We start from the raw sequence: 228,914 nt of genomic DNA, 5'->3' as shown, positions 1-228,914 counted from the left end.
TATACTTTTAAAGGTGCAGGTGAATCTAAACACTAAACATTTACACACATGGCCCAGACAAGAAGTCTTTGAGTTCATTATTCTCTCTTGAATTATGTGAAGAAATGCCTAAAATTCTCTGCCTTGTGTTTGCTCCATTTTAAGTTGATGACAATTTATTTTTTCCTTCCTATTTCTACTTAGCTATTTCAAAGTAAATCCAGAAGCATGTACACTGAAAAATAATAATATAAAGAAAGAGAGAGAGAGAGAGAGAGAGAGAGAGAGAGAGAGAGAGAGAGAGAGAGAGAAAGGAAAGACAGGAGAAAAGTTTAAAAAGAGAGAAAAGCCCACAGACATTTAAGAATCTGTGATTCCCTTTCTTAACAGTGAATTTGAACTTCTGTCACTTGGTTTAGTATTTTAGGAAATGAAAATATTTTCGACCATGTGGACATTGAGGACAATGAGATCATGTTCATTACCACAGAACTGAATTTTTCATAAATATTCCTTATGCATGGACTAATAAGTATTCTTTAACTTTTCAACATTTTAAGAATTATTGCCAGTTTGGCTTTCGTACAAATAATGGAATACAAATAATGTCCAGAGACTCAGGACAAGCCAATATAAAACAGATATTTTCTGTTTAATCCTGTAATGTCTTATTTATACAAGGAAGATTTAATTTTCAAATATTTAAACTCGCTTCTGGCTTTTGTTATGTTCTGTGTTCAACCCTTTTGTTATACATTTTGAAATGTTCTGGGAGGATGCCATTACAATATTAACTTGTCTACCTATTAATTTATTTGCACATGGATTCAAACACATCTTTTAAAAATGTAGGCATTGTCTAGTTTTAGGTTAATGCAATCCTGCTCTGTACTTGGATATTATTCCTTCTCAGTGTTCAAAAACTTTCAGTTCTCCCTAAGATTTAGGTTTCTACAATTTAAAAAATGGTAGTTATGTCTCAAATCATATAAGGTAGTCCAAATTGCAAATCTTACAGACCCATACAAGTTTGAGAAGCTCTTTGAAAGTAGAGTGGAAATGATTTCAATTCTGAGAAGCGATTTGTTTTCATTCATTCTTGCATAGTTATACTGATTATGGTAGCTATAACTATAATATCAGTGTCACTAGGGTATCTGTTAATGTAAATTGATAAACTAATTTGTGAAACAAAATCACCCTAAAGATCTTAGTTGTTGGACTAGAGTATTTTAGAAGACTTAGAGTAATATGTAGTCTCTTGATTTTCCATGGGCCTAAGTCACTTTCCAAGGGAAGCACAGCAGGCATAATGGAAGCTTGGTGCAGGTAGTTTCACATAGCGGACATTTTTCTAGCTGCTCCCTTGTGATCTTTGGAACACTAAAAGCTACCTCATTGCACAGAACAGCATCTCCCAACATGGATTTCTTAATGTATTAGGGTTAGACGAGGCTGGGAGGAAGGCAAGCTCTCTGATATAATAAATCTGGAAAACATTCATATTGAAACAAAAGTAAATAGGTTTCAGGATTTCTCAGAACCTAGAATATGAAGCTAATGTACAATTTGAAACTCCCAGAGGAGAATATATTATATAGACTATCTTTAAATTTTCTTCAATGAAACGTGTCTGAGAGATTACATGTTGAATCTTTCCCCTCTTATTCACTGCCAATCTGCTCAAGCCAAATTTCTTCATGAAACCATTTCCAGGTCCCTCAATTAGACTTCATCACTACCCCATTACTACACTGTAGGGTTTTCAGACTCTTTATTTCTATTTTATAACCTCTCCGTTTGTTGGGTGGCACCTGGAGAAAATGGGCCATTCACTATTCACCTGTTTTGTACAACTCCTTTGCCTAGAGCTTGTAGGAACTCAATAAATGTTTATGAAAGTCTGATCCCATCTATCTTGAATGTGTGTTATTTATTTCAAGGATTCTACTGGGAAGTAAATGCTTCTTTACCCATTTGAGAATGAGTGGATTAGACTTTTATATTTAAATTCATCTTTAGGCTTAATTTAACACTGTTTTTGATAGCAGGGAGAGTAAATCACCATAATCCAAACATACACCTAAAAGAATCTCAAACTAAATAAGATTCATGCAAGGTCATTTTTTATTAAGCTTTATATGCAGATTACACCTATGTATTTTATTTGACAAGCTGACATAACATTCTAGAAAACACAAAAAAGGACTTCATACCTACCAGGAACAGAGCAACTTACTCTGCAGTTAGCATGTATATTAAGTACTTCAGGGAGTCATTAGGGGAAAGAGGCTACACGACTACTGCTTGTCTTCTGTAAAATGATTATTCTGGACCAGTAGCTACAAAGAAAACTACATGACTACCACAGAGTCAGAGATCTTACATCCAAGTCCATCCTTTTTATTTAGGATAGGACTTGGGAGTCACATAACAAAAATCAAGTTATTCCTTCAGAATAAGCTACATGTCAAGCTTTCTATGTGCAGTATTAATACTAAGGTGATTAGCTTATGTTTAAAAAAAATCAAAAAAAGAGCATTTTTCTATTTAGACCCCACATAGTAGTGATTATAGGAGATGCTTAGTCGTTGAAAAGTGTTCTGTCCATTCTGGTGTATCTTTACGAATTCTTCTGAGAGATCTTCATGGTGACTGTCTTGACTTCTGTGTATTCATGGAGACCGTATTCTCCCCTAGAGAGAGGGGGGGAAAAATATTTGTAAATGCCATTGAGCATAGCAGCATAAATGTACGATAGTCACTGATGTGGTACAAGTCACTCTTGCTTATCTCATAAGGAAATGTGGAAACTATTTCTGTGCAGAGAACATTTCATGTAATAGCTAGTTTGCAAAAATTCCCTTGTAGAGAAAATTTCTTAAAAATGACTTCCATTTTTGAAAACATAAAAAATGACACAAAATGTCTTTCATTCTAAACAATTAGGCACTTTCAGTTGATATGCATAGAAATTATCCACTTTTGACATTTTTTCTTTTACTTAACTATTAAAGCTTTAACTGCTCAAAAGATAATTCAATACTATAAGACTTTTCTCATTTCTAGTTTGGTTTCAAATAAATTATATATATATATATATATCATATATATATATATATGAAAGGAGAAATAGCCATAGTCACTCCAGTGTACCCAGTAAAGCTATGTATTTACTAGGTGCAGTTGGCACAGCAGTAGTGAGGGGTAGAAAATGCTTCTATTTCCATCTGCATTCTAAGGTTCTGATCTTAGGCAGATGTAGTTTCAAAAATATCTTTTGATTCATGGCAAAACAAAAACCTGATCTTCATTGTTGGAATTTTCTTTCCTTTTTGATTTTTTGTATGTTTTCTTTTTAAGGAGGAAAGCTGTTAGAGATTGGCCTACATTCAGGCCTTTGAGCTTTTTGCAGATGTTGATTTTCCTCTTGGTACAACCTCCTCTGTCCTCCCCACATGCTATGTTGCTCCTAAGTCCATTCCAAATGACCAGCAATGAATACTAGTTGATCTATTTGTACCCTGTTTTTTTGTTATCAGTTCTCTATCTCCCACCAGTTTAGGAAACTATGATTTACCCTTTTTTGAATAGAACTAGAAGGATTGGCTCAGTTATTCTCTGTATGGCTTTGATGAGATTAAATTGCATATATATTAAACTATTCTTAAAGCCATTACACCTATGCACATGTAGCTTACAGAGGAATAAGATCTTGATCCTTTCCTAAGCCTCCCTCTTGTGATCTAGACAGGTATGCAGAAGACATCTTTTGCTCTTGAAAACCTAATCCCCTTATACTGATTATTTTCTTGGGCAATTAAGCTTTTAAAAATACCTTCTAAAAGCTTCAATGAGCATGTTCTTCAAAGTAATTAAAGGGTTTAGACTCAGCTGTCTGAAACCCATTAAAAGATAGTATTTTAATAAGCATTTTATCTCACAGAGGTAGATAAATTAACCCATGATTTTCACCAATAGACCTTTCACTGTATTTTGGGTTATAAGGGAAGTTGGAACTCTCAGGAATAATGAGTGTGATTATTTTCAAACTCTGTTAGAAACAGGTCAGTTTTCTTAGGAATACATATATTATATCTATGATGGAACATAAAAACATTTGCTTACATTTCTCTTTATCTTAAGTGTATAAGCTGCCAGTTCTATGCTTTGAAAATCTTCAATATACAAACCACCAAGTCCTTATTCAAATGCTATTTTCAATTCAATAGGTGTGAGTTAGGTCTGAGACCCCATTTCTAATAACTTCCACATTGACGCTCATGCATTTCATCCATGGTCCATACCTTAGGGAAAACGGTTCTACTAATAAGATATGTCCATTTTTTCTTTTATGCCCAGAAATGAGCTTTACACTAATTAAGCAGGCCAGAGGAAATGTGTGCTGAACTGAATTGGCAAATATAACCAAGAAAAAAAAAATGTTCATTTGAGTTCTTGCTATAAGTCCATTAATACCATTTCCTCTCTCCCCTTTTTTGAAAGGAACAGGAAAAAAAGAAATACCTTTGTGATTTACTAAGAGCCAATTAAATTTGAAATGTCCTAGTAACCTAGTCTCAAGTGGTCTATGCTAACCTATGTGAAAATGAGTGTGATTTCACAAAGAGGGATTTCTGCCATTAACCTATTCCAGTGCCAACACTGGAGCAGAGATTTAAAAACCAAGGGCACTGTGTTACTATCTAACACATTGGGGTGTACATATCACTATTTTGGGCTCTTTGAGGACTTTGTTCCTGACTGATTGATTTTGCCTTTCTACTTTGGAGGAAAAACTATAATTTAACCCTTTAGAGTCATTTGAGGCTTTAGATTCACTGATTCTTTTGAAACATCTTGTTGTGAATGACTTGTTTATTAAGTTTACCAAGTTTTTTTAGATAGACTTTAACTGTAGCATTCTCAGATGGATTTTTGAAGTGAAAAAAATAATAGCATAACTTTCTTCTTTGTATTTTAAAGAAGGAAATTATCTAGACCCACATTATAGACTTTAAGGAAATTATGGGTGATTTTTTTATTCTTATTTTCAGTCCTTCTATTTAATTTCCTTATGCTTTAGCTTTAAAGTTTGACCAAACTGTATTCAACAAAGTTGACATGTTTTGTCTACTTTAGTTACTTCATTCCTTTTGATTGTTTTGTCAACATTCCCAGGGTAATGTGTTAGATCGCTGGGCCAGCAGTGAACTGTCCTTCAGAGTAATCTAACTTTGTAATAATAGCTTTGTATACAAAGTAGTTAGTTCTGCCAAGAAATTCTCTAATAGTGGACATTATAAGGAGAGGAAACCAGGGAAGAAAAAACAAAACAAAACATATTTATGGCTTTTTATTACTCCACTAATAAGATCCAGCTGATTTCCTCAGATTCAGGACTCCTTAATCTAGATCAAATTTATCTTTGTAATAATCTTCCTCACCCCCATAAATCCATACCAACCACCCACGCTCACTAGCCCCTCAGCATCCCCAATGCCCATTCCGTTCAGGAATATGCTTTTCTCTACTTAACTGATGTCCTACACAAGCTTCATGCCCTAGATGAAGTCCTGTCTTTACTGTGAGGTCCTTTACTCTATCAATATCATTAAATTTTTGGCCACTAAATTCTCACTGGGGTTATAACCACAGAATCTTAAGCATGGGAAGGATCTCAAAGATGTACTTCCTTCTCCCACTCCTATTTTTATCCACAATCCCTCACTTTTTTTAACAGATGAAAATAGTGAAAATTAGAAATATAGTATTAAATATTAAACTCTCTTGGTATTCAGATTTTCTTTCCCTTGATACCCTTTCCTCTGGACTTTCAACTACTTTCCTGACTTCCTGAGGCATGAACTCCCACTTTATTAATAGTCTAGAATTACTGTTCAAACTGTGTGTAGGTATTTTGCACTGTTTTTTACATCTTCTTTCTGCCACTGCAGTTATTTGAAGAATGGAACATAGTGTTATGTCTCTGGGACTCATAGAACCTTATAAATAACAGCAAGTACATAATGAATGCGTATTAAGAAAGTGCATCCATCATTTTAACTTTTCTCCATTCTCTACCTCTCCAACGATGTTTGCTTCAATGCAATTTTGCTGATCAATTAAGATAAATAACAAAGTTGATGTCTATTTAATGCACTCATGACCTTTAGATATTAGATTCATTTTACCTGATATTAACAAAATGAGAAGCTTTTTCTATGTTTGATTCCATATAGTTTGTATGTGATGTATGTCTTTTTTCTTTTCTTTTTTATTGATTTTATTTTTTTAAATACACGACAGCAATGGAATGCATTACAATTCTTATTACACATGTAGAGCACAATTTTCGTATCTCTGTATATAAAGTATGTTTACACCAATTTATGCCTTTATATGTATGTTTTTCCTGAATGGATTTTTATTTATTAGTAAATGTAAACAATTTTAGGAAATAAAATGGTTTAAACCACTAAATTAACCAAATATAGTGTAACTATTTTCTACATATACATATATATCTGCATATTTTAAAAGTCTATATATCTTGGTTTCCAAAGCAATGGAGGGCTCATAAACGCATTTATGTATAAAAATTCTCAGTCTAGTCACAACTATAAAGCATGTTTTCAATAGTCAAATTTCCCTCTGGGTTTATATTTTAGTACCCAAAATAACTCATTCAGTTAATTTAAAAATTTAGAGTCTGCATCAATAATATTTCAACAAATGAGAATCTTTCATTTCAACACTAAATTTTTTGGGGGATAACTGACCTAATTTATTTATCTAAGAGGTATTTTTAAATAACTACAGTTTTCTTCTATTTATATGCTTCCTAAAATCACCAATTTAGATTTCCTATCTTCTTTTTGAGAATGTTTCCCAAATGGATTACATTCAGACATACATCTAGCCATTCTACAAGTAGGCAACAATGCAATCACTGGTGTAAAGTGCTTAATATGGTCTCTTATGAATATTAGGGGTTTAATAAATTATATTTCCCTTCTGCTGTTGCCTTTATAAACTCATGAAGTACATTCAACATTTAAAAAGCTATTTGGTGGTATGGATCTCAAAGAGAGATTAGCGGCAGGTTTTATTTAAGGTGGTGAACATGAATTAGTTCCCTGGAGTGATAACCATCTAGATCAATATTTATCTCAATAGAAACTTATTCTTACAGTTCTCGTCCATTTCCAGACATCTTGAATCCCCCAAAGGGGCACTGAGCAGATACCACACTGTAGCAATTTACCCTGAAGGAAAAAAAAAAGTACATTATAGATAATGCTTAACCTATGAAATAACTCCTAAGCTGGGAATTTAGGAAATTAAAAGAACTGCATTTATTTTAATTTAATACACTCATTGAGTTTTTTTAAAAAACAACAGTATAAATTAGAATCCAGAAAGTATATGGATATATACACTACTCAGAAACAAATAGAAAGGTGCAACTATGTATATATGAATAGTCATTTGGGTAGTATATCATGTCCCTAAGAAGTGGTAGTTTGAAGTATAAAATAGAATGGCCAATATGCTCTAGAAGGAAAGGATACAGCTTACTAGAGGCTGAGATTTGTTATATGCATGTTCTTTACTGCTTATACTCAATGAGCTTTGTGATTTTTTTTGAGTTTTATGTACTCTTCAGACTAGAATCAACGTTCTTTCGTGATTGCAATGTGTATCACAATACTTCATTTTTTCATCATTTGGTTCAATAAATTACTTAAACAAAGGCCTTGTTAGGAAGTGGATTTAATTATAGATTTGTTTATCAGATTTCACAAAGTGTTTAAAGATGCTTATATGAAGCAACATAATTACTAAAAAAAAGTGAGTAGAATTAAAGAAAAAATTACAATAGAAGATGGAGTGGGTTGGGGACAATTAGAATGCAATTTTGTAGGCTATGAACAATGCTTAGCTTTGAATTTCCTAGAAGCTAAAGTTAACAGCAAAATCTAATTACTTATATGATTCTCATTACACAAAAATAAAAAAATTAAAGAATACAATTTTTCAAATTAGTTTTTATATTTTCCCTTACTTTCATGTTATTATAAAAGGTAGTCAAAAAGATGAGAAGACCTCCAAATAAATATATTGTACTTAGAAAAGTTTGATTATTACTTTGATTTTGAAATAATATTCAGGTGTTTTCTTAGTTAAAAACTTGATATCCCCATTCCTAGAGTTCTAAATTCTCATTGTGCCACAGAGATATTCTGTTTCCCTTATCAGGATAGTTTCTTAAATAAGTTTACAGTTTTAAAAAGAATCTTGTTTTTGCTTAGTTTAATTGTCATTTAAATTGGAAAATCAAATCCTTACTTTGAAATTAAGTATAAAATCCCAGCAACTCTGGATTCAACGATTGTCTGAGAAACACCAAGCAGCTATTAGGTCTGAGACAATGCCAGAACATTATTATGCTCTGGGATATAAAGCAATAATAATAAGATCTACTCTGTTTTAATATGTATGGAAATTCCTAATGGGATTCCCAAGCTATTCAGTGGAATGATATGATAACAAGTTTCTCCATCATATATTCAAGTAACATTCTGTTAATTCAAAATTTAAAAATTCTCAAACTTATCTCTGTTAAAATGTGCAGAAAAAAATTTTCTCTTTTGATTCTACACTGAAAATGAAAGTATTTAATATGCATTAATAGAAAACTGAGGGATATTTACTTAGAGAAAACTATGATTTGAAATGCCTCCCTATTCATGTGTCTTCTTACTTATAAAGTAGAGATGATACTATTTAATTAGGTCATTTCTAGGCCTATGTAAGATGATGCATAGACTGTGTTTGTAAGAATATTTAGTATACAGTAAGTTTTTAGGAAACGGAAATAATGTACATATATACAATAGTAATACTGACATTTATTAGCCCTTTTATCATAGAAATATTTTATGTTTATCACTAGCCATTCAGATTGACAAGGTGCTTGATCTATCTCTTTTCAGAGTTTCTGAAAGAAAACCACCCATTATAAAAACAAAATAAAACAAACAAATTAAAAAAAAAAACAGGCTTTTGAGCTGTGATTCTTAGTGCTAGTTGAACATTAGCATTATATGGGAGTTTTAAAAAACGACTTTTCTAGCAGACAACACAATTTGAAATGAAATGTTCAAGTTAACCTGTTGAAGTGGCTAATATTGGAAAGGCATATATAACTTCAGTCTGACTTACCACACGGTCCCTGCCTGTAGAGCGGAGGAGACAGTTATGGCTTTATTAAGATCTTTGGTAAAGATTCCTGCTGATAAGCCATAGAGAGTATTGTTTGCTCTCTTGATCACATCATCTAAAGATTTAAACTTCATGATTTGTTGCACAGGTCCAAATATCTATAACACAAGAAATTAATAAAATAAATAAAGATAATATATTAAAACTAAAAAAATTAAAAAGATATTGCAGATTTCTCCCTCTACAGATTATCCTAAATTGGATAAGATTTTGTTTCTCATCTCAGACCTACATTTTGGTACCAGGAATTGAAAACCATGGGCACTTAACCACTGGCCAACATCCCCAGCCAGCCCTTTTTTGTATTTTATTTAGAGACAAGTTCTCACTGAGTTGCTGGGGGTGACTTTGAACTCATCATACTCCTGCCTCAGCCTCCCAAGCAGCTGGGATAACAGATGTGAGCCATTGCACCCTGCTTTTAGACCTACATGTAAGAATCAAAATTGAGATCTGTAGAAGTGAAAGGTAAAAAAAGTGATGACCATTTTTAATTCTCTTTGGAACACCATAGGCACACATAAATAAAGCAGTGTTAATTTTCTAGATGTTGAAGTTAAGCTCCCAATTACTTAAAGTTATGCATCAAAACATTAATTTCAGATTTCTTTGAATATATTTTAAATTCTTTCCCTAGCTTTCTTCATCTTCTGAATTACTGCATATAACAGCCCAAGAAAGCAATGCTTGCTCTATTGGATAAATACATAGGTAATGTTTCATAATAATATTAATGTTTTATATATTAGTGTGTCAGTGACTAAAATATCGTTTATTCTGTATTTGGATCTTTTTAAAATTAGTCAAGATAGGTAAAACAACAAGGGATTTTATTCATTTTCTTTTCTTATGTTGCTTAAATATGCCAAACAGAATTCATTATTGCAAGTCTGAAGTACCCTATACTAACAAAGTATGAGTTCACTGGCAATTGATAAAATCACAGGACAGGAAACAACAATCACAATTTTGCTTATTCAAGTCTAGACCTCTCTTGCTAGACTGTTATTAGCACAGGCCATGCTCAATTCATTCTGGCTCTCAGCTCTAGGGAGGAGAAAATAGCTGGATTTTCTCTGAAAAATTAAGCTTACAATAAAAGAGAGGCTCCTCTGAGTATTATAACATTTTTCTGGGAAATGTGAACGAAGGTGGGCAAAAATCAGAAATGTCAAATGATTTTCTGGTATCCACCATTGATTTAAGTAGTATAAGGGGTATGGACTACCATTCAGTAGAGGCTGAGGGCAAAGCCTAAGGTTGTGAATTGAATCATGATGTTGTAATCTAGGAACTAGATAGATGTAGAACAGCTACTATAATAAACACACTCATATTTTACAAAATTTGAATTGAATATAGTACGTAGTTTCAGGTTTCCACTTTGAAGGAGCCAAATAACTATTCTATCACATACATTATAGAAACACAACAAATACCTCATTGAAGATATTTCCACAGTCCTTTCTATTTGGTATTAATTGACATAAACAAGAACAATTCTTGTAGTGAGATAAAAACTTATTAATAAATGCAATAATTACAATTCAGTTGAGGAATGAAGTGATATAGAGAAACTAAGTAGGTTTGATTATCTATGTTTGCTTTTATTTTCGTTTTTCTTATTTATTTCCTCTGTTTGCAAATGTGATTTTGTCCATTTCTCCTTGACTTAATAAAATTTGGGATGGAGGGGCAATTTAAAGAGAATAACCTTCTCAGATTATCCATCACATCATGGACATAAAGTACAAACTGACAGGATGAAAGGGTTATAATTGAGGACCTTTGAGTTGTCAGTGTCTTCTTATTGTAGGGTATTACATGACACTTTTGTCATCCAAAGTCAGTTCATCTTCTCTGAATTTAATAGAGACCCTCATTGTCTACGAGGTAGGTTATTTACCTTCCTAAATAAAAATTAGTACTTCTTAGTAATACATTGCCTTCTTAGATTACATTTTTCTTAATTTTGTACTCACCAAATATTTTAACTATAATATGTAACATATTATGCCATATAATTTTACCTATTATTATATATTAAATATATAATAAGCATATATTATGTGTAAATATAAGTATTTACTCCCTATATCTCCTCAGTCTTCATGTACTCTTTTTTGGGGGGTGAGGGTGCTGCTGAGGATTGAATTCAGGGCCTCATACGTGCTAGGCAAGTGCTTTACCACTGAACCATATCCCCAGCCCCTTTCATGTATTCTTGGCCCCAGATTTTTCAGGCGTTATGATTCTTAATTTTGTGTTGTATGGTTAAATATTTAACGAGTGTATTATATTATACCCAATTAGTATATTTGTATGTATATGTATATACACACACAAAATTGGGAAATCTGACCACTAATAAACACAGGGCCAAGAGCACACAGAGGAGGGGGAGGAACGTGGAGATGAATGTAGAAAAAGACCATAGGGCAAATATGGCATCACTAGGTAGGGCTGAAGCACTTTTTGTTTCATGATAGAAACACTGAAGATCTGCTCTCAGCAATTTTCATGTATACAATATGTTGTTATTGATGGGAGTCAACACATTGTCCAATGGTTCTGTTGATATTATTCCTTCTGTATGACTGAGATTGTGTGTCCTTTGACCAGCATTTCCCCAATCCTCTTCTCCACTTCGTGTCCCCAAAGTCTCTGGTAACCACCATTTGACTCCTTGCTTCTGAGTTGGACTTTTTAAAATTCTACATAGAATTGGGATCTTTCAGGATTTGTCTTTCTGTGCCTGGCATATTTGACTCAACAGAATGTTCTCAAGTTTATTCACACTATCATGCAAAACCTGTGACTGGAAGCACCTAATGATTGTTACGATCCTGGTCTGTTTGGCTGCAAGTTCTTCACAGGCTCAGTGGACTCCTTACTGTTTTTATTCTTGATCACAAGTAACTTCAACCTTTATCAACAGCAGAAACAAATAGTAACATTTACTGAGAAAGATGTTCAAAGAGCTGGGAAATTTAAAGGCACAGATAGTAGACACCTGCAGACAAAGCGAGGCAATAAAGGGAACAGAACAGAGTGAAACCATTTACCTCCTCTTTGGCGATGCGCATCTCATCTGTAACATTAGAGAAAACTGTGGGCTGGACAAAGTAGCCTTTATTCCCCCAGGGGCCTCCTCCACATTCCAGTTTGGCTCCTTCTTTCTTCCCACTCTCAATGAGGTCAAGTATTTTATCATACTGTTCCTTGTCAATCTATTTGTAAAATATCACATGAAAAGAAAAAAAAATCAGCAACTTATATAAGTTATGGGCCTGTGGATGAGGGCTTCAGTGAGCTAGTCTATTTCTATTAAATCTGATATTGAATTTTGAAAGCTGTCATAGGTTTAGATTCATTCTCTGGGCACATTTACTTCTCATGAAATTTTAGGAAGGAAACCTTGAAGATACCTATGTTTAGAATCTACAGTTGTGTAAAGAAGAAAAAAAAGAAAGTGTATTGGCACAGCAAATACAACTGACCCTTTCACACAACTGTCATTCTTAAAGAAAAGTTTGTTAATGATCTAACACATTTACCTGGAAATTGTAGTCCTAACTGAAATAAAAGGAGTGAAACAAGAAAAAGAAAGCTGTGATTCTGGCTTAATTAGGGCATTTGGGAAGCAGATGCCTTTGAACTTTGAGAAGACTCCTATATTTCTGTGGGGACTTCCCCATCCTGGACCATCCCCTCTGGCCTAGTCCATGACCTTGGATATCACACTCAAACCATAGGTTGGGCATCCTCCCCAGGTCAGTGGGTTTGATTTCAGTTTCTGGCCAGTCCCAATTTTCATCTTTATATTTTATTAAATGAGCCACATCTAAATATATGAAAAGTGTTACAGAAGTGAAATTTTTTGAATAAGATATTTATAGGGGAAAAGGAGTTAGAAGTTCTGGTTATGAACACCATGTCATTGTGGATTAAAGGAAAACCAGGAGATCCAGGAGCTAAGCAGGGGGGTCGAGGGCTCTTGTTAGTTTAACTTACTTGTCCCTTCTCTCTACTTAAAAAGTGTTATTCTTTATCTTCTTTGACTCTGCAAATATTTCCCACCACCCAAGACCAAGAAAAAGCTTCCAAGAAGTCATTTCTAACTGTATGGGATTCAGCACTCCTATCTAAGTAGATTAAATGCTATCTTCAATCAGAAACTAGTTTTACAAAATTTGGCTCAATATTCGGTGCAGTGTTCCTGCAGGCTCTCCACTGAACAGTATTCAATCATGTATCCCACAAAGAAAATCTCTTCATTCTCATCAGATCAAAGAAATTGTAGAGTTGGTCTAGAAGAGATATTTATGTTACTGTGTACTAGTTAATACAACTAAATTAAGGGGAGTGTTAGATATTTTTTCTAGTTAAGATATTCTAGTGTCTCAGTAAAGACTCAGTAAAGACTCAAGGATCTACGTGCCTCCATGCAAAGCTCCTCTGGCCTATTTCAATTTATTAATTGGACTATGACCTCAAAATCATAATTTTCAGTTTTTATTCACAGTATGCTTCCCAAGTCATAATGTTTCCCACTCTGGTCACTCTGTGACCAGAGTGGTTCCCAGGTGACTGTCTAATACATGCATATGCACTGCAGAAAGATATTGAAAGGATTTATTTGTTGGGAAACATGTGATCTCTGACTTCTAAAAAATACAGGACTGTATATTGCAGTGCCTTGCCATTGCAATGTGTTTCTAGAGCCAGCAGCTCTGGCATCACTTGGAAGCAACCTGCACTTCCCAAGCCCCTCTCTAGATCTACTGAATCCTTGGGTGATTCAGAGGCACAAGAAAGATTGAGAAACACCATGCCAGAGCCTGGGACTTGTGATAGAAAATTTCAGCTATACTTTGAAACACATCCAGTTTGGTCTAGCTAATTTTGATTCACCATAAATACAAACCTTCTTCAGAAGGTTTTGGATTCATCAATCATGAACTTGGCTTTCTTTGTGAATCTTAGGCACTGTTCAGTAATGCTTGCATGTAAAGGAATTCTTTGCTATGAAATGAGTCATTGGCCCTGGGTTAGTCTATAGCATTATTGTGATGGTCTTAAAGTATATATTTTAGTGACTTTGAAAGTTCAAACTCTTTGATTCTTTAGGCTTGGTAGGTTGAAGAAGAAGAAGGTAAATTGAAAAAAGACACATTCCTCAAAGTATTTGGAAACTAGACCAACAAGATCAATGAAAGTAGATGTCTAAAAAATTGATTTTTACAATTATTGCCAGGTATAAATACAGGCATGTGATTTTCATTTACTTAACAGCTATCTTAGAACACATAGTGAACCAAGCACTCAGATGGAGACATTCTATAGATTATCTCATTTCACTGCAAAATGATCCTTCAAGATTAATTTACTAACCCCATCTTAAAAACGAGGAAATAGAGTCTAAGGGAGGTTAGATGTAAAATTCAGTGTATCATTTAAAGCCCTATGTCTCCATACCATGATAAGATGCTACTCTGCTGTTTTTAATACATTTTATATGGATAGCATCATTTTTTTCCAAATGAAAACACTTATTTCCAAGTTTTCAAGGAAATATACATTTTGTTCTATGAACCAAATAGGAAAACCACTTTTATAAAGAAACAATATACACACGCGAACACACATACATAAAACAAATATAAATAATATATACTATGTTGTAATTGCTTCAACATTCAGATACTTTAAGTTCTTAATCTTCAAAATAAGAAAGGAACCAAACTTCTTTTAGAAACTATTTTCCCTAAATAAATGCTTTTGTTGCTTATATTCTCTATAACAATTTTATTGAGGCATTTAATGAAGAAGATTATATAACTACATTTTTAAAGCCTCAGTTCATTCAAGCACCTGGGATGAGGATCTAGGATAAAGCTTAATGAACACATGGCTTTTTTCTGTATACTCTTTCTTATAATAACAGATAACAAATTTTTAGAGTAGAGAATCCCTGAGGACTTTTCAGTGTTTTGTTTCTCAAAGTTCCAACATACCTACTTATCCTACTTACTTAGCACAACCTGTGATAAAAATCTATTTATTTATAGAGATTAAAGTCATATTAATCAGTTAGATTATCATATTACTTCCTCTAGGATCCTATGAACAAGAATTTTTCAAACCCTGTTTTAACTTCTTCCTCTTAGAAATAATGAGATATTTTAGCTCAGTGTTTTAGACTATTGTTGAATTAAACAGATTTTCCTCCCTAGTTGTATTACCCAACCAATATTCTATATTAAATATCTTAGATAGTCCACTCATCTCTCTTTTTTCTGTGTCTCCTTCTCTAATTGGAAAAGTGCTTTATGTTTATAAAGATAGGCAGACATAAATAATCACAAAGGAAAATTAAGAACCCTATTCCTTTTTGAAATAGAAGACTAATTTAGATTAGAATTGATCATATTTCTTGGAATATTTGATATGGATATTTGAGAAGTTACCAAATATGATAAAAATTGTCAACTCTATGATAAAACTGTCAACTCCTTCTATGTAGTCATTAAACTCAAAGACAAATGCAAACTACAATGAGATTAAGATAAAAACAAATTACTACTTTATTTGCCAGTTATTTTAAGGCTTTTAGATTTCAGTATTTGGCATTGCTGAAGTCCTAGGATTTTCCTACCTAAATACTTGGAATGAAAATCTAAGACAGTCTTCTAAATTACCCAGTTTATAAACTCCACAAGGTCAGGGAGCATGCTGTTCTTGTTCCTCCTGGCATTGCCAGATGACAAACTCAGGGTTTTACTGATAGCAGTGTTCACTAAATTTTGGTTAATTGAATTTATATTTGGCTTAGTGAGCAAGTCAAGAATAGAATTTGGTTTCAGATCTACAGGATGAAACAGCATATAATGCTTAGTGTGGGCAATAAGGCCTGCAAGCTTAAGGTCTAGTCTCTAGAGCATAATCTCTTAGCACTGGCCCTGTGGACATTTTGGGCTAGCTGATTTCTGTTGTGGGACTGTCTTGCACATCAAAAGGTGTTTAGCAGCCTGCCTTGTCTGTACTCATTCGATGCAAGTAGAACTACATCCTTCCATCAAGTTGTGACAATTTACAATGTCACCATACATGGGCAACTATCCCCTGGGGGAGGGAAGCAAAGTTCCCCCTAGTTGAGAATGATTCCTCTACACCAGGTCCCCAAGGGATGGGGAAAAAAAACCAAAACTGAAGGTCCAGGAGTCTGAATAACAAACTATGACAAAGAACTGTGCAAGGAAGAGGGAAAGGTGACCTCTAATGAAAGACAGAAGCACTCTTATTGATAATGATTAGGAGTAAATGAAAAACACTGGGAGCCTGGGGGATTGTTTGGGCTTTAACAACTGAGTTGAAAAATTTGTTAGAAACCAGCAGTCTAGGACCTTTGAGGATGTGTGAACAATCTTTAGAGAACGCACATCAGGTCAGAGTAACTGAGGACTTTGCAGAGGATTTAGGGGTGTGCTAGATGTCTGAATCTGTGGAATGGCAGCTGTGATGAAGGATTGTGTTTGAGAGAGAAAAATGTATATGAACTTCCAAATGGACAAAGGACTGTAAAAGGAATCAAAAGATGTGCAGGTTGAGGAAAGCAAGAAATTGATAGTGTTTGTTAATTTTCCTTTCATCTTTAGTTCCCAGGATGCCTCCTAAAGTGTTTTCAGGTATGAAAAATCAGCAACACAAAGAATAATTTCTGAACCTTTGAGAATTAGATTTTTTTGAAACCACAGGACTGGTACAGTCTTATTACCTAAGATGATGCACAAATGAGAAGTAATTATTCAAAATTGGGTCAAGAAGGACACTTTATTCTTGTCCCTTAAAATTCTATTCTTTATATTTTATGCTCACCTGAGGGCCTTGATTTACTCCTGGGGTCAGAGGATTTCCAAGTACATATTTCTTAGCCCGCTCAACACTTCTTTTAACAAACTCATCATAAATTGATTCTTCCACAAAAAGCCGGGATGCAGCTACACAGCACTGGCCCTGATGGTAGAATAAGCCTTGATGTGCAAATTCAACAGCACTGGCCACTGCAAAGAGAGCATTCACGTTAAAGAAGAAATATTTTCTAAAGATTACATATATTTATGCAGATTTTTCTGTTTATGTACATTTATGTATCTCAGTGTGGTGATACAGAAAAAATTATAAGTTGTATGGTCAGGCATGGGTTCAAGATATTTCACCTCTTAAAAGCTAGGTGAAAATTAATTTTTGTGATTCTTTATTTACTATGAAAACAATAGAAAAAATTAGTAGCACCAAAAAAAAAATGATTGTTATTAAGACAACTTTCATATGGACATTACCAAGAGTGTGAATTTGATTGCAAGGTCAAATATCATTATACTGAGATAATTGTGAAGTTTTTTTAGGAATCAGGTTTTAACTAAATAACAAAGAAAATATGAAATGCCAATTACCTTAAATAACTTCAAAACAATCTTATACACTGTGATTAGTAGAACGAATAATTTTTTCTGCAAAAACAACTATAACTATAACCAAAGCAACCAAAAAACAGTAACAAAACCCACTAATATTTATAATTATTCACCTCATGGTATTATTTCTAAGAAAGACATTTTCAAAATCTGTCTAAAATATATCATTCATATATGTCTGAAAATATATATTTTGTTTAGATGGTAGAATATGCTTAGGTTCCTTCATTTGTAGATCCTAAATCACAAGAATAAATTCTTCTTTTCATTTTATTTTTCTAAAGGCCAAAGATTCAATTCAACATTAAAGCAATTAGGTATGAATTTGTGAGCTAATCATACCTGCTTAAGTTGTAGTGAAAATAGCTTGCAGTCTTGGCAAATTAGTAATCATGTCATGGTTGTAGAATGTTTAATAAGGCAGTGTGTTCTAAAAAACTTTGATTAAGATCACAAGAGTAACAAAGGCCAATTCCATGAACCATTAGTTTTTACAGCCTCATAACAATAATGCAACTGTTTAAGAAAGAGTTGAAGGAATGTTTGACCATCTCTTTCTGCTAATTACCACCTATTTAGAAAGTAATTTTGGGGATTCTATATGGTAATGTAATCAGAATGAACCTAGAATATTATATAGAGGGGTCATATAATAATTGTAGACTTGATACACATATAAAACTATCCTTGATAATCTGGAAAAAAAGAGAGAGCTATTTAAATTGGTTTAATTTTCTTCTTGCCATCTCATTTCATGATTATATGACCCAGAGTGAAGGGAGATGGTGAACTGTAATTGCTGTCTCCCCAGCTTCTCTTAAGTCCAAATAGCTGAGGAATTTCATTTTGCCGAAAACAGTAATTAAAGATACGGAATTATTAAAAAGAATACATCATGGCCTCTAAATGAAAAACATTTATGTTATCTAGGGTTCAGCTGAGGAACTAGCAATTTATTTCAGACCAGGAAGAAACTGTGTCTTTGTTTAACTTATCTATGTGTTCTAACTTCAGGACAATTTACAAGATTTTCAAGAGTAATTCTGGACTCTCATTAATTCCTTACACTTTGAAGCAAACCCAACTGTGAGATTCAAGTACACTGTACGGTGTTATCAGACACCAGAAAGGAGGAGAGTGAAGAGTGAACAATGAGCCTCCTACTCACAGTCGGCGTCGGCAAACACAATGCAAGGGCTCTTTCCCCCCAGCTCCAGGGTGACCCTCTTCAGATTGCTTTTCCCTGCAGCTTCTTTGATCATCTTGCCAACCTGAAATGGAGTGTTGCAAAGAGGAGGCTTAGTTTGCTCTCACAAAGATGGGAATATGTAATATTTAAAATTTGTATGATGTTTGAGCGATTGTTAAGTTTCATTAGGAAGAAACATCAAGTGGCATTTTTCAAGATTTGGCACCTTCAGATATAAAAGGCTTTCCCATCCAAACATACAGACATGAGATAAATCAGAAAAATGTTCATGGGTGAGAGAGCAAATATACAGAACATGAAGGCTGGATCTTGATGTGCATGACTAGTTAGTAGGTTATTTTTCCTCTATATCAGAGCATGTATTGATCACACATATCATGATCCAACTTAGCTAATGGACCTTTTATCCATCTACTGACAGTCACAGGAATCTGCAGACAAACTGTCATACTCTCTGTATTTTTTATCAAAAACTTCATGTTTACAAGGAGGCTGGCACAATAAATAAGTCCATGGATAAGAATCACCACAAACTTTTAATCTGTCTTTTCTCTCAATCAAGAATAATCTTTAATTCAGAAAGTGTAATGTTCATTGGCTCGAGACAATATGTTTTCCCTGTAAGAACTATAAATATCACTTTAATCTGGATAATTATATATACATTTTTGTACCTCTAAGGATATACCAAAATAATAAAACTAATTAAAATATGTGAATAACTAATAAAACTTTTATTTGTCACAAAATAAATTTAATAATAGTAGATTTTGTAATAAATATTTTTTATCATAAATTTAACTAATCATACAATACTGTCTCAGGGGCTATATTTCTCATAATAGGAGGTAATGAACACACTAAAAACAGTTTCTTCTACCTTCTGAATTTGTAATCGGTATTTCATTTCATCCAAACTGTATCTACTTATGTTGTATAAATACATTTGAAGGCCAGAATAAGGAACAAATCATTAAAAAATACTTTTTGTTTTAAGGAAGTGTCAGCTTAAAATAGTTACAATAAAACATGATTCCAATAGGTAGAGAGAGATGCCAGTCTCTTCACTGCAGGCCTGGGTAAATGGTATTACCTCTGTGGATCCTGTGAAGGCCACTTTGTCAATATCCATGTGAGAAGAGATGGCTGCCCCTGCTGTAGGCCCATAGCCAGGGACAATATTCACTACTCCAGGAGGAAACCCTGCCTGAAAGGCAAAAAGCAAAACAGTTAAAACACAACTCAGAATTTAATTCAAAAGAGAGGTGAGTACGGGATTGAGGCTGCTTCATTATGGTAATGTTCATCTTATGATTGCTCTCCCAAGAAAAATTCACCTAAGTGCCTTCATTCTTTATTCCTTATTATTATTATTATTTCATTTCTTAGCCCACATGAAAATAATCAGATGGGCTGCATTATCGAAAAATTCCTGGGATGAGCCCAGAGTTTATGGATCACTGCTCTCATGATGGCTCTCTCAAATTTCATAATAATAACTCAAAAAAGTAGTGTATAGAAGAGTGTTTGGTGAATTACTTACCAGGAAGGAAAGCAACATATTTTATAAACTCCATCAGTAAAAATAAGAAGCTAAAGAGATCTCATATTTCTAGTTTGTAGCTGTTGATTGCTCAGGGCATACCATCTGAGTTGCAAATCCCCACTGACATGATTTAGTAATATATTAAGAAAGCTAATCAGATCGCTTAGAATGGAACTTTACAGACCCATATCAATCCCAGCTGAAGAATTCAAGGAAGAAGAAGCAATGTGACCACTGAGTTGGGCACATTAAAATTTCATGTTATTTGTATCAAATTGCCTCATTTTAACATCTCTTTTGCTTATTATAAATTTTAAATAAAAAATATTTTAAAGATATTAATTTGGATTTTCTGAAATTTAAGTTTCTGGTAACTAACAGTTGTATAAGTTTGGGTAAGATAGGAAGGTCAAAGTGCAATGACTTGTTCTCAAGAAAAAAATATATTCATGCAATTCACATAGTTGATGAAAATAAGTTTGGTGTGTGCTTTGCCATTTCTGAAGAAGAAAGAAAATGTATAGGAAACTATAAAAGAAAAGTGAATATAAACATGGACATGTGTTTGAAAATAATGTGGCCCAATAACATAAACAATCATATTGGCACAGTGGCCTGCAACCACCATATAGATGAAAACTAAAAACTTGTTTAAGTTTAAATAAATTTGCAAGACTCATCAGGACATCAGTAGAAGTTGCAAACTAGTTTAATATTTCAACATGTGAAAGAATGCTCTATTAATTGTAACATGTATTTATGTCCGTTGATTTGGACAAAAGAAAGAAAAAAATCTGGTCATAAGATGACTGACTCCAAGACCTTGAGTCTGGCTTTCTGTCCGTGTTTGGGTTGACTCCAGGAATCTCAGCCAGCAGTCCTGCTAGATGTGCCCCAACCACTGACGAGAACCATTTGTAAGTCAGGCAGCTTATAGTAGCACCAAATGGGACCTTCTTGTTATAAATTAGGATGGCTGAATTCTTGTGCATGTTTTGATTTAGGAAACTTACCTCTTTTATCAAAGATGCCACATGAAGAGCAGTAAGGGGAGTTTGTTCTGCTGGTTTGACAATCACCGTGTTTCCACAGCTAAGGGCAGGCCCTATCTTCCAAATGAGCATGACCAATGGGAAATTCCACTAGAAAGCAATATTTAACAATAGAGTCTTTGTATTGCTCAAAGGCACATTTGCTAGTGTAACTTCTACATGATAAACTCCCATTCCCCACAGATGTTAACTAATAACTGTAGTAGTCTTATGTAATCATAGTGGATTCTATTGATATGAACAGCAACTAGTAAATAATAAAAAGCTCTAAATAAACCAGATAGGAGAAGGGACCAGGAGAGAGCCCCAAAATTTAATTGGGTGCTGTTATTTCAAATAGCAGGAACAAAGAAAAAAAAACCTCATCACATGGTTTTGCATATAATTAAGCATATTGTGAGTTACTTTTGCTCAAAAAGTATGGTTATTCTCCTCTTTCCATAGGTCATTTGTTATATTCACTGAAAATTATTTGGTAGCATTTATTTCCAAGAGAAATAATTCTCTCTCTCTCTCTCTCTCTCTCTCTCTCTCTCTCTCTCTCTCTCTCTGTGTGTGTGTGTGTGTGTGTATGTGTGTGTGTGTGTGCATGTGCACCCAATTGTGTATTGCCAGGGATCTAACCCAGGGCCTGCTCTACCACTGAACTATACCCTCAGCCCAGAACAAATAATCTTTTTAAAAATGAAGATGTGTAAGGTCCAGAGGACAAATGACTGTGTTTAGATCACAGTAAAATCAGTGACCAGCCATGTGAACTCAGACAAGTTACTTGTTTTCTGTTTATGATAGCATCATTTGCAAAATTGTCCTTAGGATTAATCAAGAAAGTAGGCCAAATCCTTAAACACATTAGTTACTATTAGTATTTAGAATTATGAGTTTTTTACAGATTTTATTGGAATTTTGAACTAATGAGAAATTTCATTAAAAATGTTGATATGATTATACTTCAACCTCAATGGGGCAAAAGATTAGTAATTGACACTTCCTCAACTAAGAACTTCAGGACAATTTGCCATCTTTTCATTCGGCCTTTTCAAGTATATCAGCCCTGTTTAGAGAGTCTCCTATTCATTGGGCTTAAAAGGAAATACTCAGGATTAAATTTAAAAATTGCTATTTTCTTTCAGAGGAATTTGGAGCATCAGATTCTTTTAGCTAAGGATACCATATATTTCCTACAGTGCTCCAAACATCTCTGATATCATTTCTTTCATTTTAATTGAAAAGCATATTTCACCATTTGAGCTCTCTTTGCTACTTTTGTCCATGATTAGGAGTCTAAACAGGAGACCTAGAGTGTTGGAGTGTAGATGGTCACACTACATTGCTCTGAAGTGGTGTCTCACAGCAGACACACCCACAGGGAGTACTTTGTCATTCACTTGTAAATCACCGCCATTGGGAAGAAAGTGTAATATAGCTTTCTGAAAACAACCCATAGAGGAACAGGCTTTATTTATTAATGTGGTAAAAATACTAAAACACCCTCAGGAGACATGCCAGGATATGGATAGGCTTCTGAATTACCCAGTTCATATTTTGTCACAGAAAAGGCCTGGCTCAACAAGTCCTATTTGAAATTTACATCACATCTAACACACAAGCATCCAATTATGTTGGAGAAAGTTTCATCACTACACTGAACAGAGTTAGAGCCCCTTCCCCACCCCCCAACCTTCATTGGAAATCCTATACGGAAACAACTTACAGGAATGATTTGGCCACATACACCAATAGGTTCATGTCTTGTATAAGTGAAAAAGTCTCCATCTGAAAAACAAAGCACACACCCAATCCTAAGAAGACAAATGTGTTCACCATTCATAGAGTAGTAGTTTGAAGGTAGTGTGAGAGAAAGAAGTAAACAGTAGCATAGAAATAGTAATTCATGCCTGTAATCCTAGCTACTTAGGAGGCTGAGGCAGGGGGATTATAAATTTGAGACCAGATGGGGCAACTTAATGAGACCCTTTCTCTAGATTCAAGCCCCAGCACTAGAAAAACAACAACAACAAAGCCTTTTATCCAACAATTTACTAAATAAAAAAATCAAGTCTTTGGAATGATACAAACCATACAATTAAGTTAGTTCAAAGCAAAGACGCAAAATTGGAAAAGATCCGAATCATAATTAATTCTTTATCTCATCATCTAAGAAGGCTGTTTTCTATATTATTTTCATTCTCCAATTTTTATAGAAGAAATGAAAGGAGGTCAGATCATCTTTAGCTAAAAGAAAAACTGTGCTCAAATGTGTTTTTAGCAGCTTAAAATTCGACCTGTAATATAATCTGTTTTTAAAAGGTGATGTGATTTTAAAAAATAGTAAAATTAAAAAATATATCTCCCTGTTAGTAATAAGCCTTTCTACTGACTCATTCTAACATGTTGTTTTGCCTACCAAACACAAAAGTAAATTCTCTTAATCCATGAAGAAAATGCCCATAGTAAAAGACATTTCTTTTCCACATATATTTGACTAATTCACATGCCTCAGAGTTTGACATGGTCACCCTGTGAGTTTCATGGTTCTCTGGGTTCTGTGCTGGTCTGGTTCCTGCAGGAGCCTCCTGAATATTAAGAAGAACTCTCCTTAAGATGTACATGCACTTTAAGTGGCTTTTCCATTTTTCCTGAGGATGAAGTATAATAGTTTTCAGACCTAGCCCATTTCTTGTTAGTACTTTGGTCTCATTCTCCTGTTTTAACTTCCTGGTTGTCACTTCTAACCTACTGGATGCTCCAATTAGATTGAAAATGCACATCAGGGCCAATTCTGGAGGCATTCTGAATTTCTAATGTCAATGTTTGTATAAGTTAAATTTCTATCTTTAATGTTTTTCAAAATCATGCTTTTTTCCAATAAAATTTTTTTTTCATATTTCTATTCTGCTATGTGTATACCCCACTAAAATAATATATACATACACATAAATGTGTAATACACAAATTCTTAACTCAGGCTATAAACATAGTCTCATCTTAATTTGAAGGTATTTGAAACAAATCAATAAATTAGTTTGTTTAATTAACCTGGTCTAACTGTACTGAGTTTGAACAGGCACAGATAACCGTCCTTAATTCATACATGCAAAGAGACTTAAATAATTACATTACAGAAAGGGTATAAAGGTTACTATGGGAATGAAACCCAAATAAATCATTTGAGGTCAGCTTTGAAAAGTTTGGGCCCTTAAAGGCAGATATGTCTCAAATCAGTAATTGGGGCCATAAGAATATTCTTACTTAATATTTTCTAAAATATCCACAGTGTTATCTTCTGTGTGATTGTGCTGAAGCAACTTTAAAAGTGGTTTGTTGAATCTTCACAGAATTTCTAAGTTCAGAATTGTGTTGGCTCAAAGTCAAGGGGAAAATAATTTTGCCTTATTTGGTTGACATCTTTAAAAGTGAGAGTTTGAAATTACTCAGCTCTATAGTAATCACTTCCTGCCTATGCCCACCCCTGGTGGTCTCCCAAGTTACTTACCAATCGGTATGGTACGGCCCTGGACCTTGTCAGCCCAGCCTGCACAGTAGCGTAATGTTTTTATGCAGCCTCCTAGATCCATCAGATACGCATTAGAAAACAGTTTTCCAGCATTCATTGACTCCATTGTCTGAAAAACAAATCAGTCTCCAAATATAAAATTCCACAAAACTTTTTAATTAATAATAAATGACCAATATTTTGAATAGTCATGTGTTAGAGAATTTTGGAAATAGAAGATATTTTAACTCAACTACTCTTACCTTCTATTTTTAAATACAGACTTAAAAAAGTTAAAATAATCTGTTTACGTTCATATGGAAAGATCTGTGTAGAATGAATAGTGAGATTCTGGTTGTTAAATCCTAGCGCTCTTTCATATTCTGGGTGTCTTCCAGCTAACCAAGATTTCAAGAGTTGATCACAATTTGATATGTACCCAGCTGTTAAAATGGTACAATATTTCATTTATGATCCAACTATAGTGACAATTTAGTGTTAGGAATATAATAACCAACAACCATTAAAAAGCCAGAGTTTTATAGAGAGTTTAATAACCAATAACCATTTTAATTTTTGTGTTCCACCTGGATATAACTGATTTATTCACATAAACTTAACATCTGGATCTTTCATTCATGAATTTTCTTCAGCAGAATTTTCTATTACAAAACTCCTAGTTTAGGTACTCTCACCATAACTATCATTTGAATGGTCTAGCAACATACCTATTATACATACCTAGCAACAAACCTATTGTGACTTGTCTCTTCCTTCACTATTAGGCAGAACTTTCAAGTGCTCTTTGGGTTCTAGTGTTCTGCTGGGATGGTTCTCTGACAGGAATGTACAGATGCCTAACTTCTAAAGCTGTTCTGCCTCTGTACTGTTCTGTCCTACCATCCCAAATTTAAGCAAATACAACTTTTTCACATCTGTTCTTTTTCCCCCATCAGCTCTCATGGTGATAGAGATAGTCAGCACTCTCAACCCAAAAAGCACACAGATGAGAAGAGCCAAGTTTTAGCAAATGCTGCTTTCTTTCTTTTATAGGACAAGTGGTTAATACAGTTTTATTTCATATGGCTTCTGGTTCTATACTTTCGCATGTTTTGAATTATAAGGACCATAACAAATTGTCCTTTGATTAACTCTAATTGACATTGATTATTTTTAAATAAAATGTAGGGCTCTTTGTTATTATCACTTTAAGACTCAAAAGGTAATAAAATTGATTCTAAAACCTCATCTGGGTATGAGTTTATATGAAATTGTCTTTACTATAATTATTTTATATGAAATTGTCTTTACCTGGCCAAGAAGACAAAAAAATGCCCTCCCCTACATATTATGTGCTGACTCATCTACAAGCTAAAATTTAAGAAAACAAATCTGGCACACACACACAAAAACGCAACTTTTAAGAACATATTAAAAATAGATTTTCTTTATTCTTTGCCTATTTCATCTGTGAAAAATCACATTATTTAATTCTGCAACACATCATTTAATTATGAGCATGTTAACAGACACATTTCAGGAAGGTAAAATGTGGCTGTGTAGTAAATATTTTGGTGGGCTAGACTAACAGGAAATAAGCTTTTTTTTTTTTTTCAGGGAAATAATTTGAGCACTTTCAACAAAGTCAGTGAGATTTTCCACTGTAAGAGTTCAGTGGTCAACCAAGTTTAAGAATCCAAGTGTATCATTCCAGGAGATTCTTACTGCATGTGATTTTGTTAGGGGAGCTGAGAAGGTCTGGAGTAAAGGAAAGAAATTTGTTTAATTTGGTTTAACTCAGTGGTTGCCAAAGTTTAGACTGTAGAATCTGTTCTGGGAGCACATGTCATCATCTGGAACTGGCATTCAGATTACTACTTGAGATAATCTCAAATCCTACCCCAGATCTGGAGATGAGGTCTTTTCATTTTAATTTTAGATTTCATATAGTGCTCACTAGATCCAAATTAGCTTGCCAATTCATACAGTGAATGCTTTTTAGAGCTCTCACTGGGCATCTGGTTTGGTTAATACTCACGGCCAGCAGCAGACGATCTCTTTCAATTAAGTCGGCCAACTTGTATAGTAGGCGTCCCCTCTCTGAAGCATCCATAGTGCGCCATGGAGAGCCAATCTGAAAAGCCTGTCTTGCAGCCTTCACAGCTTTGTCAACGTCTGCCTGTTAGTCACAGAGAATTCAGTGCAGTAGACTCAACACATTGGACAAGCAAACCTAATGGCAATAACCCTATAAAATAGACTGTAGCTCCTTATGAACAGATGCCATGTCTCCATTGGACCAATGTCTAGCACATTCTATGCACTCAACGACAAGGTGATGTAATGACACCTGCAGGATAATCTTGGGAATGATAAATTTCGTATACCCCGCACATGTTCGATTTCTTGGAATACAAATGTTATAATATTCTAATAGTTGCCCTCATTTGAGTATTGCCCATATTTCAAGTAATGTTCCAGTAACTATATTCATATTAACTCATATTATTCTCAATAATCTTATAAGACAAAAATGTTTCCCTTTTTACAGATGAAGAAACTGAAGCATATCAAAAGAAAAGAGATCCAGTCTTTGCCCTCTTGCTCTTTCCAGGCGGTATCAGCGCAGGTGGCCCTTGTTGGCCAGGAGCTGCTGGAAAAGTTGGAGGCCATGGGTGGAGCAGGTCTATGGGACCAGGAGTCTTGGCTGTACACCTGGTACAATGAGAAGGTGTAGGAGATGGCATGGAGGGATCTAGGAGTAATGAAGTCCAAAGAGAAACATGCTTTAAAAAAATATCAGCTTTGGGCCTGGGGTTGTGGCTCAGTGGCAGAGCATTTGCTTAGCATGCATGAGGCACTGGGTTTGATCCTCAGTACCACATTAAAAAATGAATAAACAAAATAAAGGTACTGTGCCCATCTACAACTAAAAGAGAAATTCTTTAAAAAAAAATATCAGTGTGCCAGGCACAAAGTGGCACATGCCTGTAATCTCAGCTTCTTAGGAGGCTGAGGCAGGAGGATTGTAAGTTCACAGGTGGCCTCAGCAATTTAGTGAAGCCCTAAGCAACTTAGGGAGACCTTGTTTCAAAATAAAAAAAAAATAAGAAGGGCTGGGATATGGGTTCAATTTCCAGTTTTTTTTTTTTTAATCCTCAGAATAAAAAATTCTCAGTATTAAAAAGAAGGAGGAGAGCAGCCTCTGCACAGAATGAAGCAGAATCCTGCCATTTGGGAGGAGGAAGTCCAGATGCCTGGAGGAAATGTCAGGCAGGGGCAAGTTAGGGGGCTTGTCCTTAATTTTTGATGGGCTATTCCTAATAGGCATACTGATCACAATGAAGTAGGAAATAGGGTAGAAAGTTTTGTGGGGCAGATGAGGGAAATCAAGTGGAAGACTAGGAAGCAGCAGATGAGATGTTATATGAGCTTCCAAACCCCTGAACCTGACAACCATTATGACTTTTGCCTCATACCTCGAATCCCAAGGTTTTACAGGATGGCCACTGTACTGCAGTCTTGTATCTTTGTGATTTACCTTTTCTGTGTAACTTTTGGTATTTCCTCTTTCCAGTTTCTGACTGAATATTGTTTTGTCTGTCTAAAAGTTTCTGTCGGCAGGACAATTTTACCAGTTTTAGAAAAAAAAAACATTCCTTTTACAATATGAAGTTAATCCGCAGTTTTAAAAGCAAAGGAGAGAGAGACAGAGAGACAGAGAAAGAGACTAGCCCAAGGTCAATAACTCGAAGTGAAGTTGAAGTGGCTGAACTAAGTTTTAAAGAGAGCCTATCTGACTATAAGACCCTTTATGACACATTTTAATTCTTCAACTACAAAAGTTCCTGTCATCAGGCACTGAATAGGAACTTTCCTTTGCTAATGAAGAGTAGACATTATAAATGTGTGCTCATTTCTTTTGTGCAAAAGGGAAAAGACATAGAAGTAGTGAAACTGTTCTACAGAAGGGTCCGTCTACCTGTGATAAGCCCAGTTGGGTACAAAGAGATCCTCTAGGTAAAAGTAGTTTCTTTTTATTAATAACACACTGCTTGAAACTACATTGATTCAAGCAAAAGTTGAATAATAGATGACGTTCACACTCAGTGAGCAGGTCTGGCTTTTTATCTTCGTACATACTCTTTCTTCTTGTGTTTTTCTCTGCCACATATACTCTAGTTTCCTAACCCACCTCAGTTACAAATTTGGCCTACACACCCCTGTTCAGACCTTTTCTCATTTCCTACAGAATGTATCTATCACAAATATCACCACTTCTTTTACTACTTCATGTCAGTGTTGATCCTGTCCTGTCAGTTGCAAACACCTTAAAAGCACAGTCATGCCAACAGTTTTTTGCATGTAGGACTGACCACTGCGGGGAACTTCATAAATGATAATGACATCATAAGGCCAGTAGATTACAACATTTTGCAGAAGACATAATTCCCTTCGAGAATTAGAGCAAGAGGAAAGAAGCTACCCTTTTTTTTTTTTTTGTCATTGTTGCTCACAATCTGAATTGATATCGCCTCCTCCTTGGTGAGGCATGGATCTCATATTAATATTCCCCTCCTCAGATTATATTCAAGAAGCCCCAATCTTACAATTCTGCAAATTAAAATGCAAATAAATAAACTATTTTCACAGCACCAGATGCTCCCAGATTTATCATAGAGTTACATCCTAATGAACCTGCAGTAAGTTGAAAGTATTATGAATTGAAAATGCATTTAATGCACCTGACATATGACACATCATAGCTTAGGCTTAATGTGCTCAGAACACTTAATGCCTGTCTTATACTAAAGTGTTGATTATTTCTCATTTTATTTTTTGATTACAGTACACTGTTGCAACATGCAGTACAGTATTGGTTATTTACCCTCTTGTTGTGAGGCTGCGTGACAGCATTGCCCAGCATTGCATAGAGAATATTATACTGGATATTGCTAGCCTGGGGAAAGATCAAAACTGACAATTCATAGTACAATTTCTACAGAATGTGTATTGCTTTTGCATCTTTGTAAAGTTGAAAAATGATGTCAAAACATTGTAAATCAGGTAACATCTGTATTCATCACCAAATTAAGATGAACTGAGGCAACAGCAGTTTCTTAGAAGTATAATCTGTCCTGATTAGTAATAATATTTACTGACTACAAGCAAAGACTCTTTAATTATAATACATCACACACTGGTGTATCTCACTGTCAAACTTCTAGGAGAATAATGAGTACATATAATAAAACATATGCAATTGTTGCCTGCTTGTCTAAGAAATATATATATATATATATATATATATCGCATATTTTGGGGCATTCAGTTAATCATATCAATTGCTTATTTTGTTTCATGCCATAAATTCTGAAATTTTAAAAAAGTAAATACAGAGAGCACTGTTTGGGGTTTTTAAAAAAAAGCAAACCACAAGAATCTGAGATTGCTGGCATGATCTGTAGATCCCAAGACTTATAAAACATACACAGCCCTGTGTTTAAACATCTGTGTGACACAGCTTTCACTTGGATGTTTCTGCTCACTGTTCTGCCATTGGCCTTAGCCAAATATGGGCTATCATAGGCAGCCTGGCCTCCCAAGGGATGTGGAGACACTGGCTTCAAGACAAGTAGTTCTGCCATACAGAACCCATCCCTGGAGAATGCTGCTAAAAATAAACATGCTCTGTGGTTATGTCTTTTGCATCATGTCTGTCTCTCTCTTGTTCACATCTTATATTTAATCTTTCAGGAGTAAAAATAGAGTAATGGCAGTTTATTATTTTTGAAGAAAATAACCCAGATTTTAATTATGATTCCTCTCAAGCTGTGTAAGTTTTGAGGTGTCCAATGGTCCATCCATCCATCTAAAGACTTCCCACACACTCCACTCTGTAGCATTTCTATCATCAGTCTGATAATGACAGAATGGTAAAATAAAAAATATTTTAAAATATTCAATCAAATGAGAGGGACACAAGACCAAACAATTTATCCTACCATATTATAAACCATGAAAAGCACAGTAATCCCTCGGTATCCAAGAGAAATTAGTCCCAGGATACCCCTATAGATTACTAAAGACCACAATGCTGGGAGTTTTATACAAAGTGAAATGGTATTTGCATATAATGTATGCACATTCTCCCATCTACTTTAAATTACCTTGGATGACTTATAATGCCTGTGACAATGTACATGCTGTTTAAATAGCTGTTACACTGCATTGCCTAGGAAATGATGACAAGAGCAAGAAGCTGCTATGCATTCAACATAGACACAACCATGTTAGGCCGGACTTCCTCACAGCATAACCATGGTGGGATGAATCCACACATGTGGAATTTGTGCACTTGGAATTTGTGCACTGATGTTATATAAGGGTGTGCCTTATATAATTTACTTATATTTACAATTACATAATACTCATATTTCAATTGATCTATTATGTAAATGAAATATTGTGTCACAATTTCTTTGAGGTTCAGTTTTCTCATCTTTAAAGTCAAGGTAAGTTATTTCATAGGGTTGTGTTAAAGATCAAATAAGCTAACCCCTGATACACAGCTTCCATGTGACAGGCATTCAATGTTCACTAGATGGAAGCAATTTCTTACTATAGTCCTAGAAGTCAAAGCAGCATGAAAATGACTCTCAGCAATTTCAGTTTGTTTTAATAAATAGTTCCTTTCAGTTTTTACTTCTCTTTACCATTGTGGGTACTTATCATTTCATTGTCAACAGCTCCCCAAGTTCGTTGTCTTCCCTCCCCAGCTGTCTTGCCTATGACTACCAGAATAATCTTTCCTCATAGAGCTTTATCTTATCACTTTCCTTTTCAATGTTTGCAACGGCTACCCTTTTATCTGCAATCCCAAGGCCAAACTCCTTTGGTTGGTTTTCAAAGTCCAAACTTCTGGGGCCCTACCTCACCTGCTCAAAATTGTTGTTCATACTTTTTTTTTTATCTATCTGACTCTGCTCTTTCTCATCTTTGCTCTCATAATTTACTTTGTCAAGAATGTTCTACTAGCACATCTCTTTACTTTCAAAATCCTATACATTTTTCAGGACCCAGCTTAAATATCCCAACCTACTTCAGTCATTGGCAGTTTAATCTGGCTGAATGATAGCTACTCATTAAGAGCTCACCATGCTGTGGGTGCTAAGATAAGTACTTTGTAGGCCCCCAAGTTCCAGTGTAATCAGTATCACAGGCTTTGCCTTACAGGTGAGTAGACTTTGTGGACTGAAATCTAGCAGATAGTAGAACCAAAGTTGGATCCTATATCTGGCCTCCAAATCTAGAGTTCTGCCTGTCTATCTTAATAATGTCTCCTTAATAATGAGTATTTACAGTTATCTGTATTAGAGACATATTACTTCTTATTATTCTGGTTCTGTAATATGCATTTAATAAATATTTAATAATTTGTTTAACTACCTTATCATATTACACTGATGTTATATAAGGGTGTGCCTTATATAATTTACTTATATTTACAATTACATAATACTCATATTTCAATTGATCTATTATATAACAAATGCTTGAAATTATTCAAAACTGTTAGGAAGAAAGTAATTTTTCAAAAATATTTCAAGGCCAGATTTTTTAAAAAAATTTTAATTCCAGAACTTGTATTTCCAGAAATATAATTTTTTAATTAACCAGAAAACAATTTGGTGCATTTACTGAAATTCATAACCATCAATAGCACTGTTGCTTATGGCACTGACATATTCCCCAGGCTGAGTACAGAAAGACAATTTGAATGATGGAGAGATATTAAATGCCTCTTCAGCCTATTTAAGGAAGAGTTAAACTTTTCAGTCACTCCCAGATGGTACATTTCCATGTTAAATTCATTCAGAGATGGAGAAAATAGTTATCAGACCAGTTTTCCTTTTACACCTGCCACAAGCACTTACTTTAATGGACTTTTACTTTTATCCCCAGCAATTATTTGTTAGGTCATGCTTTAATATTAAAAGCAGATTTGAGGATTAGTCCGAACAGCCTCAAAGAGCCACTGAAGTGAAAAGAAAACAGTTCCCACCCACATGAGTGCTTTGCTTTGTAGCCTCCATTTGTTCTTGGCCCTCCTTCTTTCTTTAGGATACTATTGAAAGGCTGGATACTGCTAACTGTTGGCTTCATTCTACTCATAAATTAAATCCCTAAAGCCTTTTGGCTAATTATCTAAAGAGTCAATTCCAGAATATTAGGTTTACTGTGACCATGTAGTTGACTAGATTTGGACCTTTAAATACACAATGTTTACTATGCATATGCTTGCTGGCAAAATTGTTTGAACAATAATAACTCTTTTAGAAAGAAAAGTTTTTGAAAAATTCCCAAAAGAACACTCCTCTAGAAATGTTGAATGTTAAGCAAATAGTAGCTTATCATAAACAGTTTGTATCACCAACAGTTTAGCTGGGGTGATCAAATGTCCAGCCAATCAGCTTAGCTTTTGGACTTGAAGCTTTGCTGAATGTATAAAGTGTTTTGGGCCTATTCTGTGGGCAGGAGTAATGGTCAGTAAGCACAGAGCGGATCAGTGGCAAACATTTCTACAACTTCTGGTGTCACCATCAGCTTTCCTTTACAACATTTTAAGAAGAAGATAAATCCACAAAGAGTGCCAAGAAAAATCCTCGGACTGCCTGACAAGGTTTCATGTAGATTCTAGGCATAGAGATTTGTTTTCCTGGTGAAACTAATCTCAGTGGCAAAGGAAGATGTTCTGCTAGTAATCCAATGGCAAAGCTAAATGTTCAAGGCTCCAGGGCTAAAACATCAAGTATATTGTTTTCTTTGGTTAATTGCAAACTACAAACAGATCCTCAATCTTCCACTTGAGTGGCATTTATGCCTATGTAAAGAAGGAGGAGACAACTGTCAGGGGCTCAGGCTGTGCACACCTAGGCCTTTATTGCTTTATTTTACTTCCTCAGGCTTGTTAGAGTCACTCAAGCAACTAGAGGAACATTTGAAATAATGTGTGCATCTATAAAAGTCTCTGATAAAAGATATTTGTTTCTTTTTTTAACATGAAGAATACCACAGGCTTCTGGGCATCCTACAGCACTTTGCCAGGGTTGGTCAGTGTTTCTCTGTCCAACCTTAGAGATGTAGAGTGACTGTCATAATAGAGTTTCTAATAATCAACTTTTTTACCTATAAAAATCCATGCCCCCGTCATATCTATACCCAGGTGACTTTCAACAAAGGCATCAAGCACACATTGAAGAAGAGAGGTTTAATAAATGGAGCTGGGAAAACTGGATATCCACATGCAGAAGAATAAAACTGGACTTCTATCTCTCGATACATACAAAATAAACTCAAAATGGATCAAATACTGAAATTAAAGGCCCGAAACTGTTAGAAATCAGAAAAAACACATAGGGAAACCCCTTACAACATTAGTCTAGGCAATGCTTTTTTGGATAGGACCCCAAAAACACAAGCACCAAATGCAAAAATTGACAGAGGGTTTATATCAAACTAAAAATTTTCTGCCCAGAAAGTGAACAAACTACAAATGGGAGGGAAAGAATTGTAAGCTATTCATGTGACAGGAATTAATATCTAGAATATATAATGAATTGAAACGATACCCAAAATAAAAACCACCACAAATAATCTGATTTAAAATTGGCAAACGATCTGGACATTTCTCCAAAGAAACTGTTTGACATCACTACTGATCAGAGAAATGCAAATCAAAACTACATTTGATTGGTACCATCGTCCCCTAATCAGAACAGTTATTAATAAAACAAACAAATAAAAAATAGATGCTAGAGAGGATGTGGAGGAAAATGAACCCTCATACTCTTTTGGTTGGAATATAAATTAGGACAATCATCATGGAGAACAGAATGAAGTTTCCTCAGAATAAACTGAAAGTTGAACCGTCATTATGACCCAGATACCTCATTTCTGAGAATATATATATAAAGAAAATGAAACTAGTTTATCAAAGAGGTACCTGCACTCTCATGTTTAGTGCAGAACTATTTACATTAGACAAGATATGGATTCTACATGTCAGCAGATAAATGGATAAAGAAAATGTGGTTTATATGCACAATATAAAATGATTCAGCCATGTGAAGAACAAAATCCTGTCATGTGTGACTAAATGGATGGATCCAGAGGACATTACGTTAAGTAAATAAGCCAGGCACAGAAAGACAAATGCTGCATGAGTTTACTCATAGATGGAAACAAACAAACAAACAAACAAAAAGTTGATGACAAAGAAAAGAGCATGATAGAGATTACTAGAGACTAAGAAAAGGAGGTAGAAAAAGTAGCAGAAGGAGGTTGGATAATGGGTTCAAAATATAGTTAGGAGCTGGCGCGGTGGCACACATCTGTAATCCCAGCAGCTGGGAAGACTGAGGCCGGAGGATCAAGAGTTCAAAGCCAGCCTTAGAAACCGTGAGGTGCTAAGCAGCTCAGTGAGACCCTGACTCTAAATAAAATAGGGATGTGACTCAGTGGTTGAGTGTTCTGGAGTTAAATCCCTGGCATCCTCCATCTTCCCCACCCTCCAATATATATATTTAGCAAATTTTAGTGCTTTGCACCACAACAGGGTAACAACAGTTTATAACAATATAATATATTTTATGAGTAACTAGAAGAGAGAAGTTCATAGGTTCTAAAGATAAACAGTGTTGAATATATGAGATTGTAGAAAGGATAATTACACTGATTTGATCATTACACATTGTGTATACATATTGAGTTATTACGTTACCCCATAAATATGTGCAAATATCATGGGTCAATTAAACAAATTTATGTCCCCAATTAAATACCAATCTTGAGAAAGTTATCATTTAGGGTTTAATACTTTAATTCAGTGGTTCTCAAAATGTATTCCCCTACTTCCTTCCCAAAGAACAATATCAGCAATACCTGAGGATTTGTTAGAAATGCAAATTTGTGAGAAATGCAAATTATCAAGCTCTACTCTAGTATTATGGAAACAAATTCTAGGGAAAAGTGTGGATCTGTGTCTTAAGACTTCTTCCAGGAAGTTCTGATATATATACCAAATTTTCAGCATTACTGCCTTGGCAGTGATCATTAGCACTAGCAGAACTTCATGGAAGAGAACGTTTCTGCATTCACCTGTTCAATTGCATTAAAGTATTGCCAGAAACCGAGACGCAGTGTTGATCTCCACAAGAGTACATTGTCTCAGACTAAGTAATCCATACCTATATAACACCAGGGTTACCAGCAAATACAATGCTTTATGATGACACAGAAGAGAGAAATTCTACCTGGGAAGGTTCAAGACGGCTTGAAAGAAATAAAAAAAAAAAAACACTGTAATGACGGAGGTTTTATGTGCCTGGAACTTTTGAAAATCTTTGTATGTATCATTTATCCCTCCATGTATTTACTATTTATTTATTTTAAACAAAAGGACCAGGAGCTCAAAAAGGGTAAGTACAAACATGGAACCTCTGTACTGTTATTATAGATGGTGATTTGAACTATTCTTGAGGCCTGAGCTCTGGACATCCACATAAGCTGTGATCAGCAAACAGTGTTTGGGGAGTGACATTGGGCATGGTGAAGTTGGAACTTGTAGCTCAAAGTGGTGGCCTGGGACAGAAGCCATAGAAAAGTGTTGAGTAATACTATAAAGGACCTTTGTGTGTGTGGATACCTCCCTTAAGGCAACAAGAAGCCAAGTAAAGAATTTATGCATGGTTGACTCATTAGGATGTAAAGAAAGTGAAATCTGAAAGCAAGAGACACATGTTCATTCTATTCTGTTTCTACTACTTAAATTGTTGACTCCTTTGCCAAAGCACCCTGGTTCCTGCTCTTTGGTCTCACTTTGATCTGAGAGTATTTCAGTCTGAATCCAAAGTCTCTTGAAAAATCCAAACAGGCCCTCAGCTTTCTCGCTATGTTGGAATAGGCCAGTGTGACTCAGTCAGTACTTTGAGATTTGTGATCTCATGGATTGAGGCTAAGGGAATGAAAAGTGGAAACTGGACAGGAACATGTGATTGTTACAGTGAACGCTATGATCTAATCTTTATAATAATTTCAAGGTAAAGCAGTAACCATGCTACTCACAGGTTCTGGGGGCAGGACAGCACCAGAAAGCTGGTTTCACTGCTTGTTAGCAGTATCACCTGGAGTAAATCACTCACCCCTTCTATTCTGCCATTTAGCATCATTTGGAAAACAAACTAAAAGTGCACGTTCTTCATAAAGCTGCTCTAATTAACTTAAAACAGTATTTAGAATTTAAAAAATTGTCACTCAACAAGTTTGATTTTTTTTTTGTTTTTGTTATTAAAATAAAACAGTTACTCAATTTGAGTCATTTAAAAATTCAATTTAAAATGTTTTTATTAATATCAATTAGATGATTCTTGATGAAATAACTTGGAAATATATTAACCTTTGTTTTAGTTTCATCTAGCAACTTAATGATTTTATATGATTAAGGATTTCTCTCTTTATTAGACCTATGACCAATCCTTCCTTATTCAGTCTGAAGTGTATAATAAAGCTAGACATTATTCCAGTTAAAAATAATCAAGGAAAAGTAATATGCAAAAAATCATTATAACACCTGGAGCATAGGCTCATTATCATTACAGGACCATCAAGTACTCTTCATGAACCAAGGGCAACCTGGAAAATTTCCCAAACTGCCCTAGGAGTCACATTTTGATGACATATTTTAAGCTTGCAGTGGGGTTCAGAGCTCAGAATGGTGAGAAACAAAGAAACATCTCTGCATAAAATGGAACTAGTGTTTTGAAACTCACCTTATCTCCTTCTTCTATCTCACAGATTTTCTCCTCAGTCGCAGGATTTAAGACAGGAAATTTCTTGCCACTCACTGAATCATGCCATTCATTGTTTATGAAGATCTGCAAGGATTCAGAGAAAGTAGATTAATTTTTTTTAAATATGCAACAAATTTGGAGTATTTTTATATAAATTAAGTGGAAGCATGACATGATACCTAAATTTTGTTTATTCTTGTTTCCCTTGAAACATTTTTGGTTGTTTCTGATGTTTTATATATAAACACACATACATACACACAACTATATGTACACAATAAAATACAGCAATATTTTTAAGTTTCATAAAGGTATGTAATCTTTTCAATGCCAGAAAATATAGATTGAAGAAAACAATTTAGAAAATGATGCTTTTTACCTGAAATTGCTGTGAATTTGAGACAAGAGCAGAAGTTTTGGTGGGCTTAATCTTTGTCAGTCATTGTTCCTGTTTTTCACTTCAGATTCTGAACATGCTCATTTGGGGTTACTGGTGATTTGATATCAAAAATGAAAATTTTGTGATGCTTCTTTTTACTGTTGTAAAGCTAGTTTTGGGTTGGGGTTTAAAAAAGAAGTTTGCTTAGGAAAACTTGGCTAGTGGTGTGTTTTCCGGTGACTTTTTAAAGGCATAGGAATTTTGTTCTTTTAGAAAGAGTATCTTATAATTTATTTGTCATCAGCTGAGATCAGGTGCTAGATTTTTAATGATATATATGAGAAAGAGACATGCATCTAAAGAAACAGTGGTCCGGAAAATTTGGAATTTTATTCTACATGCACTATAAGGGAACAGAAATATTAAAGTACCAGAAAGCATAGAGTATAAAAATTCTTGAGTTTGAACTTTTGCAGCCTTGAATTTGTACTTTCTTTAAAAACAGCTTTAATATTCATTTACTTTTACTGAAAAAAAATTTGATAATGCCAAATTAAGGAATGACCCCTTTGTGACAACTAAAGTGAAGCTCTATTTCTGACATATGCTAGAGAAATCTTTTATCATTAGTTTGTTTCTCATTTATTCTCCTTTTTTTCCTTATTACTGAAATATGAGAACAATCATAATAAATATTGGATGTCACATATTACAACTTTTTGTGAAGCCATGACAACATGAGCTAGTTTATTTAATTTTGATTCATAGAAAGTTGATGCATATAGCCTTATAAGAGAGATGTCTTATGCACTGGTTTGTAACATACATCTTAATTGAGACATTTCTCCTTACCTGATAGCTACAAAAGAAAAGTATATAGTTCAATCCAGAATGTATTAAAAAACCACTACCCAAGGTTTAAATCAGTTGCTATGCTAAATGCAAATCACTTAGCTATTAAACATTTCCCAACAATGGCTGTCAAGATTGTACATTCTGCACATGAGAACACTATGCTATTTGCTGTCAAAAGGGGGAAGGACAAGCCTCCTTGTTTGCCTGTCTGCACCAATACAATCGTACATAGAACAAAACAGCATTATCCTATATACTGAAGAGTTCAAAAGAATTTCAGTGATAGCTAAAATCAAAAGGAAAAAAGATGCCAGCATGAATAAATAAAGGACCATGGGGCTCAAAGTAGCTCAAATGCAGAGACTAGATGTGGAAAGATAGATATATGAAGAGGATCAAGTACCAAGAAAATCCTTGCTACTCTGGTAGGGTAATCAAATACAGAGGGAGACCATAAAATTCATCAAACTATACCCAAAGAAGAAAAAAAAATAGCAGCTTAGTTCAATTCAGTGAAAAATAAATTCAGATTAAAGTGCTGAGTTGCCCAACGTCTCTTAAAAGTGACTCAGCACATTAGCTACCAGGAACACACTTTACAGAAACCCATAATTACTCTTAGTATTTTCTTTTATGCATCACAGGCCTTTACTGTTTAGTATTTTTCTTCCCAAAGGAAGGCGGGGAAACACTTTAATCAGCCTCTCTTCGCTCATGCTCTCTTTCTCTCTCTCACATACACACTCTCACACACATACATGTAACACACACATACACACACATAACCCTCTTCATTTAATGATACATATAATCCCTAGTCACTTCTTCACATCTCTTTGTTCCTTCTTACTATTCAACTCTCTCCCTGTCCGCCCTGGCCCCCATCTCTGCCTAATTAAAATTCAGTTTTAATCTTCCTTAACCAACCAAATTCTCCTCAGAATACTTTAGTGGCTTCCCTTGTCAAGCTTCTTAGAATGGAAGCAGTTTGTGATCTGGCCCTCGGGTGCTTTTCCAGCCTCTGCCCCTCAGGCACCCATGTCTGGGCCTCACTCTTCTGCCTCCAATACCATGACCGTCTTTGCATTCCACCTCTATTTATGCTGCTTCTCAGATTGCAGTTTCACTATTTTCTTCTTGTACTTGAAACTCTAGCTAAAGGCATCATCTCCTCGTGAAGATTTCACTAGTTGCTCCAATTGGATTTAATCTTTCTTCAAAATAGCATGCAAGTATTCTATAAAATTAGTTATCAGGTTCTGCTTTGTGTTACAGTTAGATGTTCACATATCAGCCCATGAAATTTCAAACAAATCATAGTACCTGCCCTAGATTTTTAAATCAGCCTTTCAAAACTATCATCAGATTCACTCACACTTGATAATTCTGTCTCCCTCTGCCCTAAAGATTGAGTTACCTCCTCAGACTTTATATCTTTAAACTGAGAGAATGTAAGTGTCATTTCGAAGAGATACACTCAGAATTCTATCCTTCTATGGTCTAATTTCACTAAAAAAAAAAAAAAAAAAATCAAATGAAACAACATACAGATGTCATTCTGTTAGGCTTCTGGTGAGATTTTCCAGTTCCCATCTGGGTCCTCTTACCCTTAAGTCTGTGATAACTTGTAGTTTCAAGTTTTCAATAATACACCTTCAATACAATATATTTTTCTCCTTGTGGGTTTTTTTTTTTTTGGTAAAAGAATCATTACAATATGTATAGACCATCTTGCTTTATTATTAGAGTTGTGCGTCTAAACTGTATATAACCCCCCACTTACACCCCACCCAGATAAAAGTCAGTGAATGATTTATAAATGAACATTAACATTACATAATAATGAAACTTCATCTGGCAGCCTTTAGGAACTGAAGAGATCAGTTCTCGATAATTTCAAGTTACCAGCTATTGCTCTGCATCATTCAATTTTAGCAGAGAACATCATGTGAACTTGTGCTTACATTTACAGAATCTGAGATGGTCACTTTTTTCAGAGACATTTTTGTCAAATAATGAGCAAATACTGGAGACATCACCTAGGAAGTACTGTGTGAAAATGCAGATGAGTTGGCCATGGGCCTTCTGTATTCTCTAAGAGGAGATTGCTGGTTAGATTAACTACTAAGGTCACCACGTGAGGACTAAAGATATAGAATCAAATGGCCAAAGCAGTAATTCACAGAAGAGAAGGTTGTGGGCTGGAAGAACGTGTTGAAGGAAGGGGAAGGGATTGGTGGAAAGGTGAAAATGAGCAAAGGGATGAGCAAATCTTGGCATGGCTGCAACACAGTGAAGAGATCAATCCCAAACTGAGAGTGTCAGTGCAAAGAAAGCCATAAGTAAGATCTGACAACGATAACCAGTTCATTTGTGGTGGATCTCGATCCCCAGGATGAAAAGATTGAACTCCCTTCTGCATCAAATAGATATTTTAGAATATTGATTTTATAAAATTTTAGAAATATTGATTTTTTTTTAAAGCATCCCAATTGAACTTGGAGTAACCAGAGTCCAGGTGATTGACCCAGAGATTGTGCCAAGAATGATGTTATAAAGTATTAGAGTAGGTAGTAGTATCTACTGCAATAGGTCATCTAAAGTCTAAAAGTTAAAAATTGTGTATCTTCTTCTACACACAGACCTTTCAGCATTAAGACAAAGTTCAGTGTAGGTTATACTATCATCAAGAGCCCCGAGGGGCAGGTGTTGCCCCATGCTCTTCTCCTTAGCTATGAAGAACTTACTGTAGGAACTACCTTAATTATCTTTTTACTATTTTAATTTAATTAGCTTTACATTTGGCATTTGCCTGCTAGTTAACTGTGTGACCCAATAGAGCTCAATGATCACCCTTCCTGCAGTTACATTAAATGGTCATATGGATGTTTGGCCAATGAATGTTTATTATAATAGTTGAGAAACTTTATTTTAGTCCAGTTGCAATGATCTGTCATTGGAGACAACCTCATTTTCCATGTGTTATTGGCCGTAAGCAATTTTAGGGAAAAAGGTATGTTGTTATAAAAGTAAAATATTCTTGTGTACTATTTAAGCATCATATTCACTATATTCTATTTATGAATTTTGGACTCAGGATACTTTTGAATATCCATGTACAGTAGACATCAACCTAAAGTTCACAGTATCGGTTGGAAATTATAGATGTTTATGCATACTCATGGAAACCAAGTGCTTTTATATGAGGAAATAATCAGTAAGTATGTTGAGGCAACTTAAAAATTGATTTCTACTCTACATTTTAGATATGTCAAATTTAAATAGATATATATCATATTATCTTTGATAAATAAGTAGCTGTTTCCTGAATGCAGTTTAGTGTCTAAGTCATAATTTGGGGATGATGTTGCCTTTCTAGAGGACAAGTTACTATTATCATTTTTATTGTTATTATTATTAATGTACTTGGTATAAAACTACAATTTTAAATAAATAAGTGATTTCCACAAAATATTTTTGAGTTAGATCCAATTGAATTTTAATGGGCAAAATAAAGACCCACTAGCCTTATCGGCCCATACAAGATTTTGGAGCCTGTTAGTTTAAGTGGAGAAGCCTTGACTCCTTCCAACATGGCCCCTAAATCACATTACCTTTGCAGGACAGTAACTGGGCCACCAACATTAGGGTCTTTTAAGGAAAGCCAAGACTTTCTTGGTGGCCTATCATATTTTTAATGCACAAAGGATTTCTTTTAAGATAGCCCAAGGGAATGGTAAGAGTTTCTTTTTATGTCACCTGCGTGAGTTTGCAACCCTGAAAGCCTGATGTGAGCTGCAAAGGTATAAAGGTTCTCCTGCCTTAGGAACCTAACAAAGTACCAAACCCCACTGAGAATAAGGTATGAAAGATAGGGATGATGAACAACAAGACAGAGATAAAAAAGTAAGTTGGGGAGGGGGCGGGGTGTGAAACATTTAAAAGAATCAAAGCAAGATCTCTGGCAACTCCTTTCAACCCTGAGGCAGCAAAGCAAAATGTTGAAACTCAAAGTTGAAAAATATAAAAGGAAATTAAGGAGGAAATAACAGATGGGAAGAAAATATTTAGCGGCAGTCAAAGGTATAAAAACAAAATGAGAAAATGAACAAAACTGAAATAGGAGAAATAAAAGTTTTCTTCTGTTTTTATTTTATATTATAGCCTGACTTCTGTAATCTGAATACATACATTTTTTTTCTGATTGTTTAAAAAAGCCATTCAGTATTTTCAATTTTGTCAGGGGAAAAAGAAAAGATACTGCAGCATTCAGTTTGAGCCATACTGTCAGTCTGCCCTAAAAATAATAAAAGTACTTACCGGCAAGTTCTGTGTATCATATATATCCTGTAGAAGCACTAGAAAGTTCTGTGCATACTTCATATTTAACAGTTTCAACACTCAATAATACCAGTGCTTGTACAGAACCCTCGCACTTCTAAATAAAATACCAAATACAGAGCACAATTCAGTTGTTTCTTATTTGTATTCTTTGACTTCTAAAAAAGTCGGGGAGATCAGTGGAAAGAGCCTGATAATGACTTAGGACAGAGGAAGTCTCAGTCAAAGCAAAGTTTTGAGAGCGGTGGTATCTGAGCAAATTTTCAGGGAGCAAATTCCTTTAACAATTGCAACATTATAATAAAACAGGTAGAGATATTGAGATACCAGAAAACCAAATATCAGCAATACTTTACATCCCTTCCAAGCCAGGCTGCTAAGTTTGTGGGAACTTTTGATATACATCCATGCACACACAGACACTCAAAACATAATAGCCATGAAATCCAGATTTGTGCAAATACAGTAGTACCCATTGTCTGTAGGGAAATGGGTACTACTATATTTGCACAAACCTGGCAAGATCTTCTGTGAATATTTGAAGTCACTGGTAGTATCAAATTCTATATATGCCATATTTATTCCTATACACACATATCTATGATAAAGTTCAGTTTATAAATTAAGCCAAGTAAGAGATTAAGAACAATAAAATGGAATAATTATAACAATATACAGCAATAGTTTTGTGAATATGGTATCTTACTCTGAAAATACCTTTTTTTTTTTCTTCCATAACAGGGATTGAACCTAGGGGCATTTAACCACTCAGCCACATCTTTGGCCCTTTTTTAATATTTTATTTAGAGATAGGGACTTGCTAAGTGCTTAGGGCCCCACTAAATTGCTGATGTTGGCTTCGAACTCGCCATCCTCTTACCTCAGCCTCCTCAGCCACTGGGATTATAGGTGTGTGCCACCATGCCTAGCTGAAAATATGTTATTATACATTTCACTTATTTACTGAAAGTGAACACTTTATGACTTTTCTTTTGAATATACAAATTGCTAGCATCACTATATATGCACTTTGGGACCATTGTTAAGTGAAAATAGGGTTACCTGAGCAGAAGCATTATGAGATGACATAGTGGATTTCATAATTTAGAAGGCTCCTAAGGAACTAACGAGGGGGTAGTGTACACAGTGTGGATATCCAGGACAAATGAATAATTCACTTCCCAGGTGGGACACAGTAGGATGTTTCAAGATTTTTTTTTTTACTTTGAAGAGTATACAATTGAAAATTTATGAATTGTATATTTTTGGTATTTCCTATTTAATATTTTCTGACCAAGGTTGACCACAGGTAATCAAAACTACACAAAGTAAAAAGAGGGACCACTATGTTTTCTTTCCTGATTTGCTACATTTTAGTTAGATATTTAATTATGAAACAATCATTGCTCAAGTTCTATTGAACATGGTTGTATGTTGCCTCTTATATCTCGTCAACCTGTACCATATCCCCTGACCACAATTATGATAGTGATGGTCATGAAAACCCAAATCCCCTCCTCCACCATCTGACACCAGATCAGTGCTGTGTAGCAAACACACCTCCATGCTATCTGTCTGCATTCACATGAGGGGTTGTTCCTTCTGATGTTGTTGTTTTTGTTTTGACCTGTATTACAGATGACCTGTGACATTTCATTTCTGAGGTACTATCTCAACATTAGCTTGCTCTTCAAATGAATTAGTTCTCATAACATTTCTGAGTGTTCTCACCCAACTCTCTTATTCTAGCTGGTACGTAGTGAAAAATTCCGTAGGTGAAATCCATCTTTAAAAAGTTATGTGATTTATGATGCTTCCTAATTTTCTTTAGACAGGCTGATTACTCTAATATTCAGGGGGTGATTATTTAAAACAGTATGGGAGAATAAATATTATGTCAACATAAAAGGAGTCATGAACACTGCATTCTGAAATGGGGATAATGCCCTGTCTTCGGATATGTGCTATTTACTTTAGGATTTCTATTGATTAGGTTTTCTTGAATGAGATTGGAGTACTACTGTATTTACTGGTTAATTAATATGTGGAAAAGCATCAAATCTGAATTGACAGGACTCAGAATGCAGTACCTTCTTATATTTGCACCTTAGGATCTAGGTGACCTTGAGCAAATCTGTCATGCCATATGAGCTGTAAAATGGAACCCTGATAACATCTTTGCTAACTCCTTCCATGGGTTAATACTGAGCCTAAATTAAGATAAATAGATGGAATCAGTTTTGAATAGGGACAGTAATGTAATTATAAATTTCACCAACATTGGGGACTGAGCAATTAAGACTTTTAGGAATCCTCTTGGGAAGGAGAGGTCAAGAAAAGATCAAATGGTAAATATTGGCACTTTTCACAAACCACTTAGTTCTCACAGCCACTTTCCAAGGGACCCATTTTTATTCCCAGTTCACAGACTGGGAAACTGAAGCTCAAGGAGATTAGAAGTTTGGCCAAGGTCACATTATTTACTAAGTATGAAAGCTCGAAATTGAAGCCAGGCTGACCTTGTTAAACCAGTACACCTTACAACTATTTGGCTATTCATTCAACTACTTCCAAGCCTTAAGCAAACAAAATATTGCTTCAGTAAGAAGCATATGTATGTATATGTATGTATATGTATGTATTATATATATATAATCTCAAATCAGCCAGGAGTGTTAGAAATACACACCTGTATTTCCAGAGCTTTCTAGTTCATATCCAGTAATTTAGCAAGGTCCTAAGCAACTTAGTGAAACTTTAAGCAACTTAGTGAGGTCCTGTCTCAAAATCAATAATAAAAAGGACTGGGGAAGGAAAAAAAAAGAAAGAAAGAAAATGCCGGGCACAGTGGAGCATGCCTGTAATTCCAGCAACTTGGGAGATTGAGGCAGGAAGTTCACGAGTTCAAACCCAGCCTTAGCAACTTAGAGAGGCCCTATGCAACTCTGCAAGACCATCTCTAATAAGAATAGATTTTTAAAGAAAGGGCTGAGGATGTGGCTCAGTGGTCAAGCTCCCCTGCATTCAATCCCTGATATCAAAAAATAAAAAAAGTTTCTCAAGTGAAAGTAGTGCTACTACTGCACAATCAGCATTGTGTTGAACATAAGCCTAGTCTAGTCCTATTTTAAGTGCCCCTTAGAGGTTTCTCTACAGAAACACCATCAGTCAATCTGAACCCAGTCTACATCTCAGTCTAATCTCACACCTTCTTTTCCTTACTTTATTCCAGCCCTATTAGACCTCAGACAGTTCTTTCAACATAAAAAGGTTTTGTCTGTAGTGTCTTTGCACTGCTATGGCTGCTAAATCTTGGTTCTTTCCCACTCTTCAAGGCCACCCGAATCTCTGCATCCCTCAGAATTACCTCAAATGTCCCTTCCTTAAATAGATTCTTCCAAACAACCTCCTGAAAAGTAAGCTCTTGCTCCTCATCCCCTCTCAGCTTCCAGCATTCTTCCTTTTAGGACTTATCATAATTTGTGATGAAAATATTTAATTTGCATGTTTTCTGCTCCATACATGCTCTAGGAATATAATCTCCATGAGACAAGAATCATACTAGCCTTTTTATATTATGAGACCCAACACAGAGCAATCTCACAATAACCTTATTCAATGAAGGAAATGGAAAAAATGGGAAAACGGATAGAAAAAAAGGAAAGATCAGGGAAGGGTGGGTATTTAGACGTATCTGTGACCTGAATTTGTCTGTTGTGAACATTTAATAAAGAGATAGTGTGGGGAAAAACATAATCACTTCTAGTTGTGCCTGCACACAGTCTTCACAGATTAGTGACTCTCTCCAATCAAAAATATTTTTAATACAGAAAGTTTAAACCAACCAGAGATCTAGAAAAATAATTGCCTTCTCTAACCAAAATGTAATCCATAGGTGCTGAAGAAATGGAGTTCACACAGAGATCATGCTCCTGTGTCAAAGTCCTCTGCCTCACAGCCTCTCTCAACCCAACCCCCACCTTTTCATTCAAAGCAGAAAATATCTTTCCTTTTAATTGTCCCTATAGTTCTCTTAATTTTTTAATTTGGTGGCAAATGTCCTCTTGCTGGCCTGGGAACAGCTGAGCAGCAGCTGGAGAGTCTCAATGTCATGTATCCTCCAGTAATCAGGAATGGGCAATGGAAGGTCAGAATAAAAATGGACAAAACATTGCAATTCCACCTCCCCAAATAGTGGTGTTGGCCTCAGACAAGTCACTAGTAAGGCCTCAGTCTGCCAGTCTTCTCAGCTTTGTCACTCACCAGCTGTATAGCTTTAGGAAAGTTACTTAGCCGCTCTGTTCTTTAGTTCCCTCAGGTTTAGAAGGGACATAGTAGCCTCTTCATAGGGTTGTTAGTGATGGAGCCAATGAAATTATTGCGTAGAACTAAAACAGTCAGTGGCAGAGTAAACCCAAGGTATTTTTGCCATGATTTTTTCTGTGTGCATGTATGTGTATAAAATGTCATGAACTAATGAAAGAAAATTTCACACATGAACAAACTATTGTTCAATGAGCTCAATTTAATAATCAAGTTAAACATATTGGAGTTTGAATCCTATCTGAGAAAGCTTGTCTTCTTGAATTTCCCATTTGTCTTTTTTTTTTTTTTAAGTTAAAAACAGTATTGTGAAAGGAGAATGGAAAACCGAGTTACCAAATCCCGAAAGAGAAAAGTCTTGATCCCTGAAATCCAGGATAAGCTTAGGAACTTCGCTCCATTGCAATCTTTGTCAGGTGGGACATGACTGTGCAAGACAAAGTGACAGGAAAACGAGGGAAGAAAATGAGCCCAGAAGAGCACCTGTGGGAAGCCATCCAGGAAAGGTCAGGTGAGAGAGAAATCTCTGGAAAAACTGGGAGGAATTCGGAAAAATAAATGTAACTAGGACACTTAGTCTTAAACACTTCCCATGTGCCAGGGAATTCATTTGATACTGTCACCCACCAGTAGGAAAGAGGTACCTGGATAATCCCCATTTTATTTGTAAGGAAATGAGGCTGAGAGAGGTATGTTGTTTGCCCAATGATCATATAACTTTCAAAGAAGCTCTTTATGTAAAGCCTCCATTCAAGGGATGGGTTGGCAGACGCAGGATTCACTTACAATTGGAAGAGGGAATAATAAGGGCAGGGATGAGATCCAAGTTCATGTGGATTTATGATGTTATTGAGGTTTTTAAATTTCCAAAAGCTCTTGAATCATCTTTGAAAATATTTCTTCAACTCTAATCTCTGTTCCATCTACCCCAACAAAGAAATAATCTGACTGTACTAAAAAATAAGTCACTAAAAGATATGCATCAATGGGTTCTTTTGTTTGGATGAAAAGCAGCCTTAAGCTTAAGCATATGTAGCTCTTCTACTGAAGCTATACATGTACAGGTACAGAGATCTATAAGCATATGGATATATAAATTTTGTTGTTGTTGTTATTCATCCCTTCTGGTCCCTTCTCTCTCCTTTGCCCCAATAACCTATATACTTCTAGCAATAATAAAGAAAGACATTAAAATTGTAGAAAAAAATAATACAGACATTTAGGGGCTGTTTGGAGAAGCTCATTCCACAGACACCTTATAAAACCCTTGCTTTCTTGGTTTGTAACGGAGAAAATTATTCCCTAACCATCATTCACCCAACTCCTCTTGCAAGTGCAAATCCAATACAATTCTTCAGTGGGACACAGTAAAAAGAAAACGCAAAAGCATTTGAAAAAGCTCACCCATTTAGATTTAATTACATACATAACTGGTGTCCTTCCAAGTGTGAAAACGTTGTAACCCATAAGTCAAATAATAAAATGCCCTCTGAGCAGACTAGATTCATATAGAAGATGCATGAGAAATTCAGATTCACCGAATTGCTTCATATATTTGCACCCAGAGTAGCACTAAACATGGAGCAAATGCCTGTTCTTTGAATCTTGTCTTCTTTTTTGAACACATAGGTCAGTCATTTTCCCTCGAAGGGTGTTCTTGGGCAATGACTTTGAAGGGAAGAGATTTAAATCTTAAAAATATCTTTCTGTGTTTAAAGGATCACTAGTTCTGTGCTTGTGTATTAGATTTTTAAGGAATAACTTATTTGTCTAGTACTGTTACTTACATGCCTAATTGATAACTGCAAAATGAAGCTTAATTCAGTAGAAAGCTTATTTCATGTTAAAGCTAAATACACACAGGAAGATTTGCAAAGTCAAATTCAATAAAGGGTGAGGGAGCATCCACACTACTAACATATCTTCTGGGGTTTACTTTCATAGAAAAATATATCTTTCTAACAATTGCAGTGATATAATCTAATCTGCCGATAATTTTGATCTTCACAGCATGTATTTTTAAAAGCACCTAGTTTGAATTGAAATGTCTGTGAATGACAAACGTGGAAGAAGAAAGTCAAGAGTCTTGTGATCTTCTGGACCTACCTTGGCCAAAGGTAAATTGTCAGAGATTATGGACTCACCAAATTTTTCGTGTTCCCATTTGCAATAAAATTAAATGGAAAAGTATGTTCCCTCTAATAAACCCTTGTGAAATAATGCTTTCATGTACTTCATAGCTGCAAGTCAACCCTGTTAAAGGCACAGTCTCATTTCTGCTGACATTTTCCTAAGGAAAAGAGCCAATCATCTGAGCAGCTTCCTCATTTGCTGTGCTTATGAAAATGAAAATGCAACAGACCTCAGGACAGCAAAACCATCCACAGTCACGAGTAAAGAGTCAATATGTAATAGTGGGGCTCCATCAAGTTTAAGGCTTTTGGTTTTTTGCTGGTTAATTCACAAAGCAAAATGACTATCCTCTGAGTTGCAATAGTTCATTTCATACCTGACTTTCTGCATCAGACCAGAAAGCTAACTGTAAGTGATTTTGGTTAGACTGCTTTGTTTGTTTGTTTCTTTGTTTGGAGGCCTAGGATCTGACAGGGAAGCTGGCTTGTAACCGTGAAATAGGCAAAGTTCAGAGTTACTCTCAGAACAACTTCAGCAGGATCCATTTCCTAGTTCTCTGTGGCTGTGGATTTTGAAGTCTGGGTCTGGCTCCTGCTCTTGTTTCTCTAAATATTTATCAGTTAACAATGACACATCTGCTCCAATAACAACAAACTTGGTTGGAGAAATAAATAAGCATGCTTTCTTTCCCCAAATATGCAAAATAATACAATTCCATTTGAAGGTTTTTGAAACAGCTTTCAGCCAAGTATCAGAATTAAGTTCTCTGATTTAACACTCATTTTATTAAACATATAGAAAAGTTATATTATTAAAGCATTCTGTGTTTCTCCTTTAAAAATATATTTTCCACTTGTTTGACTCCTTCTAGTAAATTCATTTAGTGAATATTTGCCTTCTTTATTACACATGCCAGCTGTTCTAAAGTTAATAGAACTGCTTACTAAAGTCCACTGAATTATGGTGCAAGAACCTTTCATACAACAGAGAATTCCTTTCACTTGGAAAGATTTTAAGAAATGAAATTTTGGAAAGTTGTCCGATCTGATTTAGAATCCACCATTTGATCAGGGCACTAAACCCAGACCTGCATTTGGCAAGCCTTTTATTCTTGTATTTGCAAAAGGCTCTTGAACATAAGTTTACTTAAATTGACCTTTTATGCTTTAAATACATGTACTTTTTACAGACCCGAGGCAAAGCAGCACATACAAGTCGTACTAACCTTAGTATATTGAATCTTCAAATTGGTGAGTGGGACAGGTAACTCTGGCACTGCTGAGGACAACATTTCTGGTTCGGCTCCTGGAACACAGGTGACAGGCTCAGCAATTTGGTTCTGATAGAGCACTTGGCTTTATTTGTTCCTTTTTATCTGCACGGGGCTAAGGTTTATTTGCATATTGGGATACGATTGGATGAACAGACTGGGAGCAAAAAAGAAAGGACACTACTTATTTGTAACACCTAGGGCAGGAAGCCTTCGACTTTAGACTTAAATCCTTAAGAAACCAGCAGTCCAGCACCAAAGTTGCATCTGGAGACAGTGCACTATTTGCAGATGAATTAATTTACAAAGCCGAAACCTGTGATAAGGGTTTGCGGAGCAGCTGCTCTGGCCACTAAAGCCAGTTATTATTTTTTTTGGCTTTTGGTGCTTTTTATGCTACTATGTAACTTTCCGTTCTCTGACAGACTGGGAATCGGAGAATTTGAGAATTCTCAAATTGAAAAAATGTCTCTAAAAGGGCACTTGTTCTCAGGAGAAGCTGGGAAAAAGAGGACCCTAGCCAGGTACCTTCAGGACAAGGCTGTCAGCACCCCATCTCCCAGAAATCAGGGTGCTGTTGGGGAAAGAAAACCCTCTGTCTAGACCCTACCCTAACCTGACTTTTAAAAGAAAAATCAATCAGATATATTTTCAGTGCCTCATAGGAGGGTAAGTAGATCTCAGAATTTCTGTGATTTCAGAAAAGTCAGCAGGACCTTTAGGGAATTCAGAGGACACTGTCATACACAATCACCACAATTAGCAATATAGCGGTACCATCTGTAAAACTTCATGTAAAACTCAAGTGACCTAACTGAGTTGACAATTCAGGTCTGTAGTCCCAGCCACTCAGGAGGCTGAGTCAGAAGGACCACAAGTCCAAGGGCAGCTTGAACAACTTACAAAGACCTGCCTCAACATTTTTTAAAAAATGAGGATGAGAGGTGGTGCTGTGGATGTAGCTTAGTGGTACAGCACCCCTCATTCAATCCCCAGTACCACAAAAATAAATGAATGAATAAATAAATAAATAATGAAACTAAGGTAACCTCTGGTTTTAGGTGTTTATATCAACCAATCATTGCTACATGCAATTGATAAAGAAAGAATTTCAACAGTACTCCCAAATAGTTTAAGTTCTTAGTGTTTCAAGCTGGGAACTTTCAAAAAGTACAATTTTTAACTGCAGGACTCCCATTTTAAGTACAATGCTTTATTGTACTGAAGCTTCAGAAAAAAAGTTAAAATAAGAACAAGATAAAATTCTTTGGATGCTCTGATTATTAAGAATTTATAATAACCATTTCTTTCTAGTGAAATTGTCTACTCGCCTGAATATGAGATTTAGATAAGGAAATTAAGTTATTAAATAGTTTTTCCAAACCTGGAGCCTTAGTTTCTCTCCATCCTCATTTGGTATCCTCACTTTACAGACAGAGGGAGGATAATTACCTTGATTATGGTCACAGATATAATAAGTACAGGACAAAATTTCGTTTCAAGCCAGTGTGACTCCAAAACTAGAGCTCTTATTTCTACCGTATTTCACCGAATAATCGTCACCACCATATTAACCTATGTTCACGAGTATTCCAGGCATCAGAATCTTGTACAAAAGACAGTTTAGTAATAAATAGTTTTTTAAAGTAACACCAGCATAAGTTTTTAAAAAGCTTCACACAATGGTCATCATCTACTTTTTTGGCAAAGAAATTTTTAAAAATTAGCATAAAGTGTGAAAATCTTGCAGTGAAATATGGTATCTCTTCTCCCTCCCCTCTTCTCTGTAAGAGGGCTCCCAGAGAGGTTCCAGAATGAGCTGGTTTGGTTCTCCAGGTGAATGTCACCCTCTTAGACACCTAGTCTTTATTCATCTAAGGCAAACTTATGTAAAGAAGTATTTTCAGCTCTTTGGGCCATTTTCTATTGTAACTTACTTGGCTCAAAAGACACTATAGATAATAGGTCATAAGTGTAGGTGTTTTTAATAAATTTTATTTGTAAAAACAAGAGATGGAACAATTTGGGAAATTAGCAGGTCCCTAGATTCTAAGGCAATACCATTCTGAAGTCATTGTCTACCTTGCCCATCTTGCTTAAAGACCACATAGAAATTTCTGTGTTCTTTTCAACTTTTCTCTCAATTCTCCTCCCACCTGTTTTTTTTTAAGTTGAATTGTTTTGTCTTTCATAAATGTGTTTTGAATTAAATGCACAATTACACAACAGCTGTTACATAATATGCAGAGTGGTACTCCGCCAAGCCCAAACAGCTGTGTTTTGCCACTTTCTTCTGCTCCCAGTTCACAGTTGTTTGTGGATTCAAACACTGGTTTATTTGATGTCCAGGCAGTGAAAGCACAGAGCTTCATGACACACTTGGCGTGTCATCTCATTCTTTGGATGAGCACATCCTTGATTGTACTTGGTTGGGTAGTTACATAAGAAAGGTCTAAGTCAGAAGTTACTGAAGGGAGGTAGAAGCCCTAGCTTTGGAGACAGGTTACTATACCTGCCGACTTAATTTCAACACATATTTACTAAGCATCATTTATTCATCAGACATTCTTCAACTTTAAACTCACTTGAAGAGCAGATCTTTCCCGCACACAAACTACAATGTCTGAGATCTGTATTTCTGTCTTATGGAGTACCAGAGCTTATTTTGTAGAAGAGTATATTCCTGGGAATGTTTATATGGGTGAAAGATTTTTTCTTCTCTTTCCTTTCCTTATAGAGGGAAAAATGGCTTTGGTGAGAACAAAGTGGCCACAGAGGCACATTTTAAGGCTGGACCCAGGGCTTTGTATTTTATTGTGTGCTAGGTAGAGAGGGGTTGGTACTTCAACTTGGCATTCTCGACAAAGAATATTAATCTTTTCTTTCATAGGGACAAGCTAATTCTTTCTTTCTCTCCCTCTCTCTCTCTCTCTCTCTCTCTCTCTCTCTCTCTCTCTCACACACACACACACACACACACACACACACACACACACACACACAGATAAATAAGTAATATAGGGTAATAGTTCATTCATTTTTTTGCATGTGACTTTTTCCAACTCTTTGTGAATGCTGTTATTATACCAAAAACAAAAACAAAAAAGACCATGACTTCCCAATGAAACCACTGAAACCACTCTCTCATTTACAGGAAGCCTCCTTTCAGACCTCAGACACTGACAAGATGGAAGGATTCTAATCTCCTACCCACTTGAGTAACCAAAATTTTTGAAAATGCAAATATGTTGAGAAACCTTAAGTGGATGGTAAAACAAAAATACCTTCTGCAATGGACTGCATGTTTGCATTTCCTCAAGATGCATAGGCTGAAATCTACATTGACGGTATTAGGAAGTGGGGCCTTTGGGATGTAATTAAGTCATGAGGTAAAGCCCTCATGAATGGAATTAGCAACCTTTTAGAAGAGGCCCTAGAAAAGTCTCCTGCCAATTTTTGCCATGTGAAGACACAAGAAATGCAACCCAAAGGAGGCCCTCACAGAACCTGACCCTGCTGGTGCTCTGATGTTGGGCTTCTAGCCCCCAGAACTGTGAGAAATAAATTTCTGCTGTTTCTAAGCCATCTAGTCTCTGGATATTTTTGTTATAGCAGCCTGAAAGGACTAAGACAGCTTCTTTGCATTTTTGAATTTCAAAATCCTAGACTGAAGCTGACTTTCTCTTGCTCAGCCATGTGCCCCATTCCTGGGCTCCTTACCTTAAGCATGGGTGGATGGGTCAGCCTTTGGTTAATTTGACAATAGATCTATCCCTATATTATTTGATGACTATAATTTTATCAAATATCACATTGTTCTTAGTCCTATTTAGGTTTTAATACTGACACTTGGGTTTTAATATTTTTGAAAAAATAGACCTTGTTTGTGGTGAGAAAATCTGCTTGACTGGCAAGTTGGTGTTAAAAAAAAGGAATTTGAGTAAGTGAACAGATGGGTTGGTGGGCTCCTGTTCATCTTCCCTTCTTCTCTACTTAGCAAAATTTTCTCACCTCTGATTTCTTCTGCTCCTCAGATATCCTATCATTGTTTTTCTCTTCATCCCATGTTACTGAGGGTAGATGCCTTTTACCTTATATAATCAGGACACTCACAGATTAGTAAAGTCTCTAAAAGAAACAGCAGATTAAATCTTCCATACAAGGATTGTTTCAGTTTAAGTAGGTTTTGCTAAACCTTATAAACCAAGGCTATCTCTTGAAACAGGGTGTGCTCAGAATTTGAGATAATCTTGCATAAATAGCAATTAGTGTTTTTTTCTACAGTTTTCTCTTTGTTTCCTTAAAGCAGAAGGAGAGATTAAAGACACTAAAAACATGAATGTGGCGATTTGAATGTAGACTATTTTAAGATGTTAGTAATTTTTTCATTTTTTTACAGTTGTCTTGTGCACAGATTATGCAACATATTTATCAATTTGACCATTGAATGTTTGCATTCAGTGGTTTTCATAAAAAGCTCCCCTTTACCCCAATAAATCAATAAATAACACTAATTTAATTATGTAATTCAAATAGTAGTTCAAATGAATAGCCAGCTTCTAGAGCAAAGAGATTTAACTATTGTTCCCTACAGGGAGCATTCACAGATATGAGTGGCAATTATAATGATTTTTGCTTTTTATTTATTTTTTGTTTATTTAAAATTTGCTTCTTGAATCAAATAGGCTGTCTATAGAAAATTGCAAGATCATTAAGTGCAAAACTCAATAGTTATATATATGTATATTAAAAACACTTTAATATATTAACATATATTTTAGTGTGTGTACGTGTATGTGTGTATAGACTCACACACATTAACACACTAGGCAAGTGTTGTACCACTGATCTATATCTCCATCCTTGTATTATTTTGTTAATTACAAACAGTTTACAAACTCATATGTTGTGTATATGGATGCCAAGAGATTGTGTTTCTCACTTTGTATCTGACCAAAGTCTGCAACTTGACTTTGACCCCAATCTTATCCTTTGGAAAGCTAAATGTATTACTGAATGAGGCCATTTTGCCTACCACACAGTATGCCAATCACTGATACAGAAAAGTTTTGCAAGAGAAAAAAGTTTATTTGCAGGGCAGCCAGGTGTGGAGGGGTAGACCCAAGCCTCAAATTCATCTCACCAAGAACAGAATTTGGGGCTATTTATGGAAAAAAAGGGGCAGGTGATTTAAGGTATGGGTATAGGTAATGGAAGATGAAGTAATCAGTACATGTGTAACCAAACTTTGAGTTTTTATAAGATGCATGTTGAGGAAGTGGCATCATTAGCATCATCTGGAATGGAGTTTTTCTCTTCCTGACTTCAAAAGGTCATCTGTCACACACTTGTACAGGTCCAAGAAAGTCAGTGGTTTCAACAAAAGTTGCTTTCAAGTCCCTCAAAAGAAATTTAGGCAACTCTTATATCATGACTTACATACCAGAGATGTCATCTATAGCAAAGCTAGCAGTGTGACCTCCAAAATTATTATTATTTTTTTAAAGAGAGAGTGAGAGAGGGAGGGAGGGAGAGAGAGAGAGAGAGAATTTTTTTAATATTTATTTTTTAGTTCTTGATGGACACAACACTTTTGTTTGTATGTGGTGCTGAGGATCGAACCCAGGCCGCACGCATGCCAGGCAAATGTGCTACCGCTTGAGCCACATCCCCATCCCCTCCAAAATTATTGATTTTTAAAGTCAGCTAAAATCAGGGGACTACAAGCAAGTGCAGTTGGATAAGAAATGGTGTAATTACCCTGATTAAGTTTTATAGAACTGTTCAATGCTGAATAAAGGCCCCAAAGACATCTCTGGAAAATAAATTTTATATGAAAAAGGAAAGTGTGCAGATGTGATTTAAGTAAAAATCTTGATATGATTTTCATGGACATTCAAGGTGGCTGTGTATGCAATTATATGTGTTTTAATAACAGGGAGGCAAAGGGCATTTGTCTACAGAAACAGAAGGCAATATGAGCAACAAGATGCTATGTGGCTGTCTTTGAGGCTGGCGGAGGGGCTAGGAACCAAGGAATGCAAAGAATCACACTTTATAAACTGGAAAAGACAAGAAAATGGATTCTCCCCTACATATAGCCTCTGGAGGTAGCAGGTCTTTCCCTCCTCTGATATCAGCCAATGAAGCTAATTTCCATCTCTGGTCTCCAAAATTATAAGAGAATATTGCTTGTTTAAACTTCCACATTTATAGCAATTGTTATAGCAACCGTGGAAAACTAAAATGCTATTCAATGAAAATTTAAGTTCAGAGATGCCAAATGAACATTCTGTCATTGACCATGTTCCTATTATTCTACATAGTCAGGCTCATTGTTAACATCTAAATATTATGTTCAAATAAAGGTAAATTTCCTATCTGTACGTTGGATTGCAGAACTCCTCAGGTACTTTACATCTTGAAAATCTTTCAGTTTCAGTAGCAGTGTAAATGAATATTTATTTTATATGTATTTGTTGCAAAAATAAAATACAATAATGATATTTGTGGAATATCATTATTCAATTATTAAACAATTTGGACAGTCTCAAAATTTTGTCTTCCATTCGCTTGCTTGATTTTTTTCACACATTTTAAAGTTTTGCTTGCATACCTGTATCTATGATCAAGGTATACAATTCTTTCCCAGGCTTGTTGGGTCCCTAAACTAAATATTATACCTCCTCAGATAGCTGGGTTTGCAAACTTGAGAGTGCATATTTGTTTTGTTGAAGTATTAGAAGCATTTATAAAACCTGAATAGTGGTTTTTGCCTGTTTGTCCATTTGAATCATCTAGGGAATTAAAAAATAAAACAAAACAGATTCTGATTTAGTAAGGCGCGGTGTGAGGCAGGTGTGGGCATGCATCTAAACCTTCTCAAGAAATCCCAGTATGTAGTCAGCTGTTGCAAACACTAAAGTGGGGTTGAGTTCCATTTCCTGGTGGTGCAACCAACTGAGGTTCTCAACGTTGGAGCAACATCCACCTCACCTGGAAACCTTTTAGAAATGCAGTCTCAGGCTCCATTCAGACCTATTGAATCAGAAACTCCAGGGTGACATCCAGCCACCTGCAAGCCCTCTGGGTGATTCATGTGATATTTGTCTGTTACAAATTTTTGCTCCACCTTGATTGACAAACCCAAATTTCTCATAATGGTGTCCTTATTTTATTCAGTGAATTTCTATTTTATGTCACCACTCTTTTAGAAATGTCTTTGCCTATTTTTTACTCTTTGTTTCCTACCCTTCCTTCTGGGTTTAATTTCTTTTATTTGAAAATCTGTTAGAAGTTTACATTCTGATTATATTTGTCAGGACCCCTTTATTTTGTTAGATTTTCAGAGAACTTTTGGCTTTGTTGGTCCTCTCTACTGTGATTTGTTCATTTCTTTCTTTTCTTTAATGTCTGTTTTAATTTTCTTTATTCCATTTTATATATGTATATATATTAGTTGTAGATGCACACAATATCTTTATTTCTATTTATTTATTTTTATGTGGTGCTGAGGATCAAAACCAGGGCCTCACACTTGCAAGGCAAGCGCTTTACCACTGAGCTACAACCCCAACCCCTTTATTCTACTTTTTTAGCTTAGTTTGCTTTTCCTTCTCCAACTTTTATAGCCTTAGATATATAGGTTTTCAGCCTTCCATCATTTCGTTTGACACTCTGGGCATGTCTTTAGCAGCACCTATAAATTGGGATATAATATATGAATTTTCATTCAATTCAAAATGCTTTCTAAATTTGATTGATATTTCTTCCTTGATTAATTAGTTATTTGGGTGTGCATTTCTGAATTTCTCTATTGGTTAGCAATTTAAGAAAAATATATGTAGCTTATAGCAGTATTCCTGTTTTGTATATATTTTGTATGAACATGACATATATAATTTGTTTCTTCTTTTTCCCAATAATTTTTTTACTTTTATATTTAGTCTAAGTGATATAGTTGATTTTTGTCTTGTCCTTTTTCAGCTTTATTGAGGAATAATTGACAAACAAAATTGCATATATTTTGATATACATATGCCTTGTGAAATTACTACAATTTAAGTAATTAACATATCCACCATCTCACATTGTTAGGCTTTTTAATTCCTTGTTCTTTTAGCTTAAGAATTATATGTTGTCCTTACTGTATTTCAGTGAATTAGTTTAGAACTTACATGCATCTTTTCACTTATCAAAATCTAAATATAACACTTTTACTCTTTTCCTCAGCTAATCTATTAAAATTTTCCTTAGCACACATTAAAATTCATTTAAATCCTTTCCAATGTATGTCTCATTGTTGATGGTTATTTACTTAAATGTTTGAGCTTATATTGATATTACTGGGTATTGTGTTTTCCATTTCAGCTCCATTTCACTTGTCTTTTGTGTTGATAATATTTAAAAATCAACTTTCTTAGCAAATTTTAAGTATAGATGCAATATTATTAACTGCAGTCACCATGCTGTACATTAGCTTTCCAGAACTTATTCATGCTGCCTAAGTGAATCTCCATACTCTCTACTCAAATATCACCACTTCTCCAAATACCCAGCCTCTAGCAACCAACATTCTCTCCCTGATTTAGGAGTTGAATGTGTTTTTAGATTCCACATAAGAATGAGATCATATGCTATTTGTCCTTCTTTGTCTGGCTATTGAACTTTGCCTAATGTCTTTCAGATTCATCAGTGTAGTCACAGATGACAGGATTACCTTCTCCTAAAAGACTGATTAATATTCCAAGGTATATCTACCCCATTTCCATATCTTGGTTATTATGAATAGTCTGCAGTGGATGTGGGAGTGCAGGTGTCTCCCTCTGCATATGCATGCTCCAAGGTAGAACTGCTGTACAGGTGGACATCTTTGTCTTATTTCTGATCATAGGATAAAGGCTTCAACCTTTCACTATTTTGTAACATTGGTCATAGATTTTTTTCTTGGATCCCATTTAACAGGTAAAGCCTTTGAAATCCAGAGATAGATAATGAAGTTTACCAAATGATTCTGCTTTGAGTATTGAGGTAATCCTACAGAGAATTATATTAATTGATTTTCAAAAGTTAAGACAACTTTCCATTTTTGGAATAAATTACACTTAGTCATAAAGTTGTATCCTTTTTAGAGACTTTGAATTTGATTGTTTGTTAATAATTTTTGCATCTTGTTTAAGAAGGATAATAGTCTGTAGTTTCTTTTCCTGTGATATCTTTGTCCAAATTTTTAAAAAATAAGAATAATTCTGGATTCACATAATGATTTTGAAGTATCCTTCTTTTCAGGATTCTGGAGGAATTTGTTTAGAATTGGTTCTTACAGTCTTGATAGAGTTTGTATCTGAAATGTCTTTTAAAGGCTTAGCCCCTGGTTTGGCAAATTGGGAGGTGGTAGAAACTTTGAGAAGTAAAACCTAGTGGAAAGTTCTAGGTCCTTGGGGGACATGCCCTTAAAGAGGATGGAGGGACTTTGTCCTCTTTCTCTTTCTGTCTCTCTTTCACCTCCCGCCACCATTAAGTGAGCAGCATCCTCTTATCATGACTTCCACCATGATGTACTGTACCACCACAGCAATGGACCCACCTGTCCACGAACATGAAAGTTATAAAACTGTGAGCTCCAGTTTTTCAATTTATTTTTCTATTATAACTGAAGACTAAACAGGCTGGAAGGCAAATCTAGTCTTCTTTATTTCATCTTGGCTGGAAGCAGAAATCTGTTTTTTACTTTGATTTAAATGTTTCTTTCTAATCACTTATCCATACACATTACCTAAAAATTCAAGCATATTTAAACAGATATTTCAAGCACAAGACATTATAATGATTGTGCTTTGTACATCATTCAATAATATTTCTTTAGATATATTGGCCTCTTTTTCCTTTGTATTGTTTGTTTTTCATTCTTGCATCTCCAAATTGATACTCAGAATAATTCTACCTATACTTGAGAATACCCTATAGTGATTTATTTCTTTATTTATTTTAGTGAAAATTTGTTGGTGATAAATTATGTCAGATGTTTTGGTCTAAAGATGTATTTATTTTGCCTTCACTCTTAATTCTTCATTAAGAATTTTTAATTAATATAATACACTATGACATGCTATTAAGATAGTAATTCCTGGAATGAGGACTTGCAGATTGACAGTTATTTTAGCACTTTGATGGCTCCATCTCAGTGCCATCTCCCTTAATTGGCTTCTGTTGTGCCATCAATTGTCAATCTAATGGTTGTTCCTTTCCCTGATACTTTGCTTCCTTGTTGCTCTTGCTAAGTGTTTTCTCTCTTTGTCTTTTTTTTTTAAATTCAGCTTTACTGAGTTGTCTTTATTGTTAGAATTTTTTTAAAATTTATTTATCCTGCTTCAAGTTCACAGAACTTTTTAAACCTAAGCCATTATGTCTTTCAAGTTCTGGTAATGGCAGAACAAATAATCTGGACTGAAGCCTCCACTGGAGGATAACTGGAAGGCTCCCAGACAGAACTTCCTACTGGGAATCCAGTTTTGTCTTATTAGATTATTTTATTAACTCATTCAGTGATTCAACTGAATGAGTTAATAAAATAATTAATAAAATTAATAAAATTCTCTAATTTTTTATCTTTATCTCTCTGTGCTTCCTTATGGAATTTTTCTTCTACCTCAGCCAATTTATCAATTTTCCCTTCAATTGTGTCCACTTCCTATCCAGTGAAATCTTCACACAGACCATTTTAGTTCAAGAAGCATCTTCTTGTTATTCATTTTTGGTCCCACTGTCTCTCCTCTTTCACTTTTGTCAAACACTCACCCTTTAAAGTTTGTCGGATAATTTGAACCATTTCTCTTTATATTGTTTGTGGTTTCTTCAGGATTCTGTTCATGTTTTCTTTTCCTCTGGCTTTGCTAGATATCATGTGTTAGGGACTTAATATAAACAGATACCTACAAAAAAATGTGATCATCTTCCAAAGAGTATGTGCATTTGCTGCTGCAAAGCTCCTACCATCTTCAGCTCTTCCAAAACAATCATCCCAGGATCTTGGGATTAAAGCAAGAGGCTCTCCTCAGGACTACCCTGCACTTCTCTGCAAGATCTGGGGCAAGTACAGCATGGTTGTTAATACTGCAACTTGGCATCTAAGATGCTCATTATGCCTTCCACAATCCTAAAATGCCCATGGTAAAGGCAGACCATAAACTGGGATCTCTTTTCAGGGCTCCTACTTGCTTCATAGAACTTCACTATCTTGTTAACAAGTTTTATGTTTTTAAGAGGTTTGTCTATATAAATAGTTGTGCCCGGTTATTCCAGTTATCTTTCAGTGGAGGCTGCAGTCCAGATTATTTGTTCTGTCATTACCAGAACTTGAGACACTCTCCTTTTTTGTTCTGAAATTATCTCGATTAAAAATTTAGGTAAAATGATGATTCTATGCTATCATTTTTTTCCCCTCAGTCATTTATAAATATTCTCTGCTCTGCCTTTTTCATGGTATTCTAATTTTTACTATGTATGTCTACATGTTTTATTTTTATTCATTTTGGGAATAACTGTGATATTTAGATCTGGGTTTCATGATCTTCATTGTTTTTTCAGAATTCTTAGCTCTTATTTACGTTAGACTTATATTGGGCCTTGTCACTTGAGCCTCTGTGTTCTTGAATCTATTTCAAAATTCCCATATCTTCATCTCCCTTTGCTGCATCACAAATAAGTTTCTTAAATCTATACTCTTGTTTACTTATATTTGATTCAGTCATTTTTAATTCACTGCTTAGATCATCCATTGTAATTTTAATTTCAATGACTTTCCTACAGCTTATTTGATCTTTCAAAGCAAATTATCATGTACTATTTGTCTTTGTCTTGTGTTTATTTAAATAAAACAAATAGTCTCAAATCACTGCATAACTAAGGGATTCAAGAAAATTATTAGTTATATTATATCTTTGCACATAATGAGTAAAGAAGAAAGTCTAAAGCTCTCCTCTGGACTAACTAATGAAATCTCAAATTAACTTATCAGTTTGAATAACATTACTTGGCAAAACACATAAAATTTCATTTGGAGGATGATACATTTTACAAAACACAGCAACCAGCTCCAAAGTCAGAAAGTCTTAAAAGGCTCATTTGTTTAAATAACACGTCCAAGAATGTGTTGGGGAATAGAACAGGATTACAGACTTTATACAAATCTCCATATGGGAGAGGGAATCATATTGAGATTGTTGTAAATGTTCTCAATTTACCACTTTATCATCACTAAATTTAAGATGTGTAAGTATATCTGTTACTCAGTTACTTTGGAGGAAGAAGGAAATTTTATTCTTGTCTTTCTGCTGTCCCTTTCATCAGTATTTGGGGGGATGGCAGTTGTGTAAGGGCTGGACCACTAACAATGAGTGTGAGCCTGTGTTTATGAAATCTCAAGGAAGGAAGAATTTTCTTCCACCCACAAACCGAGGCTAAGGAGCTATGACTACATTCCATCTCCATCCGGTCATTCACAAAACTTATTTTCCTACTGCATTCCTTTTTGAGTGCAAGTCCTTAAAAGATATGGCATCTCAGTTCCTACGTCTCTTCACTCAACCCAGACACTCTTCTGAGCTGCCTCTTCAACCCTCTGTTTCTTAAGAATGAAAATTCTCAAGGGCAGGACCAATTTGTTTATCTCCCCATTTTCAGTTTCTTCTTTGTTCTTTTGACTTCTGGAATATTTCCTTTCTTAGTGGGCCAAGTATGCATTTGATAGCTACTTATGATATTTTTACCTTGCATTTTCAGTTGTATGTCAGAAGGAGAATTCTCATGGTATCTCCCTGCTATACCGAGCAAAATGGAACTTATTTTATCGATCAGAAAAGAAAGAGTACATTCATTTTTAAGAAAAACTCCATTAGTTCACAAAACTGCTAGTTTTATGGTTTCATGTTCATTTTTGATTTGTGCATATTTTTGTAAATTTTTTCTTATGAGTAGCAATCAGCATCTGAAGATGTTTTTACATATGGATTTTTTCACAGTTATTACTTACATGCATAGATGTATATGTATTAAAACATCCTTCCTGATTTGGGTCTGTTCCCTTTAGCTCTTTCTTTTTATAGACACCCTTGGTCGATTTAATGTTGAAAGTTACAAAAACATTTCAGCTTTGTTATTGCTCCAATATGCAGGGGTTTTTGTTTGTTTGTTTGTTTGTTTTGCAAGGGAGAGCCTGGGGATACGGGGCATTGAACTCAGGGGCACTCGACCACTGAGCCACATCTCTAGCCCTTTTTTGTAATTCACTAGGGACAGGGTCCCACTGAGTTGCTTAGCACCATGCTAAATTGCCGAGGTTGGTTTTGAACTTGCAATCTTCCTTCCTCCACCTCCCAAACCACTGGGATTACAGGTGTGCCCCACTGCACCTGGCTCCAATATTCAGTTTTATACTTGCATTTAGATAGAGTTCCAGTTTGAGCCTAAATTCAAGCTGAAATCCACTAGTATTCAGACATTTTTGGACTTGCTTGGAGATAGTTATACATTGCCTATCAAAAGTGCATTTTTAAGCAAAGCATGAAGATCCTCTATGAAATAACACCTTCTAAGCAAAGAGAGCAGCAGTCAGGTAAATGGTGATACCATGGTTGTCAGGGATGAGAGCTGAATCTAATCACAACTGGCCAATTGCTATTGAGATTGGCTTCTGATCCTCCAATGCCCCCTCCCAATCATGATCTCTGATTATAATGTAGGGATCGAGCAAGCAGAAATTCATTAATGAAAAACTTCTCAATTAATGAAAAGTCACCTTTTTACCTACACAGAGAAATTTGAAGAATACTTGATTTATCCCTGTTCCCCATATTCTAGAAATACATAGGAGAAGAGATAGACACAGTCTCCCCACAGCGGCTTAGGGATATTAATGGACTCATAAAATACATTCTCACTGGCTCTCTGAAGATGCCTATAGATCACTCATGGCAGCTCAGATGTAGGGACACAGCAATGCCCAGGAGATCAGATAACCAGGGACATAAGATAGCAGCCAGGCAGCAGAGGGATGCTGGCAGCTTAATGACCACCAAGAGAGAGCATGCCTTTATCTGCAGTGACCATTTTATTAAGTTCTAAATGGCATTGGGGAGGTGCTGCCTGATGATTTTATAGACAGCAACAGCCTTGATAGGAACTCTCACTAAAAGGAACGGAGGGAGAAAAAAGAAGCAGACGAGACACACCATGAATTGGTAGTTGCCAGGGACTGGGGAGGAAGGAATGCAAAAGGACCATTTTATGAGTAAAGAGTTTTATTTTGAAGTGATGGAAATGATCTGGAGCTCGATAAATGTGCTAAATGTCACTGAACTATTCACTTTAAAATAGCTGATTTTGTAATTTTAATCACAATTTTATAATTTTATGCCATGCAAACTTCACCTATGCGAATACATTCTTTTAAAAATGTAATGGGTTAGCAGAGAGCAGCTCATTTGTGACCATGTGTGACAACCCAAGCCTACCCCTAATAATGACAATTTTTTGGTGGGGGTGCAGACCTTGCAACACCACAGATATTAAAGTCTGAGAAACATAGTTCTTATTATTTCAAACTGACCCAGGAATGGATACCCTGGGGAAGTATGAATTTCACAAAATTTACAATATTTTGCTCCTGTGTCTTATTGTTTCAGTTGCAATTCTTAGATGTTGTGACAACATAAATAATGATTAGCATGTTTGGATGGCGCTTCAGAAATATTCTAAAAGGGCATCATTGCTGTGTTTTTTTTTTTTAATGGTTGTTTGCAATCATTTTAGGAAGGGCAAAAGATGATTTCCCTACCATTGTCCCTCCTTCAAAGACTAAAACAAAACTAGGCATTAATCCAGAATCATTAGTAAGCAGTCCTGATTGGTTTTGGAAAGCACAACATCCTGGGAGTCAGGAACACAATTTCTCTCTGAAGTCAGACTACTATGGCATTAGAGCATGAAACTGCAATTTAGCATGTAGAGTTTAAAACATTTCAAAAACAAATGGTGTGTGAATGAAGGAAATAGTTTCTTTCAGGAGATGGTATCATGGTTTATCCTGGACCCACATTTCAAAGGCTCTCTTTAAACCATTTGGAGATGCTTCTATTAGGATGTCACTTTCTTAGTGAAAAAAGCAATGGCACATTTCTTGCCCTTATATTCCCTGTAATGAAGACCAGCTTCTTTTGCAAACACATGGATCATAAACTCTGTAAACACACGGAATCTTCCAAACCGTCTCTTCCAAACTGCTTCTCTCAGAAAATGGACTTCAACAGTTTAAAGTCCTGGAAGCACTCTGGATAATCCACATAACATTAACTAGTTGATTTTCCATGATATATTTTTTCAAATATGAAATTACTTCAGCAATTCAATCCCTCCAGATAGCAAAATTCTAAGAAGCACTAAGCTAATGCCAAATATACTTTTTAATCATTATTTTAAGAAGCACTATGCACATAGATTCCACTCTGCCCCATATAATTGTGAATTATTCATTTCTCCATTTGACTGGAGTACACAGCTTCAAGAAATTGAAATCAACATTATGTATCTATTTTTATAGTTTCTACTAATATTTGAATCAGTCCCCAAACTAACTCTAATAGAAGTGGGTGTTTTTGTTTGTTTGTTGTTAATGTTTGTCCCTACCTGGGGTGTCATCGATGATGTGCAGGGAAAACTTATTTTACCCCAGTAAGCATATAGGAAGATACTCTTGGTGTTTTCCCTATAAAGGCAAAATTCATAAAATTGGGGAAATAAACTCATTGTTTCTAAATACAAAACCATGGTGGAAAAAACCTTGAAGGATCAGGTTTTTGTATAGACCACATAGTATCTGTTCAATGATGAGCTAATAGTTTATTACTTCCAGGTCTTCTGAACCATTGTTCAACCTGAGTTGGCACAGATAGAATGCACACTTTATAGTAAGAATCAGGGTCTCCAACTAGCATACCCAGCTCAAAGAATTTTAAAAAGTCATTAATTAGCATTATCATCATTTTCTGTTCCTAGAATTGTGAATAACCTGTCTAACAAGGGGCTTTATGATTCTTTTTGGCTAACATACAAAGTTCCATCCCACAAAACTGTTTACTTATAATGACCATGTCACCTTGCTAATATTCTCAATTTGTGGCAATAACACATTGATAATGTACTTTTTTCCATGTTAGATGGAGATTAATCTGTCATTCAGCCAAATTTGTTCTCATATTCTGAATAACTAAATATATAGAAGTTTCAGTGACTGGAAAAATATTACATTTCCTCCTTTCATCCTCTAGTCAAAAGTCTGCACATCTTCATAAGTCTGTTTAAAAGTAGAAAGCCCTGAAAAATTTTTATGGACTTGTCTTCTAAGCACATCTTTAAAATGTTACTTTATCATCTCCATATTTGGAATCGTATTCTTTACATCTCTGGTTAGGGTGGATTGGCTGGCATTGTTCCCCTTGGTAGAAAACTATTATTCCATGTGAGGTATGGACTGCTACTTTTCCACCAAAATCTATTACTGCCATCTTCCATAGCAACAATGTCGCAGATGGTCTATGACTGCTCTGTGTCCACTCCCAGAAATTTACTCTTTCTCTTGGGGGTTCCAATCTACATCCTACCAGCACCTCTTCCACAATCTCTTTCCTTTCTCTACAAGTGGGAAGCTACATGAGGCCAGAAGTCAGCTCTGACTATACAAATAGAGTTGATACCTAGGGAATGGAAGGACAGTGATGTGGAAGAAATCTGCCAAGGTGACCTCAAAGAGTAAAGCTCCCCTGCTAATGGGAGTGGAACTGATTTTTATCATCAGGACACTGGATTCCTGGGCAATATTTATAGAAGCTTAGTCTTACCCCGACAAATACATCTGGTCTGTTTATAGGTACCTTGATGTAGATATTGTCATAACTACAGGAATCATAAAAGGTAATAGAAGGGTTTAGCTCAGTGGCAGAGTGCTTGCCTAGAGCACAAGAACCTGAGTTCAGTCCTTCGACTGTGGGGTCCGGGTGGGGGAGTAATAGAATAACCAGAGAACCTAATAGCAAAACTCAACCTCTCAACATCCTCTTAAATCTTTTAAATTCGATTAATGATACCTATGTCCACATGTTGTAGGATTTTGTCAATTCATAGGGAATATTTGACTTTCTACTCCAGTTTGTCCACTATGCTTATTAGATATCAAAAAGTCAAGATTTAGTTGCATCTTAGTAGATAATGGAAGAAAATGACTAACTATTCTTCAAAGGAATTGCATCAATTTGCACTTCATAAGCAGTGACTGAGATTTCCATTATTTCAAAATCACACTGAGACTTGTTATTGCACACTTTTGAATTTCTACCAGTTTAATGGTATGAAATAGGATCAATGCACTGCCCAGCTTCAGGGGATGCTCTTTTTATTATATGCATATGAAGGGTGCCTCCTAGAGTTGATCAGTATACAGCCCATGGAGCTGCATATGGCAACCTTGCTATGAAACATATCTTAGTGTGACTTTAATTTAAAATGGCTTGGTTTTTTGTGATAAAATTTTTATCACTTCTTTGATGGTTATTTATATTTCTTCATATGTAAAGTATATATTTGTGTCTTTTGCTAACTTTTCAATTGCTTGTATAGCTTGTATATAATACTTTGTCAGATTTATCTGTCACAAATAACTCTTCCCCATTTATGACTTGAACTTTATGCTTCTTAGGGTGTCTTAATGAACAGAAGTTCTTTATTTTTATAAGATCAATTATATCATTTTTCTTTTGTGATAAATGCTTTTATTGTATTTTCAAGGAGTTATTCCTTGTCCTGAAGTCAGAAAAACTTAATGCTAGGTAATTTTTTTTAAATGGACAATTTTATTTTTCACATTTAGCTTTGTTTTTATTTTCTAGAATTGAGCTTGTCTTTCCGTCACCCAAACACTATGCATGAATAGTGTTCTTTTTAAATTCTCATTCATAAACTGTTCAATACATGCATTACTTTGTTTTCTTATTTGATTCAACTTAGTCTTTGTTGAAATGTATACAGTTAGACTTCATAATATGAAGACTTTTTTGTATATTTCTTATTTATTTAAAAAGTTACCATAACTACTTTCCATATTTCCACATGGTTTTAGTTGCATATTTATGTACATTTTTGCAGTGTTTTGTTTGCCTGTTGCCATTGAGCTGAACTTTCCTTAATGTATTTGATATTCCATGGAATGCTTATAGTGAACATTTTATGCGCATAACTTTTTCTTTTGCTAAATAATATCCTTAAGATATTATTTGGTTCAGGGTAAGGCTATTCCGTGTTTTTAAGTACCATAAAGTAAATATCATAATTCCAAAATGATAATCTCCCTCTAACCTCTCATTTGCCTGCTCCAAGTTATCAGCCATCAAATGATACTTCAGCTTAGTTTTAGTTTAAATGCGTCTGATTGCCTGTGAGAGAGGCCACATAACCTTGAGCCATACATCGTGCACGTGTCTTCACGTGCGGGCCTCATGCTCACTCCCTTCATGCCGATTTGTCAGTGTTCACACGTAGATTGAACCAGCTGAAGGAGCTATTCAGAGCTTGCAGACTTAAACTAGTAGTTTGAATTTTTCCCAGGACTACCATCTATCTTGAGCCTGCCTAGCCTTTCCCCCACCCCCTATTCCATCCTAAGAGACAAATCAACCTGGTTGATCCCCAGCATCTGAATAGGGGCATTGAAGTCCCTCTTTAGCTGCTTGCTGGCACAGACGCACCACCACCTCCCTGAAACCCCTGTCACCTGTTCCTCCAGGGCTGGGGTTGATCTACTGCCCTGCCTGGAGTTACCTGCAAGGATGGGCTTCAAAGATGAGGATGGGAGGCAGGGAAGCAGAGCACACACACTCACCCTCACACCATCACCAAGCTCAGCAGGCCCTTCACCTCTGATCTGCCCAGCCACTCCATGCAGGAGCCAGAGTACTCTGTAGGCTGTTTATACAGAGCTTGGAAACAACTCAGGGGGTCTAGAAGGAGATGCAGACAGGACTGGTCTCTGCTTCTTCACCTTGGTTTCTTAATAGGGTGCAGCAGACTCTGTAGGTTGGCTTGGACTGAACTCCATGGAGAACTGCCCTATGTCCCCAAGTACCTCTTTCCCTTGTCTAGATGTTCAGGTGAAGAGCGCTTTATAGAGAGCAGTCATGACCTTCTCCCTCCCTTTCTCCCGTCACACCTCTAAGACGTCCCTGGGTCTGGCTCATTGAGGTGTGTTCTTTTTTCTTTAATACCCTCATCTAGAACCTGTAATTCCTCTGGGTTCAGCTCTCTGCTTCCACTCTTATCTGACTTTTATTCTCTATGTCAATGAGAACATTTTCAACTACAGAGAAGAAACTCAGCTCAAACTATTTTAGCAAAACAAAATAAAACAAAATGCATTCAAACAAATAGAACAAGAAGAGAGTAAGCCTCAGACACAGCTGAATCCAGGAATTCAAATTATGCCATCAGGATTCTATTTCTTCTTCCTCATCTCAGCACGGGCCTAGAAATCTTGCTTATAATCCTAATCATGCTGTTTTATAATTGTGATTATGTGTCTCTTTCCTAACCTAGACTTTGAGCAGCTTGAGAACGGGAATAATTTCCTAGTCCTCTCGTTCTCTCCCCTACACCTTACATTGCTCCTAGCTAATGCCTGAACACAATTAAAACAAAATAAGATTCCAGATTCTTATATTAAATGGTTATTAAAATTATGATGTTTCCAACCAAATGACTCTAGTTTCTCAAAAATAACTTATGCTAAAGGGAATTCTTCTAACAGTGTGGCTCAACAGGGTGGCAGAAACATGTTGGCACAGTCATTTATTTGCAAAGCTGAAGACCTTCTGTGGTTTGGAAGCATTTTCAAATAGTGGAACGAAACATTATATAACAATCCAAGAGATTAGAGACCTGAATAATGCAGTATATTACAAGTATTTCCTTCTGGGACTTGGCCCCATTGGCTCCTATCCAGGACTCTGTATTTCCACTTACTTATATGTGAACAGTTGCTTTAAGACTCACACATTTTAAGATAAACTAGGCTATTATATGTTCTTGAAATAATATGTTTGAAATCATGTTCTAATCTCTTTAGTGATGTTCCCCTCTCATGCATATCTACAAAATGGCTATTAGTGAACAGAAGACAAGTATTTTCACGGCACTTGAACTATGACTATCAGACAAATTCAGAAACATTTTACTTTGATTTTTTTTCCTCAGGACAAGGTGCTCCCTCGAGGGCTTGCCAAGGTGGCAATTGCCTTCACAAGACCAGCACTCAGGAGTCACACAATGCTGGGTGGCATTGTGCACACACAAGGGAAGGCAGTCACATGTCACTGCATTTCCTGGGTTTTGACAAGTCAAGCAGGAATGAAAGATTTGATGCAAACAGCAACACCTATTGCCAAAATGCTCTTGTCGATACCACCACAGCAACCACAGACAAACAAGGCTTCAGGTATGTACACAAGGTATACGCCCTGTTACAAAAGCTGGTACATAAGGGCCCTTTGAGTTACAAAGAGCACAAGGTTAGGAGAATGTCATGGGAAATGATAAAACTGCCGATTATACTTTTATGGGTTATATAATCGCAGGTGTGGAGATTCATTTATGTTCTTTATCCGCATCAAATAATGCTGACTCACTATGCAAGAAAATAAAGGTCGAACCATAATTGTGGGTTAAATCCAGAGAAAAGTACATTACCTCAGACTAAAAATATGATCTGTCGGTAGATATGGTGTGGAATCACATGCCCACTTGTGGCTTTTATGGAACATGTTGAATTAGCTATCAGCACGGTGACATCATTCAGAGCTCCTCAAGACCCTCCTAGTGGTGCTATCTACCAGAAATGTCATAGCTCAGATCCATTCTCCACTGTCAGAGAAGTGGCTCTGTTTTCCTAGGTGTATGTGTTCTGAACCAGTGGCTTTATCCTTGTAAGGCTTTATCCTAGAAGAGATGACAACTGGGAAGTGCATTGGGATCATCTGGTTTTAAATGTTTCATTTTACAAGTTAAAGCAAGAGCAACAAAATATTCATTAGTATTACAAACCACCTATAAAAAATACCAAATACCAATTATCTGGGGCAAGTAGAAACCTATTAATGGCTTCCTATTGAAACCAGTCTGCCTGCAGTGATAAAAGTACCAGGATTATTGGATAATTTTCCTAAATGCCTGGTTTCTTACTTAGTGACTTAAATTCTCTATACTGGTTTTATAATTTTCAGAAACTTGGGACAAATGATTAGCAATTGGGTGGTGGTGGTGGTTGCAGTTATCAGCCTACAGGTTTCCAAATAGACACCATATTTTAGTGCCCTACCTTTCAAGGGTCCACTTTGAACTACAGATTACTGGTTTCTTTTTCTTTCTTTCTTTCTTTTTTTTTAATCTTCACTTTACTAGAAAGATATTTTTGCTCATTTTCCTCTGCTTCATATCCTGACTTAATCTGGAAGAAGATTCTGATCTACATTTTTGGCTCTTTAATGACTAGATTTCTTGATATAGTCTCAAGTATTAGTTCTTTGATCTTCTACCGAAACCTGCTACTCACAGAGGGAGTTATTGTGTATGCTGGGGTTTGGGAGAAAGTGTGCTTTGAATAACCCTACTCCTGTTCTATGCTACTGCTCAGATCTTTATCTTATGTCCCTTAGTATTTAGTGTTTCAGCTGTTGCCAGGATGTTTATGAATAATGGAGTCTCTTTCATTCATCTTTGGCTTCTTCATGAGAACTGATTCTCTTAATAGTTAGCCCAACATGTTTTGAAAAGGCATATAAAATATTATAATACAGAATTAAGAGAATGCCCACTCTTTAAAACAAAATCCAGAACTTGAAAAGGTTTATTACTGGAAGCATTTTCCACAGAGAAGTCCAGTTTGAAACAAGTAACTGATTTTTTTCTTTCATTTCCCCTCGTGCTGCTGGTAGTGAGAGGGTTCATTTTTCTTTTTCTTTTTTTTTTCTTTTTCCTAATCTTAGAAGTCCCTTTCAGTACAAATAAACCAGGCTAGGCTTTCAGAGAATTTTACATAAGAAGAGAAAAAGTGAAATACAGAAAACACATGATGTGTTTTGGGGTAAAATAGGATCTATTTTCTTTCAGGGAAAAATGTGTGAATCTCCTTCAGGGAGACACTCACCATGGTCTTGAACATAGGAATGACTTCATGCAACTTGAACGAATGAATAAGCCAGTGACTATAATTCTAGAACCATGTGGATTACAAAACCCTCATGGCTGGTACATGAGTAGTAATCTCTATTTTGATATTTCGAAGCCCCAGCCCCCCAAATAAGACTAATCCTCTTGCTCTACTTCCTTGTTTCCCAGGTCACATCTCTGACAAGGTGGAGATCACAGCATCTTCAAGCTCTCATTATCCAGGTGCCTTCTGAACATGATAAGCAGAGGCTGGACACCACTGCTACCCAGTGAGGCACCAGGTTCCTGAACAGGTGGGCGACACCTCAAGCGGACCCGTCTCCTCCAAGCCACGTTCCTTGGGGCAGGCAGAATGATCTTAAAAATCTCAAAAGGATCACTTCATTTCTTTGCTTTAAGCTTTCGGCCACTTTCAGTTATCTGTAGGGAAAACTCCCAAATCCTTAAAAAGACATATTTTTAAAAATATTTGTAAAAATAGTTTAATATGACTTAAAACTGTATTTTTTTTCAATTGAAAAATCCAAATACAGTGTACAACCAAAAAGTAATGATATCAATTTAGATCAACATTTTAAAATATAGAAGGTAGCAGAAAAAAATAAGTGTGGATTGCATGTCATAAGGGTAGGTATTATTTCATAAAATTTTCTTCAATTATATTTTATGGTAACATGATACATGACATTACACATATACACTGGGTTAAATATGACATGATAAATATATCATTTCAACAAGTATTTGATATAAATAACATAAGGTAAATAATTCAATAAGTAATGCTGTAAATAGCAAAAACAGAAAGTTTTTGCCCTACTAATGAAAGTAATTATCCTTGCGAAATAACTGGAGGATAGAAATCCTAGATTTCTGAAAGAGAAACAGTATGACCCATTCAAAGAAACAACTTCTCAGGAGGAATGCCAGGTTCTGTTGCAGCAGGGAGCTCTGCCCAGGAATTTTTTTAAAACCAGCTGTCACTGCCATGATTGGATGATGACCCACTGGGTCCACCAGTCTTACACAGAGAGCACTCAATGAGGAGAATCCTTTCCAGTGCTGTGATTCCTTAGTAATAGTCTCAGATTCAGAATCACAATACCTTTTCAATTTTTTATCCCTACCCACTTCAGGGTGATGTTATGGAATCTCGATGCTCTTCTAGGATGTTACAAGATCTACATTTTGCTCTATAATTTAGAAAACTGTGAAACAAACTATATTACCTATGCTATTGTGAACCAACTCAGCCTATCCTAAAACAACAACAACAACAACAACAAAACAATATGTGAGAAGGAACAAAAAGAGTCATCCCTAATTTCAATATCTTCCATGGATAAGAAAATGGCAATAATGGCTTAATAGAAAACTTTGGTTACTATGTCTTAGAAAGACCAACTAATTAAACAATAATTATATCAAGATAGTCAATGATTACATTATGAATTATCCTCAAACCTTTTCCAAAGAAATCTCTTAGAGCTTATGCAGCTACTAAGGAAAAGAAATCAATATATGAAATTCACATGCATTTGAGAAATTTTACCTAAATATTGGCAGTGGAAATCAAAGAAGGAATGATAAACTAAGATATTCTCCATAGAGGACAGTGACTCCAATAGTTGATCAAAATGTAAATTAATGCTCAGTTAATTGAATTTTATTTTTTGTAACTATTGCAAATGATTGCTTTATTGATTACTTTTTCAGCAAGTCTGTTATTTGTGTATAAAAATTATACTTACTTTCACATGCTAATTTTTTATTCTGTAACCTTACTAAATTTGTTTTTCAATTGTAATTTTTTTTTTTGCTTTGGTAAACTCTAGGTTTTTCTGTATATAAAAACATTTCATCTTCAAATAGGAATAATTTCCCATTTGGATACCCTTCATTTTTTTCTCTTGTCTTATTACTTCGGCCAAGATTTCCATTACTGTATGGAAGAACAGTGGATATCCTTTTTTTTAATTCCTGCCTTAGAGGAAAACACTTCAGCTTTTCACCATTCAGTATGACATTGGCTATGGTTTGCCATACATAGGCTTTATTTTGTTAAAGTAAATTTTTTTCTAGTTTATTGAGGGATTTTTTTTCATAAATGGATGTTGAATTTTGTAGATTAAATTTCTGGATCTGTTGAGATAATCATATAATTTTTGTTTCTTATTCTGTTGATGTGGTATATTATGTTTATTGATTTACATATGTTGAAACATTATTGCAAGTGGTTCTTTTCATAATCTACTCATGCTTCCAATTTGGAAAATCCTAATATAAAATGAAGATGCTAGGTCAAGTGGATATAATACTGATTCTAGTCAAGGGTCAGGCTTCCAGGTCCATCCTCCAAAAGTTAACCATGCATGGCTAAGGGAAGGATTGGATTCTTAGGACCTCTGTGTTCCTAATCATGCAACAAGGCTTTAAGTTCAATGGGCTTGCTTTTCAAGCCTTTTAATGTAGAGAATGTATTTGAGAATGCACTTTGCATTCTCAAACTGATTATTAGGTATTTATTTGCAATAGAATATAATCATTTGACTCAAATTATATGCCTAGAAAGGGCAAATTAAACATTAACATGGTTTTTCTCATCTTAAAAACATGAATTATTTTGCATTCAAATGTTTAAAGAATGGCTAACTAAAATTTTCTCTATTAAAATAAAATATGAATAGATGAACTGATTCCTATCCCTGCACCTGTTTGCAAATAAAATTGTTAATCATCTGCTTGCCTTGTTGAAAGCAGTTGGGGTTAAGAAGCTTTCAGTTTTTCCTGTAGCAATCTTTGTTTCAGAATCAAGTTTCACACAGCCTCTCGATTTTTACCTGTTGGGAATGTAGGCAGTGAATATATTGATGAATGTTTTGGCAATCAGGTACCACATCAATGACACTGCATTTTGAGAGAGGCGGGGAGGAGAACTGATTACATAAATGTCGTAACAGGTGATAACAAGGACTAATTGCTTTGTGGTGAAAACCTTTCTCCTATATAATATTGAGAAAGGCCATGTCCAAAGTGCTTTGCCTTTATATAATGACTGGGGTTAAGTAAGTTTGATGCTAAAGTCCAGGGATAAGGTAAAAGTCATTCTTTAAAGGAATCCCTTCCCACTCCATTTGAATGCTTCATAATAGGATATTAGTGATGTGACCAAGTTTCCAAAGGAAAGCTTTTTAGCTTTAAAAGAATTCTAAAGAGATATTTAAAAATTTGTTAGAAGGAGTGTATTGTTTTCCTACACTCACACTAGACAATATAGTGCAAGAGGAAATTTTTTAAATAATACTTTACCAGTTATTTATTGAGTATCTACAATATTTCATGCACTCTGCTTTAGAATTATTTATGAGGAATGAAAATGCTGTAATAGATGACTAAATATCCTGCCAGTTTTGATCCTTTCAATCTTCTCTCCAAAAATTCAGATAATTCTTCTGACACAACAGTGAGTTATAGTAACCTCACTGCAAATGCTAAAGATTGTTAGCATTGTTAGGATTATTGTTCTCTGGATGCAAAAATCCAAGCTCTTTAGCATGCTGTATCAAAGCTGTTTTGTGTTCTAGGCCTTCTCTATCTCCCAGCCTCACCTCTCTACTTTGCCCATAGATGCTGAGCTTTACCATGTTACTTTGGTTTCCTGAACAGAATGCCCTGGTCTGGGTTATGTGAATTTGAATGTGCTGTTTGCTCCATCTGTAGAGATCTTTCTTTATTTTCTTCCTTTTTTCTCTTTGTTTATTTATTTTACCAATTTTTTAAATTTGTTGTGTGTTACTTTCTTCACTTGATTAATTACTACTCCAGCTCTCAACCTTAATGTGACTTTATTCTAGGGAACCTCCCTGAAACAGTTTAAATCTGGGGTCAGCATGCTTCCTTCAAGCTCTTTCAACATCTAATACATCTGATGACTTCTGGCCATGAAACTCACCATATTATGGTGTCTGTGAATCTGTCAAATCCACTTAGCATTACAGAACTGTGTCTTGCTAGCATTATATCTCTAGAAGCTGAGAGTAGGTGTGTTAAACAAATTGCTAAATACATGAATAGCATGTATCATGGTCTTAGGGGGTGACACAAGAAATCTTTGTGTACTAGGTTCCTAAGTGTTATATTAAAATTTGTTATGAAGGCAAAAGAACCTTCATAACAAATTTTAATGTAACTCTTAGGAACCTAGTATAGTGTTAAATGGTTAATCACCATAATTTAGAAGCCTAAAGAGTATTCCAAAAGAGTTCTGAGCAGCAAAATATGGAATGATTTAGAAACACTCTGGCAATAGCATTGGCAGTGTGAAGAGATTGTTTAATATATTGTGTAGAGTAAATCCTTGTGAGGAGCTGAACTATAAAAAGTAACTGTGCTTCCATTTTTAGGCACCACCCTTTAGTCCAGCATGGTGCCAGGTACATGCTGTCTCTTGCTTTGCAGACTAGGATAGAGTTACACTCTCTGCCTTGCATTTCATTCCCTTGACTACTTACATAATCCCTCTGGCTATGCCTATCAATTTTCAGACCAAAAGGAATCCCATCATGAGTGCACTAAGTCATATACTTGGCTGCATCACACAAATGTGTTTTACCTGGATTATGTCTGACAGTGCCAGCCCCCAAGTGATGGTAATTTCATTGTACTTGACACAAAATCTCCCTAGAGACAAGGGGGATGGGATGCCTAATAGATAGGGAAATAAAGCCTGTTAAGCATAATCACTCATGACAACTTGTCTTCTTTCAACAACTTGTGACTTTAAAAGTGCATTCTCATAAAGGGTATTTAGAATTTATCTATTGCAATGAAATGGTGTCAGCGCCAACCCCCTTTGAACACTTTGTATTTTTTCCAAACTATCACACTGTGATCATTTGTGAAATACTTCCAGAGGAAAGATGGTTCAATTTTTTTTAAATAAATATTTTAAGCAAGAGACAGGCCACCATGATAACTTGAAAAAATGTGTCAAATTAAAATACACAGAAATTATAAAAAGGCAATTGAGAAAGAAATTATTCATGAGTAGAGGGACAGAGAGTAAATCTTGGCTGCAAACAATAAAGCAATCATAATGGTGCCTACAGCTCACTCTTGGGTGCACAAATTTATGAGCTAATAGAGAACGGAGTACTAATGCATTAGATTGGCAGACAGTGCCAAGAGAACTGAAGTACCATTTCACAGTGTTCTTTAGATGCATATTTTGATAACTAAGATGAAGAAAAGTGAGGTTCAGTGCATCAAAGTTATCCTTCCAGAGAATTTTATTTCTCAAACAAAAACACTGAAGCTACTCAAAAAGATTTTACTGGACACTTTTAGATATTCAGATGTGCTCATTTGTAGAAGCTGGCTCCCAGAAGTGGAGACTTTTGAGTATAATCAGAGGCCTTGTCTCCAAGGTGATCTTCAAAGTCAAGAAACATTTAACAAAAATTATTCATCATTTATTATGATCTCATTTTTTGCATTGTTACAATCTGAACATCCATGTTGTTATTGATTTATCCAAGTTAAGTAAAGTCCTAGGGAAATTCTGTTTAAAGTATTACCCAAACAAACCTTAAGTAGTACAGATACAAGAGGAGGCTGATGTTTATCCAGAGTCACAGGCAATTGGATCTGAGCTGAGAACTGGCACGTGCATTCTAGGCTGGTTCTACTTCTTACTCTGTACCTTGGGGATCATTCTGCACTGCCTTCCACTACACAATGATTCTATCAAACTCAATCATGTGCTATACTTTTTAAAATACAAATTTCTGCTTTTTACTCTAGGGATTCTCATTTGGTAGATTAAAGTAGAGCCCAGAATTTTGATTTTCTAAAAAGTTGAGTAACTGCTCATGCTTCTGTTATGGGACATACTTTGAGAAATGGAGCAATATATGCATCTCCCAATCTGCTCCTTTTTACTGAAGAGGGAAGCAGAGGGTCCATAATGGATCTGAGCACAGCATAAGGTGTTATGGTCTTGGACTACTCTGTAAGAGTAATGCACTTTTACAGGAATCTAATCAGGCAAGGAGGGAGGAAGGCGTACCCATTTGGACCCAGCTCACAACATTCTTAGTTTGTGTCAAGCACAAAGGAGGTGGGAAATGAATTGCTACCTAGACAAAAAAGCCCAGAGTAGTCTAGGGAAGAGTGAAGAATATGGAAGAAAATTCAACACATTCTTTAGTTCTCCATCTCTATTCTTGCAGTTCAAAATACAAAAAGATACATACATGTAAAGAAGCAAAGCTGACTTACATTTGTGCTACCTATCGGAACATGAAGGGCGTTCCTCACATACGAAGTGACAATTCTCATCAGCTTTATGTTCAGAGAATAACAAGTTTGGATATTTTTTTTTAATAAAGAGGACAAGGAATTATTGTGCTTTAAAAAGAATATGTTTGAATTTAAGCATGTATTTATGTGTTGTGAACCATATAAATAAGTATTCACATATGTGTGGCTAAATATGGCATTATGCTTTTATGAAAAACATATTTTCCAGTAGGTATATTAAAATATGAAAAAGATTTAGTTAGCTCATAAACTTGTAAGGAGTATCAAGAGGAAACTCCCTTTTTACATTCTGTATAGCAAATCCCACGATAACTGTTGCCATTAAGTAAAAATATGTGAAACAGTGTTTTTTTCTATGCCTTAACTGATGTATTACTGATTACGAACGGGATTATACACAATAAAATACCAGTATAAAAACTGTCGGGTGTATTTTAACAGACTTCCTGCGATGGGATTTGTCTTGTAGAAGCTATTTTTTCTTAAAGCAATGAGGCTACATGCTTTTCTTATTTGCACATCATTCTCTGCATAGAACAATCCTTTGTCACTGAAATTCACTGCCTCATCATGGAGTCACCAGACAGTTCAGAATATTTATAGTGCCATGAATTACATTTCTGATGTAGATATTACAATGACTCTCTATTCAGAGGACATCATAAATAACAACATAACAAGGCATCTGCTTTTTCTGAAGGAAATTGCAGGAGCACTCTGTGTAATCTTAAATGGAAGGGAGAATAATTTGTGAACCTAGAACTGGCTTATGCCATTTACTCCTGAAGTTTTTTAAGTTCACCCCAAGTCCAGACACAAAATTATCTGTAAGGCAGAACAGATTGTGCAAACTGAAGCAATTTTAATTTTAATTATCAGTTGGTTCCCAGTCCTTTAGATACTTTCTCACTGACTGGTTTCGGGAAGGAAAATTCACATAAAACAGACAACGAAGGTTTGTATTCTGACTTTTTTTCAAAACATATTTTTAAAATCATATGATTTTTAAGGAAAATAATTTTATATGATTTTTGTTGCAAAGATTGTCTTTTTTCATTTCATTAAAGTGCCAAATACAGGAAGTCGCTTGAAGACATTTTTAGAGGAAAATACGGTAGGCAATTTCAATGAATAAAATCATGAATAATGAAAATATTTAATTTCTGAAATACTTACTAGGTGATTGATTTAACATATATATTTACATGTGGAATTAGTGGAGACTTTAAGTCAATTAAACCAAAGCACATTACATCAAGAGTCTGAATGCTATTTATCCTTTTACTTGGAGAAGGGAAGGTTATATTCAGTTTTGTGTGTTTCCTAATGGTGACAAGGTAGTATAAAATAATATAATAGAACAAATCTGCAAGCTTTTTTCCCATTAAAATGATAAAACTTTCTCTAAAGGGTGGACATTCTCCAGAACATATAGGAGAGATATAAAACTAGAGAAAATAGTGCAATATAACTTGCACTAAACATTGATTTTTTTAATGGTTGCTATAACTCTGCAAATTTTCTATTGTTCCGGAGACTAGGAAAATGAATGGTAGAGAGTGAATATTGAGAATTGTGTTCATAGTTTCATTTTCCAAGTTGTGACTTTAAAAACATCTGTATATACACACACATACATATAAAACACCCAATTTGTCTTCTCCAAATCCTTTCTCTACACCAAAAAGCTACTCTTATGAACAAAGAAATTAATTGAATTTTCTCTTTCTTTCCTTGAAAGTAAAAACACAATAAAATTCAATCAAATTAAAAGGGGCATAAGAGATGTTTTAAATGTGGCAACATTTGAGTTATTTGTATTCTAAAGAGAAAATTATGAATGCAAGTATTATAGATATCAGAGTCATTTTATGACAAAAAAATGACAGAGTAGGTTTATAAGCTAATACCAGAAACTGATATGAACCAAGGTAGACATCCATTACTCTGCATAATCTATAAAACCTAGACATTTTATCAAGATATTACTTTTTATGTTTGATGACTAACTTACTTCTTTATCAGAATATAGTATTTTAAATGTTTGTTACATTTTGAGATCCAATGCCTTTTAAAAATACAAAAGCATATCCTATTATTAACAAATACATATTTTAAACAATTATGATGGTTACTTAATTTTATCATGCTGTTCAGCACAATAGCCTAAGGTCACCTGTGGCGACTAAGTGTGTAAGAAAGGGCGACTGTAGAACCTATCTTTAATTTTACTTTTAAAAATGTTAAATATGCTCGCTACAATTTTCTCAACAAGAAATTTGATGAATCTCAATACAGATGAAATATTTATGGTAAAAATTTAGCCTTTAGATTGAGATTTGTTTTAAGTATAAGATATGCATTGGCTTTTGAAGATTTAGTTACTAAAAACTGGAAAAAGAAAAGGAGAATGCTCATATTACTTTTTTATATTATTGATATATTGGGTTAATATTTTACAATATGTGGTGTTAAATAAAATGTGACTGAAAATTTCAAATTCACTTTTTTAATTTTTAAATGACTAATAGAACACATAAAATTATATAAATTACACCATAGTTTAATTAAAAATCCTGAATTATTACTTCATTGTAAAAAGGTTTTATTAGTCTTCCAACTTTCATATACACTTTTAAGTAATACTAGGAGATAAGTAAAGCAGGTATTGTTTTTATTTTACAGTCAAGAAAGTTGGAGTGAATTTCCCCTTTTGATTCATATAGAATGCATTTGCTCTTGCAAACAAAATTAAAACTCATAACTTGTTATTCAGTTCCGTAGACATAAGCATTGCACCAGAAATAAATATAATAGGCTAAAGACAGACCCAACCATATAACTCATTGCATTTTAATTTTCAATAAAATATATTTATCATATTTTATTATTTAATTTATGTTTTAAAAGAGCCACAAAATACCTGGATATATAGTATCCCCCAAAATATAACATATTTATTTAAATTATTCTATATAACATATAAGTGAACCTATGAAAAAAGTTCTACCTTGAAAATTTTCCAGAAAATATCATCCATTTTTGAGAAGCAATTTTGCACTACAGTCAATTAAAACCTATTTTTGATTAATGATATGCAATGCTTTCATGCTATCTTTTACTTAAAGATAAGGAAAAACAACTTAGCTAGTGCTTTTATGAATCTAGTGGGCTCTGAGGAGAATATCTTTCAGATAAGTCCTTAATATCCCTTTTGGAAGAGTATTAGTAGTTTCTTATTCAATGTAGATTTCTTAAGTAGCTGACATTTATTTTGTTTCCTACCACCTGATCTTGGTACCTTAAAATCTGTTTTTCATTTGTTTTACATTTATTCATGTTCTAATGGCTCTCAGTGATTTTCAATTAGAATTTTCTTAAGGCGTGAGTTTCGAGATCTTTCTTCCTACACAATGAATATTGTTGGTACCTATGTATTGGAGAGAAAATAAAAAACCTATTTGCTAAACATTAATGACTCATTCATATTTATTATCTACTTAATAGACACTAATTTTAATCATTAAATTGGCAGTTCACTTAAATACAGTAAGTGGCAAATATATTTAATTATATTGCATATCATGTTTCTTTTGAAATTTTTATGAATTTCATTGAAATTCAGGGCAGGCTTAAACCACATCGATTTTTAAGAATGCAGTGTCTTATCTTTACAACAAAAGTCTTTGCAAATCTCTCATCAAAAGCAAAGCTTCCTTTGGGGCATCAAACCATACCCCACTGCCAGACTGTCAACGTTTGGGATGTAATGGAGCCACAAAGCTTTTATATTTATTTCATTCTCACATTTATCAAATCATTGTGGTTGTCCGAAGAGATTATTCAGGCACATACTTCATTCACATAGATTTGATGGGAGATTTTAATAAAACATGACAAAAAAGGAATTCAGTTTAAGAATAAAAACATGAGCTCACCCACAACTATCACCCACACGACTCATTTTGTAAATCATGTAATGGACTTTGTCATTTTGACACATAGAACATTTCTTTTCTTCCATCACCTTAGGATTAATCAGATTGTATGGTGGATATAAGGGAAAAAGGGATGGAGTTTGGAACTCCCAATGGCTCTCTTTACTATTTGTATCAGTGGAACATTTTGAAGTCAGGTAGATGTTAACCTAATAAGGGAAGCCCCACTGGCTTTCTGTCTCCTCCAGACAATAAAATGGCATAATTGTGTCTGTGCCTCTTTCTCCAATTGTTCTTCTATAACACAGTCTGAGAAGTAACATAGATTCTAATTAACTCAAATTAGACTAATGAGAGAGATGGTAAGTACTACAACATGAAGATTAAGAAAGTAATCCCAATTTTAAGCCTCAAAGATGTTGAGGACAAAGGAAATAAATGTTAAAGGGAAAGATTGGGCCACTGCTTCATGGATGTTGAAAGTAGCAATCGCCAATCAATGGCTCCAGCCCATTTGAATGAGCATTCCTGATTTTCTACAAGGAAAAAATTCAGCACCTGAAATAACCCAAGCTTCACAATGGCATTAAACCCTTTATTGCATTAGATTCTGCATTTATTATTAGCTGGGAGATGGGATGGGTGATGGTATTAGGAATAGGAAGATTATTTATTTAAAACCTGTGCTTGATAATCTTCTGTTACAATACAGAAAACTTGGAAAGATATTACATTATTAAGCATTAATAAACATTATTAAAGATATCAAGTAAAAGATGTCTTGTTAGAACTTTTTTTCTAATTTTATTGTTTGAACAAACCATCTTTTGATAAAAAAGTACATTAATTAAATTCCTTATTAAAATGTTCACACTTTCCATTTTCTCATAATTTAGTACACATTGAAAGTTGTTACAATAGCCCTCAGCTTTTATACTGCAGCTTCTAATGTTCACAAACTTCTTGACTCTTCAATTATTTACTATGAAATTAAACTTGTGGTAGAGAGAAAATTTTTAATGCTGCCAAATTCTCTTACCATTTAAAATCTATGTTATATGATAAATTTAGTTGTAAATATGTTTGTATTTGCAATCCATTTGGTGGGTAAAGCATTTAAGGTAGCAAATAAAATAAAAATTCATTATAATAAAAATAGAGCAATTTGACTAAAATTCAAAAATTGAAACATAAAGGATGAAAACTAAAATGAAAGCTGTTTGTATCAGCCCAGAGGGCATAAATTTGAACATTAAACAATTCTGGGTTTTAAAAAAGACAGAGTGAAAAGGGAGATAATAATGCCAGCTGCATGATCCTTGTTATTAAAAAAGATGAAATCCCATTAGCTCCTCACTGGAAGCAATGCTTTCAAGAAATAGATTCTTTGAAGTTTTTGGAATAAGAACTTGTGTTATGGTACACCAAGTAATAATCTCCCCAACATACACAGTTTATAGTAGATGCTTGGCACATTTCACAAGGGAAACATGAATTGCTTTTCCAAATAATGCTAAAAAGAGAAATGAATGGTGAAATGGCTTAAGGCAATTCATCCAATCACAATTATTAGGCTCTTTGAGTTGATTTCTATCTCAACCCTTCCCTACTTCTCTCCCCACCACTTAGAGGTAACCATGTGCTCCAAGTTCCTCCTTCCACACACCATGAGGGACATTATGGGAAAGTAAGTTTCAGATGCAATCTAGCACAGATTTCTCACCAAGGGTACACAACACTTAGATTCCCATTCTTTAAATTAGGTGAAGTCCCAGCTCTCCATCCATCAGACACTGACCAGTACCATGCATAAAAACTGCTCTGGGGCCTGTGTGACAATAGTTTTGAGGGAGAATCAGCTAGTCTTTAGTTATAATTAGGCAAGTTCTCTATTATATATACCCTGGGCCATGGGCAAGAAAGAGAGTCCTAGAGCCAGGGCTCAGTTTTGAAGGATGGTAAGCATGGGTTCATCATGTTCTCATATCACCTTTACAATGGGAAAAATGTATTTCAAATGTCTTTTTCTTCTACTGCAGATGGGAAGTGGTGTTAGAAGCCATTGGGATTTATGGGCCTGCCTGATGGCACATGCCTGTAATCCCATCTACTCTGGAGGCTAAGGCAGTAGGATCACCAAATTCAAGACCCTGTCTAAAAATAAAAAAAATTAAAAGGGATTTAGGGACTGGGCTCAGCATGAAGCCACACTCGGTTCAGTTCCTTGTACCCCAAACAGAAAACCTCATAGTTATTTAGTCATTACACTAAGAATTACAACTTTTGAGTTATAGAACACTGATTAATGTTTTTCAAATGGTTCAACTACCCTTGGGTAGTGGATTCTTCATTAGCATATTTCAAAAAATAAACTCACTCCAGCGTGTAAAGCACAGGTATTTCATCCACTCACACATTATTTTGTCTATCCTAAAGTATTTAAAATAAATTACAGACAGCATAACAGGAGTTGCTATAATCTGGCCTCCTGGAGATTCGAGGTTTTCCTGAGATGTCTGTATGAACTCTTTCCCTCAAATATCTGCTCATAAAAATATTGTTTATTAATACATGCAAGATACTTAATTTGTTGTAAATTTAAACATTACCTTTTTATGTGTAGGATTTTATGATTTTAATTATTTCTGGAATGTCATTTAACTTATCCACGGAAACACTGTTAACTGAAATACCATGACTATTTATATATAATAGAAGCCAAGTGCCTACCCTGCTCAAGTGGAGCATCCGGAGCTGCACAGCAAGTACCGGTGGAGATGTCATTCTCAGTCTTGTGGTTTTCCATTGAGTAATTTTTCTAAGTGATTTTTTTTTGGTAAAGGTCTTCCTGTTGTTTTTCTAGGAAAATTTACAGGAGAAATGTGTTTATGTTCTTTTACTTGTTTCACTTCCTCTCATTATTCAATAAAAGGATTTAATACATTCTCTTTGGCTGGATAAGAGCAAATTTCTACATTCTCTAATGACCCCCCGCACACACACACACCCAAAAAAGTACAGAATTTTACTGTAATTGGGTACTATTTTTTGTTTAGAAAAGTTTAAGTAGTGGCCTGTGCTTCACAGACATTATTCAAGAGTCACTGCATAATACGCCCATTTTCAAATAGAAATGGAAAATCTCATCCATTTACTTTGTACTAGGGACTTAGAAAATTGGTGTACTTCAGGCAAAATTCTTAGAATTTTTTGTTTGTTTGTTTTCTGATAGGTTGAAGCTATCTAAATGTATCATTTGATTCTTCTGTACTCTCAATGCCTTCTTCAAATGACATTCGTTCCTCCTGAGGAAATGATTTCACTTTGTGGAAATAGCACTAATCAGGAATTAGATAGGCCAAGTACCTTGTCCCATCTCTGCCAGCTATTTGATAATTGACTCCCTATGTCCTATAACTGCATTAAACCTGGATTGAAACATCTGAAAAGAGGCAATGATATGAATAAGAATGTCATTGGGTTTATAGAAGTAGTAAATAGGTGCAGAATGTCAGGGTCTTTTGTGTCCTCTTTTCCTGGCAATGTCTTGCTTCTCAAGGTCTCAGCTCAGGCTCTGCCTCCTCTGAGCAGCCTTCACTTGTGCCCTCTTACACTGTCAAATTGGATTACTATGCTGTTCTCTGCTTATCTGTCATCGCACTTACTATGTGTACAATTTGCCCAATTCTCTGCTTCTCTGATAAGAACATAATTCAATATGTTGTTCCTTAGTTCCACTCCAAAATCAGGGCTAAGTGGAAAAAGTTCTTGGCATAGTTTCAATCTGGAATGTCACCCGCAAGCTCATGTGTTGCAAGCATGGTCCTCAGTCCCCAGTGAGGTTCCAAAATGGGGCTTTTGAGCAATGATTAGTCATTGCCTAAATGATTAATCCATTGATACCTGAATGGACTATTGGCAGGTGGAACCTAGTCAGTAGAAGTCTGTCACTGGAGAAATGTCCTGGAAGGATTTATCTTCTCTCTGGCCCCTTTCTCTTTCCTTGTGCATACTGGTTGCCATGAGCAGAGCAGCTTTCCTCTGTCATGCTCTTTGCCATGATGTGCTACCTCACCTCAGGCCCACGGAAATGGAACCAGCTAACAAGGGACTGAGTCCTCTGAACCCATGAGCCAAAAACCAATCTTTTCATTGAGCTGTTTTGGTTGGAAATTTTGGTCACAGTGACAAGAAGCTAATAATTCTCCAAAAAAGTTTATTAAATGAATGAGTGGATAATAATTGAATAGAATGCAGTGAATGGAAGAACTATTTACCCTTCCATCTTTGAGAGATGTTGTGAAGTCCAAAGCTGGTAGGTAATGCATGATAAAGTTGAATTAAACCTTTCAAACGGAAGTGCCATGGGCAAGTCCCCTCGACTTTTGCATAGCTTTAGTATATTATGGAGGATTTGAATCAAACTAAAACTTTAAAAATTTGTCATGAATTCAAGCCCAACCATATGCAGTTTGTAAATACTGACCTTGTGCAGACTAAGTGTAAAAACCCCGGAGTCAAGTCACCTATCCTAGCATTCACTCTCCGTGGCATGGCTCTCACTGAGATTAATAAGAACTGTGGATATCGCAGACTGCCAAAACATAAGGAGATATGACAGGAAACCAAACGGGAAACTGCCGGCTGCCTTGGGCTCACTGAGATTTGAGTCTAACAAGGCAGACTTGTCGCTGGACTCTTTGGAGGTGAAATGAAGCGATGGGCTAATGCTGGGCACAGGAGGCGCCAGGTCCTGACAGGCCAAGGTGTGACCTGCGGAATCCTAACCATCCCAGACATCTTTCCAGGAGCAAGGGAGCTGGGCCATGGCCAAGGGCAGGCAAGGTTGTGAGGGTGGGGGGAGGAGGTGTATGCAGAGCCCTCAGAGAGTAGGAAAAGAAAGGGCAAGTGAGATTACTGGTCATCTGGTGTCTTAGATCACAGGCAAAGCAAACGCCAAGCACAACAGCAAACACAACCTTTGAGCACTGTGTCTCCAAAGAGTGTTTACCAAGTGCCGTCGGCCTTGATCTCCCAGACTCGGTTAAATATGCATTTGTTAATGTTGTGCTTCTCACTTTCTCTTCTTCCCATTTTTTTGGTTATTGTTGTTATTTCTACTTTTTTTAAAAAAAATTCTTTTAATTCCTCACTTGCTTTGACAGTATAACTCTGAGCAAAGTGAGAAATAAAAGGAGTGGGGACAGAGGAGAAAATTCCACAGAGCATTTTCAAAAGAGGCTTTCCAGTACAAAAATGTAGGCATTTATAGTTACACTATTAAATGTAGTATATTATTATGTATAATATGGTAAATATGATGTATAGCTCATTCTTTAACTATATTATTAAATATGATACACACATATAATTATGCATATTATTCTCCATTTAAAAATACCAATATTTAGACATGAAGCGATAATTTGTGTGATATATGCCATTTTTATAAGCTACCTTTTAAAAATGAAACATGGTATCAGCAAAAACATTTAAATTCATATTATTTGGTGACTAAGACATACTAGCATTTCAAAAACATTTAAATACATTATTTTATTTGATTACATTAAGGGGAACTGAAAAAATGGGAAGGTGAAAACGAGGTGAATGGTTTTATGTGCCGTTCTTGTGGCCATTCCTTCATACTTTATCCCAATTCTTCATTTATGTGACCTTTGCTCCAATTGAAATAGGGACTGTCATTTGTTCCTTCTGGAAATTTTAGGACCTAACAGATGTTTGGACATAATAGCTTCTGCATTTAAAATGTGTAATGAATTTTGGAAATGGATAAAATTAAGACCTCATACATATCATGCTGTTAGAACTACATGGTTTTAGAACAGTAGTAATATTATTTTACCATACAACATGTCTCATTTTTACACCCTGAAACTAGTCATAAAGGCATAAAAATATGTAAAAAGCAAGGTTTTTAAAAAAATAAATGAACTTTTTAGAGCAGTTTTATATTGGTGGCAAAATTGAATTAAAAAAATATGGAGACTTCCCATGTGCTCTCTTCCTCTCCACAATCAGGACTCTCCAACTGTCAACATCTTGTAATGCATTTGTTACAATCGATGCACCTACATCAACACACATTAGCATCCATGGCCCAAAGTTTTATATTAGAGTTTACTCTTGGTGTTGGACACTACATGGATTTAGATGAATGTATAATGACATGTATTCATCTTTGAAGTATCACACAGAACATTTTCACTGTCTTAAAAATTCTCTGAGTAGCCAGGTGTGGTGGTACATACCTATAATCCCAGCAACTCGGGAGGCTGGGGCAAGAGGATCATAAATTTGAGGCCAGCTTCAGAAACTTAGTGAGTCTCTAAGTAACTTAAGGAGATCCTGTTTCAAAACAAAAAAATTAAAAAAGGGTTGGGGATGTAGTTCAGTGGTAAACACCCCTGGGATCAACACACACACACACACACACACACACACACACACACACACACACACATAATTTTTTTCTTTGTGTTTTGACTATTCTTCTTTCTACCCCCAATCCCCTGGAAACCTCTAAACCTTTTACTGTCTCCAAAATTTTGCCTTTTCCAAAAATCAGATATTTGTAGTGATACAATATGTAACTTTTCCAGATTAGCTTCTTTCAGTGAGTAGTATGCATTTAATTTTTTTCATGTCTTTTTATGATTGATAGTATATCTTTTTTATTACTAAATAATATTTCATTGTTTGGATGCACAAAATTTATTTTTTTAACCTACTGAGGGATATTTTGATGGCTTGCAAGTGTGTCAGTTATTAATAGACTCTCTGAATACACTCATATAGAGGCTTTTTTGTGAAGAAGTTTTCAATTCATTTGAATAAATATCAAAGAATGTGGTTGCTGGATCATTTGGTAAGAATGTATTTAGTTTTGAAAGAAAATGCCATGATATCTTCCAAAGTGTCTCTACCATTTTCTGTTTCCACAAGCAAAGGATGAGAGCCTCTGCTGTTCTATATCCTTGTCAGTCTTTGGTGCTGTCAGTGTTTTTGAGTTATGTGCATTATAACAGATGTGTAGTGTTATTTCATTGTTGTTATAGTTTGTAATTCCCTAATGACATAAAATGTTGAAAAGATTTTCTTAGACTTAATGCCCTTAATGCCATCTGTATATTTTCTCTGGTGAAGTGTCTGTACAGTTTTTGGTCCATTTTTTTTGTTTGTTTGTTTTGGACCAGGGATTGAACCAAGGATGCTTAACCACTGAGCCACATCTGCAGTTCCTTTTATATTTTAGTTTGCAGTAAAATCTTGCTAAGTTGCCCAGCCTGTTCTTGAACTTGAAATTCTCCTGCCTCAGTGTCCTGAGTCACTGAAATTACAGACATAGGCCAATGCACCCAGCCTTTTGTCCATTTCTTTGGTGATTTGTTGGTTGTCTTATTGTTGAGTTATAAGTAAGTGTTCCTTGTATATTTTAGACAATAATCCTATGTTCTAGTTGTACATTTCACAGATATTTCACCCAGTCTGTGTCTGGCCTTCTCATGCTCATGGTATCAATTTCACAGAGTAGAAGGCTTTAATTTTAATAAAATCTAGATTGCCAATAATTTATTTTACAGGCTATGCTTTTGACACTGTGTATAAAAAGCCACTGCCATACCCAAGGTCATCTAAGTTTTCATCTATGTTATCTTTTAGGAGCCTTATAGCTTTGCAATTTTACATTTAGTTTTATGATTCGTTTTGAGCTGAAATGGCTATATATAATTGTGTGTGTTCAGCTTTCCTTGTACCATTTATTTAAAAGACTATATTTACTTCATAATATTGTACCTTTTCTTTTGCCAAAGATTATTGACTTCTTAAATGTCAGTCTATTACTTGGCTTGTTATTCTGTTCCATTTACATGCTTTTTAATTTTTTCTAATACCAGCTTGTCTTGATTATTGAGCTTTGTAGTAAGTCTTAGTTGGATAGTGTTAGTCCTCCATTTTGTGTCTGTCCTTCAATATGGAGTTAGCTATTCTGGATCATTTCCCTCCTCATATAAACTTTAGAATGAGTTTCTCAATGCCTATGATATAACTTGTTGGTATTTTGTTTGCATTTAATCTATAAATCAATTTGATTAGAATTCTTATCTTGACAATATTTCCTATCAATGATTTTCTAATCTTTCTCCTTTTGTTTAGGTCTTTGATATCATTCAAAGAGTTTTGCAGTTTTTACTCATAAAGATTTGTGCATATTTTTCTAGATTTATACATAAGCATTTTACTTTTTCAGGGGGTGATAATTTAAATATTAGTAAGTTTTATTCTCAAGTTGTATTTGTGTATAGTTGATGAATAAGAAGGCAATTGACTATCATTGTCTTTTAGTTCTAGGAGTGTTTTGTTTATTTATTTGTTTGTTTTGTTTCTTTGGTTGATTGTTAGAATCTCTTTGGTTTTAGTTTAAGGTAATGCTGAATTCATAGAATGAGTTAGAAAGTATTTCTTCTGCTTCTATCTTCTAGAAAAGATGTAGAAAATTGGCATAATTTCTTCCTCAAATATTTGATAGAGATCCCCAAAAAGCTCATCTGGATCTCATGCTTTCTGTTTTGGAAGGTTTTTAATTATTGATTCAATTTCTTTTATAGGTGTATATCTATTCATATTTTTTCTCATGTGAACCTTGGTAGATTGTGTTTTTTTTAAGAAGTAAGCCTATTTCATCTAGTTTAAGTTTGTTCATAATACTCTCTTATTTTCCTTTTAATGCCCATTGGATCTATAGTGATGTCCCATCTTTTACTTTTCTTTCACTTTTTTTTTTTTTTTTGGTACTGAGGATTGAATCCAGGGATGCTCAACCACTGAGCAATATCCCCAGACCTTTTTAAATTTTATTTAGAGACAGGGTCTCATTGAATTGCCTAGTGCCTCCCTAAGTTGCTGAGCCTGGCTTTGAACTCAACATCCTCCTCTTCTTCCACTTTTCTTGTTAATAATTTGTGACTTTGCTTTTTTTATTTAGTCTGGCTAAAATCCTACAAGATTTATTTATCTTTTCCAAGAGCTAGTTTTTGGTTTTGTTGATTTTCTCTTCTGATTTTCAATTTGATTCATATTATTTATTTTATTGTACTTACTTTGGACTTAAACTACTTTTTCTTTAGATTTTGTTGGTTTTCTCTATGATTTTTAATCTGATCCTTATTTTTTTCTTTTATTGTACTTACTTTAGATATAATTGGCTCTTCTTTTTGTAGTTTTCTAAGGTGGAAGCTTACATTATTGGTTTTAGGTCTTTTTTAATATATTAATTTATTATTGTAAATCTTCCACTGAGCACCACATTCAATGCATCCCACAAATTCTAAATAATTGCATTTTAACTTTCATTCATTTAGTTCCAGATACTTAATATTATTTTGAGATGGCTGCTTGGATCCTTGGGTTCTTTAACAATGTATTATTTAATCTCTTAAGTATTTAATAATTTTTTTGCAATTTTTCTATTTTTGATTTCAAATTTAAGAACATTATGGTACGAGTTTATATATTATATGATTTCTATTCTTTCAAATTAATTCAGGTGTGTTTTTTGGCATAGAATTTACTCTATCTTGATGAATAATAGTTTCCATGTCAGCTTGAGAAGAATGCACAATTTGCCACTGCGAGATGAAGTAGTTTCAAGATGTCAATTATGCTCAGTTTATTAGTAGTGTTGTTCAGTTTCATTACACCCATACCGAATCTCTGACTGCTGAATCTGTCCATTTCTGAGATGGAGAGACATTTCAGGCTCCAATTATGTAAGCAGATCCATCTATTTCTCACTGAAATTCTGTCAGATTTTGCTTCATAGGTTCTGATGTTCTATTTTTGGGTACATACATATTAACATTTGTTATAAGTTCTTGTAGTACTGAACTCCTCTTTTTTTATTATATAGTGTCTCTATTTATCTCTGATAAATTTCCTTGCTCTGATGTCTGATCTGCCTGCAATTAATATTGTCACAATTTTTATTAATGTTAATATATCTTTATCATGTATTATTTACCTTAATCTATTATTTACTTTTAATCTACATGTATTTCTAAATTTAAATTGGGTTTTCTATAAATTATTTGGTTTTTATTGTATTCAAAATTGTGTCACTATCACAACTACCTAGGATTGTTAGATGATTTTCATCTCTCCCAAAAGAAACCCCACATGCATTAACACTCTTCATTCCTTTCCCTCAAGACCCTAGAGAACACATATCTATTTTCTGTCTGTATAGATTGGCCTATGCTGGACATTTCATATAAATAGAACCATATACATGTTACTGTTTATTTCTGACTTCTTTCATAGAGTATTTCAAGATTCATTCTTTATGAAGTGTGTGTATACATATATGTGTGTGTGTGTATATATATGTATATACATATATATACACATATAACATATAATATGACTATACACACACACTTCTTTTGTTGATAAATAGTATTTCATTATGTGGATATATCACTTTTGTTTATTTATACTTCAGATGATGGCCTTTTGAATCAATATTATGTGATCAGTACTCAAATCCAGGTTTTTTCTCTTTGCATTCTATTGTAAACACGAGTAAGTTACAAGGAAAAAAAACCCTTTAATTCAGTTTTCTCAGACCTAGTACACTGGAATACCTATATTATATATTACATATGCAAATTTTATATAAATTACATTGAATATTACATATCTAATATACTGGATAATGTATATACACTATAGATTTGACAGGGCTGTTATAAATATTAAGTAAAACAATGTGTGTAAAATTCAGTGATGGCCTGTGTGGTAAGTATTCATATCAGTTAAATCCAGGCAGGAAATCATGGACCCCACTAATTATTATTACAGAGAGGATTTAGTATGGGTGATGACTAAGGAAGTAAAAGAATGAACATTAAGGGAACAGAAATCAACTACAGGAAACAGCTTTGCCCCACAGGAAGCAGCTATGCCCACAGGGCTACGAGAAAATAGCAAGGTGTTGGTGTGGATCATCAAAGCCAGAAGCTGGGAGAGGGACTACAGAGGTGCGCTCCAGACTGATGAAGGGCAATTCTGCTTGTCTTTGAAGGGATTGTTTCTTCTGCTTCCAGGCTGAAGGGTATTGCTAAGGAAATGCTAAGGAAGAGTAAGTATCATATATTGCTGAAATTAAAAAGCAATTAATTTCCGTGTGTTAGTCTTGCATCTTGAAACCTTGATATAATTGCTTTTTAGTTCCAGGAGGTTTGTAAATTTTTGTAATATTTTGTCTGGTTTTAGTATTGGAGTAATCCAGACCTCCGAATGAGTTAGCAAAATATTTTCTCTGTTCTATCTTCTGATGTCCATTCTCCCTCTAGTGCCTCCTTCTGATAGAATCTAGAAAGACACATCTGGCAAAGAGGAAATGTAGGCTTCATTCTCAGTGAGAACAGAACAAGGAATTTAGAGTTGAAAAAAAGTAATTTACCAAACTGGTATAGTTCACCCTTTTACTATTCTGCATATATATATACATGCCTTCACATATTTTCTGAACTTCCGTTAAAGCAAAAGCTATGATTTTGCATAGAGAGGTGTCACAGCTATTCTTTGTTCTCCCTTCTCTCTGGATAGGCGGCACAAAGGTGAAGGTTGTATCTGTCTCAAGAGTCATGGTTTACATTTATGGATGATGTTGATGACTTTTCAATTTTTTCCCAGTCTCACCTGGAGATTTGTAATATGAAGTATAAAAAAGAGCAAACCAATAAAGCCTTACATAACATAATAAGAGGAAAAAGATAAAAATAATTAGCTAATAAGCTCATGCATATTAATAAAAATAAAGTCATGTATTTTTGGTAGCTATGGGAAATTGCTTCCAGGGCCCCCTGCAGATACGAAAGTTCATGATTGTTAAAGTCCCTTACATAAAGTGGCAAAATATTTGCATACAACCCATAAAAATCTTTTTGTGTGGTTTAAATCCTCTATAGATTATTTGTAATACCTAATAAAATTTAAATGTCATACAAACAAACATTATACTCTATTGTTTAAGGAATAGCGACAAAAATGTTTATGCATGTTCAGTGTAGATGCAAATGTTTCTGAATATTGATGATCTGCAGCTGTTTGAATCTGCTGATATGGAATCTTCAGAGAGGGTCAACTCAACTGTATAAATGCATGTATCAAGCAATGAATAAAGCATGCATAGATACTACCATCCTCATTTCTGAAACTAATCTTAAGGTCATGGTTACCATTTGTAATCTTCATCTTTTTGTACCCATTCCACATTCCATTTGTCCTTAGCAGAATATGTTTCTTTACTGGGGCCTATCTAAATCTTTGTGTCTGAAGATATACATCTCTAGGAAACTACATGTGTAGTTGCTGTAGTGTTCTATTAACTTTTGTTATTGAACAGAAAGTATAAATATGTGCTCAGGGAATTCAGTCACTGTTTAGAAGCTACTCAAATAATCTTTGAAAGTCAACATTGATTGCCCCAGAACATACAAACCTTCTCTGAGTATGGGTTAGTATCATGAAGAATGCAAAGTGGCCAGGTGATAGTTTTAACGTCAATTTGAATTGAACTTTTGTTTCCTATGGATGCGTTCTTTAGAATCTAACTATCTCTAAGCTCAAGGTTTTCTTCTCGGTCATAAGGAATTCCCTTGAATTCAGTGAGAGACCATGAAGCAGGAGGAGATGTCAAAGAAGAACACTGAGGACTAATAAATAATGTTGAGCATCTTATGCATCTCTTGAAAGCATATTTACTTGGTGATTAATTTCTTGCCCCAATTTAGGGCTTTGTTGTCCATACAATACCTGATTCAGGAACAGAAGTTCAGATTTCAAGGTCGTTATGAAGACCCCTTCAAGGGCATTCTATCTCCATAGGATCAAAAGCACTCTAGAACTTTTTCTTAAAAACAAGCAAACAATACCCCAAAACACTGCCATCAAAAATAACAGAAGAAAAAGAAGAAGGGGAAGAAGAGGTGAAGGCTGAGAAAGAAGAAATGTTGAAAAGAACATAGATCTGTTCCTAAACCCTATGAGTGTACACTGTGATCCTCTTTCCAGGACTTGCCAGAGACTCCATGTGGTCATCTGGTCATCTGTTTACCACAGACACTTAGGATCGTTCTTAGTCTCCACTCAAATTTAACAATTTTAGAGATGACTCAGTAAATGGAAATGGAAGCCAGGAGTCAGATCCATGGAAAAAAAAAAAGAGCCATTGCCTACTTTCTGCTAGCACTACCAAGGACTGTGGCCAGGCTTTCTCTGGGAGAACTGAAGGAAGCGGGTGATGGAACGGAATGCTGTTGTGGGGTGATGGGCCACTGCTGGGATGAAACCCACAAAATCAAGAAGTAAATAGGAAGTCTCCCCCAGCCTCCCTCCAGCACTCCTACTGGTAGAATCTAACAGGAAACAAGCTAGAAAGGAGAGTTTGTTTGCAGAATGGTGAGCTCAGCCTTAAAAAAGTGAAGATCAGAAGGATGAGACTGAAGATAACACACTGAAGCCTAATAACTCACACAGGATGAAACAGGATAACCCACTTACTCTACGGCCCAACATTTATAAAAGAATTTTGAACTGGCTTATTTTCATACCACAAAAAAAATGCATAGATAATTGAGGAAATGTTAGAAAAAAAATAATCCACAACCATGAGGTTAATGTCCACATAGGATTACAACCCATAGAAATACTAACGTTATTAATTATTCCTTAATTTTGGAAATTTTTAAATGTTTTAAGTAACTTGCATTAATAAATGATACTGTGATAAATGTCTTATTGGAAATTCTTTATGAACACTTGTTGACATGATCAATTTTGGGGAAATATCTTATGACATTTTTCTTGAATCTTCCAGATATTTACTATCTGCGTCCTTTAAAAGGGAGTATTTGCCACATAAAAAAAGCAAGTTCTTGAATAGTTGTTTAGATGCAAATAAATTCTCTCTCTTTCTCCTTCTCTGCCTGCCCCCACCCCACTCTCATTGTGTTATGGTGTTAAGATGAGGACATTACTTGTATTCCTGTATATTCCTTCCTGGAGCAGAAATTATGACTAAAAATGTAGATGGGAAGAGATTTTTTTGAGTGTGGGTAGTGCTGAGAACAGCTGGGATGGAGACTGAAGGAAATGGCAAAGACATTTAACATAGATATAAATGGAATTGCTTAGCACAAAATCTTAGAGTTTCTTGTGTTAGGGGAATAAATTTAAATTGAATATATTTTTTCCTTACAGATAAAAAATGTTAAATCTTGAAACCATCTGGGTTCTTTCTGAAAGTTTGAAATTTGAATTTAGGTAAGTCAAAATGAAAAAGTCTAGGATGCTCTTGTGTTGCCAAGCAACATTGCTAATCTGAGATCCCATAATCCAATGCCACGAAAAATTTTTGTCCACAATAAATGTGCCCCCAAAGCAAGTGAGTCAGCATCAGCTATTTAAAGAGTTTGTAGGGAACTCATAAAAGTCTCCAGTGAAGGTGAAGTTATCATCAGGCTATTTTGACTATTTTTTGCAATGCAAACTCTTATACCTTCACTCACTGATACCCAAATCACATAGTCAAGGAGATAAAATGTATCCTGCTCCATCCTGTGAAAGTATTAAAAATAAAAGGAGAGCAGCACCTCAATTTGCAAACTAGGGGTCCATACCTTCATGAACAGGACAGAAGCCCATGATTAGAGTCTATGAAATGGAAAGTCGATGTCTCATCTGGATTACCTTATCAGACTGAAGAACAAGAACAGGATGAGAAAGCATGCCCATGCTCTTATTCCTGGAAATGTTCCATTTAAATTCTTTTTTTTTTTTTTTTTTGCTCTTGGTCCCAAAGAACTGGTTTGAAATGGAATTTATTGAAGATTTATTGAAGAACTTTCTACTCTCTATTTAATGAGTCTGCTCTAAATGAAATTTCTGAGAATTATAAGAAAATGATTCAAAATAGTAACTGGACTTCTTCTCCAACTATGAAGATATATGTTTCTTTAAAAACCAAAAATCTTTGACTTGATTTTCTATAGGGTTAAGAAGAAGGATTGATGGTGACAAATGACACAGCAGAAATTTCTCTTCTCAGATAAAGCACCTGGCAAGATTGAGAAGTTTAACATGGATAATGATATTTATATCTACACTTTTACTACCTTCCTGAGCTATTCTTAAATGAAGATATCAGAATCTGTCAATAATTGGCCTGACAGTTGTGATAAGATTTAAACCAAGTAGGGAAGGTCTGTTAAGTACTATAATTAAATTAAGCATGAAAAATATTTTTGGATTTTAGAGTTTAAGAAGGTAGGATCCTCTAATTTTTATTGTTCTTATTTTTTGAGAAAATCTACAGTTGCCTTCTGTGTTTGTATGTTATTTGGGTTACTTATTAAAATATGGATGTGTACATTGCTTACTTATGTTAGGGCAATTTTGTTAACCTACTGTTAGTTGTTATTGTTATAGCAAATTATAGAAACAGTATAAAATTCTAGTGATTCTTTAGTGGGACATTGAAGCATAAGTGGTATAATATTTGAATCACATAGAAACATTTTAGTAGAGATATTATGGATTTACTGTTTACATTATTAAAAAGCTAAACCTTATTTAGTGCTAAATGGATTACTAAACTTGGAAATATAAGGGCTATGGCTTCTAGGTTATTTAGAAGACATGTTTACTATTTAAAGTTTGTAATCCTTTCAAATAATTATTCCCTCTGTTTTTGTAGAAGAATTTTGTTTCACTTTGTAATGATCAGAAATATCAAATGAGTCTAGAAAATTTGAAAACATCAGAAATATTTATGAAAAATAAAAGTTCTTTATGGCAAAAATGTAAATGGATATTTTCCTTCTGGTTTTTAACTCTATCATTATAAAATATCCTTCTTTTACTCTAGTAACAATTTTTTATATTCCTTATATTTAGACTCTATAATTATATATTCTTATGAAATATATATAAAGTGCTATATGTAAAATAATACCTCTAAAATACATATTATTATATATTAATAAAGTCCTGTATATAGTCAATACTACATGTTATTTTTGAATAAGAAACTAACCTATTTATTTAATTTAAAGGAAATAGATTCATTTTCCTTCAATACTTCCTAATAGACATGCTTGTGATGACTAATATTTTTTCTCATTCTAAATGGGTTCATCTAAAAAATGGACCTAAAGATAACTCTTCGTGATGAACTTTGTTCAAAAGCAGTTTTTAATTATAGTTATTAATATTTTTATTAAAATAATATTTTTGTTTGCTAACATAGTCAATAATATGGGCTCAATTCCAAACTTTGTCTTGATGAAATTTATACTTAATCGCCTCTTATTTTATTTTATTTTGGGATGTGTAATTAATAATCTGGTAGAAGTTTAAGAATGTATAGTGGTTTATAAAATTATATATTTGAAGAAAAGTCATAATCTTTTAAAATGCAACAGTCACTCTTGGTTTGGAAAGTTTGTTTTGGCAACTATGCTTTAAAAATACTAAACCTACTAAATTCTTGACTACTTCAAGTAGCATCCAATATACACTGCATCAGAGGGAGAATAATTGAAAAACAATATTGAATAAGTGCAAAATATTGCTGTGATTCTCAAAAATTGCTTAAAATTTAACCTCAGTTAATTGATTGATGTTATCTAAGGGGAAATTGCAGTCTTTCTGAATTGCATGTTTTCCCAAATGTACTTCCTAATTACTAATACTAGACTTTATTCTTATTTGACTTATCTAGGTGTATAAATCTAGGACTTGAATAGATAAGTAAATAGAGAAATGATGCCTAGAATCATGTTAACCTATAATGAAATGTGCATGCCATTAGAGTCTTTATCAATCACAAAATCAGTCACAGGCACACATGATGGATAAAAGCATTGATCTTGGACCCGACTGACTGGGTACAGATTCTGCCTTTGCCAGTTACAAGGTTTTTGATCTTAGAAAAGTTGCTAAACCTCTTTATGCTTTAATTTCTCATGTATGAAATGAACATGATAAGAATATCTACTGCTGTAGGAATTAAATGAGTTAATATATTTAAAACACAAAAAGCAGTGTCCAGCACATAGCAATGCTATGCTAATATAAACTATTCTTATTGCTATTAACTTAGAACCTTTCTGTGCACTTTGAGAACTTTAAAAGTGCCTTAAAATTCATTTTAAAAGCTCAAAATATAATGAGGGAAATTAATAATTACATTTAAGACACAATAGTTAGAAATATAAAGTATTAAATTAACATCAATCTTCTTTATGATGACATTTTTGTACATATTTCCTGTTTTCAATATGGTTATAACCATCAAAGCTTCTAGCTTAATATTAACAAATATTCATTAATTCTGTGACTTTGGGAACATTAACTAAATGATCATTTGACTCAGTTTTCTCATCTGTAAAAGGTGGGATTTGTAATGGTACCTGTTACAGCATTTGTGTGAATGTTAGCATTAGGACTAAATGTTCTAATAAGTGTGTAGACCTCAAAACAGAGCCTGGTGACAGTAATGCTCCCTGACATTAGCCATCATCATCATTATCATCCTCATCATCATCACCATATCACTGTCTATATTTCACATTTCATATAAGTTACAGTCATCACAGTTTCCATACAGTAGTACAAAAGATTTACTGAATGCCTAAAATGAGTGAGATATTACAGAAAGAATATGTTATAATAAAAAAGCAGCTTCAAATAACATTCATAATATTTATTAAGTACCTTGTATTACCAATGAATATAATCACAGACCCTAATTATACCTGGAGAAAGAGAGAGAGAGCATACATTAAAAAGTCATATATACAAAGCTGAGTGTGTGTGGAGAGAGAGAGAGAGAGAGAGAGAGAGAGAGAGAGAGAGAGAGAGAGAACATGAGGGAGAAAAGAGAGATCCTTTCATAAAGGAACATATGTCCAGTGGGAAAAATTTAATCAATTATTAAACTAATAACCAAGATGATAATTTCTGATACTGATATTGAAAAACTTGAAAGGAATATAATAAATAACTTAGATCATGGCACAGAAGTATACAGATAGGTCACACAAATTCTTTCTGAGAAGGTGATGTTTGAAATGAGACCTACAGATTAGAAGAAAATATAAGTCATCCAAAATATCAGAACTACCAAAACTGAGCAAAATAAATATATCATATAGGCATATAGTCAATATAATATAAAATGGTAGAACTCAGACAAGGTGTATCAATCAAAGCAATATATAAATGGATATTCTAACCTACTGATGACAAGTATTTAGATTGATTCACAAAACAAAGACTCAACTCCTTATTGCATATATAAAATACATCTTTTAAAAAAATGATTCAAGCCAGGCACGGTGGTACACACCTGTAATCCCAGTGACGCTGGAGACTGAGGGAGGAGGATCACAAGTTCAAAGCCAGTCTCAGTAACTTAATAAGGCTCTGAGCAACTTATCCATACCCTGTCTCTAAAAATTACAAAGGGCTGGGGATATGGCTCAGGGTTTAAATGACTCCAGTTCAATTTCTAGTGCAGCCTCCTCATCCCCCCCCAAAAAAAGAAAATGATTCAAGAAATTTTAAATGAAAGATTAGATAATATCTTTATAGGAAATTGTAGCAAAAGTCACATTTTTAATAACATGTAAGGTATAATTTGACCTGACAAGCATTAAGAAGATTAAGAAGGGAACAGTATAAACCTAAAGGCCAAAATTAATGATGGACAAAGAGTAGATATCAAAATAGTAATGAATACAAGCGTACATGAAAGCATTCACCCAAGTGGTCTTCTATTAGGTCACATAAAGCACCTCCTTATATTCTAAAAAATAACATGAGGCAAACAATATTTAATTCAATTAATTAAAAAGCACCAACATCTTTTCAATTGGAAATAAGAAAATTTGTTAGATAATTATTGAGTTAAAGGGGAAATATGAACAAAACTACAGACTGCAAAGGAAAATAAGAATTAAGACATTGTATATATCAAAATGTATGAAATGCAGTTAATCAAATACTTACAGGAAAATTTCACTAACCCTGAGGAAATGATAATACCAACTGTATTTAAATAGTTTTAGAGCATAGAAAAAAAATTAAAGTTCTAAGATTGTTTTATAAAACAAGAATAACAAGTTTAAACTTAATGAATAAAAAGAAATGAACACTATAGAATAATATCATGAATACTGATGTAAAAATCTTAAATAAATTATTAGCAAATAGAATCCTACAGTACATATTTAAAAGTAAAAGTAATGTATCACAATCAGATGAGGTTTTTTTTTTCCCCTTGGGATTCAAGCATGCTTCAATTTTAAGTTAAATATTAATAAATCTAAGGGGAATGACTCATATAATAATTTCTATAGGCATTTGACACAATTAAACATCCATGCCTGACTAAATAGAGAGGCTTTCAGCTATATACATATGTGTGTATATGTGTGTTATACATCATAACAAAAGTCAACATAACATTGTCTATATTATTTTATAGCACTCAAATGATTAACCTAAAATCCATCAAATGTAGCTATAGCTTCCTGTTTGTAAGTTGTTCTGGGCTGAATTGAGCCCCTTCAAAATGTATAGGCTAAGGTCTTACTTCCAAGTGTGATTGTATCCAGAGACACAGCCTTTGAGAAGATACTGAGGTAAAATGAGATCTTATGGGCAGATCCCTAATTCCAACAGGAAGGCTATCCTTAGAAGAAGAGGAAGAGACACCAGGAGAGAATAGGTCCCAAGAGAAGAACACAGAAGGACATAGTAAGAAAGTCTTCTTACTATGAGGAGAGAGACCTAACCAAAAATTAATCCTGCCGACACCTTGATCCTGGATTTCCACTCTTCCAAACTGTTTAAGTCATTTGATCGGAGATACCCTGTTATGGTAGTTATAGTAGAGTAATATGTACCCACACAAATATAAGGACAAGAGTAACAAGTTTCCAGGAGTGGTGATGTACCCCTGTAATCCCAGCAGCTCAGGAGGCTGGGGTAGGAGGAACAGGAGTTCAATGCAAGCCTCAGCAATTTAGCAAGGTCTCCAGCAACTTAAAGAGAGCCTATCTCAAAATAAAAGAAAGGGATAAGGATATGGCTCAGTAGTTAACACCCCTAGGTTCAATCTCTTGTATCAAAAAAAAGACTAACAAATTAAATAGAATCACAAGAACCTAATAGACAAATCCAGAATATAGATATTTTACAGGAAGAGCCTCTAATTTCCTTTATCAGGCAATTGCAATAATAATAATACAGACAAAAAACAATATGTAGCTCTCATTGTGGCCTTAATTAGGATCCTGGTTTAGGCAAGAGTGGTAGGGGTTATTCTGGAGACAACTGAGGAAGTTTACCTATGAAATAAATATTAGCTAATATTAAGGATATTTTATTGATTTTGTTAGGATGGAAAAGTTTGTGCAGGAAAGTTTTATCTAAGGTGAATACCGTGGTACTTGCATTTGGAATTCCATGTCATCTAATTTACTTTAAATATCTACATGCATAGAAATCAGGAAAGAATAAAAAGATTCCAGAACTTCTAAAGGGTCTTGAACTATTTGAGAGTATACTTGTATTAGGAGAAAATGTTCACGAAATGGGGCCAGTTGTTTCCCTCCCACTATAGCTCTCTCTCCTTCAAGCGTGGCCCCTTCTGAGCTGGTGCCATGAAAGAAAAGGTCAGAAGACTTTATCAATCTACAATCAGCAGTGAGTTTTGAATTTTGTAACTGAAAAGGGAAATTATGTACTATCTAACTTCAGACTCCAGGAATGTCAAAAGAATCCCTTCACCCAAGTTGCTGTGAGATTAACCAACAGGAATCCTCAAGCTCTCTCTTCCCCCATATTCCCCCTTCCCCTGTCACACCCCAAATGAGTTTCTGTACCCAACAAGAAAGAATAACCTTTAAAAACACTGATCCTCTTACACAGGATAGCTATCCACTTCAGAGAAAAATACAAAAATAAAAAACCAAACTATCAGAGGAACATAGAAAATGGAGAAAACAAGGCAGTTTTGGAGGAAAGTTAAATCACGGATGCAATCAACCTGGGTGAGTTTCTCATGTACTGTATGCAGCAATGGGTACACAGGCTAGCTAAAACTAGGCATTCCAGTTTCCTTCCTAGAGCAGGGAGGAGGAGATCAAGTGTCCCGGGTTGCTAGAGAATAAAAAGAGAATGTTAGAAAAACAGCTAGAGAGGGTGAGTTCCAAATTCTGCATGTGAACTCTGCCCAACTCTCCCACTGATCCCTGAATTTGGAACATAGGTGGCAGGCCTAGGGGAGGCTGAGGTGATGTCCACGATGCTGCCCAACACAGTCAAGATAGAGCTTTTAATGGGCATTTCATCAAGTTTATTTTCTGATAAAACAAACAGCAGTGTTCTTAAGAGGAACAGAACAGGAAAGACTTGATCGAGAGGAGAGAAGGAGAGGATCAGAGAGGACAGGAGAAGACAGTAGAGGGGGAGAGGGTTAGAAGGCAAAACAATACAATTTACATTGGAAATGCTGTATTTTTCTTTTAAAGTATTGAATTCAGGTGTCCATTTCGCAGATCTTTTGTATATTTTCAAAGGTGAAATTCAATGTTAGGATATTGGGTTAATTTACACTTCACTATCCAAAATGTTTTGTAAGAGACATTTAATGTTTAAGAGATTCTTGTCATCCTTTATTTAACACGTTTAGTTGATGCTATTTCTTTGAGCATAGAAAACTGAGTTTTGCCAAGCAAAACCAAAACTAAAACATTGACTTCATTCAAGTGTCTATAAAGTTGCAAAACTGTTTTTGTTTCTAGAATTATTCTTCTTTAACGGAAATCTGCCTTTATGACCAAGTGGTTGTGACATCCTTTTAAGTGTAGTAAAATCTCAGCTAGCAAAGAAATTCTCCATAATGAACACTGCAAAAGCTTCTATCTGTAGAAGATTACCTAGAAAATATTCTCTAGCTTTTAAATGCTAATTTCAATTTCAAGTCAGGTATTTTGTTAATCAATCGACTTGAAAGATTTGAGAACAAATTTTATCTTTATTCTAATAAATGTGATTTTTTTTTGCTTTCTTTTTTTCTTTTGGAAATTTTTATATCATTGAAGAAACTAGTGTTATTGAGCAGAATGACTTAATGACATTTGCATTAATTTGCGGTAGACAGAACTAGGACTCCTGCTGTCTAGCCATGAACATTTCTCTTTAGTATGCTGCTTTCTATAATGATTTGCATTGCACTAATTTAAAGTTGTCTTTCTTTCCTAACCTCAGATTATATTCTGATATCTGGAATAAAATAAAATGAACATAATAAGCTAAAACATTTATAATATCTCTTGCCTGATATAAAATGCTAAATGGGAATGTCTAAAATCTGACACTGGAGGCAGTGAGATAGGTCCCTTTGGGGCAAGTTCTGGCCACTTAAAAAGAAACCCAAAATGACAGTCACGTTTGTTAGCTTTTCTAAAACATGCACAGTCACTCCAAGCCCCAATGTTTATTCATCCATTTCACAAACATTTGTGATCTACAAAGGTTGAGATGCGGCCTTAGAGTCTAAGTTAATAAGTGTTAATGTTTCCTGTCTCCAGTCCAGCTGAATTTGAAGCCCAGAGAGCAGTAGGCCAGAGGAGAGGGAGAACAACCAATATTACTGGACAATGTGTTTTCTCCTACCAGTGTTCCAAAAATGAATACATTCTGCTTATTTGCTTCACTTTCATTTAGTTTAAATTGTTAAAAACTTTTGCCTTGATTTGTGTCTCTCCCTTTATCTTCACTCTGTCCAGTCTCACTCCCTTGAAAGTTTCTAAAAACTCTGATACATATGATTGGGCTCAAAAATGCCAATATGATTTTTATATAGGAATTCTTTTCTGTTTCATTATGATGTATCTTAAACACCCAACTGCCAATGAATTTTGTAATTTACCCTTTAGATTTTTCTATCTCAAAAGCCTCAATATGATCTCATATATAGCTTTCCTATGTCAGAACTTGTTTGTGTATTTGTTTTTTAACATGCTAGATTTGGGGGACACATAGGGATTATGTCCAAACAAACTTTTTTTTTTTTTTTTTTTTTTGCTAACATCTGCCCTTCAGAGATTTAGAGAGGGGGAAAATGGGGATCACCTATCTAAGAGGAGTTGTCTCTTCTCCACTCCTGGAAGGGTTTGGCAATTAAGTCTAATGACAGAGGTGGGCAAGCAGATGTATTCAAACAACCTACAAGTTCTCAAGGAAGCTGAATCATTTTAAATTTAATTTTAAAATTTACAAATAATTGTATGTATTTATGGGGTATCATGTGATGTTTTGAGATACACACACACATACACACACATTGTGAAATGATTGTATCTCAATAAACAACATATCCATCATCTCATGCCTTTTTACTTTTTTTTGTGTGTGTGCAGAGAACATTAAAATCTATTACCCAGTAACCTAGAAGTATATAGTGCTTTTTATTTACTGTGTTCAATTTGCTGTGCAATGGATCTTCAAAACTTATTTCTCCCATCCAGTTGGAACTTTGTATCCTTTGGCTGACTTCTCCCCATGCCCTCTTGCTAGCTTTTGGCAACTAGTATTCTACTCTCTACTTTTAGAGACATTTTTAGTTTCCACTTACTATTGAAATCATGCAGCATTTGTTTTCCTGTACCTGGCTTGTTTCATTTAGCCTAACATCATCCAGTTCATTCAGTTGTCACTAATGACAGAACTTCATCTTTTTTAAGGCTGAATATTATTCCATTGTGGCTACGTACAATGTTTTTTAAATTCATCTGTGGGTGGACACTTAGGTGTTCCATATTTTGAATATTATGAAAATTGCTCTAATGAACATAACAGTACAGATATATCTTTAATAAGACTGATATCAATATTTACAATATATACCCACCCCAAGGTGGTGTCATTGGATCATATGATAATTCTAATTTTAGTTTCTTGAGGAAGCTCTATGCTTTTTTGCATATGGATATACAAGTTTACATTCTAACATGAAATTTTTATGGAATTTTACTTGCTCTTCAATTTTCCCCTTCCTTTCTTGGGTAATAAGCCATTTATTCATTTATTCATTTGGAATGCTGAATATTATTTTGACATTATCTTGAAATTATCTTGACATTATTTTATTTTTCTATTTCAAAATAAAATTTATTATACGTATTAAAGGTTTTATTAACATGATGCTATGGGATATGTATAGATAGTAAAATACTTAGTGAAGCAAATTAACATGTGTCATCTCACTTTTTTTTTTTACAAGTGCAACTAAAATCCTTATTTAACAAAAATCCCCAATCCAATACAGCTTTATTATGGTAGTATTTTTAGAATCCAAATAAGTTACCCAATTAAGCCAAAAATAGATAACGAATTATGGAGATTTGAATTCAAGTTTTGGATAAGCTTCATGTTAGACACTAATTCCTTTTTTAAGCAGTGTATTACAATTATACAAAATAGTGGGATTCCTTATGATATATTTGTACATGCGCATAGTATAATTCTAACTCTTTGAGGAAAGAAGAATTAGACAACCTATATTAAGTTCTAAAGAAAAATATTCAAAGTTCATATGATCAATAGGCAAAAATTCTTGGACTATTTAAAGAAGTTCTAGGTATTTTCTAGCAAAAAAACATGGAAAAAGCCAGAGAATTATTAGATACCCAGAGGCTCTGGAGGATCTTGAGTTCAAAGCCAGCGTAAGCAAAAGCATGGCACTAAGCAAGTCAGTGAGACCCTGTCTTGAAATAAAATACAAAATAGGGCTGGGGATGTGGCTCAGTGGTTGAATGCCCCTGAGTTCAATCCCTGGTACCCAAAATAAATAAATAAAATAAGAATTTTAACTGCAGTATAAATTAATCTAATTAGTGAGTGTACATTGGACAAAAATATAGCTTGGAAAGGGATATTATAAAATACATATTTATTTAGGTTATAGAGGCTCAACATAAACAAATTTACTAGATTTTAGATTTGGAGAAATGTGAAATTTTTCTTCCTGAACTGAGTAAAAGTCAAAGCCTGTCCCTGCATCAATGGTAAGTGTGTACACCTTGTTACTCCAAAACACGAATCAGAACAAATGCATGAAGGGGTCTGGAAGATGATGGGCACAAACTGGTAATATCATCAAGTTAAGATTAATTCTAATCTTCCAAAAGGACCTTGTATAACTCTGATTATGAACATTTGTGTTGCTCCAAAATGCATATGTGAGAACCCACCCCTTAAGGTGATAGTTTTAAGAGATGAGGCCTTAGGGAGGCTATTAGTGTCCTTATAAGAGGGCATGAGGGAGCTGATTTGCTCCTTCCATTGTGAGGAAGAAAAATTCGTCTCTTACCATGTGAGGATGCAGCAAGAAGGACAAAGAAGCCCCCACCAAACATTAAATCTGACAGTACCTTGATCTTAGACTTCCCAGGCCCCAGAATTGTGAGAAATACATTTCTGTTGTTTCTCAATCACTAAGTCTAAGCTATTTTGTTGTAGCAGCAAACACAGACCTAAGACAACTTCAAAGAGAAAAAAATATACTGGGCTTTCCAAGCATTCGATATTATGAAGTTCTTTGGTGGTTCTGTTTTATTAAACATAATACACATAGGAAGCACAGCGATATAGATGAGAGGGGGCCTGTGAGCTCCAATTAACAAGGCAGGGAAGAAATGATGCTATGTTATTTCAAGGTAGGACATCATAACTTTCTCCCAGTTCTCTCCAGATGTGTGCCTCAATCAGGTGTGAACAAGCCCAGGTCAAAGGAAGAATGTTCCATTTGAGATCCCCAGCTTAGGTCTTGGCTCACGGCCAACATCAACTCCTGACATGTGGGTGAACAAGACTTTCAGTGATTCCAAACCCCAGCCTTCAAGTGTTCCTGCTGCCATTACAGACCCTATGGAAGGGAGATGGGCCATCCCCATTGTACCCTGACCTACTTTATGAAAAACAAAAACCAAGTCAGATACAAAATTATCGTTGTTATTTTAAGCCACTGAATTTTGAAGTTGTTTGCTATGAAAATTGTAAACCAGACCTAGGATGGGGTTCACCTAGTTGGTGATCTGGAGCAAGACATTTTCCTGGGTATAACTGGAAGAGAAGAAAAATTTCAGCAGACTGATGAGTAAATGAGAGTTAGACAGGAGAGGCAGTAAGTTTATGTAACTCTTTCAATAAATTTGTTTGTTGAAGAGATAAGATATTTATCTATCTCATTTCCTGAATAGAGAATAATTAGTAAGGAATGTAAATCTTGAGAGACCTTTTTTTCCAATAGAAGGATATTGATTATGTTAGAATAAAAGGTGATAGAGAGGTGGAAATATTGAAGGTGAGTTTGTGTAAGTCAGAGAGAGAAAGAGAGAGAACTGAGTAAGAAGGAGGGCCCTGAGAAGGGGGAGAAGTGGGGAGTTCATTGCCGACAAGAAAGACTAACCACAGATAAAGGGAACTCCTCAACAGACAGACCAAATGTTTCCAATCACAGATCTGCTAGTTAGTCAATGAGTTGAGTATTCATCCCCAATGGTTCTGTTTTCTCTGTGCAATTCAAAGCAGGCAAATTTGCTGCTAACAAAAATAAAGTTACAGAATACCATAAAAGTGGAAAATATCTGTGGGGGTGGGAAAAGGGGCTTGTTAGGTACAGATCAAAAAATTAAAGGCAGTAATGAAGGTTAGCAAGCCTCTATATTTTAGTTAATTTTATTTCTGAGTGCTTTCCCCTTAGGATCCAGTTCACCAGTGTCCTCTCTTCTAGGTAAACGCGCATATACTAATATTTACATACCTGTGCCTTATTTTATTTAATTAAGCTAATAATATTGTGCTATCATAAAAACTCATAAATGTGTGGTCCTTGAAATTCAAGGTTGCTTCAAATACAACACCATTGCCCCAGTCAGTAAACTGTATGTCTAATCAGTCGCTTAGTGATTAATTTTTGCTCAGCCTTGAACTGATGATGTCTTTGCACAGCTTCAGATCAGATCAAAATCTTCTGGAAATGTGTACTAAACAGGGTTCTGGAAACCTCCATCACTTGCATTTCACTGGTCCCAGAGAAATTTGTGTGAATCAGGGTACTCTCTGGTCCTGTTTGCCAATGCAAGATTATGAAACTCCTGTTATCACTGTGCCATCTGATGTTAACAGGAAACCTCAAACTGTGCAGAGGAGATAGAGCTATCTTTATCACAGTTCCCAGGCTGCAACTGATGCATGGCTTCTTCTTATAAATCTGTTTACATGTCACACCAAGCAGCAATGGCTGCAGGCAATGAATAATTCTGCTAGATTAACTCTTTTCCAAAATCTAGTTGTTTTCTTAGTTGTTAATGTGTGGACAATCTTGGGAAAATTATTTCAAAGACTATGTATTTGGGAGAAATTTTTGAGGGCTTTCAAAATCTTGTCTGTGATTATTATAGTGAACATGGACAATGAATGCCGTATATTTTTCAGTAAGTAAGGACTTTTATTTATCTAACTCCATAACTTAATATGACTTTGCAACTATGAACAAATTAAAAATTATAAACAAAAGTGTTCTTTCATGAAATTCTATTACATGCTGGCCAAAAATCTGCTTGCCCAGAAACAGACTGCCAGATACAGAATTAGGCAACAGAGAGCCTTCATGTGGACACCCTTTATATGGCCCCCACCCTTTGCTGGAAGGGCTCATTGTGAGGAGGAGGAAATCTGCTTCTGAAATCTAGGAGCTTCCTGGCACTACTACAGGGCTTCTCTACTGCTGGAAGCTGGCATGCCAGTGTCAGCTAGGCCATTGAATTCCCCTATTGAACATATTTGCAGAGATTGGTAAAATCAGGCAAGGCCACCATGTGACTTTGATGGAGCTAAGCAAAAAACAACCACATTCTGTAGTAATGTCTTAACATTTAAAAAAAAATCAAAACCATCATCCAAATCACAAAAAAAAGACCAAATAATAAGAGGAATCACTACCTTTCACTAATTACAACTTTTACTCTGCTCCATTCTTTTTTACTGCCTAGATCATAATGATTATGTTTCCCAATCATAGAATTATCCTTACTTCCTGGTAGCAGCAGCCAATCCAGAACAAAAGAACTTGAAATCTCCCCAAAATTACTAAATATAACTCTAAATCTTCAAAGTACTTTCTTACAGTCTTCTACTGAGTTTCCTCCAGTGTTTCCCATGGTGCATGGTCTCCTTCATTGCAATTAGTTAAATCAATTGTGTTCTACTCCAAGATGCTCCTAGTGGGCTAATATGACTCAGTGGCAGAGTTTTAGTCTAGCATGTACAAGTTTCTTTGTTTGATCCCCATTAATACACACACACACACACACACACACACACACACAAACACACACACACACACAGAGTGTTCCTAGAGATCTTTGGCTGAAGAAATTTGACAAATCTATGGGATAAGCTAAGCATTTGAGGGCAAAGGAAAAGATGAATACTCACTGGAAGAGAAAGATATTTTAAAGGACAGAGAGGTGAGTTATTAGTAATACAAATTCCTCTAAGCACACAAAGGAAGAGTGATATGGAGACAGAGAGATAGAAGGGACAGAGGCAAAAAACTTTATCAGAAACAATTTATGAAGAGAGGACTCGAGAAAAGCCACAGATCACAATGGGATATTGGAAGCTGGTGCCTGTGGGAACAGGGATAATCACCCATGCAGCCATATATTTATTCAGTCAGTCAATAAGAATTTACTGAGTACCAGCCATGTGGTGGACTCTTGATCCTAGGGATGTAAAGATCCTTCATAGGTCTCACAGTTTAATGGTATCAAGTGGCCAGAATGAACCTTAATCAAATAATTACAGAGTTAAGTATTATCAACCTGACTGGTGCTCTGGACACAGGAGTATAATACAGAGAGAAGATAACAGATGACTTTACTGAGTAAGGGGGGCATAATTTAAAATCTGAAGAATATGTAAGAGCTAACCAGTTACAGGGAAGAATTGAGAGCATCCCAGGCAGAAAGAAGGACATTTATAAAGATCTTGATGGGAAAGAATATAATAAGTACAAAAGTATGAAGTAGAAAATGGCAGTGAAGATGCTCTGTAGTTGAGAATAGAGAGGTAAGGAGGGCTATGACATGTGCATAATAAGGACAGGGACTGGCAAAGTACAGCCCACGAGTCAAACCTAGCCCATCATATGTGTTTATAGATAAAATTTTATTAGAACAGAGTTACTGGTTATGTTTTATTGCTGTGACCAAAATTTCTAACCAGAATAACTTGGACTAGGAAAAGTTTATTTTGAGCCCACAGTTTCAAGGGTTCGGTTCATGGTCAACCAATTCCATTGCTTTGCATGCAAGGTGATGGCAGAACATCACAGGTGAATGATGTGAAGGAGGAAAGCTGCTCACCTCATGATAACCAGGTAACCTCATGTTAAGCAGAAAAATAGAGAAAAAGAAAAGAAAATCCAGGGGAACAAGACAATTCCCAAGGGTACATCCCTAGTGACCCACCTTCTTTAGCCATGTCCCACCTGCCCATAGTTACTACCCAGTAAGCTGTTCAAATTATCAATCTATCAAATGGATTAATCCACTGATTATGTTTAGGATTCTTATAATCTAATCATTACATCTCCTGCATTAATGCAGGAGCTTTTGGGGAAACATCATGTCCAAACTATAAGAGCCACCCACTTGCTTACACCTTGCCTGTGGCTATTTTTGCTGAACAATTGCGAAAAAGACTGTCTGATCCTCAAAACCTAATATTTTTATGGGAAAATTTTGCTGACCTAATTATAGATTATGCTAGGAGTTTTGTCTTTAATGAGTAATAGAATGCCATTAATAGAAAAGATGCCTCTGGCTATGGCATGGTGAACTCATTGAACAGGGTCCAGAGAACCTGTAGGTTATGAAGCACTGAGACAGTAGATCAGGTGAGAGATGAGGATGTTTTAGGTAGTAATTTTATTGTGGTTATGATCTGCATTTTCCTAATGGTTAGTGAGGTTGAGCATATATTTATGTGATTATTAGTCATTGATATATATTCTTTGGAGAAATGTCTACTCAAGTATTTTGCCTATTTTTAAATTGTTTATTTTTTTGCAGGGGGATTGGGTACCAGGGATTGAACTCAGGGGTATTTGACCACTGAGCCACATCTCCAGCCCTATTTTGTATTTTATTTAGAGACAGGGTCCCACTGAGTTGATTAGCACTTCTCTTTGGCTGAGGCTGGCTTTGAACTCATGATCCTCCTGCCTCAGCCTCCCAAGCTGCTGGGATTGCAGGCACATGTCACTGCTCTTGGCAATTGGGCGTTTTTTAATGTTGAGTTGTAGGAATTCTTTTCATGTTCTGGATATTAACCCCTTATCAATTATGTGATTTGCAAATATTTTCTCATTCTTCAGGTTACAGTTTCACTCAATAATGTCTTTTGATTCCCAGAAGTTAAACTTGATATAATCCAATCTATTTTGTCTCTTGTACCCTGAACCTTTGGCATCATAGGAAAAAAAAATCATTGCCAAATCCAGTCTCATAAAGTTTTCCACCTGTGTTTTATTCTAAGAATCCTGTAGTTTTGGTTGTTAGACATTGGTCCCTGGGCCATTTAGAATTATTTTTTTATGTATGGTCTAAGGTAAAGAGCCAACTGCATTTTTTTTTTTGCATGTGGATATCTCATTTTCGTTGGTAAATAGTGATAGAGATCTTCTTTACCTATTCACATCCCTTTAATTTCATTCATCTAATTGCTCTGGCTAGGGTTTCAAGAATTATGTTAAATAGTAATGGTAAAAGAGGTCATCCCTATCTTGTTTCATTTTTTAGAGGGAATACTTTCAAATTTTCTCCATTTAGAATGATATTGGCCTCAGGCATGGCATAGATAGCTTTTACATTCTTGATATATCTTCCTGTTATCCCTAGTTTTTCTAGTGTTTTAAACATTAAACAGTGCTATATTTTGTCCAACACTTTCTCTGCATCTATTGAGATGATCATATGATTTTTATCTTTAAGTCTATTGATGTGATGAATTACATTTATTTATTTCCATATGTTGAACCAACCTTGCAATCCTGGGATGAACCCCACTTCATTGTGGTGCAATATCTTTTTGATATGTTTTTGTGTTCAATTTGCCAGAATTTTATTGAGAATTTTAGCCTCTATATTCATTAGAGATATTGGTCTGAAATATTTTTCTTTTATGTGTCTTGGCCTAGTTTTGAAATCAGGGTAATATTGGTCTCATAGAATGAATTTTGAAGTATACCCTCTTTTTCTGTTATATGAAATAATTTGATGAGTATTGGTATTAGTTTTATTAGAAGAACTCAACTGTGTATATCCATCTGGTCCTGGGCTTTTCTTGGTTGGTAGGCTTCTGATGGCATCTTTTATTTTATTGCTTGAAATTGATCTGTTTAAATTGTGTATATCAGCCTGATTCAGTTTTGGCAAATCATATGACTCTAGAAATTTGTAGATGCTTTCAATATTTTCTATTTTATTGAAGTTTAAAGTTTCAAAATAATTTCTAATTATGTATTTCTGTAATGTCTATTGTGATATTTCCTTTTTATCATGGATGTAATTTGAGTTTTCTCTCTCCTTCTCTTCATTAGCATGGCTAAGGGTTTATAAATTTTATTTATTTTTTCAAAGAACCAACTTTTTCTTTTGTCAAATTTTTTTCAATTGTTTCTTTTGTTTCAATTTCATTGGTTTCGGCTTTGATTTTAATTATTTCCTATCTTCTACTTCTTTTGGTATTGACTTGTTATTCTTTTTCTAGGACTTTGAGATGTAATGTTAGGTCATTTATTTGTTGATTTTTTTCTTCTTTTATAGAATGAACTCCATGCAATGACCTTTTCTCTGAGTATTGCCTTCATAGTGTCCCAGAGATTTCAAAATGTTTTATCAGTGTTCTCATTTGCCTCTAAGAATGTTTTAATCTCCCCTTTGATGTCTTTTGCAACCTATTGTTTATTCAATAGCACACTATTTAGTCTCCAGGTGTTGGAGTAGCTTCTATTTTTTATTTTATTATTGATTTCTAATTTCATTCCATTATGATCAGATAGAATGCAGGGTAGTATCCCTATTTTTTAATATATGCTAAGAGTTTCTTTGTGGCATAATATTTGGTCTGTTTAGAGAAGGATCCATGTGCTGCTGAAAAGAAAGTACATTTACACATCGATGGATAGTCTATATATATCTATTAAGTGTAAGTTATTGATTGTATTATTGAGTTCTATAGTTTCTTCGTTTAGCTTTTGTTTGGAAGATCTATCCAGTGGTGAAAGAGGTGTGTTAAAGTCACCCAGAATTATTGTCTTATGGTCTATTTGACTCTTGAACTTGACAAGAGTTTGTTTGATAAATGTAGATGCTCCATTGTGTGGAGGATGTATATTTATAATTGCTTTGTCTTGTTGATGTACGGTTTCCTTAAACAATATGAAATGTCCTTCTTTATCCCTTTTGATTAACTTTGGCTTGAAGTCTACTTTAATTGATATGAGGATGGAAATTCCTGCTTGCTTCCTCAGTCCATGTGAGTGGTATGTTTTTTCCCAACCTTTCACCTTTAGTCTGTGGATGTCTTTTCCTATGAGATGAGTCTCTTGGAAGCAGCATATTGTTGGGTCTTTTTATTTTTAATCCAATCTGCCAGTCTATGTCTTTTGATTAGTGAGTTTAAGCCATTAACATTCAGGGTTATTATTGAGACATGATTTGTTTTCCCAGTCACTTTTGTTTGTTTTGATATTAACCTGACTTGGTTTCTCCTTTGTTTGTTTGTTTCTTTAGTGTAATACTTCCCTCTGCTGATTTTCATTTCCTCCTCATGGAATATTTTGCCAAGGATGTTCAGAAATGCAAGCTTTCTAATTGTAAATTCTTTTAACTTTTGTTTATCATGGAAGGTTTTTATTTTGTCATCAAATCTAAAGCTTAATTTTGCTGGATAAAACATTCTTGGTTGGCATCCAATTTCTTTCAGAATTTGGTGTATGTTGTTCCAGAGTCTTCTAGCTTTCAGGGTCGGGGTTGAAAAATATTCAAATAACCTAATTGTTTTCTCCTCTATATATGTAATCTGATTACTTTCTCTTGTGTTTTTTAAAATACTCTCCTTATTCTGTATGCTAGTCATTTTCATTATAATGTGCCTCAGTGTAGAACTTTTGTGATTTTGTACATTTGGTGCCCTGTAAACCACTTGTACTTGATTTTCCAATTTATTCTCCAGGTTTGGAAAATTTTTCTGATATTATTTCTTTGAATAGAATGTTTATTCCTTTGGTTTGGAACTCTATGCCTTCCTCTATCCCAATAATTCTTAAATTTGGTCTTTTTATGTTATCTCACAATTCTTGACTATTCTGCTCATGGTTTCTTGCCATCTTCACTGTGTGGTTAACATTGTTTTCAATTCAAGATTATATATTTTATCTTATTGAGGTTCCTTTTTTCCATTTGATCTAATCTGTTGGTGGTGCTTTCTATTGAGCTTTTAATTTGGTTTATTGTTTCTTTCATTTCAAGGATTTATGTTCATTTGTTTGTTTATTTGTTTTCCTAGAACCTCTATCTCTTATTGAAGTAATCTTTGGCTTCCTGTATTTGCTTATGTAGCTCTTTATCAAAATGATGTTTTGCTGCCTGTATTTGCTCTCTTTTATCATCCTTTTATTCACATAAATTTAGTCATGTACATCCTGAACTCCTTCTCTGTCATTTCTTCTGCTGTGCTGGCCATGGGTTCTAACAATGTAGTATCTTGGTTTCTTTGGGGCACTTTCTTCCCTTGTTTTTTCATGTTGTCTATGTGTCTTCCCTTCTAGCACTGCAGATCCAAGGCATTACCATTTTTACCCTATAGGCTTATAGCATCCCTGCAGGATTCCAATGCCTCTCATTTAAGGGGGAGAACAATAGTAACAGGTACCATTACAAACAGTATACAATCTTAAACCCAATAGCTACTATTAAGACGTTACCAGTTTTGTTACAATATACAGAAATGGTGAGTTCAAGTATTATCTACAATATAAACAGTAGGTTTGCAAAAGGATCTACAGTTTCTGATGGTGGATAAAGAACAGGTGGTGAGGTATAGGATGAGACGTTGAAGGGGTAGGAGGTGAGGATATAGAGTTTTTAGATCTTAGAAAGCATGAAAGATGGATTTAAAAAGTTGGTTAGTAGCAGGAAGAGAGAGAAAGTGATTTTGTGGAGACAAGTAAGTGGGAAGACAGTAGAGAGCAATAAACAAACAAACATAAATATTAAGAAAAATAAAAAATGTAAAAACAAGAGATAAAAGAATAGACAACACAACTATAATATACTATTTAGACATCCCAGTCCTCAGAAGCCTAATTCATGAATTATTTCATCATTTCACAAATGTTGGGGATCTGAAGGTGAAAGAAAAGACAGAGAGAAAAGAAAAATATCAAAGGAAGATACAAGGGTTGTTTTTGTTGGAGATCAGTATCCTTCCTGCTTCCCTTCTCGTCCAGCTGGTGGGTTTGTCTGTTGTTTGCTGGGGGCAGAGCTCCTGGAGGTGGGGTATAGCACTTGATCTTGATGGGAGACTGCACCCTAAGGATCTCCTTTGGGGCCCACTTGTGTGATGTGGGCATCTGGTCTTATCTCCTTATATTGCCTGTAACCCTCACAATTCCTGGTCTTTAGTCTCTAAACTATATCTCACTCACCCTCTTCCTTTCTACTTCCTAATTAGGAACATTCCTCTTTGGAGTTCTTGAGGGCTGCACTCAGGGGGCTGCGCACCTGTCAGTGAGAACTGTTTTGTATTGGGCAGTTCAGGACCAGGTTTTGGGAGCTGCGAACTGGCCATGTAGCCACAGGCACTGTGCCTGGTTAGTGGCTGCTAGGGAGAGGGTGGAGTTGGGAACTATAGGTACCTTGATATAGGCCAATGTTCCAAGCTGTGGGTTGCCCCAACTAAAGATGGCAATGAAGGTGTCCCAAGAGGGAGGTGACTGCTTTCAGCGATGGGATGTCAGGTTAGGTGGGGCCGGGCAGTGGCGCTGGGTCGCATGTTCTGAGATACAGCTATGTGGTTTGCAGTGTTGTGGCTTGCAGCTGTCTCCAGATTCTGTGTGGCGTCCCCAGGTGCAGGCTACTGTGTGTAGGGGACTGTGGCAGTTGTTACAGTGTCCCAAGATTGAGGTGACCAGAGAAACCCCAAGTTGGTAGATTGGGGTCCACATGGGAGTGGAGGCCCTAGTTCCTGCATGGGTACTGATGCCAATGGTCCTGTTCTGGCTTCTGGAAGTCTGTGCAGGTGAGGGGCCAGGAGTCCTATGCTGAAGCTGAGCCTGGAGACTTGCACAGCAGCCATGATTCCTGTGCAGGAACAGCTGTCTGGGGTCCTCTAATCACTTGAAGAGAAACAGTATTCCCACTACCTGAATTCCAGGTCACAGAGCAATACGGAATGCAGCCTCCCTCTAACCCACCATCTTGGATCTCGAATTTTTGCCCTTTATTGTTAATGCAGTGTATTGCATGGATTATTTTCTGTGTGTTGAATCAAACTTGCATTTCAGGGATAAATCCTAATTAATCATAGTACATAAACCTTTAAATACATTACAGAATTTAGTTTGCTAATATTTTGCTGAGGATTTTTTTTGTATCAATATATATTGGGGATATGGTTTTATAGTTTTCTTTTAGTATCTTTGTCTCACTTTTGTATTAGGATAATTCTGCCCTTACAGATTGATTGGTTTAGGAAGTGTATCCTTATTCTTAGTTTTTGGGAGATTATGAGAAGAATTGATATTAGTACCTCCTTAAGTGTTTTGCAGAATTAATCGATGAAGTCATCTTACCCTGGGATCTTCCCATCAGATTACAGACTTTTTGCCATAAAGATCACATTTGTAATTTTGCTGTACTTTTATGACTTAGAGAAGCCATGACCTTTGTTCTTGAAATTCTTTAATTCTTTGTTGTCCAGTTTTTTATGCAACATGTCTAGGCCATTAACTCCTTACCAGCTAGGCTCTCCTGAATCTACCTTAACTACTGATTCACATCCACACTCCAAATTATTGGGGTATAGCACTTTTTTTGAGTTGCTATGCCCATGCCCACCATCTTGAAGTTAAGAATAGGGAGTTTGTGGTAGAGACGGCAAGAAGTGGTTGGTTTGCTGTATCCTCAAGAGGCAAAATAATAGTGTTCCATGATGATTTGAATAGAAAAGAGGTAAGGGAATACTTCTGGTTTCTACCTTGCACTACCAGAGAGAATTTTGTCATTCACCAAGGCAAGGGATGCTAGATGAAAAGCCAGTATTTTGTTTATTTACTTTTACCCAAGGGAAAAGATGATGAGTAAAGTTTGGATGTGCTAATTTCAAAGCTACTTTGAAAAGCCCAAGAGAATGGGCTATTATGTCTATTATGCATAACAAACACTTGGATATACAGTTCTACAGCTTAAAATAGAATTATAAGTACATATAAATCTGCTTCCATGGGTTATAAACAATAGAACCAACCCAAGGTGATACATGAAGATCCAAGTCCAGATCAGAATTATTCTGAAAGTATTATAGTACCTTGTCCCGCTGAGATATTATTTCCCCAACTAACTGTTGGGTAACTAAAGAGTGACACATATTTCCTACAGGCAGTTACCAAGTGGACACCAAAGAGCAGGATGAGAAAAACATGTTCCATTTGAGAACAGATTATTCTAAGAAAGAAATTGTCAAGCTTCAGGACCATTCATAGATAAGAATTTCAACAGCAATCATCTCACCCACTCCAGGCCTGGCACAGTGGGCTTCAGGTTCTCATCAAACTCACCAATCAGATAAAGTGCTTCTTCATCTAAAGGAGAAAATTCCACATAGAAAGGGGACTGGAAGTGTTTTTCTAATATGGTTCTCTATTGGGGAATGGAGACAGAAGTACTATACATTTCCTTTATGGAATGGTGAGATGTTGAGGTGAGGTGGGGTGGGATAGGTAAAGGTTACTCTTTAATAAAAAGAGAACAAAATCATAAGCAGATATTTGGGTAATTTTTTTTGTTATATCCTAATTTTTGAATGGAAAAAGTAAGGGGCTAAATTTAAATACAAGAAAAATAGCTATGCAATTAAATTTTAATAAACAAAGTTCACAGGGAGGGATATAGTCTAATAAGTGAACTTAGAAGTAATTTCCCAGTGCTTGGCCATTCTTGTTTTCTAAGTTGGTGCAAGAAAAACTTTCTGAGCCTGAGATTTTTGACCAATAATAAATATTTGGATGCTTTAATCTTGTTCTGACATTCACTGAAGTAAATAGATTTTATGTAATTAATTTACTCAGAAATATGACATAAGACTATTTTTTTTATCACTCCTGCAAAACAAGTCCATTCTTTGCTAGTCACTGTGCAGCATGAAATTATTCTTAGAGATTAGTTTTGAACTCTTATTATTATGCTGGTTAATCACCTATTGATTATATTTCCAGTGGAAAAAGTAATGGATTTCTTTGCTATAAAGTCCACTGGTCTTTTGTAAAAGTAACCTTTTCCCCCATAGTAATGCTAATATGGGTTCTCATTTATTTATAGCTTTAGAGAGCTTCATACATGCATTTATATAAATATGTGTATTTATATAAATATATATATATCCATGAGGTTTTTTAATATGAATTAAACTTATACTATATAGTATCATTATTGTTATCATTTCTTTATTATTATTATTTAACTTTTTTCTTCACTCAGTGCAAAGCCTTCTTATGGCTACAGAAAAATCAACTTGATCAACAACTGTGAAGTAACAATACTGTTCTTGGATTTATGGTGTTTTGCAGTAATTAGAACCCAGTGCAACATTTATATAATAACTCTTAGCACAGTGCTTGCCAACTTATGAAAAATGATTTTAGCTCTATTAAGATCATAAGAGAAAATGGAGCTTCATATAAAGAGCACTGGAATAGAATGCAACCACAGATTTGTACACTGGGAGATTATGGTTTCGATTACTTCTACTATCCTAACTTTAAAATTGTATACATGTATAGTACCGGAACTCCTGCTTTTTGTTTAAAACGCATCCTATTTGGCAAATAGTGAATACCCATCTACACTCAGCTCTATGGGAAAACTGAAGGACAAAAATAAATGTTACTTCCTGCATGTGTCAGAATTTTATTGTAGGTTCATTATGATTTTCAACAAGAAATATTTTCCAAAAAGTACTGACAGTATTTTAGAGATCCCATTAAAAATAGGGAGGTAAGAATCTAGGTAGAAATTAATTGTGGGAAACACATATAGAAGAAAAAATAACAAACATGGAAAAATTCATGAGGACAAGTATGAGTGAGAATAAAATACCCAAGTGTCTAAAATAGATAATTAAACTATGGAGTCATTCTGATTCCTGGCAAAGAACTGCTGCGCCCCCTCGTGGTTAGTGTGGAAAATGGACATCCTGATAAAATATTTCAGCCTAGACAGAAAATTATATACAACCTATTTGGATTACCATGACACACTGCTTTCAAGGGAGGAAATAAAAGTCACCCATGCACGACTCAAATGAATGTTCTCTCTATGGTACAGTCATCAAGAGAAAAGGGCAGATGGTATTAGCATGTGATAGGCACAGCCCAGAAAGTTGACTATCATCAACTCTTTCTCCACTGGACTGGTTAGTCAACACATATTTAATGAAAACAAGTTTGTTTACAACCATTTTGTAAGATTGAATAGATTTCAAATTGATTTAAGATATTCTTCTCTTAAAATTGTGTCATTCAATTGGGAAGGTAAAATATAACCAAGGTTATAAGATTGTATATTCTGTGTCATACTGGATGACCTACAGAGGGGAGATTGTTGTGATTAGGAAAGAATTACCACAGGTAAGGGACTTTTGTACTGGAACATGTTAGCATGTTAGCTAAAGTGCAAGGCATTTTCCCTGAAAAAAGGAAGGGTGGGTCAGTTAAGTGTGGACTCAATAAAGTAGAAAAGCATAAAGAACTGGAAGTTAAACAATACTGCTAGAGTTTTGTATTTTAGTCCTAAGGCAAGAAAGAGCACTTGAAGCCAGATTTAGCAACCTTGAGCTAAGTGCTTTAGCTTTTATCCCATTTATCTTTTAGATGAATAATTGTTCAATGTGTTGAATAGAGAACTAGCATATGGTAAATAGTTCAGGAAGTTTGATCTGGAAACTGTATGCAAGGCATTTCCCTAAGTGGATGTAAATTTAAATGTTAAAAGAGATATAATTATGTAAAACAAATTTGTGTCTTCCTAATCATTATTCACTATTGTGTTACTCTGTTTTTTTCCTATATTATTATTGCCTGACATTACATTATTTGGATAAACACTCTGATAATTTTGTTTACTGTTGTTTCCCTATCTCTTAAGACATTTGATAAATGTTTGTTAATATTATCTACATTGAAGGACAAAAGACATGAGGCTAGAATGACTTTATGTTCAGCTGTTAACCTGATAAATCTTGACCTGGGGTAGAGGAAGGAGAGCATTGAAAGAGACACTTGATATTTTGAAAAATGAAAAAAAAAACTAAACTTGATAAGTCACTGAATATTTCTAATGAGGGGAAAGGAGCAATGTAAAATTGCTGAGGCTTCAAGAGTATGTGCCTGGAGAATGGTGGTAGAATTTAAAAACAATGGACAGTGGCTAGATGACAGATTCCTCTCTTGACAGAAAGATTCTGAGTTGAGGGATATTTAGAAACTTGTGAGTAGAATTCAGGAGGCAGGTCAGAGCTGAATATCTTGCATCATGGTAGAGATTATAGCTACTAAAGTCTTGAGCTTAGATAAGATCTCAGTGGGCTAACTTCTCCAAGAAGTGAGGAAGAGGACAAGGAACTAAACCTTTAGTTGTTTAAGCCACTTTCAAAACTGATTTTTAAAAATGTCCAATCATTTTTTCCAGATTATTGTACTGTTCAAGTTCTCCAGAAATTCTGGATATTAACCTCTTGTCCAATGTGTACTTTGCAAATATTTTCTCCCAGTCTGCATCTTTAGTCTGTTGATTGTTTCCATTGCTGAGCAGTTTTTAAAAAAAAAAAAATTATGTCATCTCATTTGTCTATTTTTGGTCTTTATTTTATTTGTTCTAATTAGTTATACATGATACCAGAATGCATTTTGATTCATTATACACAAATAGAGAGCAACTTTTCATTTCTCTAGTTGTACCTGATGTAGAGTCATACCATTTATGCAATTATACATGTACCTAAGATAATGATGACCTTCTCATTCCACCATTTTTCACACCCCTGTGGCTCTTCCCCCTCCCTCACTCCCCTTTGCCCAATCCAAAGTTTCTCCATTCACCCTCTGCTCCTTCATTTTGGATAAGCGTCCACAATTCAGAGAAAACATTTGCCCTTTGGTTTTTTGTGATTGGCTTACTTCACTTTGTATGGTATTTTCCAACTCCATCCATTTACCTGCAAATGCCATAATTTTATTTTATTTTAATGCTGAGTAATATTCCATTGTGTATATATACCACAGTTTCTTTATCCAGTTTATATACACCACAGTTTCTTTATCTATTGAAGGGCATCTACGTTGGTTCCACAGTTTAGCTATTGTGAATTGTGTTGCTATGAACATTGATGTGGCTGAATCACTGTAGTAAGCTGATTTTAAGTCCTTTGGGTATAGACTGAGGAGTGGGATAGCTGGGTCAAATGTTGGTTGCATTCCAAGTTTTCTGAGGAATGCCCATACTGTTTTCCATAAAGTTGCACCAAATTGCATTCCCACAAGCAATGTGGGAATGAGTGTACCTTTTACCCCACATACTCATCAACATTTACTGTTGTTTATATTCTTCATAATTGTCATTCTGACTGGGGTGAGATGAAACCTTAGAGTAGTATTGATTTGCATTTCTCTAATTGCTAGAGATGTTGAACATTTTTTTTATATATTTGTTGATTGATTGTATATCTTCTTCTGAGAAGTGTCTGTTCACTTCCTTAGCCCTTTGGTGTTAAGGTTTTTGAGTTCTTTATATATCCTGGAGATCAGTGTTGTATCTGATGTGAGTGTGGTAAGAACTTTCTCCCACTTTGTAGGTTCGCTCTTCTCATTATTGATTGTTTCCTTTGCTGAGAAGAAGCTTTTTAGTTTGAATTCATCACATTTATTGATTTTTTAAATTTAATTTCTTGCACTTTATGAGTCTTGTTGAGGAAATCAGGACCTAATCTAACATGGTGAAGATTTGAGCCTACTTTTTCTTTGATTAGGTGCAGGGTCTCTATTCTAATTCCTAGGTCCTTGATCCACTTTGAGTTTGAGTTTTGTGCATGTTGAGAGATACTGGTTTTAAACTGGAACAAGGCAGGGATGCCTTCATTCACTACTTCTTTTTAACATAATCCTTGAAACTCTAGTCAGAACAATTAGATAAAAGAAATTAAAGGTACACGAATAGGAAAAGAAGAACTCAAACTATCACTATTTGCCTATGACATGATTCTATATTTAGAGGATCCCCAAAATTCCACCACAACACTTCTAGAATTAATAAATGAATTCAGCAAAGTATCAGGATATAACATTAATACCCATAAATCAAATGCATTTCTATACATCAGAGATGAATCCTCTGAAAGAGAAATTAGGAAAACTACCCCATTCACAATAGGCTCATAAAAATAATATACTTGGGAATCAATTTAACAAAAGAGGTGAAAGACCTCTACAATGAAACCATAGAAAAATAAAGAAATTGAAGAAGACCTTAGAAGATGGAAAGATCTGCCATGTTCTTGGAAAAAAAGAATTAATATTGTCCAAATGGCCATATTACCAAAAGTGCTATATAGATTTAATGTGCTTCCAATTAAAATCCCAATGACATTCCTCATAGGAATGGAAAAATCAGTCTTGAATTTATTTGGAACAATAAGAGGCTCAGGTAGCCAAAGAAATTCTTAGCAAGAAGAGTAAAGCAGGAGGCATCATGATACTGGATTTTAAATTGTACTACAGAGCTCTAGTAACAAAAATTGCATGGTATTGGCACCAAAATAGAAATGTAGACCAATAGTACAAAATAGAAGACACAGAGATAAACTCACCTAAATAAAATTATCTCATACTAGACAAAGATGCCAAAAACATATACATTGTAGAAAAGATAACCTCTTCAACAAATGGTGCTAGGAAAACTGGAAACCCATATTTTTCTCTTTTGTCTGTGATTTTGAGATTTTATATAAAATGTCATTAGCCAGATGAATGTCATATTGTATTTCCTCATGTTTTCTTCTAATAGTTTTATAGTTTCAGATCTTAAATTTAAAACTTTAATCCATTTTGAGTTATTTTTATGTGTATGATAAGAGATATGGACCTAGTTTCATTTTTTTGCATTTTGATATCCGGTTTTCCCAGCACCATTTATTAAAGAGACTCTTCTTTTTTCATTGTGTTTTTGAAGATTTTGTCAAAACTCAGTTGGCTGGAAATGTCTGGGTTTAGTTTTGGGCTCTCTATTTTACTCCATTGTTCTGTGTCTGCCCTTGTGCCAAAATCATGTGGATTTAGTTATGATAGATTTATGCTATATTTCAAAGTCAGGAAATTATTCCTCCAGTTGTATATATTTTGCTCAAGGTAAATTTAGCTATTTGAGGTCTTTTACGTTTTCATATATATTTTGAACTTTTTTCTATTCTTGTGGAGAATGACACTGGAAATTTGATGGGGGGATGGCGGTGAATCTGCAGATCATTTGGGGTAGACATTGGTCAGCTTTTCATCACTGTGAAAAAATACCTAAGACAATCAACTTAAAAGGAGGAAAGATTTATTTTTGTTCATGGTCCCAAGGAATAGGTCTGTGATGAGCCTAACATTTTTTTCCCTATGAAGAGGAAGTACATCACGGCAGTGGAAACATGTGGCAGAGGGGGCTGCTTACCTCATGTCATCCAGGAAGCAAAGACAGAGAGTAACCAGGGTCACAATAACCCTTCAAGGGCATGGCACCAGGACTTCAATTCTGCCCACTAGGCCTGACTTCCTACAATCTTCACCACACCTAATTGTGCCATAGGTTGGTGACCAAGCCTTTAACATGAATCTTTGAGGGACATTTAAGATCCAAACCACAGCAGAAGGATGGATATTTTAGTAATATTATTTCAATCTACAAATATGGGGTATCTTTTTATTTATTTGTATCCTCTTCAATTTCCTTAGTTATTTCCCCCAAAATATCAACAGATATCAAATACATTGTACAGATGTTCAACATTACTAACCATTGGAGAGATCAAATCAAAATGATCATGCAAAATACACATTCCAGTTAGCAACACAATTATCAAAAAGACAAAGAACAACAGATGCCAGTGAAAATGCAAAGATGAATGAATAAAGAAAACATGGTACATATACTCAATAGATTACTATGAAGCCTTAAAAGAAGGAAATACTGTTCTTTGCAGCAACATGAGTGAGTTGGAGGACATTAAGTTCAGTGAAATAAGCCAGATACAGAAAGAGAAATTCTGAATGACTTCACTCATGTGGAGTCCAGAATAGCTGAGCACAGAAGACTGGTTAACAGAGAGAGGGGAGAGCAGAGAGGCATACAGAGGTTCTTCAGTGGGGACAGTGTTACTGTTGGTGTTCTATTGCACACTAGGGTGACTATAGTTAACAATAATGCATTGTGTATTTTAAATGTATAGATGAGAGAGTTTTGAATGTTTTTATGACAAAGAAACATTAAACGTTTAAGGTGATAGATAGGGTAATTACCTGACTTTGTCATTTCATAAAGCATTTATGTATGGAAGCATTATATTGAGCCACATAAACATGTATAACTACATGTTAAAAATATTAACATGAAAAAACTGACCTTATAATTTTTTATTTTCTCATAATTTTTTATTCATCCCACACATATTTTGCATTTTGAGTAATATACATGATATGAGAATTATGGAGAATGCATAATCTAGTAGAAAGAAAGAACAAAAGGAAAATATTTACCCAAATGAGTCATACAAATGAATAAGCCATTCAACCTTCAGTCACATGTAAACCTCAAGTTGCCAGATGTTACAATCTTTAAAGACAAGCTGAGTTTTTAATGTGAAAATTGCTAGTACCTAAATATAGGGCATTGATTAAAATGTTTGGGCCAAATTAACCATGTTTGCTTGCCAGATTTAATTTGAAGTCTGTTCTATTATAATCTCAATCAAGGAGAAATTTTGTATGCTTCTTATAGCTTACATTGTACAACCTTAGAGAGAATGCTTTTAGTCATGAGGATCAGATAGAACAACTTGTTAGAAGGAGTGTCTCTGAAAAGTTATTGTATACTGGTAGAATACTCTTGTTAGTAAGACTTATCTATTTATCAAATAAATGTGTAGGAATTCCATATATAATGAGGTATAACTAGAAATCAACATTTTAAAGGGAACTTTTATTAAGTAGGAAAGAATGCAAGATTCTTACCAATTGAAGGAAAACCTTAAATAGTTAAATAAGTAACTGGTATACTGGCTGAATCTCCTTTAATATCAATGAGAAAATAAGTAGTAGAGGAGACAATTTTTAGTGAAGCATTTATCTGTGTGTATTACTTGGGGAAGGGGAGTAGACATGGTTTTAGAAATATCTACTACAGGCATAGAAAAAAAGTAAATGAATGAAGAATACAATATAGAACATTTTTATCTATAGGAAATAATAGTGAAAAACTAAATTGAATCTAAGACTGATTAAACCAATGGCTTTCAAGATTCCTTGATTATGTCCCAATAAACTATTTTCCTTTTCCATACTCTATACAAAAGGAAACTCACATTTATGTATGCACAAATACATACACTGATGAAAGACAAAATTACAACTCTAGTCTTGTAGGCCTTAATTGGCTATATTTGTGAATCTAGAATCAGAAGAAGTCTGAACCAGAAATTGTTCAGAATGCTGTGCTCCACCAAATAGGCACCTTATATTTCTAGTCAACACGAAGAAAGTGACACACAGAAAATAAAAGTGAGGTACAGAGAAAGCCCTATTGGTTACAGCTCTCACCTTACTTGAACACAACATGCACAGGTAGCCACTTATGACTGGCTGAGACCCAACTATTTCCTACAGGAGTAGGATAGAGTCTGCACATCAGATTACATTTGCTACATATAGAGAAACCTTCAGGTTCAACTTAAAACAGGTACAGAGGCATCTATAGATCAACCTAATTAGACATCCAGTAAAACTAAAATTTCACATTAATATTACATTGACTATGATATCTTGAAATATTTTCCAACCCTGTTTTATTTCATTTTTAAAAAGCACTGATTATGACTTGCTAATGAGCTAAACCCACATCTTTGAAAACAGTGGGCTTAATAAAATAACCATGTGGTCACTTGCTCCTTACTTTCTCTCAGTGGGCTTAGGTTTTCCAGGACTTGGTTTTAAAGTGTATGATGATATCTGAGATATGTATATTTCTTATGTTACTTAGTTAAAAAATTGAACTATTTCATCACGTATTTATTCTTTTCAATTTGATACTACTTTGTATTTAAGAAACTATGTTTATTTTCAGAACTTCTTAACTTTACCCATCAAAATCAAGGAATCATAATCTTGAAAAAGAATAAACAAACTGAAAATTTAAAGTAAAGTAGATTCCATATAAATTTATATTATTATTTATATGACTTATCTTCACATTTAAGCAAGATACTCATGACCAAAACAGCAATGATAACACAGTATTAGAAGCATGTGGTAATAGTGATTTTTAGAAAAATTAATCCAATGTATATAGAGTTTTGAAAATATATAGGCTACTTTTTAGAGGTTTTATTATTAATGTTGATTCATGCAATTGATATTTTCAAAATACTCTTTAACTTGTTGGATTTTAAAATAATTAGGAGAACAGTTAATTATATAGAAGTCACCATCTATGTGCAAAGCTTTCGGGAATTGAATTTCTGGAACGTAGGGGAGTTTAATTATAAAGTTTGTATTATATTCTTTAGAGAATTGCTTCTGTGAATTTAAATGTTATAGAATAAAGCTGGACACAGCGGCACATGCCTATAATTCCAGCAGCTCAGAAGGCTGAGGCAGGAGGATTGTAAGTTTAGAGCCAGTCTCAGCAACTTGGCAAGACCCTAAGGTGAGGCCCTAAGCAGCTTGGCAAGACCCTGTCTCAAAATAAAATATGAAAAGGGGCAGAGATGTAGCTCAGTGGTTAAATGTCCCTGGGTTCAATCCCTGGTTTTAAAAAAATATATAGAGAGAAGTTTTCCATTTTCCATTAGTCCAAATCATTGAATTGCATTTTCCGTATAATATATAATTAACATGAATTTCCTATAATAGGCTATTTGATTTTCTACTTCCACATTCCAATATATAGCGGAAACTAGACTAAATCTTAGTAATGTTAATACATATTATTAATCTTATTAATAAGATTAATAATAATAATAAGATTAATAATAATCTTATTATTAATCTTAATCTTTGTTAATGGTACCATTTGTCAAACTTTGTGATTAATTGTGATGTCATGAATAAAATTGGGAATATAGTCTCTAGATTCCTGCTAAAATTCAAAACATGGTCCCCAACTTTAAATAGCTGTGTAATATTGTTAGGACTATGTACTATCATTGGCTCTTCCTGACAAAATGCCTTGAACTAACCATGAGGAAACATCAGGTAAACCCATATTTAATGACAATCTAAACCTGCACTCTTCTACTAAAGTAATGAAATTATGAAGACAAAGGAAAACTCTAACTCTTTTAGATTGTAAGAGCTTAGAGAAATGTGACCACTAAATGCAATATATTTTTCTCCTACTGTAAAAAAAATTATTGAACAATTTAAGAAATACACTCTCATTTTATCAATGTCAATTTCTTGGTTTTTAATAATTGTGTCATAGTTATATAAGAGAATGTCTAATTTTTGGACTATACTCAAGTATTGAGTAGGATAGCATTATGAAACTTAAAAGTTTGAAGAAAGAATGGTAAATCTGATTAAAATTATTACCATTTGGTTCCACAGTTTAGCTATTATGAATTGTGTTGCTGTAAACATTGTTGTGGCTGTGTCCCTATAGTACACTGTCTTTAAGTCCTTTGGGTATAGACGGATGAGAGGGAAAGCTGGGTCAAAAGTGGTTCCATTCCCAATTTTCCAAGGAATCTCTATATTGCTTTCCATATTAGCTGCACCAATTTGCAGTCCCACCAGCAGTAGATGAATGGATAAAAAAATGTGGCATATATACACAATGAAATACTACTCATCAATAAAAGAGAATAAAATCATGGCATTTGCAGGTAAATGGATGGAGTTAGAGAAGATAATGCTAAGTGAAGCTAGCCAATCCCATAAAAACAAATGCTGAATGTTTTCTCTGATATAAGGAGGCTGATAGTTGGGTAGGTGGGGGGAGCATAGGAGGAATAGACAAACTCTAGATAGGGCAGAGGGGAGGGAGGGGAAAGGAAGGGGCCTGGGGTTAGAAATGATGGTGGAATGTGAATGCACATCATTATCCAAAGTACATGTAGAAGACATGAATTGGTGTGAATATACTGTGTATATAACCAGAGATATGAAAAATTTGTGCTCTATATGTATAATATGAATTGAAATGTGTTCTGATGTCATATATAAAAAAATTAATAAAAAAGTTACCATTTGGGAAAACTGTTCTAAGAACACATGGAAGTTCTTTTCAGTATTTTTACCAAAAAAAAAAAAGAACTACAATTGACTTTTCTCGAAAACAATGGGCATAATTACAATGATCTGGAAAAGATTGTACTAAGAATTAAATGAAATAATTTATGCAATGTTGAGAATCCTCCTTGAAAACTGTTGTTCCTAGATGGTTCTGCAATAACACAATATTCTAGAAAAACCTACATTTTCAAAGAAGCACTAACAAAAAACACAGAGACACACACAAAAGTTTGCCAACAGGACTTATTGGAAAATCAAGGCTAGAGGCACACCACACACAACATATTTTTTTCTTTCTAACTAGAGAACTAACAAAAATAACTAAAATCTCAATAAAAGTTTTAACACACCTAAAGCTCTACTGGCAGTTCCAGTCTCTTGGCAGCCTCTATCCCTGACTGATAAGACTGTTGAATATTTTGGCCATTTGTATTTCTTTTTTTGAGAAATATCCTCTTTTTGAGAGATATATTGGGATGCCTCCAGGGCAGCCAAGTATTGCTTTGAACTTTAATTCTAGATCTTTTATTTCTTGCATATGAATTTTAGGACAGGTTTTTTTTAATTTGTTTGTTTGTTTTGTGAAGAATTGTCATTGTTTTTTTGTTTGTTTGTTTGTTTGTTTTTTGGTGGTGGGGTGGGGTTTACTGGGAATTTAACTCAACCACTGAGCTACATGCCCAGATCTTTTTTTTTTTTTTTTTTTTTTTTTTTGTATTTTATTTAGAGACAGGGTCTCACTGAGTTGCTTAGCATTTAGCACCTGGTCATTGCAGAGGCTGGCTTTGAATTTAGATTCCTCCTGCTTCAGCCTCCCAAGCCACTGGGATTACAGGCGTGTGCACCATGCCTGGCTGTCATTGGCATTTTGATGGGGAGTATGTTGAATCTGCAGAACACTTTTGGTAGTGTGACCACTTCAACAATATAAATTCTGCCTATCCAAGAATATGGGAGGTCTTTCCATGTTCTAAGGTCTTCTTCCATTTCTTTCTTCAGTAGTCTATAATTTTCACTGTAGAGGCATTTCTTCTACTTGGTTAGATTTATTCCTAAGTACTTTATTTTATTTTTTGAGGCTACTGTGAATGGGGTAGTTTTTCTGATTTCTTTATCAGCAGATTCATTGCTGCAGTAAAAGAATTCTTTTGATTTTTGTATGTTGAACTTTTATCCTGCCACTTTGTTGAATTTGTTGATGAGCTCTAGAAGTCTTTTTAGAAGAGTTTTGGATCTTCAAGAAAGAGAATCACATACCAGCAGAGATAATTTGACTTCTTTTTGTATTTGTATCCCTTCAATTTCCTCCTCTTGCCTGATTGTTCTGGCTAGAGTTTCAAGAACTATATTGAAGAGAAGTGGTGAGAGTGGGCATAACTCTCTCATTCCTGATTTCAGGGGAAATTCTTTTAGTTTTTGTTCATTCAGTATTTTGTTGGCTTTGGGTTTGTCATGTATAGCCTTTATAATGTTAAAGTAAGTTCTTTTTCTCCCTGGTTTCTCCAGTGTTTTTAGAAAGAATAGATGGTATATTTTGTCAGTCTTTTTTTGCTTTATTGAAATGATCATGTAATTGTGTCCATAATTCTATCTATGTGGTGAGTTACATTTATTGATTTGTGTATATTAAGCTCATCTTGCATCTCTAGGATAAAACCCACATGCTTAGATAAGCATACTGTCTCCTCAATGTTTCTGAATATGATTTGCTTATATTTTATTAATGACTTTTGTATCTGTATTCATTAGTCATATTGGTGTGTAGTTTTCTTTCCTGATGTGTCTTCATCTGATTTGGGTATCAGGGTGAAACTGGCTTCACAGAATGAATTTTGAAGTATTATCTCCATTTCTTTTTGATGGAATGATTTCAGAAAAACTGGTATGAGTTCCTTTTTTAAAGGTCCAATAGATTAGCTCTGATTCTAGACTTTTCTGTTTGAAGACTTTTAATTGCTTTAATCTCATCATTTGATATTGGCCTATTTAGGATTTCTTATTCTCATGGTTCAGTTTGAGTAGGTTACATGTGTCTAAGAATTTGTTAATTTCTTTCCAGTTTACTGAAGTATAATTTTTTATAATAATTCTCTGTATTTTTACAAGTGTCTGTGGTGATATTGTACTTTCATCATTAATTTTATTGATCTGGTTCTTCTCTTTATTTTGTTCGGTTTGGCTAAGGACTTATCAATCTTGTTATATTGTTCATATTTTCAAAGAACCATCTGTTTGTTGCATTGATTCTTTATATTTTGTTTTTTTCCATTTCATTAGTTTCAGCTCTGATGTTTAATTTAGATTTGATTCTACTTTAATTGATTACTGCTCTAGTAAGATTCATCCATAAGCTGGCTTTAATTTTTTGAAAATTTCTTCTGCATGAAATATTTCATTGAGAATATTCTGTATTATTCTCTTGGTAGTGCTGAATTCTTTTAGTTTATGCTTATAATGGGAAGCTTTCATTTTATCTTTATTCTAGTCAGCTTTTTCACTGCTGTGACCAAAAGATCTGATAAAAACAATTTTAAATAGAAAAAAGTTTATTGGGGGGGGGGTCATAATTTCAGAGACCTTGGGGCCTGAGATGAGGTAGTATCTCATGGTGGAAGAGTGTGATGGAAAAAAGTAGCTCAAGACATTATACCAGAAAGAAGGGAGGGAGGGAGGGAGGGAGGGAGGGGGAGAAAGAGAGAGAGAGAGAGAGAGAGAGAGAGAGAGAGAGAGAGAGAGAGAGAGAGAGAGAGAGAAACACTCCATTTGCTAGGGATAAAATATACATTTCAAAAGCACACCCCCAGTGATCAAACTTCTCCAGCCACATCCCACCTGCCTGTTACTATTCAGTTAATCTCTACCAGAGGATTAATGTTGATTAGATTAAAGCTCTTCTAACTCAACCATTTTACCTCTAAGCTTTCTTGCATTGACTCACACATGAGCTTTTAGGGGACCCCTGATATCTAAACTATAACAAAATAGTTTGGCTGGCTATAGCAATCTTGGTCAGTTTCCATTTTCTTTTAAGACTTGGAATACATTACTCCATGTTCTTCTGCCTTTAAGGTCTGGGCTGAGAAACCAGAAGAAAATCTAATTGTGACCTGCTGCTTTTCTCTTGTGTCTTTTACATTTTTATCTGTGTTCTATTTTGTTTTTGTGGTGCTGGGGATTGAACTAAGGGCCTTGTGCATGTGAGGAAAGCACTCTACCAACTGAGCTATATCCCCATCCCTTATCTTTGTTCTGTATATTAGGTATTTTAAATATAGTGTGTCTTGGAGATAATTTCTTTTGATCTTGACTCTTTGAGGTTTTAAGTACCTCTAATATTTGGATTTTCATCTCATTTCTAAGGGTTTAAATATTTTCTGATCTTGTTTTATTGAAAAGTCTGTGCATTTCTTTAGTTTGTTTCTCAGTGCCTTTTTCTACACCAATGATTCTGACATCTGGCCTCTAAATGTCATTCCAAACTTCTTGAATATTCTGGTCAAGGTCTCTTAACGTATTTTCTTTATTGTTAAATTTATTTTTAAGATTATTTGCTCTATCTCTGAGACCTCAGGATCTGTCGTCTATGTGGTCTAATCTATTGGTGATGCTTTTTAATTTAATTTATTGAGTCTTTCATTTCCAGGATTTCTGTTTGGTTATTTCTCAGAAGCTGTCTTTATTGAAATGATCTTTCACCTTCTCTGTTTTCTCTCATAATTTATTCCTTCTATCTTTTAGTTCATTGAGTTGTTTAACTCTGAACTTTCTGAATTCTTTATCCAACATTTTCTCCACTGTGGTTTCAGTGGGATCAGTTGTTGAACTGGGTGCCGTTTGTGGTGGTTTGCTAGGGATAAAATATATATCCCAAAAGCACACCCTGGCTTTTTCATATTGTTCATATGTCTACCCAGTTTCTGGGATGATTGTCTCTGTTACTTTTATGCAAAGTATTTTTAGTGGGCTTCTTTGTCTTAAGTGCCCCCATGCTGAGTGTGTATCTTTCCAATGTACAATATCTGGCCCAATTTGAGAGAAGACACCAAATCCTTTTAACTGTAATCACTTCAGAGCAAAGAAAAGTACTAGTAAAACTTAGACAGGGAAATGTGTTCAAACTGTTCTCTATAGTTTCTCTAAACCAAGTATAAAATTGTAATAGTGTTCTTGAATAGGTTGAGAAATAGTTATTCAGGATAGTAAAATTATTATTAAATTATTATTGAAAAGGGAGAAGAGAAAAAATGGGCTGACAAAGAAAAAAGATAGAAAAATAATACAAAAGAAGATAAAAGAATAAAATGGGTGAGGTTCCAGGCAGGATAATTAATACAAGAGGGAAAAGAAAGACTAATAGGAACAAGTGGAAACCTGAGCCGTGAAAGCAAATTTAGAAAGAATAATTCCAGGTAATGGTTTAAAATGTTAGAAGAAAATATTATCAGTTGATTTGAGGACCCTGGTATCAAATAGTCAGGGAACATCTACAAATTCAATATAAAAAGAGATAGCTGAAATGTCAAAACTGACATTAGAATTATTTATAATATCCTACACCAAGTTGGGGAGATGCCTGATTTGGATTTCATCAGGACTTGGAATTAGAAGACACTCACCACTCCTTGGCTTTACCTCTAAGTTTCCATGGGGTGTGGAGGTAGTGATCACACCAGCTGACCTGCTACAACTCCAGGATAGCCCCTCCAATCTTTAGTGTGTCCAGGTGCCTACTAGCTTTCTGGTGGGTCAGAGGAGACGACCCTTCATGTTTGTGACTTAGTATCCAGGTTACTCCTTGTTAAGAGGGGATGCAGTCTTTGTAGGCCTTGCAAAAGAAAAGCTTCAGGTATCCAGTGCTATCAGTGGGATATCAATGTATATTTAGGAGTTTGCAGAGTGTCATGGTCTAAGGTACAGGTATTGTAGTCTTTTCAATTTGGGTGTACTGCCATTGTATATGTAAAACATTCTCCGTTGGCTGCTTTCATTTATTCTCAGGAAAGATCTTCTGTGGTTTCATGCAGCTGAATGAGAATCAAGTTAACTGACTAGTATGGTACCAAAAGCTGTGGATCCTCTAAGAGGTGCTAGGGCACAGGAGCTACTGCCCTGGTGACTATAGAATTCTCTCCAGTTGGTGTTTATTAGTCCAGGGGCTCAAGACCATGTGTTTGGAACAGGTTGTGTCTGCTGGATGCTTCTGTTCAGTGTGGAGGCCCAAGGTGCAGAGGTCTCAGGGCTATTGCTGACTTTTGTGGAAATTTCTTCTAGTGGTCCTAGCTAAGGGCTTGGTGGCTCTCTGAAGCAGTGGGGATGGTGAATGCAGGCTCTGTGGGTGGTCTGTGGCATACAAGCCTCTACCCTGGCTGTTGTAGATCACTGAGATACTACTGTCCCCATGACTGGGGTAGAGTATTGTTGGCTACCTTTATCTGAACTCCTGTGAAATGTGGCTGTGAACCCTTGAGTACCTGCTCCCATCTACTTCTTTAGAGTGGCCTGTCCTATCTCAGCATTTGGTGGCTGTCTACAACTGAAAAGCCTGTGAATTCAGGTTCTCTGTGGGCCATTTGTGGCACAGAAGCCTCCATCCTGGCTGGTGCAGCTCACTGGGGTTTTACCCATAAGCAGGAGGTAGGTAGGGTGTCAGTTGGCTGTTAGTTGGCCTGAGCTCCTGCAGAGGCTGTGGAGGGTGCAGGGCTGGGGTTAGCACTTCCCCCCAAATGATTTGCTCTTGGGTCAGCTTCACCCCTCTTTCCTTAAGAGGGGGAGGGGGTTTTGGTAACCATCAGTTAGCAGTGGTCACTCTATATAGATTACTATATAGATAGATTACTGAGACAGCCCATTTCAGAATCATTCCCTCTGGTTTTATTTGTTACTTGCTATAGGTGGAGAGAAGCTCTATTGACTTAATTTCTTCTAGAGAGATTAAATAGTTGATACAAAATGGCTGCCCTGCTGGCACAGCTTTTTGAGCTCAATTGAGGCTTAACTGTGCTGTTCCTGTCACAATTCAACGTGCTCTGTTTTTCTTTCCAGCTGTTGTTAAGGAGGTAAGTTTACTGTATTTTTCTTTCTTCCTAATCCCATCATGATCAGGGTTTGAGGTCAAAAGATCCTTTCCTTATTGTCTGATCCAGTAACCAAAATCCAAGTCCCTCCAAGTCTCAAGCTGTCCAATACTGTCTCTGTTCTTTCACTGTTTCCTTTCTGGGCTGTGGAGAGCTGGGGATTGCTACCTAGATCTGCTCCAACCATCTTTGAGATCAAGTATTGACCTTTGGTTCAACTACTTTTTAAATTTTTAAACCTTGAGACCAAATGTTCTAGGGAATTCTTTATTTATACTCTGAGTTTCAAAAATTAGTTAACTGTGTAGAAAACAGTCATTCATTAGCCACCGAATCTCCTTCAGGATTCAATCTATCCTTCCCCCCTCCCTTCCTTCCTTTTTTCTTTAAGTATTCCCATATTGATGATGATTCTGAGGGAAATTTTACCCTTGCTTACTTCATAATTTTAATATGTTGGGAAGCATGATAAGTTGAATGAATCTGACTTCTTAAAAAGAAGAAAAGCACAATTCCTCTAAAAGTTACAAACAATTTTCATTGACAATTACAGGAACATTGTAAGCATATCTGGGTAAGTATGAGCAACTTGAAGCAGAAATAGTATTTTAAAAAATAGAATAAACTCTGTCTCTTGAGAGTCTTAAGAAAAGTAAATGGAATAATAAAGGGCCATCTTCTGGGAATGGATGAGTCCTTTGAGTCCTTCTTAGAATAGAGGAACTAGATACTTTCTTGCATTGGTCTCCAGCCCTCTAAACAGATTCATACCATTCCCAAGTCAAATCCAGAGCTATTAGTACAGTCACAATAATTACTCCTGGGGACTAGTACTTTTTAAAATTGGTTTTATAAACGAAGAGTAGCTTTTATATCCATTTAAGAAAATTTCAGATATTCAAACACTGCCTTAAAAAAAAGGTCAAAAAAATTTCCAGATTACTCAGCTCCAAAATGTTTAGAACCAATGCATAAATAAAAGATTAACTTAATTTTTTTTTGAAAATGAAAAAAAGAGATGCTTGGGAAATAATTTTGACCTTAAATTCATTTTTTTCCTATTTATACTGACCTTCAAGTGAATGAGGAACACATAATAAATAAGTTGGAACTACTTTAGGATGTTATGAACTGAAGAATCCCAATTCTTCTTCGGCTAAAGAATTTCAGTCATATGTTTTATTATGGAACATACATAACAAAAATTATATTTAAGCTATCTTTTCCTATACTAAGAATAGAACCCAGAAATACTTTACCATTGATACATTGACAGTCCTTTTACATAGGGTCCTACTTTTGAGGCTGACCTCAAACTTGCAATCCTTCTGCTTAGCCTCTTGAGTCTCTGGAAGTACAGGTGTGTGACAATATGCCCAGACACTTTAACCATTTTTAAGTGTACAGGTAAAGGGCATTAAGTATTTTCACACTGTGCAAACATCATCACTGCCCATCCCCTGAACATTTTTCACCTTCACATGCAATTAATCCCAAAGATGCATGAGAAATTTAAGAGAAATTCATTTATGTTGCCTTCACTTTCATTTTTAACATTTCTCCTTAATATTTGTAATATAAATTAATATTTAGTGAATTCACTGATTTTGGTTTTCTTTTGTTTTCTACCTTCACTTTTAATATGTTCATTAGTAATTGTTCACATTAATGTGAAATTTGTTGGCATATAAATATATAGTTTTTGAAAAAAATGCTTGTACTTTTTGGAAAGTGAGTCTGAGTATAAAGTTTAACACATTGCAGAATAAGTAACATACGAAACATTGGCCATCTGAAGGTAAAATTAATTGTAGGTTTCTACAACAGAAAATGAGATTCTCCATGAATGAAAATAAGTCAGGTGCTATTAAATTAAAATTTGTATTTCATCAGATCCAAGTGAAAGAAGAAAATGTTCTTCCTTTCAAGTTGAATTATTTTGAGTAAAGATGTGAAATTTTGGTAATGCTTTATAATTGTAAGAAAAAAAAAGATTCCCCTCCCCTATGGAATTGATGTACTTTTTTTTTCCTTTCATAATTCATCTAATTTTAAAGTCTTCCTTAAATTCATCATGGGGCTTTCAGTATTACACGTCCTGCTATAAAAATAGCACAATATTAATTATAATGGCAATCACAACTATCATTAATTGAAAGCCTATCTTAAGTGAGAATTTGACATATTTTTTTTTAGTCACCAGAGAATACTGCAAGTGAGAAAAAAATGAGCTTCAGAAAGGACAGATGATTTACTCAAAGTCACTGACTAGGATATATGCTATATACTCTTTGGCATTAAGCATCTCATATTTCCTCTTGAAGCCAGCACGACTATCATGTAAATGTGACTGGACAGGATTTCTGGTTCCATTTGTAATTTCCTTTGTAAATAGAAGGGCAGGTGCCATGTTGTCATCCTTTACACAGTGACTAGTCAGGTCAGTTTGTTCTATGAGTATCAGTCCCATATCCTGGGAAGGTTTCCATCTCGCTAAGTTTATATCTTCAAATAATGTTAAGGTTTTATCAACTACGAGAACACAACTAATACTATAATAAAGACAAATAAATGAATAAGTTTAGAAAGTATGGAAATGGGCAAATTGATAAAAACTTTGATTTATAAAATCATGATTAAAAAATCCGTGTAGATTCATTTTTTATTAATGGAGATATATATATATGCTCACTGTAAAAAATTTAATCAATGTGGTAAAGTATGAAGAAGAGAGTATATATCTTCCTAAACCTTCACAAACAGATGAGAACTTGCTTCCAGATATCATCTCTTTATGAATGTGTGAATGTATGTGTGTTTGGGTGCATGTATAATTTTTTATAGATTAGTTATTCCTATGGCATGTGGTGTGGTGTCTACTTTTCTACTTAGCAATATGGCAGGGACATCTTCCATGGTTATAAATATTGAGCTGCCAATATCATTTTTAATGAATGCAAAGTATTCCTTGTACAAAATGCTATTTTGAAGAAAATTTAGGTGGTTTCAAAATTCTGTCATAAACAATGCTTCAATTATCATCTTTGTGCATATATTTTGATTCCCTTAGATGATTAGCTCTTCAAGATAAAATCTAAAAATTTTGTTGCCTGGGTAAAAGGGTAGATACATGATGTTGCAGTGTAAAATAGTAAGCTACTCTATCAGAAAAGTAGAAATGCATTATTGAAAACTTGTATTACCTCATCAACATTTATATGGAAAAGTTTGTAATAAGTAATCTACAAATCCATTTATATTTTTGTATTATATATTATTAAATAATTATGGAGTTGTAATGAACAGAAGAATATTTTTCTATGGCTTTGTGGTATTTTTGTACTGTTCACATGCTGCTAACACAGTTTCCATCTATCACTGCCACAATTGCCAACTCTTCTCTGAGGTCCCACATGGGAGTTACAGTGATCTGCCATCAAACTATAAATCTCACACCTGCTCAATTCAGACAGCTCAGACACTAACAAGATGGCAGGCCAAAGAGTGGTTCATAGAGTCAGTAGCTGCTGATCCCAGATTTAGACAGCCAGATAGGAATACCTTCCGGAGATCTGTGTGAGTAATATCCTACACATATTGCTCCAGCAAAAGATCAATCCAAAGAGTTTGATGTGAGGTTCAAAAGTAGCTTAAATCTCAGTTTATAGCTTCCTTTGTCTATAATTTTTCACCCCCTAATGGTTATCATGAAGTCTCTCTCATTATTTCATGTGCTAGTTGGTTTATGACAGTGAAAAAATGGCTTCTGTAGAAACAAAGAAACATGTAAATAATATGATGTATTCTTTCACAATTATTTCATTTAGCTCTTGCACAAAATTTTATTTCATTTATCAAAACAGATAGCACAGTGCTTGTACTCTATGTGCAAAAGAAACTTTGGTTATTTTTGAGAAGGGTCCAATATCTTCATCTGAGCCTCCATGTCTGCATACTGCTTGTATTATAGTGGTGATATGTATGTGTGGTGATAATGGGGCAGGCCTGGGGTGGAGGATGACCATAATGGAGGTGCCATGTTAATAATAAACATTATAAATCTTCTGTGTTGATACAGACATTTATGTTCTTATGTAGTAGAGTTGTGGTTTTATGTAGTCATTTTGATAAGACAAAAGGAAAAACACAATTTCTACTGAGGAAGGCAGATGCAAATCTTCCTAATATCAACCACCTCTAGAAAATCTTTTCTCTCACTTAAAACTTTAAATGCAAATTGAATAATATTGCCCTGGTAGGGTAGGAATTCAGACTTTCAGGAAGCAGTTTATCAAGATGTGAAAATCCTTACAAGGCCAGCACTGCCCATAAGATCCTATTCAGTTTGTTACAAATGCCAATGCCAATTGAGCTGTTTTTCATTGAGGTTGCTTTTCATTGAATACAGACTCTGAATTGAAGTTTCTACATAGATGTTTTATTGAGAGGAATTCTCAGAAGATACACTAGTAAGGAAGTGGGAAAGCAAATCTGAGCAGAGAGTGAACTTAATCATGTAAATGTAATTCTAATCAAAGTATCAAGCATCTGCAAATTTATGGAGCTAGAATGAGCCTTCCTGGCTATCCTGAATTGAGTTAAATCATCAGGACCTTTGCATCTGTGCATCCAGCCAATCCCTGGCTGCAAGCCACTCCTGGAAAGGAGGGATATCTGAAGGAGAAAGTGTCCTGAAATCAAGGGAAACATTTCCTGGGGGATGCAGTAGAAAGCCATTAGCAGTAGAAATTCCCAGCAGCTGAGGAGATATGTGTGTTGACTCTGATGAGCAGACTGGAGTGAGACAACACAGTATCCAAAGCCAAGGAAAAAACTAGGGAGCAAACAATCAAGTTTCATAGAATCAAGCATGTCTTGAAAATTAAATTGGCAGTTTGGGCTTTACAATGTGGATTGTAAGTTTCTTGAGTAATAGAATTGCACACCTGGGGCTTTCCCCCTCCTTTTCATTCTAAACATGGATGTGATGGTTAGAGTTGCAGCATCCAAAATGGGAAAGTCTTACAAATGGCAGAAATATCAACTGTCACAGAGCTATGGAAACAGTCACTTACTTTTAGGCATTTGATGGTGTAAGAAATATAGATTCTATTTAAGTAAGTCATTTTAATGTTGCTGGTGTTGTTCTTAATGGCTATTGAGTACAATCTTGATTACGTTAGAAGGCTTTTGAACTAGTTTAGGCAAGATTTGATGGGGACCTGATCTAGGTAATGTAACTGGGAATAGAGACCAAGCTGGTGAGAAATATGTTAATCCATAGGACCATGTCACTAATTGTGGGATTGAAGAGAGATTGAAGATTCAGGAATGATTCTGATGTTCTGGTGTATGAAGTTTTTCTAGTTTTACCTTCTGTCGCTCATATTTCAGTTTATCTCTTGACCATGCCCAGTTATTTTAAACCTGTCTACTTTTTCTTTTCTGATTTCTCATTCTTTTCTTTCTTGGTACTGGAGATTGAATCCAGGGATTCTTAACCACTAAGCCTTGTCCTTTTTTCTTTTTTGAGACATCATTTTGCTAAGTTGCTGAGGATGGCTTTGAACTTGTGACCCTTCTGCCTCAGCCTCCCAAACCACAAGGAATACAAGTGTGCACCACCGTGCCTAGCCCTCTCTACTTTATCAAGTGATTTTTCTCCTCTTCATCCTATTTCATTTAGTAACCTCCAATTTGTGCTTTAAAATTTTAAATAGTACTTTCTCTGTAAAGCACTTCCTTTTCTTTGGAGAGGTTTTTGAATTATCATTATGTGCCCAATATTAAATAATTTCCAGATAATAAGTCATTCTTATTCTTATAACTAACTAACTCTTAGGTAGGTACTGCTAGAAGTCCTCACTTTACTGATAAATACTGAGGTATTTATTAAATTTAAATAATAGGCTATGAAATAACAGAGCTTGCATTTGTATCCAGGAAAATTTCAGAGACCCTGATAAACTACTTTTCATAGAAAAAAACTAAGAAGAAAAGTGGGTAACAATGTACATGAACTCACTTCAATTCCCCAGTCATGCGGATATGGTAACAGTTGTTATATCCCATCTCTAGGGGGTTCCATAGTAGCTCCAAAAAATATATATATATGACTATACCCAAGATCCTGTGGATAATGACCTTATTAAGAAAAGGATCTTTGCATATGTAATTAAAGATCTTGAGATGCGACAACCTGAATGATCTCCGTGGGCCCTGAATTTAGAGACGAGAGTCCTTATAATCAATAATAAGAGAGACTAGGAGAAGAAGAGATCATGGGAAGGACCGAGACAGAAACTGAAGTGAGGCAGCATGAGTCCACAGAACACCTGGAGCCACCCAAAGATGTAAAAGGAAAGGTAAAATTCATCTTTACAGTCTGTGGAATAGCACAACCCTAATAGTACCTTGATTTCAGACTTCTGGCCTGTGGGCTGTGAGTTAATACATTCCTTGCTATAAGCCATCTCATTTTTTGTACTTGGTGACAACACCCCTGAGAAGCTAACATGTCACCCCTGGCCATATAGCGCATGCATAGAACCCATGATCTATAACCCAATTTGGAGGGTTAGCTCCATGATCCTCATATACCATACTTTATGGAGAAGGATTACTATTGCTAGCCCAGAAACTTCAGGTTCTGGTGGAAAAGTTCCCTTCTAGAAAGTGATGTCATCAAAGGCTAAAAAGCACAAGTACTAAACGATTTGGGTTCAAATCTTCTTTCAACTATTTACATGCCATTAGCCTGAACAAATTTTGAAACTTCTCTGGCCTCATCATCAGTCATATGTAAAACAGAGAAAAAATTTCTTATATTTAATTTCTTATATATAATTTTTAAAAATTTCTTACATATAATTAAAATAATATAAAAAGTACTTTAAAATGTCTATTTATTGCAAGCACACTATAAACATTAGCCCCACGTCTATTACCATGGAATAGAGTTTTCTTTTAACCAATGAGTGTCTGGAGCCAGCCATGGGCTATGTGTGTGAGCTATGCACATTTGAGCACATGAGGGGACTGGACTGATGTCACTGCCCTGGTTGAGCTGTGTGACTTGTGTGTCTTTTTTGCTCACTCTGCCTTTGATCCCACACAGCACCCCTGAGATAGATGTGGTCTTCCAAGATGTCAGTCATCTGTTGACCATAAGACAGCACCAAGCAACCCACTGATGCCCAATCCCTTGCCTTATTTAGGTGGAACTTTCTCCAGTGTCTTCCTCCCAATAAATAGGGCTTCAGGCATGCTCTCTATCTCTTTTGCCTGCTTCTTTTGCCTCCCTTGTGGGAGCTGGATCAGAAGAGCCATCATTGAACCCCAAGAAAAAGGTCCTTTCTGTGTCTGTGTGGTTATTTCATGACAGCCCCATTTACCTGGCATGACCCTGACTGATGGAGTCGCAGGTCGAGGCAAATGAATACATTTCTCTCCCAACAAACCTTTCAAATCATACATTCTCAGGCAATTATCAGTAGTCTGTGATTAGGTACTTGCACAAATTAATCAAATATGAGTTTCTATACATCAGAGAAGGAGACGCTTCACTGTAAAACATTAGAAATAAAACATTTTTTGGTAGCTAAATGTGACATGAGTGTATGCCACTTAGAAAAATTTCTGCAAGTGGGTGAGTGAATATCTATGGTTTGTAAGCCTGCGACAGATTTTTTTTTTTTTTTAGGATGCCAGATAACTTCTAGAGTTTAGATATTTAGAAATTCGTGGGGTTTTTTTTGTTTTGTTTTGTTTTTGTGTGTGTGTGTGTGTGTGTGTTTTCAGTATAACCCTGTAGTTCAGCTTAGGTCCTGAAGATTACCATCCAGGGGATATATTACCATCCAGGGTTTATCATTTACTTTGGAAGCTTGCTTTCTTCCCTTTGTGAGAAAGTCTGGCTACCAAAGAACAATTTTGGATGCTCTCATTAAAAGCTGACTTTACAACCCCGAATACTTACCAAGCTCAAAACTCCGAAGTAAACAACAAAGTCTCTTATGTAATAAGTTGCATAATATAAAATAGTAAAAAAAGAATATTGACTATTTTACTTTAAAATAGTAAACAACAAAGTCTGTTAAGTGTTAAGTTGCAGATACCCTGACAGGAAGAGGGTCAAAAACCACAGGTCATTTACCTAGCAATACACAGCAAAAATGACTCTAAGTTTCCTTTACTTTTTCATTCTATCCATCTTCCTGCACCTTAGCCTGCTGATATCCCAGAGGTGATATGTATTGTCCTGGTGCAGCACTTTAGTCAGAGGGAATTTGAGACTCCAAGCAACACAACCTCTCTGTACTGTTGGCTTCCCTTGCCCCCTTACTCCCTTACCCTACCCAGCCTCTTATTCTTTCTTTCCCTGCTCCTTGCTATGTACCTTTTGACCCTACCGCTGTCTAACACCAGCAATTTAAAAAGGATTCCATCTCTCCATCTCCCTTCTCCTGCCCTGTTTTATTCAAGGTCGATTTCCATCTTCTTCCCTTCTCTGGAGCCCCTTGCCCTTGAAGTCATACCTCTCATGCAGCCACTCACGGAGAAATCTCACAGCTCCTGTACAGGCTGCAGAAGCCTCTCTCTCTCTCTCTTCCTGGCTTCCAAATGTCCCTTCCAGCTCCAGACTCCTCCCTGTGCAAGTGCAAGTGGGAGGTCCAGCCCTCCTGTCTTCAGGGCAGGATGTTCTCTTCAGGCCCTTCTCTGCAGGGAAGTTCTGGGCCCTGTTGCTGTGGTGGCAGGGATGCTTCTTGTTTCTTAGGACACACTCAGCTTTGCCAAAATCCTTCTCAGTCTTTAGGTCCCTCCTCCATGTTCTTCATACTAATAGGCCAGCTTTCTGGGCACAGGTGCGCCTTCCATGTTTGGTTGTAATGGGATGAGTGGATTTTGTGAGACTGATGATTGGACTTGCATGCTGTTTTTCCCTAAAAAAAAGGCCCTCAACCTGGAATCCCATAGTCACCATTGAGAAGCTTTCAAAAGTACATCTGTGCCTAGAGAGTTTCATGTAATTGGCCCATGTGGCCATTGTTACTGTTTAACAGCTCCTAAAGGTGTGACTAGGTTTGAGAATCAGTGCCAACATTTTCAACCTATGTTCTTCTCACGTGTTTTTTCTTTTCTTTTTTTTTCCCTAAAAGCATTAGGATTCAGCATGAATCTCAACTTCGAAGCCACCTGTCCTTAAGCAGCCTTATAGACCCTGTCCTCAGCCAGAGTTCACCTTCAAAACAACAGGAACAGAATGTGCCTCCAGGATTTTCCAAGAAAGTTCCTGAGAAAGTTGGCAATGTGACTGAGCATGGTAAACTGCCAAAGAGAATTTAATAAAAGAAACTAGAAGGGCTCTGACTGAACAGGAATCCAGAGTGATTACATAGTTACTTAGATTTGCTGATGAACTGTTAACTATCATAGTGACTCTGGCAGAATCACCTGTTGGGGCATTTCACTTTGTGTGTCACACGCTGGCTTCTGCCCTGTTTTTCCTGTTGGTTTTGATTCCTGAAGAAGGGAGCTAGCCTCTAAAATCTTCTTGTCTGTTGTAATTATTACGCAGATGAGGAAATGGAAGTCAAGAGGGATTATGATTTAATGAAAGTTCTATGGCTAATAAAGGAAGAAGGAGGTGAGAAACTCACCTTTCTGAGAACCCAGTGCTCTCCTAAGACATACACCTGTTACCTACTCTACCCTGCTTTGGAAATGCTGCTGATAAGCACCATTAAACAAACTGGTGGTGTTTGGTGTATGCCCAAAACACATTGGATTTCAAAAAAAAGCAAGAGCCAGAGACAGATTGTTCATAACTAAGCTCAGAAAAACATAGGGAAATAAATAGGAGAAAAAAATGAGTTTTTTTCTCTCCAAGAGTCTTTGTAACAGGGTGAATTATAATTCACAGGGTGTCAGTTGTAAAAGCAGTGCCTAATTTGCTTAGTGCTGTATCACATGTTTAGAGTGCAGTAAATGGTTTTAACTACTACTGATGGGAGAGGATTTGTAAAGTCAGCAGGCTGCAAAGAACTAAATGTGATGAAGTCCTCACTTGTTATCTTTTGGAACAGAGAGAAGAAAGGAAGGGTTGCAAATAGTAGCTGTTGCATTGATTTTGTGTTTTTTTTTTCTTTTTAGCTTAAATGCTCATTTTGGTTGATCTCTCATTTTTAACTCCCAAGATCGTTACTTGGAAAAACAGTGCCAACCAAGTAGATGTAGCTTACTAATTTCATCTGTGAATTTACTGGGGCAAAACAATCAGATAAGATAGTGTTTTCTTTCAGATAATATAGAATTATTTATGCTGCATAATATTTCCAAGGTAAATATTCCTTTGACTCTTGGCATTCTTTTGTAGAGGCTATCATGCCCATCTAAACTAGAAGATAACTCTTTGCTATTGGCAGGAATTATTGTAGTTTATTAAGATACTTTAAAAATATTTTGAAGAAATCAAGTATCAGTCTACCAAAAAATGAAAGAAAGCCAGAAGTTTACAATAGCCAACCAGTATGCTACCCAACAATGCTACCTGTCTCTTAAGTAATCCAAGTGTGACAGTTTAGTTGTGTTTTCTATCTTTATCTATTTTTTAACCATAAAATTTGATAGATAACAATATTCTATATATGCATAGGAACAAATGTAGCTAGTTTAAATGAGAAGGAATTCAACCTAAGGATAATAGTGTACCTGGGTCTTCAGAGATCACTAGCAACAATGAATGTAAGGTCACAAGGCTTCTCTTTTATTTATTTATTTATTTATTTATTTATTTACCCTATTTATTGTTCAGACCTACTTCCATGGTTTCTTAGGTCCACTTGGTGGGTCAGTGGCTTCAAAATTATATCTTCAGATTTTAAGAGTTTACAGATCTAACTCCTGAAAGAGAGGATGATCTTTCCTAATTCTTTCCTATTCCTAAGGAAGATCTGTCCTGGGCTAGTGGCCCATCTTTGGATCAGCCACTTATGTCTAGGTAGAACAGGTCATGCAGACATAGGAAAGTTTTAAAAATCACCTTAATAAACAGCCTTGGAAGACAGAATGGGAGTCAGATAGCCAATTAGATACACACCAAATGGTTTGTGATTCACTAAGTTCTTTCTTTGGGTAATGATTTAATTTGATTCTCGAAAAATGGTAGATTACTTTGTACCAAATTGTACAAATAGCATTTCCCGTTTTGTGATCTTTTTTGTTGTTGTCGTTTATCTAGTTTCCTCCCAGGCCATGTAGTTTTGTTTTGAATTCTTACAGTCTAACATTGAGGGGTTCTGTAAATATTTGTTGAAAGAACATCTGTCTAATTCTGCAAGATAGAATGCTCAGATGAGGATACTGGGATGCACTGAAGTAAAGTGACAGGGCTCAGGTCTCTCAGCTAAATGTTAGTTCATGTGGCCTAAATAGTTTCCAAACGACAAGGCTGCTGTCTACATCTTTTTTGTTTGTTAATGACTTACACAGTAGGATTTGGATCTAGTGGTTAGAAATGTGAAAAGAATTAAATTGAGGATAAAGATGTCAATTTGTTGTACAACAATTTGATTTTCTCCTCTCAGTATATCAAGTAAGAACAGTTTTCCATCAACTACAGTAGTCTTTCCTTACTCATTGGGTGTATATTCCAAGATCTTCAATGAATGCCTGAAACTAAAAACTGTACCCATCCCTGCACTCTATATGTAATACTTCCTAGTGTAGCACATTGCCATCCATCAAAACACATTCTCTGCTCAAGTCTTCCACCTACAAATTTAATGTCTTTCCATTTTAACCAAGCACTTATCTCACATAGTGGCTATAATTTGCAGTTTAAAGTATACCAGCAAAACTGGCATGAATGAATTGTTCCTTTTTCACAATTTTATAGAGAGAAGATTCATTTCCACCATAAATTTTAATCTCACCATGCACTTTCTTCCCTTTTAAATCAAAAGCTTTCATGTCTTGAATCCAGCATCACTATTCCTGCATTTTGGTGTCATTATTAAGGAATGATTGAGGTACTACATACCACAACAGTGAATTTGAAAACCAAGATGGCTACTAAGTTACTAAGTGGAAGGTAGTATATACAGTGTAGATATGCTGGATAGAGGAATGATTCATGGTACAGAAAAACAGAGCTTCATGGAGTAAGGTATCATGATACTCAGAATGGTGTGAAATTTGAAACTTATGAATTTTATTTTCCTAGAATTTGCCATTTAATTTTTTCTGACCATGATTGACTGTGGATGACTGAAACCTTAGAACGCAAAACCATGGATAAAAGGGGACTATGTACACTGAGTCTCTGCATTTTTTTTCTAAATGTTTAAAGGGTGGAAGACTATTTAGTCTATGGTTAAAACTGCAAAAATAAAGTTTTAATTTTTGATGACTTATTCCTGAAAATAATATTTGACATAATAGTCACTCTTGGAGAGGTGACCACATATTTTATAGTTTTAGTGATGCTTTTGGTTTTGTAAGAGCATTTGGAAGCAAGGACAGAAATCAGATATCTTTTCCTGGCCCATGGTCTCTCCCCCTTACATGAAATCTCCAGTTTATCCATCATTCATATGTTATACTCATAGAAATGAGAAATAAACATGAAGATGCCTTTCTCCTCACACTTAACATGGTGCCCATAGTGGTAACGAATGGAATGGAAATAATGAGGCAAGTTATATTAAAAAATGAAGAGTGTTTTGCAGGCAGACATATCATAAACACATTTTGTTTCCTGACAAAAATATTCTCTTGTATTAAGTGAATTATGGAGGGAGCTAAAAGATTCATTAAACAAAAAGCACACACTTTTGTTGCCCATTTTATATGCAGAAGCAGAATACTTCACTGTTGTTGTTTGCTTGAGGAAATCTGTCACCATGGATGCATCTGAGTTGATGAAAGTATTGGTAGTGCTGACATCCAAAAATGTTAACTTTGATCCCAGAAGTGTAATATCTGTGCAGTGGCCAATATCGCCTGTGCCTTTATTTAGCAAGAGATATGTGCACAGAGACAAGAAGACTCTGGTAGTGAAAGCAAACGATAGCTTACTCACAGCTTCCAGTGAAGCTCTTCCAGTTGCTACAGTCCACTGTTGTCTATTAAGCTCCCTGGGAGTTTGTCAGCCCCTAAATTGGCTAATTGTACAACATTAGGATATTATCTTATTACAAGGTAAGTGATAAGGTAAGGATGTAAATTTATACCAGGATGAAAGTTTCAGTGAGAAACAGAGGACAATGTTGAGATGCGCTGAGTGCCCAGAAAGTTGTAATCTCCCTTGGTTCTTTTCATCAAGGTCTTGCCATAATAAATCCCACTCGTGTCATTAGCAAATCTGAAGTCCAGAGAGTGAGATTACATGGTAGTTTTACAGTTCTTGTTTAAAAGTCCTATGAAGATTTCTGTAGTCTTATATTCTCAATTTCCCTAGAAACAGACGTTTCTTGAGCTTGAGGATCGGGCACAGGCATGAGTGAAGAATCTGTGGTTTACTGATAAGTGATGACAAACATGTAGGTAAGGTTCTGGAAGAAAATTAGCAACTATTTTGTCTTCCTCATTTCTCATCTGGCACTCTGAGATCTCAAACTAATGTGTCAAAAGTATCTGCAAGTTTTATCAGATCACATAAAGAATGATTATAAAGCATACTCTACAAGAAGCTTCCAATTGTCCCTCATTTCTCACTAGGGTAGGTTTTATATATAAAAATGAATTTTGATATAATACTCACATCATAAGTATCTCCAAGCAAGACATTAAACCATAAAAAGATAGGTAAACAAACACATGAAGAGGAAAGAAGAGTTAAATTCTTGACTATTAAAAAAAAAGAACAGTCAGAAAACATTTCTTTCAAGCTACTGTGGGGACTCCACAGAAAACCTGTGGAATGGAACCACCATTTGACCCAGTTGGAATATACCCAAAGGACATAAAATCAGCATGCTAAAGTGACACAGCCACATCAATGTTTATAGAGCTAAATGCACCCAACCTAGGTGCCCTTCAACAGATGAATGGATAAAGAAAATGTAGTAAATATACCCAACAGACTATTACTCTGCCATTAAGAAGAATGGAAGTATGGCATTTGACAGGAGATGGATGGAACTGGAGACTGGAGACTATCATGCTAAGTGAAATTAAGCTAATCCCAAAAAACCAAAGGGAGATGTTTTCTCTGATGAGTGGATGCTAACACACAATGGCAGGGGGCGAGCAGGATAAATAGAGCTAAAAGTTTCCTTTAAAAACTCATTGGATAAGACAAAGGAGAAATGAAGGGAAGGGAGGAGGTATGGGAACAGGAAAGATAGTAGAATGAATTGAACATAACTTTCCTATTTCATATATGAATATATGACCAGTGAAACTCCACATCACAAGAATGGGACCCTAATTAGAATAAGCTGTACTCCATGTATGACTGATATGTCAAAGTACACTCTACTGTATGTATATCTAAAAAGAACAACAAAAAAAGAATTGATTCTAGTATGGGCATATTGGATATAACAATGTTTGGGAACATGACTTTTGTGTGATGCTTTCTATTTGTTGAATGACATCACCTCTTTACTGTTGAGTGCATTTGCTTGAATACAAGAATTGGTTCATTAAACAAAAATTTGAGTTAAATAACCATAAAAACCATGCTTATGTACATATTGATTGAAAGAAATTCTAAGGAGAAAAATGAGTTTGGTGGTTTAGTTTTCCATTCTACATTCTTTTAAGATTAAGTATTACCATTGCCAACAAAAATGGATGCAAGTTTTAAAATGATCTACTTACATTCCTTATGTTTCTAAATACCAGATTCACTTCACGTTAATTAGTAATGTGGCTCTTCCTGCATGGAATTTACATGTGATGTGAAATGCAGATAGAAATAAGTGCTCATGCTGCCTCTGCCTCCTAAGAGACATTACCAATGCCTTACTAATACCTACCATAACAAATATGATGCTACCAAGAGAGTCACATTAAATGATGATAAAAATATTAGCACTGTGAGTGACTTCTTTGAAGATGATATGTGAAAATTTTTGTCAATGTGTAAGGTAAATGCTTGGCTCAGGAGACTGAGTACAATATCTTGTTATCTACTTTTTACAGTTTAGACTATTTCTCCTCTTCCTCTACAGGACATTTCGTATTGTTTATCTTATACTGCATAACCAATATAGTATTGTGTCATACCCATATCATTCAGAAAACCTTATTCATATTTCATTTATTTTTATCTTATTTTTGCAATGCTAGGGTTTGCATCCAGGAACATTCTACCTCTGAGCTATATCCTCAGACTTTATGTTTTAAAATATATTTTGAGACAGAGTCTTACTAAGATGTCCAAGCTTGCCTTGAACTTGCAATCCTCCTGCCTTATCCTCCCAAGTCCCTGGGATTATAGGTGAGCACCATCATGCCTGCTTTATTTTGATTATAGGAGCAGAAACTTGAGTTAACCACAGTCTCCTGTTCATGCTACAGTTCCATAATTGTCCATTTAATGGCTACTTTTGTTCATTTATTACTTTGGGTCCTTACTCCTTATTTATTTTCCCAATCCATAGATGTTTATTCTTAATCTGTTTAAAATGTTTTTGTTTTTGTTTTATGCATTCTTATAAAATAGGATTAATATTTTCACATATAACTATGTATTTTTATATTACCATGTAATTTACATCTAAGTCTTTTTTTTTCTTATGAAACCAAATGCTTTAAATATCCAAATCCAGTTGCCAGGCATTTTTCTAATTTGTTGTTTCTCAAAGTTGCAAAACATTCCATAATGTACAACCTCACACACATTTAGCCCATCTCATAGGCATCATGATTATTTGTAACGAGTGACTTGCAAGAAAATGATGCTGAATCTGTGCTGATGCTAAGGTGACCATGTTTTTGTATGAGTTTCGCCTCCTTTTTGAAATACAACTCATGCTAAGAAGTAGAATTTTTCATATAATAGTATTATTGAGTTTTTATTGTCAAGTTCCTTTTCGGAATGACTATCCCAATGTATCATGCTACCATGTTACTCTCTTTAAATTTCATAGTTGTTTCTTTTTTTAAATTTTTATTGTTGGTTGTTCAAAACATTACATAGTTCTTGACAAATCATATTTCACACTTTGATTCAAGTGGGTTATGAACTCCCATTTTTACCCCGTATACAGATTGCAGCATCACATCGGTTACACATCCACTGTTTTACATATTGCTATATTAGTATCTGTTGTATCCTGCTGCCTTTCCTATCCTCTACTATCCCCCATCCCCTCCCGTCCCCTCCCCTCTTCTCGTTCTACCCCATCTACTGTAATTCATTTCTCCCCCTTGTTTTTCCCCCCTTTCCCCTCACTTCCTCTTGTATGTAATTTTGTATAACCATGAGGGTCTCCTTCCATTTCCATGCAATTTCCCTTCTCTTTCCTTTTCCCTCCAACCTCTCGCCCCTGTTTAATGTTAATCTTCTTCTCATGCCCTTCCTCCCAACTCTGTTCTTAGTTACTCTCCTTATATCAAAGAAAACATTTCACATTTGTTTTTTAGGGATTGGCTAGCTTCACTTAGCATAATCTGTTCTAATGCCATCCATTTCCCTGCAAATTCTATGATTTTGTCATTTTTTAATGCAGAGTAATACTCCATTGTGTATAACTGCCACATTTTTTTTATCCATTCGTCTATTGAAGGGCATCTAGGTTGGTTCCACAGTCTTGCTATTGTGAATTGTGCTGCTATGAACATCCATGTAGCAGTGTCCCTGTAGCATGCTCTTTTTAGGTCTTTAGGGAATAGACCAAGAAGGGGAATAGCTGGGTCAAATGGTGGTTCCATTCCCAGCTTTCCAAGAAATCTCCATACTGCTTTCCAATTGGCCGCACCAATTTGCAGTCCCACCAGCAATGTACAAGTGTACCCTTTTCCCCACATCCTCGCCAGCACTTGTTGTTGTTTGACTTCATAGTGGCTGCCGATCTTATTGGAGTGAGATGGTATCTTAGGGTGGTTTTGATTTGCATTTCTCTGACTACTAGAGATGGTGAGCATTTTTTCATGTACTTATTGATTGATTGTATGTCCTCCTCTGAGAAGTGTCTGTTCAGGTCCTTGGCCCATTTGTTGACTGGGTTATTCGTTTTCTTATTGTTTAATTTTTTGAGTTCTTTATATACTCTGGATATTAGGGCTCTATCTGAAGTGTGAGGAGTAAAGATTTGTTCCCAGGATGTAGGCTGCCTATTTACCTCTCTTATTTTTTCTTTTGCTGAGAAAAAACTTTTTAGTTTGAGTAAGTCCCATTTTTTGATTCTAGTTATTAACTCTTGTGCTATGGGTGTCCTATTGAGGAATCTGGAGCCCGACCCCACAATATGTAGATCGGAGCCAACTTTTTCTTGTAATAGACGCCATGTCTCTGATTTGATATCAAGCTCCTTGATCCATTTTGAGTTAACTTTTGTGCATGGCGAGAGGAAGGGATTCAGTTTCATTTTGTTGCGTATGGATTTCCAGTTTTCTCAGCACCATTTGTTGAAGATGCTATCCTTCCTCCATTTCATGCTTTTAGTCCCTTTATCAAATATAAGATAGTAGATGTAGTTTTGTGGATTGGTTTCTGTGTCCTCTATTCTGTACCATTGGTCCACACGCCTGTTTTGGTACCAGTACCATGCTATTTTTGTTACTATTGCTCTGTAGTATAGTTTGAGGTCTGGTATCGCTATACCGCCTGATTCACACTTTCTGCTTAGAGCTGTTTTTGCTATTATGGGTCTTTTATTTTTTACATATAAATTTCATAATTGCTTTATCTATTTCTACAAGAAATGCCAATGGGATTTTGATTGGCATTTCATTAAACCTATAGAAAACTTTTGGTAATATAGCCATTTTGATGATGTTAGTTCTGCCTATCCATGAACAGGGTATATTTTTCCATCTTCTAAGATCTTCTTCTATTTCTCTCTTTAGGTTTCTGTAGTTTTCATTGTATAAGTCTTTCACCTCTTTTGTTAGGTTGATTCCCAAATATTTTATTTTTTTGAGGATATTGTGAATGGAGTGGTTGTCCTCATTTCCATTTCAGAGGATTTGTCGCGGATATACAGGAATGCCTTTGATTTATGCATGTTGATTTTATATCCTGCCACTTTACGGAATTCATTTATTAGCTCTAATAGTTTCTTTGTAGACCCCTTTGGGTCTGCGAGGTATAAAATCATGTCATCTGCAAATAGTGATAATTTAAGTTCTTCTTTTCCTATTTTTATGTCTTTGATTTCTTTCGTCTGTCTAATTGCTCTGGCCAGTGTTTCGAGAACTATGTTGGACAGAAGTGGTGAGAGAGGGCATCCCTGTCTTGTTCCAGATTTTAGAGTGAATGCCTTCAATTTTCCTCCATTCAGAATGATGCTGGCCTGAGGCTTAGCATAGATTGCTTTTACAATGTTGAGGTATGTTCCTGTTATCCCTAGTTTTTCTAGAGTTTTGAACATAAAGGGATGCTGTACTTTGTCGAATGCTTTTTCTGCATCTATCGAGTTGATCATATGGTTCTTATTTTTAAGTCTACTGATGTGGTGAATAACATTTATTGATTTCCGTATATTGAACCAGCCTTGCATCCCAGGGATGAATCCTACATGATCATGGTGCACAATTTTTTTGATATGTTTTTGTATCTGATTCGCCAGAATTTTATTGAGGATTTTTGCATCTAGGTTCATTAGAAATATTGGTCTGTTGTTTTCTTTCTTTGAAGTGTCTTTGTCTGGTTTAGGAATCAGGGTGATGTTGGTCTCATAGAATGAATTTGGAAGTTCTCCCTCTTTTTCTACTTCCTGAAATAGCTTGAAAAGTATTGGTATTAGTTCCTCTTTAAAGGTTTTGTAAAACTCTGCTGTATACCCATCTGGTCCTGGGCTTTTCTTAGTTGGTAATCTTTTGATCGTTTCTTCTATTTCCTCCATTGATATTGGTCTGTTTAGGTTGTCTATATCCTCCTGACTCAATCTGGGCAGATCATATGACTTAAGAAATTTATCGATGCCTTCACTATCTTCTATTTTATTAGAGTATAAGGATTCAAAATAATTTCTGATTATCTTCTGTATTTCTGAAGTGTCTGTTGTGATATTGCCTTTTTCATCCTGTATGCTAGTAATTTTAGTTCTCTCTCTTCTTCTCTTCGTTAGCATGGCTAAGGGTCTGTCGATCTTATTTATTTTTTCAAAGAACCAACTTTTAGTTTTATCAATTTTTTCAATTGTTTCTTTTGTTTTGATTTCATTAATTTCAGCTCTGATTTTAATTATTTCTTGCCTTCTACTTCTTTTGCTGTTGTTTTGCTCTTCTTTTTCTAGGATTTTGAGATGAAGTATGAGATCATTTATTTGTTGGTTTTTTCTTTTTTTAAAGAATGAACTCCAAGCAATGAATTTTCCTCTTAGAACTGCTTTCAATGTGTCCCATAGATTCTGATATGTTGTGTCTGTGTTTTCATTTATCTCTAAGAATTTTTTAATTTCCTTCTTGATGTCTTCTATAACCCATTGATCATTCAGTAACCTATTCTTCATTCTCCAAGTGATGCATAATTTTTCCTTCCTTCTTTTATTGTTGATTTTCAGTTTCATTCCATTATGATCAGATAAGATGCATGGTATTATCTCTACTTTATATTGTCTAAGAGTTGCCCTGTGACATAATATATGATCTATTTTTGAGAAGGATCCATATGCTGCTGAGAAAAAAGTGTAACTGCTTGATGTTGGGTGGTATATTCTATATATGTCAATTAAGACTAGGTTATTAATTGTGTTATTGAGTTCTATAGTTTCCTTATTCAACTTTTGTTTGGAAGATCTTTCCAGTGGTGAGAGAGGTGTGTTGAAGTCTCCCATGATTATTTTATGGTGGTCTATTAGACTCTTGAACTTGAGAAGAGTTTGTTTGATGAACATAGCTGCACCATTGTTTGGGACATATATATTTATGATTGTTATGTCTTGTTGGTTTATGGTTCCCTTGAGCAGTATGTAGTGTCCCTCTTTATCCCTTTTGATTAACTTTGGCTTGAAATCTATTTTATTTGATATGAGTATGGACACTCCTGCTTGTTTCCGAAGTCCATATGAGTGATATGATTTTTCCCAACCTTTCACCTTCAGTCTATGTATGTCTTTTCCTATCAAATGCATCTCCTGTAGGCAGCATTTTGTTGGGTCATGTTTTGTGATCCATTCTACTAGCCTGTGTCTCTTAATTGGTGAGTTTAAGCCATTAACATTTAGGGTTATTGTTGAGATATGGGTTGTTCTTCCAGCCATATTTGTTTATTTATGTTACTAAACATGGTTTGTTTTCCTATTTGATTATTTTCCCCCCTTTACTGTCCTACCTCCCACTGTTGGTTTTCATTGTTATTTTTCATTTCCTCTTCCTGTAATGTTTTGCCAAGGATTTTTTGAAGAGATGCTTTTCTAACTGCAAATTCTTTTAACTTTTGTTTATCATGGAAGGTTTTAATTTCATCTTCTATCCTGAAGCTTAATTTTGGTGGATACACAATTCTTGGTTGCAACCCATTTTCTTTCAGTGTTTGAAATATGTTATTCCAGGATCTTCTAGCTTTCAGAGTCTGTGTTGAGAGATTGGTTTACCCCTAAATGTAATCTGCCTCCTTTCTCTTGTAGCTTTTAAAATTCTCTCCTAATTCTGTATGTTGGGCATCTTCATTATAATGTGTCTAGGTGTGGATCTCTTATGATTTTGCACATTCGGCGTCCTGTAGGCTTCTAGGATTTGGGGTTCTGTCTCATTCTTCAAGTCTGGGAAGTTTTCTCATTATTTCATTGAATAGATTGCTCATTTCTTTGGTTTGAATCTGTATACCTCCCTGTATCCCAATGACTCTTAAGTTTGGTCTCTTTATGTTATCCCATATTTCTTGGATGTTCTGCTCATGGTTTCTTAACAGTCTTGCTGAGCTGTCTATGTTCTTTTCAAGTTGAAATACTTTGTCTTCATTGTCTGATCTTCTATCTTCTAAGTGTTCTACTCTGCTGGTAGTATTTTCAATTGAGTTTTAAAGTTGGTTTATTGCTTCCTGCATTTCTAGGATTTCTGTTTGTTTGTTTTTTATAACCTCTATCTCCCTGTATAGTTGATCTTTTGCTTCCTGGATTTGTTTATGTAATTCATTGTTGAAGTGATCTTTCATTGTTTGATTTTGCTGTCTAATGTCTTCCTTGAGACTCCAGATCATCTGAAGCATTTATATTCCTGAATTCTTTATCTGACATTTCATCTGATGCAGATATTACTTCTTCTAATGTTGAGTTGACCTGCATTGTTTGTGGTCCTTTCTTTCCTTGTCTCTTCATACTGTTTGCATTTCTTTCTGCTTGGTGAAACTGTTGTGTTATTGAATTTTCCTCCTATATATTTGTATTGCTCTTGTATAGTTGCAAAGTCTCCCGCACAGGCGTGGACGGCGGCTTTGCTCCTCCTCCAACTGGGGCAGTGTGCCTACCACACCGGCAGGCTGCTGGGCCTGTTCTGCCGGTCGGTAGCAGGTCCACCTACCTTCCAGGCACGGGCGGCAGCTCTGCCCCTCTGCGGGCCGCTGGGCCTGTTCTGTTGGTGGTCGAAGTTCCACCTACTTTGCAGGTGCGGGCAGTGGCTCTGCACCTCTGAAGGCCACTGGGCCTGTTCTGCTGGTGGGTCATAGGTTCGCCTACCTTGCAGGCGTGGTTGGCAGCTCTGCCCCTCCGCGGGCCACTGGGCCTGTTCTGTTGGTGGTCACAGTTCCGCCTACCTTGCAGGCACAGGGGGAGGGGGCGGCTCTGCCCCTCAGCAGGCCACTGGGCCTGTTCTGCTGGTGGGTTGCAGGTCTGCCTACCTTGCAGACGCGAGGGTGGCTCTGCCCTTCTGCAGGCCGCTGGGCCTGTTCTGCTGGTGGGTCGCAGGTCCGCCTACCTTGCAGTCATGGTCTCATAGTTGTTTCTTAAAAATCATTTTTACCTATCACATTTCTTATACTTCCTGAAAGGTGACAGGTGGGCGAAGCAAAACTTCTTAGTATAACTAAAAGCAAAATGCCAAAAATGTTGTAGCAGTTTTATTTTAGGTGAAGTATCTTGGAATTCATTTTTTCCTTTTCCTTTATATTCTCATTGGTAATTGATTTTATTTGTTTTTTGGATTTATAATTATATTTCTTAAATTTGTTTGCAATTATTATTGTATAAATTTAGCTACAATTATTATTGCACTACTGTAGTCAGAGTTTAAATTTCCACAAAAGCTTAGTCTCTAGCTTGACACTATTGGAAGTGGTGGGACCTTGAAGAGAGGGCCAAGGTGTTTAGATAATGAGGAGTGTGCTCTTGAGGGTGGTTGTAGGACCCCATTCCCTTCCTCTTTCTCTCTTTTGCTTCTTGGCTTCCCATGGGGTTAACAGTTTTGCTCTTCCCCATGATCTGCCATCTTATTCCAGACCCAGAGGAACAGGTCTGGCTGATCATGGATTGAAACCTCTAACACTGTAAGTTCAAATAAACCTTTCCCTTTATTTCAGCTTATTTGTTGCAGTAGCAAAAAGCTGGGCACTACATACCAACGGCTTGTGCGGTGGGGTATGCCTATAATCTCAGCTGTTTGGGAGGCTGAGGTAGGAGGATCATGGTGTCAAAGTCAGCCTCAGCAAAAGCGAGGCACTAAGCAACTCAGTGAGACCCTGTCTCTTATAAAAAAAAAGATACAAAATAGGGCTGGAGATGGGGCTCAGTGGTTGAGTGCCCCTGAGTACTCCCCACAAAAAATACATACCAATAATATTTATATAGTTCAAAGTTTCCAATTTGGCTTTTCTTACAAATTGCATATATCTATATATTTAAATTTTCATTTTGTTTTTAATCATGGTTATAAATATATAACATTAAATTTTAAGTGTTAACTTCAGTACCTGCAATACATTTACATTATTGTACAAGAGGTAGCTAAAATTTTTTCATATTTCTAAACTGAAATTTGATACCCATTAAACACTGACATCCTTCTCCATTCAATCTCTTTTCTGTTTCCATGAATTTTACTGCATTTGATACTTCAGATGAGTGGAATCATAAAATATTTGTCTTTTGTGATGCTTTATTTTACTTAGCATAATGTCTTCCAGATTTAGCAATGTTGTAGCACAGGACAGAATATACATTTTAAAGACTGAATAATATTTCATTGTACATATATACAACAATTTCTTTATCTGCTCATCCATTGATGAACATTTGGGTTTCTTTCACTTCTTAGTTATTGTGAATTATATTTCAGTGAACATTGGTACACAAATATGCCTTTAAGATGCTACATTAATTTTTGGGAGGTATAAACCCAAAACAGTATTGCTGTATGTGATGATTCTATTTTTAATTTTTGAGGACCCTCCATACTGTTTTCTACAGTAGCTACACTATTTTATACTCTCATCAATAGTGTACAAGATGTTCTAATTTCTTCTCATCCTCACCAACACTGCTTATTTTCTATTTGTTTGAATAGTGACTATCTTAGTGAGGGAGGTTACAACTATATTTTTAAAATCAGATTAATTTACAATAGTTAATTTATTGTGACTGCATTGATTTATGGGTATATTTAGATTCTTTTACCTCTAGTTTTTAGCATTCATATGTGAAGTAAATTTTGAATACTAATATAATTAACACTTTTTTTCATGATATTTGTTCTCTTGTTTTGCTTTCAGGGTTTAGATCTATTTCAACATTGTCTATATTGGAACTTTCTTCATTTGATAGGATATCTGGAAATTCAAGACAAAAATTCAAGAAGAAATGAGTAATATGCTTTCATATAAAAATATAATTCTTATAATGATAATTTTTCTTATTAAATAAATAAAATACTTTTCTTTAAGAAACATTGGACAGAAGCTACCTAGATTTGAAGGCAGAAAAATTCACTCTACATAGGAGCTTTCCCAAATAAAATATTCAGAGTCACTTCCTCTCTTTTGTTAAGGTCTGTAGACAAGTCAAAATAACACGTGGTATTTTGCCTTGTCTACAGACCTTAACAATTCCCCCTTTTGTTTAATTTAAATAACGACCATAGTGGTTTTTACAGAAACACCATAAATAACGTGCTACAAACAGAAAGTGAGGATACAAAATGTAACAATACCAAGCCAATTAATGGCTCCATGCAAGAAGCCCTTGGAAAAATTATACCAGCAATGACACTGTTAGCAAAGATATCAAGTTACAATTTGTTGTACATTACAGTTTGTTGTCTCAGTCCAAGTAAAGCAGTGTCTCAGGTAAATCATAGTCCAGGTAAGTTCTGCAGGCAGCTAGCTTAAATCACAGTCCAGGTAAGTTCTGCAGGCAGCTAGCTTAAATCACAGTCCAGGTAAATTTTGCAGGCAGCTAGCTTGATCTGAAGTCGAAGTCTCCTCCGGTTCTCAGCCGAAGTTTCGTCTGGTTTTCAGCAACACTAGAAATTCTTCCACTTTCGTTTTCACCGGCACTGGGATGAAGGCAGGAACTCTGCAACGCTGGCTAAAGAAAATCTTGTAGCATTCTACTAGGAAAACAACCTTCTGAACAATTTAGTACATTATCTCAAGGTTTTTTACATTTGAAATAAGCCTTAATAGTGCTCATTACTCATTAGCTTCCAGGTGTGGGAGAACCATTGTAGCTTAGTTACTGGCATTGAAAATGATGAAACATCAGGGACGCTGGTAGCGTCTTCTGCTGGCTGTAGCATCCTGGGCAGCCCCAGATGGCCCTGGAGAGAGTCCAGGGAGTGTCTGGACTCAAACTGCTACTGGGCACAGGGAGCAAGAGCCTGCGAGACTGTACCTCCAGGTCAGGTCTAGATTTGGGCTCTTGCAATGGCGTCCCGCTCCCCGGGACGCCGGCTGCCACTGCTTGGAAACTCCTTACTACACCATGATTTGTTCCTGCACATGGCAGCCGCTGCACCGATTCACCCACCCTCCGGTAACGAAAAGTATTTAGTAATAGCCTTTTGCTGCAACTTTTTTTTCTGATAATCCTTCTTCTTTTGAACTTTCTTTTTCTTTCTGACTAGAGTTTCTGGGCTCTTATCAACACATGCCCTAATTATTCTTCGTTCCATTGGGGTGCCTCTTTCCCTTATCAATTTACTTCTCACCCCTTCCATATTTTCATCATAAAGACAAAACAATACACTGAGACAAAACAAGACACAAACATGCTGCATCAATATTCTCCATTTTCTTGAAATGGCCATTTTTCCTCTCACCCTATCTGTCTAGGGACGAGCAGATTGCTCCTGTCCTATCTATGGACGGGCAGCTTTTTTTTCGTCACTTACCCCCGAGGGTCCCGGGGTTCCCCGTACGGGCCACCATCTGCCGCAGTCCGGCTGCAGCAGAATAACCGGGGGGTGACGAATAACTTCTGTAGATTGATACAGCAGGAATGGAAGCCGTTTATTGTAGGACAACAGAGCTATTTATACATTTTGCACAGCTTATCTTAATTAGCATAAACTAGATACATCAGTCAACCAATAAGGAATCTCAACACTTAATGGCTCACTTTTGTTACTTTTCAAACCACTCCCTCTGGCATTTTGCCAGGCACCATCCAGACTTGTTTAGGAACTCTAACATTTCTCTGGCAAAATACCACGTGTTATTTTGACTTGTCTACAGACCTTAACATCTTTATTTAAAGTATGTGATTCTCCTTTGAAATAGCAATGAATGGTGGGGTCTGAGAGGTGTGAAATATTACATATTGGGGCACTTTAAGTGATTTAAAATTTGCATTGTGTTAATTATTTTTCTAATACTTCATTTTACTTTGAAGCTTTCTATTTATTTTTTTTTTTAGAGAAAAGGCAAATTTCATAATCATTCTTCATAACTAAACTACAATAACATTAACTTTCTTAAATGAACTAATAGCATAGGGAAATATAGAAATTCCAAATAATAGATAATCCATCCAAAACATCTATTTGGATGTGAAGCATCACATAATTAATATCCTACCTTCTAGACCCATACTCAATACTGTACACCTTTCTCCTTGACACCTCTGTAATCATGCCTGGATCTGATTAAATCATTTTACGTTTTTTTTGTGACTCTTCCTGACTTACTAGATTACCTTCACATTCACTTCACTCCAGAGGATAATTAGCATCATTTCATCTGATGAGTTTTAGAGAAGACACTGGGCACATTTGTCTCAGCCAATTCTTGGTCTCTCTTCAGGTCAGCCAATTTACAGTAAAGATATATTGCATTGGCAATCACCACAGGAGTAGTTCTGTTGGGAGTCGACCCAGCTCCAAAGACTAACTTTCCCATCCCCCAAGAAGAGCCATCCAATGGTGAGCCCTGCTGGCTCACATGATCCTTACCCACCAATCAGACTAGCCCTGCTGGCTCACATGATCCTTACTCACCAATCAGACTAGCCCTGCTGGCTCACATGATCCTTACCCACCAATCAGACTAGCTCTGTTGGCTCACATGATCCTTACCCATCAATCAGACTAGCTCTGCTGGCTCACATTATCCTTACCCACCAATCAACCATTAAACTGTCATAACTGTCAAACCACCCCCGGCTCTCTATATATGCAGAGCTGTTCCTCATTAAATGAGCATTTTTTCCCATGGGGAGTCTTGTTCGTTCTTTCATTGGTGCTGAAACCTGTGAGGGGGGATACCTTGCTGCTTGAGGGCCCCTTCTCTCAAGGCTTGCTGTCCTGGTCCACTCTTTGGAGCACTGCTACTATTCACACAACACTGGATCTTCAGTAGGTGAGTTCCCCTATCGGGTATCCAACTTCAGAAGGGCTATGCAGGGACTTTGACCATGATCATCCAGCAAACCTCTGGCCCCCAATCTGGAGAAGAGAACGCACCCCACCATGACCTTCATGGTCACGGTGGACTCTCTGGAGCCTGGTTCATGAGCAGGAGGTCCTGAGGGGTGGAAGAACAGGCACTCCTCTCTCTGTCCTTCTCCTGACCTATGGGGGCCTCTTCTTCCCTCCCTACAGACTCCCCCTTATTAAATTCTGCACACAAGACTGGCCTTACTGTCAATTAGACAATCAAAGTCAATGGCCCCCAGGAGGATCCCTAGATCCCGCAATTCTCAGAGATCTATTTAACTTCTGCCAGCACTCAAAAAAGTGGAAGGAGATCCCCTATGTTGAGGCTTTTTCTCTTCTTCGTTCTCACCTCGACCATTCCAGCAGATGAATCCCCTCCCTACCGACCTCCCCCGTGGGCTCCTTCCAACCCCTCAGGTACTCCCCCTGACTCGGCCAACACCTTTAGTCTCCCCAAACTAGGTTCCACTCCCTAGTCCCACAAACCATGGCCCCCTTAAGAAAGGTTGCTGGACCTGAGGGCATTATCCAGGTACATGTCCCGTTCTCTATGAATGACCTCACGCAACTCAAGTGAAGGTTGGGCTCATTCACCACAGAAGAGAGTTGCAATGGGTCCTCCATGCTTATAGCCTCACATATATGTTATTGGCTAATACTCTCCTTCTTGAGGAACATACCAGAGTCTGGGAACTTGCCAGAGCCCATGTGGATGAAACTTATGGAGTTAATCCCAGTCACCTTCTGGGGCCACTTGCTGCCCTAGATCAAACTCCCAACTGGGATTATACACAAGCTGGCATACAGAGTAGAGACTGATTCTCTGCATGTATTATTGCTGGACTCAAAAAAGCGGCACATAAGGCCGTCAATTTCCAAAAATTACAAGAGATTATTCAAAAGCAAGAGGAGACCCCATCGGGATTTCTGGATAGGCTTACAAAAGCCCTTCAGCAGTAACCTAGATCCTGAAACCCCAGAAAGCCATCATGTCCTTATGACATATTTCCTCTCGCAGAGCTACCCCGATATCCAGGCCAAACTAAAAAAGCTCAAACAAGGCCCTGCCACTCTTGGCGGTAGCCTTTAAGGTTTTATGCTCGCCCAGGCCCTGCAGGGTGTTTCCTTGGGTCGCCACCCATCACGGAACCCCCCCCCCGCCCCCGGGCGCCTGCTTCAAGTGTGGCAAGGAGGGACACTGGGCCAGAGCATGCCCCGCACCATGCACTCTGCGTACCCCATGCCCTAAATGTCAACAACAAGGACATTGGGGCTCTGACTGTCCTAGATCCCATAGAAGACCTATGGCCAGGGAACCCTCCGACCTTCTGGGCATGGCAATCAATTGACGGTGCCTTGGGTCCTTGTCCCCAGCCATAACGATCAATAGACAGGAACCGAGAGTGTGGATTCAGGTGGATAGGTGCAAGGTTGTTTTCTCCTTGACATCGGGGCTACCTTCTCAGTCCTGACAGAATTCTGGGGGCAGTGCCGTCCACCTCTCCTATTGTCAGGGTAGGAGGAAAGACCATCTATCCAAGAAAGACTCCCCTATTACTCTGTTCCATAGACAACTTCCCATTCTCTCAGACATTCCTAGTTATGCCCCAATGTCCAGTTCCTTTGCTCGACCGAGATATTCTCTCTAAATTCAATACAACAATCAACATCTAGGCTCCTGGCATCAGTCAGGCCCCAAAATTGGCCTGTTCATCTTTTCTGTCCCTTTTGGAAGAAAACTGGCCATTCTGCTCTACTTGTGAGGCTGACATGAAACACCATACTAAAAAAGACCTCTTACCTACCAACCTGGTTGACCCGATTGTATGGGATACCCACACCCCCTCCACCGTTTCCTGTCCACCAATTAACATTCATCTCAAAGATCCCAACACCTTCCCCAATCAGGCTCAATACCCCCTGTCCACAAAAGCTCTTCTGGGCCTACAACCTATTATTCAGGACCTTCTTAGCAAGGGGTACCTCCATTCTGCTCATTCCCCTTACTCCCATACTAGAGGTAAAAAAGCCCAAGGGGTCCTATTGCTTAGTTCAGGACCTACGACTCTTTAACACCTTCGTTAGGCCCATACATCCTTTGGTTCCCAACCCACACACTCTGCTATCCCAGATCCCCCACACTGCCACCCACTTCTTGGTCATAGATTTAAAGGATATCTTTTTGCCTTTAACCTGTACTGTCCTTCCCCAGGCATCTCGAGATAGTCCACACCTATTTGGACAAAACTTGGCCTCCGACTTCCAATCTTTTCATCCCCAGTGCCCTGAATCCACCCTCTTGCAATATGTTGATTATCATCCGGCAAATCTCTTTGCCCACCTGCAGGGAGGAAAGCACCCTATCACAGCCTTTAAGGCTACGGTGGCCCTCGAAAGTCCTAGTCCTCTCACCTTTACGACTGGACCACTAGAGAGACACTTACCCTCCCCTTCCTCTCCCCTCTTTCCGGCCCTGGGAGTATCCGGCCTCTCCAGGAGGGGTCCCAAAAAGCCTTGGCCAAGGTCTCCCACGGCTCTGGCTCCGTCCAGGCGAGAGCTTCCACTGTCAGGATTCGGTGATGACCAATCTCTGAAGCTCGAATCTGCCACTTAGGCACTCCTGATTTTTTGGCTTTAGCGAGGATGCCCCTTTTTACCAATAAATCAGTTTCCTCCTTCTCTGCCTCCTCTTCCCTTCTCCTTACATGGGTAATGTGTCCTCTCTGCTGGTCAACTCTCCCCTACAATGCCTCTTGGATCAAAGATAGCATCCAGGCCTGGCCCACTTATCCCTTAGACAACCAAAGCAGATGGCCCCTTTTTGGTTCCCTGGATCCCTCCATTCTAAGGGATCTCTTCCAGGCTTTCATCTTTCTCTGATCCAATCCTTTACCTCTTGCAAACCTCTACAAATTCTTCTAGTCCATCCAAAGGGCGCTCAACAGATGACACAGTTCACCTACTTAATTTCTTGGCCTTAAAGGGATATCGGGCCTCTCCACAAAAGGCCCAAATGGCATGTAAAGAGGTCAAATATGTAGGGTTCTCTATCTCTCAAGGGAAGAAGGCCATAACAGTACACAGTGTGTATACCTACATCAAAGACCAAAGATGACATACTCTCCTTCTTGGGTTTGGCTGGGTGTAATCTGGTCAAGGGCTCCCAAGATGAACCCCTACTCTCAGTGGTAGGGAAGCCCTTTAAAAAGGTTCTTCTCCGGGCACCCGCCCTGCATCTCCCGACCTCTCCTGACCCTTCACCCTCTATGTATATAAAAAAACAGGGACAAAGTGTGGGTGTTCTGGGTCAGGAATATGGCTCCACATTTGCACCAGTGGCCTACCTATCCAAACAGCTCGACCCCACCATCAGGGGCTAGCCCTCATGCCTCAGAGCCCTAGCAGTGGCCCATAACCTCCAGATAGAAGCATACAAGCTTACATTTGGCTCCCCACTAACCATCTCATCTCCTCACCATCTAAAGGATTTCCTCACTTACAAGGGGCTACAGTCACTTCCTCCTTCAAGGGTTCTATCCCTCCTTGTCTCTCCTTGAAAATCCCTCCATCTCTTTTCAGTCCTGCTCTCCATTAAACCCTGCCTCTCTCCTCCCATCTTCTCCCTCACAAGATCCCGTCCACAAATGCCTGGAGGTATTAGAGACGATTTTACCCTGCCCTACCACCATTTCTGACAGACCCCTGCCCTCTTATACATGAAGGGGTTAAAGTGACGGGATATGCTATCATTTCCCTCTCATCCATCATAGAGGCAAAACCTCTCCCACCCAATACCACCAACCAACAAGCTGAACTCATAGCTGCCACAAGGGCATGTGAGCTAGCGGAGGAAAAAACCCTCTCCCTATATACAGATCTCCCATGCAGCCATTTGGAAGAAAGGGGGCTATTGACCACCAGAGGGACAGCAGTCATTAATTCTACACTTATTTCTGGCCTACTACGAGCCTCCAGGCTGCCTTCCCAACTGGGAATAATTCATTGCAAGGCCCACCAAACTGACTCATCCCTTAATGCTATGGGGAATTCCAAGGCCATCAAGCAGGTCGATCAGCCGCCCTACAGAGTTTTACCTCCTCTCGGCTACTCTTCGTTACCACTGGGAATGGGCCCAAAGATCCCTAACAACTCTTCTAGTTTCTTCACTTTCTATTCCATTCTAGTCCACAGAGTCTCACTATTTTCCTTCACTCCTTTTTCACCCTTTCCCCACATGATAAGACTCTCCTACAAAAGATTACTTCCACTTGTCAGATCTGCCAGAGAAACAATACCAATAAACCTTTCCCTTCTCATCAGGCCTGTGGTCATACCCCAGCTACAGACAGGCAGATTGATTTCACCAACATTCCCCGAGTAAAAAACAAGTCTTTCCCACTTCTAACAATCAGGCCTCTATGGTAGTTGACTCAAATAATCCCCCATTTCGGGATGCCCACTTCTATCCAATCAGACAATGGCCCAGAATTCACCTCGCAGATAACTCAGGGACTGGCTCACGCGATATCACTCCCTTGGCATTTCCATTGCCCTTACCGCCCCCAGGCTTCCAGAAAGGTTGAAAGAATCAATTGGTCCCTTAAAGGGACCCTCACCAAGCTCACCAAGGAATTAAGCCTGGACTAGGTAAAGGTGCTCCACTTGGCTTTATTCCACATTAGGGCCTTGCCAAAGAAGCCTTCTAATCTCTCACATTTAGAAGTCATGTATGGCCATCCCCTCCTTCCTCCAGGATTGCCTACAGAACCCCTACCCATCTCTGAAACCTATGCCCTGCCCCTCCTGTTTCATCTACTCTCTGAACTCTGGCGCTATCAAGACTGGCTCCTTCCTGACCCCAGTCTCTCTCTCAAAACCCTACCTACTTAACACCTGGGCAACTTGTTTACTATTGCCAACCAGGGAAAAGCCCCCTTTAAAACCAAATTGAAGGGCCCTGCTCAGGTGACTACATGCACATCCCCAGCAGCCAAACTCAAACTACCTAATTACCAACTTACCCCATGGATTCATATTTCCGTTAAGCCCAGCGCTTCTACACCTTCATCAGAAGAGCCAAGATTGTCATCTGTCATTAAGTACTCTTGAAAGTGCTCCCCCTCATTTCTTGCCCCTCTTTGGTCCTCTCTTCGCCCTATGTCTGGACATTCAAGGCAAGTGACCCTAAGGTCCCCTCCAGCCAGACCCCCCCACACACTTGCTTGGATCTGGCCAGTTGTGGGACCATTGTGTGTTGTTCTTCTGACAAACCACTTAGGTTTCCAGAGCATGATGACCCCTGAATATGTGTGATCATAAGAGAGCACTTTACCAGTTGCCTTCTGGACCTAAGGAGGAACATATGTGTTTTGTTTACCCTCCCAGTTTCGTAAGAATTTCAAGTATCAGTATTTAAAGTTGAGGTGTTTCACATAAAACCTGGAGAGATCTGACTGCTCTTAAAGGGAAATCTGGTAACAATGGGCCACCATCCTCCCTTGGTTGCCTTCTTTCAGAACATGGAAGAAGTTGCTTTCTTCATTACAAAGCCCATGCTTTCTTGGTGTGAAGAGAGAAAAGACTAGGGAAAGCTGGGGAACAGTGATATTTTGGGATCCAAGGGCCAGAGAAAGGTAAAGAGAGAAGCAAGCTGGTTTCAGAGACACCCAGGTAGTAGAGAATTTGAAGAACATCCTTAATAGAGAGGGGAGGGAGCTGGATTGGACTAGGAATAAAGAGTGGAATTGAAGTTGTTAGGTGCAAGATAGGCTGGTCTGCAGGGCATGTCAAACAAAGTTAGCTGCAGGATGACCTGACTTCTCAAACCCTCTGTCTGGTTCTTTATCACCTGTTTCCTTCAAGCCCAAACGCCCAAGCCCCTGCTCAAGGCTGAGCACTTACCTCTCCTTGTGCCAACAAGGCAGCTTGCATACCCAGAGACCCCATTAGATTTGGGCTATAAAAACTCCCTGTGCCTGTTCCTTCTCTTTATCATAAAGTTCATTCAGACTCAGGTGGGTAAAAAATTTCCAATCAAGCTTTTAACAGCTTCTTCTCAGGAATTACCAACACCTGGCTACTGATGATACCTCTAGTTGAGACCTATGTTGAATGGACTGACACCATCCTGGATCTGTGGTGGCAAGAAACCTTCATTGATCTGGTTCCTGAAGTTATACCAGTCCTCTCTGCCCTCCTGTGGGGGCGCCTTACTTACTCTCTGATTCTTCCACACCGCCCCATCTCAGCAAGAAGCAGCTAGAATGAGTCGATGCCCACTCTCATTTAATAACAAAGAGGGGGGAATGTTGGGAGTCACCCCAGCTCCAAAGACTAACTTCCCCATCCCCCAAGAAGAGCCAATCAATGGTGAGCCCTGCTGGCTCACATGATCCTTACCCACCAATCAGACTAGCCCTGCTGGCTCACATGATCCTTACCCACCAATTAGACTAGCCCTGATGGCTCACATGATCCTACCCACCAATCAGAAATCACCCATGCCAACTGTCAAACTGCTCAACCATTAAACTGTCATAACTGTCAAACCTCCCCTGGTTCTATAAATATGCAGAGCTGTTCCTCAATAAACAGGTATTTTCTCTGACAGCGAGCCTTGTTCATTATTTCAAATTCCAATGAAAGGTTAATAAAATAGGTACTTGTCACTCCGTTTTTCTATATGCTTAACAAATCACTGTTGAAATCTTAAGAACTGTTTGCTAATCTTGTTCCCAGAACGTGCTGTCCCCAACTGTGAACTGTTTGTTAATCTTGTTTCCAGAATGAGCTGTCCCCAATTGCCAAACTACAAAATGTAACTTCTCTCCCTGCCCTCTCCAAGGAAAGTTTATAAGCTCTGCTTAAGCTGTTCTCAGGGCTCTCTCTCTCTTTGCTCTATTCAAGTGAGCTCTGAGCCCCAGCATGCTGGTCCCCAAATAAACCCTTTGCTGTTGCATGAGGCAGTCTCTTGGTGGTCTCTTCCTCCGAAGTTTCGATGGACCCTTACATTATGTTCCCAGAGGAAACCTGAAAATGTTTGATTTAGCCAGAGACTAAGAAGAGAGCTATATTTAATTCAGGTGAGAGAATTAGCAAGCTTATTAAGCCATATGGTGCAACAAGCTTTGATCATTTGATTATGAATATTCTAATCTCTATCTGATTTACATCCATTTGCAGTTGTACTAAACTCTGGTAAATACTATGGACATTATTCATTGGATGTCCTCAATACTGAACAAAGGGGAAAGCCAAATAAGCAAAGGACCCAGTTTTTGGAAGGATTACCTCTTCAGATGCATACAGCCTCTTGCCTGTATCAACATGTTCCTCTCCATACCCCTTTTGTGGATCTAGCTGCCCACATTTTCTCTAGTTCTAGAAACCACTTAGAGATCATTTAACACAACCAACCCTTCTTTCATAACTCTTAAATGGAATTAAAGTAGATTAAAGATTTCCCAACATCTCACTGAGAACCTTGTTTAGAATTCAGATTTCCTTGATCCTATTCCATTGTTGCTTCCACAAATTACTTAAGATGTGACATTTTGTTTTCCTAAATTATTAATAAAAGCCACAAACACATTGGTTACACCAAAAGGACTTAATGAATTCCCTTATAGTTTACTGATATGATTTAGTCTACCTACCATGACCAATCTTGTCATAGAAATACTAAGAATTTTCCATGCACATTTTAGTCATACACATGCTCTGAATATAGTAAGTGCAAATGTTTAACACATATTAATTTAATAATAGGTGGAAATTACTTTGACTTATGAAAGAATGAAGATTTATAAAGATGTAGTATTATTCCAGTAAAAACATAAATAAAAATAGTCTATGAGTCTTCATACATGTACTTTGGATAATGATGTCCATCACCTTCCACCATCCTTGCTAATCCCCTGCCTCCTCCCTTTCCCTCCCACCCCTCTTCCCTATCGAGAATTCATCTATTCCTCCCATGTTCCCCCTCCCTTCCCCATTATGAGTCAGCCTCCTTATATCAGAGAAAACATTTGGCATTTGTTTTTTGGGGGGGATTGGCTAACTTCACTTACCATTATATTCTCCAACATAATCCATTTATCTGCAAACATCATGATTTTATTCTCTTTTGTTGCTGAGTAAAATTCCATTGTTTATATATGCCACATTTTTTTAACCCATTCATCCACTGAAGGACATCTAGGTTGGCTCCACAGTTTAGCTATTGTGAATTGTGCTGCTATAAACATTGATGTGTCTGTGTCCCTGTAATATGCTGTTTTTAAGTCCTTTGGGTATAGTTTGAGAAGAGGGATACCTGGGTCAAATGATGGTTCCATTCCCAGATTTCCAAGGAATCTCCATACTGCTTTCCATATCGGCTGCACCAATTTGCAGGCCCACCAGCAATGTATGAGTGTGCCTTTTTCCCTACATCCTTGCCATCATTATCCAAAGTACATGTATGAAGACACAAATTAGGTGTCAACCTACTTTCTATACAAACAGAGATATGAAAAATTGTGGTATATATGTGTAATAAGAATTGTAATGCAAAAAAACCCCAAATACATGTATAAAGACATAAATTGGCATAAATATACTTTATACAAAGATATGAAAAATTATGCTCTATATGTGTAATATGAATTGTAATACATTCTACTGTCGTGTATTTAAAAAAATAAAATCAATTAAAAAATAGTCTGTGAGTTGTAGGAGACAGTTTAAGAGCAAGTAATTCAAAATTTAAATTTTCAGGATGTTCTACAATGCTATATTTTACTTTCCTAGTATTACAGCAGACACTACTCTGCATGGCTATTTCATTCTCAAGCAAATCTGCATCTTTATTGACATATATAAACTAAGTTATGATGAGTAAATTCCCCAAATTAATTTTGGGATAAAATTGGCTTACTTCTTTATTTGCTATTTATTAATCTGGTAAAGATTTATATTGTTGTTAACCAAACTTTACTCTTATTTCTTTTTAAAGAAGTTCCATTTTCTCTCCTCCTTTGTAATGAGAAGAGTCATACCTTAATATAAATTCAAGGAAAGTCCAATTCAGAGCAACCCATCAGGCTTATTTTACTGTTTTGTGTTTCTATCACAACATCGCTGAGACTGGCTGCTTTAAAAAAGAAAAGTGTTTTATTTAGTTCACACTTTTGAAGGTTTAAAGTCCAAATTTGGCTGAACGTCCATTCCTATCTGTCTGCTCTTTGGAAAAAGACTTCTGCTATGTCACAACATGGTAGAGGCATCACCAAGCTGGAGCATCACACATGAGAGCAGCATCACACATGAGCATCACACATGAGAGCAGCATGGGACATGTGTGGAGGGGAGTAAACAAGTGAGATGGGCTTGCTTTCAAACTCTTCTTCAGGACAACCAGTCTAGCCACACGAGATCTAATGCACTCCCACAGAATGAACAGCAGTTCCTCCTGAATTTTGTGATCCTGCTCACATAATCACTTCCCATGAGCCTCCTCCTTTAAGCTTCCCCACCACTCAAGACCATTAGATTTGGGACCAAGTTTCCAGAACCAAACCTGGTGGGACTAATTATATCCAAACCACAGCACAGCTCATTGTTAGGGAGGTGTGGGCCAAGAACATCATGGGCTCATCTTTTGCACCTCTATGACCAGTTGATACCTCAAATGCCGTCTGAATTCCCCCACGGGGGTGTAAGCCACCAGATGGATTTTTCCCCTCTCCTTTTGTTTGCTTTGTCCTCTATTTCAGCACTGCCTACTGCATACTTAACATTCAATAGATATTTGTTGACTAAAAGGAAGCTATAAAAGGGAGGACTGAGATGAAAGCCCCCTTGCAGAGGAAGTAAGGATAATGACAATACTGATGACTGTGCAGGGAATAATGATTATCACAGCTAATATTTGTAAACCCCTACTGTGTGTCATGCACATAACCTTGAAACATCCCTCTTGAGCCTCAATAACACTGCAGTGGTGCCATCTCGATCCCCATCTTATCTGAAATAGAAACTCTCAGCCAAGTGAAACCAACTGCCTAAGGTCTCATGCTGAGAGGGTAGCAGAGGCAGGACTAAATCCAGATATGTAAATTTTTTTAATGGAAATCAGTTTCTTCTTGTGGTCATAATTTTATAAGCCAAATAATTTGGCAAGGATTACCAATTTATGCATATTCAAAGTATTATAAAGTTTCTGCATCTTCACCCAAGGTCCTAACTGATGTCTCACACTCTAGACTGTTAGGGAGAGAGGGATTTTCCTATGTACCTATTGGCAACTTCACAATCTCTGTAACAAGCAAAATGATGGAAAACAGTGCCTAGGATTTCCTTCTGCAAGACATGTTGGTTACAGAGATTGATGTTAGGTCGGTGGTGGCTTAGAACAAAGCAGCCTGAGACGGAAAAGAACATCAATCAGATGCCTGCAGAAATGCCTGTGAATCAGCCAGATCTCCTGACTAATGCCTGTCAATCAGCAGGACCCCCTGGCCAATCCTGGAGTTCAGCAGCTCCCCTGACCAACTCCAAGGGGGCAAGGGACCCTAGAAACACCTTTTCCTATCCCAAGCCTTTCCCTTCCTGCTTTAAGCCCCATAAAAGTCCAGTCCCATCAAGCTTCCATGCGGTTTCTCCTCAGACCCTTCCCAAGTCCCCTCTGTGGGTCTGATCCAGTTCCCCCCAGGAGTGATATCTCAATAAAGCCTGTTCAGTGGCCCTTTTAAATCTGCCTCCTTTGGTGGCTGCCTGCCTTGCCTGATCTGACAATTGATACCTCCATTCTCCACACAGAGTGATCCTGCTGAGTGATACTAAACATTTTAAAGCCCATTACAAGAAGAGATATGGTCTAGGTAAATTTAGTGGCATTTTTTTCTCACTTAGTAAACTCTACATGTTGTGTATCCTAATAATTTACTATTATATTAAATATTGAGTAATGTTTGAAGAAACTGGGTTAACATGAGTGCTACTAAGAAATCCTATTTGTATGAAGACACTTGTTTGAGAAAAATAAATACATGATTAAAGACTGGATACTATAAGAGAATTACTCATGTTTAATCTAAACCAGAGGTCACAAACTCAAGCACCTAATGAGGAATGGAAAACACCAAAAATGACCCGGGCACAGTTGCACACGCTTGTAATTCTCATGACTCAGGAGGCTGAGGCAGGATGATTGCAAGTTCAAGACCAACCTTAGCAACTCTGTGAGGCCCTAAATAATTTAGCAAAGACTTTGTCTCAGAATAAAAATATTAAAAAAACCTGGAGATGTAGCTCAGTGGTAGAGTACCCCTGGACTCAATCCTCAAAACCAAAAAAAAAAAAAAAAAAAGATAAAGAAAATACCAAAAATGACTGAATTGTACTTAGTAAAGCATTAAGTGGTGGGGGTCATCTCCATCAAACTCAGCCTAGTGAACTGCTGAGAAGTACAACATTGTCCCAGACTTGTCAGGTCTTCCAGTTACAAAATGAAACAGAAATACAGATTTGCTGGATGCTCTAGTGGTACCACTGGTTAGGATACAGTCCTCACAAGAAATTCAGGTTTGTATACGAAATCTGGTGTTTAAATATTAGCAACAATGAATTACTTTTAAAAAATGATGAAAATGAAACAAAATTTATTCAAGGATCAGGTATGGATCGTAGCCCTCTAGGTCTGTGACCTCTGATGAAGGCAGAAACCAAGTTTTTCCTCCAGAAGGTGACACCCACGAAGAGGCCTGGTTCTTAGTCAAGGCAGGTGAGTCCATGATGTATGGTTTAGAATGTCTTAGAAAACAGGCTTTCATTCATTGTCATAGATGAGCTAAATCTGGTGACCATCATGAGAGAGAGACAGAAGAAAGAACCAGATGTATAGTGATCTGAGCTTGAGCAGAGATGCTTTCTGAAGACTGGGCTCCTCTCTGTGATGATGAACAAAGCCCTCTTCCTAAACATGTTCGGATCAGAATGAAACAGGTGACTCATTTCATCATTCTCATTCATTTTAAAATCAAAGGAGCTTGAAAATTAATTACTTTCTATTTATTCCACAATTATGTTATATTCTTATAAGAATTTTGTGGAACTCTTTATATAAGATAATCAAAACTGAAATAAAATTTTAAGACTATTATATAGCATTTAATGAATCAGAAGCCATTGTAGTGAAAATAAGATATATACTAAATATATATGTGTCAATATATGATTATATTTCATTATTATATGTATATACACATGTGTGTATACACACACACACACATGTATACACACATACATATGAACAGTGATACACACCCACACAAAGGTTATTCCAAATTGAGCAAAAATTTGGTTGAAAACAAAATTAAAAAATCATTATGGAGCAATTGAGATGATGGCAAAAGTGTTTAAATGAATTTTTCTTAGAATGTAATTTTATCTATTTTATGAAGGACTATTTTCGATAATCCCAACTTATTTACATCCAAGTACTTTTCATATGAAAACAGGAAACTGAATAAATATCTTATTAAGAAGGTGTTGATATTTAGAAAATAAATCCAAAAGTGTCTGAGAAAAAAAACATGTAGCAAGAAGTGAGATATTCATTTTCATACCCGGTGTTCTGCAATGACCCAAACTGAAAAAATGCCCAGATCTGAGATTGACCTGACAACTTATAGCTTAGAAATACAACCCAAACTGTATCGACTCCAACCACAATTCCACTACTAAGGCAGTCCATCTACTTAGATTTGCAGACCTAGTGCACGGTTTCTTATTTAATTAAGAAAAATTAAATGACCCAAGTTTATTTAACAAGCAATCTAAGGAGTACAGCCCTGAACTAGGCTGTTGATTCAATTTTGTGTCACATATTTCAAAGCGTATGGTCTGGCCTCAATCAGGAGATACTAAGTATACTTCAAGGTAATGACAAAGGGGATGTGAATCAGGTTTAAATTTGTCGAGTGTGAGATGTCCCAGGTGTCAGTGTGAGTGTGAGAGGAAGGCAAAGATGAATGGCTGATGATGTGAGCAGGCAAGGGATGCTTTCCCCTTCCCTTTATGCACGTTTTAAGTAGAAAATTATATTCCTGTTAATTTTAAATATAGTGTTCAAAAGAGCCAGTTTCTGACATTACATATATTTGTTTTCAGTGATGCAGGACCTAGGTCTTTAGTAGGGACACAGAAGGGAGCCAGGATGGCTTTGACCAGGAGACATTTCATAGATGAACTGGGCAAGATTTAGAGAGGTAGAGAAAAGGACATGAAGGTGGATTTCTTCAAAATCCATTTTGGTACCATCTTATATGTTCCACATGGAAATTTGATTCCCTGGCAAACTAGTGATTTTATAATATTACTAACTTCTTTTTGGTAACTATACAAAATTACCCTTGTGGCGGGGTGGGGGGGGGGGTTAGTTTGTCAGAACAGTTCTAATAACAAAATACCAGAGACTAGGTGGCTTAAACAACAGGAATTTATTTCTCGGAGTTCTAGAGGCTAAAATCACAAGATCAGGGTGCTGCTTTCTCCTGGTACCTCCTTGGCTTGCAGATGGCTGTCTTCTTCCTCTGTCCCCATGGGGCCTTTTCTCTGTGCATATCTCCCTGGTGGCTCCCTTTCTTCTGATAAGGAGACCAGTCCTATTGAAGTAGGATCCTCACCTTAATTTCATCACTCCTTTAAAGGTTTTATCTCCAAGTATAGCATAGTCACATTTTGAGGTACTAGGGGTCCAAGATTCACTACATAAAATTTGAGGGGAGAAAATTCTTTCCATAATTACATGTTATGACCAAAAAAAGAAGGAGATCCTAATTTTATTGTTTTTCAAACATAGTACACAGTACTAAGTGTGTGCTTATTTAATTGAATATGTTATTGAGTGAAGGCACATAAATGAACTTCAAATGGACAGTGACGAAACAATTGTTTCAGATAGCGATTTTAAAGTGGAGTTGCTTGTTTATTTACCCATTCCCCTCGAAACCTCTTAAGAGTGCTTTAGTATAACAATGAGCATCTCCCTCCATTACCATGCAATTTCTCTTTTCTCTCCCTTTCCCTCCCACCTATTGTATCTGTTTAATGTTGATCTTTCCTTCCTGCTCTTCCTCCCTGCTCTGATCCTGGTTATTCTCATTATATCAAAGAAGACATTTGGTATTTGTTTTTTAGGGATTGGCTAGCTTCACTAAGTATAATCTGCTCTAGTGCCATCCATTTCCCTGCAAAATCCGGGGATAGTAGAGGATAGGAAAGGAAGCAGAATACAACAGATACTAATAGGGCATTATGTAAAAATGTGGATATGTAACAGATGTGATTCTGCAATCTGTATTTGGGGTAAAAATGGGAGTTCATAACCAATTTGAATCTAATGTATGAAACATGATATGTCAATAGCTTTGTAATGTTTTGAACAACCAATAAAAAAAAAAAAAAGATAAAAAAAAAAAAATAAAAAATAAAGTGGAGTTGCCTGATAAAGACTTAGAATCCAGTAGGGAGATAGAGCACTTCTCAGGAGGTTAGTCCAAGGTGAGGGAGCACCTAGGGAGGTGTGGTCCTCTAGATGAAGACATCCTGGCCAAGGGTGTGGCAAAGGAAGCAGAGAAGTTGAGCACTTCAGAGACACTGAGAATCAGTCACGACTTAGTCTTATTTTCAGACATATATAAATTTAGAATTCTCCTTGGGAATAAACCAATTAAACTATTTGTGCTTTTCTAGAAAAGTTTTGAAGTTATTTATATTATTCCCATGGTAGTGTATCAGTACAGAACCTTCCTGTATTTTTTTCCATATAATCAAGTTTTTCATATAACCAACAATAATGGGGATGACTAGAACACCACAAAAATCTTGAAATCTGCTTATCTGATATTTTCTTTGAAAAATTATGTTTTTCTCACCACTCTTGTTAAGTAAGCAAAGTCATTTTTAAGCTTTTCACATGGATTATTAAAATGCTAATTTATACTTTTACTCTAAAAGCCCAATAGTACATTATTTAATTGTGCCTTAGGCACAATTTTTGTTTAACTCATATTTGCATTTTATATATTTTTAGAAATATGAATAAGAATAACATCAGGAAAAGAAAGTATAAGAGCAAAATAGGAGTAAATTGGTCATTTAATATGTAAAAATGAGTTAATTTCAATTGCATGTATTTGCTCATCCTGAAATGAATAGTTATTTTATGAAATATAATTAGAAGCAACATTGTGTAAACAGATATTATATCAAAAAGCGTATGAACATTAACAGTTGAAATACTCAAATGGAGACTATGCACAGAATTATTACTGTGGAGTGGCTGATAATGTATGTACATATGCATCAGTTGATGATCCAAGAAGAGCGAAATCCTTAAAGTCATCACATAATAAAGTAAAAGGAAGAGTTGTAGGAATGAAATATTTCTTCTATAGGCAAGAATATGTGGCTACTTTGATCTCTCTGCCCTTCTTATAGCTATAGCTCCTCCAGCTTCTTTGTAACATAAAGACAAAGACCTGTTGAAACATTAGCCACTCTTTGATACAAGGGAGCCCAGGATGTATCTGGCCTGGCATGTTTTTGGAGGAGAACACTGGTGTACCAATTTGAAAAGACCCCAGGGCCTTTTCTCATATTGCAATTCTCTATTTTTCCCCAGTTAAACACATAATCCACATATAATATCAACCCACATACTACAAGAAGAAAGAAGAAGCATTTTTAAGAGATACAGAGGGAACCTTTGGGGATTTTACTTTGTAAACAATTAGTAATTAGGTTGGGAGACCTACAGATGTTTCCAGGACTCCAGATGTGTGTATATCCCATTGATGTTTCAGATTCACATGCACCTCCCCACAAAATCCAAGAGACATGCTTTAAACAAACAAACAAAAAAGCACTGTGCTATATATACCTTAAATCATATGTAGCTAATGGGAGTTGTTTTATGGCTTCACAGACTATAAAAACAAATTGCCTGTGAGGAATGCCTCCATTGGCTTTCTCTTTACACAAGCATAAAACACAGGATGCAGACAACTGATGATCATGCAGATTTTTCACCCTGGAGAAACAAAATAAATAAAAATCATAAAAGCATATAGATCCTCTATCTTTTAAGTGGTTTACAGAGAATAGTTACTGAATTCAATATGATTCTCAGGCCCTACCAAGAGTAAATTCTACACCCATATACATGATCCTGTCACCTTTATCAGTTACCCCTGGGTACTGAAGCATGGTACAGGGTACATTTTCCAGCTAAGTGAGATGGCCAAGTTCCAAACAGTTTATTTTAATGGCTCATAATAAAAGTCTTTCTGAGTTCTGATGTTTTAAAATTCATTTATTAAACATAATTTTCTCTTTCCCAGACTTTACAGTGACATTTATTTCTATGAGGCACTGCACTGGGGTATAATCGTTTGTTGCTCTCTCAATCACATCCTCCATCCCTGCTCAAATATTGGCTTCATTCATTATTTTAATGACATTTTTCTCTACTACTCTGCAAGTCTCATCAATGCAGGGGCACATCTGCTTCTCTTCCCATGGTATGTCCATTGTCTAGTACTGTAGACATGTAAAAGACATTCCACGATGCAAATTTCAATCATTCATCTGCAGCCTAATTAATAATTATGTAGATAGTAAAATCCCCAGAAATGTTGATTAAATATTCAATGAATAATGGAATTAATTTATGATTAAATGAATAGATACATGGGAGGATGAGGAAAAGCTTCAGTGAAAAGGAAGTGTTTGAGATTGGTAGAGTCTTCTCACTCATTTGATGTGTATCATACAGGTCTAATCAAATAAGACCTGAATTCTTTTTTTTTTTTTTAAACTCACTTTTGTGGCACCAGATACACATTGTTATGGCACATTTTAATGAAAATTAGACTCAGGTCTCTCTCCAGGACTACAATCACAGTGCCTCTTGTGTATCTAGGAAACTTTCCAAGGGTAACATCTCAAGCGTGTTCCAAAACATCACTGCCGCTGGCTCGCATTCTGACCTCCAGGTCGTGCCGACACCAAGCAATAGCAGCTGCTCAGGCGGTTGCTTCATTTCAAACATTTGTTGTTTGATGCATCTGTCACTTCTTCTGCTCACTCTGTGGGGAGAAAGGATCACTGCTCTCTCCCTGTACAATTCATACCCAATGGTGAGTTTTGGGATTGAACTGATATTCAATGACAGAGATTTAGGTGTAATTCTGAGAACCAACTTGAAGATTTGGCACTATTAGAAGAAAGAAACTGGGAAAACAAAAAACAAACAAACAACAAACAACAAAAACTACATTGTCCTACTACCTACTGCCTAAACCCAGACTATCCCCAAGGCTTCATCCTGGGTCAATTGTCTGCTTTCCTTGATCTCTGTGGTTCCACAGTCTCCTCACCCACTTTTCGTACCAATTCCCATTAGAATTGTTCCACTCCATTTTGTGAACACTCAGAAGCTGGCAAAACATAAAGTCAAAGTATCTTCTCTTAGCCTTGGAGAGATGTATCTTTTGACCCCTGTCCCAGGCATAACTCCTGAACCTTTGCTTCCTAACCAAGGATTACCTCAAAGACCCCATAATCTCAGCAGGTACTCAGATTGTTAGCTTTCAAAACCAGGGATATTCTTACTTATCATCATCTTGTTATGCTGAAATAGACTAATAGATATTCACCTTGATTTATTCTAGTTCTCTCCAGCTATTGCTGTTTGCTTTTATTGATAATAATAAAGTCCATACAGTATTTGCACCAATCAATGTAGTGGACATTTCTAATGATCAATTTTGGCACAGACTGTGAACTAGGTATTGACAGTAACTTTTTGCACAAAAAGAGGCTCAGAAATGTTCAGTACTGTGTCCAAATCATAAGAGTTTACTGCATGGTTGAAATCCATATAAAATGCAAGTCAAAGCTTGTATGGATTACCATGATGGCAGTGGTTTCAAGAGTATCTGACTTAATTTGAATAAAATCTTGTCAGCATCATAATATTTAAAATTGTATTTCATTGGTTAAAATGCCAAAATTTACTAAATCATTATAAGTAAATTAGTTTTATGTATCTTTGAAATATTTCAAGCAGAAATTTAAAGCTAATAAAGTGCAATACTTGCATTGAAATCATGAATATTTCTGGCTATTTAAGTGTTGTTATAAAAGTATATTATTGGCAAGAAAGTATGTTATATTCAAAAGTAAGTGTGAAATATTACAAGTATACTTTTATTGATTTTGCTAAAAATTCGCATATACTTAAGGGGACAAGTAAGATATGACAGTGTGTTTTAAAGATACTACTAAAAAAAACTATGATTTTTTTTCCATTTCAGTCTAAGCTTATACTCTATATATGGTAGTGAACTTATTAGAGGTTATAAATTTCCTCTACTTCTGTGAATGCACATAAAGGGCAAAGCAAGGTTTAAAGATGGCAAAAATTCATAGATTTAATCTAGAGAGAGGGGACATCCTCAGATTCTCAGAGTAGAGTTAGGAACTATTGAAAGGGTAAAGTTTCTAAGCTGCAAAGCCTGAGTTAAAATGTAAAGGACCAGGCATTGTAAAGCTGCTTCTAAACTGCAAAGCCTGGGTTAAATTCCTGAGGCAGTTAAGACAATGCCCTACTGGCCATTTAGTTGATTTATAGCCTAGGACCCTGTGTAACTTGTCACATAAGCATTCAAGACCCTGTGCAGCTTGTCACGTAAGCATACAGGGCCCGAAACAATCAGTTTAAATGTAACCCCCTCCTTAGGAATGACCTATCACTCCAGCTCGCCCTGTTCCCACCGATGAATGTACTAATCAAGTCTAAGAATTATTGTTTGATTTTCCCGAGGTGTAAGGTGATTTGTTAAAGGAGACTGTAATGTATACAAAGCCCCTGCCCTCCCCAAAAAGTGTACTTAAGCATTGTTCAACCCCTGCTCTGGGCTCTGGGCTGCTCTCCCTTCTTGAGTGGGCACTGAGCCCAGCATGCTGGAATCTCAATAAATCCTCTTCTGCTAATTGCATGAGTGGTCTCTTGGTGGTCTCTTCCTCCGACGTTTCGCCAGTCCCTTACACTATGAGTCAAAACTCCAGGTTGAAGATGTGTCTGTTAATTAAATTGAAAACAGAATCTGGTGACTGACAATGAAGAAAGACACTAAACTGTAATATAAAACCCTAGATGTCTGGGATTATTCAGTGATCAGTCAAAAAGCTCCTTATGTCTGCATAACACTTTATTTATTGTTTATGGATGTTTTTAGGTGCCCACAGTAAGCCAGGCATTTGGAGTGTCAGATATAAAAATACCTAAATTATGACTCCTAATTGCAGAAGAGCTCTTCTACCCTAAAGAGGAAAATGATAACAATTATATACCTATATTTATGTACCATATGTATATATCCATCTGCATACGTATACATGTATCACATGTGTTTGTATCTATTTATAGTTGTATATACATATTTTCATTATTCTTTATGAGATGATTAAAAATTCAGGCTTTCTTCTACTCTCCTCATGCATATAAATAGAAGTACATTTAAAAATTTCACTTGCAATATTTTCTGATTGTCAAAAGACCTGGGCAAAGTGAATGCCTTTTGTTGGTAAATCATATTTGTATATTTCTACCAACTTACTTTGGTGCACAGCGGGTCACTCTTTTAAAGAGTCTTCATTCTTTGATTCCTCTTGCCAACTTGGCCTCTCCAATTCTGTTTTCTAGCATTCCATACTTGGCAGTCCTCTCTGGGTTTCAGCTGCCTCCAGCTATTGTTCCTGACTTTTGACCTTCATGTATCTGTTTGGCACAGCCCTGGGTTTTTGCAACCTCAAGAGTAGCTGAGGACAAGGTAGTTAAAAATCCATTATATTGAGAAGAGAGTTTAACACCTTTAGAAGGAAGAAACAAGTTACCTATTGTCTTAGCCAGTGCTTAGCTAAGTGTCTAAAGTGTAATATCCTCTGGCATGCACTCAGATAACTCATTCACACTCAAAGTGTTTATTGGAAGTTCACTTTGCTGGTCCTTTGTGAGTCATAAACTAGCACTATGCAAAAAAGGCTTTCCAAAGTTGAAATTACGGTGGGCAGTCAAGTGATTTACAAGATGATCTCTCTCAAATTAACAATATTCTTACACTGGATGTTTCACAAAATTGGAAAACAAAGCCAAGTGTATGAAAAACCAGTCTCCAGAGCAGGAGCAACAATGGCCTCTGGTCTTGAGATAAAAATCAAGCTGTTTTTCCAGGATATTAGACTGCCCCAGTCTGTAATGGACGCCATAGGTGAGTTTGTCTCTTCTTGATTTATATATAAAGGGAATTAAACAGCATATATTCTTTCATGCCTGACTTATTTTCTTCCATACTATGTTTGCAAGAGTTAGCCATGGTTTTGCAGAATTTTCCATGTTGGATGTAAGTGAATTTCATTCATTCTTATTGCTGTAGAGTGTTCCTTTAGGTAAATATGCTACAATTTACTAATTTATTCTGCTGATAAAAGCTAGTTAGCAGTGTCCATTTTGGGTCTGTTACGAAAAGTGCTGCTGTGAACATTTCTGAGCACATTCTTTGGTGAACATGCATATGCATTCCTGCTGACCATAAAAACCTAGAATTGGAATTGCTGGGTTGTAAGAATTCATTCACTCAACTTTAGAACTGCCATTTAGATTTTCGCTATGGTTGTAACAATTTACACTTCACCAAGATAAAAGAGTTCTCTGATTGTTCCACATCTTTAACATTTGCTACTTTCTGTCATTTTTTTTTTCTGCCATTCTGATGACAAACATGTCCCTTGTTAAATGGACAGACCATCAGAAATATCGCTCACTTGTTACCTTAAGTGAACTTGATGTTGGCAATGTTAACTAGTTTATTTTCTTTTAATGAAATGCATCTGGGACAGATTGAGTGCCTTTATCCACTGAAAGCTTTCAATAGTGAATGATCTCCCTCACCCCTCTCTCCCAAGTACAGATGATCTGAGCTCACAGTTACCATGGTCTCCTGAGAAAGCAGTTTTGCTAAGATTTCTTTCTTCTGATTTCCTTTGATAGAGATGCTACAGGCTTTTTTCCATTAACTAAAACACACTCTAGTTAAACAATATATGTATTCCTAGAATGTTTCTATTTTGTTCATGATTTAGGAGTAGTCCAGAAGTGGCCATTTACTTGTGGCATGGCTACTTTGTATTTTTCAGAATCTCATTTTTTCATTTCAATGGTGAGGACTGAAAAACAGGATGTTTCCTCTGATGACTTACATTTTTAGAATTTTTTCTTGGTCAAAAGCTCAAGCCTGTTGACCTAAACTGTCTTTTTGACAAGAAAACAAAATTCAGGAGGGAACATGTTGATATCTTATTAAATATTTTGTATACTGCCTTTGTACTTTTTCCTCTATTTCACTTCTTATATTTTCCAAATTGTACCATTATGTATTATTTATTTTAAAAATAAAGAATTGAAGTAATTTTTATATTTTTCTAGAGTTATCAGAAAAAAATTCTGAGTAATAGAAGCATAAATCTTAACTTTGGAATTCTTCCAGTAGGTTGAAAAAGTCTGAAACTTCTTTCAGTCACATATACAGTGAGATGATCCTCTGAATTCCACAGGTTAATTGTACATGTGATGTTTCTTCAATAACTAGTTTCAACCAAAACATAAGCTTTTCCATACTTAATTTATAGATGCATCCTTGAGTCTCTCTTTTTACTTTGTATAAAATAACTTTTGCCATGTAAAATGTAACTTCAAAATAGACAAATGTATCTAGCCTTCTTTTTATGGTTTCTGAGACTCCTGTTATGCTTAGAAAGATCTTCTCTGAAAATTTACATAAATATCTTAAATTTTTCTCCAATATATACTTTTTAAAAAAAGGAATAAAATTCCAACTCTATTTTCTTTAGGTGGAAAGCAAAAAGGAAGGATCCAATTCTGTTTTATTCTAGGTGGACAATCAGCCATAGCAATATTATTTACTTAAATTAACAAATCTTCCTCATTTATTTGATTAAAACTACATAAATTCTAGATCTTTCTAGTGAATGCTCAATCATATATAACTAATAAATTTATATATTCTTGGGTCAATATCACATACTTTTATTGCAGTGACTTTATAATTAAGTATCTGGAAGTCTCCTATTTTGCCCTCTTGTTATTATTCAGTGTTTATAATTTATTTGCCATTCTTGAGACTTAGTTTTCTACAACTTGAGATTTAGTTGTGGTTCTCCAGAGGAACAGAACTAATGAAACACAGATATAAGAGGGAATTTATCAGATTGCCTTTCATGGCCAGAGCCTGCATAGTCTCACAATAATTGTTTGCAGGATGGAGAGCCAGAGAAATCAGTAGGTGCTCCATCCAAGAAGCTGGGAGCCTCAGGATAAGACAGATCAATGATGCAGCACCAGTCCAACGCTGAAGGTCCCTGGAAACTCATTGGATAGCCTTTGGTGCAAGTCATATTTAAAGGTTGGAGAAAATAGTATATGCTGCCCGTGGTCAATGGGAACAGCATAAAGCTCAGAGGAGCCCAGCATGAAAGCTCAAGCAAATCTCCCTTTTTTTTTTTTTCTTCCAATTTTTGTTCCATCTAGACTTCTACTCTATTGGATGGTGCTGCTCACATTCAGGGAAGATCCTTTCCCTTCAGTTTGCTGACACACATGCCATGATCTCTGAAAACTAACTTACAGACACAGACTCAGAGCATGCTTTAACAATTTTTTAGCTGTCTCTCCATCTCATCAAGTTTACAACCAGGATTTACCATCACACATACACATTATAGAAAAGTCCATTGTGTTTTTAATTTGAGTTATGCAATGTTTTCATATTAATTTTAGTTATATGATACACCTATGATAGTTCATATCATTAAATTTATTTTATGGACTTTTAGATTCATTAATTAACTTTTATTTATATATTATGTTACTCTTGCCATATTTTGTTCAAAGAATTGTCATGTCTTGTCCCTGTTATGAATATAATTTTTTTCACTTACTTTCAACCAGAGTATGGCTAATTCAGAGAAAAAGCTATTGATTTTCATAACTTGTCAATCAGAGCTAAGACAAGGGCAACTGGGAAGAGACTCCTCCTGGAACTGAAATTTTTTTCAAACTTCTTGTCATAAGGAGTCTGAAAAACCACCTCAACATTAAGAAAAGAAGAAGAATACAGACATGGCAGGTTCTGGAACTACTATTATTTGAACTCTTGGAACAAGTCATTGATAAAGTAATTATCGGTTGTTCTTTTTAATTGCTTGAGTCAGTTATTTCCTCCTATTTTCATTTGACTTGAGCAGGCATAAGTCAGTGTAATTTTTCTCCTTCTTCTTTTTTTTAATGGACTTTTTTTGTATGGAATTTTTTTTGGGGTGGAGGGATGCCAGGGATTGAACTCAGGGGTGCTCAACCACTGAGCCATATTCACAGCCCTATTTTGTATTTTATTTAGAGACAGGTCTCACTAAGTTGCTCAGTGACTCCCTGTTGCTGAGGCTGGCTTTGAACTCTAGATCCTCCTACTGCAATCCCTTGAGCCGTGAGTATGGACATTTCAGTTTGGCTTTCCCAGATGATTCTTCTGCTGATAATCTTCAGAAATATATTAAGTTATTCTCTACTACTATCATCAGGATATAATGAAAAACATTTTAATAGGATAGAGTTGTGTTAGGTCGGTGGCAGCAATTTGGTGGCAACTTGGTGGCGACCTGGTGGCAACTTAGAACAAAGCAGCCCTCGCAGGAAAAGAACATCAATCAGATGCCTGCAGAAATGCCTGTCAATCAGCCAGATCTCCTGACTAAAGCCTGTCAATCAGCAGGACCCCCTGGCCAATCCTGGAGTTCAGCCAACTCCCCTGACCAACTCCAAGGGGGCAAGGGACTCTAAGAACACCGTTTCCTGCCCCAAGCCCTTTCCTTCCTGCTATAAGCCCCATAAAAGTCCAGTCCAGTCGAGCTTCCATGCAGTTTCTCCTCAGACCCTTCCCCTGTCCCTTCTGTGGGTCTGATCGACTTCCGCCCGGGAGTGATATCTCAATAAAGCCTGTTCAGTGGCCCTTTTAAATCTGCCTCCTTTGGCCATTGTCTGCCCCAACTGATCTGACAAGTTGAACATCAGGGAATTGTTGAAATATTATCAAAGGTATGTAGTATAAATCAGATGTTGCTTCATTAAAGAGTTGAAATCTCAGAAATATTGTTACAATAAAAGGAATAGGGAATATCCAAATGCAAAACTGTAAATAAAATAAAGCAGCTGTGTTAAAATATGATAGTCACCCATTTTATGCTTAGAGAATATAAATTTGATGTATTAATAATTCCCTTCCAATGGATAACTTATGAAGTCACTAGATAGTCATTATTTTATTCAAGATAATTCTATTAATTAGAAAGCAGACACTAATTATAACATCAGTGGCATAATTATGCTCTTTGACGCAAAGAAAATACAGCTTGAACCCACTATTACATTCTGGTTTATCTCCATCTTTGTTTATCCACCTGCCTTATTTCCTCATAATTGACTTCCTGAGAGATTATTGCACAACTCTGATTTTGTTTGTGTTTCAGCTTTAAAGTCACACTGAGACCAATCGACATCTTTCAAATAGTTGATTGTATTTGAGATTATATTTAGGGAACGTCTTTGGTTTCTGTTAAAAAATGATTGGGACTCCAGTGGGATTAGGACTCATAATCTATCACTCAGGGTGCCAAAGCATAATTTCTGTAACATTTGAGAATTCATTTATTTGTTCTTTCTTTACTCCACACATTTCATTGGATGTGACCTAAGGATGCAGGCATTTTTACAGACACAATAGGCACATTACTGAAAAAAAAATGGATAAAGTTCTTGCTCTTATTAAATTTGCTTGCCAAGAAGGAAAAATAGTGAATAAATATATAAACAAATATGAACATGCTGCAGGTATATACATAGTGTCGAGTGTAGGTAAAAACTATAATGTGGAATAAAGTGAAGAGTGATTAGGATAAGGATGTCCTTTTATGTATAAGACAGGAAAATTACCCCCTGAACAAGTGACGTTTATGAAAGGAGTTACAGTTATAGTGAAGGACAGATCAAATGGATATCAAAGAAAGGACACCACAGCAAGCGAAAAGACACAGGCACAAGAATATGCTAAGCATATTCAAGGAGTGGCCAGAAGACCTAAAGGGCTGGGGTAGAATGAGATCTGGGAGAGTTAGAAGAACAGAGGTAAGGGGCTGAATCAAAAGGGATGTGATATTTGTTTTAAAAATCTGTTGTTTGCTTATGCAAATAGATGGTAGATGAGCCAGGGGAGAGTGCTATGGCCCACTGCAAAAATGACTACTAAGAGACGACTTTTGTTTTAGTTTGTAGTCATCAATCATGGGTTAGAAGGGTGAAGAATGAGCCTTGGAAGACAAATGGAAGATATCTAGGATGATGTTACCTAAACACGTACCTATATGAAGACCCAGGTGCATGCACATATCTGGAGTGGGGGTGGCAGGGAGGGCAGATTAAAAGAAATCAAAACTAAATTTCAGACCACAGAAATTTAAGATGGGAACTTGATGACAGATGCAAATAAGAACAATACACCAGTCAGGAGTGTCAAGGAGAAGTTGAGCCTGAGAAATAATGTCAGCATACAGTTGGTCTCAATTCTTGGAACTGGATCAAATCACCCCCGACTGAGTGTGGATGGAGAAGAGCTTATGAATATAAGGAGGAATCAGCAAGGAAGACACCAAGTAATTTTTTTTTCCAGAAGGAGGAAGTCATTAGTTGTGTAAACAGCTGTTAATAGTAGGAACAAGATGATTACTGGGGAATGACATACAATTTGTCAGTGTACACATCATTAATAACCTTAACAAGATCAAGACTTTAAAAAATTTGTTTTGATGGAAAATCATACATTGCCTGACAACTCTTCTGAGTTATCAGATTTTCCCCTTGTTCATTCTCTTTGAGCTATGTTATAACTCTATACATGGTAGATAAATGTTAGACCTGTCTGGTAGTGATTTTAGTTAATTTTCTGTATCCAGTTTGATTTAACTGAGATTGAAAATCAATTTCATTTCTATTGGGAAATCATTTTGATATTCCATTGTTCTATCTATCTGTGTGCTATTTGACATTTTCTTTGAACTGGTTATAATATCAGCCTGATTCTCCCCCCCCAAAAAAATAAATAACACACATTCATTTTTTATATCTGTATGAGAGTCATAATTTTACTTCTTTAAAAATTATATTTAAACATTAATTTTGGTGTGATGGTATAGGCAAAAGACTGATTTATATGTGCTTTATGGAGAATGGGGTCAAGAAAGCAGATATGATATTTAGGAAAAATCTGGTTTTGGTAAAGCACATTGAAAAATCTCAACACAACCTAACAACTTTGTGGAGATTTTTAAGCACTGTGGAAAAACAAGAGAATCCAGAGCGGTGAATGAGCACTAGATCTACTGATCTGAAGGGTCAGGAGCCTTTCGGATAGGAGGAAATCATGGGAGAAAGGACCCCTTATTATGGTTCTGCAATTCATCAAAGGCAGAATCTCCAGAGGGGGAAAAACTGCCTTTCCTTTAAAATAAAGCTGTGTGATGTATTTTGTCCACTCTGGGTTGAGCTGTAGGTAAGGAAGAAAAAAAAGATGAAATATTACCTGCTGAGAATTCCCAACCACAGGCTGCACCCATCTTGTTTGTTTAAAGAACTGAAATAAGACAGGTGTGGAAAGAACACAGTGAACCAAAGGAATCGCTGTGTGACTCAAGACAGGTCTTGTCTATCACCTCTTTGTTACCCTAATGTAGAAACCATAACTCCTTTATTTCATTGGGTAATAAAGCTCTAAGGAAGTCTCTTGATTGTATTATAAAAGCCCAAACAAGATTCTTTTGTTGCAGTGTACAGGAATAGGTATAAGGATGTTAAAGTGGACAGATTCCACCTCTCTATAATTTCCATCTCACAAAAATTGGTTTGTTATATAACAATGATATTCACTTGAATTTTCATTTTATGAGAAATTAAACAAAGAGATGTAAATGTTAAATCAAAATATCAGAAACAGAATTTTATTTTAAGATGAACTTAACTCTTTCTCTGAGCTCTAACCCCATGATAAGTCAATCTGAATCTCACATTCATCTCATGGAAAATAAGTTGATTATGAAGCCATTTGACCTTTTACCCATTGGATTGCCATGAATGTGCCTGGTCTAAACCTGCAAGGACCAGTGGAATCAAAGAATCTTGGGTTTTGTTTCTGCCAAGACCAGTAGACTTTGCAAAGGTGAGGGACCTAAGCCTATCAAAATATGGAGGCTGGAGTGAACTATGGTGCCAAACAGGAATCCACAGATGTCCCTCTAGATGATGCTTCCCACCTACCTTTTCTATAACACAAGCCACTTGTCTTTCTTTCTCCTCTTCCTTCAATGGGTGTCAGGATTACAAATCATCTGCCTCCCAGTTGGCCTTTCTGTCCCACAGAACAAACCTCCCATTAAGTTAAAAGCATAAAGGGAGTTGGATGTGTGGCCTGTGGTCCCAGTGTCTCCAGAGGCTGAGGCAGGAGGATTTTGAGTTCAACGCCAGCCTCAAAAACTTAGTGAGGCCCTAAGTAATTTAGAAGACCCCGTCTCAAAATAAAAACATAAAAAGGGGTGGGGACCTGGCTCAGTGGTTAAGTGCTGGTGAGTTCAATCCTCAGTACCAAGATAAAAGAAAAAGCATAAAGGGGTTGGCTGCCTCCTTGATGTGGGCATGAGGAGTCAGAAGTGCAAGAAGAACAGCACACAAAATGATGGCAATTCACAATTTTCACTGCGATACCCTCCCCTCATTTCCCAAATACCCGATAAAGGAGGCAAACTCCATCACTCACATAGTGTCCAATTTGTGGGTGACCAAGGGAGTCCTGGGATTGGGGTTGTAGCTCAGTGGTAGAGTGCTTGCCTCACATGTACAAGGCCCTTGGTTCAATCCCCAGCACCACACACACACACACACACAAAAAAAAAAAAAAACTACATGGACTGGGGATATAACTCAGTTGGAAGAGTGCTTGCCTTGCATGTACAAGGCCCTGGATTCCATCCCCCCCACCCCACCCCCCCAAAAAAAAGGAAAAGAAAAAAAAAAGAAAAGAAAAGGCAACCAAAGGAGTCCTGTAGACCTCCACCAGTGGCCTAGCATTTATAATCTTACAATCACAATGTTTTATTCCTGAAATCTTAAACCTGAAGGAGAAAGAAAAGTTCCATTACAAACATCCTTGCTCACTGACTTAAGAGTTATCTTCTTGTACATATTTGAATGTTTCCTTTGTTTTCCTACAGTTTCTTCCAAACTTTTTCACTTGCTGTACCTCCAGGACATTGAAGAAATGAAATAATTTATTGACTTCCAGCGGGTAGATAAGACTGTGGAGGAAAGATACTGCCAGGAATAAGCAGATAAGCATTGTTTTTGATAAGAAACCAATGGAGATATGCCCATTTTATATGTCTTATCAGTGGTTAATTTATAACTGAACTGAAATATTGTTGGACTTGAAATCATAAGCACTTCAAAATCTATCTTGGTGTATCCAGAGACCACAGAGAAACCAGACTTTATTGAATACGGGTTTGAGGAACTAGATCAGGTGGGTATAGAATGGCTCTATTACTTCTTGAAAGACTTTTGTTCCTTTTGTGTGTAAAACTATGAATTATTTGATGGAGAAATTAAAAAGTATCCCCGGTCAGTGTATTCTTAACTACAATCATATTATATTGAAATTCTTTATTGTTCTCTCTCCTTCAGTCTGAGAAAAAGGACTGAAAATCTCTAAAACTCCTCTTACATTTTCTTACTACGTAGCCATGGGAAAAATCTTTTGTGAATATTGAAAAAAACAAAACAAAACAAAAACCTCAGGAAAAAAAATGCTGAATGGAGGATTTCAGTGGACACTGCCTTCCGGCGTGTTTTTTTCACATGACATTGCATTTTATTTTCCCTTTTTTTCACAATGTAACTAAAGTATAATTTATTTTAGAAACAACATCATTAAAAATGAATCAACCATTTTTTCAAATTCCAGTATTTGATTGATTGAACGATCATTGTGGTTGTTTATTTTTCTGGGTCTTTATTTTGTTTTTTCACGTGGATAGGAAAGGGACCAACTCAAGACTTTTGGAATGAAGGAATATGTGTACTCTAGCACCACCTACTGGTACATTGTATGTAGTGCCTCAGATGGCAAGAAACTCAACCTCAGAATCTTAATTTTTGCTCCAAACCTTTTGTAAATTTTCTACCATTTTCCATTTTCCATCCTTTCCAGGCCTGGTACTTCTCTATTTATTTTTTCCCTATTATGCATGCTTTCTCTGTGTAATTCTCATATATAACTATCTAATGCTGTACTGGTGATTGAAGCCAGGGTTGTTCTACCACTGAAATATATTGCCAGCCCTTTTAAATTTTATTTTAAAACAGGGTTCTCACTGAATTGTCCTGGCTGGCCTCTAACTTTCAATTCTCCTGCCTCAGAGTCAAGCACAGCTAGAGTTACAGGGGGGCCTCACTAATGGCTAAAACTCCTACTTTCATGGCATTTGGACAGGTTGGAGATGAGTAAAACACAAATCCATGGTGGGTCCCTGATGGCATGACTTTGGGGTATATATTTTGTATGTGGCCAGTGGAGTCTCCCTCTGCTTTCTGATCATCATGTAAACGGCTTCTCTCTGCCACACTCTTCTATCATGATGTTCTGTCTTACCTAGAACCCTAAGGAGTGGACCTGGCTGTCTAAGAACTGAGACTCTGAAACTCCAAATCAACTTTTCTTTCTTAAAAGTCTTTCTTTTCCAGTCTTTTAGTCACAGCAGCAAAAAAGCTGACTAAAACATCACATAAAGAGGTGATTAATAGGAGTGAAGTCTCCACTGGTTTTACTGGTACTATTCCTTCATGTCAGATTTCTTTGGAAGCTCTTTCTCTTTAGCACACACAGCATTCGAAGTTTATCCCCAAACCAGAAGAAAAAAGAGACACGAAGATGAACAAGGAAAGCATCTGATTTTATTCAAAACTCTAAAATTAAATTGATGAGTTGGATAGATTAGAGGAGCCATACAAATCTCTACCAGTGTGTATAATTTGGTTTGGGATAAACGGTTCTCTTGGATCTGATGGGAACTGACTAGATACGCTTTAGGATTTCATATCAGGTGAATATTAAGGATTTTGCCTATGGGCTAAAGCACCTCACACCCTTCCAATTAAGAAGAAGGTGGACTGGCTTACATTTGAAACAGGGAGGGAATGAGAATAATGGAGGGGGAGAGTAGTTCTTTATTGGTTCATCCTTCCAGTCTTATTTTAGCTCCTCTGATATTTCTTCTGCAGCCTATGGATCATCCAGAATCAGTGGTGTCTCTTGATATTTGCCTGGTGCTAAAGGAGGACAGCATCATTAAAATAGGAGATACCTGAGATTTAAACTCATTTTAATAATTTTCAGGTAAACAACAAAAAAGCAAATCATTGTATTTTGATTTTTTTAAAAGCATTTTTCTTAGGTGGTTGCCTTGAAATGATTCAATGTACAACCTGTAAAGTGAACAAGAACATATGCAGCAGGATCCTAGAGTAATGGAAGTTCCAGCCCCCTGTTTGACAAAATAATCATTCTTGCTCAGCTTGGACATAGATGGCCATTCAATTTAAGAGAAGGAGTGGAGAGAGAGGAGTAAACACACTTGAATAGACTGTCTCTATTGCCTTGTATGGTAGGTGGAATTAAACTACGACTTCCCAGATACTGGCCCTTTATGACCTGCATGATTTCCTCTCCTTGAGTGGGCAGGGCTATGATTATGACAGGTATAGCTCTCAAGATTATGTCACATCTTATTGCAAAGGAATTTTCGCATATGATTAAAGATCCCTATTCAATTGATTTTGAGTTGACTAAAGAGAGATTACCCTGAGTATGCCTGGCCAAAACAGGTGAGCCTTTAAAAAAATGGACTGGGGCTCTTACTGAAATAAAAGATTTTCTCATAGTGGCCTTGAAGAACCAATCTGCTATGTTGGGATAGAGCCTGGGACAAGGGACCAGGAGCAACCTCTAGCAGTTGAGCTCAACCCCCAGCTGACAGCAAGCAAGAAAATGGGGAATTCAGTCCTACAACCACAAGGAGCTCATTTCTGCCAGCAGCTGCCTGAACTTGGGAGAAAAGAATCCCAAACTCTAGAAAGGAATGGCTCCTGGTCAACACCTTCATCAGGTCTTATCAAACATTGAGCAGAGAACCAAACTCAGCTGTAACTAGAATCATGATTCCCAGAAATTGCCATTTTGTGGTAATTCATTTTGAAGCAATAGAAAATTAGTATGCCTTATATTTAAATTCAAAATTTAAAAATCAAGGCTATGTTAGTCTAGTATTTTATTATTCAGATATTACATGTATGGATACATTTATGTATACATATATACATATACATATAATGATTTTATTATGTAAGTCCAACTAAGTTGGCAGGCAAGTTTAGGGAGAACAGAAATATTAGCTCTCATGTTTTGTTATTACTTCTGCAGTTTGGAGTTTTAAAATGTGTTTGGGATTTAATCCCAAGTTTACCACATGATCTCAAAATCCAATTTTAAATACTTATTAACAAAAATAAAAACATGATTGTACAAACATATATTCACCAATAGTCACAACACTTTGTTCATAAGAGCATAAAACTGAGAGCCAGCAAAATATTCTAGCAATAGGTGAATAGGGAAGCAAACTGTGGTGTACCCAGTCTATCTATAGTATAGGAGCACTCAACAATAGAAAGAGATGAGCTGTTGAAATACAGGAACTATGGATAAAATCTCAGAAAATATTATGCTGGGTGAGCACAAAAAAGCATAGCCAGATAAAAAAAAGTACCTACTAACTCCATAATGGATACTATAATAATTTCATTTATATAAAATTCCAGAATGGGCAAGACTAACTTGTAACATATGGTAGATTAATGATTTTCCAGAGGAGAATGAAGGTAAAGAACATTTTGGAGGAAAAAAAATGCTATGTCTTGACTATGATGATGGTTACATAAGTGTAAACATTTATTAAAATCCATTGAACTGAACACTGAAAATAGATTCATTTTTGTGAATGTAAATTACACTTTTATAAAGCTTATTAACATAAATAGTAAGAGGTACACAGTAAAACATTCTCTAAATATTTGTGAATGAAAAATTAAAGCCAATTTTATTCTTTAAATACTTTAAATTTTAACAAATGTACTTTCCATAGTAGCCCATATAAGTCAGTATGTTAAAAAAAGTTCATAGAAAATATATTGACTTTAAAAATGCAAAATTAACATCACAAATTATTTACTCACCTATCTGTGGTGATGGGCTGTCTGCAATGATTAATTTGGGAAGTTTTCCTTTTATAATGCAATCCAGTGTTATTTGCTTTAGGTCTTGATAAAGCAAATAAGTTTTGGGCAGCAGAGTCGTTCTGAAAAAAATTGTCACAAAATAATTAACATCATAGTGTAGAAAGTCAGGATGCTGTTACGTATCACAATGATTTACATTTTGACATTTTTAGTTAGAGTCTTCTGAGTAGTGGAAAGTGTAACATGTTAAATAAAATAAGTTGGAAAATTTTGGGTCACATTACTCCTTAGGAAATAGCATTTCTGTATCTTCAGAATTGTTAGGACAAGGTGATCCTTCCAATAGTCATGAATTTATATTGCCAGATTTTGAAAATTAAATTCACACTGAGAGAGTTAATATTGATGTAAAATCAAATTAATATACAGAGAGACTTCTTTATAGGAATATTGGAAATGCATGTCAAAAAGGCAGAGGAATATAATTCAAGTTTCAAAATGTTATTCCTATCCTTGTTTTACTTTCAAATATTTCATTAAATTGTTTCTTCTTTATTAAAATCTCCTGTAACATAGGATGTATTGAAAGCTATGATTTTATGTACAAAGCAATATTTTAGTAACTAATGAATGATAAACATGTAATTACAAGAATTTGTCTATAAATTCATAACTCATTAAAATACCTTTGCAACTCCTCTGTTTCATCCTTACAAAATGCTTCATGAGATGATGTCTTTGTCCACATGTCTGCAGGCTCCTGCTCAGACATCTCAGCATCATTTCCTGTGAGCAGGTGATGGATTCTTTGTTTTGCAACAGGAATGTCACAGTATATGATGTGGACCTGATAAAAATTAAGATAAAATCATTTCATGAACAGAAACTTGAACCTTTCTCCTTACCACGTTCACTTATTCTGTTCCACACTGGAGGTGTTTGGACAAACGTTAAATGGCCAACAGCCTGAGAAGTTATGAGGAGTCAATAGTTAAGAGCCATTTGGATTGGATGTCATTTGAAATTCAGTGTGGCTTGAGATCCTATCTGCAACTTTTCAAATGCATTTTTTTCTTTCACAATCCAATGCGCATGTAACACTGACAAACTGTAATTTGTATTTACATCATGCTTAAATGTGGTGTGTAAATTTTAAAATAAATCCAAACAACTGAACTGGGATCCTGTCTTTGTACAGAAACACCAACCTTTGTGCAACTTGCCCTTTGTAACACCAGGGAATTGCTGTTTCCTTCCAATTTAGTTATGTACTGTTGTAACACAGGACTTGTTTTTGTTTTGTTTTGTTTTGTTTTTAGCAAAATATTCACATTTCGTAAATAGGCTTTCCTAAAATTTCACTTTTCTCTTTGGTAGAATATAAAAAAAAAAGTTTTTATTTTGTTCCAAAACTGCTCTGTGTTTTTTGTTAACATAGTGGACAATTTTTGATACTACATGTAGTCACATTATATTTGAACAAATAATTCAGTAACTTCATTTTAAGATAAGTTTATTGTTGATATTTTCCAAAGAAATGTCATTTTGACCTTGGGTGTCCAGTAAGCTCCAATCATTTAAATTATCCATACCTCACTACCTCTGTACTTAGGTAATTAAAGTTATAAATACTAGTCCTGAGAACAAACTCAACCATTAACTTGGCATTTTTCATGAACAATTTTAAAAGAAAGAAAAGAAAAAAAAAGTATAAAAATTGAAGTGGAATTATGGCACTTATGTGTTTATTAAGATGTTCATGATAATTATAGGATAATTTATTAATATTAACATATAAAACTAATAGTGTACATCATAATCAGAGCATTTGTTTGTAACAAGCTTTCAAGATTAAAGACACAAATCCATCAACATTCCTTTGCCTTTAGTACCTGAAAGATAATTATCTGCTTTAATTAAAGGCCAATAAGAGGCTTTGACCATGGGGCCCACACAAAAGTGAAACCTGTGATTATCTCAATGTCCTAATCAATGCGCTATGGACTTAAATCACAGTCTTGATGGCGGTGAAGAGCAGACAAAGTCTGTATTAAAATGCTATTTTACCATTTACCATGTTGCTGATCATCTTTCCCAATGAGCACACTATGTACAGACGATCCCCAACTTATGATGGTTTGATTTGCAATATTTTTATTTTATGACAGGGCAAAAGTGATATGAAGTGAGTATAAACCATACTACAAATTTTCATTTTTTGGTCTTTTCCCCAGCTAACCACGTGTAGTAGGATGCTCCCCCTTGATGCTGGGCAGCAGCAGTGAGCCATAGCCCCCAGTTAGCCACATGATCATGAAGGAAACTACTGACATCCCACAGTGAATTGTATTGCTAAACTATAAGGTTGGGTAGGGTAGGCATATGAAATGCATTTTTGAGCTATATGTTTAATTTACAGTGCACTTTATTGGGATTTAAGTCAAGGATCATCTGTATTAACAATGTTTTCCTCTCAAAAGAAGGAAAAGCATCCATTCTTCTTCCTTTTTCTTGCTATAAATTATATTTGGATTTGTGAAGGAAAATATAAGCTGTCTGCACCATCAGTTAGATGTCTGATTACCTGTCTGCACCATCAGTTAGATGTCTTATTACCTGTCTATTCTGAATAGGCTGAACTACGATGTACTTGAAGGGTATCTGAGGGGAAACTCACCTTGGATACACAGGCTGTCTGACTGTGGGTGATCTCAACTCCTTGTTTTCCTGGCATCAAATAAAAGGATTGGACCACAATAATTTTTGCAAACATCCCTGGAAAGCTTGTTTTGGGGGGTGGGGGAAGGCAAGTATTGTCCCTCTAGAGTTCCAATGGCTCCAATCCAGTATCCCCATGGCATCTCTATTTTTTATCATTATTTTTGTGTTCTATTTTTTTTTTAATTTTAGGTTTCAGGAATAAGCTATGATTTTGTTTGAAGACAAAGAATCTAAATTCTAGAAAGGATAGAAAACCCCTGGTGTGAATTATCTTTGAGCTCATGACTCCTCTGTTCTGATGTATTCTGACTTGGTGAATCATTTGCCCCAGCAAATTGCATGGGGCAACAAAAACAATGAATGGATCAAAATCCTTGCCACTCACGTCCTTTGTCACCAAAGATCCATTTGGAAATTTTCATTGATATTTACCATGCTTACTAAAATTTCCAATAACCGACTGATTGTTTCTTGAGGGCCATTCAATCTTCTTGGTTCACTTTCACTTTGCAAAATTTCGTTAATAGCTCTCTCTCGTTTGAGTAAGTCCTGTTTCATTTCTTCCAGTGTGAATAGGGCCCCCTCTATATGTTGCTCAGACAGTACCTTCTTCCCTTCTGCCACTGCATTAACAGTCTGGTAAAACAAGAACACAAGTTTAGTTTCAGTTTCTAGCTAATTATGTTTCCCCCTTTAAGCTACCAAGTAGAGTGGATTTTATTGTGCCCTCATGTGATAAAAAGCAGCAATAAGATGTGCTTATAGGAAGTAAAGTACTGTGTATAAAATGCCAGATAATTAAATTCTGATATGTGTTCTGAAATATTTTTTATAAAATCCTCCAGAAATGTTGTGGGAAGTGATTTGCAATTTTAAATTGAGAGACATTTTGGTATATAATAGTTTAATCTTTTCAAATAACAGGGTGATTATTTGAGGAGAGAAAACCACCTTTAAGAATTCTTTTATTAGACTACCACACACAGACTTCTAAAGGGTATTTGGAAATATATTTCCCAGAAAATTTCTATTTGTACTCTAAGTGGGTAAAATGAGGCAAATATAAAAGAATGTTATTTGCTTAATTAAGTAAAATGTCCCTAGAAAACAGTCAACATTAACTTAAAAAGTAAATGTGAAATATATGAAATATATGAATAAGGAAGCCCATCTTATCTGTCTTAGTTTTTTTTTTTTGATGTGTGTGTGTGTGTGTGTGTGTGTGTGTGTGTGTGTGTTTGTTCACGCCTGTGTGTAGCAATAACACAATACCTGAGACTGGGTTAATTTAACAAATAGATAATCATTTTCTCATAGTTCCAAAGGCTGAGAAGCACAAGATCTAGGAATTAGCATCTTATAAAGATTTCTTTCTTATGTCATCCCCTGGTAGAAGGAAGAAGAGTGTGTGTGTGTGTGAGAGAGAGAGAGAGAGAGAGAGAGAGAGAGAGAGAGAGAGAGAGACTATTACCTAAAGAAAGCCCTTTTTACTAAAGCATTAAACCCACTCATGACTTCATCATGGCTTAACCTTCTCTTAAAGGTCTCACTTCTTCATATTGTTACGATGGCAGTTAAGTCCCAACATGAGTTTTAAAGGTAACTAACATAAATCCTATCAAAATCTAGTACTTTACATCTTGAAAATGGCTTTGAAGACCATGAACTTTTAATCAAAATTCTAAGAGGCTTCTGTACTTTCTCCCTAAATCTTGGCTATTCACAAGTATCATGAAAATAAAATAAATATCACATCTAGTGTTGATTATTAATTTGCCTTTTAAATATGAAATAATTCTCCATAAAAAAACAATTATTTTCATGAATGTGTCCAAGTGTTAGAGGGCTATCACTACTTCACTGTACATTTTAGTTGTATAGGCCAATAATAAATTCTACATTCCTAAGTTTTTAGCAATTAGTTGTGTTTTAAGCAATGGGGTCATGTTTTTATATTTTCCTTAGTCACATTTACATTTACATTTGATTATTTTGTTATGGTAAGTTCAAATTATTTTAGGTACCTGTTCTCATATTTAATTTGCTATGCTGCTATAAAATATCAGTTTTTAATGAACTGTGGAATAGTCACATAAAGTAATTAAAAATTCATATTTATAATTACATATTTATTTATTTATTTATTTATTTGTACCAGGGTTTTAACCCAGGGGCATTTAACTGCTTAGTCATATCCCTAGCTCTTTTATTTTATTTTATTTTGAGACAGGGTCTCACTAATTTGCTTAGGGCCTTTATAAGTTTTTGCATCTGGCTTTGAACTTGGGATCCTCCCACCTCAGCGTCATAAACAGCTAGGATTACAGGTGTGCACCACTCTGCTTGGCTTAATTTTTATAACAAAATTAATTTTCAAGATTTACAAAGTGAAAAATTTCTTGGAATATCTTTATAGATTTCTTGAGGTTTAAACCTAGTTTACTTACTAATTTGCAACTGATCTTGAAATATTTCTTTTTTTTTGAGAAGTTTTAAAATTTTTATTATTAGTTGTTCAAAACATTACATAGTTCTTGACATATCATATTTCATACATTTGATTCAAGTGGGCTATGAACTCCATTTTTTTCCCGTATACAGATTGCAGAATCACATGGGTTACACATCCACGTTTTTACATACTGCCATACTAGTGTCTGTTGTATTCTGTTGCCTTTAAGAGGAAGTGAGGGGAAAGGGAAAAAAAAACAAGGGGGAGAAATGAAGTACAGTAGATGGGGTAGAGAGAGAAGATGGGAGGGGAGGGGAGGCGGGTGGGGATAGTAGAGGATGGGAAAGGCAATTGAAATATTTCTTAGGTAATGGTGATTTATCAGTTGCTTTAGAATTTAAGAGAATAAGGAAACATTGAATTAACTTAAAATGCATTTGTGGAACAAATACTACCAGTTATAAAGTGATTACTTTGAAATACTTTTATTGTTTATAAAGTTTTTTTTCTTATTTTTCTTGCTATTACTATTATTTATTCCTCTCTCTCTCTCTCTCTCTCTCTCTCTCTCTCTCTCTCTCTCTCTCTCTCTCTCTCTCTTTATACTTAGGATTGAACCCAGGAGTGCTTTATCACTGAGCTGCATTCCTATCCATTTTTCTTTCTTTATTTTGAGATAGATTATTGCTAAGTTGCTTAGAAACTGGCTAAGTTGCTGAGGCTCGCCTCAAACTTGCAATTCTCCAACCTCAGCCTCCTAGTCTCTGGGATTACAGGTGTGCACCACCATGCCTGAGTCATATTCTCTCTAATATCAAAGATGACTATCTGTTCTTGACTTAAACAAATATTCTTCACAAAACTATTACAGTTCACAACACTCATTTACTCACTACAATAGGTCATGGAAACAGAAAGGTTGAGGCTATAAGTAAGACACTGCTTACAGACAACAACCTTTGTATGCAGGAAAATAAATCTGAGAAGGTCATGGCATAAGAATATAGGTATTTTTTTATCAAAGTGAATTGAAAATTTAAATACAGCAAGAGAACTAATGGAAATTTGTAGGAGACAACTAATGATTACCTTTCACCACTGAAAATCAAGATTACACTAGTAATTAAATATCAGTTTGTAACAATGATCACTGAGGGATCAAAGTTTCTGAAGAAGAAAATGAAACTGATGTATCTTCCTAGGTTTTCGGAAGAGTTAAAGAATAGTCTTGATATAAGAGGTTACTGCATTTTGCTTGGCCAGTTTTGTTATTTTGAATTTATCTGGTCCAACTAAAAATAAAAATATTTTAAAAAATTGTTTTGTGTCTTGGCCAATGCATTGTAGTATTTTTGACCAAAGCATTTTGTTAAGATAAAAAGGGTTATTTATATTCTTTTAATTCTAAGGTCTTTCCAGATATATGCTTCCTACTTACCTGTTATATTTTTTCTAAACTAAAAGAAAGAACTGCTCTTATGATGGCAGGCTTAGGAAACATTTTGTCTTGCCATTAAAGGAGTTTAGATTCTGTGGTTGAGTCCAATGGGAGCCACCAAAAACTGTGCTCCATGCACATAATGTATGTGTGACTCTGGGCTCTAAACCTCCTTAAAAAAAAAAAAAATGCTCCTAGGAAGCTGAATCCTTATCTCCTGTGAAAATGGTGTGTGTGTGTGTGTGTGTGTGTGTGTGTGTGTGTGTGTGTGTACTGATGTAGGTACCTGTGGGTCTGATTGGAGCAAGGAAGGTAAACAGGTATAGTTAAATCCATGGCAAAGAGGCAAGTCAGGCAAGGACAGTTTTACTCTCAGGGAAAGAAGAAGCTAAGAGCTAGATGGGAAGCTGAAACCCAGTAACAAAGAGGTGACTGGGGTTCACAAATGGAGGTGGATCAATCAGGAGTGCCTTATCTTCAGGATGGGGCTCTCCTAGGTAAAAGCAAATGCGGCGCACCTGGATATGGAGCCTGGGTGAGATTCCCTGGAGGAACAAAGCAATGAGTCACGAGGTTGAATTTTGCTATCCTTGACCAGTATGCCTGCTATAACTTGGAATGGAAGGAGAGTCAGCCATTTGAACAACAAATAACTTGTTTAAGAGTACAGGTGTAGGGCTGGGCCTGGGGTCAGTGGAAGAGTGCTTGCCTGGCACACATAAAGAACTGGGTTCAATCCTCAGCACCAAATAAAAGCAAACAAACAAATAAATAAATAAATGATAAATAAATAAATAAAATAAAGGCATTCTGTCTGTCTACAACTAAAAAAAATATTTTAAAAAAAGAGTGCGTGTGTAAGGGGCAATATCTGCCGAATTACATGATTGTTTATTAAAACACCTATAACACACACACACACATATACTTATATTTGTACTATATATTATATATAACTGCAGATATATATACAATATATATAAATACAAAATATATAAATATATGTGATTATATATATATACATTATATAATTGTGTGTGTGTGTGTGTGTGTGTGTGTATATATATATATATTTATAATTATTTTAGTTCCAGAATTTTGGCATTTAAAATATGACTCAAAGTTCTTATGAAGGTAATGATAGTTTTCTTCTTTCTTTTAATGTGTTATTTCTCCACTGTTTTACCCTATGATTAGGTCTGATCACTACAAACCAATATGATGTTTTGTCTTAGTTATAACTAGTGATTCACTAGAAGTCTAAATGGAATATATTCATCTAGGCATTTTCTCTGAAAGTTAAAGAGAATAGATCTCCACTATCAAAGACACAGCATCTATAGTTTTGAAGATGTCCATGCTGTGCTACAACATGTATCTAGTGAGTTATGTATCTAGAGAATATACTTGATCTAACAGCCAGAACCTACATCTCAACATGACATTATGTAGTGACTTTTTAAAGGTCTTTTTGAGGAGAAAAAATAGATCTTTAAGTGTATTTAGGTATTTATGAAATAAATGCCTTCAAATACATGTCTTATGAATGTCAAGTAGTGTAATGGTCTCAATTATTTTATAGATCACCTCATAATGCAAACTGAAACTCCAGAAGGACATTTACTTGAAGAGTGACTAGATTATTATTATCAAGAATTATTTTAGTTATTTTAAAGTTATGAGAAAAGTTACATTTTCAAGTTTGTTTTCACTTTCCTGTCCTCTTTCTACATCCAAATTCCATGATATCATCTTCGCAGGGGACACTTTTATTATACTTGGATGGACATGTGCAAATTTCATATTTTCCTGAACTTCTTCCAGATCCCCCATGATTTTTTGGAGTTCTTTAGCAGCTGTAATAAGAAGAACAGAGGAGAACTTTACATTTCTACTTGGTTCTCTTTCACTTTTTTTCTGTTCTAAGTGGTTTTATTTCCCCCTTTTTACTAGAGTTAAGAGAAAGAAACTCTTGAGCATAGTCATAACATTTTTTTTTAAAAAACCTTCTCTCCTGGCTCCCACCTTTGGCTCATCTCAGGAACAACTTCTATTGATCATTTTCTTCCTTCGGAATGCAATGTTTTTCTGGTTCTTTAAATTATGTCCTATTCATTATGGATGTTGTATTTTTGAGCCTCTGGAAACAGTTATAATTCCTTGAAATGTGTGTGTGTGTGTGGGGGGGGTTAACAGTAAATAAAATTGATTAAAATTAAATTTTACTTTACTGGCAAAGGCAGCTCAAAGCTTCATTTGGCTCTCTGGAACTTAACCAAGATAGTTGGAGTCTCCCTCAAACTTTATTGTTCAGAAATCTCTTAGAGAAAGTTTAAACATCCAATTTGGAGTTCCTTTACTCTTCATCTTTCCATTCTGGAATTCCTTCCTCACCTTTCACTTGCCATATGACCCTGGGCCCCATTCTATGGTCCCCAAGGCCAGATGGATGGTAGACTTTCTATCACAGATTTATTAGTCCAGAGCCATGATACAGCTGGGGTCTCCTTCAGTAAAATACCATTATAGTTTCTTCCTTCAAGTTTTAACTTACTTTCAAAATGTTTGATTTCTTCTACTGTCCTGAGCCCTCAAGTAGATTTATTTTTAATTTTTAAAAACTTTTGTTCTGTATTTTGTTGTGTGTAATAGTTGATCTGATTCTGTATTTTGTTATGCATATAATAGTTGATCTGATCTTACTCTACTATACTAGAAGCCTCTACAGATCTTTACATCATAATGTTTCTGATAAGCATACTAGTAAAACAAGGCTTGTGTGATGTGTGTGCATATATACATATGCAAGTATGTGATTGAAAGAAATTTATAAAAACAGAAGTAATTTGACATCTTTCTAAAAGCTCAGGTAAGACACTGCTCTGTTATACAAGATTGGATCAGTTGATTATATATCCATAGAGAGAAATACAGACACACTACTAGAAAGACAAGGAATAATTAAAATTTTCTAGTTGTAATGAAGATGAAACACTGGGGAGAATTACTTACTTAGAAAATGATGCGAATGCAGAAAATTCATTTTCTGAGCAAAAGTTTCCAGAAGCTGAGTCTGCAATATACATATTTCAAAATAATGATAACATGGTGTGTCACATTTCCAAACATGATCTTCATTCTTACCTAAGTTAAATCTGAGAATGTAACACTCAGTTACATTGTTCTTAGTTTTGTTAATTTAATTTAAATGGTTTTCAAGGATTATTGATACGGCTGCTTTTAAATCTTCTATTTTCATGCTTGAGTACTTGTTGGAATCTTCTGTGTGTGTTCATGTTTTTTTTTTTCCTCCTGTGTTTTTCATGAATAATGGTGCTACAGAGTTCCTTATCACTGTTCTCCTAATTGACCTGATCACTTTATCTTTGCAAAGGTTTAAGTTAACTCTGATTCTCAAATCTGTATCTATTGAGCATCAAACCCACTAAATCAACTGCCTTTCCATCATGATATTCCTTCAGAAGCTCATGTACTCTATGTCCCCAAATTTTTACCTGTCCCTTTTTCCATACTTCCTTTACATCCTAAGTTTCTTCCACATTTCAGATCATAAAACTACCTTTTACTCCCATTAAGCAATAATTCTTCTTCTAACTTTCCCCATCACGCTGTAATGCTGAGAGTGGGGACAGGTTAAAACAATGAACAAGTTTCACTTCTTCAAGGCCCTCAAGCATGCCTGTTAGGGATTGAATTGTGCCTGTCCCTAAAATTTCTATGCTGATATTATACCCTCAAGTATGATTATGTTAGGAGATAACGGCCTTTCAAGAGGCAACCAAGATTAAATAAAGCTGGGGTCCTAATCCATAAAACCAATTTCCTTACAGCAAGAGGAGGAGTCACCAAAAGCACAACCACATAGAGAAAAGGCCTTATAAGAGGGGTGCAGTGTGAAGACAGCCATCTGCAAGCCAGGTAGGGAGGATTCAGGAGAAACCACACTGCTAACACCTTGACCTTGGATTTCTAGTCAAATTGTGTGCTGTTGATGTTACTCAACTGGAGGTGTTTTGTTTTGACAGTATTTATACACTCAATGCCAGTCCTATTGCCTATGTATACAGACCTTGGAGTATTGTGGCAATGGTTAAAAATAGTACCAGAAAGAAAAATAAATAAAAGGAAAAAACAAAGCATAATTATTACCTAGGAGCTCTCCACTTTTGGACAGTCAATGCAATGAAGAGTTTTCGAACATACTGTGTTTTTTAAATTGGAAATTAAGACAAATTAGATGGTAGAAATATACCAGTGAAGAGTACTTTATCTCACTTTATCTCCACCAAAGAGAAAATAGAAACATGTCTAGTAGGCTAAAGAAATGACAAGAAAATGAAGACAAGGAATCACGTATAAGCAATGGGGTTATACATACAAGAAATGATTGCTTTCATTAGGAGTTTTCTAAGGAAAGCGTCATACAGAAAGTGACATTTAGTTTGAATTTTAAAAATGACTAAGAATTCAACATGTACAGAGATGAGGGCTACTGCAAAAAAGAACAAATCCTCGGATCTAAGACATATCAAAATAATGTTGGAGAATTTTTCAATACTCTAGTAGTGATGGAACATGACTTGTTGTGTGTGTGTGTGTGTGTGTGTGTGTGTGTGTGTGTGTGTGTGTGTGTGAGGGTGAGCTGTGCTCATGTGTGAAACATAGGGAGAGGAATGCCTTGATTCTTTCATGGTGACATTTGAATAAAACCTCTGGGAGGCAAGTGAATCTTATTAGTAACACTCATAATTTTTTATTGTTGTTACTTGGGATTGAACCCAGGGGCACTCAACTGTGAGCCACATCCCCAGCCCTTTTTCGTATTTTATTTAGAGACAGGGTCTCACTGAGTTGCTTAGCACCTTGCTGTTGCTGAGGCTGGCTTTGAACTTGTTATCCTTCTGCTTCAGCCTCCTGAGCCACTGGGATTACAGGCATATGCTACCATGCGTGGATCAAACTTTTTTTTGAAACATACACCTTGAGGAAAATACTGGGAGTGTTATTTCTCCTATCTGAAAGCAAATTATAGGAACAGTACTATTACATTCTTGTGAAATGTCTTGCTCTGAAGACAAAATGTTTTTAAAAAGCATGGTTAAAAAAGAAGAAAGCAAAATGTTTAAAATTTACATATTTTAAATATAATTATTTGTACCATGAGTGCAATTACCTAGGTTTGAACACTACTTCCAAGAATCTTCATGAAATTAAAAGTCAATGACATTCATAGTGATAATTAGGATCAGATTAATATACTACTAATATAAATATAGAGACTAAAAAATTTATAGAACTCTTGCAAATATGGAATAGTAAAGTTCGAGAGTATGAGAATATACCAGCTTTGGGTACATCCAAAAATTAGATTTCTTTTCCTAACTCCCATGTTCCAATAAGCTTATATCACATAATTAGTTTTAGTTAAAATTAAAACTAACTTCATTATATTTGTGTTCTTCTTCTTAGTTCACATTTTCTAACATTTTGTTAATTTTAGGAAATTAATAATATTTTATTAAACAATGTCTTTATAGATAAGCAAAAACATTTATAGTAGGTGTCTTTGTTTGAATTAAAATTAGCAGATTCATAATTTCTTCCATACATATGCCTGAGGGACTTAATAATATATGTATATTATATCATACATACAAACAGAGAGGGAGAGAGAGAGAGAGAAAGAGAGGACTTGATTCATAATGGCTTGATTTTATGGCTTGATTTTATGATGATGTGAAATTGACATTCAGGAGAAACAAGACTTCGAATTTTGAAATTTTATCTTTTCCTAGGATAGCCAAATTCTGTATGCTGTATTATTGTCTGTCTTGAAGTTGGGCAGTGGCAGTGACACCCAGCTCTCCACCAACCACAAGACCACAAGGGGAAATAAAGTTTACTGTGTGACTAAGCTGTGATATTTGATAGGTTAGGTGTATTAAATGCATTTTGGACTTATATTTTCAATTTATGATATGTTTATTAAGACATGACCCCATTATAAGTTGGGGAACATCCTAAGTAAGTTGGGATAATTATGTGTGTGTATGTGTGTCTGTGTGTGTGTGTGCGCGCACACACGGAGATGCTCTCTTCAGCCCCCAGCTAAAATGCTTCTAGTGCTCCCATGTGCAACCTATAGGAGCAACAAGCCTGTACATGTCAGTTGTGTGTGCACTTACTGTCCATCTTTCCAGACTATCACATGAACTGGGTATTCAAAAGCAGGCATCTCTCCTCTTCCCTTCCTTTTCCTCCAGCCTCCTTCTCAATACTTGCTCCCAATTAGCACAAAAGAGAAGCTATCCAAGGTGGTGATGAACACCTGTGCTCACCATCCCTTTTAGTACTCTCCAGTGGTACACAGCTTGGAGTCCTTTGCAGATACGGGCTCCTTCACATGTCTGGTCTTTCTTCATGGTTTACCTGGAGCTTGGTATACCTACTCTACTCTATTCTCAATTTGGCTCATACTTTCTTCTGCTTTTATACTCAGGTCAGGCACCTATCTGCTAGGATATTATGACTGAATCTGTTGTGGTCTTGTTGTTACTTTCTGGAAGCTGTTTCAGAAGCCTTTCCTTACTATTCTCTTAATAACACATAACTATCTCTCAATAGTCTACCCTTATTGCAATCAAATTATATGTTCTTTATCCTGTCTTATTCCTCTTTATAATGCTAGACTACAATGTGTTGCATAATAAATTATGGTTGGAAAAAAATGAAGAACTATTGTTCACAAACACTAGAAATTAAATGAGCCATTTTTGGTTTTTAAAACAGCAAGAGTCCCCCAAATCTCTAAGTAGATCTCCACCAGGCCCAAACAATGAAAGATAAAGTTTATATTTCATAACCTACTTTTTCTCTCTCCCATTTTTCATTTTTCTTATTTGCTTGGTGAAGGAGGATTCTCTTTTCTTCCATAAGCTCATCATTTCTCTTCAGCAGAGCCTATAGACATTGGAAGAAGGTTTCGGAAAAGAGGAAAAAAAATTTAAATTATGGAAATATAATTTTTATCACTATATTTGCTACTAACATAAAAATTTTTATATTAAGATATAAAGAAATTCTTAATCAATTTTGGTCTCAAAACTTTGTAAGTAAATTTCTATGGAATTAAAAATCATGCCAGAATATGTGTTGAATAAATCTTAACATAATGATGACCAATTCAGCAAATTAGTGGGTGGCCACAATGAGTCATTCAATCTCCCCAAAAACCTGAAGGCAAGTTTCAAGGCTTTAGTTAAGTTTTGCTACATGGATCTATAAACTGACCCCATTTACTTAAGCACTTCTCTGTGTGTGTACCCCAAAGAAGTCCTCCCACTGTCTGACCTAATCCCCAGAACCTGTAAATATATTAGGTCACATGGCAAAGGACAACTAAAATTTGGGTAGAATGTTGCTAATCACTGACTTTGAATTAGGGAAACTAGCCTGCATTGTGTGGGTGAGTCTAATGTAATCATGAGTCTTAAAAAGTGGAAGACAGAAGCCCAAGAAGAGAATCAGTGGGGATATGATGATGACAGAAGAGGGCATCATGCTGTGTTGAAGATGGAGGAAGAGGCCACAAACCAGAAAACAAGCGCAGCTTTATATGTTGGGAAAGATAAAGAAGAGGATTGCCCCTGAGAGCTTGAAGAGGGACACCACTCTGCTGACACCTTGATTTTTGCCAACTTTAAGTTTTGGACTTGTGACCTTCAGAATTCGAAAATAACACATTTGGGTTGTTTTAAGTCACTTAAGTTTATAATAATTTATTACAGCTTCAGTAGCTTAAATTGAAATTTGGAAAGTGACTAGAAAAAAATAACATTGCTACTTAGGTGTACTGTTAACTTTCTAATTGTATAAGAAATATCAGAAATTAAAATTATAATTCAGGAGTATCAATTCGCATATTGACGAGGTGAGGTTATTGAGAGCTAGCAAGGCTGACCTCCTCCAGGCCTAAACTCCCAATTCTTCCCTCTTTTTGCTATTTACATGGATTCAATGTCTATAACATGAGCCTGGCTCAGAGTGTGGAGAAGTTTAAAAAACGTGGGCTATGGAAGATCTTATGTCCTCTTCCAAGAGCCCAAATAGCAATGTGGACACTTGAAAAGATAAAGAATTCTATAAATTACCAAGGACTCCCTTTTTCAGACTTTTTAAAAATATAAATACATCATCAAAGTGATCGTGTTTTGCAAGCAAGAAACAAAGCTGGAATATTTTCATGGACTTATAGTAAAAATTATGCATTATTACTGAATGAGACTCTTGAAAGCCAAGAGACATCTAACATCTTTCTTTTGCTTATGTTAATCTCACTTTAAAGAAGTTTGCTGCAAATAGTTTTGAGTCATTTGTTTTCCATTGATGAGAATGAAGAAAGCAGAAGGAATCAGAGGAGAAATACGTGAATAATACCTCAGTAATGAAGTTCAATATGAAGAGAGAGCTCTTTATTTTCTGTTTAAGTCAACTTTTTGTAACTGTGATGAAAAGACCTGACGAGAATATTTAGAGGAGGAACAGTTTATTTTGGTTCACAGTTTTAGAGGTCAAGTCCACAGACAGCCAACTCCATAGCTCTGGGCTCAACGTGAGGCAAAATACCATGTCAGAGAAACATGGCAGAGAAGAGCAGCTCAGGACATGGCAACAAGAAGCAGAAAGAGCTCTGCCCACCAGGGACAACCAATGACTTACCTCCTCCCAGCCACACCTCACCTAGCTAGAGTACCACTCAGTTAATCCATGCAAGTGGACCAAGCCATTGATTAGGTGACACCTCGCATAACCTAATCGTTTTTACCTCTGAATTTTCTTCAATTTTCTCACACATGAGTTTTTTGGGAACATATTCCAAACCAGAACATTTTCCTAACTAGCTATAATCATCTCTGTGGGCCTATTTTGTATTTTATATAGTATTATTTTTCTAGAAGACAGCATACATTTTAACATTACCTTTACTGTATCTTGGCAGTGTTTGTTTTTCTGTACTGTTTGGTCATGATATGCTTCAAATATTCTCTTGATTAGCTTCATTTTCCTATCATGGTCATTCTATATATGGAGAAGAAAGTTTTAGAGCATCCTTAAAACTGCTTTCACTAACCAGAAATCTTGCTGCTTGTTGCCTGGGCACATTTTATAAGATAAAACCTCAATCGACCCCTCTTTGGACAGGAGAGCTGTAACCATCAAAGACACCTATTTTTTCATGGGAACAAGAGGAGCTGGTAACTCTGGATCTCATGCCTCCTCTAACCTTGAACATTGGTGTTAAGTTACTTTTCAGCCAAAAGGTAATAAACAACTGCTTCAAACTAAATGGTAACAAAACAGTGTACTGTGGACAGTTCTTGATTTAATAAATAAAAGCTCACAAGTCAGTCTTGAAAAGGTTAGCGTTTGGCTTCAAAAATCTGAGTAGCTTAAAAACTGAGCTTTAACAGAAGGTAACCTTAAACACAAGCCCCTGCCAGAGTCTGTACATAGGCATTTTTTGTTTTGATGATCTTTCCTGCTCTTTCCAAGCCCATGGGGATTTTGCAACTCATACCTTATTTAGTAATACTCCATAATTCTTTGCAAATGAAGAGAATGATAAATTTAGTGGTAGAGATGGCTCGTATTTTGGGTGATTGGAAAAGGATCAAGGTCTTCAAAAACCAGAAATAAGTTCTTTCACATAGGCATATCTCATACTGACTTCCATGTCGCAAGCACCACTGATTTTCACATTTTTCATATCACATTATCTGATTTTCACAATATTTCTACTTATTAACATGTTTGGACTCATTTGAGAACATTGGCAAGAAACCAGAAATAGAGCTACAAATGTACTAAGGAATATACCAAATGCAGTGTCTAAGCAAGAGGAAAAGAATCAGAACTCAGTATTTTCAACTTTATTGAGGAAATGATTAAAATATACTGTTGATTATTTGACACATTTTGTATATTGGAGACTTCAGAGACTCAGTATGAGCTAATGTGAATATTTTCCTCTCCCCTCTAGAATGTTTCCTATGTGAAGACGGGATCTTGTTGGTTGAGCATACAGCAGTGCTGTATCCCTACCATTTGGCATATGTCCTGGCCCTGAGTAGGCATGGAGTAAATATTAATTTAGCAAATCAAGAAATTAAGAAGAGTCTGAGAGAAACAAATAAGTCTAAAAATTCACTTGCACTTCCCCTTAATATATACATGATTTATTATCATAAACTTTGTGCTTTTGTAAAATTAAAATGTATTCATAAAGTTTTGGATGCTGATTCATGTGGGTAATGCTTGGTCTGCAGTTTTGATATACAAAATTTTGAGAGGGTACCTTTCATGTTACCTCCCACATCCTCAGCATTTGTCAAACCTATATATGTGTGACAGGATTGAAGCTGTGGATAAGTAGGGTCATGTGTGTGTGTGTGTGAGTGTGTGTGTGTGTGTGTGTGTGTGTGTGTGTGTGTGTGTGTGTGTGTAGATGTCTTCCCAAATATAGATTGACAATCTCTAGATACTTTCAATGAGGCTTTGATCAGCTAGGCAGAGCTGCATCCACACAATTGACCAGTAGGGGGAGCGGTCACCTGCTGTATAGGGGGCGCGGTCACCTGCTGTATAGCACAACCAGGCCCAAACTCTTTGTGAGGATCCATACCACAGTGGTAGTGTTTATCTAAATAATAAAAATCATAGATTTTGCTAAATATGTCAATAGGTATATCTGACAAATTAAAACCCAATAAAGTGTAACATATGACCAGTTGTGAAACATATTATACTTTGTAACATAAAATTGGTTGTAGTGCATGATAAGTTGGCTCACTGGTAAATTATTAGCACTTATGTACTATAGATTTTTTTAATAAATGTTTAAATTGTTTTTCTTTTTGTTGTTGTTGCAGATAGACACAACACTTTTATTTATTTATTTACTTTCATCTGGTGCTGAGAATTGAACCCAATGTCCCACACATGCTAGGCAAGCCTTCTGCCACTGAGCCATAACCCCAGCCTGTACTATATAGCATTTATGTAGTGGCATTGTTTATCATCATTCACTTTTTCCTTTTTTCTCATAACCTGCATTTGCTTGATTGTTTGCTTGTGTTTATGCTGCATCTGTTGCATGTCCTTTGTCATCTGCAAAAAGAAAAAAAAAAAGATGACAAAAGATAAAAAATAAAAAGTAGAAAACAACCCAAACAACTATGTAAAACAGCATATTAAAATGTAACACAGTGTTTTCAGGATTCACCTCAATTTTTTTCCCATCTACTATGTTTGTATTAAACATTTGTCAGATATTATCTTGTTTATTTTTTAAAAAAATCATCTTCACAATTGGTTTCATTAATCTAATTTTATAGGGGAAGAAATTACAATTTAGAGAAGACAGGAGATTTCTTCAGGATTGTATTAGTAGTAAGTGGCTAATCTGACAATTAAACCTTTGTCTTTTGACTGTAGTTCCCAGGTAATTATCTTTTCTCTTGAGTTACTCCTTTGATCAGCTATTCACTCAAACTTCAACATATGCCAAATATATGGGGTCAGTTTTTTCTTCCTCATTCCAAGATCAGCATTTGAGACCAGAATCTTACTCAATTTCATGGTGATTACTGTGTGCTAAAGGCACTGATATCCTTCACAAAAATCTTTTGCTATTTTTTTAGGAGGTATAAGAAGTGCCTGCTGTTCTCTGGCCTAGTCTGATCTGCCCTACAGCAAAATATTTTGGAAACCTGAGGTGACCAGTGGTCTTCTCACCTCTCTCGAGAAGTGGGAAACCCACAGAGACTAACAAGTTGGTTCATCAGGAGGCTGACTAAGGAACAATAAACAAAACTGGCCCAATATACCTCCACAGTGGCTTTGCTAATGATATTGATTCTGCATTTACTGCCATGAATAACATAATTAAATTGCCTCATGTTTGCATTTTGAATTTTAATAAAAGACATTGTAAATCCAAACCTTCTATTAAACAAAATTACCATCTGTATGTGTTATTCAAAAGCTATTTTGGGTCTTATTTGTCATTACTCTGTTATCAAAATAGAATTTGAGTTACTGGATAGTTCTATTTAATTCTTGGAAATTGTAAAAATGTACAGTTTAATATGAAAGAGAAGCATAGCCCCTGTTTAAATGTGGCCATTCTTCGTCATTTTTTTGTGTATGTATGTAATTACCAAAGACATTATTTTATAATACTTATTTTAAGAGATTCCACTACATGTATTGATAATTCTTTTAATTTATGGGTTCTCAGTCTAATATTTACATGTAATCTCCAAATTAATATCATGCTGATTTTGTTCAACAATTCTTACTTAACCTTAGTCATATTACATCAAATAAGCTAAAAGATTGGTTCACTAAGGATGGTTAAATACTATATTATTTTTGTTATTAAAACTATAAAAACTTGGGCTGGGGATGTGGCTCAAGTGGTAGCGTGCTCGCCTGGCATGCGTGAGGCACTGGGTTTGATCCTCAGCACCACATAAAAATAAAAAAATAAAGATGTTGTGTCCACCGAAAACTAAAAAATAAGTATTAAAAAATTCTCTCTCTCTATTTTTATCTCTTAAAAAAAACTATAAAAAATCATAATTTCTAACACCCCTCACCTCTCATGACTGGACTGTTGGACTTTCTTGCAGTGGTATAATACAGAACAGGCAGCAATGTGAGCCCGAGAATAAAGACTGAGAATCTCATCTTACTGAGTCTACCCATAATGCTGTGAGTACTCAGGTGTGGTTTGAATGGGATAATTTTTTAAATTTCTAAGATCTCACAAAGGCAGCATAGCACATTAACAGCCCAGAGCCAAAGCCAGAACACATGGGTTCAAATTGCATTTCTGACACTGCCCTTGATCAATTGCTTAAAATTACTCTTTGCTTGTCTATGAAATGAGAATAATGCACTGTATATGCATTAGTATGAATAATTCACCTAGAACTTGGCCTGACACAATAGAAAAGCTATCTTTCTATCCCTGTTCTTATTTAAATTGGCTACAGTATTTAGATCTTTGCATGATTTTGAGTAGCTCAGATGTTCATCCAGTATTTGTTCCATGAATTATCTCTATTAAGCTTCAGGGACCACATCCATGAACTAAACATACAATGATTCCTGCCTGAGTGTTTCCTTATAGTTATATGTTCTACTTGTAGCCTCCTCAAAACTCCAGCTTATGATAAAATATTTCTTATTTAAAGTTTTTTGCTTTTTAAACTTAGTTATTAATGTATCTAGTTGTAGAAACAGGTTTACTTGCATCTCTAAACCCAATTCTTTTTATCCCACTTCTTATTATTCTTACTGATAATATAGTACCTAGCACATACTAAGAGCTTATTTAATACTTAATGCCATATTTCCTATGATAACCATGTTAAGATGTGAAAGAGAAAAAGTATTTAGTACTAGAAAATATAGTATTACTATTTTCATTATGGAAGATTATGTGACCAACATGGTCCAAATATAATCTCTCCCAATGGAGCCCAAAAATAATTTGTAATCTACAATCACAGTTCTTCAACAAAATAATTAAAAGATTTATTTTAGCCATCTCCTAGTATATAATGAATTAAACTATTTGAATTAAATCAGAAAAGAAATGTTTAGTTGCAGTTGCATGTGAACTTCAATCCAATATGATTCATGAATAGTCTTCTCAAATTGTCATTTTTTTTCAAGTGAATGCAAATGTCTGTAATATGTGATTATGGGCTAGTTACAGAGTTGGTGTATGGGACAAAATTGGGGGTATCTAATAAGATCAAGTGACTTCTCTGTCATGTTCTTGTTAATATTTTTCTTACAAACCAAATGTCTTTTATATTCTTTCTAGATGATTCTACAAGATGATACAGAGGTGTTCTTGAATTTGGAGGTTACAAATGACTCCAGACATCACTGTTCCAATATTCCAAGATCTACTGCATGAGTTCATACAAAGACAGAATGACCCAACCTGACTCATGAAACTACTACTACTTTTCATGAGAAAGACTCCCCACATCAATATAGTTAGAACAATATCGTGACAAATGCCAAGTTACCTGGCAACACTGCTTAGAATAACAGTAGGGAAGCAGAGTTTTCTGACCTGGTCCACAGCTATGTTGGAGAAAAATGTGTTTTACAACAGGATCTAAGGCTTCATTCTGCAGACATGATTAACTGCTAATATCTCAGGACAAGTAGCTTGGTGATGATGTTCTTATTGAGATGAAAAAAGCGAAGACTCATCAAAGAATCTGAAGAAGAAGTCATAGTGGAAAATCCTCCCACCCCAGTCATATTACTTAATGACGTTTGGATACATTTTTACATATCAATTCTGAAATGAAAAACCCCAGATAGGGGCAGTAATTTAAAATATCTTCAAAATCTTTAGAGAAATGAAACCTACCTTTATTTTAGAGGAGAGATTTACCAAATTGAAAAAAGTTGTTATGTTTCATCCAAGTTTCACCAACCTGCTGTCTCAGGATATTAAGGTATCATGAGTCTGGATGACATCCCTCAAAGCAGTATTACAGTGTAATTTTACTATCAAGCTTGGTTTTTTCATATTTATTAAATGGCAGTAACAGCATACTCTTCTTACCATTATTTTCATGGGTTGCTAGGATGAATTTTATAACATTATTTAAATAGATTGTACTTAATTCAGTATGTAAGTATTAAATTATTGCCTATATTCCAAAAAGATCTGCATACGTTTCCATGCATTTTTTCTACATAAATCAACAGAAGCAAACTAAAAAAAAATGTTTCCTAGCCTATTTCTTTAATGGACAATGTATTTACCTTGGTAATGTAGGATATGGCTAAAGCATAAGGAACATAGGGTTGCTTTGTTGGGAAGACTTTGAGCTCAATCGGCCTTTCGTTATTCTCATTAATTACTTCCAAGTTGTTTTCATTGATCACTGTTGACATAAGGCAGGTTAAAATAAACATAAAATAGTATTATGTATTATACTTCTGGGGTTGAGATGCATTTATGAAAATAAATATATCTATAATATCAATAATATTTGAATGCATAAACAAAAATATATAATACACACATACATATACACATTTACGTAACTGAATTTTTGACATTCAAAAATCACATTAAGATTTTCCATTTTATTTATTTTGCTTCTTCAGGATTTCTATCAGTTTTTGTTCAAATAAATAATATTCACATTTGATAAATGAGATGTTCAGGGAAGTGATTGCTCTGAATTCCTTTCATGTACTCTTGTCAGGCTTACTATCAAGGTTACGCTGGCCTCATGAAATGAGCTGGAATGTGTTCCCTCTTTTTCTAGTCCATGGAAGAGTTTTGGCAAATTATGGCTCATTGTCTCTTTAAATACTGCTTATTACTTATATTATTTCTTATTGCTATGGATCAGATGTCTTTAGTCCATTGAGTGTTCTATTTGCCATCCTATCATACACATTTTTACTTTATTGATATTCTCAGATTTTAATGTTTTCAATATTTTCTGTTATAAATAATATATATAAACATATGTGTGCATTTATATATTTTTTTTTCTTTTCTTTAACACGTTCCTTATTACCTACATTCCCAGTTCCCTATTAGGATACACTTAAGGTTTGAGAAGCCAAAATTAAGAGTGTTTAAAAAATAAGCCTTGAAATACTGAAAAACCTAAATTCTATTCCTATATTCCTAGTGCTATAATAGTTAAGTAGTTTGATCTTAGGCAAAGGATTGTTACCTCAGGACATGCTTTCCTCATTTGTAAGTTGGTAAATTAGGGATATTGTGCAAACTTAATGAGCTATTGTAAAATTTAAAAAAATGTTTAAGTGCAAAACATTTAATAAATTCTATAGAAGGAGCAATTATTATTATCTTCATTATTGGTAACAGTTATAAACAAAAAATGTACTTTTTTAGAAAATTTTATTTTGTTAGGTTAATATATGAGCTAGATACATCTATCCGATTTATTCTTATTTCTAACAACTTTAGGTAATATCAAGTCTTACTGTCTCTAGATTTTATCAATATAGCATAAAATAACACGCTTTTTAATATTCTCTGTTTGTAAGAAAATTGAAAATTTTGTGTGCTAAATCTATTAGGAAGAATAGGTTATTTGGGTGTTCTTTATGGTGGTTTGGGTGTGTTTTACCAAACTTGTTCTACAAGTTAATAACAACATTTGCATGTTGTATAATCAAATACCTTTTTCCACAGTTGTACTTTTTTCTTTCCGCCCAATGAGCCACCTGAAGAACCTCAGCTTTCTTTTGATGCCAGATCTATCCATTGAGGGCACTCCCAGCTCTTCCACTTCAAAAAGAAACAGATAATCTCAGGTGAAAAACATTGAGAGTAATGTTTATAGAAGGAATCAAGGTGTCTGAAACCAACCCTAAATGAAAGATGGACTAAATCTCACACAGTAAGGAAGATAAAAATAATTCTTTGTAATTTCTTTGCTATGGCCCAGAATGTCAATGTCTCTGATGAAACAATGTTCATGCCCGTAGGACAGGAGCAGATGGGAGCAAGTATACTAAAACAGTGGAGAGAGAACACATAAAGCTGCACAAAATTAAGGATTCTGGGAACTATAATTAGTAGCATTGTTGAATCATGCTGGAAGGTACATTTAGCTGTTAGGCAAGATAGTTTATGTTGTCTGTTTATGTCTCTGTCTGGATGGAAACCTCTAAATTTTTCTGATCTCCAACATCATCGAAGTACAAAAATAAGAGATCTGATTCATAACCAAAATGAAGCTCAACCAGTGTTTATAGAATTTTCAATTTTTGACATGGTTAGAGATGGTGAGACCATAAAACATATTGCTATTTTTTATTGCCAATAAAGTCCTTGATATTACAATTTTCCTCTGTATCTATACAAAAGATATTCCATTTTAAGAATTTAAATGCCTGAGTTTTTAGAGAGAGCAAGTGTAAACCAAATTCTTATATATCAATACTATTTTTCAAAGGATTTTTATTTGTGGAAGAGAGTAGATAGATGGAATAAGTTATGTCTCAGGGTCCAGAGACATCCTTATTCCATAACTCTGCTTTCAACCTCTTATTAACCAGCTTAATGGCAATATATAAATATTGAGGATTCTCACAGGGAAATTATAAAAAGCCCAAATATGGTGCTCTGTAGAATATACCTCCATATTGAATTTTAATATTGAATGACACAAAAGCTTTTTGTTGCTTTCTGAGCTTCCTTGTCAGGTTAATCTGCCCCCATGTCTTTCTCTTCTTTTGCCATGAGCTCTAAGGCCAAGGTAGTCTTCTTCATTTATCAAGGACCTGCCACTATAAAGCAGTATATAGTTTTCAAGTATCAAAGTTGGAGATCAACAGAGATGCTAGGCCAAACAGCATTGAATTTGTGAACAAATGCCAAGAGATCCCCTTTCAGACTTCCTCATTCATTAAAAAAAAAAAAAAGTATCTCTCTCTCATTCAACTCCTATTAGACATATACCATGTTACTTATAAATGAAACCGTTACCCAACTCCAGGGGCTTATTCTGAGAATTTTCATTAAAAATGATTGTTAAATTTGCCATTATCTGATGCTTTTTTCTGTTGACTTGGGAAAACATAGTGATGTCTGACTCAATATATTTTTCTTGAAAATTAAAATACCTTATGAAAAGTCAGACCAGTCTATGAATTGGCCCATTTCAGTAGTTGGTTATTTTTAGAAAACCATCTCTAACTAGGAAAGAGAGAAAAATCTTCAATCTTTATTGAATTCTCTCCAAAAGACTTTCACTCACAACAAATAAACCCAACATTTTAAATTCTCTTTACCCACAATTTGGTCTCCTCATAAAACTAGTCATTACATCATGACAGCATTGTTCCAACTGTCCTTGGTTTGTAAAATCTTCCCCAATCTTTTCTTTCCTCCAGCCCAGTGTCCTTCTTCTCCTGGCCTTCTCCTTTCTCCCTTTCTTTTCTACAAGTAACTCTTGGTCAAGAGCAGTGAAAAACAAACAAATGGGGTTCAATTTACAATTATTACTGTAAAACTTTGCATCACCTAAAGCAACATAGATCTTAAAGGTATCTCTTTATAGAAGAATAAGGAAAGCCAGAATCATTCTATAAAGTGATCAGCAGGGAGATTTTTCTCCCATTTATGTTATTTTAATACATGCTTTTTAATGTATCAGCCTTTTAAACATGTTACCATTTGTTGTGGAATTATGAATTAAGTTGAAGTCTCCTTTCTTTGTTTTCTATCTTCCTCAGAGAACTTTCTCTTTCCTCCCTCTCTCCTTGGGATGGAGGCAATATGTTACCATTCAGCTCTATCCCATTATTCTTTCACCTGAAGTGTCCGTCCTAGTTCACTGGCAATATAAATTCTGCAGATTTAGCACCTCTCATCAGAAAATCTGAAATTGAAATGGTTCAAATCTGAACTCTTTGAACTCTGTTGTGAGACCACCAATGGAAAATTCCACACCAGGCTTCATGTGATGGGCTAAAGTCCTTCACATGAGTTCTTACATACTCATTGTTCCAGGGACAAGGAAGAAATTCTTCTTGTATATGAGAAATGAAAAAGATTCTGAATGACAAGATTCTACTTGTCATTTTTTTCTAAAGCATAACAAAAGCTAGTGTTTTTAAAAGACAAAGCCTTAAAGTAAAATATTTAAAAGTAAGCCTTAAGCTAAAATAAATAAGGAAGAAATATCTTGTTGCTAATCACTTTGCAACATGGCTGTAGTTTTCTATATTGTCTATAAATGATGCCTTTAAAACTCATGTAGCTTTCGGTGTTGAAAAGTCCTTGTTTTTTAATAGGTCTATAAATTTAAAGAAGCACTTGAACATTCTGCTTCCTGATATTGGTTTTAAAGGAGAGAATTTGCTAACTCGGCATTTCTTTTCTCACTAATCTATCTTAGCTCTAGCTGTCTGTTCTGTCTGACTCGTTATACGGAAAGAGAAAAATGACTTCTTAGTCATAACTCTGACTTCATACATCTTGACTGAAACCAAAAGATTCAATACTCAAAGTAAAATTGTTCAAGTGCATGCGTGATTCCTCTCACCGCTGTTTCCAATCATGGAGTCAGTCCATCTCTCCCTGAGGCAAAGATATCCATCTCTCCTTGAGTAATTTAAAACTATGTGTGACATATTTAACTAAAATTTGCAGAACTATTCAAAACAGTTTTAGAGTCTTGCTCCTGATAGGAATATGTCAGTAATTGTTTCCCATTTTGAAGAGGTCCAGACCCTTTTTACACATGCATATTTAAAAACACATCAGAAGCAGACATAGTACAAATATTAATAGTGACTTTAAGCCCAGAGTGAGAGATCCTGAGTCAACAATTGGTGTGATCTACATCATGTCCAATTATAAAAACTACTTGAAACTCTTTTCCATATGACAGCTCACACAATCAGAAGACCTACTTTAATAAATGAACTAAGTGGGTATAGTTTTCCCTGTGGAAAAAGTGGCCACTCAGGTTTATTATGAAAATAACTGTTGTCCATGGCATAAAAAGAACCTCAGGAGAGTTTTCATAGATTCTGAAGGAAAAACAAGGACAATGAGTAAGAATAAGAGCAGGCCTGCTCGTAGAATTAGCTGTTAAGTTTGAAATGTATTGCTGCTGCTAAACTGGATAGGTACACTTCCAGCCACACAGCCTACCCCTGTTCATACCAGGCCCTCACGGGAGTTGTGATGCCCATTTGTCAACAATAGCATAATTCTAAGAAACTTAGATCTCCAGAAACTTCTTCACAGAATTTATTTGGAAAACTGTCGTCTTCACTAAGGTGTCAAGAATCTGGTTTGTGTTGTGGAAATACCCCCACATCTCAGGGCTTAGTGAATACTCCTCACTTGTCCTCAATCATTCTTGGTCCACTAGTTCTCTAGACAGCTCCCTTCCAAATAACCACTTGGGGGTCCAGGTCCTCTCTTCTTTCTCTTTTTTATTCTAGCCTTACCATTTGGAACTTCAGTCAATGAGGCGGTTGGAGAGGAAGCTCAAGGAACTCACTTTGGCTCCTACAGGTCTCATCTCAGAGGGGCATGCCCCTGCTTCTCATTGACCTTTGGTCAGTATAGTCTAATTGGCACAAATTAATTAGGTGGAGACTGTGAAATAAAGGAAATGATGTGGACTACTTGGATTTGTAAGGTTGGTGTTTCAGCCCACCTGTCAGTTGTGAGCCCAGTATTGAGGAGTCCAGATGCAATTAGCAGCTCTCTCTTTTCTCAACACAACCACCCTTAAACCAAGAACCCCCAACTCTGGGGCCACAAGACAGAAACAGCCTGCATGCCTGTGTTGCAACTGGGAAGAGAGCTGCTCTCCAGAGTTACCAAGTCACAGCTAACTCTGAGTGTACCAAAAATAAAGCTTTATATATTAAGCTGATGAGATTTGGGGGCTTATTACCACAATGTAGCCTCTCCCATTTGAATAATACAATGGTATAGAAAGGTCTCCTGTCTCAGGTAGCCAACGGTGCAACACATTTTGACATTTGTATTCTCAAATCATCCTTCAGATTTCTTATAAACTTTTGCCAAGTTTTGATACTGTATTCATTCTCAGCTTTGTCCTGGGACTTCTGGGTTTAATGCTTTCTGACATTTTAATTTTATAGGGGCATATTTTCTTACTTCTGAAAAGAAACAGGAAAATACAGATCTATAGGAGACTCTAGATCTACAGGAAAATACAGATCTATAGGAGCAGATGTGTAATTAGATCTCATCAAAATTGTTCATGTTAGATACAATGTAGGACAATGTAAAATTCCTACCTGATTAATTTTGATTAACTTCTTTAGAATTATTGCTGTTATTAAATTGAGAGACATGAGTGCAAATTAGTAGTAAGGTAAAAGAATATATACTAGTTGAATCAGTGGTATTATAGGTGAAACTGTCAATAATTTTTTATAATGAACATTAAATACTAACATACATTTGCATTTTGTATTGAAGTTTCATCTCACTAAGCAATTAATCATGGCTTACCCTGTCCATATTCTTCATCACATTTAATACCTTTAGTCACCCAGGGTGGATGAGTTTGTGTTTCATCCGGAACAATTCCAGGCAAGGGAGCATCAGGGACAGTGATACCCTGTGCCATGGCTCTGGTGATAAACCTTTTGTGTGACTTCAGCTCCTTGATGGTTTCACAGTATTTCTTGAAGACCCCATTCTGTAAGCATATTATGTTTTCATTAAGTGAAAAGAAGCTTAAATTTGGAACTGCTTTTAGTAATGATCAATATGATTCTAACCTTTTAAAAATATTTTGCATTCAATCCAAAACAGGTACAGAAATCCTAATAAGTTCAAATCATTATGTTACATCCTTTGGAGACTTGGGAGTTTAGGGTAATAACTTAAGTCTTTCTCTTTATGTACTCACATTTTAAAGTTATATTTAAATACATAGTTACATTTACAAGTTTACATTCTTTAAAGTTAGTAAGACAGTGGAAATGACATCATGGGAAGATGAAATTTCAGCTTATTCAGTAGAATGCATAGGTTTTATGAACTCTGTAGTCACCAGAATACAATAAAATGATGCAATACTTCCTTCCCACATTTTCATATGGATCAGTCATGTAACATAACCACTCTCCTAGTCCTCCGGTGTCTGGGTGGGGCAGGGAGCCCTTTCTCATTCTGCTGGAGGAGTGGCATCTTAGTTCATGATTAACTCATGATGGCCTGAGGGATAGGGAGTTAGACAGCCTAGAACATATCCTAGTTAATTCCTGGTCTGATTTACTATAGTGCTTGGTTTTCTGGGAATAAATGATGAGGAAAATCTTCTTCTGGAAACTTCTCAACTTAATAATGTGAACCTGGAGACCTTTGTAATATCAGAGTGGATTTGCTAGACTCCCGATATTAAACCAAAATTACAACACCAGGTTTTCATTTTAATGTAAACTCAGAGTAAGTGTTAGTGAGTGGATCTCATTCTTTTCAATTCATTTCTACATATTTATTATTCTACTAAAATTTCTGGATTTCTTTAGCATACCAATATGCATCAAACTAATATTTTTACATGGATTACAAGAGCCAATATCTTTAATGATCCTCCATATCTCTTTGATTTTTTTGTTCAAATACTTATTCATATCAAGAGGTCTTATTTATTTTAAATCATTTTAAACTTTGAAAATATCTAATAAAATTGTAGGTGATGTAGATGTACAATGATTGAAGTCAAATAAATTGAAGTCTTTGGAATAAGATAGATTTTTTTCATAGTTGAAACAACATGAATATTTGATTTATATGTGTGCCAAATAGAAACAATCTCAATGAGAAAATGATTAATGGGCTATAACTCAGGTTAATTAAAATATCAGTCATAATCATTATTATAAATGTAAATAACATGGTTGATTTTTAGATAAATTGGACTTCTTGGGTGTCATAAAGCATTTCTTCTTTTATTTTCTCATAGCCAGGTACATACTAAGTTGCTTATACTTACTAACGTATATAGATGCCTTCCTGTCCCCGAGGAAGGAGAAACAGATTTTGGTATTTGGAAGGAAGACCCTAAGTAATGACATATCAGAGAAGAGGTGAGATCATTTCTATCTCATAGGTTTTGTTGGAATCATTTTGAGATACTAAGAAGAAATTGATGGGATAGACTGAGGAACCACAGGAATACTAGGAGTTTTAAAAGCCCAGGTAGCAAAATGAACAGTTGAGGTAGGTTGTTCTCACTGTCTTTGCTTGAAATTCAAGAGTCCCTTGGCAACTGCAAGATTGAAAACTTTAAAATCACCTAGAAACAAAAACATTGGCACAATCCTTGAACTGTGGATGATGAATGGCCATGATGGGCTTTCTCCAAATCTCATGAAGAGTGGAATTAAACTACAAAAGAGAATGTTTGGAAGAAAAGACTAAGGCAGACCTGTTGCTATGCTAGTAATATCTAACCACCAGCTCTCCAGGCAAGGGAAAAATGCTAGCTTATAATGTTAAATATGTCATTATTACATACAATCACTGAACATGGATCTGGGAAGAGATGTGCACAGTGGGCTCTGGTGAGCTTGTAAGAAGCAGCTCCAACACAGTACTGACTAGAGATCTCACATTCCCATTGTTCGAGGAAAGATGACCTGTGGTTCATGAGAGACACATCTTAAGTGATTTGACACTTTCTTCAGCATTACATTTTACAATCAAGTAGAGGGTTTGTTGCCACCACTACTTAAGAATAAAAATGAATCACTCAAAGTGTCAGGTCAGATTTCTAGGTAACATGAATAATATGTCATAATTATAAGAATTCCTGAAGGCATACTGATGGTCATTATGTGTGGGAAGGGCAATACACAAAGTCATGTGGATCTTGTTCATTCATTCACTCACCTTTTTGCAATTACCATTGTTTCTCCTGCTTTAACTTGGGTTGTTTCCCTTTTGAGTCTATTCCAGTAATTATCTCTTCCTGACTTCCTAATTATTTCCTTGACTTCTCTGGAATTTCCCAGGATACTGGGTAACTGCTCAGACCTGGTTTGACTCAGCCATGAGTGTGAATTTGCATAGGTGAGGCAATATGAGTTGCTTGAGTTCAATCTCGTATTTCCCGAATTTACTGTTCCCAACTTCAGATACACTGATGCCTTCCTTTAGGCCCCTGAAAATTATCTTCAGATTCAGCTACACCCTCTGACTCTTCTCCCTAGAAGGTTTTTAGAATGTGCTGGTATCCTATCTCATGTTAGGTAAACTGTAATACATTCCTTTGGAAATCAGATTCCCACCAAATACTGAACAGAACCATCACTTTTGGAAGCTCAGCGTAGACAAAAAAAAAATGTATCTTCTGAACAATTCTGAGTATATTTTGCCATTTCTTGTTTCTTTAACACACAACTTTGTTAGCAAGTGCGTAACTCTTAGACCTAAAGTGACAAAGCCATTATCAGACAATATAGGAATATCAACTTCCAGTATTTTCTGCTGGGAGAATACTGGAGATAAGGAAGAATTTGAAGAAGGGTTAAATCACCTTTGTTTTCCAGATATTATATCCTAATTTAAGTCAGCACCTCCCTGGTAAGAAAAAACAGGGATATTTGATGCTTAAACTTCTCACTTTGTATTCTGACAGATTTGGTTAATTTATTAATTTAGTCAATAAATATTTATTCTGTCTAGAACGTTTAGGAATAAAAATATGTACCAGATGTGGATTCTTAGCTCAAGGACCTATATTCTATGAAGAGAGATAAGGCAGGTACACAAATGGTAATATTAGAAAGTAGTAAGTGATAAGGATCATGAGAAAAGTAACCAAAAGACAAGAGGAGGGAGGAAGTGTTCTCAACCAGGAGGATTAGGAGAAGGAGACATCTGGAGGATGGAGAATGTGGCATGTCCTTGGGCTGATGGAAAGCAGTGAGTGGGACATTTCGTGTAAGAAGGAAATGTTGAGATTCTTCAAAGAACAGCAAATAAGCTGATTAAGCTGGAATACAGAGTTCATTTTGACACACCATAGGAGGAACTAAATTAGAAAGGAGCTGAGTGGTGGGTCTTGAATAATTAAAGTGTGAACTCATGAAAGTCATGAAATCCTAGTGATCCAGTTATTCCTCGGGGCACTTAATTTGATGACAATTGAACGGAAGAGGAGAAAAGGTCATATTGGGGAAGGAAAAACCTACTGGCAGCTATTGTAAAGATATCATAAGGCAAAGGTAGTAAGACTCTAGGTCATGGAAAACCCAGTGAGAATAGAGAAAGGAATCAGATAATAGTAGTTAACTTTTATTAAGCATTTGCTATGTACTAGGCACTGTGTCTGCAAGGTGATCTCTCTTTAACTTAACCAGAGGTTTCTGAGATAATGAGGGAGAATCAAAACTTTGCCTTATA

The 228,914-nt window shown here is 35.8% G+C and overlaps 1 protein-coding gene, 1 long non-coding RNA gene and 1 pseudogene across 6 annotated transcripts; 2 read left to right on the top strand and 1 right to left on the bottom strand.

The window, feature by feature from the left end:
• Window positions 1–2,088: 2,088 nt before the first annotated feature.
• On the bottom strand, window positions 2,089–146,467 carry Aldh1a1 (aldehyde dehydrogenase 1 family member A1). Of its 5 annotated transcripts, XM_078047491.1 has the most exons (16): window positions 146,323–146,467; window positions 89,995–90,091; window positions 86,453–86,581; window positions 51,156–51,235; window positions 37,879–37,983; window positions 27,087–27,227; window positions 25,049–25,178; window positions 23,267–23,328; window positions 21,514–21,642; window positions 20,048–20,161; window positions 18,913–19,015; window positions 17,146–17,330; window positions 12,333–12,497; window positions 9,208–9,365; window positions 7,173–7,247; window positions 2,089–2,675 (listed from the first exon to the last, which is right to left on the bottom strand). In XM_078047491.1, exons 3-16 carry the CDS (start codon window positions 86,526–86,528, stop codon window positions 2,603–2,605), a joined length of 1,596 nt encoding a protein of 531 aa, XP_077903617.1. In that variant the 5' UTR covers window positions 86,529–86,581; window positions 89,995–90,091; window positions 146,323–146,467; the 3' UTR covers window positions 2,089–2,602. The 5 variants fall into 5 exon arrangements, with proteins under 5 accessions (XP_077903617.1, XP_077903618.1, XP_040141599.1 ...); XM_078047492.1 differs by lacking the exon at window positions 51,156–51,235; XM_040285665.2 differs by lacking the exon at window positions 89,995–90,091 and having other exon boundaries at window positions 146,323–146,460.
• Window positions 28,263–30,029, top strand: LOC120889963 (protein BEX4-like; annotated as a pseudogene).
• A 46,627-nt stretch (window positions 146,468–193,094) lies between the features above and the next one.
• Window positions 193,095–197,015, top strand: LOC144377257 (uncharacterized). The gene is made up of 2 exons (XR_013438068.1): window positions 193,095–193,509; window positions 195,267–197,015. It is a non-coding gene; the product is annotated as an uncharacterized LOC144377257 (long non-coding RNA).
• Window positions 197,016–228,914: the final 31,899 nt, after the last annotated feature.

Source organism: Ictidomys tridecemlineatus, chromosome 4 (genome assembly GCF_052094955.1).
Source record: "Ictidomys tridecemlineatus isolate mIctTri1 chromosome 4, mIctTri1.hap1, whole genome shotgun sequence".
Classification (NCBI taxonomy): Eukaryota; Metazoa; Chordata; class Mammalia; order Rodentia; family Sciuridae; genus Ictidomys; species Ictidomys tridecemlineatus.
The sequence above is the reverse complement of the archived record's forward strand: the minus strand, read 5'-3'. Positions and strand labels throughout refer to the sequence as shown.

What these genes read in the sequence shown, in the direction of transcription:
- Aldh1a1 (XM_078047491.1), bottom strand. Translation starts at nt 86,528, where the DNA reads ATGGAAAACCACAAGACTGAGAATGACATCTCCACCGGTACTTGCTGT. An exon ending in GAGTAAATCAAGGCCCTCAG is followed by an intron (nt 12,498 to 17,145) that starts GTGAGCATAAAA and finishes TTTTACAAATAG; the next exon opens with ATTGACAAGGAACAGTATGA. An exon ending in TCTGGAAATGGACGAGAACT is followed by an intron (nt 2,676 to 7,172) that starts GTAAGAATAAGT and finishes CCCTCTCTCTAG; the next exon opens with GGGAGAATACGGTCTCCATG.